The sequence below is a fragment of the Triturus cristatus genome, chromosome 11, assembly GCF_964204655.1.
Source record: "Triturus cristatus chromosome 11, aTriCri1.1, whole genome shotgun sequence".
Classification (NCBI taxonomy): Eukaryota; Metazoa; Chordata; class Amphibia; order Caudata; family Salamandridae; genus Triturus; species Triturus cristatus.
Window position 1 is genome coordinate 442,825,501 of NC_140594.1, and position 288,358 is coordinate 443,113,858.

The window sequence follows — 288,358 nt, forward strand, 5'->3', positions numbered from 1 at the left end:
GAACTTTGTTAGTCGCCTGAATATTAAGGCTATTTTTCAGTTGCCATTACATATAATAGTTTCTTCAAGAAGTATTCTTTATAAGAGTCTGGTGATTAAGGTGGGTTTAGCTTATAACCCTACTTATTTCTCTCCTTATATAGCCTCCTGTCAACTAATAGTTACCTATGTTTTTACAGAACCATCCAATTGCTTGAGAACTATAGTTATTTCGTACTCCACGCAGAAGGGAAACTTTATGGTATTACGCACATCATTAGAGAGAGAAGAAGAGACAAAATTGCCCTACATTATACTTACCTTTTGTCTTTTGCTCTTTCAACAGATGTTGTGTCTTGTTTTTGCCTAGTCCTATCGCAGCCTGGGATTCAATGCATAACCTTCTCCTTCCTTGTTTTGTTTCCATTCTTCCCCATGTTACTATTGTCACTTTGACATTGTCGCGTGCCATAGGTGATCTGGTGAAGTTGTGGAGTTTTCTTCATGTTCATGACGTTCTTGCGGAAATACAGGTGAGATCTTGACAAGTGTATCCTCACTGAAGTGTGTTAAGTGCTGCCAATTCTCGAAGCGTCAGAATATGAGAATATGCAGTGTATTCAAATTCTTCATTTTTGCTCTACCAAGACGTGAAGTTTATTGCACTGTTTTGTTCCGGAAAATCATTTGATGTGGTATGAGGCATGCTCCAAATAAGGCATCCGTTCCCTGAACTTGCCAATCTTCTGTCCCCCAGACAGATTTTGTATCTATGGTGTGGTTCCAAAAGTCAAAACCCTATATAGACAGTTGAGAAATAAAGGAAGAAAAGTACATAAGCTTATAAGCCTATAATAATACGAGGCTGGGACTGATATTTCACAAACTGAAAAATAAGCAAACTTTTGTGCAAATGTCTTTCAACTACCTTTTGGTGTTGTTGGGCAGTGTTCCCATTGTGTGTATTTATGAACAGCACATGGGTTACTAGCTTTGTGTAAAAAATGGTGACCATAATGTTGGTAACAGAACATGTCTTCATAATTAGATGTACCATCATGCAATTCATCAGTAGAAAATGCAGTAGATTGTTCTAGATCTGCAAGCAAATGATGCATAGTTTCAATGTCCCAATCATCAGAGAAAGTACTAGAGGTGATGATATAATTCAAGGAACATTTTAAACAGATAAGGAATTTGCAAATGTTCAGTAGGACCATACACATCGTACGATAACCCGTCCAAAACAATTTCTTCAGGAACTTGAACTGTTGTAATGTTCACAAGGGACAGGTCTCTTAGTTCATGATGTGATGATGCTTGCATATTTAGAACCAAGTTCACAAGTTGTACTGCGGAGGGTTCTGGGTGATAGTGTTCATTCAGAAGTAGTGAAAAGACAGTCACCAAACCAATTCAAAGTACCAAGAAAAGTAACCCTATTGCAATCCAGAGATGTAACCAGGGTAGGAGGAAGTAACTCTTTTTCAGCCAAAAGTGGAAAGCGTACATGCATAGCTTGAAAGGGAGGGGTGTCGGTGGCAGCTCTGGTTCACTTGAATCCGATTAGATGTCGTCATAATGCACAAATTGGCCAGACACTGTTGGGTCTATTTTTGGCAGTGCAGAAGATTTTGTGGAACTGGAGATGACACAATCTGTGGCATATTCACATTGACGTCAATTGTTTGGATTGAAATTTCTGTACTTGTTAATTGTACAGTTGTAGTTGTTTCAACAGGGAGAAGTATCATTTAGTTGTTGATTACAGCCTCTTTTTGAAGAGTGGAATCTTCTGTCATTATTAAAGCTTCCATCTGAACTTCCTGTACTGTAGCGAGAGGAGTGCAACGGCTACTCAGGAGCCCACGCGGCCTACTGTTGAGAATAGGTCACATAATGTGGTTTGATCAGATCAATAGAGAAAAACCTCTTGTCTCTGTGGCCGGCAAGGAGTGGAAGGAGTAAGGTTCTGGCACCTTCAACAACCAGGGCTGGATTGCCCAAATTCTTTTTTGTCCACAATTTTTTCTCTGACCAGGTTCACAATCTTTGGAACCCAGGCAGGCCTTGACGGAACTACCTTCACTTCCTCAGCGGATGTGAGTGTTACTTGCACATTGCTTTGTGAAACCCGGAATCCTTTGGGTTCCTGTAAAACAGCCAAACATTCATTGATGTCAAAAGGTGTTTCAGCCGCCACTGTGCTGGCACTATCGAGATCTGGTACACCCATTCTAACACCAAACAGGAGTCCATAATATGTACGACTTCCTAGGAATGTTTATGGCATGTTGTTAAGCGCCCTCTGGACCCCATATAGGTGATTGGCTCAACTGCCACCTAAGCCTAATATCCTTGCTGTTAAGGATTGCTTTAAGTCACAGTTTTTCCTCTCAACAACCGAATTTCTCTCTGGGTGGTACAGGGAGGAGTACCGCAAGGTCACAATCAAACTTCCCATGGCTTCTTTGTAAGCCCGAGGGCTGAACACCGTAACCTGGTCAGAATGTGGTGTGCTAATTGCGTATGTTCAGATAAGGACTCCATGAATCCACTGCCACCAAGATATACTTGCAGGGATTCTGCTTTTGCACAGAACTATGCGCAGGAGACCAGGACCTCAGAGAATTGTGGTGTACCAGAAAACTCCCCTCAGAACCCAGAACCCCTTATCCGACTAGCTTAGTATCCCATTCGTTAACCTAGATCTAGCTAGGTGGTCCCAATGTATAGACAAACCAGAACAAGCGACTTAGATATTTCTCAGGAGTGGTGGGTATCTAAAATACCTGTTTGTACCTATTTATTAGTCCACAACAGAATAATACAGACACGGTAAAGTTTGAAGAGTTTATTTTATAAACCTCGCGTCCTAAGATGCAGTTCCTTGGCTAACACTAGCAGACTAACAGTAAAGATCAGAATCATGAACATTGTTACAATACCATATAGAATGAAAGGAGCAATCATACTATTAATGACAGTGGTATACGACCACACTTCTTTCACTATAATCTAATACATTATTATTATTAGACTATTAGAAGGTCTCTTAGGCTAACAGGGGGGACCCCATACCGTATAGATCAGCTTAGTAGAATCACATCAAAGGATCAGCTCTCACAGCATGCATCAGCTCTTCTTGTTCGAATGAATGTAAAACCAAACTGTTCTGCAATATTGAAGACGCTTGTCCTTCAAACATTGGCAGCTGTATGCATGATATGTCTAACAAGTGTCTACGATCAATCTAAACACAACACTCTGTACCGTCTAGTGACCCAGACGCGTTCTTTGCATGATGTACAGACCAAGGGCACATTTCACGGTTAAGAATGTATAACAACCGTTTGTTATTCTGTAAGGCAAAGTCGAGTCAGCATTTTCAAAATGAATAACACATAACAACAGTGTCGTGTGCAGCGCAGCAGAAACAACAAGCTTGCTTGATAACTATGATCCCGGTTATGCTAACTTAGGGGCATATGCATCAACATTGGCATTTGCGATTCCTTATTAGCGAAAAATAAGGATTCGCTAATAAGGAATATCAAAAGGCTATGCATGTAGGAATCGCTATTTAAATAGCGATTCCTTAACTTTCCTTAATTGCTACTAGCAAATTGCGAGTAGCAATTAAGGAATGCCATCCCAATCATTCCTATGGACCTCCAGGCCCATAGGAATGAATTGGAGATTGCATGAGCAAATAGCGAGTACCAGTAGGTTCTCGCAAATTGCTCATGCAATTTCAAGGGTGTCAAAATGACACCCTATTGCACCCCTGAAATTGATATGTGCACATATGTTGCACACACACATGCTCTAAGGGCATGTGTGTGCGCAACATGAAACTTTGAAAAATGCACAAAAGTGCATTTTTCAAACTTTTAGCAAATTACCATGCAGTTCATCTTCATGGTAATTTGCTCCCCCTATTAGCGAATTCGCTAATTTTTTAACTTTCATGCATTGCATTTAAGGAATCCCAAATTGAGATTCCTTAAATTAAGGAATCTCAATTTGGGATTCCTTAAATGCTATCGCTATTTAAGGAATCGCTTTTAAGGATTCCTTAAATAGCGATTTTTGCTTTTGGGTTGATGCATTGGGATTGGGTATTTTTAACTCAATACCGGGAGCTATTAGCGAATCGGTATTTTACCGACTGGATTTTGGCTTGATGCATGAGGCTGTTAGTGTTGTAAATAGGGCGTGGCTTAGTCCATCTCACACCCCCCCATGATCGGAGCACTAATCAATAGGGATACACGTATCAAGAACTCAGAGTTCAAGTGATTTAGAACGTACTCAAGGGCATATAAGGTAAGTGTAAAGTCCGAGAATAAAAAAATGTTCGTTTAAAATTTTTTTAAAAAGATGTGATAAAAGGTAAGCAAAATTTTCGTAGAAATATAACAATTCTGGATGCAAGCTTCATTGACAATGTCAATCAGTCTACCCATGAAGGTATATGCACCGTAAGTTGCGACTGCTTCCAAGAGGAAATCATTGGAGCGTCCCGCAAAAGTATCAGCCATCCAGTTGAGCAAGTGAAAGGAACATACATGTTCGTCAATTATCGGAGCATCCAGCAGTCTCCTAAATATAACTCCTTTCAAGGAAATCAATAGCTGCCTCTCCGATATCCCAGTTTCCACGGACTCCGTGTGCCGCACCCAAAGCCATAAACGCGACACCAGAACAGTCGAATTCATGAGCCACTAAGGGACACATTAGTTCATCAAAATCCGGGTCAGGCGACGCCAAGTTTGACAGGCACAAGTCCAGAGCCCATTGGAAGGGACAATCTAGGCAATGAAAAACAGGTTACACACACGTAAAAAAGGGAAACCGGAAAGACAATCCATACTTGACGCTTAATACCGCCAGTGGTAAGGTGCCGTAGAATTCAAGCATCCGGCTACGAAGATGGAGCAAGCGCAGCATTCTGTCTTGCAGCTCCCGGTGTGCAGCCATAGCGAAGAGCGCAAATCAACAAGAGGATCCCAGCCACCAAAGCGAGGAGCAAGGGGAAACCTCCGAAGACACTCGAAAAAATAGAATGTAAAAATGCGGGGATCACACCAAAAACAGTCTGGAAAGATGTCACGAGGCCGGAGCCCACAATTTTAAAAAAATGAACAAGGCCAGTCGTAGACGAAGCATTAAAGATAGTGTTAGAAATTAGGGGGCTCTGGTTGACGCAGGTGTGAACCCACAACAAGCAGGGACCCCTTACTTCTTGTCAGGGCGAAGGATGACTCCCCAGAATAACCCCTGCTCACCCTCTAGGTGCGTGGCGCGAGCAGTCTAGGCTAAGTCTCAGGCGTACACGGTTAAGCAAATGCAATTACACATACAGTAAACCCCTTGCATGCACCACAAACGGACACCAATCAGGAAGTATATAAAAATAAGCTTTTATGTAGATTCAGCAGATTCAAATACAAGGCCCAGTAACGTTGAACTGATGGGGCCACAATTCTTGGAAATACGGTAAAGTTCTCTTTGTTTCACGGAAAGTTCTTTAGGCGGGCACAAGGTAACTGTAGGCCTCAGCGCAGTTTGTGCTGAGGCAGCGCCCAGGAAGCACACAGCAGATGACAGGGAAATAAGAACGTTGCGGACCCTGGATCCGATGCGAGCTCGCGGTCGAGTTCGTGAGTACAGTACCTTGTTTCTTGACGCAAAGGCGGGTGCGGGATTTCAGCGGCCCTTCGACAGAAGGGCGAGGCGGCGTCCGAGGCTCCCACACTTCACGATGGGGGTCTGATCTTCAGGCTCACGACAAGAGCGGGGTGTTGCAGGTGGCGGGTGAACAAAGCGGGGCAGCCGGGCACGCAGATACGTCCGGGCCGTCCGAGGCTTGGAGATGCTGACAAACGCTGATTCCGGCGGGAGGGTGAAGGTGCACAGCGAGCCTCCAACGAGCGAGGTGACGGGGCAGCCCAGCACAGCGTAGGGGGAGCGGCTCCGATCGAGCGAGGCTCTTCCCAAGGCGGGGGCGGCTAAGCAGTCCTGGTCACGGCTCAAGGAGGGACTGGGGCACGAGGGTCACAGCTCCGGCGAGGGAAAGGACACCACAGTCCAGCAGCAGGCGAGTGAAGATCAGGTAGAGCCCAATGGTCCTGGGGCTCAGTTCAGGGGGCAAGCTCAGTTCCAAGCCCTTGGAGATCGTTTTGGAAAAGCACAAGTCTTGAAAGTAAAAGTAAAGTGAAAGTCTTCAGCAACAGTTTCTCTTCTCTCCTTTGGCAGCAAGGTCACCACTGCAGGCCAATCCCCCAGGATAGGGACAGTCTTCCTCCTACAGCTTTCCCGGTGCCTCCTCCTCAGGCAGAGATTCTTCTTGGTCAAAAGCGGATCTAGTTTCTCAGGAGCAGGGCTCCTCCATTTATACAGCAAATCTTTTGTTCTCCCAGGCCAGGGGGGCCCTTGTCTAGTTCAGTCCGGTTTCTGAGCACTTTGTTTACGCGATGCAGGCTTCTTCTTTCAGAGTGCAGGGCAGAGTCATCAGACGCTCCACAGGGGGCGGAGCCGGCCTTGAGGTAGCAGAGCACTGTCCTATTCAGAGCCTAGGAGCACTCCTCCCACCCATCTATCTGTCGATCGTCCTATTCATTACCAGGCTACCTAGCCCTGCCCATCTGGGTTCCCCCAGCCCTGTCACTCATACCAGCCAGACATCAGATACACATCACGCAGAGGCGGCTGAAAGGTTTAGGCAAGCAAAGGCCATCTTTCTAAAAGCGGCATTTGCAAACCCGGAATATTAAAATAAACCTTGCGAAAAGATGTACCTCATTATTCCGAGTTCAGGCATACTAAACTCGATCTTCTACCATGTTCCCTGGGTCGGTTAGGATCATAGGGTGTAATAATCCAGGCCGCCCATACTGGCCTATGAGAACAGGGTAGCCTTGCAGTAGTGAACAACAAGATGGCGGTAATTCACTACTAGGACATGCCACGCATCCGGGCTTGTCCTACCTTAGGCTTACAACGCACCCTGCCCGTGGGCCTACCAGAGGGGTGACTAACATGCAGCTAAGGGAAGGTTTTAGGGACTGGCAAGTGTGGGCACTTGCCGGTCAGCATGTCAGTACCAGACTGCACGCAGGTTCTGCGATGGCAGACCTCAGACATATTTTACCGGCCGCTTCTGTGGGTGGCACAACCAGTGCTGCAAGCCCACCAGCGGTGTTCGCATTTACATGCCCTGGCGCCCCCGGCGCACTTTACTGGGGTCTGACAGTAAATCAAACAATCCAATCATGGAATCCAACCAACATATACAATTTACATAGGGAGCACTCGCACCACGACACTGGTTGGCAGTGGCACAGCGCGCTGAGCGGCCAACACCATAAAAACACATGAGGCACAGCGACAAAAAGAGGAAGGGAGACTCACGCCAAGGTGCCAGGTCTAACACGTGTCCCCTCCAGCTGAAAAGTGGGGAGAACTACCCTACCCCAGGGAGTTCCTCATCACTAAGGCGGAAAAATCTGGACAGACCGTCAGCATTGGCGTGATCTGTACCAGGGCGATGTTCCACCGTGAAATCCATACCCTGTAGGGAAATGGACCACCTCAACAGCTTTGGATTCTCACCCCTCATATGCATCAACCATCTGAGGGGCCTGTGGTCCGTCTGAACCCGGAAGTGAGACCCAAACAAGTAGGGTCTTAGCTTCTTCAGCGCCCAGACCACAGCAAATGCCTCACGCTCAATAGCACTCCACCTTTGTTCCCGTGGAAGTAACCTCCTGCTAAGAAAGGCTACGGGTTGATCTAGGCCCTCCTCATTAATCTGTGAAAGAACAGCCCCCACACCATGCTCTGAAGCGTCTGTCTGAACGATAAACTCTTTGGAGAAGTTGGGAGCCAAGAGCACGGGCGCCGTGCACATAGCAGTTTTCAAGGCCTCAAAAGCTTTCTGACAGGTGTCAGTCCAGATCACTTTCCTGGGCTGCTTCTTCGAAGTCAGCGCTGTCAAGGGGGCAACCATGTTGCCATACCCCTTGACAAACCTCCTGTAGTACCCGGTGAGACCTAGGAAAGCTCTCACCTCCGTCTGGGTTTTGGGCGCCTCCCAATTCAGGATGGTTTCTATCTTGGGCTGAAGGGGTGCCACCTGGCCACTCCCAACTTGGTGTCCCAAGTACACCACGGAACCCTGCCCGATCTGGCACTTACTCGCCTTGATCGTGAGGCCTGCCCTGCGCAGCGCCATCAACACTTCCCAGAGGTGACGCAAGTGTTCCTCCCAAGTGGAGCTGAACACTGCGATGTCATCCAGGTAGGCTGCACTGAACGAATCCAGCCCAGCCAACACCTGGTTGACCAATCTCTGGAAGGTGGCAGGGGCATTCTTCATCCCAAATGGCATAACCCGGAACTGGTAGTGCCCATCTGGGGTGGAAAATGCTGACCTCTCTTTGGCCCCCTCGGTCAAGGCGATCTGCCAATACCCAGATGTTAAATCAAACGTGCTGAGGTAGTTGGCAGCCCCTAGCCGATCGATGAGCTCATCAGCTCTGGGGATGGGGTGTGCGTCGGTCCTAGTGACCGAATTGAGTCCTCTGTAGTCCACACAGAACCGGAGTTCGGGTGTGGCTCCCGGCGCTGCAGCCTTTGGGACCAAGACCACGGGGCTGGCCCAAGGACTGCTAGAAGACTCAATTACCCCGAGTGCAAACATCTTGGAGACCTCCTCCTTGATGCATGCCCTCACCCTGTCAGTCACCTTGTAGGCCTTGTGCCGCACAGGTGGACTATCCCCAGTGTCCACATCATGGACGCACCAATCAGTGACACCAGGGACCAGGGAAAACAGGTCAGAAAACTGTCCCAGCAACTGGCGACAATCATTCTGTTGCTCAGGGGTCAGGGTGGAAGAGAGGATGACACCATCCACTGACCCATCTTGCTCCTTGGCTGACAGGAGGTCAGGAAGAGGTTCTGTCTCCTCTTCCATTCCAGCATCTGTTGCCAAGAGCATGCCCACTTGGGACCTCTCCAAGTGGGGCTTGAGGCGGTTGACATGTAGGACCCTTAAGGGGTTCCTAGGAGACTTCAGGTCCACCACGTAGGTAACAGGACTCTTGCGCTCCACCACCTCAAAGGGACCGGTCCACTTATCCTGGAGCGCACACGGCTCCACGGGGGCCAAGACCCATACTTTCTGTCCAGGCTGAAGCTCTACCAGATTGGCATTCTGGTCGTACCACCGCTTCATCTCCTCCTGGCTGGCTTCCAGATTTGCCTCAGCAAGTTGCCTGAATCGCCTAGTCTGATTCCTGAAGGCCAGCATGTAACTATATACATTCTGGGGAGGCTTCCTGGGAGATTGCTCCCAGCCTTCTTTGACCAGACTTAGAGGTCCTCTGACTGGGTGACCATACAGAAGCTCAAAGGGACTGAACCCCAGAGACTTCTGTGGCACCTCACGGTAAGCGAAGAGAAGGCATGGTAAGAGGACGTCCCACTTACGCCTCATGGCTCCTTCTAGGCCCATTATCATGCCTTTGAGTGTTCGGTTGAATCTCTCAACCAACCCGTTTCCTTGGGGGTGGTAAGGGGTGGTGAACTTGTAGGTTACACCACACTCTTGCCAAAGAGATTTCATGTACTTGGACATGAAATTGGTACCTCGGTCAGACACCACTTCTAGAGGGAATCCCACTCGGGAGAAAATTCCCATCAGTGCCCGTCCCACCACGGGGGCCTTCACTGTCCTTAGAGGAATGGCTTCCGGGTTCCCGGTGGCATGGTCCACCAGGACCAGGATGAACCTATTGCCCATCGCTGTCCTGGGGTCCAGTGGCCCTACAATGTCAATCCCCACTCGCTGGAATGGGGTACCGACCACAGGGAATGGCTGGAGTGGAGCCTTCTGCTTCCTTCCACTCTTTCCACTTGCCTGGCAAGTCTGGCATGTCCTGCAGTGAGTATCTGAACTCCTGCACATTTGAGGCCAATAAAAGTGGGTGACAAGCCTTTCAAAGGTCTTGTCCTGCCCCAAATGCCCTGCCAACGGCACATCGTGAGCCAGCCCCAGTAGGAAGGCTCTGAAGTCCTGGGGTACCACCAGCGCACGGGCTGATCCAGGCTCAGCAACCTTAGGCTCTGTATATAGGAGGTCGTTCTCCCAGTAAACGAAATGTGATCCTGACTGATCACCTGCGGCCTGGTCTGCAGCCTGCTGCCGCATACCCACGAGAGAAGGGCACTCCTTCTGTGCCTTGCAAAAGTCCTCCCTGGTGGGACCCCCTTCCTGCTGCCAATGGGTCAGCTCCGGCAGGTCTCCCAGTTCAGCTATCTGCTCCCCTGTAGGCTCCAGGGCATCCCCCTCAAGGTCTGCTTCCTCCTGGACCGTGGGAACTTCAGGGGCCGGCTTCCCGCGCCCCTTGCTCCTTCTCTCTGAGGCCGGTTCCTGGGCCTCCCTCTCAGGCTCCAGGACCTCTTGAGTACCTCTACTGGCTGCCATGGACCGCGTGGTGACACACGCCCAATCCGGCATACCCAACATCTCCAGGTGAGCACTCCGCTCCACCTTAGCCCAAGGTGAGCTCTCCAAATCGTTCCCTAACAAACAGTCTACAGGCATGGCGGGCCTCACAGCTACCTGAAGAGTACCAGAGACCCCCCCCACTCGAAGGGAACCTGAGCCACCTTGCAGTGCCTCTCTGTGTTGTCAGCGGCAACAACGGGATAGAATGCATTGGGGACCACCTGCTCCTGAGACACCAGGTGACACCTGACAGCTGTCACACTGGCTCCTGTATCTCTAAGAGCTTCCACCCTATGGCCATTTATGGTCACCCACTGCCTGTACTTCTTAGTGTTCTCAGGCAGCTGGGTTGGAGGGACCACTTCACGGTCTCCTAGCGAGACCAGGGACATCTCTGCGGGACCCCACCCACCTTGGACATCCCTCTCCTCCCCCAAGGCTACACTAGTCACCTGCCGGGATGGAGCACCAGTGGGTGCTGGTTTACCAAACAATGGACACTTTACATCAGAGGCAAAATGCCCCAAATTGTTACACCTGTAACATCTTACGGGCCCCTTTTGAACAGGAGGACCTGTCGGGGCCCCGGTCGGTTTCTGGGGTGGGGGAGGCTGAGAACCCTTCCCTTGGTTCCCTTGGGGACTATTTTGGGGCCCTTTTTGGAACTGCTTCTGTTTACCCCTGTCCCCCCCACTCTTCTGCTGGGGACCCTGCCCACCTTTGGCGGAATCTCCCACGGTACCCTTGTGGACCCTGGTACTGACCCAGCGGTCCGCCTCCTCAGCAAGCTTCCTAGGGTTAGTCAGCCTACTATCGATCAGGTGCTGGCGTAGCTCAGGAAAACAATTACTGGACAAGTGCTCCCATGCCATTAAATCAAGAAGCCCTTGATAATCATTTACCTTACTACCCTTTACCCAACCATCCAGCGCTCTGCAAAAGAAAGTCACATACTCCACATACGTACTATTGGGATTCTTAGTGCAACCCCTAAACCTCTGTCTATATAACTCAGGGGTCAACCCATACCTAGCCATCAATGCTTCATTCATATGGGCATAAGAATTATGAACATCAGCAGGTAAATCTAACAGTGTGTCCCGCCCTTCACTCAGGAACCGTCCCCACAACCCCGCTCCCCAATCTTTCTCAGGGACCCGGTGGGAAGACATGGCTACCTCGTAGGCTCTGAACCACTGCCCGATGTCGTCATTCTTGAAGAACTCCTTCACTACATCCTTGGGAATATAAACTCTTGGTTCCGCCGGTACTGGCGGTGTGCTGCCACCAGAGGGATTAAGCTCCAAACTTTTTGCTTTCAGCTCCAGCTCCCTCAGCTTCATGTCATGCTCTAATTGTAGTTTCTTTTCTTCCATGGCTAGTCTTTGTTTTTCCATATCCATCTGCCCATGAAGTTTTGCCATCTCCACCTCGTGCGCCCGGGTTGCTGCCCTGTCTGCCAACTCTTCTGGCGACAGGCCTCGGCCAAACTCATGGACACTTTCTGGTGGAACCACTTCCACCTGATTCTCTGGTGCTTTGACTCATACCAGGCCCTCAGCGCCTTCACGAATTGGGTCTTGTTTTTCAATCCAGTTTGGGCAATTCTGAACTTGGAGCAAAAACCTTTCAATTCTTCATTGCTATAATTCCGAAGTGCGCTTTCTTCCCAATCTATGTCCTCAAATCCAGAGATTATAGAAGCTGCCCTTCCGGCGGGAAGTGAACCAGGCATGGTTCTAACAACGGAGATTCTTGGCAAAACAAAAACAAATTCTAGTCTTGTGGCTGTGTTACTGGTCTGCTCTCACTACGTGGTGATCAGTGGTTCACTATACGCAAACCGCAAATGCAAATCCGTAAATCCTCACCGCTGCCACCAATGTTAGAAATGAGGGGACTCTGGTTGACGCAGGTGTGAACCCACAACAAGCAGGGACCCCTTACTTCTTGTCAGGGCGAAGGATGACTCCCCAGAATAACCCCTGCTCACCCTCTAGGTGCGTGGCGCGAGCAGTCTAGGCTAAGTCTCAGGCGTACACGGTTAAGCAAATGCAATTACACATACAGTAAACCCCTTGCATGCACCACAAACGGACACCAATCAGGAAGTATATAAAAATAAGCTTTTATGTAGATTCAGCAGATTCAAATACAAGGCCCAGTAGCGTTGAACTGATGGGGCCACAATTCTTGGAAATACGGTAAAGTTCTCTTTGTTTCACGGAAAGTTCTTTAGGCGGGCACAAGGTAACTGTAGGCCTCAGCGCACTTTGTGCTGAGGCAGCGCCCAGGAAGCACACAGCAGATGACAGGGAAATAAGAACGTTGCGGACCCTGGATCCGATGCGAGCTCGCGGTCGAGTTCGTGAGTACAGTACCTTGTTTCTTGACGCAAAGGCGGGTGCGGGATTTCAGCGGCCCTTCGACAGAAGGGCGAGGCGGCGTCCGAGGCTCCCACACTTCACGATGGGGGTCTGATCTTCAGGCTCACGACAAGAGCAGGGTGTTGCAGGTGGCGGGTGAACAAAGCGGGGCAGCCGGGCACGCAGATACGTCCGGGCCGTCCGAGGCTTGGAGATGCTCACAAACGCCGATTCCGGCGGGAGGGTGAAGGTGCACAGCGAGCCTCCAACGAGCGAGGTGACGGGGCAGCCCAGCACAGCGTAGGGGGAGCGGCTCCGATCGAGCGAGGCTCTTCCCAAGGCGGGGGCGGCTAAGCAGTCCTGGTCACGGCTCAAGGAGGGACTGGGGCACGAGGGTCACAGCTCCGGCGAGGGAAAGGACACCACAGTCCAGCAGCAGGCGAGTGAAGATCAGGTAGAGCCCAATGGTCCTGGGGCTCAGTTCAGGGGGCAAGCTCAGTTCCAAGCCCTTGGAGATCGTTTTGGAAAAGCACAAGTCTTGAAAGTAAAAGTAAAGTGAAAGTCTTCAGCAACAGTTTCTCTTCTCTCCTTTGGCAGCAAGGTCACCACTGCAGGCCAATCCCCCAGGATAGGGACAGTCTTCCTCCTACAGCTTTCCCGGTGCCTCCTCCTCAGGCAGAGATTCTTCTTGGTCAAAAGCGGATCTAGTTTCTCAGGAGCAGGGCTCCTCCATTTATACAGCAAATCTTTTGTTCTCCCAGGCCAGGGGGGCCCTTGCCTAGTTCAGTCCGGTTTCTGAGCACTTTGTTTACGCGATGCAGGCTTCTTCTTTCAGAGTGCAGGGCAGAGTCATCAGACGCTCCACAGGGGGCGGAGCCGGCCTTGAGGTAGCAGAGCACTGTCCTATTCAGAGCCTAGGAGCACTCCTCCCACCCATCTATCTGTCGATCGTCCTATTCATTACCAGGCTACCTAGCCCTGCCCATCTGGGTTCCCCCAGCCCTGTCACTCATACCAGCCAGACATCAGATACACATCACGCAGAGGCGGCTGAAAGGTTTAGGCAAGCAAAGGCCATCTTTCTAAAAGCGGCATTTGCAAACCCGGAATATTAAAATAAACCTTGCGAAAAGATGTACCTCATTATTCCGAGTTCAGGCATACTAAACTCGATCTTCTACCATGTTCCCTGGGTCGGTTAGGATCATAGGGTGTAATAATCCAGGCCGCCCATACTGGCCTATGAGAACAGGGTAGCCTTGCAGTAGTGAACAACAAGATGGCGGTAATTCACTACTAGGACATGCCACGCATCCGGGCTTGTCCTACCTTAGGCTTACAACGCACCCTGCCCGTGGGCCTACCAGAGGGGTGACTAACATGCAGCTAAGGGAAGGTTTTAGGGACTGGCAAGTGTGGGCACTTGCCGGTCAGCATGTCAGTACCAGACTGCACGCAGGTTCTGCGATGGCAGACCTCAGACATATTTTACCGGCCGCTTTTGTGGGTGGCACAACCAGTGCTGCAAGCCCACCAGCGGTGTTCGCATTTACATGCCCTGGCGCCCCCGGCGCACTTTACTGGGGTCTGACAGTAAATCAAACAATCCAATCATGGAATCCAACCAACATATACAATTTACATAGGGAGCACTCGCACCGCGACACTGGTTGGCAGTGGCACAGCGCGCTGAGCGGCCAACACCATAAAAACACATGAGTCACAGCGACAAAAAGAGGAAGGGAGACTCACGCCAAGGTGCCAGGTCTAACAGATAGTTTGAATCAAGGTTCCAAAATGGGGGGGTAGGTCGGTATTTAAAAGAGCTTGTACCTCAGTGCGTGTGTTTGCAACATTAAGAAGAAATGTTTCACAGGATGAAGTTAACGCAACCTCCTTTTTAGACAAAAGAGCCCTTATTCTGCTCATCCTATTGAACTCTGCGTTCAAGGTTGGAATCGCTGGCCAGATGGATATATCGAGTCGGCCTTGCGGGGGTGGGAAAAGGACGTTATTACAGCAAACTACTTTTTGTGAAACAGTCACTATGTAAGGAATACCCACTAGCATCCCACAGCAAGCTTCACTATTTAAAAGCAAATAACTACCGTTGGCAAGCAGCTTAAAAGAAGACGTTATAACTGGCATTGGAATCCCCTTTAGGACACAAGCTAAATTAGGAGCGTGTATATTGCAAGCGCCATGTAATTGTATATGTCTGCAAACAACAGAGTGATCAGGAGCGGAACTGCATTCTTCACCTTTTAAGTAAACTTCCTTGCCATCCCTCACGCATCTGTAAGTGAACGGAAGTGACCAAACTTCATGCAGAAACGCATCACCAAGTTGTTCGTATCTGCCGATAGCATAATGTTTCATGCACGAACTAAACTTGAACAAACTGAACGGTAAAGTTACTAATCCGTGAACTAACCACACGGCTGAATTTAACTCAGCTACAGAAAAAGGTAAAGGTTCTAATTTTTCAATGTGCAGCAATGCATAAGTAGCATCTTTCATGGACATGAACTGCTGTTTGTCAGTCAAATTAAACGGAAGGAACAACGATGAAATATTCATGTAATCCCAAGGGACTTTCCCTGCCTTTAACGTTTGCAATGTCCATGCAAACTGCATAATTGAACGCAATTGATTTTGACCATGATACAACACAGATACATCATCTTGCACAATGTCTACAACAGAAGAAACAATATTATCTAATGTATAAATTCTAGAAGACAACGTATTAATACTATTATCTATCACAGCCAATACTTTTTCCATATTGGCCTGGTCAATAGCACGTAGTGTAGAAGCAGCCTCAATTTGCGACAACTTCCAAACTTCATTGTAAATAGCATAAGTCCATCGTTTAGATCTACCATTAACAGGACCCTTAATGAAATCATTCAAATCTATTTTTTCATTTAAACGTGACAAATGAAGTTTAACTGAAGTTAAGGTGGAATGTTGCAGCCATGACTGACATAACTTACCTACAGAGTAGGTAGTCACCGTGTGTGAAGATGTGAAACGAGGGTCAACCCTAAGTTGCGTATACCCCGGGGTCAAATCTAGAAATCGACATTGACAGGAATCTGAGCTTGTTTGCCATACCAACCAACCCTCAGGATTCAATGTTGAAATATTGAAGGTGCCATTGGAAACAAGCGACTGCAACCTAGTAAAGGACAGATCTAAGTGATTTTCCCAACCAGGATAAGCCCCCAGATCAGGGATCGAGGGGGAAATTAATTTTTTAGATATAGCCAATCCAAAACAGGTTGTCTGAAAAATAGATGAATTTAAAAATAAAATATGGTTAGGGATAAGACAGGCACGATGCAAAGCTTCCGTTCCTTGTACCTGCCACGGTTTAGTTCCCCAAACCGATTTAAGATCGATAGTAGCTTTCCATACGTCATAACCTCCAATAGCCAATTCTTCCATAAAGGCTTTGGAATATAATAATTTTGTGTGTGTCAGTCTGACTTTAGAAGAGGGTTCTTCCGCTACCTTAAAGTAAAAAGATTCAGGGGTTGACACACTAAAATCCGAAAAGTATGTGAATTTTTTCAATAAAGTGGCAGAGCTGCCAGGCATAGGGACAGGACAATGTTCCCATTGTGTGAAATTAACAACATTTCTGAAAGTATTTGCTCTGTGTAGGAAATGTGTGCCATAATGTTGAAAACAAAACTGCTCCTCATAGTTTGCAGTATTTAAATACAGATCTTCAGCATCAAATGCAGCATAATATTTTAAATCAGAAAACAGTGCTTCTAGTGCTTGTACATCCCAATCATCTGAGCGGATGTTTTGTTTAACTACATCACCCATAGAAACACGAAAAACAGTTGGCACATTAATAACTTCGATGGGACCATGAATTTGAAAGTTCACTGCATCCCATGCAATCCCATCACGTACAGGCCAGGCGGTGATGTTCACAAACGCCTGGTCTCTTTTCATGATGTGTGATGAGGAATGGGGGGCCAAAGTTCCATCAATTAATTGAATTGTAGAACGTTCATTCAGGTAGTGTCCATTGATAAGTCTAAAAAACACTACCACAAAGCCAATTGTCATGAATAAAAAAATACAAATCAGCACCAACCAGATGTAAGTCCAAGGTGCAACCAAAAAATGTCTCTTGAACCAGGCAAAAAATATAGAGATTTTGGTAGGGACAGTGGAAGTCAATGATTCAGTTTCAAAGGAAGAACGTGACTGGGTAACTGTTGTTGTATTTAAAAGGGGCAAAGCGATTTCCGTAGGATAAGCATACTCAGGATCAGCGGGCAAACCACCAGCAGTAGGTGGCGGATCATTAACTGTGATCATCTCAACGGAAACCTCAGGCACGATGATAGAGGGTGGCACCACAACAGAGTTTCTCAGCATTGAAGGGCAGGAAAACGAAGGTGTCATACTATGGAGAATCGGCCACCCTGTGTAGCTTGACATTTTCAATTGAAATGTACCTTTTTTCTTTGCGACCAGGAAGTGGTGGTAAAACAACTGTATGTGTACCCAATACACCAAGCACCGGGACTGGTGCACAATAAGAGGGGCCAAACTCCTTCTTGTTCTCCACCTTCTCACGGACCAGATCACCAACTCGAGGCAGCCAGCCGACCACCGGAATCAGGAGTGCTTCTTCTGATGCAGAGGGCACGTGTTCTTTTGCCAGAGTGTCTCTTGCTTCTTGTAGATTCTGCAATACAGCACAGTGGTCATCCAGGTCAAAAGGGGCGGCAGCCGCCGCCATGTCTAGACCGTCAAGGTCCGGAACAAACATTCTCACCCCAAAGAGCATCATGTAAGAGGTCCTCCCACCCAGAGACCTTCTAGGGAGATTATTAAGTGCACGTTGGACGTCATACAAGTGGGCAAGCCAGTTCCGGCCTTTACCTAACACCTTGGCTGTCAATGATTGCTTTAGGTCACGGTTCATCCGTTCCACAACACTATTGCCCTCAGGCCGGTATGGAGACGAAAATTTGACTTGGACCCCCAAACTTCTCATAGCCTCTTTGTAAGCCTTAGAGGCGAACGCCGGCCCTGATCAGAGTGAAGGGTACCACACGCAAAACTCCCTATAAAGACACGCAATGCTTTGATGACAGTCCTGGCATCAGCACTCCTTTCTGGCCACACCCACAGAAAACGTGTGCACGAGTCTACTGCAACCAAGATGTACTTGTACGCAGTATCAGAGGTAAAAGGACCGCAGTGATCTAAATAAACACACGCTAGTGGTTGATTAGATATATGCAGCTGCGTTGGAGGTGGACGCGCAACAGAAGAAGGTTTGATCTGCTGGCAAATGTCACAATTAAGTACAGAAGCCCGCGCTTGTTTATACAAACCGTACCACCAGGAACGTTGCTGCAAAAGAGAGACAGTCGCTGACACTCCAGCGTGCGCAGACGCAACACCTTCGTGGGCAGCTGTTATCAGATTTGGTCTGCAGTCCGCGTTGGGGATTAATCTATCACCAACGTCGTTAATCCTCACTAATGGGACGTTATCAGGACTTAAGTGATAATGGTATCGAGAAGGGAAACCTCTAGGGAAGTTCGTCCCTGTCTCAGAAGCAGCTATAGCTGCTAAGATGTCTGCATCAATCTTAGATTTTGATCTTGTAACTGCTGCTACTAAATATGTCGCCACTGCTGTTTTAGCTGCCTCGTCAGCCAAACTGTTACCGACAGCATGGACACCAACTCGTTGGTGACCAAGAGTGTGAATTACATCCACAAGTGGCAAACTCCCTTTAAGTTCTGACACTCGAGCCCAAATTGTTTTATGCTTTACTGAGCAACCTTTGGAATCACGAAAACCATTCATAATCCAAAAAAGTATATTGTCGTTGTAAGATTGAACACAGTAGTAAGAGTCACTCACTATAAAAGTAGTGACTCTGTGATCAGCAAACTCAAGTGCAAGCACCAGAGCACGTAGCTCCGCCAGTTGCGCGGTACAATCACCCAATGACTGCGTAGGCACTGCATCAGATTTGAACTCTTCATTCACGAAAGTACTGACTACAATTGCGCAAGCCGCTGAATAAGCGTGCCTTGATCCAGTTGCGGGTTGCGCACACCCGTCAGTGTATATGACACAATGGTATTCCTCGATAGGGCGCAATGACTGTGGAGCTGGATGAACGAATTCATACTCCAAACTCTCTTGAGTCTGCAACGCTGCGTCAAAGATGTATTCGACGTCAGGCGAAGCTAAGGAGGTCGCCCATTGTATCCACCTTGGATGCAAAGCCTTAGAATTTGGTACACTAGCTTTAGTCACTGCTTCAAGAGCAGGAAACGGTGTTACCACCAGCATGCGCTTTCCTTGTGATAGTGCTCGTTCTTTCAGGATCGCCATCTGAACTGCTGTCAAAACTTTTTCAACAGTGGAAAATCGCAGCTCAGCCGAAGTGTACAGATGAGATTTGTAAGCAATGGGGACTGTGTCACCCTCATTGAACGTTAAGTACGTGAAACCTTCCGCACCTGGAACAATTCTAATGACCAGGTTGGTGTGATTGTCATGAGTTTTTAGATATTTAGCTTTAAGAAGATCAGTTTGCAAAGTATATAATGCCAACGAGTGCTCTGGTAGCCAGCAAGATCTGGTATAAGTTGGTTGTATCAAGGCATAAAGTGTCTTGATACACTGGGCATAATCAGGAATGTAGGATCGACCGAAATTCAGAAAACCCAGCAAGGATTGAAGTTTTTTCAGTGTCGTAGGGATACGAAGGTTTGCGCATTTTTCAAGGAACTGCGGTGCCAAGCCTCTACCTTCATTATTGAGTTCGTACCCCAAGAACAACACTGTAAATTCAGCAATGTGCGACTTCTTAAAGTTAAACTTGTAACCGAAGTCTGCAAACATAGTCACTATGTTATCCACATGAGCAAGGTGTGGAAGCAACTCGTCGTCTGTCAGATAGATGTCGTTGACATACGAGTACGCTTCCGAGTCTACCATCTCTAAGAGAGAGACCACGCGAGCGGCAAAAACTCCAGGGCTGTTCTTATAGCCCATCGGGAGCCTCTTGAACAATTTTTGTTTACCACCCGAGGTAAATGCTGTTCACTCATAACTAAGAGGGGCCAGATTATGGCAATAAAAGCCATTGGATAAGTCGGGCGTAGTTTTGAAATGTTTTCTCACAAGACTATCTACGAGAGCCGAACTATGAGTATTCTGTACCGCTCACGTCCGGCAATGTGAGTTTAAATGCCAGTAATCCAAAACTAGGCGGTACGATCCGTCAGGCTTCGTTACAGTGAATAAAGGATTATTCATGGGTGACACACATGTCTCAATTACTCCTTGATATTCCAATTGTTCAAGGATTGACGCGACGTGAGGTCTCACCTCGCGACGCATGGGATATTGGGGTTGAGGCTGGGGATCGGATCGCAATGGAATCTCGTGATTGGGAGAACATTTATCCCAGCCAACCTGATTACGATATAACGCAGGCGCAAGCACCTGCGCCCACTCCCCGGCCAACCTAGTAGACTCCTCCGTGGGCACTGCGTGCCCAAAGGAAGGAAGTATAACTTCCTCTCCCCTAGGGGCGTCTAAAATGAAAGCCGGAGGCCAATCTTTCTCTGCCAAAAGAATATCATATGTGGTGGTAAGATTATCCCAAAAAACCGCTTTAATTCTGCGTTGTATGTCACCCTCAATATTAAGGACTATTTCAAATAATCTTTCGGGGGGGCTACGCGAGTATCAGCAGTTTCGACTGTCACATAAATGTCAGTTGCTGTCGCCTCCAGAAATGGACACAATGCTTCCCGCACTACTGTAACTTCCGCCGCGCTGTCTAGCAGTGTTAGTGCCCATGTCAGGTTCCGAAGCTGTGTCCTGACCATCTGAGGCATATCTCGCTGAGATAGCAGCAACTTTCTTTTTCTGAAACGGTGGAAGTGGTCTGGCAGCGTCTTCCTGCTTGCCTTTACCGTCAGTCTGGCGGGGCTGGTCACGACCCTGAGTGCTCCTTCCTCTTCCACGCTCTCCACCACCAGAGTGCGAAGTCAATGTTTCCTGTGAAGAACGAGGAGAGCTGTAGTAAGGAATCCCTTAATACGTACATACATTGTTAAGTTAGCATAACCATGTTAGATGTTAGAAAGCCATCTTGCTGCTTTTGCGCACGACACTGCATCTACATGTTATTGTTTAAACAAACTGCCGGCTCGCGCTTTGCCTCACATGAGAGCAATCTGTTGTTACCATCCCGAGCTCTGCGCAGCGACCTTGGTCTTTACATGGTGTAACAAGAACAGTCTGGGTCGTTAGACAATGCATGTTTTCCACTCTAGGTTGATCGACTCACTATTTAGCCATAACATACAGGCAGCTGCGAATACCTGAAAGTTGGTGCTTTTAATATTGCAGACATCATGTTTATTATTCAGACCGAAGACGAGCCTTCCTGCGAGAAGACTTCTGATGCTCCTGTGATGTGATTTCACTAAGCTGATCTTTGAGGTATGGGGTCCCCCCTTCAAGCCTAAGAGACCTTTTATTAGCATAATATTAATATTAGCTTCTTAGTAAAGGGAAGGTGGTAGTATCCACTGTCATTTATAACATGATCACTCCCTTTATATTCTATGGTATTGTAACGATGCTGATGGTTTTAATTATAATCATTTGTCTGCTTGTATTAGCCAAAGTACTGCATCTTAGGACACGTGGTCTATAAAATAAACTCTTTTTATTTTCACCGTGTCTTTGTTTATTCTTGTTGTGGACTGATGTGAGAATAATATACGAACAGGTATTTCCGATTCCCACCATTCCTGAGAGTACACTGAGTAGCTTGTTCTGGGTTGTCTTTTCATTGGGACCGCCAAGCTAAACCTCGGATAACGAATGGGACACTTATGCTAGCCGGATACTGGGTTCTGGGTTCTGAGGTGAGTTTCTGGTACACCACATTTCACTGAGGTCCTGGGGTTCTACGCATAGTTCTGTGTATAAGCAGAATCCCTGCAACATGGCGCACCTAACGTTTGGTCTATGAGTTGAAACGCCTTAGTAGTGCTTATATTAGTCCACAGCACCCTCATTCTTGTTTCCGGATAACAAGTCTGACGGATTTAAACCTACCTATTTCTGTTGATATAGGTTTCTTCAAGCTTGATCATTAAAAAGGTTATTGAACCCTTGTGCTACTGATTACTTCGAGTGTAGCTTGTCCTTATGGCGGTCGATATAGCGGCGCACAGTCGGGCACCTCTGAAACGTCATTTGACGCAGTATGGGGTGCCGGACACTGGTATGAACGTAATCTTTGTGGTAGGGGCCGATGCGGCTCATCCTTATGAGTTGTTTTACTCTTGGGTGACGCTTCCGGCGGTGAGTGAGGACGATAACTCTTTTCATACTTACACTGCCACTGCCGTGCCAGCGAACTATACACTGTATAGGACACAAGAAATACCAATATCTGCTTGGCAGCATCTTATTTGGTTTAATGGCGCCCTCCCCCATGCGGTTATACCGCCGAGAATGGGCCTTTTGTCAATTGCAGGGGCCACTTGGCCAGTACTAGCCGGATATACGCCTCATCTCCGTTACCTAACGGTGCCGGTGGCTGATTTGCGTGTACTGCACAGTGCCCTTATTACAGTATATAGGGCTTTGGTGCAGTACGTGTCACACAATGTGCAGGTGGGGGCACCTGCTGTTGCGGGGCAGCCTACTGACCACCACGCAGTGGTCATTAGTCCTGTTATGGTTAATTCTGTTATGGGCAAGCGCCCCCCCAATAGGGATGATTTCCCTTTTTGGCTTGCTGAAAAATTTGACCAAATAGAAGCGGTTTACCCGAATACATCTCCTGTGGAGAAACACAGGATCCTTACCATTAGTTTGCCTAAAGACTTGGTCCCCGACATTGATAATTGTGTAAACTGGGGCAAGGTCTTTGCAGCGACGTACTCGCAGTGCTTTGGCACTCCGTCTATGTCGGTACTGCCCTCCGTTATTAAACGTGTTCAGGATAACCACGGTGCGGAGTCTGCGATAGAATTAGGCATGCGGCTCCTCGGACAGTTTGACCTGGTGGCTACCATGGTAATGCGTAACCTTAAGGGTGATGCTATGCAATTCCAAGTTCGTAATGAACTGAAGAAAGTTGCTGACGAGGATAAGCCGCGGGAGTTCGCGAAAATAATCTCGACGGCATACAGAGATTTGGGTCGTAGCTCTTTAGGAGTTAAACCTGTTGTAAAAACTCCCGAAATTAAGCAGCAGGGTAAGGCAGAAGCCTCTGGTAAGGATGACCGTCCAAACTTTCCGAAACAGAGTTGGCGGTCAAAACAACAGGGAAAGCAGCAGCAGAAACAGGGGTCTCGGCCTGCCTCTCCCGTTCAGTCAGGTAGTGAGCGCACTTATGATCTGCGTGATCGTGCTACTATTAAGTCTCCTGATAGATTTCAGGTTTCTGAACAACGTTCTCCTCGTTCTTCACAGGAAACATCGGTTTCACAGTCCGGTGGCGGAGGCGGTGGCAAAGGTCGGGGTGCTCCACAAACACGTGACCAACCCGACAGACTGAAGGTAAAGGCAAGCAAGAAGAATTCGCAAGACAAAGACCCCCGTTTCAAAAGAAGAAAGTGGCTGCTCTGACGGCAAGGTATGCCTCAGATAGTGCGGACACGGCTTCGGAACCGGACATGGGCGCTGACGCTACTGGACATCGCAGCGGAAATTACCATAGTCCGTCAAGCTCTGCGTCCATTTCTGGCGGCGACAGCAACTGATACATTGGTTACTGTTGAGACAGCTGACACCAGAGTGGCTCCCCCTGACAGACTCTATGAAATAGTCTTACTAATTGAGGGTGACATACAACGTACAATAAAAGGGGATTTTTTGGGATAATCTGACTACCACCTATGATATCCTCCTAGCGGAGGCAGATTGGCCCCCAGCTTTCATTTTAGAAGCTCATAGAGGGGAGGAGGTAATCCTCCCGTCCTTTGCGCACACAGTGCCTAAGGACCGGGCTGAAGTGTACGCTGAGGAGTGGGCACTGGCGCTAGCGCCGGCATTGTATCGTACTCAGGTGGGATGGGACCGGTTGTCCCCCTGCCATGAGATTCCATTGCGGTCTATGCCCCAGCCACAGCCCCAATATCCTATGCGTCGTGAAGCTAGACCGCACGTCGCTGCAATCCTTGACCAATTGGAATATCAGGGTGTTATTGAAACTTGTGTGTCCCCTATGAATAACCCTTTATTCACTGTGACGAAGCCTGACGGGTCGTACCGTTTAGTTTTGGATTACCGGCACTTAAATTCGCATTGCCGGACCTGCGCGGTACAAAATACTCACAGTTCGGCTCTTGTCGATAGTCTCGTGCGTAAGAGATTTAAAACAACACTTGACATCTCCAATGGCTTTTTTAGCCATAACCTGTCCACACTGAGTAGCCAGTGGACGGCGTTTACTTCAGGCGGCAAGCAAAAACAGTTCACAAGATTAGCCATGGGCTATAAAAACAGCCCTGGCGTCTTTGCCGCTCGCGTGGTCTCTCTCTTAGAAAGAATGGACCCCGACGCATACTCCTATGTTGACGATATCTACCTCACGGATGATGAGCTGATGCCACATCTGTCTCGAGTCGACAATATCATTACGGGTTTTGCGGAATATGGCTACAAATTTAATTTTGCGAAGTCTCACATCGCGGAATATACAGTGTTGTTTTTGGGCTACGAGCTCAACAATGAAGGTAAGGGATTGGCTCCTCACTTTCTGGCGAAGTGCACATGCCTGCGTGCTCCTACAACACTGAAAAATTTACAATCTTTGCTGGGCTTTCTGAATTTCGGACGTACGTATATTCCTGATTATGCCCAGCGTATCAAGCCGCTTTACGCCTTGGTACAACCTTCTTTTTCGAAGTCTAGCTGGCAGCTAGAACATTCTGCTATTCTACAGTCTTTACAGGCTGATCTTCTTGCTTCACAATACTTACTGACGCGTGATAACCGCACTAACCTGGTAATAAGAATAGTACCAGGCGCAGTGGGTTTCACGTACTTGAAGTTCAATGAGGGCGATACAGTCCCCATTGCGTATAAATCACACTTGTACACCTCTGCTGAGTTGCGTTTTTCCACTGTCGAGAAAGTTCTGACGGCAGTACAGATGGCGATCCTTAAAGAACGCGCACTGTCACAAGGAAAACGCATACTGGTTGTAACACCGTATCCTGCCCTAGAGGCAGTGACAAAAGCAAGTGTACCAAATTCTAAAGCTTTGCATCCACGGTGGATACAATGGGCCACGACTCTGACATCACCAGATGTCACTTATATCTTTGACGCCTCTTTACAGACTCAGGAGTACTTACAGTATGAATTCGTTCATCCGGCTCCTCTATCTTTGCGCCCGCTCGAAGAATACCATTGTGTCATATACACTGACGGCTCGGCGCAGCCGGCGATTGGATCGAAGCATGCCTATTCTGCGGCTTGCGCAATTGTCGTGGGTACATTCGTAAATGGTGAATTCCAATCTGATGCCGTGCATACGCAGTCGTTGGGTGTTTGTACCGCGCAACTGGCGGAGCTCCGGGCTCTGGTGCTTGCACTGGAGTTTGCTGATCCCCGAGTCACTACTCTTATAGTAAGTGACTCCTTTTATTGTGTCCAGTCCTATAATGACAATTTACACTTCTGGTCTCAAAACGAATATCACGATACCAAAGGTAGCACAATTAAGCATAAATTGCTTTGGGTTCGAGTGGCAGACTTTAAAGAACGTCTCCCTCTCGTGAATGTTATTCACACTCTTGGTCACCAACGACTTGGTGTCCATGCTGTCGGTAACAGCTTGGCTGACGAGGCAGCTAAAACAGCGGTGGCTACATACTTAGTGGCAGCAGTTACAAGATCTAAATGTAAGATTGATGATGACATCTTGGCAGCTATTGCTGCTACAGAGAAGGAAAGTGATTACCCGAAGGGTTTTCCTTCTCGTTATTTTTATCACTTAAGTCCTGATAACGTCCCGTTAGTGAGGATTAACAACGTTGGTGACAGAATTATTCCCAACGCGGACTGCAGACCATCTCTGATACTAGCAGCGCACGAGGGGTTGGCATCTGCCCACGCCGGCGTGTCCGCTACTGTATCTCTGTTACAACAACGTTACTGGTGGTTCGGTTTATACAAACAAACGCGTGCTTATGTTCTTGATTGTGACATTTGCCAACAGATTAAACCTTCCACTGTTGCGCGCCCACCACAAACACAGTTGTACATTTCTAATAAACCATTTGGTTGTGTTTATCTAGATCACTGCGGTCCTTTTTCTTCTGATACTGCGTACAAGTATATCTTGGTTGCAGTGGATTCGTGCACACGTTTTCGTTGGGTATGGCCACAAAGGAGTGCTGATTCACGGACTGTCATCAGGGATTTGCGTGTCTTTGTGGGAACTTTTGCGTGTGGTACCTTCCATTCTGATCAGGGCCCTGCGTTCGCCTCTAAGGCTTACAAGGAGGCTATGAGAAATTTGGGGGTCCAAGTCAAATTTTCGTCCCCCTACCGACCTGAGGGTAATAGTGTGGTGGAGCGAATGAACCGTGACTTAAAGCAATCTTTGACAGCACGAGTTTTAGGCACAGGCCTGAATTGGCTAGCCCATTTGTATAACGTCCAACGTGCACTTAATAATCTCCCTAGAAGGTCTCTGGGTGGGCGGACCCCATACATGATGCTCTTCGGAATCAGAATGTTTGTCCCAGACCTTGATGGTCTAGACATGGCGGCGTCGGCTGCACCCTTTGACGTAGATGATCACTGTGCTGTTTTGCAGACCCTACAAGAAGCCAGAGACACTCTATCGAAGGAACACTTGCCCTCCACATCTGATGCTGCGCTTCAGATTCCGGTAGTCGGCTGGCTACCCCGAGTTGGAGACCTGGTCCGTGAGAAGGTGGAGAACAAGAAGGAGTTCGGCCCCTCTTATCGTGCACCGGTTCCAGTGCTTGGAGTGCAGGGTACAAGAACAGTCATTTTACCTCCACTTCCTGGTCGCAAGGATAACAGGTACATCTCTATTGACAATGTCAAACTTCAGCGAGTGGCCGATACTTCTTAGTATGACTCCTGCAGTTTCATGCCAGACGATGCAAAGAAATTCAGTGTTGGTTCCTGCTTCTACCACCTTGTCTGATGTTGCCATCGAGATGCAGTCAGTTACTGATCCCTTGTTAATACCGCCGGCTGGTGGTCTGCCCGAAGAGACTGAGTATGCTTATCCTACAAATGGTCAATCGCCTGTTTTACAATCTACGGCGGTTACCCAGTCAAGTTTCTCCTTTGACACTAACTCATTGCCTTCCACTTCCCCTTCGAACATTGCTATTTTTGTTAGTTGGTTCAAAAGACATTTTTTGATTCCCCCTTGGACATACATTTGGCTGGTGCTTATAAGTATTTTTTTGTTTATGTCCATTGGATTTGTAATAGTATTTTTCCGTCTGGTGAATGGCCACTATCTCAAAGAGAGATCTACAATTAGACTCATCAATGGGACTTTGGCCCCCCACTCATCGTCCCACATCATGAAAAGGGACCAGACTTTTGTGAATATTACTGCTGGCCCGTTTTGGATGGAATTGCGTGGGATGCTGTTAAATTCCAAATTCATGGTCCTACTGAGGTCATCAATGTACCTAATGTATTTCGTGTTTCTATGGGTGATGTGGTTAAGCAGAACATTCGTTCTGATGATTGGGATGTTCATGCCATTGAAGCACTGTTTTCTGATTTGAAATATTATGCCGCTTTTGATGCAGAAGATTTATATGAAAATGCGGCTAACTATGCAGAGCAGTATTGTTTTCAACATTATGGCAATCACTTCCTGCATAAAGCAAATACGTTTCGAAATTTTGTAAATTTTACCCAATGGGAACACTGTCCTACACCATCTTTAGGCAGTTCACCTACATTGGTTGATAAATATACTTATTTTACTGATTTCAGTGTTTCTAGCCCAGCATCCTTTTATTTTAAAGTGATGGCTGAGTCTGCCTCGAAGGTTAGACTGACACACACCAAATTACTATATTCTACGTCCTTCATGGATGAGTTGTCAACCAAAGGTTATGATCTGTGGAAGGCTACTATTGATCTTAAATCGGTTTGGGGTTCCAAACCGTGGCAGGTTCAGGGAACTGAAGCTTTACATCGTGCCTGTCTTATACCAAATCATATGTTGTTTTTAAATTCAACCATCTTCCAGACCACCTGTTTCGGATTGGCCACTTCTAAAAAACTAAATTTCCCCTCTGTTCCAGATCTGGGCGCTTACCCGAATTGGGATAACCAAACGGATCTGTCCCTTCATGCTTTGCAGTCCTTAGTCTCTAATACATCTTTCAATATTTCGAAATTTAGTCGAGAAGGATGGTTAATTTGGCAAAGCAGTTCAGATGCCTGTCAACGTCGTTTTCTAGGTCTGAAACCGGGGTATACGCAGCAATGCGCAGACCCTCGGTTTGAGTCCTCTCATACAGTAACTACCTACTCTGTAGGGAAATTATGTCAATCCTGGCTGCGACATTCCACCTTGGCATCTGTCAAAGTTCATTTATCAAAATTACATGACAAAATAGATTTGAATGATTTTGTTAAAGGTCCTGTGGGTGGCAGAACCAAGAGGTGGGCGTATGCTATTTACAACGAAGTATGGAAATTGTCGCAAATTGAAGCGGCTTCAAGAATGAGGGCTATTGATCAAGCAAATATGGAAAAGGTCTTGGCCGTTATAGATAACAGCATTAACACTCTTTCTTCCAGAATTTATACATTAGACAACATTGTTTCTTCAATTGTTGATATTGTACATGATGATGTGTCTGTATTGTATCATGGTCAAAACCAGTTGCGTTCTGTTATGCAGTTTGCATGGACATTACAAACGTTAAAGGCAGGAAAGGTCCCCTGGGACTATATGAATACGACATCATTATTCCTTCCCTTTAACCTTACTGTAAAGCAGCAGTTCATGTCCATGAAAGATGCTACATATTCATTGTTACACATTGAAAAATTGGAGCCGTTACCTTTCTCTGTGGCGGAATTGAATTCAGCCTTGTGGTTAGTACATGGGTTGATCACGCTCCCTTTCGCGCTTTTTAAGTTTACGTCATGCATGAAACACTATGCTCTGGGTAGAGATATGAACAGTTGGGTACCGCGTTCCTACATGAGGTTTGGTCTCTCCCTTTTACGTATAGATGTACAAGAGACGGTAAAGAGGTTTACCTGAAAGGTGAGGAGTGCACCTCGACACCTGATCATTCTGTAGTATGTAGGCACATTCAGTTACACGGTGCATGCAATGTACACGCCCCAAATTTGGCCTGCGTCCTCAAAGGGATCCCAGTGCCAGTGATTACACCATCTTTCACGCTGCTTGCAAACGGTAGTTATTTAATTTTGAATAATGAAGCTTGCTGCGGGATGTTAGTGGGAATCCCATATATAGTAACTGTATCGCAGAGAGTAGTCTGCTGCAATAATGTTCTATTTCCACCCCCGCATGGGCGGCTGGATGTTTCCATCTGGCCTTCGATTCCGACCTTGAAAGCAGAGTTCAACAAGATGAGCAGAATAAGAGCTCTATTGTCCCAAAAGGAGGTGCCATTGACTTCCTCCCGAGAAACATTTGTCCTTCACGTGGCAAATACGCGCACTGAGGTACAGGCGCTTATGAATACTGACCTCCCCCTGCATTTTGGAGCTTTGATCCAAACAATCTTCAATGCCTCGTCAACAACTGGCCTGGCTCATTTTTTTAAACTTGTAGGCTCAGGCCTCGTGACCTCCTTCCAAACTATTTTTGGTGTGATTCCGGCATTTTTTCATTCTATTTTTTCGAGCGTCTTTGGCGGTGTGTGGTAAATATTTAAATTACCTGTACTATTTTTTATGCGGTAAAGTCTAGTAAGAATAACTCAGTCAAAATAAGAGGCAGAATCCGTGGTATTAGAGGTTCTGAAAAGGACTTTATTCCTTACAAAGGAATTATGGTTCGAACCAGGCAATCATATTCCATCACCACAAAGGTTCAGGAAGGGATCAGGCATACATTATTGACAAGTAACAATATATATATGAACAGCATTGCATTAAGACAGATGCAGGAGGCGTAACAACTGATAATACAGATAAGAATTCACATACGTAATGAAAATAGGCGTAATAATAGGCGTATACTAGAAACGTCATTTAAAATGATGTCACAAGTGGGTGGATCCATAAGAGAATCCTGCAGTGTCAGCAGAAATATTTGGCAGAGATGTGCGTGCAGCCGCATGACGTGTGATTGACGTGCAACTAGAGGGTGAAGGGGAATTGACATTTAGCTCTGCATGTGGAGACAGAAGTCTGGGGGTCAGGTCAACCTAATCCCAAATCGTATCTAATATCTTTGTTTAAAGATCTGTTTTATCCAAAAGGAAAGGTCTCTCGGACGGAATCTATTCTATACTGACTGTTAGTGCATGTACAAGCGTCTATGTGTCTACATGAGATGCGAGGGGGCAGGAATCTTCCATGGTGACAGGGGCTATGAATTACTTGCATAAAGACAGCGAGGCCGGGCCTTTTGCTCGGTAGCTAGAGGGATGTTTACCTAAAACTTCTAGACAGGAATGCATTGAATGAAGAGCGGAGCAGATAACTTGAAGGCTGAATACAGTTTTTGGCAGGCAACAGGCCGCGTCAGGCACCGTTAGCCGCGCAGGGAGTAGGACAAAGTTCATGGATACAGATGCAGGTCCAGGCTGGAGCATTCAGAGGCAGAAGCAGGAAAAGGCTCGATGGCAGAATTCAGGGCCTACTCGCCTGAACTGTAAAACGTAAAAAGTGTACCATATAAAGTCGGAGGCCAATCATACTTAGGAACGGAATATCTGGCCCATTCATGGCAGATATGAAAGAGTACATATTAACGTTGGACACAATTGTATTTGCGTCTTCATAGCTTGAAGTGGAGGGAACATACATGTACTTGTAGCATGTACATGGAGCCGTTGGGGTTTAAGATAGGGGACACAATTGACCATAAAAATTCATATTTCCTCATTCCCTCCTTGTCCCCTACGGACCCTCATGAAATATCCATCTTCATCAATCCATCAATCTGTTCATATAGCATCATTTGTTCTTCTTTCTTCTTCCGGGATCTTGAATGAAAATTTGAAGGCGGGATACACGATGTGGCACACAGACCACAAATCGCTGGCCCACATTGTAGACACAAGCAGCAACTGAATAGTATGAGAAAACCAATACCTAGGAAGGATAGGATCCTCCATCCCCACGTTGACAATATGCTCCAGAACCAACCAGACCAAGTCCAGGTGCCTGGATTCTGATGTATCTGGCTTACGATTTTATGAAGTCGAGTTATGGCTTTATATACTGACGGCGCGTTTTCTGGTATGAAAACACAGCAACTTGATCCGATGACCCTACAAGCTCCGCCCCTATCGGCCAGAATGACGTCAAGGACAAGACGATTTTGAAGAACAACAATCCGCATCGCAGACTGCTCCACTGTTAAGTTGCCTAAGGCGGAAGTAGTTTCATTCACTACTGCTTCAAGGGTTCTAGTTAATCTACGTATCAGCTTACTATTAGTGACTGTACCTATGTAGGGAAAGAAACCTTTATTGAAATCTGTATATTGCTCCCATGCTGTTTCAGTGTAGTCGACAATCGGGAGATCTCTCTGCTGTCTATTGGGTACTAAATGGGTATTCCTATGATAATCAGGCGGGGCTAGGAAAACAGGTGGCAGAAGGAATGCAATGTAACAGGTACCATCCCAATCTAGGGGTAGGCGCATGTATGCGGTGTGACCACAGATGAAGTAGGAGTGACGGGAAGCTCTAAATGTAGACTTGCCTTTATCACTTTATTCTATTACAGTGGTACATTTACTATGGCCCATGTGTATTGAACCATTCTTTCTTACACATAATTCGCCTCTAACTGGAAATACTGACATGGCGGGCAAGATTGGTGTAGCTTCGGATTCAACATTCAAGATCATGAGGTTAAGTGTAAAGTTACCTAATCCATATACTTCATTTTCTAGATCAGTCCCTGTTCTGTTGGGAAGTCCCTCCTTGTTAGGGTAGCAGACTTTAAGTAAAACTAGGTTCAGGTTTCCCCATACCCAGTTGTCTTGATAAACTACTGAATTTGAATCTAGGGAATTAATCAAACTAAACCATGCTCCACAGGAGCCATTGTGTGTGAATGGATACGGAAAGAGGGGCAGAACTCCTTTGTATTTCTGATAGGGAGGGAGTCGGCCACATATCCAACAATTTGTAGCATTGCTGGTCTGATGGGAATGATGTAACATACTAATGAATGTGTTGTTGCGCAGCGCAAATCTATAGGACAACTCATGCGGAGGTAATTCGCTAAAAGAATGTTCGGCAGTAGCATTGAGAGCACGCTTGGAAATAGGGTAATACATGTGTAAAAATATACTGACAGTAGTAATCAGAAGACTTAGAAAAAACATAATTAATAATGTCACTATGCAGTGACTACGAAGTGATTTACAGTACGCATGTTTCTTGAGCTGTTTCTGTCTATTTCTCTCTCTATTTCGGTCTAGAGGATACATGTCAGAGACAAATTCAACCGATTCACCTTGAAGAGGACTTAAACAATCAAATTGTCTGACCTGCTAGACCTTAGTTTCAGTTTATAGTTCTCTTTTTCTGGCCCATCAACCAGGGGGAGTTTTGAGTCAGTCTGTGAGGGAATGCAGGGCTGAAAGTTCGACTCAGATGGTAGTCCATGAAATTTTTTGATATGGCTCGAGTGCAACCACCCTTTACGTCCCTCAATCTTCACAGCTGTCCTTGTGGTCAATAAGACGAGCTTAGGCGACTGCCAGCGAGGCTCCAGCGGGTTCCTTCTGTCGAAGTTCCTTACAAGTACAAGGTCTCCCGGAACCAAGTCATGGGGCTTCACCTCAGTGTTATCGGGAAAAGCTGCAGCTACCTGTGAACGACAAGATTGTAGTGCAGACATCAAGGAAGCCAGGTAATCTGTCAACATATTACAATCAACATCAGTGATTTTACGAGGTATAGGCATCCCCCACATATTTGGTGGTCTACCGAAGATCACCTCATACGGGGATAGCCCTGTTCGAGAGTGTGCTACCATTCTTATGTAAAAGAGCGCAACTGGTAAGGCTACTATCCAGTCGACACCTTTTTCTCTACAGATTTTGGACAGTCTAATTTTCAGAGTTTGATTATGGCGTTCCACGAGACCTGCTGCCTCGGGATGTCGGACACAGTGGAATTTCCATTGATAGCCTAACAGAAGTGAAACGTGTTTCATTAGCTCGGATGAGAACGGCTGGCCATTATCTGAGTACACGATACGGGGCAAACCATACCGTGGGAAGAATTCACGAACTAATTGTTTGGCAGTAGTCGGGGCAGTGTAATCTGAAACGGGATACGCCTCTGTCCAACGGGAAAGAGCGCATACAACTACGAGGACATATTTGAATCCTCGACATCGTTCCAACTGGATATAATCCATCTGGAGGACTTCAAAAGGGTGATCGGGGGGTTGGAATCCACCCTGTTCTACAGGTACGCCTTTTCCTGGATTGAACTGACAACAAATCATGCAGGTGCGTACTTTCTGTTTAGCTGCTGCTCGCAAGTATTTATTGAACCAAATGTGTTGAATACTGTCTAGCATAGCTTTCTCTCCTAGGTGCGCTGGACTATGTATTGTGTTAATGATGACTTGAACCATTGAGTCGGGGAGAAACCATATAGATTTTCCCTTCGTCATCCATCCTTGATCCGTTTGGATCCCTCCTAATTCAGTCCATCTCTTTATTTCTTCTGGTGTGGCATGTGTCTGTATATCAATTACATCAAGAGCGGGATCCTTAACTGTCATGCAGTGTGTTGGTGTCGGAACTATTGTTTTTGTCGTGTCAGTTGTATGAGTCTGATTCTGAGCAGTTTGTTTAGCTGTTCTGTCAGCTAGGTCGTTACCCTGAGAAATAATGTCAGTTACTTTCGTATGGGCTTTACACTTCATAATCGATATTGCAGTCGGCAGATGTATTGCATCTAACAGAGCTTGAATAAGGGGACCGTGCTGGATGTGGGCACCGTGAGAAGTTAAATAACCTCTCTCTCGCCAAAGCACGCCGAAGTCATGGACGACTCCGAATGCATAACGTGAATCTGTGTATATGTTGACTTTCTTATTTTTGGCTTGAATACAGGCGTGTGTCCGAGCGATGAGCTCTGCTGCTTGAGCTGACAAGGTATCGATACAATTTGTTTCAATAACTTCAGTGTCTGTTGTGACTGCATAAGCGGCCACTAATTCTCCTGTATTTGTTCTCATGCATGAACCATCTACATATAATGTCAGGTCTGGATCTGATAGTGGAATATCTGTCAGGTCTTGTCTGGGTTTCGTCGTAATAGTAATAACTTCAATACAATCATGTGCCAATGGGTCTGTTCCATTTAATGGCAAAAGTGTGGCAGGATTTAATGTACTACAACGTCTGATTTCTATGTGTGGCTGGAACAATGTCAATTCATAACCCGTCAGTCTTGCTATAGTCAAGTGTTGTGTTTGGGTCCGGTTCAAGAGAACCTCTACTGCGTGTGGTACTTGTACTGTCAATTGATGTCCTAACACTATGGCATCGCTTTGTCTGATTGCTAAAGCTGTTGCTGCGACTGATTTCAGGCACGCAGGAAGAGCCTGAGCTACGGGATCTAATGTACTAGAAAAATAAGCACATGGCTTGTGTGATCCTGCTTGTTCCTGCGTGAGTACTGACAAAGCAGTACCTTCACGTTCTGTGACAAAGAGTGTAAAACGTTTGCTGTAACATGGTGTTGCTAAAACAGGTGCTTGGCATAAAGCTTTCTTTAAGCTTTCAAAAGCTTGCGTATGTTCCTGAGTCCAAGGGAGGACAGTTGATGTCGCTGCCTCCTGTGTTGTCAACTGAATGAGTGGTTTTGCTAGAAATGCATATTGAGGGATCCACTGCCTACAGTACGACGTGAGGCCTATGAATGCCCGCACCTCCTTTTGCGTCTTGGGTGGCGGCATGTTAACAATTAACTGGATGCGGTCGGGTGTAAGCTGTCTTCCCCCCTTGGACAGCAAGTGCCCAAGGTACACAACTTGCTGGACACAGAATTGCAACTTCGAAGGGGACACTTTGTGCCCCTTGTCGGCTAAGAAATGTAAAACCGTCAGTGAAGCTTTTTCACATTCAGGTTCGCTTCGGGCGGTGATCAGCAGATCATCGACATATTGAAGCAGGGCAGTGTTAGCTGGCATGTGGATACTGTCAAGTTCTCTTTTCAGTGCTTGGCTATAGATGCTGGGGCTTTCTGTGAATCCTTGAGGTGCGCGTGTGAATTTAAAACTTCGTCCATTTAAACTGAATCCGAACAAATATTGGCTTTCCGGGTCGATTGGGACGCTAAAGAAGGCGTTCTTGAGGTCAATTACAGTAAAGAGCGTTGCTTCTGAATCTATGGCTGTTAGTAATGAAGAGATATCTGGGACCACGGGGTATTGTGGTACAATGCATTTATTTAATTTGCGCAGATCAATAACTAATCGATATACTGGCGGTGCTTTTGGATCAGTTCGTTTAAGAATCGGAATTATCGGGGAATTACATACATTGGAGTCGGTTTCCACGACCACTCCTTGTACAATGAGCTCGTCAATGATTTGCAGCAAAGCCACTACAGCATCTGGTGGTAATTTGTATTGTCGCATTCGTGGTAGTACCACTCCTGTTTTGAGTGTGACTCGATATGGTGTAATGTGCATACAACCTACATCAGTGGGGCCTTGCGCCCATAAATGTGCAGGTAGATTCTGTAACCGGTGATCCATGTCTCTAGACACGTAGTGACTTTTAAAGTCACGCAAAAATAATCGTACTCCTTCCGGAGAACAACATATTATAGCTCCTAGAGCTTTCAATGTTTTTATACCTAACAAGTTTTCTGGACATGATTTCGTAAGTAATAGATCTGTAGTTCGTGTCAATGGACCAACTGTGAATGCAAGTGGTTGCGATACTTCGTTAATAGTGGGTTTTCCTGAAAAACCAAGGGAAATATTTTGTGAGCCTGAGAGGGGTGCCCCTGGAACTTCGCTATGACTGATAGTGGTTCTGCTTGCCCCTGTATCGAGTAGAAATTTTCGGTCTTTCCCTAACACTTGACTCTGTACATAAGGACCCTCTTGATCTACGGGAACCTCGATAAGGGGTAGGCCAACTTCCCTCTCTAAGCTATTTCATGTGTAGCGCTGATACTCTGGGTAATCATTTTGTGCATACTGGTACATCTGTTGTGTCGTGTTTTGTGTTGCAGCAATAGGCTGTTGTTGTTGTTGTGGTGCGGTCTGTTGTACAGCTGGCACAGGCTGTATATTCTGAGGTACTTGTTGCTGGATCTGATCCTGTCTAGGCGGACGTGGTCTCTCCTTCGTTATACCCGTAGAGATATTATGTTTTAGAACTGCGCAATCGTGTATATAATGACCTGGCTGTTTACAATAGTTGCATGTCCCTCTAACAGGACCCGGTGAATCATTGGACTGTGTTATACCCTTTTTATGACCGTCAGCTGGAACTGACTGCGCAACAAGCATTTTCATTTTCGTGTCTTTCATACGTCTTTGTTCATGCTCTTGTTCTTCCCTAATTCTATTGTGATGATATTGTAACATTTGTAACATCTGTGACGGTGTGTTTCCTTGCCAGGTACTCTCGAATTTCAGTACTCTACTCTTAACTTGGGGCAGAGAATTTTCAACTAATTTTGTCACAAACAGATGTGGATACGACTCACTACTCGCTTTTATGCCACTATTAATACCAAAACATTTTTCAAATCGGGAATAGAAATCACTAGTGTCTTCATCTTGTTTTTGTTTGCAGGCTGAAATTGCACCCCAGTCTTCCTTTTTCATAGTTAATAGACGTGGTAGTACCTGCACTAATAATCCTGGTAATGCTGTAGTCTTTTCCCCAAGCCCTGAACCTGCAGCTCGGGCCTTTTCTTCGTTTTCTAATGCTGTCCAATCTATCTTTTGGTCTCCCACCTACCATTCTTTTTCTTTGAGTTTCTCGTAAATACCGGCAGGCAATAAGACCTTTAATATTTTCATAATGTCAGGGTAAGTATACTCTCCCATGAGTAACATGTCTTTTATCTCACGGTGGAAACCTGCTGGGTCTTTGTCATGGCTAGGTACTACTTTCTTCATTTCTAATAATTCAATTTTAGTTATGGGCGTGTACACAAACACGCGTTTAAAAGTATTGTCATCACCTCTGACTGGGTGCACTTCGCGTAAGGGATTCTGTCTGTCTATGTGATACGTTTTTCTTTCCTTGGGGGGAACTGAAACATGTTCTGGGCATACAAAGACAATGTACTGGTGTCGATATTCTAGAATTTCTTTAATTAAGTCAGTACCTGAACCTCTCCATTTTTTCGTGAGTAATTCTATCAGTATATCAGGTAGGGGGCCAGGATCGGAGTGTTGGCTTCTATATAATATAAGGAGGTGTTGTATCATGTATATACCAGCTAAACGCTGTTCGTCCGGGGTGAGATTCAAAAACGTGTGTGCTAGCGCGTCATCACTGTATTTTTCAAAACTGTCAGCCCATTGTACTGCTGACCTGGCTAATTCTTGTTCATCCATAGAATCGAGCATATGATACCCCCTTCGGTCTCGAAGTAATTTATCAGCAGCCTGGAATAAGTGTTCAGGGGACTTCGTATTTAGCATAGGGGCTTGAAAATGTCTGTTGTCTGGACGTATCGGACGTATCGGATCATTAAAGTATCTGGTATTGTTACAAGGTCTTCCCCTACCTACATAAGCTATCGTTTCTAATTGTCCTGTGGGCATTTCTGATTCTTCCTCCTCCTCTCCCTCTGATTCAGTTTTGTCTGCCTCCAATCTGGCTTTATGTATTCGTTCTACTTCTTTGCGGATCTTTCGGCACATAACTACTATACACGTCTGTTTATCATGTTTTCCCTCTGATATATTCTGACCCCATCTGGTAAGTACTTGCATTTCATCCTGATCTACCCCAGGCCTATCTCTGTCTCTGATCAAGCAGTTTATGAAGAAGCGTAACAGTAATCTCTGTATATCCACTTTCTGATAATCCATGGCTTCGTCAATACTTTCAGGGCCTTGCCCTGTTTGGACAAAGCGATATATATTGTCTAGATGATTAATCATTCCTGGTAGTGTCGTTAAATATAGTGAAGCTCGTCGTATACGTAGTGATGATAGCAGCATTCTGTCATTTTTACCGGGCACTGGATCATATCTACAATCCACAAGATGTTCCTTAAACATGTCGGACGTCGCTATTTGAGGTGTACGTTGGTTTGCTAAATCTCTAAGAGACGATTTACTTTGTGACGGTGGCGTGGCAAAAATTGCTGTCGCACCTCCTGTCGCACCTTCTGAGGTGCTAGGCACGAAAGGATTTGTGGGATGTAAGGTAGAAACTGAGGATGCAGGAAAAGCGGTGGAAACAGATGGACCTGTTGGATTGTGCGGAGGAGTTTGTTGTTGTGGATGTGGAGGCAGATGATCTCGGGGTTGAGCACCATCGACAGGTGGCGTGTGTGGAGGATCATTAACATATTCGGGAGCTGCATCGTCTAAATAGGAGGAAAGGAAAATATCTTTTGCGGTCTTGGGATGTGCTTTAATCGGGAGTAATGGGGGTGGCAAATCTTTCGGTATTTCCGGGGTGGCCTTAGGTAAACCTTCGGCCAAAAGAGGATACATACCATTCATAAGAGTGTTCCGTTGTCTGTCTACTTGTTCTGTTTTTACTCGGATACCTTCCTCAACTAATATGTTTTCTCGGGCTTTATTTGAGTTCTCCCTACTTTTCTCTTCCTGTCTGAGCGCTTTCTCTGTGCGCCTATGCGACTCTTTGCGCCATAGTTCAATGGCATCTTTCTGTGACTATCTGGCTTTCTTTTTCCATAATTCTTCTTCTACTCTCATGATGCAATCTGCATCCCATGTCCCAGCTGCGGGCCACCTCTGACTTTCTGCTAGATCCTTGGTGTAGTCCACCCATAAGTCAAGATATAATACGGCATCTAGGCCATGTTTATGATACATAAAGTACCCTGGAGTGTCCCTAGGTGGAATGGGAACAGCTTCTTCGAGTACTCCTTTTCTAGTTTTGATCTGTCTTAATTTTGAAAAGAACGGCATCTTTAAACCTTGCTACTTGGTTCTTACTCGAACTGGACTTGAACACAATTAATACGATAAACACAATAATGAACACTCATTCATACCACAATTTTTAAACACAGTAAAACATTTAACATTTAACATTTTAACGAACAATGATAATTAGAAGAAAACTAGTTACTGACATAATACTAATACTAGATAATACTGGATTATATACATGAACATACTAGATATACTGCTAAACAGTACAGATACACTGCTAAAACAGTGCAGACCGGATCTGTGTACCCAAACCCGTCATGACCGGCACAAATTAATGTGCACGTCTAAATGCCTCCCCGGCAACGGTACTCACCGGGTAGCACGGAACGGAAGGCCTCGGAACTGAACTGTACTGGACCGGACTGGACTCGACTGGACTCGACTCGACTCGGAACTTCGGAACCTGGTGGGCCTCTGTATACCTCGGATCTTGCTCTCTCAGCTAGGCTCTGGTCGGAATACTTCGCACTTCTCACCGCCTCGTCTGGGTGTTGATCGCAGCCTCAGTCACCCCCGCTTGGCCGGAGGGAGATACAGGAAATCCTGCGGGTACGCGTTTTTGTCCGTTCAGCTGTGGCAGGGGACCGGGCCTGCAACGCACCTCCGGCGCGTGAGATGAGAAAGTGTCCCTATTCGGGCGCCAATTATGTGGTAAATATTTAAATTACCTGTACTATTTTTTATGCGGTAAAGTCTAGTAAGAATAACTCAGTCAAAATAAGAGGCAGAATCCGTGGTATTAGAGGTTCTGAAAAGGACTTTATTCCTTACAAAGGAATTATGGTTCGAACCAGGCAATCATATTCCATCACCACAAAGGTTCAGGAAGGGATCAGGCATACATTATTGACAAGTAACAATATATATATGAACAGCATTGCATTAAGACAGATGCAGGAGGCGTAACAGCTGATAATACAGATAAGAATTCACATACGTAATGAAAATAGGCGTAATAATAGGCGTATACTAGAAACGTCATTTAAAATGATGTCACAAGTGGGTGGATCCATAAGAGAATCCTGCAGTGTCAGCAGAAATATTTGGCAGAGATGCGCGCGCAGCCGCATGACGTGTGATTGACGTGCAACTAGAGGGTGAAGGGGAATTGACATTTAGCTCTGCATGTGGAGACAGAAGTCTGGGGGTCAGGTCAACCTAATCCCAAATCGTATCTAATATCTTTGTTTAAAGAACTGTTTTATCCAAAAGGAAAGGTCTCTCGGACGGAATCTATTCTATACTGACTGTTAGTGCATGTACAAGCGTCTATGTGTCTACATGAGATGCGAGGGGGCAGGAATCTTCCATGGTGACAGGGGCTATGAATTACTTGCATAAAGACAGCGAGGCCGGGCCTTTTGCTCGGTAGCTAGAGGGATGTTTACCTAAAACTTCTAGACAGGAATGCATTGAATGAAGAGCGGAGCAGATAACTTGAAGGCTGAATACAGTTTTTGGCAGGCAACAGGCCGCGTCAGGCACCGTTAGCCGCGCAGGGAGTAGGACAAAGTTCATGGATACAGATGCAGGTCCAGGCTGGAGCATTCAGAGGCAGAAGCAGGAAAAGGCTCGATGGCAGAATTCAGGGCCTACTCGCCTGAACTGTAAAACGTAAAAAGTGTACCATATAAAGTCGGAGGCCAATCATACTTAGGAACGGAATATCTGGCCCATTCATGGCAGATATGAAAGAGTACATATTAACGTTGGACACAATTGTATTTGCGTCTTCATAGCTTGAAGTGGAGGGAACATACATGTACTTTTAGCATGTACATGGAGCCGTTGGGGTCTAAGATAGGGGACACAATTGACCATAAAAATTCATATTTCCTCAGGTGTCCCGCTGATTCTGGCGCTGGTGGCAGGTGTGCTACTTTTACTTTTCATACTACGAAATGGCTGCACTTTCTGTGCCTCACGACAACCTGCCCCGTTTGCATCTTCTTCGTGACAGGATGCTTGAATATTATGGTACGCTGCCATTGGCGACTTTGAGCCTGGCGTATGGATTATCCTTCCGGTATTCCTACTTTACCTGCGTACAACCTGTCTTTCACTGCCTAGATTGTCCCTTTGAATGGCCTCTGGATTTGTGCTTAACCAACACGGTGTCTCCGGTCCCGGATTATGATCGACTGATGAGTCCCTTAGTGTCTCACGAGTTTGCCTGTTCTGGTGTTCGGATTATGGCCTGTGGGGCGGCGCATGGAATCCTGGGTAATTGGGACATCGCAAGGGCTGCCCATGACTTCTTGGATATGAGTTATTTGGAAGAACACGTCGGTTGCCCTCTGATGGTGCTAGAGGCTCCGCTTATTGAAGAACATGTATGTTCCTTTTCTTTGATTAACTGGATGTCTGAAACTTTTAGTGGCCGCGCCAATGATTTTCTGTTGGAAGCTGTTGCTACGTATGCTGCATACACGTTCATGGATTGAGTGAACTGTCATCCACTATATTTTTTTTACCATGTCTTAAACATTACCTGTGACTTTGGATTGCTGGCTAAAGCAGCATTTTTTATTTTTTTTTCCTTTCCCTTTTTGAGGTTTTTTGCTTTTCTTTTTTCTTTCGAACTTTCTCTGCACCGATACTTGATTTCAATTTGAGTACGCCTTGTTCTGCTCTGTCGAACTTGAACTCTGCGTTCTCTCATTTCTTCCCTACTGGGTAGTGCTTCGATCAAGGGGGCATGTAGTAAGGAATCCCTTAATACGTACATACATTGTTAAGTTAGCATAACCACGTTAGATGTTAGAAAGCCATCTTGCTGCTTTTGCGCACAACACTGCATCTACATGTTATTGTTTAAACAAACTGCTGGCTCGCGCTTTGCCTCACATGAGAGCAATCTGTTGTTACCATCCCGAGCTCTGCGCAGCGACCTTGGTCTGTACATGGTGTAACAAGAACAGTCTGGGTCGTTAGACAATGCATGTTTTCCACTCTAGGTTGATCGACTCACTATTTAGCCATAACATACAGGCAGCTGCGAATACCTGAAAGTTGGTGCTTTTAATATTGCAGACATCATGTTTAATATTCAGACCGAAGACGAGCCTTCCTGCGAGAAGACTTCTGATGCTCCTGTGATGTGATTTCACTAAGCTGATCTTTGAGGTATGGGGTCCCCCCTTCAAGCCTAAGAGACCTTTTATTAGCATAATAATAATATTAGCTTCTTAGTAAAGGGAAGGTGGTAGTATCCACTGTCATTTATAACATGATCACTCCCTTTATATTCTATGGTATTGTAACGATGCTGATGGTTTTAATTATAATCATTTGTCTGCTTGTATTAGCCAAAGTACTGCATCTTAGGACACGTGGTCTATAAAATAAACTCTTTTTATTTTCACCGTGTCTTCGTTTATTCTTGTTGTGGACTGATGTGAGAATAATATACGAACAGGTATTTCCGATTCCCACCATTCCTGAGAGTACACTGAGTCGCTTGTTCTGGGTTGTCTTTTCATTGGGACCGCCGAGCTAAACCTCGGATAACGAATGGGACACTTATGCTAGCCGGATACTGGGTTCTGGGTTCTGAGGTGAGTTTCTGGTACACCACAATTCACTGAGGTCCTGGGGTTCTACGCATAGTTCTGTGTATAAGCAGAATCCCTGCAACAGAGCATTGTTCAGAAACCTGAAACCTATCAGGTGACTTAATACGAGTACGATCGCGCAAATCATAAGTGCGTTCACTATACGACTGAACTAGTGAGGCAGGACGAGAAACCTGTTTCTGTTGCTGCTTCTCTTGTTTTTTGGCTCACCAACTTTGCTTAGGAAAGTTGGGCTTTTCGTCTTTTGTATACGAACTCACCTTAGTTTGGTGCACTACATCAGGAATTTTGATGGTGGGTTTTACACCTAAGGCACTACGTCCAACCATCCTGTAGGCTTTCGCAATAATTTTTGCGAACTGCCGAGGCTTGTCTTCATCAGCCAGAAGCTCCTGCATATTGCCAACTTGGAACTGCATGGCATCTCCTTTGAGGTTGCCCATTACCATGGAACAAACCACATCGAAACTGTCGACAAGCCTCATTCCCAACTCAATAGCTGCCTCCGCACCATGACTTTCTTGAACTTTCTTGATGACGGAGGGTAGTACAGCCATAGACGGAGTGCCGTAGCACTTCGAATATGTCGCAGCAAAGATCTTGCCCCAATTGTCACAATCAACAAGCTCAGGGACCAGGTCTTTGGGCAAAGTAATGGTGAGTATCCTGTTTTAATTCACAGGTGTAGTGTTTGGAAACACAGCTTCTAATTGATCAAATTTTTCTGCAAGCCAGTAAGGAAATTCATCCTTACTGAGGGGGCGCTTGCCGACAACCGCGTTAACCATAACAGGGCTAATCACCACTGCGTGATGGTGATCCGCCCCGTGTCCAGTAGCTGCAGGTGTACCCACCTGAACTGTGTGTGACACATACTGCACTAAAGCCCTATGGACCGTAATCAGGGCGGTGTGTAGTGTTCTTAAATCACCCAATCCCACCGTCAGGTAGCGTGGGTGTGGAGTGTATCCGGCCAGTACCGGCCATGTAGCTCCCGCAATTGATAACGGGCCCATTCTCGCCGGTACGACCTCATGGGGGAGGGCGCCATTAAACCAAATTGTATGCTGCCAGGCAGTAATAGGAATTTCTAGAGTCCGATATGGGGCATAAGCCGCAGGTACAGCCGAGGCTGTATATTCGTGGAACAAATTATCGTCTGTATCCACCTCCGCAAAGGTCACCCATGAGTAAAACAACTCATACGGGTAGGTGGTATCAGCACTGACCACAAAGACTACGGACATCCCATCATCAGGTACCCCATACGCCCTCAGATGAGCGCGCAGGGGAACCCTACTATGAGCGGGAATATTAACCGCCATAAGGACTCTCTAAAGAAGAACAACGATTTACACAGTAGCACTTGGTCTCAAAAATTATAACCTTTTAAATTTTCAAGCTTGATAGAACCTTTAGTCTAAACCTAGGTAGGTTAAACCGTCACTCAAGTTTTCTGGAATCAAGAGTGAGGGTTGTTGTGGACTAAAACCAGCACTACTAAAGCGTCTCAGACGTTAAGACCAAACGTTGGGCGCCATGTTGCAGGGATTCTGCTTTTGCACAGAACTATGCGCAGGAGACCAGGACCTCAGAGAATTGTGGTGTACCAGAAAACTCCCCTCAGAACCCAGAACCCCTTATCCGACTAGCTTAGTATCCCATTCGTTAACCTAGATCTAGCTAGGTGGTCCCAATGTATAGACAAACCAGAACAAGCGACTTAGATATTTCTCAGGAGTGGTGGGTATCTGAAATACCTGTTCGTACTTATTTATTAGTCCACAACGGAATAATACAGACACGGTAAAGTTTAAAGAGTTTATTTTATAAACCTCGCATCCTAAGATGCAGTACCTTGGCTAACACTAGCAGACTAACAGTAAAGATCAGAATCATGAACATTGTTACAATACCATATAGAATGAAAGGAGCAATCATACTATTAATGACAGTGGTATACAACCACACTCCTTTCACTATAATCTAATACATTATTATTATTAGACTATTAGAAGGTCTCTTAGGCTAACAGGGGGGACCCCATACCGTATAGATCAGCTTAGTAGAATCACATCAAAGGATCAGCTCTCACAGCATGCATCAGCTCTTCTTGTTCGAATGAATGTAAAACCAAACTGTTCTGCAATATTAAAGACGCTTGTCCTTCAAACATTGGCAGCTGTATGCATGATATGTCTAACAAGTGTCTACGATCAATCTAAACACAACACTCTGTACCTTCTAGTGACCCAGACGCGTTCTTTGCATGATGTACAGACCAAGGGCACATTTCACGGTTAAGAATGTATAACAACCGTTTGTTATTCTGTAAGGCAAAGTCGAGTCAGCATTTTACAAAATGAATAACACATAACAACAGTGTCGTGTGCAGCGCAGCAGAAACAACAAGCTTGCTTGTTAACTATGATCCCGGTTATGCTAACTTAGTGTTGTAAATAGGGCGTGGCTTAGTCCATCTCACAGCCAGGGGCCAATGTGGTCCAAATAAACACAAGCCAAAGGCTTGTTTTAGACCAATAGAGGTGTCTGCACTGAATGTGCTATGGTGGAGCCTTTTATCTGCTGGCAGATGTTACATTTAATGACAAAATCGTTGGTCTGTTTTGATAGATCTGGCTACCAGTAGCAGTGCTTCACAATGTTTAGTATTACTCAATCAATCAATCAATCAATCAGTACATTTATAGAGCGCGCTACTCACCCGTGAGGGTCTCAAGGCACTGAAGGGGGGGGGGGGGTCGTTTATTGCTCGAATAGCCAGGTCTTGAGGTGCTTCCTGAAGGTGAGATGGTCCTGGGTCAGTCGAAGGTGTGCGAGGAGGGAGTTCCATGTCTTGGCGGCCAGGTAGGAGAACGATCTTCCTCCGGTTGTGGTTTTGCGGATCCGTGGGACGGTGGCGAGGGCGAAACTGGCGGAGTGGGAGTGTAGAACGAGAGGTGGTTGTTGAGGTATTCGGGGCCCATGTCATGGAGCGCTTTGTGTGCATGGGTGAGGAGCCTGAACGTGATCCTCTTGCTGACGGGGAGCCAGTGCAGGTTTCTCAGGTGGGGAGTTATGTGGCTGTGGCGAGGAATGTTGAGAATGAGTTGTGCAGAGTCGTTCTGTATTCGCTGCAGTCGTTTCTGGAGTTTGGCTGTGGTTCCTGCATACAGGGCGTTCCCGATGTCCAGTCGATGGTGACGAGGGCCTGGTTGACCGTCTTTCTGGTTTCGGTGGGGATCCACCGGAAGATCTTTCGGAGCATGCGCAGGGTGTTGAAACATGAAGATGAGATGGCGATGACTTGTTTGGTCATCGTGAGGGAGGAGTCCAGGATGAATCCCAGGTTGCGTGCGTGGTCTGTGGGTGTGGGTGCGGTGCCCAGCGCTGTGGGCCACCAGGAGTTGTCCCAGGCGGATGGGGATTGTCCGAGGATGAGGACCTCCGTTTTGTCTGAGTTCAGTTTCAGACGGCTGAGCTTCACTATTCACTACTCTATTCCCCACTCCTGGAAACTAACTTTTAGGAGTACTTGAGAGGAAAGCCTTTTGGCAGGTCTGATCTGTTGTGTGTGGCATTAACTGCCACCATAGTTGTTCCGTCTATTCTCGTACCTGGGTGAGTTATTGCAGCAATGGCAGCAGTACAACCTGTTGCCTTGGCTGCTTCATTCATGATAGAATTCCCTTGAACGTGTACGCCAACACTTTAATGACTCAATGTATAAATAACATGAGCCCCTGGCAGGCATTCTTTCAGCTTCGCTACCTGTTCACAAAACATCTTGTACTTTACTGTGCAACCTTTAGATTCTCTAAATCCATTCTGGCCCCAATAGTATAGATATTCAGTATAGGACTGAACACAGTAAAATGAATCACACACTATAAGTCTGAGGAATTCACAATCTGTATTTAGTAGGGTCAGAATCAGGGCTTTGAGTTCTGCCTGCTCCGCTGTACAGTCCCCTAGGAACTGAGTGTGTGTTTTCCCATGACAGAACTTTTCATCATGCATGTGCCCTTTACCAATCGCACATGCCATGGAATATAGCTGTGTTAGTCCTACGGCGGGCTGGGCAGAACCATTTGTATAAATAATGCATTCATATTGACCTAGAGGCATAATTTCATTTGATAGAGGATATTCTTGTTTGTACTGCAAGAATGCTTGTATTTGTGATGCAGAGTTGAATCCGTAATCTATATCTGTTTGCAGTGAGAGAGTTAGCCTATTGAATTCATCTTGGATGTAAAGTTTAGCATTTCTAACGCTTACCTTGGTGATGGCTTCTAAGGTCGGTACCAGGGTGACGACAATTATTTGTTTCCCCTTCGCTAGTGCTCTCTCTCAGCAGTCTGCACCGCTGAGAGTATTTTTTCAGTAGACACAAAATCCATTTCAGCGTTTGTATGCAAATGTGATTTGTATGCAATAGGTACTGTATCGCCTTCATTGAAAGTGATACAGGTGTATCCGGTTGGTCCAGCTACTACATGAATCACCAGGTTAATTGTGTTGACACACGTTTGTAAATGTTTAGAAGATAACATATCAGCTTGTATGGAAGGTATGTTCCAGTATTGAATGATGCACCAACATTTCAGGTCTAATTAAGTTGTAGAAAGGTTTTACCCATTCTGAGTAATCCAAAATGTAAGTTCTGTCAAAATTTTAAAAAACTAAAATGGATTGTAGTCTTTTCAGAATAGTTAAATGTTGGAGCACCGCACATTTCAGCCACAAGTTGGCTGCCAGGCTTTTCCTTTGGCTCGACAACTGATATCCCAGAAACAGGACATTGAGGTAGGCAATTTTTGATTTTTTGAAATTACATTTGTTGCCCAGGTGATCAAACCGAATAATTATGTGGTTTACTCTAGCCAAGTATTCCATCAATTCATCGGCCATCAGATAAATATTGTCTACATAGGACAATGCATCCTCATCAAAATTTTGAAGTATCTCAGTCACTCTGGATGAAAACAGTCTGGGGCTATTCCTATACCCCTGAGGTAGTCTACAAAATTGATGTTAAAAACCTAGCGCTGGGAATGCTGTCAAATATCTGCTCCCAGGCGCTATATTTTGAGATATCTAATGTTGTTTTGTATTTTTTCCGCATGATGTTATTCATTAGTGTGGCACTATGAGCATGTGGAAGCACTTAAATGTCTGTAGTCTAAGACTAGACAGTATGAATTATCAGGTTTCATTACAGGAAACAAGGAATTATTCATGGATGAAGTGCAATTCTCTATCACACCCTGGTATTCAAGCTGACCTTTGATCTCCCTGACTTGTTTCTTTGCTTCATGTTTTGTTAGGTATTGTCTCTATGGTTGAGGAATGGATTTGAATGGGATTTCTTGATGAGGCGACTCACCATCCCTCCCAACATGGTTTCAGTAAAGTGCAGGAGTAAGAATTTGTAACTGATTCTGGTACGACGTCAGAGAAGGCAGGTAAAATTACATTTTTCCCCATTGGGCACTCCATTATGAACTCAGGTGGCCAATCTTTTTCAGCCAAAAGAATGTGGTAACCGTATGTCAAGTTCTCCTGAAAGAAACCCTTCACTTGTCTGGGTATGTACCCCTCCATTTGGAGCATTATTTCATATAAACAATATATGACACATCGCCTTCTATCAGGTGTTTCCACTGTGATATGCTCACACAGTACTACTGCCACCAGATAATCCATTAGGTTACAGTTAGCTATTGTGACTTCTGCTGCGCTGTCTGGCATCATCACTGCCCATTACCCATTCAGAAGCAGAGTCTGCAGTAGCCTGGGTATTTTGAATTGTAATCCCCGCTACCCTGTTCTTTTTAATTGAGGTTTAGTTCTCTTTTGTATGTCGTCCTGTTTAATGATGTACTCTGAAGTACGATGTGTCTCCTTTTTTGGCTTGACTCTCTCTTCCGATCTGTGCTCTGACCGCCCGTCTCTCTCCAAAAGTTTATCTGATGACTCCTGAAAGGAACGAGAGGAACGTGTATCAGTATCCTGATACCTGTCAAGCTTCATAATAGTGTCATGGCTTGCCAAATTGTATTTTCTCTCTGTGTGTTCCTGCTGAGGAGGCCCACCCCGTGGCTGTGTTTTGTTTTGTTAAATTTTTTGTTTGATATTCCATTTTTTCTTGGAAGAATCGGGTGCTTGCTTAGAATTATCTTTTTTAGGATTGCTCTTAACTATTGGTTTCCCAGGTCTGGCTCCCAGATTATCTGTGCTTAATGAAGTATATGTGTCCTCGATAATCTTAGGCAATCCTCTCTCCTGCTGTGCAGGAGGGAATTCCCTCATGCGTTGGCATAAAGCCACCACTGCTTTCTCCCCTTTTATGTTACCTAACATAATTGCAGATACTTCATTGAAATTACTCATTAGTTTCATCTCCAGGTCCAGGGCAGGCTCTGCCCAGTACTCATTCTGTATTTGTTTTAGTACATCTGGTAAAGCTTTCTTCCTTGTCCAACATATTTTTGTCTTTACTCTCTTCATTTGGATCGACCGGTGATCTTGACAAACAGTTGCCCAGCCATTTTTAATACCCGGAATATATTCTATGGTGTAGCAAAATTCTGTATTGCCATTTGGCTATCTGGGGGAGGGGTGTCACTTTACCAGCACCTTTTGTGGTAGACATGTCGATTAGGGGTTTGTGAAAAACCCTGACAGTGAACTAAGAGCCCCTTAAATATTGACAAAAACGCTTCACACCCCACCAGCAAGCTAAATCTTCCCATTCTGCAACTGAATAAGACACCTCTGCACCTCTAAGGCTGCCGCAGGCAAATGCTACAACTTCTTCTCTCCCATTTTGTTTTTGTACTAACACCGCACCCAAACCATATTGACTGGCATAAGTGATGACCAGGCTCAGATCTTTTGTATTGAGGGGTTTTAGAGGAATGGAATTCCATATCTTTCTTTTCAAATCCTCAAACTCTTACTTGCATGCATGATTCCATACAGATTTTTCATGTAACAACTTCTGCGTGGCATAAGTTCTTTCAGCACAGCAGGGAATTAAATGGTCATAAAATTCCATTAATCCCATAATCGTTCTCAACGGATCCTTCCCTTGGGGATCAGGTGTTTCATCAATTGCCTTGACTAAATATTCCTTTGCTTCTATTCCAGGAGTAGACAATTTATGGCCCAAATAATTAACTTCAGTTACACAGAATTAACATCTGTCCACGCTAAGCGCGACTCCTTTCTGTTCCAAAATGCTCAGTACCAGTGTTAATTTCCTGTCATGACTGGCTTTATCATTGCCAAACACTAGTACATCCTCCTGAAAGCATAAAACACCATCAACATCTTTGAATAAAATCTCCATGAGCAGTTGAAAAACAGTTGATGCAGAGGCCGATCTGAATGGCATTCTTTTAAAGTGGAACGCTCACTCTGGAGTAACAAATAAAGTAAGATGACGGGATTCTTCATGCAAAACTATCTGGTGATACGCAGAAGCCATATCAAGGGTGAAAACCCATTTTGCTCCCTTAATAGGTGATTACATTTCCGTTATGTTAGGAAGAACGTGATGATTGACCTATATCCTAGAATTCAAACCCCTGAGATCGATACACATTCTCAAATGTCCATTGGGCTTTCTTGCTAAAACTACAGGAGACAGACATTCAGAACTCTCAATAGGCTCTATCATGTCTTGACTTTCTAACTTGTCAAATTCTCTACATAATTCTGCTCTTACAGCAAGGGGTACTCTTCTCACTTTATGAACAACAGGAGTTTCTCCAGTTTTAAGTTGAATTTTATATTTCAATCCCACTCACTTACCGAGATCTTCATTAAATACATTAGGAAACTTCACCATTGGAGCTCACAAACTTCAGAATATTCTCTTTTAGGTAGAACAAGTGCAGGGCTATTTTGATCTAATACGATCTGCAAATTTCTTTGCTCTAGCCACCCCAACAATGATTAACCATGCGTTGCCACATATACCACAGCAGTAGTAGAATTGCCCTTACAAAGAAGGGTGATCTCAAATTCACCTATAACTTCAATAGGTTTCCCCCCATAAGCCAGTGGTATAATAACAGATTTATTAAGTTCCACATTACTAAAGTTTTTCAAATCCTCCAAACCAATTAACATAAATGGAGATTCAGAATATGCCATCATGTTGATTTCAGTCTCACCGACAGTAATCTAGCAAGACGGTCTTTTGAAATAGCCAGCTTCAACTTGCCTGATTTCAGAATCTTTAAACTGTTGACCCTGTGATGTTTTAACACACAACACTGTCATCCCTTGACTCAGAAGGCTCGTACTCCCCATTATGTTTGCTCATACTGCTTACTACATTTGGCTTGCCAATTTTCCTTCTATAATTGCATACTTTAACAAAATGTTTTCTCTTTTTACACCATGAGCATACTTAATCATGAGCGGGGCACAATGGTGAATTTCCTAAATGGCTAGAACTTCCACACCGATAACACAACAATACTTTTCCTTTTTTCACATTTTTTCTTTGCCTCTACATTCTCTTTTTGTCACCAATGCATAGATCAGCCACCAGCTCCTGATTCGACAAAGATTCCCCAGCCAGAGACATTTGAGACAAAAACGATGCAGAACTTTCATTACCGGCAGCCAGTTCCATAGCCTTATTCAATGTGAGATTAGGTACGGTCAACAGAATTTCCTGCATTTTTCTATTGTTAGTACGTTCCACTATTTGATCTCTTATTAATTCCTCTTCAAATTCTTTATACTCATATGTAGAGGCTAACATTCTTAACGCTCCCACATAACTTTTAATAGACTCCCCAGGAAGTTGATGCCGCCTATTAAATGTATGTCTTTCTAACACAACTTTTTTGTACGGTTTGAACCTCATGTCTAACATCATCAATGCAGAAACATACTCATCAACTACATCACCATCCCCCAATGCATATTGTTAGGGTAAGTGTTTCAAAACCTTTCTGCCTTCCGCACCTAGACAATGCCTAACAAGGCATACTTCTTCTTGTGTGTAAAGTATTCACCATCTTTAACTGCCATATACGCTTTGAAGCTTTCTTTCCACTGCTCCGAATCCATGCACGAATAAGTTGTGCTTGGAGTAAAAGTTGGTGGTGGCTCTATACTTTGAAAGACAGTGACACAATGTTAGATCCACCAGTAACATGTAAAGAGTTTGTCTAACAAAACATATAAATTTCAGCTCCATCAAAATGGTGTGCAGATCACCGATATAACTACTTAAATGGTGTGCAGATCACGGAACAATTTCACTTTAATGACTGCACGCTTTGAATAATCAATACCATAACTGCATTGTGATGACTGCACGAATAGTGTGCAGATCACTGAACAATTCCACTGTAATAACTGCATGTTGTGAATAATCAGCACCTGGGGTTGCTACTAATAACTGCGTGTGATGATGACTGCACAATGGTGTGCAAATCACCAATGTCCATTATAACTGCCAGTGATGACTGCACCAATGATGTACAGATCACAAAAATAATATAGACTCAGGAATGCGAATCACAGAGATCTGCAAAATAATACTGCTATATTTTAATGCATGCAAATGAAGGGCTTGTCAAAGACCAATGGTTTGCAAATCACTGAAACAAAATATCACAGTAAACCAATAACCAAAAAATAATCCGGAGAAAGCAATGATAGAATCCCCGTAGCTTTTGAAATTCTCCGGTCAGTTATTCATGAATCAGCAGGGCAACAATGAAACATAAAATGTGGCTAAACAGGTAAACTGTGGAAAGTTGTCTTGCAACCAGCCAATATGTGTGCGTCTGCAACATACACCAGGAGGTAGAGGTTGGGCCTGGTTAAAACGGGAACTCCACACTCACGCCAAACCCAAAATGAAGGAACTTATATATAAATCTATGCACACGCTTTTCATATTTTTACTTTCAATACGTATACAGTATATGCAACAACAGATTCATGAGACAGAGTACACAAAAGTCTTTAAAGTATTCTCATTCGTTTGATGTTCTCTTGCTCTTTTATTCAGAAAATTGCCCAGCCAACACGTGTTTCGTCGCAGGAGAGTTCCCTTCGACTTCTTCAGGGCTAAAAAAAAAATACTCGTGTCATGGATCTTGTGATCCGAATGTATTGGAAATAGAACAGAATGATGAACAACATATTGACCATAGAGTGGAAACCCTGTGTCATGTCATCAACTGCAATTAACATGCATTGCACATGTAACCCTTGTGATGGGTGAATTGACAAGCAAAGTATATACATGCCACCCTGTTAAGGCGGGTTCCAAACAAATGGTGTAAAAAAAGAAGACATTTTGTTAAAGTATGCAATTCTAGAAGGAAAATTGGTAAACCAAATGTAGTAAGCAGTGTGAGCAAACATAATAGAGAGTACAGCCTTCTGTCTTGTGAATCTGTTGTTGTATATATTGTAAACTTATTGAAAGTAGAAATATGAATAGGGTGTGCATAGGCTTAGAGATCAGTTGATTTTTGACCCTAGAGTCTCTTTTGAGGGCTCTGGGTGTTTTCCTTCACCTTTATTTGATTCAGTTAAATGTATGCACTCTCAGTAGGCGCCATTTCCTCGCACTCCTTTTCAGTTTTATTACAAAATGAAGAAAGCGCGAGCAAAGTTAAATCAGGCTAAAAGTACTTTCCCATGCTAAATGCAATGTTAGAGATTCGGCGGGGCACAAGAAAAGTCAATTCACACGAAAAAAGTATGTTGGCGACGGCCATTGAAGTACCAATAATCCTGCTTACAATCATGAAGGCGCCTGCCCAGAGAGAACCACTCACCACTTGAAGCGTCGGACAGAGTTTAAGAGAGGCCGGATTCCAACACGCCCAGATCCGGATCACTGCCGGTCAATCCTTGCCAATGAAAAGATGCAGACAGACCAGGATGTGGTCCGTCGGCTGCGTTGCCGCTTCTGGTGCAGGAAACCAGGGTTCGAGCCTCGAGGTCACGTCCACATCCTGTGATTCTGGGCAAAATCACTTAATCTCCCCGTGCCTGAATGTGTAATGTAAATACGGTGCTATGTAAAGCGCTCCAATACCTTCGGGTCGAGTTTGCGCTATATAAATATGCAACAAAAAACACAACAAAAAAAATGCACGAAATAGCGCGGTAAGATTGAAGTTCATTTGACCATCAACCTTCATCTGTCAACACTTAATTAATACATTCCACAAGGTGGTGACATTCTTATTCTAACAAAACCGAACAGTTGTGTTGCTCTCCGTGTGTGGCGTACTCTCTTTCTCTGTAGGGTGACCAACTGGCATTGGTGCAAATTCAGGACAGAGAGTGTAAAAATTTAGGACAAAGGGTCAAAATTCAGGACACAAATTCAGGACAGGAGGTCAAAATTCAGGACAAAACTTCAAGACAATAGGTAAGTTTTACAGACACATCAGAGGAGGTCACGCAATAGTATATAAGTAAGCCCAGCCATATCCAAACATATTCAACCATTTGCAAACCTATCATGTATCCTTCCATCTATCATTTCACTAATCCATCCCTTCAATCATTCTTTCACTCATCCATCCATTATCCATCCATCCACCCTTTCACCCTATCCATCTCTACACTCATCCATCCACTCTTCTACCCATCCTTCCATCCATTCAACCATCCAGCCATTTACCCTTTCACCCATCCAGCCATCCTTTCACTTACTCATCCATCCACCCAGTCACTCATTCTTCCACCCATCCACCCTTTCGGTCATCCATCCATCCTCCCTTTCTCTCTCCATAGACCCTTTCACTTAGCCATACTTCCTTCCATCCATCCACCCACCCATCCATCTACTCGTCCACTCATGAATCCATCCATTGACCCTATCACTCATCCATCCTTTCTCTCATCCATCTATCCTTTCCCTCCTTCACTCATCTATGCATCCTTTTGTCCATCTACCCTTCCTTTCACTCATTCATCCATCCTTACATCCGCCCTTTCACTCATCCCTCCATCCACCCTTGCACTTATCAATTCATCAATCCATCCATCATTTCACTCATCCATCCTTTCACTCATCCATCCACCCTTTTACCCATCCAGCTACCCTTCCACCCATACATTCAGCTATTTTTCTTTTCTCACATCCATCCTTCCACTCACTCATCAATCCATCCATCCTCTCTCATTATCCATCTATTCAATCTTTCATTCATCCATTCACCCTTTCACTAATTCATCCAGCCATCCACCCATCCCTTCACTTACTCACTCGCCCAACTTTTCATAATAATTTTGAGCTGAGCCTTTTTGAGAAGAGGCCCATCAAGAACTTCACCCTCGCTGCAGGAGCCACTCCAGGACTGGGACAGAAGCCACCCAGGGCGGAGACAGGATGCACCACAGGGGAGAGAAGAGCCATCACCGGGGGGGGGGGGCAGGAGCCATCACAGCCGGGGGGGGGGGAACAGGAGCCACCACATGGGGGGACAGGAGCCATCACTGGGGGGGGGCAGGAGCCATCACAGAAGGGGTAACAGGATCCACCAGGGTGGGCACAGGGGTGGGCATGCAGTATTCTAGCATCATCTTGGTCTCTTCCAGGGTGCGGTAGGGCTTCTCACCCCCTCCTGGACAGGACAACGAGAAGACAGGCTCTCTTTCCAAAATGTTAGTTTGCCACCCCTCCCCCCTCCCCACTGTGATGTACAGTACTTAAAGGAGATACTTCAAGAGAACTAATTTAACTGATTGTTCTCCATACTTTGTTAATCAGTGTGGGTGCGATTGTGCCATTTCTTTATTTTATTACATTATAGACTGCATGTTTGAAGAACCGAGATTTGCTTACAATTTAGTTTCAGTAATTAAGCTCTGTGAAGAGAACCACGTGCTGCCTTGTGTAATCAGGGCCGGTTCTATGATGTTTGGGGCCCTGGGCAGAAAGGGAATATGTAAGGCCCCTCTAAATTGCAGAGACATGACGCATTCAGGGCTGTTTGCATCTGAATAGATGCCCCTGTTCCTGAAGCGTCAGCCCTCCCTCTCAGTAACCTTCAAGCACCTCTTAACAGCTCATCAAGGGCTGAAGGTGTGAGGGTTACCATCCCACTGTGCCTCTCCAATGCTGCTGGGTATCTGAGCTTTGGTACTGCATCGGAGTCTGTTACACCGACCTCAGCAGCATCGGAGTCAGGCAGGGAGGTGGGTGGAAGCTGTGCCGGCTTTAGGGTGGTGCCACCGGTGCCCGGTTAAAATTACGGACAAATGGCGTCCGTTAAGGATTCCTTCACGGACAACGGACAGACGCCGAAATTACGGACTGTCCGTGAAATTTACGGACGTGGTTGGTCACCCTATTTCTCTGCCGCTGCTCCCCTCCCACTAAACTTTGTTTGTGTCCTTTTTTTTTTTTGTTTTGTTAATGAGGGCCCGGAAGATCCAGAGTGCTGCTGGACTGTTCATCTCATTTATTTACATTTGTGCACATTCTTTTTACTTTTCCTATTACTTGATCTAACATAGCTGCCCACCATGTTAGATTGATAAATTAAAAATGTCTGATGTGTCAGGACGCATATATGTACATGTGTCCACTGCCACCATTAGCCATCCCCACCCCATTGACAAAGCCAATCGGTCTCCCATCGACGAGACCAATTGGCATTGCAAATGCCTGTTTGTAAAGCGCTGCTTCACGGAGCACTATTAGAGCGCTGTACAATACTGGAAAATATGCTTACAGGTAACATCAAGCAAAACAAATCTAAAGGCAAGCAAGTGGATGAATGGTGAGGAATAAACAAGTTTGGAATGAGAAGGTTAAAAGGAACTAACTGTTAGGTCGAGAGGTAATGACATTGCTGGAGCAGAGTTTTCTGTTAGAAAATTCTGGGGTTTTGAAGCTCTGGCATGTCTATGCGTTTTATTAATTATTAATAATTAACAACTAATTATTTGTTTTGTGCAAGTGTGTTTCACTAATCAACCTGTTTGTCCTAACACAAGAGAAGGTTACACGAGGGTTAGCATGCGTGTGCTGTTTATGTATTCACAATAACGTGCAAGTTTTCATGTTTAAATGTTGCTGTGTGCTATTTATTTTGAGCACAAAACACTGTCTGAATTAATGCTCTATATGTCGCAAAGCTAGATAAATGCATACACATAAGGGTGTTAGTGGGGTTAACACTGTTTAATCATTATGATGTAGTAATCTTTATTTTGTCTCTTTAATTAAAGATGGTCTATTGTGGCCTATGGAGGCCTTTATGAAAATAACTGAGAATAATTTGAAGCCTGGCTGAGCTCTGGTACAGGCGAAATCTGTGATGTGACAAGGGAGACCCCTGCTGGAATTCGGTTACAGACAACTGACCGTAGTCCTTATATGGAAATTTCCGGGAGGACATCAGCAAGTTTGGAGGATCTCCAAAAGAAATGAGTTGTCCTTGGTGAACAAAGGGCTTCTGAAAGAACATTGTGCTAAAGCCGGTTTGCCGAGGGAAGTGAACAAGATGGATACTTTAATAGTTTCAAATTCTTGGTTCCTGTTCCGTGGTTTATGTATTATGACTTTTCCTGAGCGGAGATTTCAAGATGTTGCAAAGTTACATCCCTTCCTTCTCATTCTGCTCAGTGATACAGTTTTACTTGTCGAATTCATGTGTGTTTTCATTGTATTTTGCATTATAAAATTGCTAGCTTAGGGAGGGCTCTCCCCACTCTTTTCCGTCGCCTTTGCTGCGTGAACTTGCGTTGCTGAGGACTGATGCTGAGGACCTTATCCTGAAAAGACTTTTGAGAGACTGGTCCTGACCCGTTCTGACACTAGTTAGAATAGGTAACTATGAGAAATGATTTATTCTGATTTACTCTGACTAATTTTAGATAAAGCAATATAACTTTTAAATATGGTGTTGGTTGTTTCTTTACTTGTCATTTATTGAATTATGTTTGATTATTGTTTATAGATTGTTTATATTATGTTAGGCAACCACTAAACTGGTCCTATCGCCTAGATACAGATGCAGGGTGCTTTAGGAGTTTTCTTCCCACAGGTTTGCTGCTGGTAGAGTATTGGAGCGTATGTTAGTGAAATGGGCCCTAGCGTATGATGAATGTATGTGCGTGTAACTGTAAAATTACTCTATCTGTGGTAGTGGGCATATTTTAGGTACCCTGATCTGTACCAATTTCTCTGGTAGCAGAGGATGGTTAAGATGGTTGTCTTGATCTGATAAGATAAGATTGCTTGTAAATTAGCTTATTGATTATTGATCTATTTTGATGTTTTTGGTATATGTACTAATACTAAATGTTGGAGTCGTAATGTTGAGTTATATGTAGTGCTTCTGGAACTTGGAAGCTGGAAGCAATTCCGTAGTAGGGCAGAGGAAGGTGTATATGCTGCTCTCGGGAAAGACGGGATTGTAAGGAATTACGTGTAACAATAGAAGTTGCGCGTTCACATTGTCTGGGTTCGGAATCGGTGACATTGTTGTATGTTACTATTAGACATTTCTAGTATACAAGGAGTGTGAATCATAGTAAAGGTTATCTGTGAAACTCTGGTCTTAAGTCCCAGGGATCCATAAGGATTGCCGTTAAAGCTTATCGCGGGAGGAATAATAGGTATTCTCTGAGCTTGTTTGAGGAACTGGGCAGAGGTAAGCTGCTTAGTTGTTGTGAGTTATAATTCTGTACAGAGGCAGATTGTGCGCTGTTCTCAAGAAGCAGGATTTTGTGTGTATGTACTATATTTTTCTCGTATGAATGTGCGTGAATGCATATACATTTATTGATTGTAAGACTCTTTTGGATACGTCCTAGAGGAAACAGTTATGAGATGTATGTAAAATTGTTGACTCTTGAGAAATAGACTCTTTTTTTTTTACTATTCTGTGGTTAGCGAAGAAGACAATGGAGATGTTTTTATGTTGTAACTAATAGATTTGTAGAAATTTTGACACACGAAGTCTACTGAGAGTTTTAGTAAAGGAGGGGTAGACGAGTGACAGAGACAGGAGACAGAGACTGCAGCGGCTGCTGACGTCAAAAGGTTCGCGCACTGATTGGATAGTAACTCAGAATAGGGTTCGCGCTAAGATTGGTGCGTTAGTGAGAGTCGCGCAGGGATTGGAAGAACTGTTTAGTGACGTACACGCTCCATACGGAAAGAGTAGAGAGTTTGGTAAGCGTTAAAATGTATTACCAAGAAGAGAAAAAGAAGAAAACCTTCTTTGGAAAGGTTAAGAAGTGGTTTAGCAAGGATAAAGAGGTTAAGACAAGAGAGGGTGAGTTGCTACCTCCAGCGAAAACACCTGCATCCTTCATGGTTGCGAAATATGGATTACATACCTGTATATGGTTGCAGAATTGGGTCAGGTATACTAAAGAAGATGGTGTTTTAGCATTCCCAGAACATGGTTCATTTAATCTGGCCGTGTTGAGAAATTTACGGGAAAAGATGTTATGCTTAGATCCGAAGCCGAGACCTACACAGTTTGAGGCTTTAGTGGAATGGGAAGAGGAAGTTCATGACCGAGAAAAGCAAAGGTCTGGAGGGTACTACAGGTATATGTTTGGGAGGAGACATGATCGTGAGACACATCAGGATCGAATGAAAAGATGGCGAGATGCTACCATGTCAGATGGATTATATCCTATGAGAACAGTTGAAGCTTCGGCTCCTTCAGAAGAAAGGGTTTCTGAGACAGATAGGAGAAGATATGGAGAGTATGAGGATGAGGTCTTGAATGATATGATGTACAAGAGACCACCTCCATATAGATCAGAATCGGAAGAAAGTACACCAGTTGTTTCTCCGATAAGAGATACAGTTGAGAAAGAAAAAATGACACCTGAATCAAAAAATAATAGTTCTTTCAGAGAGGAAAATGCCAGAAATGCCAGACAATTAGCAAAGACGACAACAGAACTGACTGAGAAAATTAGAGAGTTAACGATGAATATGGAAGCTGTTACAGTGCCTGTTACTATAGGTCCGGTAATTCCTATACTTGACGGACAGAGAGCAGGTGAAAATGGGCTGGTAGTTCCATATGTTGCAAATAATTCAGCTGGTCCTTCAGGAGATTCAGGTAAAAGAACAGGGAGAAATGACCTGAGACAAACAAGACATGACACAGGTAATGAATTCATGGATATTAGTGATTCTAGTAGTTTAGGGATGCCAATTTTAGAACCGCAGAAAAAAATAGTTTCAGCAAGAAAAACTGCGGAAATAACAGTTGATGACCTAAATGACTGGATGAAGGTTCTTCAGAAAAAGGATAAAGATTCACAAGTTGTTGATGTGGTTAAATTACGTATAGAATTAGAAGAGCTTGTGACAGGAACAGTTCCGACAGAAATCCTGAAAAGTCATCATGATGGTGAATTATTGTTCATGTGCAAGAGCATAACATGGAGGGCAAGAAATACACATGATAGACTGAGAGCGATAGCAAATGAGCAAGGAGTTGACATTGATAAAGTAAAGGCTTTACAGAAAACGTACAGGATGGATTTCACAGAGAAGGACATAGAGAATTTGAATAATTCTGGTAGAACAGGACAAATTAAAGAAATGGTGGCATTATTGCGTAGATGGGGTGATGTGGAAAAGTGGAAGGATAGGTGGTATAAGAAAAGGGATGAATGTGAAGATAGAACAACTTACTCAGCATTTCCAGTGAGAGAAAAAGAGAAACCAGTGGAGCAGTTTCCCATGAGAGAAATACCTGGAGGAGGATATGTACATGTTCCATGGACCAGACAGGATATTTTATCATTTACGAATGATTTCCCTCGATTGAGAGAAAAGCCCGTCGAGTGGTATAGGCAGGTAGACAGGTTTGTGAAATTGTCAAAAGTGCTGTGGGTTGACCTGAATAGTCTGTTTGATATAATTGTTCCAGCAGACTTGTGGACAGAGTGTAAAATAGTTGTGAGTTGGCCTAGTGAGGAATATCCAAGAGATCCAAGAACAGGGGCACCAGATCCAGAGGTGATGAGGAAGTACGATCAGGTGATAGTATACCTAAAGAGTAAAGTTCCTCCAAAAGAGACAGACTGGGTTAAAATAGATCAAACACAACAGGAAGCAAAAGAATCAGTTCATGCTTTTTACGAAAGGCTAATACTGGCTTTTAAACAATTCAGTGGAGATGAACACCTGGGTGACAAGGATTTGAGTCATTTTGTATACAGATTTGTATATGGTCTAAGACCTGAAATTAGTGAGAGAATTCGTGAACACACAGTGGATTGGCAGAGTAAGAAAGTAGATGAGATTCTGAGACATGCAAAATATTTCAGTGATGAAATTGAAGCAAAACAAAGAAAGCTGAAGGAAAAAGCAATGTGGGCACAGGTGAAAGTTGCAGAAAGACAGGAAGCACAGTTGGTGGAACAGGCAAATAATCCAGGAAATAATACAGGAAATAGACCAAGATTTGCAGGTAAAGGAAGAGGAAGTCTTGAGGAAGCAAAGAAAAAGTTCCCGTGTCACAACTGTGGCCAACTGGGACATTGGAGGTCGGAATGTCCTAATCCACCATTAAATGAGGGTAAATCCTTAAATCAACAGGTGCAGAATGAAGGGAATAACCAGCAGCAACAGCAACAACAGCAGAAAGTTGTGAGACAGCAGCAGAGTCAAGAGCCAAAACCACCTTTACCGCAGAATAGAGGGGTACAAAAGTACAGTCAGGATTCGGGATTCTTCAATGATGAGCAGGTAAACAAACCAAGACGTACTAACAAGGTACAACAGTACTTGTTAAAGAGTGAAGGGAGTGAGTCTGAAGGTGATTATTGACGGTGCCGAGGAGAGGAAGAAGAGTGCATACTTGGTGCAACTCTAGAAATAGACCAGGCAGGACCATTTGTGGATGGGAAAATAAATGAAGAAGGTGTTACTTTTTTAGTAGACACAGGTGCGACAAGATCAACTGTCAGGTCAACAGATGTTAGAAATCTTCCTCTCTCGGATGAAGCAATCCAAGTAGTTGGTGTAGCCAATACACAAATCAGAACACGTCTTACTGAACCAGTGAAAGTACAGATAGGGAAATTTTCAGACATGCACAGATTTATTGTCTGTGACACAAGCCCAGTGAACCTGTTAGGTAGGGATTTATTATGCAAGATGAACTGCACAATTTTCTGTACACCAGATGGAATAGCTTTTGAGACACCAGATGATGATGTTTTCTACCGGATGACTTTAGAAAATAGAGAAAGTGAATTAATTGGTACATTTCCAGTGTTCAATCCGGAGGATCTGCCTCAAGTGCTGAGAAACACAGTGAAAAGAGCAGTTTGGGATTTTACAGGAGAGGATGTGGGATTGATGAATAATGTAGATCCAGTGAAAATTGCAGTGAAAGAGGGAATTGCATATCCTAACATTCCTCAGTACAAAATGACACCAGAGATAATTGAAGGGATAACTCCTATAATTGAGAAAATGATTCAGCAAGGAGTCCTGAGAGAACTATTGAGTAGCCCGTGTAATTCGCCGATAATGGGACTGAAAAAGCCTAATGGCAAGTTCAGGATCGTGCAGGACCTGAGAAAGGTTAATCAGATTGTGGTGGCATGTTGTCCTATCGTGCCGAATCCATCGGTGATTCTGTATCAAATTCCACATGATGCTGAGTGGTATACAGTGATTGATTTGTGTCATGCATTCTTTTCAATTCCATTGCATCATGACAGCCAGCCAATTTTTGCATTTAGGTTTGGCCAGCGTATTTTAGCATGGTGTCGTATCCCACAGGGGTATACGGAGAGTCCTTCGATATTCAATCAGTTATTGAAAAGGTCGTTGGAAAGTCTGATCATGCCTGAAAGCTCAGTGCTAGTACAATACATTGATGACCTACTGGTGGCATCAAAGACGCGTGAAGCTTGTGAAGTGGATACCATAGCTTTACTAAATCATCTGGCAGATGGAGGGTTAAAGGTATCCCCAGCCAAATTACAATTTTGCAAGAAAGAGGTGCATTATCTTGGACATAATATTGAGAAAGGTCTGAGAAAAGTGACTACTGACAGGATCAAAATAATCAGAGAAATGAAAACTCCAAAAACCCAAAGAGAAGTGAGAATGTTCCTGGGTATGGTGGGATATTGTCGTCAGTGGATAATTAATTTTTCCCTGATAGCAAAGCCATTGATTAAATTGACAAAAAGTGACATGACAGATCCATTGGATCTAGATGCAGAACAATTGGCGGCATTTGAAGAGCTCAAAACAAAAATGTGTGAAGCTCCAGCTCTGGGTATGCCAGACTATGAAAAAGAGTTTGAACTGTACTGCAGTGAGAGAAATGGATGTGCACTTTCAGTGTTAATCCAGAAACATGGACAATTGAGAAGGCCTATTGCGTACTTCTCATCGACACTTGACCCTGTAGCTGTGGGTTTACCAGGTTGTCTAAAATCTGTGGCTGCAACATGCAGAAGCCTGGAACAGAGTGAGGGAATCATAATGGGGTATCCTGTAAGGGTATTCGTACCTCACAATGTGGCAATTCTTTTGACAAGAAGCAGAACTCAGCATATGTCAAATAGTCGGTTGACTAAGTATGAAAAGGTGATTCTGGGAGCATCAAATGTGACTCTTGAGAGATGTACAAATGTGAATCCAGCAACACTTTTGCCGGATATTGAGAATGTGGGTATAAAGATGGAAGATGATCATGATTGTTTGGATGTGCTTGAGTACTGTACGAAACCAAGACCAGATATCAAGGATGTTCCCTTGCCAGAGAATGATCATGTGTTGTTTGTGGATGGATCATGCCTGAGAAATGATAATGGTGTGCTATGTGCAGCATATGCAGTGTGCAAAGTTTCAGAAGTTATGGAAGCATCACCATTGAAAGGAGTAAAATCTGCGCAAGTTGCTGAATTAGTGGCATTGACAAGAGCTTGTGAGATTGGGAAAGATTTGAGAACAACTGTGTTGACTGATAGTCAGTATGGATTTGGAGTGGTGCATGATTTTGGCCAACTGTGGCTACAAAGAGGTTTCTTGACATCGAGTGGAACTCCGATAAAGAATGCTGAGCTGATTGGGAAATTGCTTGAGGCGATACAGCTGCCTAAGGAGTTAGCAGTTGTAAAATGTGCAGCACATGTTTCAGGAGAGGATTTTATCACTGTTGGCAACAGGTATGCTAACGATGTGGCACAGTATTGCGCGAAATTAAATCAATCAATTAACAGGGAAAGAGAAAAGAAAGAAATGTCTTTCCCTTCTGTGATGTTTACTAATGTCCTAGAAACGTGGGATGAAGTGAAACAGTTACAAGATGAGGCAGGAGAAGAAGAGAAACAAGATTGGGTTAAGGCAGGATGTGCTCCAAGAGAAACAGACCATGTTTGGGTCTACAGAGATGGCAGACCAGTGATGCCAAACTCAATTTTGTCGTCAATGGCAAGGATGTATCATGGTCAGGGACATCTGGGGAGGGACGCGATGATTAGGTCCTTTAAACAGACCTGGTACAATGCAAAGTTTAGGACAATTGCGGAAAGCATCTGTCAAAGATGTTTGATTTGTCAGCAATTTAACACTGGAAAAAAGACAGTGGTGAGTTTAGGGACAATTGGCAGAGAAGGAGGTCCTTTCACAAGAATGCAAATTGATTTCATTGAAATGCCCCAGGTGAATAGACTGTGGTATGTCCTAGTGGTAGTCTGTTTGTTTTCAAGGTGGGTGGAAGCTTACCCGACAAGGAGGAATGATGGATTAACAGTGGCAAAATTACTGTTGAGGGAGTTGATTCCTAGGTTTGGGTTTCCAGTTACAGTTGAATCTGACAGAGGTAGACACTTTCAAAATGAACTCATTAGTTTGATTTGTGAAGCATTAAAAATACAGCAGAAGCTACATTGTGCATACCGACCAGAGGCTTCTGGTGTGGTTGAGCAGATTAATGGCACAATCAAAAACAGAATTGGAAAAATGTGCTTAGCCACTGGCATGAAATGGCCAGATGTTCTGCCTCTAGTCTTGATGACTATGAGATCTACTCCAGACAGAACTACAGGATTGAGTCCGCATGAAATCATTATGGGACGTGCAATGCGCCATGCATTCGTGCCTGTGAATAAATTGATGACAATAACTGATGACATGATTTTGGATTACTGCAAAGGCCTGGCTGACGCAGTTCATTCTGTGTTTCACCAGGTTGGAGAAGAAGCTACCACACTTGAGAAGAAGCAAGCCCATGATCTAAGTCCAGGAGACTGGGTGAGGATTAAGGTCCACAGAAGAAGAAATTGCTTGATTCCAAGGTGGGGAAGGCCGAGACAAGTTATTCTGACTACAACGACTGCAGTAAAGTGTGCTGGAGTAAGACACTGGGTACATGCAAGTCATACTCTGAGAATTCCAAGTCCGAGAGAGGGAACTGGTGAAGAGTATTATGAAGAGTCAGATTCCAGTGATGGTGAAGATCCTGAAGATACAGAATCAGTGAGAAAAGAAGCAGAGAGAGCTTCAAGAGATTCACTGCGAGTATCAGAAGGGAGATCAGATTCTGATTCTGTGAAAGAGCCTGAAGTTTCGAGTAGCAGTGGAGGAAAAAGAAAAGAAAAGAGAAAACACATTGAGACTACTCCTGAATCAGAAGAGGAGGAGATTGAAGAGCCGCTTGAGATTATTCTTGAAGAAACAGGGTCAGAAAAAGATAGAGAGGGACAGATTGCGGAAGACCCCCGAGGAGGTGTAGGGAACATTGATGAGGAGCTAGGTAAAGGGACAAATAGACAGCAAGAAGATTGCGTGTCGGAGACCCGAGGAGGGACAGAAGTAGGGAAGTCTCAAATAGTGGTGAAAGAATCTGTGAAAGAAAAGAAAACTGCTAAGAAACGAAAGCAAAGGGCAATTGAAACAGAATCGGATGATGAGAATGAACAAACAGAAGGTCGAGTTCTGAGAAAGAGAACTTCGATTGGAGAAAGGAATGTTAAGGAAAAGCCGAAAAAGGTTGTGAAAGGAGATCGTTGGCCTAACAACAGAGTGAAAAGACTGAGATACAGGATAATAAGAGCAAATACATCGGGAGCTGAACAAGTGAATGAGGTATCCAGTCAAACTTCAAAGGCTGAAGAAGAAGAATCAAGAAGAACAAAAGAACCAGTAGAAATAAAAAGAGTTAAAAGACCCAACCAAAAGTACAGATCACCGGAATGGTCTTATGTGACACTGTCTGAAGAAGGAAAAGAAGAAACAGTGACTCAAGATAATCCGGAAGTGGTCTTGAGAGAAGTGGTTGAGGAAAATACTGGTGAAATTCTGAAAGTACTCTTGACTGACATCAGAGAAGAGTCAGATACTGAGGATTCGAGTGTTGGAGATCTGATACAATTTGATGTTGAAGAAATTGGAGTGAAAAATGATGAGTATCCAAACTGAGTAAAAGAAGGATTCACTTGGACTGAGTGAACAGAAAGATCTTTGAAGAAGCTGAAGAGTTTGGAATAAACGTTGGAGATTTGAAGAGTTCTAATTTCAGTAGTGGAGTAGTAGAAGTTAAAGCAGAATGGCTAACATAGAGAATAATGAAAATAGATGTGCCTTCTTAAAAAGGTGGTGCAAGATGTGCTGCTGTTGTACTGGAATATTAATGCTTCTATGGGGTGTTTTAGTTTTATTAGTTACTTTTAAGGTTGAATTTGGGATGGACACAGAAAATATGACTAATATAGAGAAGAATTCACAAAAAGAAATTCCAATTAGAAATAGTTACATACACAAAGATAGGTCAATTAACAATTTTTCTAGTAATGTTTTTTCTAGACTGTTATATGAATATGTGAAGACAATGGAAGTGAGGGATTGCTATGTCTGCATGCAGTTACCTGCATCCGTTTCAGAGGGTGTTACTTATCACCATTTACCAGCTACATATGGTATTTCTTGTAGTATTTTAAGTAGTGTTTTTTATTTGTTAGGGAAAATAGATTATAAGATGTCTAACAGAGATAGTATTTTTGGGCATTTGCCAATGAACAAAGAACTGAATCCAGCTAAAGAAGCTAACACTTTTGGTGAGATTTTTATTGAAGAAAAAGGACTAACATTAGATTACATTTTTAAGAATAATTTAACTTGCAGTTTGAAAGAAGAAGAGAAAGCTTTCCTGGATATGGTAGAAGAAAGGAGAGTGAACATGCATGAGAAAGCAGGGAAATATGAAGTGAGTGAGACAATTTGGGACATTGAAATGGGAAAAGAGTTGAGAAATGGGGCTAGTCCAACTTTGGCTCTAGATGCACCGCAGAAGGGTAAACTATGCATTACCAGAAGGAAATCCCAATATGATACATATTTTGTGGGGACTAGTGAGTGCCATGATACATACTTCGTTGCGACTGGTTGGGGTTTCAGAGGTGGAGAAGATACAATTTTTCCAGGAGTGTACTATGTGTGTGGGAACAAGGCTTATTACAAGTTGCCTGACCATTGGTATGGCACATGTTATGTGGGTTTGGTTTTTCCTAAGATTTTTCATACAGATAAAATAAGTGATGTAGAAGATATTAACCTATTAAAACGTTTTAAAAGAGAGACTTGGTCTGAAATAGTGGGTGATATTTTTGGGGTTTTGATTCCAGCAGTGGGAATTTCTTTAAATGCTTATGGAATTCGGAAATTGTCCACAGTGGTTGATCGTTTATCGACAAATACCGCAGGAGGATTTCTTTTGGTAAATACGGAGTTAAGTGCCGTACGTGCCATGTCTATGCAAAATCGACTTGCCCTTGATATTCTTTTGGCTAAGGAGGGTGGAGTTTGTGGAATTTTGAAAGTTCAACATTGTTGCACTTACATTCCTGATGAAAGTAAAGACCTGAAGGTCTATATCAAAAATATTACTGATTTGCATGAAGATTTAGTACCACTTGAAACTGGGAGTTTATGGACTAAACTAGCTAATAAGATGATAGCTGTTAAGGATTTTATTGCAAAAATAGGTAATACTATTATAGGTAGAATATTGTTTCCTTTGTCTTGTATAATTGTTGCTTTGTTGATACTGAGATTAATGTGTGTGTGTTGTAAAAACAGGAGAGGGAAAGAGAAATTGAAAAATGAAAAGAAAAGTAAGAATTCGAAAAATTCGAAAAGAGAACCAGAAGAGATTGAATTAGAAGAATTGAGGGAGAGTGTTTATCTAGAGACAAAGAGAGATGATGAAAGAGTGACTGGTGTGTAATGTTGTCTAAGGGGAAAAGACATTTCTGATATTTCCTAAAATGGGACTACATTTTCACTAATTTTTTTTTTGGGTTTATTTGGTGATAAAATCACCAAAGGGGGGATTGCTGGAGCAGAGTTTTCTGTTAGAAAATTCTGGGTTTTTGAAGCTCTGGCATGTCTATGCGTTTTATTAATTATTAATAATTAACAACTAATTATTTGTTTTGTGCAAGTGTGTTTCACTAATCAACCTGTTTGTCCTAACACAAGAGAAGGTTACACGAGGGTTAGCATGCGTGTGCTGTTTATGTATTCACAATAACGTGCAAGTTTTCATGTTTAAATGTTGCTGTGTGCTATTTATTTTGAGCACAAAACGCTGTCTGAATTAATGCTCTATATGTCGCAAAGCTAGATAAATGCATACACATAAGGGTGTTAGTGGGGTTAACACTGTTTAATCATTATGATGTAGTAATCTTTATTTTGTCTCTTTAATTAAAGATGGTCTATTGTGGCCTATGGAGGCCTTTATGAAAATAACTGAGAATAATTTGAAGCCTGGCTGAGCTCTGGTACAGGCGAAATCTGTGATGTGACAAGGGAGACCCCTGCTGGAATTCGGTTACAGACAACTGACCGTAGTCCTTATATGGAAATTTCCGGGAGGACATCAGCAAGTTTGGAGGATCTCCAAAAGAAATGAGTTGTCCTTGGTGAACAAAGGGCTTCTGAAAGAACATTGTGCTAAAGCCGGTTTGCCGAGGGAAGTGAACAAGATGGATACTTTAATAGTTTCAAATTCTTGGTTCCTGTTCCGTGGTTTATGTATTATGACTTTTCCTGAGCGGAGATTTCAAGATGTTGCAAAGTTACATCCCTTCCTTCTCATTCTGCTCAGTGATACAGTTTTACTTGTCGAATTCATGTGTGTTTTCATTGTATTTTGCATTATAAAATTGCTAGCTTAGGGAGGGCTCTCCCCACTCTTTTCCGTCGCCTTTGCCGCGTGAACTTGCGTTGCTGAGGACTGATGCTGAGGACCTTATCCTGAAAAGACTTTTGAGAGACTGGTCCTGACCCGTTCTGACACTAGTTAGAATAGGTAACTATGAGAAATGATTTATTCTGATTTACTCTGACTAATTTTAGATAAAGCAATATAACTTTTAAATATGGTGTTGGTTGTTTCTTTACTTGTCATTTATTGAATTATGTTTGATTATTGTTTATAGATTGTTTATATTATGTTAGGCAACCACTAAACTGGTCCTATAGCCTAGATACAGATGCAGGGTGCTTTAGGAGTTTTCTTCCCACAGGTTTGCTGCTGGTAGAGTATTGGAGCGTATGTTAGTGAAATGGGCCCTAGCGTATGATGAATGTATGTGCGTGTAACTGTAAAATTACTCTATCTGTGGTAGTGGGCATATTTTAGGTACCCTGATCTGTACCAACATCTTGCAGAAGGGAGTCTGCTTCAGACTGGGAAAGGCACAACAGTTCTGTATCATTGTTGAACCGATAATAACCTCCTACCAGCCGAAAGTGCGAACTCTCTGTTGAGCCCATATTTGACTTTTCTTTTTGACTGACTCATGTTGGTTTCTATCTATAAATGTGCTTTTCGATAAATAGTTGTTAATGTTTTACCAACAGCTTGATTCCTGCAATATTCGTTCAGGCAAATGCTTTGCACTAGCACAGATCACGACTGCTATGCTAAAATGTAGTGTGCATGACTCAGATAACTGCTGATCAGTCTCAGCTCCCCAGCTGCTAGGACAACTGTACTTCTCTTCACACCTGGCCTCCTGTTCCATAATTTACAAGCCTGTAACTTTACAGTACATGATTGAATTAGGATTCTCACTAGGAGTCTGAGGATGACGAGCAAAGATGAGAAGCTTCTTGTTCTGCTTCTCAAAAATATGTAGAGTGAATCTTCAAGGAACTGCCACTTAATATAAAAAGCCTTACATTTTATAAGCAGAGAGTGCTTAATTTGCAAAACAAAGAGTGCCGGTGGGCAAAGCTCTGAGAAGAAGCCCGCAGCTGGTGCAATTAAACGTCTGCGTACCCAATACAAAGACTGGTAATCTCAACTATAGGCAGCCGAACCTGCAGGTTACCAGGGAGAGAGCCGAGCAAAAGGTTAACAGGGAGAGAGCCGAGCCAAGAGTCCTGCTCGGGTATTACAGTCTGCCCTGTGCGGAGCCTTGAAAATGTTTACTATATAAATCATACAACGACCAAAACGTAAAATACGATAAAGTCTCTCAAAAGTTCAAAAAAGTGTATTTGTTGAACACGTGGAAGTTTTGACGTTAACACTTCACATTACAGCACCGCACTGAGAAGTACTTATTTAAAGTGCTAATTTTGAAACATGAACTTGGAACCATTCCCTTCCTGGTGGCATCAGTGTGCGTCCAGGGCACAAAAGAACAGCACTAAACAGTGGCAGGTCATGTACTAAGGCAAAGGATTGTCACTCAAATGAAAAATAAAATGATAATATAAAGTTATTGTTTTATTTTTACGGCACTGGCACAGTTTTGATTAAGGGGTGGTGTTGGGCTGGGCTGTCAGCCATCAAGGGGATGAGTGGTGTGTGCACTTAAGTGCGCATGAACATGTGGCCGGCTGGCTCGGGCTGGCCAAACTGTCATATACACTTTGGAAGTTCTCCACCCAGGCAGCATTGCAGCCTGGGTGGAGAACATGCCCAGGCTCCCACCGCCTTTCTGTGCGCTAAGCCACGGCAGTGTGGCGTCATGATTGACTAGGGGAGTCTGGGTGCTTCCTGTTACTGCCTTGTCGAAGTAAGAGGAACGGAGGAGAGGGGGCAGCAGCCAGGTATAAGTGCAATTTTCTTTTTTTTAAACACCCCCCGCCTGCCCCCCCTTCCCCACCTGCCCCACCACCACTGCCCCAAAACAGAGCCACTGAGCACTAAACCTGTCAGAGGTGCAGCTAGTTCAGGGGAGCAACACAGGCCCCTGCAGACCTTGAGGTGCAGAGACAGGGGAGGGCAAACCTCCAGGGGGCCCTCAACTCTTCAATGGGGCCCCCATTGAGCCCAAGGCCAAGGAATATCTATAAGATGATGGAGACTCGAGAGCCCCACATTACATTTTACAGGCCCCCCCCATTCATTTTGCGTTACGCCACTGAGCTAGCCCAGTGTGCTGTCTGGAGAAAGCCCTTGTATTGCAGTGTACTGTTGCAGCTCACATCGGCCTCCCCTGAGGACTTTATTTTTGTGGGATGTGCGCTGACTGCTTGACATTCAGCTTCAAAGAAATGCCTGCATCATCACTGGCAGAATTAGCAGTTACCGTCATGTGACTGAACACTGCAAATAGTGGCTCTGCTGGTTAAAAGAAAAGATTAAAATATGGCCAGACCACAGCTACAGTTCCAACTTTTATGCATCTTCAATATTCAAGACATAGATGGTTGTTGTAGAAGAAAGCAGGTCAATTTCCAGATAGATTTCCTAAGTAGGTTTATTGAGTAAGATGTTAACAAGATTCCTACCAGGATCAGCCCTCCTGCTGCTCAGCCCATCCTCCAACTGACTCTCTCACTCACCAACATTCCCCCACTACAGTCACACTGGCTGAGTAGCAGGTATAGCACATCTCCTTTCTTTATACGAATAACATTGGAACCCTAGAAAGAATAACATTAAAAGTAATGCATGCAAAGGATGGCATTGGGACTATTGCATGCAACAGAATGACTTCGGAACAATTGCAAGCAAATTAACAATGTAGAGAAGTACTGATTTGAAAGCATGAACATAATAGGTGGAAACATTTCATGCATATGCAGGACATGTGGTAAAACAATACATGCAAAGAAAACCAGAAACATCATAAATAGAATACACACACATCATCTCACTTTTAACCAAACCAAATGACGCACACACTACCACAACACAAAACCTCAAACCGAACCCTGATACTACAACATGCCAGATTGCCAGGCTAACACAAAAGTGGTACAGAGGGATCTAACCACAAGGCGTGGTAGAGAACCATCCAAAACTTAGTACGTGTGGAATACCACCCCACACGAACCATAAGACATGTAAACTGCCCTTCACCCAAGCCCCTAGCAAGGGTGGAAAGTGTGGAAAGTCACTCCACACCAACCATGCAGCATAAACACAGCCCTTGCTAAGCAGCATGTATAACACTGGTGCTGTCAATTCTCTGAGGATGGATTAAAAAGGGTTTGCAAGAGTTTCCCTCTTACATTTAAAAAGGTTGGGAGGGTGCACATTGTGTAATGAAATGGGACAGAAGAATGGCTTTAATAGAGAGTCTTGATAAAATTGCTCAAGGAGTTAATGCACCTTCTGGAGACCTGTGGGATTGAAGACAAAGGTTCTGCGGCTGGCTCTGTGTTGGCTGATAGCGCAGGTGTCCCTCACCAGCACAGCTTGTTGTTCAGGCCCCCTTTCACACCCTTTGATTCTCCCCCCCCCCATTGGCACTCAAGTTTTTTATCTGGAGGGGGGTCAAGGAAAGGATAATGTCCAGCCTAACGAGTTGAATGAGGCTAAAAACAGTTCACCACTGCTACGTCTGTCTTCGAGGGCGGCTGCCTCCTCTTCAACTAGCACACATCTGTGCGCTCATAACCACGAGCCAAAGCCCAAGCTGGCCCAACATGATAATGGGATGGCCAGACAAGGGGTGTGTCAAATACACTTAAATCTCCTGAGACAGGAATGAAGGAGATGGCGAGGCACACCTGCCCCTTGTTGCAGGTGCTAAGTGATACTGATCAGGTCCCAGCAGGCCACTAGAGATGGTGAAAAGGACAGAGACAGACCCCCCACCTCACTGCCCCAAAAAACGAGCCAACATGTGGCCTTCAAAAACACTTGCCTATCGCCGGTGCCTTCTAGCCACCCGCTTTCCTAATCAGACCTTGTTTGAAAGTGCTTTCATATGCGTTTATGAAGATAAGAAGTTTTGTTGAAATAAAATATGTGCCTAAGATTACACAATTTAAGCAGGAACCTGGCACTTTATCCACGTTTTCTGGTTTCACTTGTCAAAAAACCGCCACTAAATAGGTATGTGTTTGTCTGTCCTTTGTATGTTAATGCTTTGCCTTTACCTCTGTGTATTTTTCTGCAGGTTTTATATAGTCCAAATTTGAGCCAAAAGTATTGAAGTGGTTTACATGCGCATCAGTTACAATACACAACATCACATTGTTTTGAGGTGGGGGGATATTCTGTGATTTGCCCAGAATCACAGAATATTGAGCCAAAGCTGAGACTCAAACCTGGTTCCACAGTTCTAAAGTCAGCAACTCTGGCCATAACATCACAGCCTCAGTACATCAGAGACTGGCAGGTAGAATACCGAAGAAAGCTCTCTTTGGGGTTGAGGTTTTAGCTGGACCTCAAGTTGAGCCAGAGCCAGTCATCAGACTGAAGCCTGGCTCGAGCTTTCAGTGGCTCACCCACCTCTAGTCTTAAATTCACCCCATGTCTCTTCAATTCACTACCAAACACTTCCTGTCCCTCTAGCTCACTAATGCATGTTCCTGCTATCTTCCTTTGTAACAGTGTTGCCGTCTTTCTCTTCCTCCGCCTTTCCCCTCTGTGGGGTTTTTCCTCTCTTGCAGAAAAATAAGTACTGGTCCATAAAAATAACTGACAATGGCCCCCAGCAGCAACCACAGGCTCAAATTAAACACTGCCTGTTTCACATTTTCTTCTAGGGAAGAGCCAGCTGATACAACCACACACTTTGATATCTCCAAAATACCTTTATCCCCAGCATTTATGTCAATTAAATTATCCAAGTTCATGCTTCTTACCATGGCACCCGGAAATCAAAATGGAGACAACATGTTTTCAAGTTTTGTTATGGGTTTTCAGTATGGTCGCTTCGAACATATGTTAATTATGTATGTCTCTTAAGGAGTGCCCCTATCGGGGAGAAAATACGCTAAAACTGTCTATTCACTGCTTTGACATAGCAACGTGGGAAACAACATTATTTCCCACTGTTTTAAGGTCAAAATGAAACACCAGGGCTCCCTGATTGGACTCTCTGAAAGCCTGTTAGTGTAGTGCTGGATGCTGGCTCTGATGGAGGGCAGAGACACAGCTTTGGGGGAGGCTAGTGGGGAATGGTACAGAGGATTGTGACGATGGGTAGTAGTAGGCCAAGTATATTGTTTTACATTTGAGACAGTAAGGAGTGGCCATGTTATCTAAGGGTCCCATACTACTTCCCTGCCCCTGCTTTGAAATTGCATATGATAATAGGGGTCATACTTCACATACAAGTATAGATGGATGAATAGCACATAAAGGGGAAGTTTCTCACCTGAAGGTTCTGAGTAACATCATCATCAGCTCAAGCTTGGCTCTCTTTGCCTATTTGATGTCATTCACCCCTCTGTGAAAACATCCCCATTATTCACTGTTAATCTATATTTCTATATAATTCTATATGCTGTAAGGTCTCATAAATTCACTGAGAACATTCATTTGATGGAGGTTAGTGGTTAGGATCCACAATGAAAACAACTATGACATTTGCCAGTTAGGAATAGTTATGCAGTTACAACAATCCCACACAAATGCTTAAAGCCTCATACCTGACATGGCAGATGACATCACAAATGATATCATCAATGATTGCTAATTACATCTTACATGGTATGGTCAATGATATCCACAGCAATACTTCATACAGAGCATAGAACATAAAAGGATGATATGCCCTTCTGCATGTGTAGCAGAAATCTGACTTGCCTGTAAGCCATGTTGTGCATTCTACATTCAGGTGCACTGGGCATAGAAGACATGGTCTATGATGAATCCCTATAAATATCAAGCAACAGGCATGATGTACACACTATAAACAAGGGCATAGCATTAACCATAACTATTGAAGATCAGTGTTTTTCTGTTCTTGATTGCATCTACAATGTCACCATACTGAAGTTTTTTATCACTATGCTACACTTTGCTCATGGCTCAAAATACCTACTATGTATGTCTGTATGTATTTATGCATGTATGTATGCGTGAATGTATGTGTTAGACCTGTCATCCTTAGGGTAGTCTTCCCCAAACATTTTGCTTTTTGCGTTCACGTTTTGCTGAATCTTTTTCGGACTATTATCACTTTTCCACTGCTGACCAGTGCTAAAGTTCATGTGCTTCTTCCCTAACCGTGTGTAATGGTGTATACATGCTTGGCATATTTAATTTACCTGTAAGTCCCTTGTAAAATGGTATACCATATACCCAGGGCCTGCAAGTTAAATGCCACTAGGAAGCTTGAAGCATTGATTGTGCCCCCCACAGACGTAGGCTTTCAAACCTGTCTCAGGCCTGCCACTGCAGTGGCTGTTTGTGCAGTTGTTAGACCTGGCACCATTGGCGTGGGTCACCCTTCCATTTTTGTCTGTGCCTCAATGTATTTTTGTGCTGGTGTTAGCTGCTCAGGGCACTGTGCCACTGCCATCCATTGCCACAGTGCAAGTGCTCCCTATGGTAAAATGTATTATGTGAATTGACATCCATGTTTGACTTATTTGGTATACTATCAGTCCCTAGTAGAGTGCACCAGGGGTGCCAAGGGCTTGTATATCCAAATGCTGCTAGTGGGCTTGCAGCACTGGTTGTGCCACCCACAGAAGCAGCCTGGTAAAATGTGTCTAAGGTCTGCCATTGCAGAACCTGCATGCAGTCTGGTACTGTCATGCTGACTGGGCAAGTGTCCCCACTTGCCAGTCCCTAAACCTTCCCTTCATGTTAGTCACCCCTATGGTAGGCCCTAGGGCAGGGTGCATTGTAAGGATAAGGTAGGACATGCCCTGAGGCATGTGGCATGTCCTAAAAGTGAATTACAGCCATTTTCGTTTTTCACTATTGTAAGGCTACCTGCTCTCCATAGGCCAGAATGGGCTGCTAGATTATAAAACTCTATAATCCTAGCAGGCTCAGGAAGCATGGTAAAAATTCATGTTTAGTATGCCTGAACTCAGAATAATAAAATACATATTTTAGCAAAGGTTATTTTAATATCCTGGGTTTGCAAATGCTAATTTTAGAAAGTTAGCCTTTGCGTGCCTAACCATTTCAGTCCGCCTCTGGAGGGGAGGGCTATCTTCTTTGTGTGTAGCTTGAGTGACAGGGCTGGGAAGTTCCAGGAGACAGGCTGGGGCTGCCAGGTGGTGAATAGAAAGATTACACCAGGATGGATGGGAGGAGTGCACCTTGACTCTGAATAGGGCTGTGCTCTGCCTCCACAATGCTGGCTCCACGCCCTGGGGAGCGTCTGATGTCTCTGCCCTGCCTGCTGAAAGAAGAAGCCAGAGTCCCAACAACAAAGTGCTCCTCACTGAAAAGAACTGGACTGGGATTATGCAAAGGCCCCCCTGGCCTGTAAAGACAAAAGAAACTTAGTATAAATGTAGGAGCCCTGCTCCTAAGAAATCAGATCCTGATTGAACCACGAAGGAACTCTGCCTGACTAGAAGGGCCTGGAAGAAGCTGAAGGAGGAGTAACTTTCCCTGACCTGGGGGATTGGCCTGCAGTTGGTGCCGTGCTGAGGAAGGAGAGGAAAAGACTGAAAGAGACTTTGCACTTTGTTTTTCAGCTATCTCCAAGGGCTGCTTGGAAGAAGAGCTTGCCCCCTGAACTGAGTCCCAGGACCATTGGACTCATCTGCCTTCAAAAATTGAGTTGCCTGGACGATTTGTGCTTGTTTCCCGCTGGATTTGGCCCCAGTACACCTCGTACACCATCCGCCGCGAAGCCGTGTCTTTGCCGCCCGGCACCGTGCGTCTACGCTGATCCTAAAGCGTTAGTACGCGACGTATCCCTCCCGGCTGCATTGCACCTAACCTTCCCCGCTGATTCGAGACGTACATCACTGGCTGCCGAACCCTGTACGCCGGACCCAAGTTCCATCGTCCCGCAGGTACGGTCCGTACGCTGCCAACATACTGCACCGTGCCGTACTCAGAGCCGAGAAGCCACAGTACGCTGATCCTCCCGTATGCTGTACGGTGCCGAGAAGTGTCACCGCCTATCTGCACCGAAGGTACGGCTCGAATGCCGAACGCCACGGACTCTGCAAGCTGATCCGGGCCATCCGCACGTATCCCTGAAGATCGCGTACCAACGCCGCGTCCCGAAGCCGCGACCCGACCTGCACCGGAATACGCTGCCGAACTACGACCCGGACCCATCAACCTGTCCCGCACTGTCCGTCGCGGACCCCACGAACTTAAGGTACTTTGTTCTGTTCGCACCGCAGCGTGCGCATCACGGACCCCGGAGTCCGCACTGATTGTTTGACTCGTACTTTCCTTGTTTTTAATGCGGACGAGTCGCACATCCAGGTACGAACCGTACAAAGCCTGAAAAGAAGCAGAATTGAGTAAAAGAAGCCTATTTTTGCATTTTAAGCCTTTTGACAAGAACATTGAACTTTAAAATATTACTGTGGTCATTTTAATCGTTATTCTGGTCTTGTGCTAAGCCTTATATAAAGAAATCTATTTTTGATATAACCTTGACTGGTGTCCATTTGTAGTGTGTCATTGCATTACTGTATGTGTTCACAAATGCTTAACCTATGACGCCCTGAGAATAGTCTTGACTGGTTGCGCCACACTACCTAAAGGGTGAGCAGGGGTTATTTGAAAGGGTGATCCCCTTACTCTGACTTAGAATTGAGAATCCCTGCTTGTCGCAAGTGCATACCTGTGCCAACTAGAGATTACCAATTCTAACAGCAGTTTACTGCCACTTCAACTTGACCTTTAAAGCTACTTGCCATGCCTTAAACTACCCTTTTTGTACTCATAATCCACCCCTCTTGGTAGGTCCAAGGTAGTTCTAAGGGCAGGGTGTTGTGTAAGTAAAAGTTGGGACATGTACTTTTATGTTTTGCATGTCCTGGTAGTGACAAACAGCTATATTATGTTTTCACTATTGTCAGGCCTACCCCTCTCATAGGTTAACATTGGGATTTCCTTAATACACTTTTAAGTTGTAATTCCTGCTTAGAGAGAGGTGGCCAGGTCATCTTTGGAATGGTAATGACACATTCTCCTTACTGGTGGAGTTGGATATAACATTACTGTTTAGAAATGCCACTTTTAGAAAGTGAACATTTCTCTGCACTTACTGCTCTGTATGCCTTGCAGCTATCTCCAATACATGTCCAGGGTGGGTGACAGCTATACTGTGTCCATTCCCTCTGGACAGCCACTAACACGAAAGGCTAGCTGGATCTGAGTATCCATCTACAAAGATCTGCATCCTGATACCCCTGCCTGGGCAGGATGGAAGGGAGGGACTAACACTTCACTGAATAGGTAGTTTCTGTCCCGTCAGAAAGGGCTCATTTACTCTCCATAGATAGCCTGGCAGACAGAGACTGATTGCAAGGACACTTGTGCACTTCAAAGACCACTCTTTGAAGTCCCTCCCACTTCAAAGGAACTTTTAGGTTAATGTACTGGGTCTCTGACCACCAAAAATCAGACACTACTGGAGCTCTGCCAGAAGAACTGCTGTACTGCTTAAAAGATTCAACTGGACTGCTGATCTGAAAGGCCTGCTTTTCTGTTTGTTGCCTTGCTGCCTGCTGTTCTCTGAATTTGCTCAAGGACAGCTAGACTCTGCCTTTTCTTCAAGTGTGCTCCAAGGGCTGGTTGATTGCCTCCTGTTGCTTTAGTCTCAACAATATCAAAGTCTCTACCCCTGCGTCTGGTTCACGGGAAGTGGACACAGATTCTTGCAACCCGGACATCGATGCATCTCCAGTCTGTGTGTAGCAGAACCGGTGCATCGACTTGGCTGCTTCAGTAAAATCAGCGCTGCGCTCTGGGAACCAAAGCAGCGCTTCAAGAGCCCAACACATCAGATTCATGCATCGCAGTCACAGCAGCTTGAAGAGATCAACGCATACCTCTACTGCATGAAGGAACCCAGTGCATCGCTCTACAGAACCAATGCATCTTGGCTTGGTGTTCTGCCTTAGGAGCCAACACATCACTATAACTGTGTGAAGAAGAGTCAATGCATCCTCGAACTGCAGATTGACATTGACACATCTCTCATTTGTGACCAGGAAAGGTATTTTGTTAATCAGATCCTGCGTGGGTCCTTCAGCCAGCTGACGCTCCCTTGCGGTTGGCCCGAACTTTGTTTTTTCCCCGGTCCAGCACGACCTCAATTAACCCCTAAAGCTCTATGTGCTTCTAAGTGCTATTTTTTACTTATTATTGTTAAATTTATATCTCAACTTCTATACATTGGATTTTTGAAATTTTGGTCTTGTTTTGTTAAGAATAATAATCTATTTTCTAAGCTTGTGTGGAGTCTTATTGTGGTGTATTTATTTTGCTACTGTGTGTGTGTGTTGCTCAAATGAATTACACATTGCCTCTGTATATAAGCCTGACTGTTCTGTGCCAAGCTACCAGAGGGAGAGCATAGGCTATCTTTAAGTGTTTACTAAGGTTATCCTGACTAGAATGGTGGTTCCTGCCTGGCCTGGGTGCTAACCTCAGCCAACATGGAATCCCAGTTCTAACAGTATGTATATATGAATATATTTAAGTATGTACGCTATTATTTGTAGAGCATGATCCTAACTCAAAAGCAAACGTGTGCTGTGGAGATAGAATGGTCCGAGAAGGATACAAATACTGGGGGAAAGTCAACAGTAGGCTGTCAGGTCAGTGGTAGTGCTCCTTGAAAAGATATGTCTTGGTGTAGATAGGGATGCTATTCCAGATCCTGGGAGCAGAAACAGAGAAGGCTTGCCTTCTGTTTTCTTCCTTCTAGAAATGCTTTGTCTCCAGCCTGAGGGTAGCCATGCTGCTGGTCTTTCATTGTACCCATGAAGTGAATAGTTTGTTTGTCAATTAGCTTGTGCCTTGAGGTTGAAGGCTTTTTTAGTGATGCAAGAAGATGATTCTGGCTGGAAGCGGGTGCTGTTGTAGATCTTTTTAATGTGGGGTTAATGAGGTTGAATTTGATTGAGCCCTTGATGACACATGCCGCTGCATGTAGGACACCTTTCAGGGGTGCTAGGTTGGCATCAGGGCAACTGCTGAGCATGACTTTGCCTCCATCCAGATTTGAGAGGACTAAAGCTTGTATGGTTATTCTGAAGTCATCCTTATTGAGAAACTGCTCTTTAAGAAGGAGAGTTGGTGGAACCAAGCTGCATTGGTCTTCCTTTTAATGTGTTGCTTGAAGCGGAAGTCTGTGTCTGTGTTTTGCATCGTCTGTTGTCTGCTGGTGGATAAAACCTGGTAGGTTTAAATTGAGAGACAGGCTTTAATCAAGGGTTATGTTCAGGCCTTGTATCTAGGACCTATGCATGCACAGTAAGAATGTCAGATGTGTTGCTCTAAATACCACATTTTCTTTTTATTTCTTTTATAGCGCAATAGTGTTAGTCATACAATGGCAGGGTGTCAACGCGCTTTACATCACATGTACACATTATACATGGACAATATATCATATGCATGTAAATCAATCTACATGATGTGTTACATACAATAGTAAGGGTTCCAAGATGTAGGAGCTATATACAAGGATTACGATTTATGAACTTCAAGTAACAGAAGGATCTCTGTGTTAAAAGCAGAAACCCATTTACATAAATTCAAAGTTTGTCATCGGCATGTTACATAATGTGCTTTCCGGGAGACATATTAACCCTCTATGCTACCTTGACTCAAAACTGAAAACACCAATCTTTCCAGCAAATACGTTAACCTCCAGAGTTATCTTACCATTATTATGATTATCATTATTACACGATGTAGTTGGCACACAAAGATTTCTGCAGCAGCCGACTTAACCCCAATAGATATGTTAAAATGCAGACTTTGCAACCAATTAAGCGGTACAGTTACTGTCATGTTCCTCCTTGTTGCCAATTTCTTTGTGGCGGGGTTTTTAAAAATAAGGGGCAGATTTACAAGCCCCATATGACACTTTTACGCCACCACTGCATCACTTTTGCGTCGTAAACAATATGCCACATTGCGACACATTTACAACGTGACACATATAGGGAGATGCATCGTGTTGTAAAGCCCTATGCTACATTATACCTGCATCAGGTGTAATATATGCAGGGTGGGCGTCCTGATGTAAGAAAGCCTCATAAAAGTGACACAGTGAAATCTACAAGATCTACAAGATTTCACTGCATTACTTCTACGACGCCACCGCGTCAAAGCCTTACGTCTGCTTGAAGCAGGCATAAGTAGTGACGCAGCATAATAGGAAAAGGCATTCGTCAGCATTGTTGGAGTTGCGTCGTGCTTTCGACACAACTCCAGCAATGCGTTGCCTTTATACCAACAGATGCATCACGCATCTGTCACTCCTTGCACCACGGTGCACCACATTGTAAATGCGAAGCATTCATGGTGGCGCAAGGGTTTATTTGCGTGACGCAAATTAACTGACGCATCTCTGCTAATATGTCAGTTCTTGTAAATCTGCCCCTAAATGTATAAGTTGAGGCCTAGATTTCCCATCAGGATTCCGTCACTTTCTTGGCACAACCCTGACACAAAATCTCATTTGTTAAATATTGCAATGCGTTCAAATGTACTCATGATAGACCTGCTAAACATATGTGTGCGGTCTTAAAATCTGATGTCACTTCTTCTGAGGTCATGAGTTGTGATGCTACTTCCTGTGATGCCACATGTAATGTCAAATACTGTGATGTCACGTTATGTGATGTCACACATCATGATGTCACTTACCTACTGCCTAACTTGGTTAGTTCCTGCACTTCTTTTTTTAGGGCTTGTGCCCTGGCTTCATTCTATATCAGAGCAAAACCAAAGGAAATGATGGACGGAGTGTTGAACATTGCAAGCACTCACCCCCAGTCAACTGATCTGGGTTTAATCCATCACCGTTCTTTAGCCCACTCTGCCACCCCAGTTCAGACATGGCCATATGCAAATCAGTCTGACCCTGTGCCTCATGGGAACAGTCCAGCCCGAACTGCCAAGCCATGTCTTCCCTGGACCGGAAACAAGCTTCCTAGGACCGGTTTCTGGCATTTCAGCCATCTTCAGCCAGGCTTGCTTGAATCCAGTGGCAAAGTGAGCAAGGGACTCACGTCTGAGCATACCCTGCCAACTTATGGCGAACAAAGCAAAACCAAAGGAAATGATGGACGGAGTGTTGAACATTGCAAGCACTCACCCCCAGTCAACTGATCTGGGTTTAATCCATCACCGTTCTTTAGCCCACTCTGCCACACCAGTTCAGACATGGCCATATGCAAATCAGTCTGACCCTGTGCCTCATGGGAACAGTCCAGCCCGAACTGCCAAGCCATGTCTTCCCTGGACCGGAAACGAGCTTCCTAGGACCGGTTTCTGGCATTTCAGCCGTCTTCAGCCAGGCTTGCTTGAATCCAGTGGCAAAGTGAGCAAGGGACTCACGTCTGAGCATACCCTGCCAACTTATGGCGAACAAAGCAAAACCAAAGGAAATGATGGACGGAGTGTTGAACATTGCAAGCACTCACCCCCAGTCAACTGATCTGGGTTTAATCCATCACCGTTCTTTAGCCCACTCTGCCACCCCAGTTCAGACATGGCCATATGCAAATCAGTCTGACCCTGTGCCTCATGGGAACAGTCCAGCCGGAACTGCCAAGCCATGTCTTCCCTGGACCGGAAACAAGCTTCCTAGGACCGGTTTCTGGCATTTCAGCCGTCTTCAGCCAGGCTTGCTTGAATCCAGTGGCAAAGTGAGCAAGGGACTCACGTCTGAGCATACCCTGCCAACTTATGGCGAACAAAGCAAAACCAAAGGAAATGATGGACGGAGTGTTGAACATTGCAAGCACTCACCCCCAGTCAACTGATCTGGGTTTAATCCATCACCGTTCTTTAGCCCACTCTGCCACCCCAGTTCAGACATGGCCATATGCAAATCAGTCTGATCCTGTGCCTCATGGGAACAGTCCAGCCCGAACTGCCAAGCCATGTCTTCCCTGGACCGGAAACAAGCTTCCTAGGACTGGTTTCTGGCATTTCAGCCGTCTTCTGCCAGGCTTGCTTGAATCCAGTGGCAAAGTGAGCAAGGGACTCAAGTCTGAGCATACCCTGCCAACTTATGGCGAACAAAGCAAAACCAAAGGAAATGATGGACGGAGTGTTGAACATTGCAAGCACTCACCCCCAGTCAACTGATCTGGGTTTAATCCATCACCGTTCTTTAGCCCACTCTGCCACCCCAGTTCAGACATGGCCATATGCAAATCAGTCTGACCCTGTGCCTCATGTGAACAGTCCAGCCCGAACTGCCAAGCCATGTCTTCCCTGGACCAGAAACAAGCTTCCTAGGACCGGTTTCTGGCATTTCAGCCGTCTTCAGCCAGGCTTGCTTGAATCCAGTGGCAAAGTGAGCAAGGGACTCACGTCTGAGCATACCCTGCCAACTTATGGCGAACAAAGCAAAACCAAAGGAAATGATGGACGGAGTGTTGAACATTGCAAGCACTCACCCCCAGTCAACTGATCTGGGTTTAATCCATCACCGTTCTTTAGCCCACTCTGCCACCCCAGTTCAGACATGGCCATATGCAAATCAGTCTGACCCTGTGCCTCATGGGAACAGTCCAGCCGGAACTGCCAAGCCATGTCTTCCCTGGAACGGAAACAAGCTTCCTAGGACCGGTTTCTGGCATTTCAGCCGTCTTCAGCCAGGCTTGCTTGAATCCAGTGGCAAAGTGAGCAAGGGACTCACGTCTGAGCATACCCTGCCAACTTATGGCGAACAAAGCAAAACCAAAGGAAATGATGGACGGAGTGTTGAACATTGCAAGCACTCACCCCCAGTCAACTGATCTGGGTTTAATCCATCACCGTTCTTTAGCCCACTCTGCCACCCCAGTTCAGACATGGCCATATGCAAATCAGTCTGATCCTGTGCCTCATGGGAACAGTCCAGCCCGAACTGCCAAGCCATGTCTTCCCTGGACCGGAAACAAGCTTCCTAGGACCGGTTTCTGGCATTTCAGCCGTCTTCTGCCAGGCTTGCTTGAATCCAGTGGCAAAGTGAGCAAGGGACTCAAGTCTGAGCATACCCTGCCAACTTATGGCGAACAAAGCAAAACCAAAGGAAATGATGGACGGAGTGTTGAACATTGCAAGCACTCACCCCCAGTCAACTGATCTGGGTTTAATCCATCACCGTTCTTTAGCCCACTCTGCCACCCCAGTTCAGACATGGCCATATGCAAATCAGTCTGACCCTGTGCCTCATGTGAACAGTCCAGCCCGAACTGCCAAGCCATGTCTTCCCTGGACCGGAAACAAGCTTCCTAGGACCGGTTTCTGGCATTTCAGCCGTCTTCAGCCAGGCTTGCTTGAATCCAGTGGCAAAGTGAGCAAGTGACTCACGTCTGAGCATACCCTGCCAACTTATGGCGAACAAAGCAAAACCAAAGGAAATGATGGACGGAATGTTGAACATTGCAAGCACTCACCCCCAGTCAACTGTTTGTCTGTTATCGGCAGCGTGGATCTGATTTGCTAAGGCTCATTGTGTGTCAGTGCAAAGGGATCCCAGTTATTTTATCACCTGTGTAGGCTCTTGTATACTATGGGATATTGAGCTATTCTTTTTACATGTTATTAGAATCCCTTCCCAGAATTGGATTCAATTGCATACATATGACAATAATAGTGTGCATATGCATTTGACTGTTTGTAAACTTAAGGTTGTGTATTTTAATGTAGTATCCTAATAAGCAAGTCTAATGTTGGTAGATAGACATGAAATCAGTGTTTATCAATAAGAAATATGGGGCTTGGCGTACAAGAGTTTTACTCATTCTGTGTCTATGTGGAAATGCATTGGTAAATAAGGGGCATAGAGCCAGATACCTATTTGTAGTATTCTGTTGAGTTAAGCAAGAACTTGCCTCAGTGTATCTTTTTATAGAAAGCAATGGGCCTTTTATGTGCCATTGCTCAGGGTGGACACCAGCCGCGGGCCCAAATCGCGTTTGTGGTTTAGAAGCTGAAGATTATGCAGGGATCCAGCTTAGACAACAAGGGTTGCTGATACATCATCTAGAAAAATACTTATGTGCCATTTAATACACAATTTTACATTTAGAAATGCATTTCAATGACTGCTACACATCCACTTCGTTGCTGCCTGCTTTGCAAATGTGTATTTATTTACTACTTACACCATAGTATCTCTGTATCCCTCCCACCCCTGTCCTTCCCAGTATGATATAGGCATTTGCAAACAAATGTGGTCAACACAGATCATGGAGCTCTCTTTGAGCCTTGAACACTATTGTCCTCTTGGGTCCCTCGATGCATCTCCAGGTGGCCCTGTGAATTAAAATGTACTACAGCCTACTGATAATTATACTTCAAACGCTACAGCAGGCAGTTGGGAGAGATGATCGATTGCTGTGCTAACAAGTGTGTCTATCTGCAAGCCTTCTGGAATGCCAAGGTCACTTCCTGTGCAGATGTTCTTCTAATGAAGCTGTCTTTGCAAGACAGAAACATGCACTGAATGGTAGATATTCCTGCTGGCTGTTGAACATCTTCAGAATTAAGCAGCCCACACTGTTAATAGTACTCCCCCATGTCTGTGGTTGCTGTGTATTTCTTGCTCTACTCCTGTCTAAAGTGACCCACCACCCCCTTTCACAAGACTCCAAGCAGCAAAAAACAGTCCCTCCCTATGCTGCCAGCTGTGGACGAAAACAGTTGCACCCAGGACCAGCACACTTACACACCCGAAGCTTTGAAATTGCATGCCAGCGGAAACACCCACGAGCTGTGCTGGCGCGGGGACAGCATCTAGTCTCATTCAGAAGAGATCTTGCATCTCATCCATGTTCGAATAAATATCAGTGGTGCCTGACCTCCAACTGCTTGGTTTGCACAGCTTTCGAGAGGCAGTGGAGCCTCTCCTCTCCCTCCTGTATTATGCTTCATGGAGTGAGGGCAGGTGCGAGGAGGGAAAAGAATGACCACCTCCGTCCAAGCCATCACTGACAACGTTTTTCTGCTCCTGTTTTTTTCACTTACAAGTCATAATCAGCTGCATTCATCTCATCAGTTCAGTGATCTGAGGCCTGGACACAAAAAACTGATGTATTAGGCTATCACATGAAATCCCAGAAAAGGAACAACAGGGTCCTTCTTCAAAGGTGACCAGACTAGCCGGACAGAAATATGGTAGAAGTGAACAAGCTACTACCTTTTTTCTGCCAGTCATAATGGCTGTCTTCTTACTGGGTAGTTATGCCTCTCACCTTCAGATTGGTCACAGCTTACTTGTGGCATGCTGTGACAGATGGTAAAACATGTGATGGGCACGATGGTGATCAATCATGCAGTTGTACAGTGTGACAAAGAAAACATTGAGAAGACTAATAGTTCTTTTGTTTAGCTTTTCAGTATTTTTGAGCCCTGTTATACAGCTGCTTGGCTGCTGTGCAGCATGGTTGAAAGTAAAAAAAAAACCTCTAGACAAAATTGATTATCATCAAGCAACAGCACATGTGCGCCTCCTGCAGGCAAGTCCTATAAGATAAAGATAAGAATCATCTATACGGTCCCAAGGATGTTATTCAGTCAACATGCTTTGAAAAGGAATCTGTAAGGTGATAACATAAAGGCACGCATTATCGACATCTCAAAGTGAGTGTCACTCACATGTACGAAGAAGGTAGACCAGGGACAAGGGAGCCATATGGCACTGTATTCCATGCTGATGCAGAGGGCATCCTGACACCCTAAAGATCAGCCCTGTGGCTCCCTTATCTGCATTTCAATGAAATCATCTGCAGTTTGCAAGCTCGCTGAGGCACATTACAATTCCAGTCCACTGCTTGCAGTGAGAGCAGAGCACATACAAAGATTACTGGGCTGAGCAAGGGAATTGGAACAATATGCTAATTGGGTCCCCGAACGCCTGATTGCTGCGAAAGCACATGGCCAGGACAGGGCCGGACTAGGAAGCAGAAGCAGCCCTGGAAAATGGTGTCAGACCAACCCCCATTCTGCATGTAGAGAACGAGAACAGTGAGCGAGGCGGGCCTCTCCCAGGAGGGTTTGCGAAGTCACCACCCGAGAAATGTTTGACAAAAAAACTGCCAATATGGCACATTTCACAGCACACATTTCATTATCAAGCCGTGTCCAATCAAATGGCTGGACGTAGATTGAAGACGGGGCTGCATGGCTCAATTAAGGAATAGTTGAATGGTGAGGAGTGGGTGGATGAATTTATTTAAGAACAGTGCTTTAAATGGAAAAAAATAAATGCAGGTGCTCACCAAATTGAGGTGCGGGGCTTGGGGTGGGGCTAGGGGGCGGAGCTAGGGCAGCGCAAAGGGATCCGGCCAGGGGCACCATTTAAGCATTCATGCATGCAGACAGGGCATTCAGTACATGTATTTTAGAAACACGTACATTAGTTGTTGCCCTCATTACTAAACCTTGATCCCACGTGCTGTGCTACGAGATATGCCTGTTAACCAGCCTTGCTCTCACACCTAGAGTGCTATGGACTACACAGAGCCTTAGTGGACACTGTGTCAGGCATCACAGTGTGAGTCTGGCCCCTCCCAAACTTCCTGCCAACTCTGAATGAATGACTCCGGGCCGCGGCTCAATTAGTACATTGAAAAGGGAGATTAGCACTCGATCAGAGTGCTTCAGGAAAACGGACCCACTCGTTGTCAGCTGTGTTGCGCTTTTTTGTAAATGCCAATTTCACTGAGATTGGCTTACATCCCCATGAGTACCAGTTGTTGTAGAATGCACCATTGTTTCCTAAATTTTCTTAGGGGGATAGCCTCCAAAGCCCCCTTTGTAGTGGTCAGGCTCACTTACTGCACTTGGTGTGCACTGTATGGGGACTGGTCTGAAAACATTTGCCAGGGCTGCTTTGGGTTTCCAGTCTGGCCCTGGCAGGAGCCTCGTACTGCGAAGTAAAACCAACCATTTAAAAGTTAGTCACGGAGATGCAGCACTAACCTTCCTGTTTTTTGCAAATTCTTTCAATATAAAATACTAAAACCCTTAGTAATCCAAGTATTTGTTTTGTGTGTCCAGGGGAGGAGTTCAACGGGGAGAAGATAAATAAATGTCTTATAGAAGTGTTCCCCTGGTTCAGACACAATCACCTCAAATGCAACCTGGAAAAGTCTGAGATTATCTTCTTTGGCTCCCCTCCGCTGGACGTTTGGAAACAATGGTGGCTCTCCAGTCAGTGGTTAATACTATCAAGAATTTGGGAGTTGAAATGGACGATGTTTTTTCTATGAAATCTCAAGTCCAACCAGTGGCAGGCACGTGTTTTGGGCTTCTGAAAATGGTCAGAAGATTCCTCTACCTGCTGCCGACCTCTTACAGAAAGACGGTCGTTCAGGCCCTTATCACCTCCAGATTAGACTATGTGAATGTCCTCTATCTGGGCCTGCCAGAGCTATTATTGAATAGACATCAAGTTGTGCAGAACGCGGCTGCCAGAGCAGTCCTTAGACTCAGGCCTAGAGACCGGATCGCCCACCATCTGAAGAACCTGCATTGGCTGCCGGTCTGAAGTAGAATTCTCTTCAAAGCATTAGTCCTGGCTTTCAAGGCTCTTCATGGCATGGGGGCCCATTATATCCGCAGAAGAGTCTCACACTATGTTCCAGGCAGATCCCTTAGATCAGCACACCAAAACCTGATTGCTGTGCCCAATTTTTCCAGTGCCCGCCGAGGCCGCCGCTCTTTTCAGGTGCAAGTGTCCGAATCTGGAACACTCTGCCACTTCCACTCAGGCGGCCCAGGAACATACTGGCTTTCAGGAAGCAACTGAAAACTTTGTTGTTTCAGCAAACAGCATAGTGGCTGCTAGCCCGAAATCTGAGTTTTTCTTAGGTCCCCGTCTTTTCTGTCTTAGCGCCGTGACACTCTGTTGAGTAGCTGCGCGTTCTATAAGCCCCTTTTAACATCACATAACATAACACACGTGTTTATTGTTTTCGAATTACTGTTTTAATGTTTGAAATTTAAATCATACAAATTGCTTGGGGGTCCCCCGCTTCCAGTGGTGACTCAATAGGGGTCCTCAGGAGTCAAAAGTTTGGGAACCACTGCCTTGGTGTATAGCGCCATCCAGCGCAAGTCGTTGTAATGACTTGTGTTGTAATGACAGCGATGTAAGGATACCGCGGTGTAACGACCGAGTTGTAAAGGCTGCTTCACGCAATTTAATGCACTAAACTAAAATGCATTGCAAAGAACACATTATAAAGAAATAAACTGTTTTGTTGAAGAATCTTTACCATATTTGTACTAGACTCTCTGAGACACGCACTAGCAGACCCCTCCCCTCAAAGCACTGAAGGTCAGCACTGCTAATGGTGACCCTGCTGACGGGAGCCACCCAAATGCAATACCAAATGGTTTTGTATCAGGCTTAAAAACCATTTGTTTTGCATTGTGTATATTTAAAGTTCTGAAACACTGCAGGCAGCAAACACGGTCGGCACACTGCAAGTAACATAAACCAGCCCCCATAAACAGTTAAACTGGCCCCCACCCTGCCAGCCCATTGAAATAAACACCCAGTGCCCATTGGTGCCGGTCCAGACCTGCTGTAAAATATTTTTTGGCATTGTTTATTTTTAAAGCTCCAAAGTGCTGCAGGCAGGAAACACACCCAGTCCTATCCCAGCAAAAGAAACATATCCTCAAAAGCAGTGAAACTGGCCCATACCCAGCCTGCTGGAAAAATGCGCACTGCCCGATAGCACTAGTTTGGGCCTATGATAGGATGACTTTACCTACAGCAGGCATTCCTAGCATTATCTGCAGGCGAGGCGGCTATTAGACACCAGGGCGTTCAGAAGCCAGTGTCGTATCAGCAGTATTATGTTTTTCTGAAACCTGCGTTCTATTACATAACCACACCGAAAGCAAACATGGATTTTCATGAACATTGATTCACCAAAGTGCCTGGAGCAGCAGAACCCTTTGACTCCTGTTGACACGACAGGGAGGAGATGTAGTCTAGTGGCTAGAGCTGTTGAATTTGGAACTGAGGCTTTTGCTAAACATCCTGTCATTTTGGTCAAATCACATTCCTTCCCATGCCTAAAAAATGTGTAACGCTTGGTTCTTCAGTAAAATGTCTGGTTCTGATGCAAAGCATCTGGTTCTCAGGTAAAACATATGGGGGATTATTTACAAGAAACTGACGCACCTGTATAGATGTGTCAGTTTCCCTACATCTGCATGCGAAACCCTTGCGCAAGGATTTACAGATGCGCCAGAAATTTTTACGCATCTTTCGGTGCTGGAGTCGTGTCGCAAGCATGACTCAACACCAACAATGCATGGGGAGGCCTATTCCTAATACACTGTGCCACTCCTTATGCCTGCTCCAAGCTAGTGGCCTGGCCCTGTGGCGTCCTAGAAGTGGTGCAGTGAAATTTCTAGATTTCACTGGGACACTTCTACGATGCTTTCCCGCATGGGAATGCCCACCCCGCATATATTATACCTGACACAGGTATCATTTGGTGCAGGGCTCTACAGGTGACGTATCTCCCCAGATGGGTCATGTTGTAAATGGGGTGCAACGTGGTGCACTATTTACGTCACCGCTACATCATAAAAAGGGACACAACAGCGGCGCAAAAGTGTAGCAAAGGCTTGTAAATAAGCCCCCTGGTTCTCATGTAGGGCGGTCAAATGGCCATGACCCAAGTTCACACTTTATAAAATGCACACAGAAAATCAATAATCAAAGGTAAGGATGGTGGCTTGCCCCACTCTAAGCCCCTCAACAGCCACTGCACAGGCAAACCAAACAGCAGAGAGTAAAGAATGACTCTGGAGCCCCCATATCCTTTTTTTACTTTCAAGATCCCTGAAATGATGAGTAGCAAGGACTGTGATAGGGATAACATAGGGCAAACCCTTGCTTAATTAATTGACTTCTGTGTGTTGTTTGCACCCATTTCTGCATGTGATGGCACACATTTTGATAAAAAATTTGGTTACTACATCTTCTGCACCTGACTAGTGCACCCAGTCATCATGCACCAGTGAAGCACATAGACACCTGCCACAAAGAACACATCAAAAGTAACACGGACACATGAAGGCACTCTAGAACCTTTAACCTAACCAATGTTGTCACTCTTCATGTGAGGCAAGGACTCTCGCTGTAATTCACATGTACCAGGATCCAAGCCGCTAAACAGCCTTTACCCTTGTGCAGGAAGGTAGCCTGTCAACAGCAATTTATCTTATTTCAAGAAATTCGATGCAGCTCTGTGCAGCTCAAGTCATGGGCCCTGTCTGACAGCATGCTGGATGGCCTCTGGGTCGATGAACTGGGGGTCATCAAAGCCATGTGCCTGTGGCCCTGCGCTGTCCGCTGCCTCTGGCCTCAACTGCGGTCCACCTGGGCTCACACATCAAACCGAGTCCTGACCTACCCGGACGTCGCATCACCGCAGGATGCACACACCACCACCGCCAGTACCAACTCCAAACGACAGGTGCCAGATTCGGAAGTGTCTTACTGCCAGACTATCAAAGTTGCTCACACCTATCGTGGGTGCCATCATCAGCTTGATACCCTGCTCAGCTCTTCAGGTGCCACTAACTCAGTGCACCACAAATCATGGACCATTCTGCTTGCATGTTGGGTGAGTACTGTACTTTCTCCAGCTACTGTCATGATGCTTCACAGTTGTTTCTGTAATGCGTGTGGTTTCTATTTCCGCTTGAATTGTGGTCACTGTTCAAGTTGTTGCCAGCACCAATGACTCCATGTGGGCTGGCTTACACTCACCCCACACACATCCAGCACATGCGTGACTGTACATGTGACCAAGCCAATAAAGGTGTCGAGCGCACGTGCCCGCAGCCAGTTCAACAAACTATCTGAGTGTGTCTGTGTGCTCATGATGTATGCATTAGGGGCCCGGGCCCTACAACATCACATTGTGCCGTGTACAGCCGGTGCAGCCATGTCAGCGCAGGCAGAGGGTGGGACCTTGCACATATAGCTTTGTCGTCACCCACTCAATACGTAAGGGGAGTGAACTGGGCCAGCGTACGCCAGTCCAGCATGGGGGTGCGGATGATTAACCAGTGGCTCTGGGTGTGGTTCAGTACTGGAAATAAGCAAAGGCATGTGTCTCTGTTGCAGTGTGGTTCTCCATTTGGGAGCGTAGGTGGTCCCTGATGGGACTTAGATACCCACGTATGTGATCTAGTTTGGCTTCCACGAGGTAGTACCCTACCTGCACATGTTTGGCCACCCCCTTCTGGCAGTCTGACACCTGGCCTTGTAATGTGATGTGTGCTTTGGTGGGCTGCTGGGAGCCAGCCGGGGTGGTGGGTGCATCCAGCTGTGTTGTCTGTGCAGGGGGTAGGGTATCCTCGATGCAGCTGGGCTGCCCTGCTCCTGGAGGTCGATTGCCTAAGATGTCAATGAACTGTTGTAGGGCGTCGGTGTCGGAAGTGTGGAGGTCCTCTTCATCATCACTGTAGAGTTGTCTAATCCACTCTGCTGGATTTGTTGTTTGTCCTTCTGCAATGTGAAGGGGAGATGATTGTTGACATTGTGTTGACATGTATTTTGACGCATTGTTCAAGTTTATATGCAGACTGCATGATAATGTACATTGTGACTGTTTGGGAGAAGCGGACTATTTGATGCGGGACAGTTGACATTTGGACTACATAACGTAGGTGAGGTTGTACACATACATTTTCATCTCACAGTTTCCTGCTATGTCAAATGTGATTGCCCATTTTCTGCACACCGGCGGACCCAGTTGTGTCCTCTGTTCTGCAGTGTAAGTGTTGCACTGTGTACCACATTGTCGTCCATGTGGATGTTCTGTCATTGCTATGTGTGTGTGCTGCATTGTGGGAGAGTTGCACCTGCAGCAGTGATTTTGCCGCCCCTTATCCCTTGGAGGCAGTGTGTCTTTGGCTTTTGTGCTTTTAAGGTGTTGTGATGTTGGCGACTTGGGTCATTTGTGCTCTTGGACTGTTTTTGTACTCTTGTGCATTGTTCATCTGCAGATGTATTGTTGACGTTAGGGGTTGTTTGTGCATGTGGATGTGTCAGAGTGTGACCTGCTCCTTTCCGGATGTGGTCCACACTCAGCCAGCTCAGTCTTGCGGCGTGCACAATGTCATAATGATTGTACTCCAGCCATGCTGCTCATCATGTGGTGTCACTTGCATTGTCAGTGTGGCTCTCACACAAGCATCTTTGCTGTGTTTCACACGGGTGCATGTGTGTGTTGTGGAATTGGTGATGTTGATGTGTAAGGTGTGACCCCTATGGGCACATGGTGGGCGGGGGCCTATTGATATTTGTATGTGTGCTGCAGTGTGCCACAGGGTTCAGGGACATGACCCAGGGTCATTGTGGGTGTGCGGTGTACTACATGTCGTTGGGCATGTGTGCCATTGTGCCCGTCACCCCCCTGTGCCCCCAGTCCCTGTTCGTTACTCACCCTGTTGATGTTGTGTCAGGTTGTGTCGAGCAGTTTCTGGACTCCCAACTCCTTGCACCATATCCACACTGGTGACTGTGGCCACCATTTGCTCCTGCTCCTCCTGTGGTGAAGGACTCCTACCTCTATTCGCCGTTGCTGCCTTCCTGTTGGCAGCGGGTTTCTGCTTGGTTTGGCTTTCACATCGTTCCAGCGCATCTTGGCCTCCTCGACACTCTGACTGCCTTCATGATGGAATGCCATTTTTCCATCTGTGTTGCCAATGACACGGTGGAGGTGACGGACAGTTGTTGTTTGTGCTCTGTCAACTCCGTGACGACGATCCGGTTGTCATGCGGACTGTACCCCGTCTTCCTCTTCCTCTTCTCCTTGGCCTTCCCCGAGGTTCCTTGCTGGTGGTCTGTGGGGATTGTGGGCTTTGCGTTGACCTGGGCACTCGTTCAGGGTGCATCCATGTTGCAACGCAGTATTTTTTGTTTATGGTGTGTTTTTCTTGTTAAGCTTTCATTGTGCATTTTGACGCATGACGCGTGGGATTTGCAGGCCTGTCGCTGGTTATCGCAGATTTTTGTATCTTGGTTGGCCTCATCGCAACTTTATTCGCGTTCGTGTTTCGCATTTTTGCAGCGATGCATTGATTTTAACGCGGTCATTTGACGTGTTATCGTGGGACTATCGCATGATGCCGCCAGGTTGAGAACGTTAATACGGCGCTGTTTTCCAATGATAGACTGCGATATGCAAAGTTGCGTTAAGCTAAATTTGCGATGGTTATCACACGTTCTTGAGAATATGCCCGAAGTGTTTTCTCTCTCTCTATTTCCCTTCCCTCTTTTCCCTTGTACCATAGTTTTAGACTGTGTAGTTCATTACAGATCTCATTTTCACTGAAAAGGGATGGGGTTGTGTTAGGATGGAGCCTCATAGTCTGAATCCCAGTGAAAACCTGACATATTTGCTCCTCTCCTGAAGGGGCAAAAAGTGAGGATCCATGCAAATAATCAAGTCACACTGGCCTATATAAGTTGTTGGGAGGGACCTAAAACTAGACGTTTTAGCCTAGAGGATCAGTGTTTTGGCAGAGTTCAATATCTTTTGAGAAAGGAAAATGGACATACAGACAAGCTCAGCACAGTTTATCCTTTTTCAATCTTTCTGTATTTGTGTCCTCTTTTGTTTTAAATGATAATAAAACGTTTCAATCATCTCTAGCATGCCCGTTTGTCTCAGAACAGAGCTCCCATCTTCCTCGCTTCCGCACTCTTCTTCCCACTCATGGAGTCTGAACAGTGCATGCAATGTCAGTCTCCTGCTCCAGGAAAGTTCTTTATGCATGCCTTCTATTCCCACTTCTTTTCAGAGTTCTTAGGAGTTTCAGAGTTGTTTGTGTCTTGAAGGACATGGGGGTATACTAGGCTCCTACAGCTATCTGTTTAACTGCATTGTTTCCAATAAGGCCATCCACTCTATGAGGGCCTCCTTTGTCAGATCACTTTCTCCTTCACTTATGCTTGAGCATTTGAGACTTCAGTTCCTGGGTTGTTCAGAGGGGGTAGCTTTCTCTATCATCAATCCAGGTATCAAGGTACCTTAAGTTATATTCCCATCACTGGTGTTCATCCAAGAGCATTAAGGCTGTTTCTTGCTAATGATTTGGAGTTCTGGATTTTGTGAGGGATATTTTGTTTGCTAGTTAAGTTTTCACCCTTCCTAGTCAATGGGCAGTCATTCATACATTTAGGGTATGCCAGCTCCAGTCGATTGAGACTTTGCTTTCTCACCTTTTGAGAAGTTTCTCTCACAGGTGGTTCACTCACCAATCCCCTTTTGCAATTTACTGCTAGCACTTCAGGGCCTTGAAAGGACCTCTGTTTGAACCCTTAGTAACAATTCATATTCAATTCTTATCAGTTAACGCGTTTCTGTTATTGCCATACTGTATGTTAAGCATTTAGGAGACATTCTGCTTTTCCAGATAAAATAGTGTTACATCCGGATCCAAACGTTCAGTTCAAAATATTTGTCAATATCAATTCTCAGGATCTCTTTCTACCAGAAATTCTTCCTTATTTCTTCTCAGACGAGAAACTTTGTTTTAATTCCCAAGATACTCATAAAGTGCTTTCAATTTATTTGACCAGAACACTGTAATGTTGCCAAATGTACTCATTATACTTAATATATTGAAAGCTGTACTCAAACAATATGTTTTTTTTTTGTTTTAATACATTTTATCAGTGTACCAGTGCTCCTGGTTTTGGTGTCTTGCTTCTTTAAGGGGTCAAATTGCTTATGGTGTAAGGATTAGACGAGGAAAACAGAAACGTAGGCAAAGCTCTGATTACTTACTGGTAATTTTCATTATTATGTCTCCTAGTCTTCCTCATCACAGTTTTTATGTTCCCTCCCTTCTGTGCCAATAAATAATAATGCATTCATTTTGAGAACTGTTTTTCAAGCTTAGAAATTAAGAATTGACGTGGTTTGGCTTCTCCTTTACGGGCAACATGGTCTGAGACTTCCTTATCTGAAAAAAAGATAAAAGGGAGAGGGGGAAATTACAGCGAAGAATTGGGTAATACATTCATTTCCCGGTTTCAAGGCACAACTAATGATGTAAGGATTGGAATGAGGAAGACTAGTACAAAGAGTAATGAAGATTTCAAATAAATAATCTGAGCATCTCCTCTTGCTGTTCCCAAGTGAATAATAGATGGATTGGGATGAGAAACAGCTGAATAACTATTTAGATTGGTGTCCCTAAGGCCTTAGATCTCAAAACCTTGTGTCCATCTCCATACCTCTGTACCTTCTTAAAATTCAGTACTAAAAATCCAGACTGAAAATGCGTTATTTGAGAAAGTGACACACAAAACCCTTCTTGACACACCATGCATATGAAAACAGATGCCTGTGTGATTTCTACACTATGAACATCACCTCTATGCACAAACAGGACGGTATGATCCTTCTCGAGTCCTAAAAGGCATTTGACAGAGTCTCATCCTGCTTTTTATGGGCAGTTACTATCATGATAGGGTAAAACCAGTGCTTAATTTGTGCCGGTGCTTTCTGGTGCTCAGCCCCGGCACTTAATTGCAGGGCTTATGACTGTCTGCCACATGGTAGTGGTGTCTTCCTATTTAGGTACGAGCACAACAACTTCTGTTTATTATTTCCATTTCAATTTCCAATTATTAGTATTTGTCTCCAAAGCCATTCGTATAGCTTTGGGGACCTGTAATAGTATGCATGGTCACAATTTTAAGAGTGTGATGATTAGTAGTGTGTTGGTGCTGTCATTGGCAGTGCTGCCAGGGGCAACGGATGGTGCAAGCTCTAGTGTACTCCTGTCGAGAGCCCTGGCACTATGTTTTTTACAAACTAAACACTGGGTAAAATATTTCTCTGTCTGTGTAGGTGTTGTTTACTAACCATAGTAGAACTTGAGGTAGGTAAGACCTCTGATACATTCCAGAAACATTGTGGTACTTGTTAAGGGTGTCGCATCTCCCCATTATTAGTTGTGATCCATTAAGAGCCTTATTTGCAATGACTAATGAACAGCAAGCACATAACTCCTATGTAGATCAAAGGAGTGGAGTTCAAAATCATTGCATATGCAGATGACGTAGCAATTTATTCCAAAGATGCTAGTCAAGCTTTGTTTCTATTGAGGCTGAAGTTTTATGTGTTTGGGGAAGTTTCAGAGTATCAGTTCAACGCTAATAAAATTCAGGTTATTTTTAAGTAGAGTTTAGAAAAGTGAGGTTATCAGATTGTTGCAGTTGGCACTTATTCAGGTATTAAAGTGTCCAGCTGCTTTTAAAACAGTGCATCTCACAAATGGGTCATCTGCATTGCTTACCGATTAGCCTTGAAGCACGTTGCACCATAGTCAGAATTAATATTCTTCTGAAGTTTTCATCAATACTGCTTTTTACTCTAAACTCCTTTCTTGAATGAATAGCAATCCCTAGCACACGTACTGGTAATAAATGTTTTAGAAATATTACGTGTTTTCACAAAAAACAATTTCAAACACATTAATAAAAGAATGAGTTAGTCTTTCTTCACTCTTCTAGTTCGTTGTTTATTGGTTTCTATTCTTCACAGTATTTCCAGTCAGCCAACACGTGTTTCGTCGCCACAAGGGAATGTAGTCCCGCGACTTTTTCAAGGCTGTGTTTACAGAAAGAATAAAAAGAACTAGCGTATGTCCTGAATATAAGCGCATCAGAGCATTTAACAATAAAACACCCACAGGTGGAACTAACCAAAGAAAAGTGAAGAGCTAGCCAATATTCAAATACATAATATACTTTAAATATTTGTTGACAACGGCCTAACAGTATAGCTGAAAAGCTAGAAGAATCAACTATGACCCTAATTAAGATGGAGAGAGTTAAAAAGTGCTATCTGTGCATAATATCGGACCCTCAATGACTCATTTGTGTGAATAACACAAAGGAGGAACCATTGTAAGACATAATAGAAGAAGCAAAAATTATATATAGAGTGAGGTAATTGTGGCTGGTATTTTTGAAAATAACCCCTGGCCCGGTGAACAAACGGAATCGTAAAGACGGTGCAAACCACGTGCTTTATAGAATGTGTATTTAACGTGATAACGGGCGTAACAGACATAAACCATATCTACCTCTTCCTTGCTTGAGTAATGTTTCTAGAAACAGTAATTGACCATAAATTAGAAATAAGCAAAGGACAAAGAACGATAACGTTAACTGAGCTTAAAAATTATTAACTACATAATAAAGAAATATGTGACTTACTTATAAGGCGGTGATAATTCCAAACCGCCAAATGGTGTCAGTTTTGACTGGGTCTAGGCCCATGATTCTGGGAAGAAGGGTGGTACTTCTCACCTTATAGCACCGTCATTTACTCAATCAAGGACATATTAATATGTGATTTTCCTTTTGGCGCCTATACCTTACAAACACCACCAATTCCAGTTTTCCTTTCTTGAATGATTAGGCTAAACTATTGGGGGCATATCAGCAACACCAGGCGATAATTATCGCTCAGCGGTCTTAGCGTGAGGATAATTATCGCCGGGTAACGTGGATTTTTATCACTGAGATAGCGTGCTATTAGCAACGCTTATCTCCTCAGCGATAAAAATCCTCACGCTAACTGCCTAACGTGAGATTATCGCTGGAAACCCAGCGATGATCTCACGTAGTGTGGCCTTAGCTTGCTGATAGGGACTCACAAACTTAGCCATGATATCCACCTTCCATAGGATATCATGGCTGAGTCAGTCCTGAAGCAGGCTTCATAGAGTGGGGCTTGATGATAGGAGAAATGTCGCTTAGCGACATTTCTCCTGTCATGTTAGGTCAGGAACGCCCACATTGCATCTCATTAGAGATGCAAAGCTGGGCGTTAGGAATCCCCACGCTAAAGCAAGGTTTCACGCTTTAGCGTGGCCTTGCTAATTAGGCGATAAAATTATCGCCGCTTTTCGGACGAAAACGGTCGCAAAAGCTGCGATAATCTTTTATCGCCAGCTTGTAAATATGCCCCTTGGTACTTTATAAGAGCATATCAGAGAGCTAGGAGAGCATTCACTTTATAAAATTGCCTTTACAGAAATGAGGATGGACCTTACAAGACATTACATTTTATCATTGGGCAACTATTTGGCATCATATATGGTTTCTAACATTGGAGAATTGTGATAGACGACTGCTACGTATATATAAATTGGCTTTAGAAGCAGATACTAACTTCTGTTTTAGCAGAGACACACACCCTAATTACTGTACAACGTTTGCGATTTAAATTAAGGCTATTAATGATGCTAAACAAATATGACTTGAGTGGTGTAAAAGGTTAAAAATAATCAAAATCAATTGATATATTCACTATGGGGCCACTGTTCCTTCCTGATTGTTTTAATGATTTTGCCTGTCAAATTTTGGTTAGTAGGGGTTTAAAGACTACTGGCTAGCTTTTCATAGGATGTGTGTTTTGCACATTATAGGATCTTCAAAGGATCTTCTGCTGCTTAGCTTTTTAAAATAGCTGCAGATATGTGATTTCTTTAATAGAAGATATGTTAAAAAAAAGAATTGTTTGTATAATCTTTATCTACTAGTTCGTTCTGATGCGTAAAGGTAAGAATAGAATTTAAATTTGGGAATTCTACGAAGTATCCTATGAAGAATGCAGAGGACGACCTCGCTAATTTGTCCGACAAATGGTCAACCAAGAATGGAATGACTATTTCTTTGCTAGCAATTGCACTAGGTTTTGAGATAGACCATCATTTGTTTATATCTTCAAACTGGTGATAAATACATTTAAGACTGTCAGTGTGTCATATTATACAAAGGATAAGTTAAGTGGAAAATTAGAACGGGTTCTAGATGCCCCAGATGTTGATCCTGAGAATGCAGACCATGTGCATATGTTTGGTAGTTGTCTTCATCTATGTGAATTTTGAAAGGGTATTGCATTCCATCTGTCACCAAGACACAACACTGATGCAGAATTCACACATGCTGATTTGAAGATACCTGCCTCGAGTGTATATATATATATTGTGTATAGCTAGGGAATGGATACATTCATCTGCTCTGACGGTGGACAAATAGTGTGTCCATATGTGCCACAACTATGAATTAAAATCAGCTCTTTCGAAATCTAAAGTTTGAAAGGGACATAAGTAGCTTCATGAAACAGTGCAAGTTGATTGTAGAATTATAGTCTCATATATACATGACTAAGGATGTTGTACTTTGATGCTATTTGTTTGTTCTGATTTTTAATAATCATGTACTAACATTGAATATATAAAGATTAAGATTAGTGTACTTGTGAAAATGATTTTCCCTTCCACATGAACCAAACATGAATAACTGTGTTATCTCAACAACCATATTTGCTGGCCGAGTGTTACAGTCTTATTGGGTGGAATAAAGACCTATTTTTGACCTGACATAGTTGGCGTGGTTGTACCAAAACATTTTCCCTTACAGGCTCCTGTTTTTGCTGACTTCGGTTTTGCTGGCTCTAGGACCCTGCGGACATTACCACTACTAAACAGTGCCATTGTGCTTGTGCTTGTGAGGGGTGCTGTCCTGAAACCAGTCGCAGGATGCTTGTTTCCGGTTTAGGGAAGAGCAGGCTTGGCAGTTCGGCTGGACTTTTCCCATGAGGTACAGGGTCAAGATTGATTTGCATTCGGCTGGGTCTAAACTGGGGTGGCATGGTGTGCAAAAGAAGAATGGATTTAACCCAGACTTATTGACTGGGAGTGATTCTTTGATTTTTTCTGCATTCAGTCCATCATCTGTGTGTCTTTTGCTTTCTCACCCTAAGTGTGCCGGGTATGTACGGACATGGGTCCCATGCTACCTGTGCCACTGAATTCAAGCTATCCTGGCTGATGAGGGGTGATGTTCCTAAACCAGTCCCAGGATGCTTGTTTCCGCTGGTCCAAGAAGGACCTTGGCAGTTCAGGCTGGACTGTTCCCATGAGGCACAGGGTCAAGACTGATTTGCATATGGCTGGGTCTAAACTGGGCTGGTATGGTGAGCAAAAGAACAATGTATTTAAACCAGATTTATGGACTCGGGGTGAATGTTTGATTTGCACTGCTTTCTGCCCATCATCTGTGTGTCTTTTACAACTAGAAAGTGAGCATTTCTGTGCTATAAAACTCGTTGGTGCTTGGCTCCAGTCCACACTAACGGATGGGGGCGCACATCTAGGCATTCCCCATTGACAGCTATAAAACACTGGGCATGCAACTGGAATGACAGAACTCTGCCATTTGCGGGCCAGCTGGAGAGATTGGAGGACGAGGTTTTGACCTTTGGACTCTGGAGCCAGATCATGGCCCCACCAAAGATAAAGAACTTCATTCCACAGCCCCATGGCAGGCAGGACAACAATTTAGGGGAGGCATCTGTGGTTCAGTTGGAGACCCTTTGAACCACTCCTAACTTCAAAGGCACACTCCACTATAACTACTGGTGCCATACTTCAGCACGAGGTGAGATATGCTTGTGTAGATGTGGGACCAGTGAACCTGCAACTATGTGGTGCACATTGCCAGAGGACTCTGTTGTGCACAATGAGGATTACTGCCATTGAAAGGGACTGCATGCACATCCTGAAAGGTGGCTGGCCTGGGTCGACTACCTGCTGCTGTTTGGCATCCTGGAGTGTGCTCTCCAAAGGTTTGTTGAGCTCACGCCCTGTTCTTTCAGATGTCTCGGGGACATTAAAGATCTACTAAGTGGGACTCACACCGTCTTCCTGTGAAACCTGAAGTGCTGTACCCTCTCAAGTGCTCACATCGTCTGCTGGATTCCAAATGGTAGTAAATGACAACAGGAGTATAACCCATAGACCAGGTTGAGATCTGGGTAAGTACGAGGAAACTAGCGACAATGTCTCGACCGGATTCAATAAACAAGGCAAATATACATGTATGTACAAGACATTACATAAAAGGAAAAAGGAAGACTCCTATTAGTTTGTTTAAATGTGCTCAAGGCATCATATATTTCAAAGATGCAGTTTATACAAAACAGTTATATCAGCAATGTGAGCATAAATTGCAGTGGCAACCCTAAGAAACTTGGTGCACGTTGTGCTCATTACAAGAAGGTGACGGCGCAAGTGACAAGTGAGAAAACACAGCGAGAGGCGCAGAGTGATAGAAAAAATATGTACAAAGCAATTGGTTCAACATAAAGGGTTATATCCAGTGATTGATCACGGTTTAAAGCAATTTTGTGATGCAAACTGAAATGGCATGGTGAGCAAAAGAATTATGGATTCAGGCCTGGATCTCTGACTGGGTGTGAGTGTTTGACATTGTTCAGCGTTCCGTCCATCATTTGTTCTTTTTCCACTTTTAGAAAGTTGGCTTTTTCTTGTCCTAACCATTTGGTGTCTGAATCCGTAGTCACATGCTGAGATGTAGCTGGCAGTTGGTGTTTTTGTATTGCTCCCAGGCTATGAAACAAAGGGCAATAGGTGTTGGGTTGAAGGGCCATCTCTGACTTCATGAGGGGGAGGAGCTGTCACCCACCACACTTGCACATCATAAAGGCACACTAAGAAAGGGTTTGGCACTAGTCTTTTGTGACCTCCGGCAAGCAGAGACCTGGGCAGAAAGGCAGGACACTCCAGACACCTCTGGGTGTGGATACCTCCAGAACCCTCTCATACTTCAAAGTGGGAACCAAGTATACACAATGGACCCTCAGACCTACATCTTCAGTACTCCTCTGGACCAATGGAAGACTCATAAGAACTGTTGTGTTGCTCTGCAAGAGAGACTGCTACTCTGTTGCCCTGCTACCATGCTGCCTGCTGCCTTTCTGCCTAAGTGAAGGACTGGACTGGCATCTTGAACCCAGGACCACCAGAATGACTTCAAGGGCTAGTTGGCTGGTGTCTTGATCAGAGCCTCAGGGTTAGAAAAGGCCACCTAGAACCCAGCACTGGGACTCTGTCTCTGTGAGCCCTACCGCCCCAGTGGTGCCATTCCAATCATGATTCTTTGGAAATGGGTCTGAAGGTGCTCTGCCAGCCCAGCTATGGTCCCACCAGAACCAACGTAGCACAACGTGTCACTTTGCTAGATTCTGCATCGGAATAACAGCACACTTCTTCCATGATGCAGGACATTGCATTGCAGCCCCACAGCTCATCGGAACTGCCACTGTGTGATGCGAGCCTCATATCACAGCCCGAAATTATTTGAAACAGCCGCTATGTGGCGCATGTCCATGCAGGACCTTGCATTGGCGCTGCAGCTCCAAAAACTGATTGCTGCATGATGCACCTCTTCTCTGGACTTTGTATCACATCCAGCAGCCCATCAGAACCACTTCTGTGAGACGCATCTCCAATGCAAGGCCTCACATCACAGCTGCTGCGTGATGCATCCACAACAGAGGAATTAGCATCACTCCACAGCCTTAATGTTAAGGTATTCTGTTCAGCGGGCCTAAATTGGCCCTTGTAGCCAACCCTTGCTCCATTATGGGCGGCTTGCACCTGTGACTTTGGGCTAGATGTTTGAAGATAGTTTTTTGCGATTACCTAATTGCGATTCACAGGGATTCGCAATTAGGGAATCACAAAATGCCATGTATGAAGGTGTATAGTACACCTTTTGCGATTCCTAGGGGGTCGCAAATGACCTACCTCATGAATATTAATGAGGTAGGTCACAATTTGTGACCCCCTAGGAATCACAAAATCACTGGGATGGTGGTCTGCTGAGATCAGCAGGCCACCATGTCCTTGATTGCTTTTAAATAAAGCAATCTTTTTTTTGTAAAGCAGCCTGTTTTCCTTAAAGGAAAATGAGATGCTTTACAAAACGAAAAATGAAAAGTTTTCTTTTCATTTTTAAAGAGCAGGCAGTGGTCTGTGGGACCACTGCTGCTCTTAAAAATGGTTTTACAAACATTCACAAAGGGGAAGGGGCCCCTTGGGGGCCCCTTCCCATTTGCGAATGTGTTACCACCTACTTGAAGTAGGTGGTAACATGCGAATATTTTGCGGTCACAAAACATTCAAACATACCGATGCGATTCAGTATTAGGAAGGGACACCCTAAACAAGCCCCTTCCTAATACTGAATCGCAAACCCATTTTGCGATTCGGTAACAGGTTACCGAATCGCAAATTTAGGTTTGCTGCATCGGAAAAGAAATGTTTGCGGTCGCAAACAGGCAGATTCTGAGACTCTGCCCGTTTGCGAATTCAAAAATGCTTGATACATCTGCCCCTGAGTCTCAGTCTAGTGCAACCTGATATTCCAAGTAAGCGCTTATTGCTTCTAGTGCTTTTTTACAGTCTATTCTTTAAAAAATAATTACCAAAGTTGACACTTTGTGCTTTTAGGTACTATTTCCATTTTGGTCTCAAATAATGTATTACATTTCACTCTATTTTTCAAAATTGGTAGGGGATTTTTCTTGTGCTGTATATTCACGTTATAGCTGTTTGTAGTGCTGCATACATTCTTTACTCCTAGCTTTAGCCTGCCTTCTTTTGTGACAAGTTAACAGAGGGTTGAGCAGAGGTTAATTTGGTGTTTGCTTGTGTCCCTGAAATAGATTGTGGTTGCTGCTCCAATAGAGTATCTCCGCCCATCAATCAACAACCCGATTTCCAACATCCTATCACACAGATTTGTGTGTATTCAGAAGATACTAGCTTCCAGAACAGGTAGGAAAGCTTAGCCTGCCCACTACAGAGCACTATGAGTGATCCGTAAGCCAAATGTTTGAATCCTAGTAAGATAAGTATGTTTTTTTCATTTATGTTTTATTTTTATACTTTATAATTTAAAAAAATGTACAAACTGATAGGCCCTAATTACGAAACTGATCGGACGAGTGTCTGACTGGCATCATACCGGAATGGAAACCGACTGATTAGTAGTTGGCGGTTCCATTCGACAAATTTGGATGTGATGGTTGTAAACATCCATTTTCCTTATGCAGCTTGTGCAGCAGGCAGAAACGGGCCTCTGCACAACTGGCATTAGAAAAATGGATGTTTACAAATATCCATACACCGTGAACCAGGCACAATGTGGTGCCTGGCACGAGGGGGATTTGATGTTTGGAGGGCACCACAGTGTAAATGTAACACCCTTGTGTAGCCATATGTGGAGAGGTGTGGCTCACTGGTTAGAGGTGGCAGACCTGTAAGCAGAGAATTGGCCAGGGACCAGGGTTCAATTCCCGACGCGGCAGGGTCGTGGACCAGGGTCAAAAACGGACTTGATAATTCTCGCCTCGGTACCTACTCTAACCAGGAACACACTCTGCAACTCTGGGCATTAAGCTTGCCTCATCTCTACAACGGCCCCCCACAGATGTCGGGGATGCCTGGTTTCACCTTGGAGATACCCAGAAAGGGACCATCTCACAGGGAAAACCAAGACGGGTTCCCCAGTGGTCTTCAGCGCCAGGATACTCCATGGAGTCACAGTGCGCTTTACAAGTACACCCACATTTACATTTACATATTGGGTAAGGAAGGGGCAATTAGTTCCCAGTAAATGGGTCTCCTGAAGAAGTAGGTCCACAAGGGTCTATATTTTAACTTATAGTAGGACTGCACCCCACTTGATTTTGTGAAGCAGGTCATTGACATTTCAGGGTAATAGCTTATATAGTGGGCCCATGGAAAAGTATTTTCAGTGTATAGGGTGTGGAGCATAGATGTGTAGGGTAAGATAATCATGAAAGTCTTGCGTTTAGGAAACCAGAAAAGATATTGGAAAGAAAACAGGTAACACATAAAAACCCCCTCATTTCCCCCACCTCCCCTACACTTCCCACCCATCGTCAACTTAACACCCACTGAAACTGAACATGTAAACATGGGTTTGTGCTTAGTTAGTCAGCCATTGTTCACTGATCCAGCACCTACTGGGATACATCAATTCCTTCTCAGCTTTGTCTTGTCTGAGTGGATTCCCTGCTCTTTTCGGAGTCTCTTGAGAGTTGTATATTCCGGGCATCTCAAGATATTGGTCCTGATCGAGACCTTCTGGCCCCACTATTGCATGCCTCATGTGCATTCTCCAATTTGGATTCAACTCCTTAAGTTGACATCTCTTTCTTGTGGTGCCTTTGCCACACTTTCTAATAATACGTGAATGTGTTGTATGTGCATCTCTGATAGGCACTGATGCCCTGAATTCTGTACAGTTCTTTCCAGGGTGGTACATGAAGAACACAATTCCATTGTTTCCCTTTCATTCTGAGCTTGTTAGATACACCTCATTCTAGCTAGAAAAAACCAAATGAGCTGCTCTGTGCCTCTGCCACAGTTGATAAGAGCAGTACGTTATAATATAAACAGCATCCATGTTAAAGCTCATTGAGAAGAGCAATTCCCTGCTGGGATTATTACAACACCTCTGCAAACTGTGATTGAGATGCCACCCTGCTGCCTCCAACCCCCTTCCTGTTAAGGAGAATAACTGTACACTGTGGTCAGCTTCCTTACACCTAGGACAAAGGTATGGGGGTTAGGGTATCTAAATTTATCTAGCAGAAGGTTACTCCCGCTATGCTCTCTTTAATTTAGTATTAGATACTGGAGGGAGTAAGCAAACATTTGCATCAACTAACATGGTTGAACTGTTAATATTGTTTACATTCTAGTAATGATAATTAGAGTAACATGTCTTACCTTTCTGATAATCGTAGCTCACGCTTCTTTGCAAGAGTACGATCATTTCAATAAATGTTTGAAAATGCATAGTGATATCTGTCTTGTGTTTACCTTGGGCATGCAAGAGTGATCAAGAGAAAGGGTTAGACCTGTTTCCACAGATTCCTTGAGAATCAGAGTCTCATGTTTGAGTTTGCCAATACCATCTGTTACCCTGGTCAGATTCTGGGTTGGGTGTGGTACCTTGAGCTAGCCAAAACCCACCAACACTTACTGATGGTATATGTGGACTGAGTCCCCATATTGTGAAGTTCCTGTTGGTCTAATACACAGTCCTGCTATATTTGTAGGAACTCTATAGCATCACCTCTGGTGCCCCAGTATCTGTAGGGGCCTAAACCCACTAGGTGCCACTCCAGGTACTCCCTAGGGGGCCATCTCCGTGTGGGAGAGTTTTGCTGGATCTGTTACGCAGGGCTCTCCTCAGTCTACTCCCAGGCCCTGTCCGGGTTGTCAAAGAATATTTTGTTCCCTAAAGGGTCCCTTTTAATTTGGCTTGGAAGAGGAGAATGAATCTCAGGTTAATTGCAAGGAGTTTCTGCTTTTCCTGGTCAAATGATTTCAGTGGAATTTGGCCAACTTGGTGGAATCCAGAAAGATAAAGATTTTCAAAACCTCAAAGGGGATGACCCTTTAAGAGTAGCTGTGCATAGGATCAAGTCCATGTCCTGCTAATTGAGGAACTGGGCAACTACGGTACTTGGCAGTCCATGGTGAGATTTGCTGGGTAAGTGCGTTAACTGACAAAACAGGTGGAGGGCCTAAGGCAAGCCCGTCTGCGCCCGTCCGCGCCTGGACCGCGCCCAGCACCCGAACCTCTGGCCCCCGCGCCCCCCGCCTGACCTACGACTCCGCCTTCCTCGCCAACCTCAACCCCGGCCGCACGCCGGGCTGCTACTGCGCCACCCCGAAAAGTACCCACGGACCCTTCACCTGCAGCAACTGCCGCTTCACCTGCCTCCGAACCCACTCCGCTCCCGCCAAGAACTACTCCCCCGGAAACAACCTCCACTGCATCCTGGTCAACACCCGATCCATCCACAGGCACGCCATCGAACTGTGGAAACTCATCAACTCTACGAACCCGGACATCGCCTTCCTCACCGTGACCTGGATGAACCCCTCCTCGGCACCCGACATCGCCATAGCCATCCCCGACGGCTACAAAATCATCCGGAAAGACCGCACCAACCGCATCGGAGGAGGCATCGCCATCGCACACAAAAACTCCATCCGCATCTCGACCGACACCGACAACTCACTCCCCGACGCCGAACACCTCCACTTCATGATCCACAGCGACCCCAAAACCACCCTCAGAGGCACCCTCATGTACAGACCACCAGGACCTCGCACCAAGTTCAGCGAAGACATCGTAGACTTCGTCAACCCTCACGCACTCTCATCCACCGACTACATCCTCCTAGGAGACCTCAACTTTCACCTGGAGAACCTCACCGACAACAACACCACCGCCTTACTGGACAACCTCGCCAACCTGGGACTGAATCAGCTAGTCAACACCCCCACCCACGACGCCGGACACACGCTCGACCCCATCTTCTCCTCCAGCAAACACATCACCTTCAGCCACACCACCGAACTCACCTGGTCGGACCACAGCTGCGTCCACTTCATCTTCAAGAAGACCACCGTGCCCCACCACACCCAGCAACCACCAAGAAGACACTGGAATCGTATCACCACGGAACAGCTCGCATCAACCCTCTCCCAGAACCAACCCACCAGCACCACCGACCCCAACGTAGCCGCCAACAACCTCACAAACTGGATCTCCGACTGCGCCAACCTCCTGGCCCCCCTGAAGACTCAAGCCAGCACCAACAACCACAAGAAAAACTCCTGGTTCACCCCCGACCTCAAGAACTCCAAGAAAGAATGCCGCGCCCGCGAGAAGACGTGGCGCCTTAACCAGACCGAAGAGAACATGTCAGCTCTCAAGGACGCCACCCGCCAACACCACCAACACCTCCGCGCCGCACGAAAAACAGCCTACCGGAACAGACTTGACAACAACGCCCACAACAGCAAGGAACTATTTGGCATCGTCAAAGAGCTCTCCAACCCGGAAGCAGAAAACAACTCCATCCTTCCCTCACAGGACCTCTGCGACTCCCTCGCAACCTTCTTCCACCACAAGATCACCGACATATACAACAGCTTCCCGACCGCCGTCACGAGCCCCCCTCCGGAACTCGCCACCGACACCACCACCATCCTCACCTGGAACCCTACCACCACCAAGGAGACCACCCGCATAATGAACTCGATCCACTCCGGATCCCCATCGGACCCCTGCCCGCACCACATCTACAACAAGGCGGACGACATCATCGCACCGCACCTCCGAGACGTCATCAACGCCTCCCTCACCGCCGCCACCTTCCCGGAGAGCTGAAAACACGCAGAGCTCAACGCCCTCTTAAAGAAACCTACAGCAGAACCCACCGAACTCAAAAACTTCCGGCCCATCTCTCTCCTGCCGTTCCCCGACAAAGTGATTGAGAAAATCGTCAACGCTCAACTCACCAACGCCCTGGAAACCAACGACTCCCTCGACCCCACACAGTTCGGTTTCAGGGCCAACCACAGCACCGAAACCGCCCTGATCGCAGCAACGGACGACATCAGAGCCCTGACCGACAAGGGAGAGACCGTGGCCCTCATACTCCTGGACCTCTCTGCCGCCTTCGACACGGTCTGCCACCGCACCCTGATACGCCGCCTCAGCAACGCCGGCATCAGAAGCAAGGCCCTGGAATGGATCGTCTCCTTCCTCTCCGGAAGGACTCAGAGAGTCCGCCTTCCCCCCTTCAGATCCACAGCCACGGAGATCATCTGCGACGTACCTCAAGGATCCTCCCTCAGCCCCACTCTCTTCAACGTCTACATGACCCCCCTGGCGAACATCTCACGCAAACACGGACTCGACCTTATATCATACGCCGACGACACCCAGCTCATCTTATCCCTCACTAACAACCCCACATCAGCTAGGACCAGACTACATGAAGGAATGAAGGAAGTGGCGAACTGGATGACAGACAGCCGTCTGAAACTGAACACAGACAAAACGGAGGTCCTCATCCTCGGCCCCACTCCCACCGCATGGGATGACTCCTGGTGGCCCCCCCGCCCTAGGCAGCACTCCCCAACCCACCGACCACGCGCGCAACCTCGGCTTCATCCTGGACTCTTCCCTCACCATGACCAGACAGGTGAACTCGGTGACCTCGGCATGTTTCAACACCCTCCGCATGCTCCGCAAGATCTTTCGCTGGATCCCCACCGACACCAGGAAGACCGTCACCCACACCCTCGTCACCAGCCGCTTAGACTACGGGAACACCCTGTACGCCGGCATCACCACCAAGCTGCAGAGGAAACTCCAACGGATCCAGAACGCTGCCGCAAGACTCATCCTGGACATCCCTCGCCACCACCACATCTCCGGACACCTGAAAAAACTCCATTGGCTACCCGTCAACAAGCGGATCACCTTCCGACTACTCACCCACGCACACAAAGCCCTTCATAACCTCGGACCCAAACTCATCAACAACCGCGTCTCCTTCTACACTCCCCCGCGCACTCTGCGCTCCACCGGACAGGCCCTGGCAGCCGTACCCCGCATCCGCAAAGCCACCGCCGGAGGAAGATCCTTCTCTTTTCTAGCAGCGAAGACCTGCAACTCTCTGCCCAGCCACCTTCGCGCCATACCTGACCACCTCTCCTTCAGAAGGCAGCTCAAGACCTGGCTCTTCGAGCACTGACCCCCCCCAGCGCCTTGAGACCCTTGATGGGTGAGTAGCGTGCTTTATAAATGCGATTGATTGATTGATTGATTGATTATTGCCCAGCTGGACCCAGCTCTCTGCAGTGAACTAACTGTCCAGAAGTGCTCCAATCCCTCTTTATTCCCAGGGAGAGGTGTCTCCTGCTTGACGGCCTGTGTCTCCTGTGGAAAGTATAGTGCCGCAGCAACTGTTGCCGCGGCATGGTTCAGGTAGCCTGCACTCAGCAGCGTGCTCGGGTCTCCAAGCCCCATTCATGACAGGGCATCCTCCTGCTGCCAAAATTAGCCCAGCAGCCACCCAGTTACGGTATTCAGCGGCCCAGTGGAGTCCACATCAGGGTCAGATACTGGATGGGGTAAGGATTAAAGCAGGCTTGGAGCTCATTCAGAAAGTGTCTGCCTTCTTATCACTCTGGCCATGCCTCCATCAAGTGGCTTTTTGTGGTTCACCCTGTCAAGGATTGTAGCTGTTGCTTGAGAAGGGCTCACACCCCCTTCAACCAACATCCCAATTTCTCACACAGTGTATAAAAGAAAGAAGTAAAATGTAAAAAGAAAAAGGTTAAAACACACTTTAAATGTGAAGTAATTTGAAATAGGAAGTTAACCATTAATGGCTCCATTTATAATTTGGCAGACCGAGGTTTGGCAGACAAGGGGGATGGAGTTTACTCAGTCGTCTTGACTGTACCTCCACCAAGCCTTCAAGGTGGTCATTTCCTAAACCATTGCCCTGCCAATGCTTTTTGCAGTTTGATGTATGGTGCCATCAAGCATGACAGAGCCATATGGCAAACTGTTTTATTTTTTATTTAAAAAAAAAAAAAAGAAAAAACAAAGAGGCATTTTTCTTTTTGAAAATAAATAAGACAATACACCCCACACCATGGGACTCCTCTTCCATGGTGAGGGGAACGTTTTGAAGGTTTCACTGACCCTTAATGCCAGGGTTTTTCTGGTGGTGACGGACAGTAAATATGTACCTTTAATTCCATCCATCTAAACTAGGTGGGTGAATTGGAGGTCAACCTCAGATGGCCTTAATATATTTGGCTGTCGGAGGGGTTTAATCATGATGGAGATGGAGTAGTTTCAGTTGTGATTAAACCAAAGTTCCGCCCGCATTAAAATCCAGTGAGCGAACCAAAGTCTTGGTTGGATGCATACTCTGTCACCGGTGCACCAGAGTATCCAAACCACCAAGACATAAATCAGGCCCTAATTTGGTATCCTCAGATTGATCCACAGAAAAAGTGCTAGTGCATCAAGCTGAACATAGTATGGAAGATGGGAGGCTTCAATTGAATTTAGAAATGCCCCAACCTTTCCAATAATATTCAGTGAGTGGCGGCTTCTTCTCTTTCACAAGGAGCGTATCCACACCCAAAGTAGTTCCCTTAAGTGCCAGGGATTATTACGGCACCAGACCAAAAATATATTTTAGCATTAAACAATTGTATATACGATTGATTAATGTCTGGCACCGTGCTCAACAATAAAGTTTTGCAAAAACATGACAAATCAAAACAAGCATTGTCATATCAAAACAGCTGGAAGCCAACGCCACACCTACTGATTTTGCCAATGTTTGCTTACATCTAAGGGAAGAATTACACAACTACACAGACTCATGGCATAATGGAGGGATTCTCCTGTAACATTGCCTGACAGGTATACTTATTTATTTGCCGTTCAATTTTGTAGATTGCCTTATGTTTTTTTCAGAGAGCAAAGTAGGTATAGAAAGAAAATTCAAAGTCAGAATCCAGTCAGAGAAGGGACATTCTTTGTTGTGACCATCTTGACAATTTAGACCAATTACAAGTCACTTAAGATGTCTCCAAATTTGGAATATACCTGCGGAAGTGCTACTCAACCCCAGATAAAAATGTCTCCAATATTAAAGGAGGAATATGAGCTAGAGTAATAAGTTGGATGGAGCATGGGACAGGGCTTGTTTCCAGCACTAGAGGAAAAACACTGTCAGTTCTTTTTAAACAGCAAATTTTTCCTCCCTCGAATGGCAGATGGCATCCAGCTAACAACAGAATTAGTGTCTGTGTCTCACTGGTCGCTATCTTAAAAGTGTGTACATTCTTTAAAAGATTATGGACATCTCTATATATTTAACCTTGTATATTTAACACATTTCAGCAAGTTAAACTAATCACTTTGTTTAGTTATTGGTATGAAAATATATAGGGTTTTATTGATTTCCGTTACACCTATTTTTATAAATATTTAAATCGAGACCTGGCCCAAATTTGAGTCAATATCTTCCTCAGTGACCTTGAAGTCCTGGACGTCCAGGATCATCACACTTCCTGACTAATTTCTTTTTTTGAGGTTGTGGAGATGTACTTCCTGTGACACCAAACATTTAAGGATGATTCATTAGGCAGGTCTTTAACTGAGAACAGCACATCACAGACAACCTGTTAGGTCTGACCTACCAAACATTGCAAGCTGTCTGGTTGCAAAAGACCTATTGTCAACTTACAATGTGCTTACAGTTCACCCATTGCCTCCTATTCATTTTTTATTTTAACTCTCGTTTGCTTGCTTCTTATTTGATGGCTTGCCTTCCTAATCTTGTGTTTGTTCCTTGCCATAGTCTGCTTACGTTCCTTTTGATAATATGGCTTTTACCCTTTCAATGTTAACTTTTAGGGAATTTGTTTTTCTTTTTGGTTAAGCACTCCTTGAGAGTGCATGGGTTTTCCATCTCTCTTTATCGTATGCCTCGCCTCCTGCCATATACCCACCTGCTGCGCTCCATGGGCCTTAATACATAAGGTGCCCCGGGGGCGCAACAGGCGCGTGCGCCAGCTTTGCGCACCCCCGGGGTACTTTGGTATTATAGAAGGGGGCGCAGACTCTTATGCGTCCCCTTCTCTAATACGGATAGCGCTGGCGTGCTTAAAGCGCCAGAGCTATCAACAGAGGGTGTTCCCTCATATGCTTAGGGGCGTGCCCTATGCAAATGAGGGAATTCCTTTGACTCTGCACCCGTGCCATATTACAGACGCGGCGCAGAGTCAAAGAAGCCCTCATGAGGCGCACTGACAGTGCGCCATTTAAAAGGGGTAAAGGAGGCCCCATGGACCCCTCAGACATTCCCTTGCAGGCGGGTGCAAACACACACTGCACCCACCTGCAAGGGGCTCTCTAACCCCTTTGAAAGTGCAGGCGAGTGCCACCTGCACTGTGAAAACATGGAGTGGCCGCTCCGTGTTTTCACATAGATGCGCTGCCCTGGGGGCAGCGCATTCACCATAATGGGGCGCATTAGCATTGTTTGCACCCGGCGCACCTTTTCAAAGGTGCGCCGGCACAAAAAATGACAATACTTAATACGGCCCCATGTTTTTCTCTCCCTAATGTGCTGCTCTGTCTCTCTCTTGTGTGCTTCTCTCCCTGCCAAACTGCTCCACCTCATGGCCTGTGTTCTCTCCCTCTTCTGCTCATTTTCCTCTCCACTTGCTCCCCCACCCATGCCTCCATTGCCTCTGCATCCCTACGGTCCTTTTATATTTCTTTTTTGCGCTATTCCACTAAATAAAGTCATTTTTTATTTACCAATTTAAACGGCGTCTGCCATCTTTGGTCTGTAAATTAAAAAAGGAAAATTTGCGCCAGTGCCGTTCTGGAGGCACTTGCGTGCATGCTTATCCTTGCATTTACCTAGAGAATTATGTGACTGGCAATATCACCTTTTTATGTCTTTTTTTTTGCCAATGCTGTGCCCCATTGACAAAAAAACACTGGGACATATTTACAATAACTGGCGCATCCCTGCATATCAGCAGGGATGCGCCAGTTATTGTGCGCTACAGCTCCGCCACCATGGATGCGCCGCATTTATAATGCGGCACACCATGGGGCAAAAATGGCACAGATGCGTGACGCATCTGTGCCTTAAAAGTGGCGCATTGCTGGAGTTGCATCGCAAGCGCGACGCAGCTCCAGCAATGCTCTGGGGGGCTGTTAGAACCGGCGGTCTCTAGTTGGCAGAGGTATACACTTCTGACAAATAGGGACCAACCAACTCTAGTCAGGGAAAGGGGATTACACACTCAGATAACCCCTGCTACCCCCTTGGTAGCTTGGCAGAGCAGACAGGCTTATCTCAGAGGCAGTGTGTTAAGCATTTATGACCACATACAGTAATAAAGTGAATACACTACAGATGGACACGACACAGAAGTTATTATAAAAATAGTATTTTTATATAAGGCTTAGCACAAGACCAAATAACGACAAAAATATACCACAGTCTTAATAAATACTCTTTGGAAGGAAAAATAATAGTTCAAGTAAGGTTTCTTCTTGGCAAATAGTTCTTTAGCAAAGTATTCTTCTGAGCACAGTTCTTTGGCAACAATGTAACCCCCACAGGAGTCACACGACGTCGAGTCTACAAGATTCCCAAGGTTCGGCGTCGACCGCGAGGAGCGCTACGTCGAGCCTGGAGTTGCAACAGACCCCACCAGTACAGTACCTTGAGAAACGAAGAAAACGATGATCCACGACGTCGAGATGTCGGCGTCGAGGTCGGCGTCGATCGTGCCTCGGAGTCGGGCCAATCCACAGCGGCGTCGAGGGATGTCGGGCCGGAACAGCGCTCACGGCGTCGAGACGGGCGCCGAGTCGATGCGATCAGCAGCGGCGTCGGGACGGGGTCGCTTGGAGGCAGAGCCGATACTCACTCCTCACTGGCGTCGATACCGGCGTCGAGACGGGGACACTTGGAGCCGGGGCCGATACCCACTGCTCACTAGCGTTGCTGCTGGCGTCGAGACTGCAGATTTTCCCTTGTGTACTGGAAACAACACTTTCCAGCAATTCAGCAAATGGTGAAGTCCTTTGGCCCTGTGACTTCAGCAGGAGACTGGCACTCTTCCAGTCCTTGGAGATTTCCTAGCAAGTGTTCAGAGAGTACACACCAAGTTCCTCTCTCCTTGTTCCTTGGCAAAAGTAAAGAAGCAGCTTTCAGGTTCCTCCACAGCAAAACAGCACTCTGGCAGAAAGGGGAGGCAAGTCCTTAGATCAGCAGGCTTCTTGTCCTTGGTACAGGTTTCCTTGTCAGAAGTGATCTGAGTTCTTGGTTCAGGGGTCCTTCTCTTATACCCCTTTTTCCCTTTGTCCAAGCAGGGCGATTCCCACCATCTCAGGTTTGTTGTGGGTGTTGCCAGGCAGAGGCACCTGGCCTATTCACTGGGCAGGGCAGAGTCCTCAGCCGCCCAGCAGGAGGCGGAGCCAGTATTGTCACTGGTAGGAGCAGGGCTATCAGTCGCCCAGCAGGAGGCGGGGCCAGTATTGTGTCAGGCAGGGCAGGCTACTCTTCCCTCACTCTACGTGTAAACGCCCCATTCACCCCACACTGACTCACTCAGACCTCTGGAGCCACTCAGCCCCTGACACACACACCAAACCAGCAGAGACCGGTAGATAGTTGGACAAGAAAATAGCCACTTTCTAAAAGTGCTATTTTCAAACATAGAATTTAAAAACCATCCAGCCTAAAGGGTGTGTTATTAAATTCTGAGTTCAGGGATACTAAACTCGACTTGCTACCATGCTCCCTGAGTCAGATAGATTATAATGGAGTTAATAATCAGTCTGCCCAGTCTGGCCTATTGGAGGCAGGTAGCCCTTCAATAGTGAAAAACGAAAATGGCTGTAATTCACTATTAGGTCATGCCACACACCTCAGGGCATGACCTACCTTTTACCAACAATGCACCCTGCCCTAGGGCCTACCATAGAGGTGTCTGAAATGTGGCAAAGGGAAGGTTTAGAGACTGGTAAGTAGGTTTCCTTACCAAGTCGACATGGCAGTCAGGGACTGCACGCAGGCGCCGCGGTGGCAGGCCTGAGACACATTTTGCACGCTGCTTCTGTGGGTGGCACAACCAGTGCTGCAAGCCCACCAGCAGCAGTTAACTTACACGCCCTTGGCACGCGCAGTGCACTAGACTAGGGTCTGAACAGTAAGTCAACCAAGCCAATCATGGTAACACCAATCAACGTAACAATTTAGCATAGGGAGCACTTGCACTGTGGCACTGATCAGCAGTGGCACAGTGCCCAAAGCAATAATCCAGCAAAAACATCGTAAACAGAGGAGGCAAACAGAAAAAATGGAGGAGAGACTCATGCCAATGATGCCAGGTCTAACAGGGGCCCTATCTTTACAATGCTGCGTCAATCCTTACGCCTGCTTCAGGCAGGCGCAGGGTTTTGACGCAGCATGGGCCTAAAAGTGACTGAGTGAAATCTTGCAGATTTCACTCAGCCACTTTTTAGGAGGTGTTCCTGTGCCGGAACGCCCCCCCACAGGAACGCACAGGAACACATACATGTGGCGCAGGGCTTTACAACGTGACGCATCTCCCAGATGCATCACGATGTAAGTACCCCGCACCATAGCGCAGGATTAGCATCGCCGCTGCGTCACAAAAGTGAGGCAACGGCGGCGTAAATGAGGCGCAAGGGGCTTGGAAATCTGCCCCACTGTGCTTTTCTCCTGATGCTGTACAGCTTCATCTCCAAACTACACTGGCAAAGTCAAGGGTTCCAAATGGTGAGAACTATTGGCTTTGCCAATGCTTGCTACATATTGTCTTATGCCTAGAAAATGCCATGATAGGGCTAGAAGGGTACTTTAAAGATTTACTCTGTCTGAAAATTAGGATCGTTGCATGCCCTATCGGCAAAAAGTTGTTCCTCTCCGAACGGGGCAGCAAGCCAGGGCTCCCAGCACAAGGAACACTTGGATGAAAAATGAGCAGGCCCAAAGGCGAGCGAATGAGCTTACTGGAGGAGAGATGGATTTACCATTTCTATTAGCAGAACTTCCATAGCATGACAAAGTGTTTTACTAACACTGTCAAAACACAATAAAATCAAATAAAACACTTTTTTTTTCTTTACGCGCCGTTCCGCATTCATAATTCCGTCGATGTCTGTAGCTGCTTTCAGATGTTCAGCATCAGGGTTGTGACTCCCATTCTTTGCAGATTTTGTGTTCCAGCTGTTTCCAGGGTCCGGCACCTCTTTCGCATTGGTAAACGACCCACTACACAAGCTTTATTTACAACGTTACGGTATTACCATTTAAAAATTCTCTTCCTGAATTCACAATTGCAGCCTTCGCGCCCTCTGATATTTATACCAGATTTAACATCACCAGATGGCACGGCAGTAATGTTACAGGAATGGCTCAAATACCATCAGAATAAACACAAAGTGGGGCAGTGCAAAAATAGCTGGTGCAAATACTGGGGATACAAGTACTGCCATCGACATAAGTACTGGTAATAGAATGACAGCTGGAGAGAAACACAACTCACACCTTAACCGTGGACTGTGCAGATTATGAAGGTGCAATGCAGTTGCTGGGGGACCAGGAGATGCACAGAAGATCATTTCTGGAGGTCTGTGACTCCTCCGTGGCAGAAATACCCTCCGACTCGAGGCAATCATATTCAGGACATCTTCTGTGCAGAAGCAATCCTTCACAGGCACTGACCCGTGGCCTGACACAAAATGATGGAGCCATCCTGCAGAATGTGAAGGGGGGTCTCTTAGTCTCTCATATCTCACAGATATTAATTGGTTTTGGGCTAAATGGGCCCCTGTGAAAGGCTGAGGGGCTCCTGAAGGGTGTTGCGGGGGGGCACCGATGCACCGTAGGGGGCCACAGGGGCCTGCATTATGCTTCTGGCACTGTTGTTAAAATCTGGTTTGCGATGTCAACATAATCGGTGCCACCTTGTCCCCTCTCAGGCCCGTACGCTCACTTAAGCAGTAGCCATTTTTGAAAGCCCCATGGCCCCTCTGCCCCTCGCCGATCACCAGCGCATTCCCTTGGCGCTGCAAACATCCCCCCGCGCGCCGGCCACCCCCGCTCTCTCATACATGGGCCATAAACCCTCTCTTTCTGCGCGACCCTGCCATGGAACCACATCCCGCGCCTGACCAACACCTCCTTTCATCCATACATGGTCATACGTCCTTTTGATAACCCCCTTCCTCTGCGCACGATTGTCCGAACCGATCCCAGGCCATCACCTAGCCCTGCGGATGCAGTTTATTGCCCCCACTGTAAGGGAGACACCTCACATCAAAGGGATTACAGTAGATCAAGGCCCCCACCCCCTGAGACCCGACCAGTCGCACACACCCCCGGGAATTGGCGGAATGTCCACCTGTGTGATAGCCATCTCTTACTGTGGGTGGGGTTGGGACTTCCACTGTAGATATGTGGAGGAACAAGCTTGAAGTGGGGATTCCAAGGATGCCTTTCCGTACATCAAAGTCTTAACAAGAATGTGTCACGTGTAATAAAGCAATAAACCTGTGTATAAGAGGCCAGGCCTCAGAGATGTGGGTAGAGCACCTCGTGATGATACCTTGCTGTCTGATCTGATGTGTTCTCCTCCGGAGAGAATAAACCCTTGTTTCTTGCCTTCCAGTCTCCAGCGCCTATCCCTTTTTTTTGGTTAATCATCGAATGGTATAAGAGGCAATTACCGCCGGGCAATACTTGAAAGGTTATCGACTGAAGGTGCCGCTACCATTTAACACTGTCGCCACCACTCAGAACTCCCTACACTTCAATATCTTGACATTTAATTTAATTTCATTTGAAAGCTCATAAAGCACATGAATCACCCCCAAAGGGGTATCTCCAAACAGCGGCAGTACGAGAACAGAGCCAGCAGACAGTTAAACCGCAAAAAGTCCAGTTTCCAGGAGTTTCCTGAAGAGCAGATGATCATCACATCTTCGAAGGGTGTGGGGCAATCAATTGCATAACCGTGGGGCATATAAGAAAAGGCTTTGCCTCCTCTATGAGGTTTCTTAACACGAGGAATAGTAAGGAGATCTTTCATATCTGAGGACAAGACCCTGCCCGTCTGGTGGGGAATATTATCTCAGCTAAGTAACTGGGTCCTTTGCCATTTAAGGCTTTGTGAACAATGCAGCAAACTTTGAATATAATTCTCTGTCGGATGGGCAGCCAATGTAGTTGTTGCAGAAGGGGGAGGGAGGCTGTTCTAGGAGGCATATTAGTAAAAAGATGCACCGCCGTATTTTGTACTACCTGTGCCCTGTACCTTTTTTCACTATCTCAAACCACAGCTCTTCTGCCAGTTCATAAGCTGATCCCCTGCGATCCAAAGGGACGTTCTATTTCTTATCTTGCTTAAATGTGTTTGTGTTATGAATTGTATGTGAAGTCCCGTAATACCTTAAGGTCCAGTAGTGATATGCATATTTGTTGGATAAGTATCTATGCAAATAAATGCATTAATAAATGGATAGATATGGGTGGGTGGATAGGTAGGTAGGTAGGTAGATGTCAAGAGGCAAAATAAGATAAAGCTTCCAGAGTGTTCAAGCAAGAGTTTCCTTTGTTTAGCAAGCTGCTGAGCAAGGCACCTTCTGTCTCTGAAGGAAAATATAAAAAAAAAAATTTAATTGAAATTCTTGTGTCAGAGTTACGATTTAACAATAACATAAGTTGGCGAACAGAGAATAAAGATATAAAAAAGGCATGAAGAAAATAATTTGCATAAATTGGCAAGTAGAAAGTAAAAATACAGAGTAACAAGAAGAAAATAATTTACGAAATGCGGAAATCGACCATTACTCAAAGTAAAGACTCCAAATTCTATTGAACTTCATAATCCCACCTATTCGCTGTGCATATCGCATTTCAGTCTTTCTAACATTCCTAATTTTTTGGAGCCAGACTTTAAAAAGAGGAACTTGAGTTGACTTCCAGTTCTGCAGAACCAATGACCTTGCAACTGCCATTGCAATAAATAATAGTTTGACCATCTGTTCTGTCAAGCCAAGATCGGAATCGTATCCATACAATATTAATTTAACATTATAAGTAATCAGAATCCCACAATACTTTTGCAAATATTCGAATATCACATTCCAAAAAGGCATAATTTTAACACAGTAAGCTATAGTGTGGGACCAGTTTGCGGGAGTATATTGCTGGCATCTAAAACAGGTGGCAGTAGTGTTAGCAAACATTTTAGCAATGGCAGCAGGAGTACGATACAGAAGCCATTTACTGAAGAATAGCATTCTTCACCAATTCGATCCTCGAAGAACACTAAAATTCAGTTTATTTATAATTTTCCAAGTGTTGATAGTAAGTACGTGATTCTCCTGTTCTTGCCATTTTTTAATTGCTTTTTGGCTAAGATCGTCCTCAGTGTATTGTGCTAAAAAACGTTTCCATACCCCTGGCTTCCTCGTCCTAGAAGTCATAAACAAATCGTCCCATAGCTGATTGGAGGAACCAATGCTTATTGGCTCCACTTGTACCAACGTTTTAAAGATTGGAACATACGAGCCAAGTAACATGAAATTCCCTGGAATAATAAGCTGCATCTCTCCAGGTAACAGCCATATCCCCTCCCTTAAGAAATCTGACAAAGAATGGAATCCCAGACGTGCCCATTGTAGTGCAATATCGACTCCAATTTTCATTCCCAAAAAAAGCAGAGCATTTCTTAAGGGGGTTCTAATATTAAATTGCGGGAGAGAATATCTTTTGAGAAAGACATCACGACGCTTAAAGAACCAAAGCTTCGTCTTGTAGCGAGTAAGTTTCGGTAGCTTAGGAATATGTAGCGGAGATGGGATCTGAACCTCATGACAAATTCTGTCAAAAAGAAAATTAATAAACACAGTTGGGGTCTGCATTCCAGATTTGAACCGCTCTAAATATTGGGCAAAATATGCGCTATAGTAATCTTTAACATTGGGTACGGCTAAACCTCCCAATTCCGTATCGGCGTAAAGAATCCGCATTGCTATCCTGGGACTTTTTTTTGCCCATATAAAGCCTGAGAATAATGATTGTACTTTTGAAAAAAAAACACTGGGCAAAAAACAGGGAATGGCAGAAAATAAAAAATTAAATAACGGAAGAATAGACATCTTTATAAGTGCCACTCGCCCCAGGATGGAAAATGGCAGTGAGTCCCATCTACTAAATAAAGATTGAACCTTGCGTAGAAGAGGATCAAAATTCAACATAACTAAATCGGAAACCGAAACAGAATACATAACTCCTAAATACCTCTTCGGTCTTGAATTAATACAGCCAAGTAAATCAGTGTGTAGCTCAACCTCGCCCCCACCACAAACTAATATTTCAGTTTTTTTTTTATTAATTCGGTAACCACCCAGATGTTCGAATTCTTCGAAAAGCTGAAGAGCGGCAGTTTGAGATTGAATATCCGACTTAATCAGTAGTAAAATATCATCGGCATATAGTTTGATTTTTGCCATAGAAGGAATAGGAGGAGAGATATTTATGGATTCCCGAATAGCTGTGGCTAATGGTTCAATAAAAAATGCAAAAAGAATAGGGGACAGGGGGCAACCTTGCCTGGTGCCCCATTGAACCGATACTTTACCAACCATAACTGAATTAATAATTATATTGGCTTTGGCACCCGTGTACAAATTCTGAATTAAACTAATAATCTGTGGAGGAATTCCAAAGTGCTTTAAAATAACAAATAAAGTTGTCCATACCACCAAATCAAAAGCTTTTTCCGCGTCTAATAATAGAATTAAAGCGGAAATTTTGTTTGTCTGAAAATAATCTAAAGCCTCAGTAAGAAAATGTGTATTAGTAGCTATTTGTCGGCCTGCAACAAAGCCATTCTGATCCGGGTGAATAAAATCCTTGGCAATGTGATTGAAACGTATTGATAATAATTTAGTAAGGATCTTATAATCAGTATTGAGTAATGTGATAGGCCTATATGAGTTGGGATCTTTGGGATCTTTGCCTTTTTTGAGAAAACTAACAACTGTGCCCTCCCCGAAAGAATCTGGAACTTGCCCACCCATTAACATATAATTAACTAATTGTAATAATAAACCAGAAAAGGCGCAGAAGAAAACCTTAAAAAATTCAGCAGGGAGGCCATCCGGGCCACAGGCCTTGCCAATTGGGAGGTTGTTTACCACTAATTCCAGCTCTGACTTTGAGAATAAGCGCATCATTGCTCCACTGTCTGCCCGAGATAGAGAAGGCATATCATATCTTGCTAAAAAATTTAAGAGACTAGAATGGTCTATTTCCTGATGATGACTATATATCTGTTTATAGTGAGAGAGCATTATAGTGCCAATGACATCAGGCGGTGATGTGTCTATCAAGGTGGTAGGAGACTTCAAAGTACGAAATAAATTTGCAGCAGCTTGCTCCTTAGCCTGCCACGCAAGGAGTTTGCCAGAAAAATTACTCTCCTCATAACTCCTTTGAGATTGTGTAAGAAATTGCTGTTCACTCTGTGTAGCAAAAAGCGTACTAAGTTCACGTTTGGCCTCATTTAATTTTTTTTGCGCGAGACTAGAAAAATTGGATTGTCGAAGCCGAGTTAGTGAGCAGATTCTTTGGTAGAGTAAGGTCCTAGTTTGTTTAATAGTACGCCATTCTTCTGCGTCTTTACCGATGATGATACCACGAATAAAGGCTTTTAGTGAGTCCCAGATAATATATAGTGGAGCCGTGTATGAATTACGGGCAATAAAATCAACAATTTCCGATTTTAAAAAGGAAACCCAATTACTATCTTGTAGGTGCATTTTATTAAATATCCATCTCTTGGGGGGGCCTAATTTCTTCCCCTACTTTAAACTCGATTACCAGCATTGCGTGATCTGAAAAGCCATTATGCAAAAATTTCTGATATGAAAATTTTAATAAACTAGAGGCCAAAAAGAAATCAATACGGGAGGAGGATCTATGTCTTCCCGACCAATAAGTAAATTCTTGTTTATGAGGGAATTTTAATCACCATGGATCACAAAGATCGAGTAATGCAGAGTTCTTCATAATGGACCTTAATGACTTTGGTTTAGATTGTTTCTTTAAGAGACCAGTAGAATCTAGTTTTATATCAATAAGAATATTAAAATCCCCCCTATAACTATATCTCCCCTGACCAATAGTAGTGATTGAAATAACTCCTCATAGATGGGGGCACGATCTTCCACTGGAGCATAATAACTAACAAAGGTAATCGGCCTATTCCTGTCTTTTATTACGCAGGTAGCCCAACACCACCGCCCTGCTCCTCCATCTTCAAACTGGATAATTTCTGCATCTAAATTACGATTAATAAAAAGCGCGACTCCCCTTTGAGATTCTTGAGCACATGAGAACCCACGATATGAAGACCAATTTTTAAACATGGAAAAAGAGTTAATTTTATCCACAGAAATATGAGTTTCTTGCAGCATCACAACTGCTGGGCGCTCTGTTTTAATCCAAAGCTCGATAGTGCGCATTTTTTTATTTTTATTATTCAATCCATTAACATTGAAAGAGATAACTCTAACCCCTCCAATAGACATTAATTATTAAGAATAACTTCTTGCCAACATATTTTTCATCACAAACCACAAGAATTTCCATTTTCCATGGAAAAAGGAAAATATAACATGTAAGAGGAAGCAATCCGCTTTGTTGTGAAAGCCCAAATGTTCTGCTTTTTCTGGTTAGCCTGTTTTCGGGATTTGCACCAAGACTTTTCTGAAAGCGGTAATTCTATTGTCAATCCATTGCTACAAAGTGCACACATGCAGCATGTATAGCACAGGAAACCTTCCCTGTCCCATACAAAAGTGTTCTATTTTTCATTGATTCAGTGTGGATATATATGTTTTCTGTCAGGCTGCCATGCTCCACACTTGTGATGCTCTATGAAAAGATAGCTGTTCTGAGGCTGTCTACAAGCTTTATGTAGGTACGCATATTATTAACTTTGAATCAATGATAAAGGCCCTGATACACTGCAAGTTGTAATCTCTGTTTTTTTGCATGCCGAATGGTATGCAACCTGACTTTCGTTTTGTGCTGCGATTGATGTATGTTAGTGTTGTAGAAAATAGTCATTTTCTGGAGGTCTGACAAACTCCTGCCTCATTAACGTATGTGAGGCAGGAGCCTCTTAGACACCACATGCAATACCTGCCAGTGCATAGCAGTAGGCCTGCAAGGGACAACAGAACTCCATTCTTGAACAATAAAGTAACAGTGGCAGCTTAGAAAATAAGTTACTATTCTGGGTATCATTCTTACATAGGGTAGAAACTCGCTATTAGGAAGGGACGCCCTTCCTAATAGTGACTCGCAATTCATAATGATCGAGTTACCAATAAATTGCGACACACTAATTAGGAATTGTACATGGCCCTGTAATGTTTTGAATACGTAAACGGGTTGCAAACCCGTTTGCGGATACACTTTAGGGTTGTACATCTGGCCCCTTATATCTGAGATCTGTGCACTTAAAACCTACAAGTCACCCCTAAGGTAGGCCTTTCAATCCTGAAGGCAGGGTGCTCAGTTCTAAGTTTGAGGTTGACACTGCATGAGCAGGACACCCATACAACCTTCGGAGCCCATTCTCCTGAGTTGTAAGTGCATCAGCCATTCAGATACATGCGTCATTACGCGAAGACCATCTTTAAACTGGCTGTAACGAACCCTGTCATGTTTGGTATCAAACATTTCGGAATCATACCTCCACACCATATGCTGTGTGGGAGGTATGATTCACACTGTAAACAGTGTGGGAGGTATGATTCAATGCACTGTAAATCTTCTCTGGGAGGTCCACAGTGCGCCTGGTACCATTCTTCTAGACCAAGACAGCAAACTATAGCTGCTGCAGACCAGAGATATGATTCTGCTCTTCTGCTGCTGAGCCAATTTCGAGCAGGGGAAGGCAGGGCAATAGGTTTCCTGTCACAGGGAGGTGTGACCAACTCCCAGACAGGACTTAATGTATTGGGACAGAGAGGGGGCACTTCTCAGTGCCACTAGACTGCTTTGAAGGGCACGGACTTCCAAATGGGATTCCTTTCGGGTAGAGGCACAGAATCTGCCCTCCTTCCCATTTGTGATGACCTGAAGAACACAGTTGACCGCAAGAGAGTTGCTGCACTACTCCTCTTGGACCTCTCGGCTGCCTTTTACACAATTGACCATGACACTCTGGTACAAAAACTCTACGAAGCCGGCATAGAGGGGACTGCTTTAGACTGGATCACGTCCTACCTTCAAAACAGAACTAATGTCATCCATACCCCACCTTTCTCATCCAAACCATAATCCACAAAAGCTGGGGTCCCTCAAGGCTCTATCATCTCGCCCATGCTTTTCAACATCTACATGAAGTCATTACTGGTACTGATCAATCAATTTCACCTCACGAGCTATAACTATGCAGATGACATGCAAATACTCCTTCAATTGGAATGCCCCAAAGACATTGGAAACTCGCCAATTTTCAGTTGTCTCAGAGCCGTGGATCAATGGATGGCGTGGAGCCATCTCAAATTGAATGCTTCCAAAACAGAAATACTCATGTGTGGCGATTGGAAACATTATGACCTGCTTGCCGCCTGGCCTGATGAACTTAGATCACTGCCTCAAGTATCGAAGGAAGTAAGAAACCTCGGAATGACCATGGACTCCAAGCTGTCGATGAATGCCCAAGTGGACAAACTTGCAAGATCAAGCTTTGTTACTATAAAAACTCTGCAACTAATCTTCCCCCATTTGGGATTTCCACAAAAGGTCCAAGCTACCGTCTCCCTTGTTCTGTCCAAACTCGATTACCCCAATAGCCTCTACCCTCCACCACGGATCACCTTTAACGACTATGAAAAGACTACAACAGATTCAGAACTCTGCTGCTAAACTACTCTTGCATATCAAACCGCGAGACCACATCTCCCCTGCCTTGAAAGCCCTGCATTGGATACCGGTTGCCAAAAGATCCACATTCAAGCTGCTTTGTATCACCCATAAAGCAATACATGGAATGGGACCGCTCTTCATCAGGAATAAAATCACCAAACACATTCATCATAGGAACCTCCGCTCTAGAGTGGCACCTCGCCTCAAAATCCCAAGATGCAAGAAAAAAAACATGGGTGGCATATCCTTCTCTGTTCAAGCAGCCAAAATATGGAACTCTTCACCGACCAAAATAAGATCCACCGACAACCACCTTATCTTCAGAAAACTACTCAAGAATTGGCTCTTCCCCACATAAGCACCATACGCAAACAGAAATATACAGCATATTCCTCTGTATATAAGCATTTATTTGTGCTATAGATATGTACCTATACATGTGTATTGTTTTGTATAAACATGTCGAATAGTTATGTTTAAAAAAAGAAGAAATACATTTTAAGTACAACACTTGAAAACCAGAGTTTATTGAATGCATCTTTAATCTACTTATACTTACTTCCTTTATGCATCTATACACCTTCCATGTACTTGCAACTATGTATTTATCACTTTTCTCAAAAAACAACAAAAAATGCCCTACCCTATTTCTCACCCTATACCTCTATCAATATCTTTAATCTACATATACTTACTTCCGTTATGCATCTATAAACTTTCCATGTACTTATGGATCTATATATTTATTACTTTCTTCTAATTCAGCATATCCAATGCACTACCCTATTTCTCACGCTGTACCTCTATCAATATATCCTCTACATCCACTCTCTCATTCATCTCAAACACCATACCACTTCTGACTCCCAAAATAGCCCTTTCTAGACTCTCCCCTACTCTATCCCTCCTTGCACCATCTGACTTCTTTTTTTACTATACTGATCCTCCAAAACAAGCCTTTCTAAACTCTTCCATCTGACTCTTCCCCTCCACATCCCTTTTTACTCATCCCAAGCCTCCCACTACTGCTATGATGTCACACAAAAAAAATCTGTAAATCCTTCACTCTTCCGTCCCTCCACTACCCTTTTCAATCAAAATAACAGACTACCATGTCCACTTATCAAAATTCATATTTCCCTATACTAATTCACAATTAATCCTTTATGGGTTCCGACTTCCGAGTAAAGTGCTACTAGCTGAAAAACCTCTGTGACGCCTTGTCAGGGGTAGTAAGCGCTAACATAAAGCATTCATTTGGAGTCCTGTGTGATCCCCCTGTGTCTGCAACCACCATTTAAAAGTTGGAAGCTGTCTATCAGGGATTGCTTTCGCTACCCATATCTGTTACCAACCAATGTTATTTCAAGGACTCAGTAGCAGGAGGCATGACTCGCAGGTGGCGGGCGGGGGTGGGCGCAGGGGTGTGATGCCATGGGCACGAGGTAGCTTTAGAGTAAAACAATTTTTTTTTTTCGAACTTACCTTACTGCCGTTCCTGCTGCTGCGCTTCTGCTCCTTACTCCTGCTCTATCCTTGTGGTATGGGACAGAAAGCCAGGAAAAACAGCAAGTGATTGGTAGGCACCACTGACCAATCACAATTCTGCAATGCAGTGTTGTGATTGGTTTTGAACGTCCCGGTGGGGCGCTCCACCAGGGAAACTCAGCCTGCATGGAGAAAGGGTAAAGTGTGCATGACTGCTTTGGGTGGCCCAAGGGGGCTGACCAAACAGTTGCTGCTTGCTTTTAGGAGTGGGCAAACCACTCCTCTCCTTTCCTGCTCCGTGTGAGCATAGCAGCCCCGCCCACCCACCCGCAAAGAAAGGAAACAAAGGAAACATGAAATGATAATAACTAAAAGTTATTGTCATTTTATGTTTCCTTTCCTCACGCTGCTCAAAGCAGTAAGGCGACGCTCCTCCGCCATTGCGGACGAGCCGCCCCTGCAAGGACTAATTCATGATTTAGAATCACAACAGCAATCGCGAACCATTGATGCATTGCATACCAACTCTGAAAGAAGGGTGGGGCACACCTTACGTACTCATTTTTGTTAGTCAGTATTAACTGCAAAACGTTCCCAACTTGCAATGTCTCTTTGGTACATTGCGACCCAATTTTGTGGTTGCAAAGTCTCTGATTCTATGGTCATTAGTCTTTGCAACAGTAAAACTGTTTTCATGCATCAGACCCTAAATTCATAACTTTGAAATCCTTATTAAAATTGCAAAGTGAATGCAAATTACACTGACACTCACAAATGTGATATTATTTCTGGATGTATGACGTTACAACGCACACTTTTACAACGCATGCACTTACAACGCATTTTTTACAACGCATAATCCATTACAACGCATGACATTACAACGCATGACACTACAACGCATTTTTAAAAAATACCTTTACAACGCATTTCCATTACAACGCATACTACCTTTACAACGCATACCATTACAACGCATAATATTAAATTACATTTAAGGTAAGTATTAGATAGTATAGGGGTAAAAGTTACTTTTCTAACTCCTGGGGGTGCAACAGTAGGGTAAGTGTTGGATAGTATAGGGGTAAAAATTACTATTCTAACTCCAGGGGGTGCAACAGTGGGGTAAGTGTTGGATAGTATAGGGGTAAAAATTACTATTCTAACTCCAGGGGGTGCAACAGTAGGGTAAGTGTTGGATAGTATAGGGGTAAAAATTACTATTCTAACTCCAGGAGGTGCAACAGTAGTGTAAGTGTTGGATAGTATAGGGGTAAAAATTACTATTCTAACTCCAGGGGGTGCAACAGTAGGGTAAGTGGTGGATAGTATAGGGGTAAAAATTACTATTCTAACTCCAGGGGGTGCAACAGTAGGGTAAGTGTTGGATAGTATAGGGGTAAAAATTACTATTCTAACTCCAGGGGGTGCAACAGTAGGGTAAGTGTTGGATAGTATAGGGGTAAAAATTACTATTCTAACTCCAGGGGGTGCAACAGTAGGGTAAGTGTTGGATAGTATAGGGGTAAAAATTACTATTCTAACTCCAGGGGGTGCAACAGTAGGGTAAGTGTTGGATAGTATAGGGGTAAAAATTACTATTCTAACTCCAGGGGGTGCAACAGTAGGGTAAGTGTTGGATAGTATAGGGGTAAAAATTACTATTCTAACTCCAGGGGGTGCAACAGTAGGGTAAGTGTTGGATAGTATAAGGGTAAAAATTACTATTCTAACTCCAGGGGGTGCATCAGTAGGGTAAGTGTTGGATAGTATAGGGATAAAAATTACTATTCTAACTCCAGGGGGTGCAACAGTAGGGTAAGTGTTGGATAGTGTAGTGTAATATTATGCGTTGTAATGGTATGCGTTGTAATGGTAGTATGCGTTGTAATGGAATGCGTTGTAAAGGTAGTTTTTAAAAATGCGTTGTAGTGTCATGCGTTGTAATGTCATGCGTTGTAATGGATTATGCGTTGTAAAAAATGCGTTGTAAAGGTGGTGCGTTGTAAAAGTTGCGTTGTAAAGGTTGTTCCCCATTATTTCTGCAACCTATGCTTCAAAATCACCACTTTGCAAAATCTTATACATGGAAACCTAATTATCAGCCAATCATAGTGAATACACAAGCAGCTGTCACGCGTGCTTTGACATTGCTTGAATGAAATGAACAGATTTCAGGATTTACAGATCAGTTTAATTGGGAATTTAGTACAGTGCAGCCCTTGGGAGAAGGCACGGGAAGGACACGTCACAATAATTAAGCAAGTGAGAATTTTTTTCTACTCTGGACCCATTTACTCGTTGTGTGGAGGGGGTTCCTTTTAGGAATGCCACTCTGCACAATTATAAGTGGTCGGTTGCTCCAGCACCTGGGTTTTCTGTACACAGGAACTCGGGCCCTGGTTTTACCGGTGGGTAAATCTGTTCAGTAAAATCACATAACAAAAGGACTGCATTGCTGTCTGGCACCTTTCAGCAATACCCAATCCCCAATCAGTCCACATTCTCACCCCACCCTCCCCAAACTCCTTCCTCCTCCCTGCCCTCACAGGGTCCTTCAAACATTTACTACCTGCTCAGAACAAGTGGTAAATGTCTGCATTAAACCCTCAGAACATTGAGTTCTATGTGGAATTCTGCCTGGTAATTCTGGGTCCAGACATGTATTCCCCTTTCTGAAGGGTTTAACTTGTAATTCCAGAAAATGGATGTGGAGATTTTAGCCAGTGTCAGAAATGCGGGCCTCTTGGGATCTCTACCTACAATTCCCGGAATTTCTGCTTACAAGTCGATTTCATGGCTGAGTCCTTAGTAGTAACCAGATTTAATGACCCCACCCGCTACATGTGACTACCGCCGTTTACAGTAAAGCTTGAGATAAAAACACTTATGAGCTCGTAACGAAAATTGAGCTATAGATTGCTGAGCAAAATTCTTTAGCAACAGTGTGTTGTTGGTGCGCTTTACTCTTAGAAAGTGCACACATGAATGTGACCTTTGCAGCAGTTGTAATGCTTGAATACTCTATCTGATTCTCAGCAAGAATATGAAGACAGTTTCCTTCAACCGAGGCACATTGGACGTAGTACTGGCTTCCAAATCTAGACCAGCCATCTCCCCAGGGAATTGGTAGTCGGGTGGCTACTACCTTGCCCTTGCTACTGCAGTCGCGGCCGACATTACTCGCCGGTGCGTCGCACGGGGAGGGGTTAAATAAAAAATAAAAAAGTTAACTTACCTTCGCTGGCCCCGACCCATGTCGTCTGCACCTCTCCTGCTCTCCTGCCTCTGGCAGGAACAGGAAGCAGGTAGCCTTCCTCCCCTCCCCTAAGCCAATCACAATGCTGCAATGGCAGTGTTGTGATGGGTCAGAACTTCAACCGGCCAGGCGCCTATGGGGACGCCATTTTCTCCATGTAGGTTGCATGCAGCCTACATGGAGAAAAGGCAGAGTGCGCATGACAGGTTTGGTCTGCCCCAGAGGGACGACCAAACAGTCAGCTCCCTCAGAAGGAGGCAAGCTACTCCTCCTGTGCCCTAGAGCAGTCCCGCCCACCCGCCTGTCCCAACCAAACACTTTTGCTTTCTCGCAGTGCGAGAAGCAGAAACATACCATTTTATGTTTCTGCTTCTCGCACTGCGAGAATGCAGTGGGGCGACGCTCCTCCGCCCTAGAGGAGGAGCCGACTGGGTCTACTGTGAGAGACTCATATGACTTAAACTCTTAAAGCGATTTCTATTTGGCTGTCCCATGGGACCCACATACGTCAGTGAACTTCTATGAAGTTGGGAAGCCTAAAGTGTGTCCTTTCGTGTTCCAGCTGTTCATTTTTCCTATTGCACTATTGGCGTGAATTGCCTGCCAGGCTTTTGCAGAGGAACAAAATCACCAGCTTGCACTGGCACATCTTCTCTGCCAGAGCTTTATCTGCTCTTGCCAGTCTATCTAGAGTGGGGGCTGCCACCAGCTGTATTCAATAATGTTGAGTCCTGATCAATTACTGAACCAACCCACTGGCAGGGGGGACTCATCAGCTAAGGCAGAGGAGCATCACCCAACTGCTCTCAGAGCAGGAAAAAGGAAAACTTAAATAATAATAATGTTATCCTTTTATTTTTTGAAGCTATTAGGCTGGGTTAGGACCAGACAGGGCTAGTGTTACTGCCTGGGAGGAGGAGTGGTTTGTGCACAATAAGTGTGCATGACAGTTTTGCCGGCCGTCTTGGGCCAGCCAAACAGTCTTGTGCACTTGGCATGTTCTCCACCGGGCTGAAATAGACAACCTGGGTGGAGAACATGCACAGGATCCCATTCCCCATCTGAGCGCTGAACGACTGCACTCAGATTAATCACAACACTGCAGTGCAGTGTTGTGATTGGCTTAGGGGAGCCTGTGTGCTCCCTGCTTCCGGGACTAATCAGGGAGCGAAGCAATGATGGAGGAGAGACGGGGGTCATGAGGAGGTGTTTTTCAAAATATTTTGTTCTTCCTTGTCTCACCATCCCCATTACCTGCCATGCCACTTGGGAGAGGAAAGGTCTCAAAATTCAAAAGATCCACTAGAGAGAATCTCCCCAGATTATGGGAGGATCATGTGTCATGGATGTTATATCCTAACATCCAGCAACCTGCCATGTTGTCTTAGCAACAGAGTCCGCATTCTGCTAAGGTATCCATGTCAATAGAATTGTGAGCATGCCTTAGAGAAGTACTGGCGGTTGCAGGAAGAGGAAGTATCTGGGGGTTGTTCCTACCAACTTCAATAAAGACATCTTCAATTTACTTGGTCTGTTCATCTTAAAAGTGGCGACGAGCGAGGGATATAATTCCTATCGTAGACTGGAACAAGAAAGGAACCTTTTTCTTAAAACAGACTGGAAAAAGAAGTTTCACGAACCATCAACCCCCAGACAACATCAGCGTTGCAGTTTCCTGCTACAGAAAATTGAGGGTGTATAGGAGTCTTCAAACGAGAAGGAAATTGCCGTATTTTACAGAATTTTAAATGGATCTGCAATCGTCAACATTATACGTACTGTGGAAAAGGTAGTTGGTCCGAACACGACAACCTTACAGAGTTCTTACGAATCTACAGCAAACTGAGTAATCAAGAATGTAATATGTGAAAGTATAGTTCTGATAAAATCAATTAACTGAGCAGAGAAATATACGATTCAACTACACGGGTGAATACGGAACCGAGTATACTGTAAGAAACAAATCGCGAAGCTGGTTGCATGACTGTGTTCATTTTAAAAAAAATCTCGGTGCAAAGTAATTTAAGGTGAGCGTGACGCTTGTATGGGGAAACTGTAATGTTACGGGGAAGCAGCACACCAACGTTAACCATGTCACAATAACGTTATAAGCTAAAACCAATAATGGACATCACTCGTGTTTACCTTTGAACAAAACTACTTGGCCACGATCTAAGACTCGTGCCGTCACGAGGAATCTACAGCCAGCATTGTTCTTCTTCCTCGCTCTCTGCGCGCGCAATGCACTGTGGGAGCGGCAATGCGTCATGATGCTTGATACATCAGACGATCTGTGAACACAATACAAGGTTGCCATAACAACCACCATACGCGCTAGAACGTGTTCACGAAGGGAAGTCAAGCAGGTGAAAACTATAATATACATTTTTGCGAATAACAATTAAAAGGAACAGGGACATCTAACAGGAATACCCCATCACAGCCTGAAGGAAGGAAATACTGGTGAAACAAATAAGACGACGGTGACTACGTTAATACCCTATTATAACCTGAATGAAGGGAATACTGGCAAAGCACATAAGACTACGGTGACTATGTTAATTGTGTTAGTTTGTTATATTTTTCTTCTAACCATCTGCACACCAATTAATTGTCAATGTTAGTGAATTTTACATGTAGAAACTGCAATAGAGTATAGGTGTACACATAATTTCCAAGAACATAACATACATGTAAAACATAGAGTATAATTATTCCGGTTACCTGTTAATTTTAATTCTAACACTAGCAATATGGATATGTCATCTATTGTAGCTCCACCCAAATTTCTACAAAACCCTGGAGAACCCACCTTACCTTGGGAGGATTGGATAGAATCCTTTGAAACTTACTTAGAAGCTATTGGTGGTGAAGATTTCCTAGCGTCCCGGAAAGTAGCTATATTAAAACATAACTTAGGTATTGAGGGTAGGAAAGTCTTAAAAACATTACCCATTGGCACCATTCAAAGACAAATAGTTATAAATGAGAAAAACAATGATGATGAAAATAAGGAAGATAGCGAGGAAACAGAAATACAATACCAGGAAACAGGCCTCAGAGATGAATATATTAATGTAAAAAATGCATTAGAGGAACATTTTGGGAAAAAAACTAGCATAGTAGTAGAAAGGCACAAGTTTTTTAACGATCTCAACAACCGAGCGAAACGGTTGAACAACACATTTCCGTCTTAAGGACACTTGCAGCTATGTGCAAGTTTAGAGATCTTCACGAAGAAATCATAAGAGATCAATTCATAAACAGAACCAGTAACACAAAAATTCAAGAGAGACTACTTGATATGAATAACCCAACCCTTAAAAAAACTATAGAGACAGCAAGAAGAATTGAAAACACGTCCAAATATGTTAAGGAATTAAGTTCAGATAAAGGGGGCACAACCAAAGTTTGTGTGGTGGACAAAATGAAAATCCAACAACAAACTAATAAAAAGGAAAACAACACTAGTAACACACACATTAATCAAAAATTTAACAAAATATGTTACAGATGTGGCAGCACAAGACATACCGCAGATTCTGAAAAATGCTAAGCTGTCAAAGAGAAGTGCTACAAATGCAAAAAAACCAGTCATTTAGCACGCTTGTGTAAAGCGGGATCTGTTTTCAATTCAAAATGGAAACACCCTGTGAATGCTATAGATGAAAATGTAGAGAATAATAGTTCTTGGAATGAAGGGGAAATAGAAATAATGGTCATATGTGACAACGTCATCAATGAAGTATCCGAAAATTACAATCCGCCAAATGTGATTTAGGAATCGATGGCACCAAAATAACAGTGTGGGCTGATTCGTGCTCCCCATACACTATTATAGACAAACATGCATGGGAGAAGGTGGGGAGTCATAAATTAAAGATTCCTGATGTCGAACCAGTAGGATATTGTGGAGTTAAACTACCACTGCTAGGTTATTTCGAATGTACCTTATCTCACAAAGGTAAGACAGCTGTCAGCAAGGTATATGTGGTGGAAAGGGGAAGAGCATTGTTGGGGTGGTGTGAACAAAAAAAATTGGGAATTACGTTAAATCCCAACCACCCACAACAAGTTCTAGTCACTGAAGATGCTGAAACCATCAACTGGTCAACTAAATTTCCTAAATTATTTAGTAAGAGTTTAGGTTGTTTACAAAAATTTGAACATCGCATCATACTTAAAGCACACAATGTACCTTGTGTTCATAAAGTAAGAAGTGTACCATTCACCCTGAGAGATAAATTAGAATTACAAAGATTATGTGAAGCCCAAGTGATAGAACCCATAGAATCATCAGAATGGCTTAGTCCAATAGTTTTGGCGCAAAAACCGGATGGAAATTTGCAAATGTGTGTTGATTTGAGGGACTTAAATCGTAATATCCTTATTGATCGACACCCACTACCACACATAAACGAAATGGTATCTTCAGTGAACAATGCAACATATTTTTCATTAATCGACTAATCTAATGCATACCATCAGATCAAATTAAATCCTGCCTCTAAACATCTCACATCGTTTATCACACCTGAGGGAGCTTTCCAATTCATAAGAATGCCATTTGGGTTGGCATCTGCAGCAGCATTTTTTCAGAGGGTAATGTCAAAAATTTTAACAGGTTTACAGAGAGTATTAGTATTCCAAGATGATGTGTTAGTCTGGGGTGCCAATCGTCAAGAACATGATGCGATGTTAACCAAGACCTTAGAGAAGTTACAACAAGCAGGTCTGTTGGACTTGGCCCTTCTGGCAGGTTCACCCCTGAAACTTTTTGCTTTTTAACTGTGACTTGTGTTAGTGATTTTTGGTTTCTGCGCACTTTCCCTGTGTCCCAGAGTAAAGTGTGTGCGCACTCTGAGTGCATGTGGTGAGATAGGCCTGCCCTCCCATAGGAATGCATGGGGAATGTATGGGTCCCTGGTAGTTCCTGATGCGTGGGGAGTGCAGGTGCGAGTTTGGTATGTACGGACTCGTGTGATGAAATGCTGCGCGATGATGTGTGCGGCGTGCATGTACCTAGTGTGGAAGTGCCACTTCTAGAAGTGGGCACTTCTGTGTGCAGTATGAAATGTGTACCTTGTCTGGCGATTGGCTGGTTGAGGTCATGTGACGGGTTAGGGAATCCCCAGAGTCAGGATGAGTCACCCACTGGTGAATGGGGAGATCAGCAGCTAGATGGGTGAGAGGAGTACACCTGGGTCCTGAATAGGGCTGGGTTTTCCCCACATAATGCTGGCTCCGCCCCCTGTGGTGCGACTGATGACCCTGGCCTGTTCTCTGAATAGGGAGAGGGGCTGAGCAAAACAAAGTGCTCAGGAACCAGTTGTAACTGGTTCGCCCCTTCCCTACACCTTGAGACAAAGGGTTTCACTGTATAAAAAGGGGCTGTGTCCCCTTACAATTTGTTCTCTTCCAGGATCCTATCTGAGGGGGGCTGCTGCTGCTGGGCGCCAGGAGAGACCGCCAATGGGGACTGCCTCCCTGCTGGAGGGCCCTGTGAGCTGGCCCCTGGGCCCAGTCCTAGCCCCCTGCATCTGAAGACTTTGTTTCTGGACCTAACTTTTATCCCTAAGTGCCTGGGAGCAGTTTTATTGGCTTTATAGCGCCAGGAGCGCTTTACTTTGGACCCCAGCGCTGAGAGAGCGCTTCGGTGTCGACTCTGCCGCACCGAACTGTTTTCCTAAAACGAGGGAATTCCCAGCGTAGGGATCCCCCCTCGTGGTGCCGAGAATTGCAGCGGGTGCCCACCCCGCATTGTGTGCTCGTTGGCGGGTGCCCACCCCGCTTATTTGATTATTTAGTTGGCAGGTGCCCACCCCGCTTGTCTGTGGTGATTGCGAGGGAGCCTACCCCTCTCACGAGCAGAGAAATCACCGCCGCGGCCGGGGAAGCCCAGGAAGTCAGGCAGCGCTGACTGGGACGGGGGTGTGGCCCAACCAGGAAGCGGACGGGAGCCTACCCCGCGCTCCTGGGATCCTGACCACGAGAGGAAAGGAAGCCGCGTTGTTATCCAGGGAAGCGGACGGGAGCCTACCCCGTGCTTCCCCGAAGAGGAGAGAAGGACGAGAAGCAGTGCCGTGACTGCCCCAGCCCGCCGCTAGAGAAGTGCTGCTGGCGTGTTGCCGGTCCCGCGGGGCAGACGGCGGAGAGTGGAGGCGGCGCGGGAGTCCCCGGAGAGCAGCCCGGTAAGTGCGAAGGGCTGGGGGACTCCGCGCATGTGTTGGGGGTGCCTGTCTGTGTCCTTGAGCCCGCGAGGCTCCAACGTTCTAGGGGGCATTGTCTGTGTCCTTGAGCCCAGTGAGGCTCCCACGTACTTGGGGGCATTCTGGTGGTTGCCGAGCGCGAGTGCGCTCCAACGAAGGGGGTACCAGTTGTTTCATGGTAGAGCGGCCCCAGAAGGCAGCGGGCCGCTTCCCCCTTTCCCCACAGTGACGTTCAGAGCCACAAGGGCTCCAGGGGGCATTTCATTTGGCTAGAGCCCAGAGAGGCCCCATGTGACGGCGATACTTGTATGAAAAGGCACAGTGGTGCCCCAGCATTATCCCAGCTGCCCAGCACTTGGTGGGCAGCTGCAACGTGTAGGCTGTGCTCAGTTGCTCCTGGGCGCTTGGTGTTTTGCCTAGACTGCGTGCGCTGTCTTGCCCTGACTCTGCTGGACAGAGCATCCTAGCCCCAACAAGGCCAGTTGGCCTAGGGACTGCCACCGGTGGTGGCTTATGTGTGTTTTGCGCTATTGTTCCTAAACCTGCACCTCTGAATGTGTTGTTATGCGTCATGTGCCTTGTGTTTACACCCCTACAGGTATTGTGATACTTAGGTGGTTGTTTTTCTCCTAGTACAGGTGGTGCTAGTGAGGTCCTGGTTCCCTGTGTGACATTTTCCTAAGGTGGTTAGGGTTGCGTAGGTGGTACTTACCTATTACCAGTAGTTACTGGTTGTGTGCTACATGTGTTATTTTGTGCTACAGTAATTTTATATCCTATGTTCTAAGTGCTATGTTCTAAAAGTGCTAATTCCTGACAGTGGTCCATGTGGCCCTGTCCCCTGTACATCTAATCCCTTGTAAATTCTGCCCGTGCCTGTTGGCACGTTGTAAAGTGTGTGTTTTTATCTAATGTGTTTTGGTAATACAAAGGCTATTTTTATATTATACCTTGTGTGGAGTTTCTTTTGTGGTGGGCCTTGGGTGTTGTTGCTGGGTGCGCGCGCAGACGCTTTACACATTGCCTCCGGGATAAGCCTGACTGCTCGTGCCAAGCTACCAAGGGGGTGAGCAGGGGTTATCTTTGGCGTGTAACTCCCCATCCATGACTAGAGTGGTGGTTTCTGCCTGGCTTTGGCGCAAGCCCTAGCCAACCAGAAATCCCATTTCTAACATTGGTGATCAGCGGTGGGATTTGGACTTGCGTTTGCGCAGTACCGCAGCGGCAACTGGCTGCACCACAAAACTCTGCATTTAGATAATCACATGGTATAGGGATTATTGTTCCAAGGTTGCTTTTAAATGTCATTTCTTTGGAAATGTGTTTCTTGTGCACTGTGAGTTAGGTGTCCCTTAGCTCGACAGGGTAGATCACCCCCCTAAGTGCAGTGTGTTTTCTGGATTCACCAGAGGGTGGGATCCAGTGGTGGCAGCATACTAGTGTCCAGTACATTTGTTCCCCGCCCTGCGCCCAGAGTTTGGTACCTGTGTCACTTGTGGTCAGGTTGAGGAATCAGGGGTGGTAGAAACTGCCTTACCAGTCCGAGGGGGGGGGTTGTGCGTGGATGAAGGGTGTGTGGCACTAGACTAGACAAGTGAGTGTGTGTTCTCTGGGATAGAGAGCTTGCTGAATCCTTTGTGCATTGTGCACTCCTGTGTTAAGCTCAAACCCCTAGGTTCCCTGTGTTGAACTTTTCTCAAGAACGTCCGCCAAAATGGAGCAAGCTTTTAATTTCTGTGGTCTGTTTAGATACAGTATGTTAGAGTTGGTTAGGTTCTGTGAAGAGAGAGACATAGAGGTGGGTGAGTCAGATACCCAGTCCAAACTGAGGGACAACCTGATCCTATGGCAAAAGGATGAATGGGAACGTGAGCGCAGTGAGGAAGATAGGGCCAGGGCCACACGGCAAGAGGGTGGTGGGTCTGAGGGGAGCCCTGAGGAATCTGAAGAGGAGGAAGAAAGCGACCTGACAGGGACGCCAGTAGATAGCGAAGACCCCATAGATAGGGAGTCCCTTGCTGGGTCCAGTGTCAGGAGCAGCACCCCATCCCTTTCCCTGTCCCCAGAGGAGTGGATAGATAGGAGGGAAGAAAGGGAGCATCAGCTGGCCATGGAGAAGCTCAGGTTAGAGCATGCCAAGGAGATGGCGCAGCTGAATGTGGAGGAGAAAAAGTTTGAGACCGAGAGGGTCTTAACGGAGGAGAGGATAGCGGAGGCTGAGAGGGCCTTCGCCAGGGAGAAATTAGCTCTGGAGGGTAAGTTGTCCCCTGAGCGCAGTTGTGGTTTTCTGGATTCCCCAGGGAGGATCGAGTCCAGTGGTGGCAGTGAAATAGAGTCCAGTGCAGGACGTCCCATTCCCAGTTCACCCAGTCTGGTACCTATTTCCCAAGAAGAGGAGTATAGGTTGAAATTCAGGGGCAGTAGGAAGCTGTCTCACCAGTCTTGGGACACGTTTGTGGGTGAATGTGAGGATGCACTGGATGATTGGTTAGGGGTAAACACGAAACAGGATTTTGACGGACTGTATGCTCTGGTTATCAAAGAGCAGCTATTCAGTAGTTTGTATCCCGAGTTGCGCCAACACCTGTTAGCATGGGGGTGCACTGATCCATGGAAACTTGCAACGGAAGCAGACCGATGGGAAGGGGCCCCAAGTTATGATGAGGAATGGGAGAGTACTTCTAACAGTAGTGACTCAAGTAGCTTCCAGTCCAGTATTGAGGAAGAGGCTCAGAGTAGCCCAGCTTGGTCCCAGAGTAGTGAGAGGGGTGCAGGGGCTCACGGCCTAGCTCAGTGGAGTAGGAGTGAGTGGGTGACTTCGAGTCCCCAGAGGCCCGAAACCCAGTCTCAGAACCTGGATGTTTTCTTCAGGGAACACCAGGTTGGGGGCCTAGGCTGTCCTGTGAGTCCATTTGAGGAGGATCACCTAGTGTATGGAGGACCTGGAGCGTCTGTAAATAGAGCTCCAGTGGTTCTGATGTCTGGCAGTACCGCTCCAGTAGGGAGGGTACAGAAGTCCAGCGAGAGGAGTGGCATGGGGCTGTGTTCCCCGGTGGAGGAGCCAGTGGGTCAGGGACCAGCCGGGAGGGCTGAGTCTCCTAGAGGTGACCACACGTCTGTCCTGGGGGATCTTCGCGCACTGTCAGGTGGACAGGGGACGGGAGATCTGCGCCAGGCAGACTGTCACGTAACATATGAGGAATATGTTACTCTCGGGGGGATGGTGTGTAAGTCCCCAGAAGTCCTGGAGTGCCAGACAATTATTCCACCAAAGGTTCTAGACCAGAGGTTGGGAGGCCAGGTTCAGGATCAGCCTGACCTGAAGGGTAGGACGACTGTAACAAGTGTCCTGACCGGTTCTTCTTCCAGAGGGACCACCCCGGTTGGTAGGGAGCAGGACTCTGGAAGGGGGTGCAGAGGGTGGGAGAGCCCACCTCTGACCCCGGTGCAACCTGAGGGGTTAAACCCTAGGTTGGGAGACCAGTTCTCAGGGAGAGGTCCTGAGCTGGTAAGTGAATTGCATTATGGGTTCGCCTCTCAGAGGAGGAGAGGGCGGAACCCTAGAAGAAGGGGGAGGAGAGCCTCTCCCGTGACTTTTGGTCAGCTTGAGGGTACAGACCCTAGGCTGGAGGATCAGTGGCAGTTTAGAACTGCCCTGATGAGGGGTAGAGTGGAGAATGGTTGCTATGTACCAGGGGTTACTACCCCCCACTCTGTGGTTAGGCAAGGACCAGTGGGACCTGGGTGGCCTAGGCCCTGGTCCTGGCCGCGGACAGCTGAGGAGTACCAGTGGGGTAGCCCAGTTGGTCCGCCGAGTTTTTTCAGAGGGAACCACGTGAGTTCAGAGTGGCGTAAAACCGGAGAGTGTCCCTGCCGTTGCGGGCCTGCGTCCGTGTTTTATCGCCCCAAGCAGGGAAGACCATCACAGTGGTGATTGGTCTACCCTGCGTTTTGGCTGGAAGGGGGTTGTGTTGGACTTGGCCCTTCTGGCAGGTTCACCCCTGAAACTTTTTGCTTTTTAACTGTGACTTGTGATTTTTGGTTTCTGCGCACTTTCCCTGTGTCCCAGAGTAAAGTGCGTGCGCACTCTGAGTGCATGTGGTGAGATAGGCCTGCCCTCCCATAGGAATGCATGGGGAATGTATGGGTCCCTGGTAGTTCCTGATGCGTGGGGAGTGTAGGTGCAAGTTTGGTATGTACGGACTCGTGTGATGAAATGCTGCGCGATGATGTGTGCGGCGTGCATGTACCTAGTGTGGAAGTGCCACTTCTAGAAGTGGGCACTTCTGTGTGCAGTATGAAATGTGTACCTTGTCTGGCGATTGGCTGGTTGAGGTCATGTGACGGGTTAGGGAATCCCCAGAGTCAGGATGAGTCACCCAGTGGTGAATGGGGAGATCAGCAGCTAGATGGGTGGGAGGAGTACACCTGGGTCCTGAATAGGGCTGGGTTTTCCCCACACAATGCTGGCTCCGCCCCCTGTGGTGTGACTGATGAACCTGGCCTGTTCTCTGAATAGGGAGAGGGGCTGAGCAAAACAAAGTGCTCAGGAACCAGTTGTAAATGGTTCGCCCCTTGCCTGCACCTTGAGACAAAGGGTTTCACTGTATAAAAAGGGGCTGTGTCCCCTTACAATTTGTTCTCTTCCAGGATCCTATCTGAGGGGGGCTGCTGCTGCTGGGCGCCAGGAGAGACCGCCACTGGGGACTGCCTCCCTGCTGGAGGGCCCTGTGAGCCGGCCCCTGGGTCCAGTCCTAGCCCCCTGCATCTGAAGACTTTGTTTCTGGACCTAGCTTTTATCCCTAAGCGCCTGGGAGCGCTTTTATATGCTTTATAGTGCCAGGAGCGCTTTACTTTGGACCCCAGCGCTGAGAGAGCGCTTCGGTGTCGACTCTGCCGCACCGAACTGTTTGCCTAAAACGAGGGAATCCCCAGCGTAGGGATCCCCCCTCGTGGTGCCGAGAATTGCAGCGGGTGCCCACCCCACATTGTGTGCTCGTTGGCGGGTGCCCACCCCGCTTATTTGATTATTCAGTTGGCGGGTGCCCACCCCGCTTGTCTGTGGTGATTGCGAGGGAGCCTACCCTTCTCACGAGCAGAGAAATCACCGCCGGGGAAGCCCAGGAAGTCAGGCAGCGCTGACTGGGACGGGGGCGTGGCCCAACCAGGAAGCGGACGGGAGCCTAACCCGCGCTCCTGGGATCCTGACCACGAGAGGAAAGGAAGCCGCGTTGTGATCCAGGGAAGCGGACGGGAGCCTACCCCGTGCTTCCCCGAAGAGGAGAGAAGGACGAGAAGCAGCGCCGTGACTGCCCCAGCCCGCCGCGAGAGAAGTGCTGCTGGAGTGTTGCCGGTCCCGCAGGGCAGACGGCGGAGAGCGGAGGTGGCGCGGGAGTCCCCGGAGAGCAGCCCGGTAAGTGCGAAGGGCTGGGGGACTCCGCGCATGTGTTGGGGGTGCCTGTCTGTGTCCTTGAGCCCGCGAGGCTCCAACATTCCAGGGGGCATTGTCTGTGTCCTTGAGCTCAGTGAGGCTCCCACGTACTCGGGGGCATTCTGGTGGTTTCCGAGCGCGACTGCGCTCCAACGAAGGGGGTACCAGTTGTTTCATGGTAGAGCGGCCCCAGAAGGCAGCGGGCCGCTCCCCCCTTTCCCCACAGTGACTTTCAGAGCCACAAGGGCTCCAGGGGGCATTTGATTTGGCTAGAGCCCAGAGAGGCCCCATGTGACGGCGATACTTGTGTGAAAAGGCACAGTGGTGCCCCAGAATTATCCCAGCTGCCCAGCACTTAGTGGGCAGCTGCAACGTGTAGGCTGTGCTCAGTTGCTCCTGGGCGCTTGGTGTTTTGCCTAGACTGCGTGCGCAGTCTTGCCCTGACTCTGCTGGACAGGGTGTCGTAGCCCCAACAAGGCCAGTTGGCCTAGGGACTGCCACAGGTGGTGGCTTATGTGAGTTTTGCGCTATTGTTCCTAAACCTGCACCTCTGAATGTGTTGTTATGCGTCATGTGCCTTGTGTTTACACCCCTACAGGTATTGTGATACTTAGGTGGTTGTTTTTTTCCTAGTACAGGTGGTGCTAGTGAGGTCCTGGTTCCCTGCGTGACATTTTCCTAAGGTGGTTAGGGTTGCGTAGCTGGTACTTACCTATTACCAGTAGTTACTGGTTGTGTTCTACATGTGTTATTTTGTGCTACAGTAATTTTATATCCTATGTTCTAAGTGCCATGTTCAAAAAGTGCTAATTCCTGACAGTGGTCCATGTGGCCCTGTCCCCTGTACATATAATCCCTTGTAAATTCTGCCCGTGCCTGTTGGCTAGGGGTGGGCGGAATTTGCGGAATTAACCTTCGCAAATTATCGCGAAAATGTTTAAAATTATCGCAAACAAGCAGAAATATCGCGAAGATGCGGAAGTTTTTTTCCGGCATGTTCGCGAGATTTTCTGCATGGTTGCGGGTCGCCAACTTACCCATGTGGTTGCTTGCGGGCGCGGCCATCTTGTTTTGAGTTGTTCTCGCGGTGCATGATCGCGAGAAGAAAGACGTGATCGCGCGACGCATGACGTCACTGCGGGCGCGAACTGTCGCGAGACAGCGCAAATGGCTAAAAACAATACAACATCTCATGGAGAACGCGACCGGATCAAGAAAACTTGTCGGCGAACGCAGGGATTCAGGTAAGGCGATCGCGCGCGCGTGAGAATGTATTATTTTACAGCGCGAGCAAGAAACAAATTATCGCCAAGCTGCGGAAACCGGAATTTTTGACATTTTCGCGCTCTCCGCGGAACGCAAAAATGTCAAATTAGCGCAATTTCCGCGAACGGAACGAAATTTTTGCCCAGGCCTACTGTTGGCACATTGTAAAGTGTGTGTTTTTATCTAATGTGTTTTGGTAATACAAAGGCTATTTTTATATAATACCTTGTGTGGAGTTTCTTTTGTGGTGGGCCTTGGGTGTTGTTGCTGGGTGCGCTCGCAGACGCTTAACACATTGCCTCCGGGATAAGCCTGACTGCTCGTGCCAAGCTACCAAGGGGGTGAGCAGGGGTTATCTTTGGCGTGTAACTCCCCATCCCTGACTAGAGTGGTGGTTTCTGCCTGGCTTTGGCGCAAGCCCTAGCCAACCAGAAATCCCATTTCTAACAAGGTCTAACAGTAGGTATTAATAAGTGCAAATTTGGCGTGCAAGAGATCGAGTATTTGGGACATACTCTATCCAGAGATGGAGTTAAGCTGAAGAAAAAATTACTAGATGCAATCACAAATGTGCCACCACCTCAAGATAAAGATCAACTACGTTCTTTTCTGGGCCTTGCGGAATTCTATTCCAAATTTGTCCGTCAATTTGCCGATAAAGTTTACAGACTCAGACTACTAATGAAGAAGGGTTCAAAATTCAATTGGACAGATGAGTTTCAAAACGATTTTACCTTCATCAAAGAACAAATCGTTAAGTCAGTCCATTTAAAACCATTCAATCCTTCACACCAAAGTATAATAGTAGTAGATGCAAAAACACTTGGACCAAGAACGAGTAGTGGCATTTGCATCACGCACTTTGAAAGGTGCAGAAGCTACCTACTCTGTAATTGAGAAGGAAGCACTTGCTTGTTGGTGGGGGGTAACATATTTTAGGAACTACATATGGGGTACGCGTTTTGAAATCAGATCAGACCACAAACCACTTATGGAGTTGTTTACCACCAAGGGAGCGGCTAGAGCTACTCCCAGGATAGCCAAGTGGTTGTATAGATTGCAAGGGTATGATTTCTCCCTAAAATATGTACCAGGGAACCGCAACGTCAATGCCGACTGCCTTTCACGATTACCGTTGGAATGCGATGACAATGATGTAGATTCTAATGTGTGGTAGCAGAATTTGAGGGGTCATGTAAAGGTGCTATTTCTTGTGAAGAATGGAAAGCAGCCATAAACAATGATAACACTTTTACAGAGTTAATGGTTGAACTATCAAAACCATCTGCCCCTGATGCCATTCTCAAAAAAAAAAATTGGAGAGTTCTGGACAGTATGGACAGAACTTTCTGTGGTGGAAGGGGTATTACGAAGGAATGGCAGATTAGTAGTTCCTGGAAGCTTATACAATAGGTTACTCAGATTACTACATGAAGGTCACAGTGGCATGTCGGGAATGAAGAGGAAAGCTAGAGAAACATTTTGGTGGCCAGGTATGGACAGGAATATAGAAGAACACGTACGAGATTGCATGGAATGCATGTACAGTGACAAAACCCACAGAGTAGAAGAGTCGCCTATCTCCTCAACCCATTTCCCTAGGAAACCATGGGAAAAGGTTGCGATGGACATCTGTGGTCCATTCTCATCCAAGGGTATTACTAACAGATATGCATTGGTATTAATAGATTACTATTTTAAATGGCCAGAGGTGGCATTTACAAATGAAATTAAAGCATGCAACATTATAGAGTTCTGCGACCAAATATTTCGCAGGGAAGGCTGTCCAGATAAATTAATCACAGACAATGGCCCACAGTTTATTTCAAATTAATTCAACTCATATCTTGACAACATGGGCATCAACCATCACACTACAGCTGTGTACAATCCGAGAGAAAATGGTCTTGTAGAAAGATTTAACAGAGTGTTGAAAGAATGCATACAATTAGCTGAGGAAAGTGGTGGAGACTGTAAGGAAGCTGTGAAGGAAATGTTATGGAACTACCGTACCACGCCTCACTCAATAACTAATGAGTCACCTTTCAAACTCTTGAAAGGAAGACAACCAGGTACAAAGGCTACTCCAGGATGGATGTTTAAGGGGTTCTCACGACCTGTGTGCACAAAGAATTTAGAATGCCGGGTAACGAAACAACAAAATAAGTATGTACAAAGACACAATGTAAAATTGAAAAGAAATGTACTTAGTTTCACCATTGGTGACTGGGTAAGAACATACAGTGTAGGGTCACAAAGGAGGGGTTTGTCAAAATGGTCAGTACCCAAACGAATAACCAAGATTAAATTTAACAGTGTGTGGTTAAGTGATGGCAGGGTGTGGAATACTCGTAGTGTCATGCTATGTAACAAGTTGGAAGCAAAAACCTGTTCATCAAAGGATACTGATCATAATATAGTCAAGGAACATGATGATGCATGCAAGGACAAATGTGGCCGGACGACTCCAAGATGGTTTAGTGATTATGTAACTTATTGAGCATTTTTGTATTTGTTAAGAATGCATGTTATAAGTATTTCTGTAATCGTATCAATCATTTGTGTATATATTATTTTCTATCCGATTGTATTGTAAAGGAAGGAGATGTGTTATATCCTAACATCCAGCAACCTGCCATGTTGTCTTAGCAACAGAGTCTGCATTCTGCTAAGGTATCCATGTCAATAGAATTGTGAGCATGCCTTAGAGAAGTACTGGCGGTTGCAGGAAGAGGAAGTATCTGGGGGTTGTTCCTACCAACTTCAATAAAGACATCTTCAATTTACTTGGTCTGTTCGTCTTAAAAATGGACACCTTTGAACACCTGGGGCTATAGTACCTAGGTTTCCCCGAGGACGCAACTGGCACGTGTGCCAGTTTCTGTGCCCTCAGGCACTGTAATATTACAGACGGGGCCATAGACGCTGTTGCGGCCAATCTGTGACACTGAAATCCCTGGAGCACATGTAGTGCCAGCTCTGTCGTGAGAGGGTGTTTCCTCATTTGCATGGGGCATGGCTCAAAAGAGCCTCAAACATATCCCAGCAAGAGGGTACACTCACTTGTTGCACCCGCCTGCAGGGGATCTCTGTCACCTCTTTAACCCCTTCTGTGCCCATGACGAGATAGTCTCGTCATGGAGCGCGGTTGCGCTGTGCCCATGACGAGACTATCTCGTCATGGACCCCGCCCGCTAATGAAAGGGCCGGCACAGGAGGGGGAATGGGCGGGGCACTCAAGGGGTTAAACTAGAGGAGTGTTGCCTCCTTCACAGAGAAAGACAGAGGGCTGCTTCAAACAGCCGCCCTGTCTTTTACTGATGAATTTGCAATGGGGCGCATTGTCCCTGTTTGCAACCAGTGCACCTGTTTAAACATGCACTGTGGCACAAACAGGGACAGTGCGCCCTACCTATAATACGGGCCATGGTCATAAATTGACTTTGGTTTTGCTTTCTACCAAGTTGATTGAGTCTGTTCTGGTGTGAGGTTTTTCACCTAGAGAAGTGAGTACATCAGGAAATGTATCGAAGAACATGTGTGGGTCGGAATATACCTTTCACAAAAGAGCTTTTGAAAAAAACGCTACAGACAGTCCTTTTTTCAACACTGACTTACTTACCCATACACCTACATTAACTTCAGTGGGAAGCCCTCATGACAACGTTGCTCCCAGCAGTTAAGCATATTTTCTATCCTTTCCCATAATCAAATTTCAACACATATTTTGTGGCTTTTAGTTAATAGACTTCTTTTTATTGTATTATGTTTGCCTTGGTGTGCACTCTTTTGTTCTGTTTTTAACTTTATTGTTGTTCGTGGTTCTGCATCCCTGCGTACCCTGCAAAGGTTTTAGAAATTAACCTTAATTTCTGTCCCAGGTTTCTAGAAGGTGAGACAGCGGCACATTGAAGAAATCTTTTTCGCCTTTAGGAGGCCTACATGTCAGGTTGTTAGACAGGTAAGCCTTAGGTGTTAGTCTCTTTGGGTTCTAATCCCACTTTTAACTGCCAGGTGAATTTCTAACAATGATAGTCGCATTTGCCACCATGTGACCTTACAGGAGAAAATGAGAGCCAAGAAAGCCATGAAAATGGTTACTTATGACTATACTTTTATTTTTATTTTTTGCTTGATGTTTATGTACTTATATCATCGATTGGATCACAAATGCCACTGATATTCATTGTTCAGAATACACCAAAGAGCATCTGACCCCATAGAGGTAACATTTGCCACATCCGGTATATAATAGACCATGCAACCACCTGGTAGTCCCAGCATCTTTTGAAGTATTGCACCACCAAAACCATCACGCAAAAACTATTAAACCCAACATTGGACAACGAGGTACAGGTGGTAGAGGCCCAACAGCCCCATCAGTAATTGCACTCAAATGTGAAGCAATTGTGCTTTACCTCCATCTTTATTGTGCCCCTATAAATGCTAGACCAATGGCAGCCAGCGTTATGCAATGTTCAGACTTGAGGTGTTGGGAGGAGGGCCCAATTGCCATTGTGATTTGTTACCAGAATATCAGGCACTAAAACTTGAGTAACACAAATATTGCAGCACATATATTTATGACAAAAATGTCAAGATAGTATGGGCCTCAGTTGCTATATTTTGACGCACGGCATCACAGAAAGCCTTCCCGTTGCACTGCTGTGCATCAAAATAAAAGAGTAAGAATGAACCATATCTACAAGACACGGCGCATTCCTTTCCTTCTCTCCGTCGGCACACAAGTAGCAGCTGTGAAACAACACAGACACCCTAGCGCCATGGTGCAATGTGCCTGCGTTGCAGGGATGATTGTTGTTGTGCAGGAAGGTGCAGGAAGGGATACCTTCCTGCACAAAAACAAACATTAATGGCATTTTTCTCCTCCTACGTATGCTGCAGAATGCAGCACACATAAAAAGCAAAAGTGAAGGAGAAAAAGGAATTTCTCCTCGTTGGGCCACACCTAAGGGGAGATGTTGGATTCTGACACATTTCCAGGTTTACAACAGTTTTTAAATCTGGGAATGCTTCAGGTTCCATTGGTGTTGAGTGGGAACACCCACAACAACACCCATGGAACGCTCCTTTCACGCAAAGTAATGCATGAAAGGGGCCCATATTTACAAGACCATGAAAATTCACGTAGGGTGACTTTATTTGGCCTTGTAAATATGGGCATTCACATTGCGCCACAGGTGCATCTAAAAATGTGGGGCCCCCTGGCGGCGCAATGGGCTTGTAAATGAGGCCCTTTGTATACATCAGAAAGTGTAGGTTTACTATACTGCAATTCTGGTATATCCGCCCTGATGAGTTATATATCTTCAAGGCAGGTAGATGTGGAATTATGAATATTAAATGTTTTTGCTATGATGTTCGTGGTGTACAATTGTTTTGTAGACGATGTTGTGACATACAACTGCTATGGGTTGGTTAAGAGTCTTAGAACGCTTTATATATCAGACATGCAATTAAACTTCTGTTCACGCGCAATATTGATTGTAGGTAATTTCGAAGGACAGACTCCGACGTACGATATGGTTCCAAGAATTTTTGAACCTTGTGATGGAAAGAAGGGACGGGAGTTACGTTTCGGCCACCATCCACTACACTACGAGGGCTTACCAGAGCCGGTTCTTTGACTTCACTTAATATGATGGAGCCAACAAAAATATATTAAAAACCACTACTTAGAGGACAACGCGAAGACCGTCACATCGATTCAGTCTTATAAATAGGTTTCATAACACGGTCCACCATCCCTAAGTATTAGAAAACTTGGTGGAGACTCGTTCCTTTCCAAATAAAGCCGTAAGACACCAGGAACTTCCACTGTGATATGAATCACTTCCGTTAATGGTTATAAGAACCAGAATTTTGGATATTTTACTCTTGGTCGATCATCCCTATATTAATAGAAATTATTGGTGGAGATCTGTTATTGCTAATACACAACTGATACAGTTATCAGCAGCATTTCTTGCGACAAAATTTACCTCTTTGGACCATCACAAAGTTCAAAAATTCTTGGAACCATATCGTACGTCGGAGTCTGTCCTTCGAAATTACCTACAATCAATATTGCGCGTGAACAGAAGTTTAATTGCATGTCTGATATATAAAGCGTTCTAAGACTCTTTTTCAAAGCCCTGAGGAAATCACCATACGTGACGAAACACGTGTTGGCTGTCATCCATTTGGATCAAGATTTAGAAAACACAAGTCTCCCTTTTACGAATCAACAACTAGAACTAAATGTACTAGGGAGTTCTGATTTTTTGTTCATGACTATGATCTTCCTTTCTGTAAAACTTATGTATTAAATTACTTTTTGACATATATTCCTGTGAGGACCCAATCTGTTTCGTAGCCAGTTTTCCACTATTACCACTGTGTTCCTCATTTCTTTGGCTAATAACCAATAAGAATAATACATGACTTTAGAGTGCCGGGATTTCTTTATGTATAAAATCTGTTAATTACGGGGATTGCTTCGCATGATCCGTATATTTTAGCACTCAGGTAGTAGGGTGCTTTCTTATCCCGAGCGGCACCACTTACTTAATTTGTTACCGATCTTACTGTTTTTCTGACAACTATTACTATACACCCAATTTGATGTCAATAATTGCTATGATGTGCATCCTCAGATACATTACTACCCCATTCTTTTGTTGATGCTATGGGTTGGTGTTAACCTGCAGCTGCAGTGAATCAGTGGGTGCTCACAGCAGTACTGTGCAAGCTCTTCTAATGCCTACTGTTGGACTTCGCCCTTTTGGCAGGGTCATCCCAGAGCTTTTTACCTTCCTCCTGTATTTTTTCTGACCTGTTGGTGGTTTTAGGACTCTGGGCACTTTATTACTGCCGATCAGTGCTAAAGTGCATGTGCTCTCTATGGTAAACTTGGTAAGATTGGTCTACACCTGTTTGGCATATTTAATTTACTTATTAGTCCCTTGTACAGTGGTATCCTACATACCTAGGGTCAGTAAATTAAATGCTACTGGTGGGCGTGCAGCGCTGCTTGTGCCACCCACCAAAGTAGACTTTAAAACCTGTGTTAGGCCTCTGCCACTGCAGGGCCTGTGTGCGCAGTTTGCTGCCGCTGTGACGTGGCACATAAAGTGGTTGCCACGCCTTTGACTCCACGTTCACTACATATCAGACACCCATAAGGTAGGCCCTAGCTAGCCCTAGGGGCAGAGTGCAGTGTAGGTAAAAGGTAGGGCATGCACCTTTACTGTGGGGCATGTCCTGGTGGTAAAAAACAGCCTATTTGTTTTCTCACTGCTATGAGGCTACCCTCTCATAGGGATGCATTGGAGATTCCATGATATGTGCTTCTGTGGTAATTCCTGACATGAGAGGAGTAGCATGATCAAGTTTGGTATGTTTCGAATAGTGGTGATAAATGCTGTGTATCGGTGTTTGCGGAATTATTATCACTATTTTAGAAATGCCACTTTTAGAAGTAGGCATTTCTGTTTGCTATGTGTCTTTGTGCCTGCCTGTTGTGTATTGACTGTCTAACCTTGGAGTGACAGGGGCTGGGGAGGTGCAGTGGCTCCAGAGAGTCTGGATGAGTCAGTGCTAGGCTGAATAGGCCTGGTCTGCATTTGGAGTTGTGGGAGAAGCAGCACCTACACCTGAATAGGGCTGTGCCTGCCTTCCTCAATGATGGCTCCACCCCCATGTGGTGTGTTTGGGGCCAGGGCTTCCACCTACAATGGGGAGTGTTGTGCACTGTAAGGATACTTTTAAGTGCCCCCAGAACTGGATTGGACTGGGTCCAAGGCCCTGACCAGGGCAGAACAAAGACTTTGGGGAGTATACATATTGGGGCTGTGACCCCATGTCTGGAGGACTGTTGGAGTTTTCTTGGAACAGAAGACTGTGTGGGACCTGGAGGAACTGCCATAGGACTGGGCTGCAGAAGGTGCTGACCTGCTGCCTTTTTGGGGCTAGGGGTGGACTGCATCTCTGCCTAACATAATCCATGTGCTGGCCTCCCTGGTGTGTCCCTGTGGTCCCCCAGGGCTTTGTGTCTTGACCTATCAGATTTATGAGAGCCCGTGGTGAGCGCTGTGTTGTTCACCTCATGTCCCTGTGTTTTGGTGAGTCCCCAGCGGGTACTCTGGCCAGCGTATGAAGAGGGCTCTGGGGTGTCACCAGTGCTGGCATAACTGTCATTTCTGCAGGGTCCTATTGTGCACCTGGCTTCACAGAGGAGATTGGGCCAGGAGCAGGACCGAATCTCCAAAACCCGACGGAGACTTTGCGCCGTATTCTCGGGCCGTGATCAGTCACTGGAAGTCGGGCGGAGGACGACTGACTGTGGGCGAGGCTCCTATAAGGAAGAGGAGAGCCCCCGTGCTTCCTGAGGCTGGTTGTGGGCGGGGTCACTGCAAAGAGGAGACAGTCCTAGCGATGCACCGTGGGCCGAGGTGGTGCAGGCAGTGCTCCCGTCAGGAGGTGGAGCATTTAGTAGCCAGGTAAGACCGGGGCTGGTGATGCCCAGTTACGGCTTAGCCTCAACAGTAGGGGAGGGCCCTGAGAGGCCTTCCCAGGTGTCTGTCCCCTTTGTTTTCTGAGTGTGGAGGAGTGGGGGTGGAGAGAGCAGGGACGGTGTTGGCTGCTCCCGGACCTCCCTCCATGAGGCTCCCATTTGGTGATGCATTTGCTCCTTCCGCAGGGGACCCAGCACCGCATCCCCACTTTTACTGGGCGACTTAAAAGTGCACTACCATTGAGTCATGATAGAGGCTCAGAGACATCTGGGTCCTCACTAGTGCATTAATCACTGTATTGCGGGCATTAGGAACACAGAGCCTGCCCCTGGGGTAATGGTGAAATGTGCAAAGTAAAATAATGTTGTGCACATTATGTTTTACCTGGGGAGCATGGGAGCCTATGCGTGGCAAGTTATTTGCACAACTTATGGCAGTATCAGGGTGGCCTAATGTGTTCACTGACGACATGCTGGTGATCCTCATATTTCAGGGCCTGCTTGTGTCTCATGTGTCTTACTTTGCAGCTTTTTTGTCCTAATGTGAATACATATGGAGTGTTCTTTTACCCGAGGTGATTCTACCATAATGCGTGTACCTTGCTAAGAGTTACTGTGGTGCACTGTTGCTACTTATGTGTATGCATAATGTACTATGCTAAGTGCCATATTACCAGTAGATACTGGTCACCCTAAATGATGTTATGACAGTGGCCCGATTGACCTAATGATTTATGTAACCCCCTTAAAGTCATAAGAAGTGCCTGGTGGCACAAGTGTATATATGTGATGGTGTTCTAATGTGTTTTTACGGATAATACAAAGGCTATTTTTATATAACCTTGTGTGGAGTTTCTTTTGTGGTGTGCCTAGTGTGCCGCTGCTGTGTGTGTTGCACAAATGCTTTACACATTGCCTCTGGGATAAGTTTTACTGCTCTGCCAAACAACCAAGGGGGCGAGCAGGTGTTATCTTCAGCGTGTAACTCCCTTGCCCTGACTAGAGTGGTGGTTCCTGCCTGGCTTAGGCGCATGCCCAAGCCAACCAGTAATCCCATTTCTAACACCTACCCATATAGATTTTACACTTTTATTAGATCCATCTTTTAAGCTTCATCACATCTATATCAAATCCTTTCCATCTCATGCAATGCTTGATTGAGGAGTACCTACATGCATCTGGCTCGTTCTAGGATCTAGCATAAAAGAGCTTCCATTATCTCTTGTGCCTCTGTTTCTGGCTTTGTAACTTTAATGCTGTTGTGGACTTATTATATCTCTCGCATGTATTCGGTGCCAATAGTTTCTACTGATCAACCCACCTTATTTCTGCCCTTACCAGCACCCTAAAATCTGTTAGTAATTTCGCCACTTGTATTGATTGCCTTTTGATACTGGTCTCATATTGTTTGGTGCTGTTAGTACACTTGCAATCTTTCGATTGTAGTGACCCCAGAGTTCTAAAACCACTTTTCCCTTAACTTTTCATGTCTTTTTGTACCACTGACAGTATTACCGTTTATCGTGCTTAAAATCAAAGGATATTGTAAATGTAATATTTGGCTGCCTGCAGCTTGAAGTGAATGCATGTGATGGGCAGTGTGTGAAGTTTCTGAACTCTTTTTTGCAATAAGCACATCGTTTTTGCAAAATTATGCGTATTCTATGAAATGCATTTTGTGGCTATCTTGAATAATTTTCTCCTTAAAGGTATATCTTACAAGAAACAAATCACACAAGATACCAGAAAGAGACAGGTTCGAGGAGAATATGTTTCCTTTTCGTAGAAAATATCTCTTGGGAACACGTTTCGCTCTCAGACTGATCTCCTGCTGGCACAAATCATGCAAAGTTTTGCAAGATTATGCGTTTCAACAAAAATGTCACACAGGCCATGATGAAGGTTTTCTAATGTGCCACATGGCTGCGAAGTTGCCTCAGGTTACAGGCAGAAAATATGTTGGAATGAGTCTGAGCAGGGGCGAACTAGTGTCAAAGAAGCAACAGTTATAAAGTATTCCTTAAGTAAAAATGGTGGTGTTACTTGCAGAGAGCTGATGGACAGGAGCTTCTTAGGCTGGCTGCATGCACAGAAACTGCCTATCATAAAAATTACAGACTCTTTTTGGCTTTCAGTATGCATTATTATTATTTTATTACTGGTAAAACGCAAACTAATCAGGCGTTGGGGGCCGTCAGGGATATTAACTGAGCTATTGCCCAGAGTCACATGATGCTGAGCTTCCAGAGGTGGGGATCCAACCAGGGCCGGACTAGGAACCAAAACCGGCCCTGGCAAAATGCTCGGCCGGCCCCCCGGGGCTTGGGGGTGCCGCCGAGCTCTTTGCCAGGGGCGGTTTTCGGCCGATTTTGTTACAGGGCCGATTTTGCAGAAACGGCCCTGCAACAAAAACGGCCCCCAGTGGTCCAAGACCGGCCCCCACCCGTGCGGCGCACCGGGGGATTGCCCGGTGCCCGCTACGGCCAGTCCGGCCCTGGATCCAACCGTGAGCACCACGCTCCGGATGTATGACGTTACAACGCACACTTTTACAACGCATGCACTTACAACGCATTTTTTACAACGCATAATCCATTACAACGCATGACATTACAACGCATGACACTACAACGCATTTTTAAAAACTACCTTTACAACGCATTTCCATTACAACGCATACTACCTTTACAACGCATCACATTACAACGCATAATATTAAATTACATTTAAGGTAAGAATTAGATAGTATAGGGGTAAAAGTTACTTTTCTAACTCCAGGGGGTGCAACAGTAGGGTAAGTGTTGGATAGTATAGGGGTACAAATTACTATTCTAACTCCAGGGGGTGCAACAGTGGGGTAAGTGTTGGATAGTATAGGGGTAAAAATTACTATTCTAACTCCAGGAGGTGCAACAGTAGGGTAAGTGTTGGATAGTATAGGGGTAAAAATTACTATTCTAACTCCAGGGGGTGCAACAGTAGGGTAAGTGTTGGATAGTATAGGGGTAAAAATTACTATTCTAACTCCAGGGGGTGCAACAGTAGGGTAAGTGTTGGATAGTATAGGGGTAAAAATTACTATTCTAACTCCAGGGGGTGCAACAGTAAGGTAAGTGTTGGATAGTATAGGGGTAAAAATTACTATTCTAACTCCAGGGGGTGCATCAGTAGGGTAAGTGTTGGATAGTATAGGGGTAAAAATTACTATTCTAACTCCAGGGGGTGCAACAGTAGGGTAAGTGTTGGATAGTATAGGGGTAAAAATTACTATTCTAACTCCAGGGGGTGCAACAGTAGGGTAAGTGTTGTATAGTATAGGGGTAAAAATTACTATTCTAACTCCAGGGGGTGCATCAGTAGGGTAAGTGTTGGATAGTATAGGGGTAAAAATTACTATTCTAACTCCAGGGGGTGCAACAGTAGGGTAAGTGTTGGATAGTGTAGTGTAATATTATGCGTTGTAATGGTATGCGTTGTAATGGTAGTATGCGTTGTAATGGAATGCGTTGTAAAGGTAGTTTTTAAAAATGCGTTGTAGTGTCATGCGTTGTAATGTCATGCGTTGTAATGGATTATGCGTTGTAAAAAATGCGTTGTAAAGGTAGTGCGTTGTAAAAGTTGCATTGTAAAGGTTGTTCCCCCCACGCTCCGCTCCAGAGTCTGCGGCCGCAGCCGCTGCACAACACCTCTCCCTCCACGTACAGGAAACCTACGAAAAGTACCATTATTTGGTGATAGTGGAGAGAGTACAATCTAGAGCTAGCAATCCCCTCCACCTGAGCCACCACAAAAAGAATGCTGTAGACCAGAAAGTCAATGTTTTAAATATTAATGGGAATGATTCTAGGCTACGACCGAATGACATGGGCCAGAGACCAGAAGGCTAAAGTATGTGGCTGGGATTGGGAGAGTGTTAGAACTGGAGTTTCTGGTTTTAAGAGTATGGACCCTGTACAATCAGGAACCACCACTCTAGTCAGGGTAATCTAGACACACACTAAAAGATAGCCTGTGCTCCCCCTTTGGTAGCTTGGCACATAGCAGTCAGGCTTATTTAAAGAGGCATTGTGATAAGTATTTGTGCAACACACACACATAGTAACACGAGAAAAATAACACAAAAATACTCCACTCAGGGTTAGAGAAACAGATTATATTTTTCTCAGTACAACAAGACCATGTTATGCATTTTTAAAGAATAAATCAAAATGTAATTCTTAGAGTCAAATAGCGATTGCTTGAGGTCACCCTGGACCAGGGTAAACCCAAAGTTCCAGCTGACCCCCATGGAGTGCATGCTAGCTGTGAACTGATCAATAGTTTGCAATTGCAATAGGGGTCATAAACCATTGATAAATACCTTTCTGGCTTGTAAATACGGGAGGAATGTATCTTTCATACCACTGCTATTTGCAAGTTTGAAAGGGCTGCAAAAGCCCTTTTACAAGTTGAAAGACTTCTTCAATTAGTAAAAGGGCTTTTATATAAATTACAAAAAGCGTGTTTGCAGTCACAGGCCCCGTGATTTGGCGACATCTGTGGGATTTTCATGTAGGTCTGGGCAACATTTGTGTAATGTTCTTTGTGTAAATGATGTGAAATGCCCATAAATCACGCAGAATTTTTTATTTTATGCAATGTGGCGGAGCAGCATTTTTCCTTGTTTCTAGCACTAAATGCATCCTTGCTGTCATGTTGGACTAAACAAAAACCCACACAATAACACTTCAGGGGAATAATGGTTTGCGTGAATTTTTACCCGAACGAAATCTCAATTATCTGACTTAGCACAATGTGAAATGCCAGGAATTATGTAAGGTTATTCAGGCATAAACAAAATTTCAATTAAACTAGATAGATGTATTTATATTTGCATGTATGTGTCTCTCTGTAAAGAAAACCTGAAACGTAATGCAGGAACTATTTGTAGTTTTCTGATTGATATGTCACCTAAAATATTGGTGACACTTGTACAATTTTTTTTATTTCTAATAATTTTTATTGAATTTCAAGAAAGGAACAAAAAGTGAGACACAGTAATAGTGCAACGTATTAGATCACAAAAGTTAGTCTACGAAAGTTACATTGCTGACACTTGTACAATTTCTAATGTCGTTAGAGATCAATTGAATCTGAGAAAAAAAAGAAGCCGAAGGGGGATATGGAGGCGAGAGATAAGTATGAACAAGAGAAGTACAGAGTAAGAAAGAGAGGCAGAGAGGAAGAGAGACAGTGAAAAAGAGTACGAGTGAGTAAGATTGACGGAGACAAACACAGAGGGGCAGATTTACAAGCCCCTTGTGCCGCCGGTGCATCACGTTGCGTGACGCACCAGTGGCACAGCCTGCTACGTGATACTTACAAGAACAGGTAAAGTCACCCTGCGTGACTTTAGCTGTGCTTATAAATATCGCCCCTGTTCACGCAACACTTTGCGTGTTAGCGGCGTGACATGGGTGTTGCTGTGGGTGTTCCCACGCAACACCCATGTCCACTGATGCATTACCAGATTTACGAGAAATCGTAAATCTGGAAATGCGTCAGAATGACATAAATACTTTATTTTGATTTGTTAAAATCGTAAAAGGGTGGAACTTACCACCATGTGATAAACATCAACATATTGAATCAGCGTAAAACAGCATAAAACGTGCCCCTGTGTCCTGGGCGACTTTGCACCGATATACATGATAAGTAAAAACAGGGAGAGCGTATTTAAATGTAAAAAGGTAAAAAGAAACAGGGGTAGCACTTTTATAAGGCAATGACCCTCTCATTAAAAGATTGGGGCCAACAAATGACTGTTATAACAGGGGGTGCTGCACACATAAGGGCTTATATTTGATTAGATGATACTGTCCCCTCTTGTCTCAAATAAAATGCTTGCAGTATCTTAGAATAAACCCGAAGGGGAGGGGGAGGAGCGTGGCTGTAAAGAGAATGAAAGAGGATCTGGATCCGGCTGCAAGGTGTCCATATGTCCCAGTTCCTCTTTTGCTGCTGCCTTTTTTTTTTAGCTCTTGAGCAGCAAATGTCAGGAATTTGATAGTTTTACAGGAAAGTTGTATCGAAGACCCACTGAGCCATTTTATCACAGCCGCCCTGCAGGTCCTGACTTGTGTTTCTCTTAGGAATGGCCTCAAGAGGATCTTCCTTAGATTTTGTAAGGCCAGGCAGATACATAATAGATGCAATAACGAGTCACGACTCTACTCCCTTGTCACAGAGGCGACATTCCAGAGTTGTCCAGGTCCGTAACCATTTTGGGGTAAGGTCTTTGCTCGGAAACCACCCCAACTTCAGTAAGCTTAGTTTCCTCTTATAGCGATTGCTGAAACATTCTTGTAAATAGGATTGTTGTTTCAGTTGTTTACATGTTGGCATCACGATCCAGGCATGACTTTTACCAGCCACTAATGCTTTGTCTATTTGCAATGATGCTTGTTTGTTTGCCTAAAAGCAGAATATGACAATTGTGAATGCCAAGCTTCTTCCAGATTTAGCGATAGAAGCGCTTGCCTAAGAGACTTGCATGTGGAATTGGTCTGCCTAGCCTGTTTTTCGACCTCTTCCCAACATAGATGGGCAAGCGTGTTATCTTCAGCGTCCCTCATGCGCCAGTAATATTTGGCCAGGACCCCTTGTCTGGTCGGTATCTGGTTTGGTAATCCGTATTCCAGGCGTATTTGCGCTTGGGAAATATGTCGCGGAATTGAGAAGAGTTTTTTAAACAATCTTGATTGGGCAAGGTTTAGTGTTTTAGAGTCCTTGGTAGCCATCATTTCCGAGCTGTATGTGATTGGAGGCAGAAATTTTGCTGCTACAACCTTTAGCAAGTGACCGGTTGAACTTCCGCTTAGTTTTTTTTGTATGGTTTTGAAAGCAAATTGAAGTTGTTTTGCTTTTGTGTTCCCAAGGTCTAAATGATGTTTGTAGTTTAATTGGTGATCTAGTAGGATGCCCACATATTTGCATTCATCCACCTGGGTTAGAGTACAAGAATTTATCCTCCAAACAAATTATGGTTGTTTTTTTAGAGTGCTGGGGAAGCATGGGACATTAGATTTGTTAAGGTTTATTGTTAATTGTGCATTTGAGATGTACAGCACAAGTTGTGAGATCAGCTGTTGTAAACCAAGTGGAATGCTACGCCACCCTAGGTGTGGCATAGCGAGGTACAATGAGGAGGAATGTTTTAATTTCTCCTCGTTTTTTAGGTCTCGCTGAGCCCAGCGCATGCGCTGGCTCGGAGAGACATTTTGTATGTGGGATTTTCAAAGTGCTGCTGGCTGGCCTAATGCTTGCGTTCACACGATCATGCACGCGCGCAGCCGGCCGCCAGCAGCACTTTGAAAACTCGTGCGTCATCGCGATGGCGATCACTTTCGCTTTCAGAGCGATCGCGATCACGATGACGCACGCGCACACACAACTCCTGCTTCTCCCCCTCCCTTCGTCGGGGGCAAACCTGTTAATACAAACAAAAATAGGCAAGTCATGCATTTACATGGTTCAATCAACAGCTGTAAGATAGAAGTTGCATCCAAATTGTGAGAGAACACTGATTTAGTGACTACATGCAAAAGTGAAAACTGTGCTTTTACAAAATCGGCACAACAGCTTGGTGTGCAGTGTTCACACCAGAAATTAATTCAAGGGTGCTGCCACCACCTAAAAAGGCAATCTTGCTAAGATTCCATGAAATTCCAACACATGGGGGAAAGGACAAGCACTTCTACAAGTCAAACTTACACACAAAGTCCACCAACTGAATATCCTAGTGGGACTACGTAACACGCCGATATCTAAAAGCAATATGATGACCGTCAATAAAGTAAGGACGTCAATATGCTCAATGTGTACTACTCAGTTCATGAACTATCCTTACCTGCTGCCAGTACTCGAGCGACTTCCTGGTAATCAGTACAAGTCAAAAGAATCCACAATCCATGATCTTGTGTCAATCTGTCAAAAGAAACCTCTGTTGTAAAATGCACCCGTATTACAGCATACCAACATCCCCGGCTCCGCGCCTCCTCAATCTCGCCGAGAATCGGGTAGAGCTCCTGCCAAGTCCACAACGTTACGAAGTTTACCTAGTGATGTCGTATACAGCATATAGACGCAACAAATCTCGCGGGACCATCAACTGTATAGAAAATCTAGCACCATGTTGTAGAGTATATTCACGTATGACAAGACAATAGACCTGTATGTAACCATTTTTCTAGATCACAATCCTTACCAAACTTACCATTTAGATGTCACCTGAAGGACCAGTGGGTCAAAGGGATAACGTACCTCCCTTGCAATAAACATGCCCAAATGCATTAAACTTCTCTACACAAAACGGGGCCGCCATCTTGAAGCAGTACAATCGTAAGCAAATAGGGAACCTTAAACCTACCTATTATGTAAGTGAAAATACACCGGTAACTGTGATCAGGGTAGTGAGAAATAAATAAATAATATTCCAAAATTCATGAGCATCACAATTTCAGATATGGTTTTTTATATATACAACATATACATACAACAGAAGATGATGCTTAGTGCAAGGGTCTCCAACCATATCTCCAAACATTTGTTTGTAAGTAAGTTTGTAGTAAGTGCTACTTAAGTTCACTGAAAATCATCACGAGCGTCACTTATTATTTTTAGTGTTGTAATAATGACTGTTAAAGTAAAGAATAATGGGGCGACCCAGTGACCCTCAGAGCCTGGGTAAGTATATATTAAGCTACAACGGCTCTGTTGGGATGAAGCAATGAAGAAGCACCTGTCACTTTCGTATTTGAATTTTAACTTGAACAGCCCTACAGTATGTCTATTTGTTAATTCTAATGAAACAAGTTAATAACAAAAAGCTTCCCGCTAAATCCAGCAGTTTGTATTTATTGGGTTTGCTCTTTATATTATTACCTTGCCCGCTCAGATTTTTCCTACTTCAAAGTGTTGCAAGCTTTATTCAATGCTCAGTATACTGTTTTCAAATTAATCCTTTATACAAGTACTTGTATGACAAAGCAATTGCTTCATCCCCACAGAGCCGTTGTAGCTTAACATGTAATAATGACCATAACAGACAACATTACATTAGTGTCCACCATATACAAGATTTTACCTCAGTTCAGCAGGCACGGTTGCTAGTGGTTATGTAAACAAGCATTGGCATAGCCAATAGGTCTCGCCTTTGGGACCTTATAAGTGTTTAGTTATGCAGCACAATATCCTTGGTGTAACAACATCAAGTATTGCATGGCTAAACACTTATAAGGTCCCAAATGCGAGACCTATTGGCTATGCCAATGCTTGTTCCTCTTTCAATGTGTGCTGCATTCTACAGCACACATTGGAAGAGGAAATCACCTCAATTGATTGTTTTTGTGCAGGAAGGTGCCCCTTCCTGCACAAAAACAATCTCCCCTCGACGCAAGCACCCTTGCACCCTTGCACAGCAGTGTGTGCGCCAGCACAGAGTGAAGCACAGAGATGCGACATATTGTTGTAAATATGTCGCATCCCTGTGCTTTGAAACTAACGCAGCGCGGGCGCAGCAAAATGACTTGCGGCACAGCGGTGCTTTAGTTTCTTGTAGATCTGCCCAGAAAATTTAGAGAGAGACAGACGAGAAATCAGTCAGATGGAGAAGAGAGAGCGCATGAGAGAGAGAAGGAGAATCTTCTCTCTTTTTCTCAAACTTCACTGTACACTTGTTCTGAAAGCCAAGTCCCGACACCTTCTGCCGTGTGACTCCTTGCGCCTGTGCACACGGCTCTGAAGGGCGCTGCTGCTCTAGTATGCATTGCATCAGAGGGGGCTCTGCCCGAGCCCCTCACCGTGGGCTCCTTCTGCCATCATTACTGATGCGGCGCCATATTTCCGGATGGGGAAGATGGGCGCGCTCTGCAGACTTGGCCCGTGACGATCAGCATCTGATAAGCCTCAATGGCTGGATTTGAAGGCTGATACCATATTGCGATGAATGTAAAGTGCGCGTGCAGCAAATTGGATTAGGACAGAGAGCAGCCGGCTCTGCGCTGACTCATAATATGTTCTCTCATCTCCTCTGTGATCGCTTCCTGGCCTTCATTTCATCTTTCCGTTTGAAGCTTTATTTTTGTGAATAAATTCTAGCGCTGGTGGAAGTTCCTGGGCTCTGGGGCCTTTTGCTTTGACTCAGAATAAGCAAAGCACTGATGCAGAATACCTCAATGGGAAACTCATTTTCCTGTTTATTTAATGAACACAACAAGCTTTATATACTCCTCGCGCTATTTAATTTTAGGTGTTTTTACCCACCCCAATAGAACTCATTTAATCAAACTTGGAAGATTGAAAGGACGAATATACATCTGTAACAGGATTAGAACCTGTGATCCTCAGGTTGTTGACAGATATCTGCATTGGGTTCTCGAATCAATAATTTATCTCAGGAGCAATGTTTAGTGGATTATGGATTCCCTGCTCAAAGTTCCAACTTCCAAATTTCTAGAGGATCGCTCGTGCTCAAACTCAAGGCACGAACTTTGGCTCGTGTGACATCCGGAAGTTGTAGTACAGACATGATGCTGCACAAAGTGACATCACAGGAAGTAATACTATGTGGCGCTGCGAGGAAGCGACTGGAGCGAAACAAGTGGGAATGTGGGTAAAGTATTGGAGCAGTAGGTAGGGATGCACAGAGAATGGTAATTGAGAGCTGGTGCTGAGGCAGGTGGGAATGCACAGAGGTTGGTAGAGGAGCTAGCACTGGAAACACAGCAAAGCATAGAAAGCTACTAGTAGACCAGTTGAGGGATATACTGGGTTGGTTAAGAGGAGAATGATAGTCAGTCAATCTAAATTACTTTATTTCGCCCAATGCATAGCCATAAAATATACATGCAAACTTAAATATTGTAAAAAGGAAATAAGAAAAACGAAATAAAAATACATGAGGGCCAATGTATACAATAGCAGTGGTGCCATCCTGCAGGAAGGCCAAACAGGGCATGGAAAAGGAGCAGGTATTGGACAGCCGATATACAATGCAAAACAAGATAGCACATCCTAGCACCCCTCCATGGATCTCCTTGACTTAACCGCAGCTTTCAAAAAGGCCCGACCCCTTGACATGCATCATACGTTTTGAGTTGAAGAAGATGATACTGTCAGGCCGAGCACCCGGTAGTCACTGACTGCCCCGATTTGAAAAAAGACTACAATTCCCATGAGGCGCAGCGCGCGACGCGTCTAAACGTGAAGCGTATGCTGTGCGCCGAATCCCTTATCCGTGAGCCGGAAGAGCAAACAGACGCTGGTTATTCTTCCTCGACGTCCATTCCTGGCGAGCCGTTGAAACGCTCCGACCCGAAGACCGGCTTCAGCGCTTCTTGACGCAGGACGTGAGTAGAAGACGCAGAGCAGCCTTCGATCCGAACCGGCATCTTCCTTGTTCGCTCCTCTGTTGGAGAGACTCCTTGGCGGAGCCTCGTGCAGAGGAGCGCTAAAGCCTCTTGTGGTGCTGTTTGAAGGCACCTTCCTTGTTCGCTCCTCTGTTGGAGAGACTCCTTGGCGGAGCCTCGTGCAGAGGAGCACTAAAGCCTCTTGTGGTGCTGTTTGAAGGCACCTTCCTTGTTCGCTCCTCTGTTGGAGAGACTCCTTGGCGGAGCCTCGTGCAGAGGAGCACTAAAGCCTCTTGTGGTGCTGTTTGCGGGCACCTTCCTTGTTCGACCCTCTGTTGGGGAGACTCCTTGGCGGAGCCTCGTGCAGAGGAGCGCTAAGCCTCTTGGGGTGCTGTTTGTAGGCACCTTCCTTGTTCGCTCCTCTGTTGGAGAGACTCCTTGGTGGAGCCTCGTGCAGAGGAGCGCTAAAGCCTCTTGTGGTGCTGTTTGAAGGCAGCTCAATACCGTGGCAGTGTTCCCCACGACTGATACTCAGCCGAAGGCAAGGCCATACTACCGGCACCTCAGTACTACGAAACCGTAAGACTCCTTAACGGGAGATATTGTTTACTTACTTCACGCCAAGTTTAGATACGTATTATTTGACTTATCTGGCATAAACGGACACACCACTGTGACTGAAACAGTTCCCACTGTATGGTTTATTCTCCTTTCGTTCTGTTCAGAAGAGGGTCCAAGCGAGGGGATCGAAGCGCTCTAAGTAGCCCTACCAGTTTCAGTCCATTAGAGTTTTGGGCGGTACCAGTGTCACCCCCTGTACCCTCTCTCCTGACAAAACTGCATTGTTCTCTTCCGTTACAGGTAGGAGGCTGTCCCTGGGTAAAACAACGCTGCACTAGTTATTGCATGTTCGTGAGACAGTGTTCCACCACGCAGGTTGATTGTGTGTTTTCTCGTTACAGATCTCCTTCCCTGCTGTCCCTACCCTTTCCTTCCCTCGCTCGACCACCTCACCAGTCTGTGTTATTCTATATTCCGGACTTGGGGAGGTCGAGAGGTGGACCCCATTCAGCATCAGTACAACTCCGAGGAACACCGGAAGACGGAGCGTGACAGAATAACCAGCCCAAGAATTTGCTCCTCCCGGTTGTGCTGGTGTGAGAATGACCACCCTGGAAGATGTCATGGCAGCCCTGGCCCTTGTTCAAGCAGAGCTCACGGCCTCACGTACTGAGAGCGCAGCTCTCCAGGCTAGGGTAGAAAGGATGCAAAGGAATCCCTTTGATGCAGGAGACACCACGCGCCCTCCACCAGTCCCAGTAGTCGTAGAGATGCCCGCGCAAATCCCGTTGGCCTCCCCTGAAAGGTTTTATGGGGATAACAAAAAGATACAAGTGTTCATAACCCAGGCCCTGCTTCATTTTAATTGCAAACCAAAGCTATTCAACACGAATCAAGCACGAGTGGCGTTTGTGATCTCTTATTTGGCCGGAGAAGCAGCACAGTGGGCAGTGCCATTGGTGAGAAGGGACGACCCGTTATTGTACGACTGGAACGCCTTCAGAACCGAATTCGAAAAAACCTTTGATAGAAGGACCGAGTCCTTCGCGGCAGACAGGGACTTATTGGTACTACGCCAGGGTAATACCGACTTGCTTACTTACCTGAACCATTTCCGGCGGTTGGTGGCCGAGACAGACTGGCCAGAATCCAAGCAAGCCGCCGTCTTCTACCAAGGACTGAAGGAGGAGCTGAAAGACGTCCTTGCCCAGATTGACCCTCAACCCTCCACATGCTCTGCCCTCATCGAGTTGACCTTACGGCTGGACCATCGCCTCCAAGAACGGAAAGGGGATCACCGGAGAAAGGACAGAGGTTCGTTTCAATCAGACCGCAGTCCGTCGATGGACTCTTCGGCTAGCAAACCTGAGCCTATGGAAATCGGAGCCGTGCGGGCCTCCCTCACTCTGAGCGAGAAAGACCAAAGGAGGAAACAAGGCCTCTGTCTCTATTGCGGCAAAAAGGGGCACTTTCTCCGCGAATGTCCCGTACGACCTCGGTATGGGCGTCCGCGACCAGGACAGATGGCCGCAGTAACAACGGGAAAAGATCCGGAAAACTTCAAAGCTTGAAGGTTCACGAAGGGGAGCCATCAAGCAAGTATCTGATCCCTGCAGTTAACAGCCATAACGCCGTCGAAGTAAAGCATTTCTTCATTGAAGTAGACATCCTGACGGACGAACGAAGAAATCAAACACAGGCCATGATTGATTCCGCCGCCACCGGGTGCTTTATTGATTACCAAGAAGCTCAACGACTACAGTTACAACTCATTCGGAAAACCACCCCTGAAAGAGTATATGCCGTAGACGGCAAGGAATTGGAGTCCGGACCTATCAGCTACATGACCCAGGAGTATGAAATTGTCTATGGTGGGTATCACCACGAAATGCTGTCTTTCCAAGTCATTCGTGCCCCACACTACGGAGTGATCCTGGGTCTCCCCTGGCTCCAGAAGCATGAACCTACGATACAATGGACCCACAAGACATTAATCCTGCAATCCCACTACTGTCAGGAGAGGTGCAACCGCTACCCCACACGACCATCGGAAATGTTGGCTGCTGGTTTCCATGTGGCAACGGCGGCAGAAAAGGACGTGACCCTACCAGAATGCTATGAGAAATACACGGTAGTATTCAGTGACAGTAAGGCGGAAGAACTTCCCCCACATCGGGAGTACGATTGCCGCATCGATTTGGTCCCAGGCACTGAAATCCCGTGTGGTAGGGTCTATGCGCTTACCACTCCTGAAAATCTCCATCTCCGGGAATATCTCGACAAGTATCTGCACTTAGGATTCATCCGCCCTTCCCGATCTCAGCGGCGTCCCCCCTTTTTTTTATCCCCAAGGCCAACGGGGATTTGCGGTGTTGCATTGATTATAGAGCCTTGAATGCCATCACCGTTAAGAACCAATACCCCGTGCCCTTGATTCCGGTTCTTCTGGAACAAGTAAAGACGGCGGTGATGTACACCAAATTGGACCTGCGCGGGGCATATCACCTGGTTCGCATGAGAGAAGGCGACGAGTGGAAGACGGCCTTCAAGACGCGGTATGGGCTGTTCGAGTACTTGGTCATGCCCTTCGGGCTGTGCAACGCCCCGGCCGCATTTCAATTCTTCCTGAACGATGTCCTACGGCTATTTCTGGATCGGTTTGTGGTCGTCTACATCGACGATATCCTGGTTTACTCCACCACCGAAGAGGAGCACCGAGCCCACGTAGGAAGAGTTTTACAGGCCCTTCAGGATCATCAACTCTACTGTAAAATCTCCAAATGTGAGTTTCATGTGACCACAGTAGAATTCCTGGGGGTAATGCTTACCCCATCTGGTCAGGTTATGGCAGAAAGAAAGGTGCAGGCAATCCTCGACTGGCCCCAACCCCGGACCGTGAAAGAAATTCAGAGTTTTTTAGGGTTTGCTAACTTTTATAGGAGGTTTATCTCTAACTTTTCGGAGAAAGTAACACCTCTCACCAAACTTACCCGAAAAAAGGTACCCTTTCACTGGTCTTCTGACGCCCAAAGTGCTTTCGAACAGCTCAAACAAGCCTTTACTTCTGCCCCTGTGTTGGCCCATGCTCGTCCCGAGATACCATTCATCGTGGAAGCAGACGCTTCGGAAGTAGCTGTGGGAGCGGTCTTGTCCCAGAGGAATGAAGAAACAGGATACCTGCACCCCATTGCGTTCAGGTCCCGAAAGCTCAACTCCGCAGAACAGAACTACACGATTGCGGAGAAGGAGCTTTTAGCGATAAAGGATGCGTTTAGTGAATGGCGACATTGGTTATTAGGGGCGGTTCACCAAGTCACCGTTTACACGGATCATCGGAACCTCCAATTCATGCGAGCCGCACGACATCTAACCCCGCGTCAGCTCCGGTGGATGCTGTTTTTTGCGGAATTCCATTTTCTTATTACCTTTCGCCCTGGCAAAGATAACCAGAAAGCTGACGCTCTTACAAGACAAGAAACACCGACAGGACAACCCGGAACCAAGGAAAGGGCCATAATCGAACCCAACCAAGTGATCGGGGCCATCCACACGGATCTGTTCTTACAGAAGACCAAGCAAGGAATGAACACCTTTACCTGGAGAACCTGGTTGAAATTCCACCCAGAATGGAAGAGCCACCAGGGTCTGTTTTTTAACGGTCACCAACTCTTGATCCCAATTCAGGAGTTACGGAGAATGGTGTTCGCATGGTGTCACGACCTCCCCTGTGCCGGACATACCGGAGAGAGGAAAACCTTGGAAAAGATTCTGAGACAATTCTGGTGGCCCTCAGTACGTACCGACGTCGTGTCTTGGGTCAAACGCTGCGTCACCTGTTCCCAGATGAAAACCGATCATCGCCCCATTCAAGGATTGTTACAAACTCTACCCACACCCGACACCCCTTGGGAACGTTTTTCAGTGGATTTTATTGTAGGGTTACCCCTGGACCAAGGATGCACTGCCATAGTGGTTGTCATTGATTATTTAACCAAGATGGGGCACTTCATTGCCTGCAAACAGGTTCCCACTGCGGGTTCTTTAGCCAAGCTACTGCTGATCCATGTCATCCGTCTTCATGGCCTTCCAAAAGTCATCGTATCGGACAGAGGGGCCCAGTTCACTGCCCGGTTTTGGAAGACCTGGTGCTCAGAACTTAAGATTGAATCCGCCCTTTCCACCAGTTTTTACCCGCAATCAGATGGCCAAACAGAAAGACTTAATCAGACGTTAAAGCAATTCCTCCGGTGCTATGTGGACAACAATACAGAGGCGTGGGTGGAGTGGCTATGGGTAGCGGAGATAGCTTACAATAGCGCCAAGCACACCTCCACCCAACACTCCCCCTTCTTTAGCTCTTACGGATTTCACCCCCGGTTCACTCCGCTCAACCTTCCTCTTCCACCTTCCAAACTCCCTACAATACACGAAAGGCTAGAACACATACACTCCACATTACGAGACACACGGGATGCTTTGCTAAAGGCCAAGAAGCAGTACAAGGCTCAGGCTGACAAACATCGTCGACCCGGTCCCTCATACAAAAAAGGGGAGTGGGTTTGGCTGTCAACAAAGAACATCAGCTTCAAAAGACACAGCACTTTTCACCCGAAATACATAGGTCCGTACCGTGTAATCCAGCACGTCAACCCTGTAGCAGTCAGACTGAAATTGCCAACATCCTTACACATACATCCGGTCTTTCACGTCTCTCTCCTTAAGCCATCCCATTGTCCAGTGAAGAAACGTCCGGTGCCTATATGGGTACAACAAGATCGGGCATATGTGGTACGAGGTATCGTAGACTCCAAAGTAATGAGAAACAAGTTATGGTATCTGGTGGCGTGGAAGGGGTATGGGCCAGAAGAAAACTCATGGGAACCGGCCTCCGCGGTTCATACGGCCCGGTTAGTTGCGGCATTCCACGCACGATACCCTGAGAAACCAAAAGCCAGTCAGTGTTCTCGGAAAGGTGGATGTACTGTCAGGCCGAGCACCCGGTAGTCACTGACTGCCCCGATTTGAAAAAAGACTACAATTCCCATGAGGCGCAGCGCGCGACGCGTCTAAACGTGACGCGTATGCTGTGCGCCGAATCCCTTATCCGTGAGCCGGAAGAGCAAACAGACGCTGGTTATTCTTCCTCGACGTCCATTCCTGGCGAGCCATTGAAACGCTCCGACCCGAAGACCGGCTTCAGCGCTTCTTGACGCAGGACGTGAGTAGAAGACGCAGAGCAGCCTTCGATCCGAACCGGCATCTTCCTTGTTCGCTCCTCTGTTGGAGAGACTCCTTGGCGGAGCCTCGTGCAGAGGAGCGCTAAAGCCTCTTGTGGTGCTGTTTGAAGGCACCTTCCTTGTTCGCTCCTCTGTTGGAGAGACTCCTTGGCGGAGCCTCGTGCAGAGGAGCGCTAAAGCCTCTTGTGGTGCTGTTTGAAGGCACCTTCCTTGTTCGCTTCTCTGTTGGAGAGACTCCTTGGCGGAGCCTCGTGCAGAGGAGCACTCAAGCCTCTTGTGGTGCTGTTTGAAGGCACCTTCCTTGTTCGCTCCTCTGTTGGAGAGACTCCTTGGTGGAGCCTCGTGCAGAGGAGCACTAAAGCCTCTTGTGGTGCTGTTTGCGGGCACCTTCCTTGTTCGCTCCTCTGTTGGGGAGACTCCTTGGCGGAGCCTCGTGCAGAGGAGCACTAAGCCTCTTGGGGTGCTGTTTGTAGGCACCTTCCTTGTTCGCTCCTCTGTTGGAGAGACTCCTTGGCGGAGCCTCGTGCAGCGGAGCGCTAAAGCCTCTTGTGGTGCTGTTTGAAGGCAGCTCAATACCGTGGCAGTGTTCCCCATGACTGATACTCAGCCGAAGGCAAGGTCATACTACCGGCACCTCAGTACTACGAAACCGTAAGACTCCTTAACGGGAGATATTGTTTACTTACTTCTCGCCAAGTTTAGATACGTATTATTTGACTTATCTGGCATAAACGGACACACCACTGTGACTGAAACAGTTCCCACTGTATGGTTTATTCTCCTTTCGTTCTGTTCAGAAGAGGGTCCAAGCGAGGGAATCGAAGCGCTCTAAGTAGCCCTACCAGTTTCAGTCCATTAGAGTTTTGGGCGGTACCAGTGTCACCCCCTGTACCCTCTCTCCTGACAAAACTGCATTGTTCTCTTCTGTTACAGGTAGGAGGTTGTCCCTGGGTAAAACAACGCTGCACTAGTTATTGCATGTTCGTGAGACAGTGTTCCACCACGCAGGTTGATTGTGTGTTTTCTCGTTACAGATCTCCTTCCCTGCTGTCCCTACCCTTTCCTTCCCTCGCTCGACCACCTCACCAGTCTGTGTTATTCTATATTCCGGACTTGGGGAGGTCGAGAGTTGGACTCCATTCAGCATCAGTACAACTCCGAGGAACACCGGAAGACGGAGCGTGACAGATACAACGCATCCCTACATTTCCTAAAAACGAAGGGGCATATTATCAAGGACGGCGTTGAAAATTATCGCCGGTTTAGCGGCAGAAAATTGCAGCTAAAGCGGCGATAATGGGCTTGGTAATATGCCCTTGAGAATTCCCATAGAAGCCCATGTTCTGGTGTGAACATGGGCTTCTATTGGAATTCTCCAGGGCATATTATCAAGCCCATTATACCACTTCAAAAGTAGTTTTTCAAAAGAGCCTAAAATACAATCTGAAAAAGCTGCAGGAAGACATAAAGTGCCTCAAGGATTTCACTGAATAGTCATCACAGGGCAGACCTCTAGAAACAACAATTTTCCCTTTACCTTCATTGATTTCTCTATTGTGGTTGGTAGATTCAGCTCATTAACACAATTTGCGCATGTAAGCTAACCAAGGGATATCAGACCCAGATCAAATACAAATCCATAATAAAAGAAGACCCAGCTTAGCCAAGTCACTAATGTATAAAAGATTAAACTCTGTGTGCACGATAGATATTGAGCTCGAAGGTGGCAAATGCACTATCCGCCTGCAAATACGGTATTCTTCAGACTGTAGGGCTTCAGCATTGCCAGAGCCCCAAATTCCAGCCCCATAAAGAGCAGTCGTGCCCCTTTCATTACCCTGAGGTTAATTTAAAACTGCTGCAGCTGTTCTACTGAGCTGTAGGCAGGCGTATGCCTCATCCCTGCACTACTGAAGGTAACCCCCTAGATAGTTAAAATCATTTAAAACTCTCAGGGAAGTTCCCTTCACCATTATCCTAGCTAGGGGTTTCCACGGGTCATAATATGTGACTAAATTCAAATTTCTCATAAAGTAGATGAAGACTTTTACAAGTAGATGAAGGGCCCCCAGGGTCCATCCCATTCAAATGGCATCGTCTGCGTAGAGTAATGCAGGGACTAAAGCGGTCTTAAATTTAGGGACGTCACTAGAAACTATAGCAAGGTAGGAGCACTGGTTGTTGATATAGATTGTAAAAACCAGTAGGGTAAAAATGCAGCCCTGACAGACCACCCTAGCATGCGGGTACGGGTCAGAAAGCTCCCGCGTTTTACCCAACCAGACCCTGGCTACTAGATGCTCATGCAGAGACTGTAACAAATTAACTAACAGTGGACTGCGCTTGGCAATGGTGTATTTGCCAATAATCAGATTTTGTTTAAAGCACTGTTCAACTGTACCCAGGCCCTCACGAAACCAAACTGATAAGGGCTTAAGATGTTATTTCTATTTACCCAGTACCTGAGATGGTTTAAGGGCACCCTTCCATTGATTTTAATATCATTAGAGTGTTGGGGCGAAAACACCTCATTGAATTGCAATTCCCTTTTAGAAAAAATGGCAGAGAGTGTCCTGGAGTCGGGGGATCTGCTTAACCAGACAATTATTAAAAGTATTTGTGAGTAACGCCCTCCACAGCTTAGTATTGAGTTAATCATGTCCACAGAGACTTCTTTTGGCCCCAGGACTTTGCCATTAGGGCTTTGCTTTATTACCAGAATTACTTCTTGTAAGGTAACATGCAAAGACAATTAGTCAGCTAGTCTGAGAATGATAGTTGTGAACGTGGGAATGCATGGACACTGGTAGTAACTGGAATAGTGCACTGAAGCTGGCAAAACGAGTCTGGTACTGATGGAGGTGGGATGTATGAAGGTTAGTGTGAGAAATGGTTCTGACTAATATAATTCCTCTGTATTTTTGCATTTTGGAGGGCCTGGTTTTTAAACTCCTCATTACCAGAAACTACCAGAGTCTCACTACCAGAGTCTCACTCAATGTAAGCTATGTTAAAATGGATTGGGCGTGCTAAATACCAGGGTACACCTTTTAGGATAAGGTCCGCTGCCGCACAACAGGGGTATGAGGCTCATGGCTGGATGCACATGAACACTTGTTCAAGCCAGGGTCAGAGCTAGGTGAAGAGCCAGATCTTCAGTTTCTTGTGGATATCAGGAACTGAGAAGGCGGCTCAGATATGTAGGGGTAGGTTGTTCCATCAATTAAGAGAAAGGTCGGGAAGGAATGACCACAATATGTGGCAGCTGTGTGTATATAGGAGTCGGTCAGAGCCAAGGTCTGTGCTAGGTTTGCAGACGTTTATGTGGTTGATGCCGTACATAGGGACAATGTTGTTTAAGGGTTTGTATGTGTGCATGAGGAGTTTGAAGAGTGCTTGTTTGTGGATTGAGAGCCAGGATCACTCTTTGACATGCAGGGTGGGGTGAGTCTGGTCGCTGAGTTTTGTATGCCATGGAGTTTTCTTGTCAGTTGAGCACTGATTCCAGCATAGTGTGCTGTTAGACCTGTCATCCTTAGGGTGGTCTCCCCCAAACATTTTGCCTTAGTCCTCCATTTTTTTGCCGATCTTGTTTTTGCTGCTCTTAGGACTGTGCGCTTCACCACTGCTAACCAATGCTAAAGTGTATGTGCTCACTCCCTGAAACGTGGTAAAATTTGCTTACACTCTATTGGCCAATTTAATTTACTTAAAAGTCACTACTAAAGTGGTACTACATGTACCCCGGGCCTCTAAATTAAATTCTATTAATTGCATTGCAGCACTGCTTGTGCCACTCACTCATAAAGCCTTTTTAAACATGTCTCAGGGCTCCCATTGCAGCCTGTGTGTGCAGTTCTAAACTGCCATTTCGATCTGACAAAATAAACCTTTTGCTAGGCCTAAGCCTTCAGTTTAATGCATATAAGTAACCCTCCTTAGGGTATGCCCTAAACAGCCCCTGGTGTGTGTTGAGCTTGAGACAGTTGGTTTTAATCCATCTAGGGACTTCGGTCATGCAAGCAGAGAAATTAGTCTAGTTGATTGACGTCTTGTCAGAGAGGGATATTTTGAGTGTCGTCAGTAGACAATATGATTCTTATTCCATGAGCACGGATGATGCTAGCAAGTGGGGTGATGTAGGTATTCAACATACTGGGGCTGAGTGTGGAAATCCGCAGATGAAGTTGATAATGTCCGAGAATAATGGGGCCAGGCTGACTGACTAGGTGCGTTATGTCAGGAAGGACCAAATCCAGTGAGATGAGGAACCTTGAATGCAAGCTTCATGCAGTTGTTTGATAAGGAGGAGGTGAAAGATGGTGCTTAAGGCTGTGGAAAGATCCAGTAGGATGAGGGCCACTGTTTCACCTATGTCATTGATCATCCTGATGTCATCAGTGTCGGTGATGAGAGAGGTCTCTGTACTCTGGTTGGGCCTGGATCTGCATTGGGTGGTGTCAAGGGGTATGTTGTCCTAGAGGTGGGTGGCTATGCATTTACAGATATGATATGAGTTCCCGCATATCTCCATTCCTTCTAGCACTTCAAGGTTTATACATTTTCTTGAATTCAACTCCTAATTAGGTTCAGATTTAAATCATCCTGATGGGCCTATTTAATTACTCTGATGGTCAACAGGAGGACCATCATAACCCACTCACTAGGCCCACTCCAACTTGTGCATGCATACCATGTCTTGCATACATTTTGAATAAAGTTTACACCAAATGTGTGTCTTTGTGGGAAAATTTGGCTGCAGTTTTTTATTTTCAACATGTATGATATGCTTACTTCTTGTTTTCGTCAATCAAAGTACCCAGTCATGCATTCATATGACAGGGCCATGAATCAGAATTACAATGCCAGAAATCATTATTGACAGGAGCATAAATCATAACTGTGACAAGTCATTGATCATCAATGACAAGTCATAAATCACTTTTGACAGGTTCATAAATAATGATTGTGGCAGGTCATACATCACCAACAGATAACAGATCATAAGTCATCTCTGACATATCACAATCAAGTTCTGTTCTTTGCTTGTCATATTTAAGACTCCATTTTAGATTGTTGAGACAATCATACATGCCATTTCCAGGGATCATAAAGTTTGTTGTTGGTTTTTCTCCCATTGTGTAGTGGGGTATCCACTTGCTGTTGTTAGGCCTCAACTTGCTATTTTGTCTGGCCATTTTGTGCCCTGCTCTTAGCCCAGGAAAAATGCCCTCAGGATCTGTGGTTAGTGGGTATACCCTTTGCAGAGTCACATTGCTGTGGTAAGCAGCTGTTCTCTGGCGGTCCTAGCACCTCAACAGTTTGCCTCGGGCCTGTGAGGCTCCTGCACCTATTTATTTTGTGTCCTACCCTTTACCTGCCTGCCATGACCTGCCCATTTAAGTGCGCTTGCTCTCTATTGATTGGGAGAGCCAAGTCTCCTTTGCTGTAGCCGGCAATGGTGCAACGAGGGAAGAGAGGACCAGTTGGGCACCACGTTGCCAAAATCAAACTCAATGCCCAACAATTGTTTGATTATTACCTAAAATATTTATTCTTTATTTTGAGATGATTCTTCGTCTTGCTCGTAGTTCCCGTATAAAGTTATTCCCCAATGTAAAAAAAGGTCAGACACAGCACCCACACTGTTATAACCCTATATTTAACGAATTTGACAGTATTTCATATCTAGTGTGCACAACCTTGTATGCACCCTCTACCCAACAAAGGTGCGCCCCTCTGTGTTGGCAAATAGATTCAGAAACATAAAGTTCAGGGGTGCACCACATACAACCAGGTATTAAGCACAAATGTTGCTCAGCAGTAGGGGTGGGTGGAATTTGAGTAGTCGCGCTACGCAAAGCTCCGAGAAATGGTAAAAAATCTCCGGGAACACGCAGAAATTCCGCGAACATGCGGAATTGCTTGCTCGCGATGCTTTTTTCCGGTTCGAGATCGCTGTTTGCGTGCTCAGGGGAAATATCTTGCGAACACGCATTGTGAGAATGCAGACAAGCAAAAAATTCCACGAAGCCGCGGAACGCAAAATTTTGGGCAATTCCGCGTTCTCCGCAGAACGCAAAATTACCCAAATTCCGCAAATTCCATGAGTGGAACGGAATTTACCACCCAGGCCTACTCAGAAGCAGATGGTAATGAAATCTGGACAGTACAATAAAGTTCTTCTTTTTTTATTTTTGCTTCTTATAAGTGTTCTTAAAACCAGACAACGTGCTTCGTCCACAAAAAAATTTTCTTCTTCAGGACAAAAGAATATTATTTCTTGTCAAGTGGAAATCCAGTCCTGTCAGGAGCTTCTTGTCAATGTTGCAAATAACTCCTTGTGCAATGCACTTTATAAATATCGTCCGGCTTCCCCCGAGGCGGTTTCTCCAATGCCGCAAATGATAAGGCTGGTACCCCTTTAACTATTTTGTGCTTTTGGCTCCACTGGTTGTTCTTAGCAGCCCTCCTGCCCTCGACGTCCAGGTATGCCGGCAGCTGCATCCCACTCACACCGCTATGGGCAATGCTCTCTGGAGTGCATTTGTCCCCCTGACAGAGTTGTGTTGCTGCTAAATGCAATGGTCTTATGCTGGAGTTTGGCATCCCGGCCACTGCAGTGACTGGAAAAGAAACGGGTCTCACTTGCTAGGCAATGCCACAGGCAGTACCGGTCCTTTGCTTCTGTTGCGTACCAGCCATGGGAGTGATTCCCGAGTCCAAAAAAAAGATTTTTTTTTAAAAGAAAAGGGGGCAGGGTAGAAACACCCTGACAACCTAGGCCTCTTGGGGGGAAGGGTCCTACAGGGACCCCCTGGGCCAAAAAACTTTTAAAAAAAAGGATTCAGCAGGATTCCTGATGAAAAGTCAGCCCCCAGGTGGGACAGGTCCTGGGGGCAAGTGAAAACCAGTGAAATTCAGCAGTTATAGTTACCTGAGCTAACTAAACATACGCCCCTGCAATGCACTGCTTATGACCTCTCTTATTACATCACACATGACATGGTTAGTGACATCACTGATGACATCACTGACAAAATCTCAAATTACTTCACTGATGACACCGTCTTGTTTAAGACTAGTGACATTAGCTAGGAATAAGGGACAAGCTTCAAGAGTAAACTGATGGTAGGAAGCTAATTCTTAGAGCTGCTGACTAATCCACCTAAAGCAGTAGCTGGCCTAATCAATAGAGTCGTTGGGAGTCAAGCAGAGATGAATACAGCTCCCGCGAAGTCAGAGCAAACATCTATGTCCGGAGGTCTTGGGGGAGGTGGCCCCCAGGGACATTATTGGCCGCAGGAGTGGGGCCATGCAGCTCCCTTCCTTTGATCTGCATGGGCCAGTCCCATGGATGTGATAGTCTCAGTGGCCGTCTATGGCAAGGGAGAGAGGGTTTGCGGACCTCTCCCAGTTTTTTAAGTGATTTGGCTCCATGGAGGTGGTGGGCCCTGGGGGGTTCTCGCCTCCCCATTCCTTTTATATTTAGCCCTGGGGAGGCAGTGGGGTAATAAATGATGAGTGATGTAATATGTGAGGTCATAAGCAGTGCAGTGCGGGGGCATAAGTTATAGTTAGCTCAGGTAACTATAACTGCTGAATTTCAATGGTTTTGTACGAGTGAAATCTGAGCCTAACTATAACGTCCCTGTAACCTTTGTTTTCTTCAGTCAATATATATATATATATATATATATTCTCACAAGAGAAATCCGGCAAAAAGGATATCACACGAGCCCACAAGGTTGATTCAGCAGGTGAAGTTTATTCCTGGCAGCTAGGCACCATGATGCCACTGTGACGCCCAGTGGGGCGGGGCTTGTGCAATTAATAAAACTACGTCCCAAAAACAGTCTTGCCTGGTCTACAGGGAGTGGGAAGCGAACTACTGACCTCTACCATGCGTTTATACTATACCGGAAGTGGGAAGCAAAGTACTCACCTACCGGTGTGAAGACTCGGGGATCAAACCGAGCTGATTGTTGTAAAGTGATGGGCTGTGGGCGGTGTAGCATACTGGTCGCCGTAGTATAACTGTGTAAGTAGTGTTAGTATGCATTTATACTATACAGGGAGTGGGAAGCGAACTACTCACCCCTACTGGTCTGAAGACTCAGGGATGAAACTATGAGCTCATTGCTGTAAAGTCATGTACTCTGTGTAGTATTCCAATGTAAGTCATAGCAGAATGTTAGTATGTAATGCTACTATAATGTAAGTATGTAATGAATAGAATGTAGGGCTGTCATGAGGGGAATCTTGGGGAGTTTGTACATGGTGCTGGAGAAGACGGCTGCCTTGCTGTCTGCTCCTGTTGGTGGCTGTTTAAGCTGTCTGCATTTCCTGCAATAAATCTACTTATCGGATCCACTGCTATCTTCCTTTTCACTGCATAAATTTGGCGATGAGCGGGAGAAGGTAAAAAGAAGGCAGCACTCACCAATATTTTGAGCTTGCTTGCGTTCTGCTGAAGACCCGTTTTCTTAGTGTAGCTGTTTCTACTCATCCCAGGGTCGTCGGCTGATCGAACTATGTGATCCTACCTCTGGTAGGATTTATATTTTTTGATTTTGGGCTTCCTCTGCCTCTTCACTACACTCTGGTTGCTGTACTACACGTGTGCAAGTAGTGTTAGTATGCGTTTATACTAATTCTGTAGTTATGCATTAACCAATGCATCATGGCCCTATGGAGCGCCACCTCCCAGGCGCAGGTCATACAATGTCCTGGGGTGTGCATCCGCGGGACATTTATGTTTGCTATTACAGGGCGGGAGCATTGCTTCCACCCTGTGATAGTAAATTCTTGTTTGCCTCGTTAAAGCGAGTGGAGGAAAACCTCGTATCACTTCAATAAAGCGGATCCAGATGGTAAAAGTGGAGAAAAAAAATTAAGCGGGGTCTCACCCGTTAATTTAAATGAGCCCACTGGTGGGTAATGTTCCGGGGCTAATCCTAATATTATATTGTGGGGTCTCTGCAGCACTGGGGCCCTTAATCGCACATGTAAATTAGGCACGGGAGGGCACAGAGACGTTTAGCAGACTAGGGGATCGACACCTCCCCGGGTATTGTTTATGAATTGTTCGGGGGGCTTGGAGGCCATCTCAAGACCGGGGATCGGCAACCTCTCGGGCTTTACTTAAATATGCAGGGTGGGCCTCGCCAGTCCTTGAAGCCTCGGTGGCCCTAGGCAGTGCCTTATTCGTTCTGAAATCACACGGGCAGTACTCATGGTGTTATAAAGTGATACACTCATAGAACCCTTGCCGTTATAGAATTACCCAGGCTTCATTTATGTAATAGTCTGTTGGTTTATATTTGGTAGGTGCACCGCAAATAGAAAATGATTCCCCTCATAACCTACTATCAACCGCCGATTATCACAATAAACTACAGACAAGTGTTGTCAGAAAAAGAAGACCAATATACTCACTTATTTATTGGTAAAAAAAATTACTTTTATTAAAACAACACAAATAAATGGAAATGTAACTTTATTCGAGCAACAGTAAAACATGAAAGAAGTGGTTGGGACTCCTCTGGAAGCAGCGTACAAAACCTGCAAGAGAAAAAAGAAACATAAGTATGTGTGCCATGTCCAAGGGAACAAGCATTTGCAATGCAATAGGTCTCGCATTAACGCGAGTTTAAGCTATTGGCATTGTAAATGACAATGCCTTTTATTGATGTTTTAAAAACAAAAACAAAAATAAAAGGCATTGTTATTTGCATTGTCAATAGCGTAAACTCGCATAAATGCGAGACCTATTGCATTGCAAATGCTTGTTAATTGCTGGCAGGTCTACGAGCAGGAGGGACCCGGCCCACTTAAAGCCCTGCGCACTGTACGTTTCAAGCAAGCACCCTCTGCACGAGACTAAATGCTCCTTGCCCTTTGACCCAAGGTACCTTGCCCAGTGACACTAGCTCCTGCTCACAGTATAAGGTTCCTATCCCTAAAACTCACCACCGCATGAGACCAGAGGCAGCCTTAGGCCGCGCTCATGGGCTGGCATCAGAAAAGAGGCAATACCAGCACACGCCTTGAAGGTCTCGTAAGGCGCCACTTAGGCGCTCTAAAAACGTCACAATAAATACAATGAGATAACAAGCCCAGGAGTTGTGTGCGCGTGCGCGCTAGAAGAAAATTTTAAAAAGCACGTGAGTGGTGCTCAGAGGCGCTTGAGTGAGTGCGCTGGCGATGAGCGGGTGTGTGATCGTGTATCCTGCTCTTTTTCAAAGCACATACTTGTGCTTGTGGCGTGTGGCTGCGCACTCCCGCAAGCCGTATGCCACCACAAGCACGAGTATGCGCTTTGTAAAAAGAGCTACATGACGACTAAAGGTCTCGGACGCAGTGCATGTGAATTGCGTAGGCGAGACGTAAAAAGAAAGGTAGTCAGAATGAAAGGAAGAAAGTGAGAATGGGACAGAGAGCGAGTGGGTGGTAGGGAGAAGGGGAGGGAGAGTCAAAAGAACAGAGGGAGGAGGAGACAGAGCGTCAACCTACTGCATCCAGTCCTCACTGTTCAACTCCCGTCACCCATGTGTCTGGGACGCTGGGGTCCGCGAGAAAGAGTGCGGTCCAGCAAGTCTTTTTAAATGAAACAGAGATATGAATGAGGCCAGATATTGTATTATTATCTACGGCATCATCGCTTGTCTGCACCTGTGCACCCAGGCTGCTGCACCCCAGCCCCTTCTCCCACACTGTGCTCAGTTGCAGCTCCTGTGCACCGAGGCTTCACTGATCACCTGCCACAACCGGTGTGTCCAACGACGTGCCGGTGCGAGCTCCAACTCCGGGGTGCCACTCTTAGGGTGGCACAGCAGGTCTCCAGTCGGGGACGGTGTCTTGATACCATGATGGAAGGCGTCAGAATGCCCAGGGCCTCATCACGGGCTGAGCATCCGCTCCGCCAATTATGGTGCCACTAACTCAGTGTCTGAAAAGGGAGAAATAATATAATGGTGGAAACGTCTTAAGGTAAATGAAGGTTTATTTCAAGCTTAAGAGAGAACACCAGTTGAGTGCATCCTTCCTTCCTTGAAGTATGATCTACCAACTGTTAATGGTAATCGTAGTTCAAAGAGGAGTTGGAGTGCATGAGAATACACAAGGGAAAATATTAATATATTATGCCAGCTTTCACATACAAAGGAACAGAGAGCATGCTAGAAGGATAATGTGCGCGTGCAATGCAGTTGGGCAAGTCTGTGTGCATGTACACTTAGAAATCAGCTCACTACAGTGCCCCAAATGCCAACGACACGTGTCTGTAGGGCAGCGCTGCCCGCTGGCTCAGGCCTACAGTACAGTCCAGCAGGTCGTTAAAATGAGAGAGAGATGTGACTGAATGAGGTCAGTGATCACATCATTACGCATGGCAACATCGCTTGTTTGCACCTGTGTACCCAGGCTGATGCACCCCATCCCTTCCGCCGCACTGCGCTGAATTGCAGCCCCTGTACACACAAGCCCCACTGCTCACCTGCTGGTTCACAATGTCATGAGTGATGTAATATGTGACGTCATCACCAGTGCATTGCGGGCGCGCAAGTTATAGTTAGGTCAACTAACTTTAACAGGCAAATTTCTCTGGTTTTATATGAGTCAAATGTCCAACTAACTATAACGTCCCTGAAACCTATGGTTCTTTCAGTGAATTTCTAAGGTTTTTTAAATGCTAATTCCTAACTATAACGTCTGTAAAACCTATGGTTTTTTCACTGAATATATATATATATATATATATATATATATATATATATATATATATATATATATATATATATCATCGAACCAAATGCCCAAGCATATAGGAGCGCACTCACAGCAAACCGCACCAGCTGGTTCCTCCCACCACAGGTATCACCATCGGCATAATTGAATGGACAGGACCACGCAAGACTGCTCTTTCAAATTTCTTTTACTGAAGACCTGACGCGTTTCAAAGCCTTTGCTTCTTCCTCAGAGGTCACAGCTTGGGCATTTGGTTTGATGATATATATATATATTACCTACTGGCGGTCGCCAGTAGGTAGTTATAGTTAGGACCACGTTTCCATAGGAAATCCGCAACATTCTATTTTGAATAACTTTGGCGCCGGTCGACGAATCCTCGCGAATTTCTCAAAATAGGTGGGGCGCTACGCTCCGCTCCTACCCTGAAAGTCTCGGGGGGATCCGTCAAGCGGGGGCTGAGATAAAAGGGGGGTCCCAAAACGCGTTTTTCCCATGCATTTTTCCATAGGACCTTTAGAACGAGCTACAGCCCGAACGGCTGAACAGAATTACTCAAAATTTGGCAGAGAGGTAGTCCCTAGGTCAAGGAAGTGCCTTTTGTAGGTTTGGTGTAAATCTGTTCAGTAGATTCTGAGAAAATAGCCTTTAAATCAATATATATATCTGAGCCCGCTTACGGTACGCTTACCGTACGCTTACGGTAAGCGTACGGTGGCGTGCGCGAGCGCGATTCTGATTGGCTCTTAGATCTTAGTAAACATTCGAATCGGTCGAAACCAGGAAGCGGCGGCCGCCTTTTTGTGTATTTCACTCTGAAAAAAAAGAGTGAAAACAAGGAAAGGGGGCAATGAGGAGAGTTACAGACCCCCTAACATTTGTAAGGGGGTCAAAGAGGGACAGAAAAGTACAAAAAAAACATTTATTGATTTTAAAAAAAATCACGGGGTACGCGTACGGTAAGCTTACGGTAAGCGTACGGTAAAAAAAAAAAAAAAAAAAAAAATGAAAAGCAGATTTAAGAGTTTAGATATTAGGGAGCTCTAAAAAGAGCTGTTGTGTTTATGAAGTCATTTTTTAAGTGGTACCTACAAGTAAGTACCGATGCAGAGTCTAAGGTTCAAGAGGAAGACTCTGTTCCCTTCTTCATTGAAGTGTACACCATCTCCTCTATAAATGTCTTGCATGTCATAACGCAAGTTGTTGTGGTAAATGGCACCCATACCATAGTCACGGAGGAAAGCAGAAACAGATTTGTTGACGTGCTTTCTTGCTTTGTCAATCTGTGGACAGAAATGATTGGACCAGTTCCATTTTTGCCTTTGGCATATGTTGGAAAACACAAAGGCAGTTTTAGGGAAAAGTGTAAACAGTTGTGCAAAGGTGTCCTTCATAAGCATTTCCAGACCTACCCCAGTCAAAGTGCCTAGGTCATTGCCACCACAGTGCACTATTATGAGGTCAGGGTGTTGGATTTGAATGAAGGATTTCACCAATGGCATCAATTGGTGCCACTTTAACCCTCTCTGACCAATCCATTTAATGTCTACATTTGGCAAAGCAAGGTCTCTCACCATACCTGTTTTCTCTGCAAACTTTTCACTCCAGAAGACATAGCTGTGCCCTACAATCCACACTGTGAACATCTTCAAAGGAGAACTGGATGCACTCAGGAGGTGTCTTTCAGTAGAATGGCAATATGAAAAGAAAGACAGTTTGGAAATGGAGGCATACATATTTTTTACAAAACAAAAAGAACTGATTGGCTGTTTCATACCATTCTAGAATAAAAACTAGGCTGTATGTGTAAATTAATAGAAGCATGTTTTGTATTGGTAAAAAAAAATGTGTAACCAAAGAACAGTACTATGGATTTGCTGTTAGGTTTGAAAAGTCAAGCACTCTTGCTCTGTGGAATTGAAACATTGTTTGGCGAACTTCTGACCTAACTCAACACAGCAGTGTTCCATGAGCTGTTGGTATGGTAGCAGGCAGAAGTTAAGTTGGGGGAAGGGTACTAGGCAGAAGTCAAGTTGGGGGAAGGGTACTTTTGGAAAAGGGTTGGTTTTCAACCAATAGAAATGTGTGATTACATTTGAAAAAAAGGGGGAAGCACTGAGATTTGAAACTTACAAGTATATGTGTGGAAAAATAGAGGGAAAGTTTGCCATTATCTGGTTCTGCTGAGAGGAGAGAGGTGAACACAACAGAGATCCTGGCTCTGATAATCTGCTGTTTGAGTGTCACATTTCTTTCACAACTAACTAATTTTAAAGGTGAGTTTACAGTTTGAGAGGGGATGTATGTGGTAACTTAAGAAATGAATAATAGAAATGGAAATTGTTTTTGTTGTAGTTACACATGGTGGTTTCATAATGTGTCAGTCTGTAAAAGTGATTTTCACTTGCCCCGAAAAAAAAAAGAGCAGTAAGTGTGCTTTCAAATTGGCAAAGAAATTTCGTTTTGGGACTAATGTGAAAACATGACTCTGTGTGCAGAGAGGAATTATAGGCAGAGATTTATTGCGTCTTGCTCTGGTGATTTCACAGTTGCATTAGATGGAAAGGGGGAGCGAATTTTTGGGGGAAGAAGCACAGTCTTAGCACACACCCATGTGCTTGCCATGTATAGTCATGCACAGTATTTACAAGCGAGTGGGGTTTTCAGGTTTCAGTCTGTAATGCAAATACATTCAGCATCACTAAGGCTGGTTGCCCTTGCTGGAGTGTAGGCAGTCACCGAGAATACACATGGTGGTGATCTGATAAAACAGTTTGGACATGTGCATTTAAATAAATAAAAAAAAATGGTTTCATAATGTGTCAGTCTGTAAAAGTGATTTTCACTTGCACCGAAAAAAAAAAGAGAAGTAAGTGTGCTTTCAAATTGGCAAAGAAATTTCGTTTTGGGACTAATGTGAAAACATGACTCTGTGTGCAGAGAGGAATTATAGGCAGAGATTTATTGCGTCTTGCTCTGGTGATTTCACAGTTGCATTAGATGGAAAGGGGGAGCGAATTTTTGGGGGAAGAAGCAGAGTCTTAGCACACACCCATGTGCTTGCCATGTATAGTCATGCACAGTATTTACAAGCGAGTGGGGTTTTCAGGTTTCAGTCTGTAATGCAAATACATTCAGCATCACTAAGGCTAGTTGCCCTTGCTGGAGTGTAGGCAGTCACCGAGAATACACATGGTGGTGGTCTGAAAAAACAGTTTGGACATGTGCATTTAAATAAATAAAAAAAAATGGTTTCATAATGTGTCAGTCTGTAAAAGTGATTTTCACTTGCCCCGAAAAAAAAAAGAGCAGTAAGTGTGCTTTCAAATTGGCAAAGAAATTTCGTTTTGGGACTAATGTGAAAACATGACTCTGTGTGCAGAGAGGAATTATAGGCAGAGATTTATTGCGTATTGCTCTGGTGATTTCACAGTTGCATTAGATGGAAAGGGGGAGCGAATTTTTGGGGGAAGAAGCAGAGTCTTAGCACACACCCATGTGCTTGCCATGTATAGTCATGCACAGTATTTACAAGCGAGTGGGGTTTTCAGGTTTCAGTCTGTAATGCAAATACATTCAGCATCACTAAGGCTGGTTGCCCTTGCTGGAGTGTAGGCAGTCACCGAGAATACACATGGTGGTGGTCTGAAAAAACAGTTTGGACATGTGCATTTAAAAAAATCAAAAAAAGTGGTTTCATAATGTGTCAGTCTGTAAAAGTGATTTTCACTTGCCCCGAAAAAAAAAAGAGCAGTAAGTGTGCTTTCAAATTGGCAAAGAAATTTCGTTTTGGGACTAATGTGAAAACATGACTCTGTGTGCAGAGAGGAATTATAGGCAGAGATTTATTGCGTTTTGCTCTGGTGATTTCACAGTTGCATTAGATGGAAAGGGGGAGCGAATTTTTGGGGGAAGAAGCAGACTCTTAGCACACACCCATGTAAATATGTGTACTGTATTATAAAATGTTTTAAAAATATTAATACTTTTTTCTTTTTTTCCATATAGATATAGAAAATTTTCGAAAAGTACAAACATTTTTAAAACTATTTTTAAAAAAAACAAATGAATAAATATATTTTCAGTGTGTATGGTAAGTCAATAATAATAATTGTAGTCTCTCAAGGACCTTGTAATGTGTTTATTGATTTTTAGTGTTTTTAAAAAAAAAAAAAAAAAGTACGCGCACCGTACGCGTACGGTAAAAAAAAAAAAAAAAAAGTTTTTAAAAACATATGTAAAAAAAAGATGAAAGATAAGGTTGGCTCTTAAAAGAACCGTTGTGTTCATGCAGGGACAGAGGAAAGGAAGCATGGGAAAATTATTCAAAGCGACAAATGTGTTGATCTATTTTGTTGTTCACTAGGGAAACACTGGTCTCCCTATAGCAAATTAGATCTTGACAAAATGTGCATCGAATATCAACCTTCCGAAATCGAGGGTTGATTTCCAGAGGGCCAGCAAAAGGAGATTCTCCCCCCACAGATGAAGGGCTCACCTGACCTGCAGAAGAAGGAGTCAGCCCTGCAGACGATGGTTCAGGCTGAGCTGCTGTGGATGTACTGGCTTGTCTTTCTGAAGAGTTACCTCCAAAAAGATGACCATGTGTCCTTCTGTGTACATCCTGGAGGTGTCTCTTCATGGTGTGATTCCCAAAGGAATACTTCCTGTTAGGATTACCTCTAGAAAGTACACGCTTACACAGCTTACAAGTCACTAAGGGTGCATTTACCTTTTGCTGGCCTTCAGGAAAAGTAAAATAATCCCATACATAAGAGGGCTTTTGTTTCCTCGATCTCTGCCTCAAGACAGTGCTGCTAGTGCTAGCCTCACTCTCAGAAGAGCTCTGCTGTTCTGCCATCGTATCCCAAAGACAAACCAGCTCCTTCTCCCAAGGGATCACAAGCAGAAATGAGGGGAATGGGTGTGGTGTAGGAGAGTTCTAGAACTGAAAGTAGTTTCAACCAATCAAAAGTTGTGTTTCATGATCACATGACCTACCGTACGCTTACGGTACGCTTACGGTACGCTTACGGCAAAAGTGCGCATGCGCGTAAAAAAGACACGCGCATCAGCAGTGGATTGCGGTCGCGTGAGTTATAGTTAGCTGAACTAACTATAACGGGGTAATTTCAATGGTTTTGTACGAGTGAAATGTCCAGCTAACTATAACATGTGTTTTTTCAGTGAATTTGCAAGGTTTTTTAAGTGCTAATTCCTAACTATAACGTGTGTGAAACCTATGGTTTTTTAAGTGAATATATATATATATATTACTACCAGTCCCAAATCCTTGTTGGATTGGAAATCCACGAGGTCAAAGACACCACACCACTCCTTAAGATATTTGCGCTTAGATTTTATTCACTGCTCTAACGCGTTTCGGCGTTACTCACCTTGATATATTTATATACATATATATTACCCATTTGCCACTTTTTATAGTTAGAATTGTGTTTCCATAGGAAATGCATTTTTTGTGTTGCTAATAACTTTTGCATGGTTTGACAAACCTCCATGAAACTTTCCCCATAAAGGGCTAATTTCTGACTAGTTTGCACATGGAATTTGTCAAGCGGGAGCTGAAAAAATAGTGTTGTCCCAAAATGCATTTTCCCCATTTATGTTCCCATAGGAACTTTAGACACAGGTACAGCCTAAACCTCAGAATAGATTTACACCAAATGTGGCATCTCTAGGGCTTGTACATTTTTGAGGGGGAGGGGCACACGTCCTTTTAGTCTATCCAGATGTAGGTTGTAGGCTCTAATCCTGAACTAATAGATTACTTGAACAAACTGAAACTTTTGCTGATTTGAACAGTAGAAAAACAAGCAGAATTTAGATTTGGATATTTGTTTTTCTTTTTGATATGACTTGAGAGAAAACATAGGGGTTCCATTAGGATGTAGGGTGGATCGCCACCGCCCGCATGGCAGTGGCGATCTGCCCTACATCCTTCCCCACCCGCCACCCATTTCCCCCCGTCATATTAGTATGGCAGGGGGGACCCCGGCGGATGGAAAGACCATCCGCCGGTTTTCCGCCAGGCACACAGGTGACCGGGCGGAAAAGGGGCCTGCTATGGTGGCGGTGTCTGTTAGACACAGCCATCCATATTAGGAAGGCAGCGGGAAGCTGCCTTTCCGTGGCAGCGATGCCGCCACAGAAAGGCATGCAGATATTGACTTCGGGGGCCTGTTGCGGGCCCCCAGGGTGCCTGTCATCTTGTGTATGACAATGCACACAGTGCATTCAAAGCATTGTGGCGGGCGATGGTGTGAGCACTGCTTGCCACAGTGCTAGGAATGGAGGATGCCACCGCCACAGTGGCTGTGGCATCCTAATTGCAGGTGCCGGACCGCCGCACCACTGGTGGCCGGACCCAGCAGTGCTAGGGTGGCATCCTAATGGGCCCCCATAGTGTTGATTATGCCGAAAAGATGTAGAGTGATAATAATAAAAGTGAAAATTGCTTTAGCTATACAAATAATTGTTTTACTAGTGGAACTTTACCTATTCAAAATGACCTTGTTGACACAAACAAACATAGTTATGTTACAGGAAAGCCCATAGGTCAGAGGTAAGTTTTGGTATTTCGCATGAAAATGCTGTCAAGGCTGGTAAGGATTTGCAGATATAACAGTCGAGTGTATACATGACTTTAAAATTCTTGTGAAGCAAGAAAATTTTACATAGAGATCAATTTGAAGAAAATGATACAATGTCTTTTTTAGACTGTAATTTTCCTCAAATTCATCTGTGTAAAATTATCTTTTAAAACTTATGTTGTGCCTGTCAATAAGCTGAATCAGGTTTAATTTTGGTCGAAGCATGTTCAATAGAAGAGTTAAACCATAAACTGCAATAATAAAGTACCTTTTAAAACTGGGGAAAAACATCTGCATTAACTGCTTTGAAAGTGATGAGTTCCACTTGACGAATTAAGCTCTTGATTCTCCATTGTAAAGCGAGGTTCTTCCTTCACGACTTCCTGCCTTCTGCTGAGGAAGATCTTTAAAGCTGCATAAAAACTGGAATAAAAGGGCTTCATTACATATTCCTTCACAAGAAACTCCATGCTCTGTTATGCCTGGCAGCCGAGTGTTATGAGCACAGGAATTTGACATTCATGAGATAACTCACATATATTCTTTCACATACAAAACTCAATATTGAAAACAAGTCTGGATAGGAAATATATCAGACCTGCTTAAATTGTTGATATGGCCTTGGCCCCAATCCGAGCAGTCACATACCAGACTGCGAACAACGTATGTAAACAATTTCCTGCTTTGCTGCTCTGTGGTATCACTACATATATTTCAATTTCATTTGTATTGGTGTTTTTGATAAGTAAAATTGAGCTGCAGATCCGAGTATTTCTCTCATATTCGAAAATCTCTGCTAGGGAAGTTCCTTAGCAGTGCAGTAACTAGGAAGACAATTTGCAGCAACAGAAAAATCTGCCCTAGTAATTGATTACTGCGATGTCATTAAAAAATCACTGTGGCACAATAGTGTGACACAAAACTATGGGGCCCCGTTGCAGAATGTGCAGAGCGGCCCCTGTGTCTCACAGATATTCATTGTCCCTGGGCTGAATGGGGGCCACCCTGAATCTATGAGGAAGGTCCAAAGGCTTGGGGACCCCTGTGCACCACAGGGGCAGCATGGCCTCTGTTATGCCCCTGACACCACAGCTTTTGGAGGAGTTACAATGGCCACTTCCAGCATCGCCCTACATTTCTGAAGACTTCAAAGAACACCATGGACACTTGGTTGATGATCCACCAATCCCCACTCAGATTTCACAGATCAGGGATTACTGAGGTGGAATAGTGTGTGATGATCTGACTCCTCTTCCTATAAATAAGTGCTTATTGCATTCGCTCTTCTGTTTCTGTAGATACTTCCCAATAAGCATGTATTCATAGTAATTGCTCAAGCAAACCTGTGTTCTGGGTCTCAATGCATGCAGAAGTGGTACGAAACATGATTGTTGACGTTACTCATTATTTAGAAAAGAATGGCCATATCTTGGTAGGCTTTACAGTCTCAGTGAAGAGTCGAGCGCCTGCTTTATGAACTATTGGTGTGTAAAGTGAATCCTTTGAACCTGATAGTTCACTTAATTAGTGCTTCATTTTCAGACAGCAGAGCTCAGATAGAGGCAGACATTGTTTTTAGTGACCTGCTGGTCATTATTCTAGTTATTTTGATGTACCAGCCACTCCCTGAGGGCTGGCTTACACCCCACCCCACTCCCATCCACCACACTCCCTGACAGCCCGCTTCCAAATCTCCCCCTTGGCGTAGGTGGCTACCTGTGAGGATGACAAAGTGAGACAACATCAATACACCTGCTCCATGTCACAGAGACACACATTAGAACAATTGGGCTTGTTTGAACAGGGCATAGTATGCAGCAAACTCATTGCACCTTTGTCATAGGGACATTATCCTCTGGGGAAGGCCAACTGCACTACGTGGCATTTAAAGTACACAGGTGGCATGAGGGGTGCGACAGAATCAATGATCATGGCTCACACTGTGCATCACAAGCAACACCAGGATAATGGACAGCACCTCAAAGCAGTCACATGCCCCAGGCCACTGACGCAACCTCAGCGGAGTACACAGACACACACAGGCACAGGACAATCACCTGCCATTGGCAACTGCGGGTACAAACATCACTCTGCACATGTGCCACTTGACTGGGGGGAGTCACAGGTGTGGGCCTAGCTCAGCACGTCAGACACACAGCACGGCTCCCTGCTCACATCAGATGGGTAGGGCATATGCATCCTCCATGAAGCTGGGGTGCAACACTCCACATAGACACTCACCCACATGACAGGGGACTTACACACACACCAATGTCCAGGGGCCGTACACATCATTTGGACACTATCAACACAGGTACACTCAACTCACACACATCTGTGGGTACAGTCACCTGTCACACTGGGGGGACCACAGAATCACATCAGGACTATGGAAACAACATTCCCAAGGGGATTAGCCAGGCTGAATGTGGCATGCACCATGCAGTGATTGTCACAGTAAGCACAATGCAATTGAGGAGTGCAGATATGAACCACATCAGGCTCTGCATGGGAGACATAAGGCATTCCCCCCCCTGGGACCCACCATGAACAACATTGCATGTCTGTCACATCTGGACACAATGCCAGAAGTGACAGACACAAAAAAGGGGCACAGTCACAGCTAGTGGAGTCAGCACTCACCTGCTCCCCTGGTCTCCCATATAGGCAGTGGTACTGTGGGAGGATGACGTCCAGCAACGCCTCATTCTCCTCTTGGGTGAAAGGCTGGGCCCTCTCCACAGACCTGGACATGGTGCCAGAGGAATCACAAGCAGCAGCAGTGGTGTGGAATGAAAGGTTGTGCAGGCAAGTGCTCTCTCATGGGTCCTGGCTGCCTTATATCTCCCTTGCTGGGCTGTTTCATTTACAGGAGTACAGAGTCATTGGTCAATCTCATTTGCATCCTTCGTTTCCTCCAATCCCTTCAAACCTACCCCAGTGAGGGCCCTTTGCATGGTTCAAAATGTGAGCATGATGTCAAGTCAACAACCACTTTGCAACATAGTATATTGTGTCCAACCGACTTTTGCTGGCCACCTGATGCAAAATTTTGAACTGGAAACTCGGTCTCCATGACAACCAGCATGCATTTAGGCCCTTATACTTGTCCGTCATGTGTCCCCTATGTAATTTCACTATCCACACACAGGTACGGTGTGTTCCACACGTACCCCTAGGGCACCACTACTCCAGTGATACGGTCCGTACACGTGTGTGTAGGGCCCGTATCACTTTGGTAGTGTTGCCGTAGGCGTACGCCATAGAGATACGCGCCGTACATACGCGGGTACGAGACCTATCTCTATGGCGTATGCCTATGGCAACACTACCATAGTGCTACGGGCCCTACACACGCAGGTACGGCCTGTAGCACTTTGGTAGTGTTGGCGTAGGCGTACGCCATAGAGATAGGGCTCGTACCCGCATATGTACGGCCCGTATCTCTATGGCGTACACCTACGGCAACACTACCATAGTGCTACGGGCCGTACCCACGCGGGTACGGCCCGTAGCACTATGGTAGTGTTGCCGTAGGCATACGCCATAGTGCCACGTGAAGAACCAGTACCTTTTGGGCCTGGCGGCGCAGGGTACGCCTTAATCTCCTGGGTTCTCCTGCTTCAGCTAACAGAGACACGGGGACACTCTGTCGGCGTAAAAGATCAGATTTTATTAGCTGCAGCTAGTACAGTTGTCCTAGAAGTACACACGGTATGTTCTCAGGAGACTGACACTTCACTCCGTGGCGCACAATCTTATATAGTACACATATGAAATATACATTAACCAAAAACACACCTAAAACATATAAAAAGAGCCAATAAGAAAGGTTGGGAAACAGAACAGAACCAATAGGAAAGGTTTGAAAATAAAATATCAAGTAACTCGAAGAAGCCTCTCTTCTAACTGTGTTTGTCATCCCTCCCACAGGTTAAGGTATTAACATGTTTGTAACTGGTTTGCAGGTGGCGAGATACGTTCGTGTGTTTTGGAGGACAGTTGTGAAATGAGAGAATACGAGCGGAGGACAGCGAAGGCCAGAAGATGAGATAAAGTCAGAGGAGAATAGTGTGAACCAACAGATAGTTAAGACAGGGATTAGAAAAACCAGACAGGGATTAGTGTACTCGGCCAGTCTCTAACACCAGCTTTGTAAACAGAGGCACAAGGCTATTTCGACACAATATTGCAGGAAAAGCAGAAAAGACTTCGATCGTCGTGCTGCCTGAGTGAGGGCTATATACATATATGTGTGCCTCTGAGCCCATAAATCACCACATTGTTTAGTCTATCAGTCCTTTTTATTGACTGAGAATATCAATCTTATTTATCTTTTTTACATTTGCTTTGAACAGAGTAAACTCTTCATCATTAGACTTCTTTTTATCTTACATTATTCACACGTTTATCCTGTACATCATATTTACACATTTCTACAAAAACATAAACATTAAACAAATAATGTGACGTTTGTGTAACTTAAATCTCCACTGATTAGTTTTTCTTCACAATACTTTACGAAATTGTCCAATACTTTACATCTTAGGGACCTTAAGCAAAATTGTCCTCTAATTTCTTAGCCTTTTTTGGTCCTAAGCCGGGTCAGAAACAATCGTTATAATACTTATATGAGGGAACCTTGTGTATGTTATATTTCTTTTCCTGGGGAAGCAAAGACACTTTGTTAACTTTCCCTGTGTATTCTGGTTCTCTGCTTGTCTGTTGCCTACGCGTTTCGACCTTTGTGTGTGGACCTGCAAGTTCTTGGTAAGGTCTTCTTCAGGGCTTGTTATATTGTTGAGTGGACGTCTTTCTCCTGTATGGGTGACAGTGTGCCTTATTTACAATGTGCATTTTTTATAATACTTCTTTATAGAAGGTCACATAAAGTGAACTTACGTACCGTGAATTCTACTGTACATGTGTATCTTGGACTGGTAATGTCCTTTGTCCTGTAGAGATATATATATCTTTGTTAGAATAAGGTTGTCGACGTGGGTGTGGAACACATCTCCATGTCGTTATAAACCAATTTCAATTTTTTGTGTGTATGAGAACCTACCCGGCTGAGTTCTAATTTGAAGGGAATGCTGGTTCGATTCCTTTCTGGCTTCCGCTCTGTTTGTTCCTATGATTTCCGGTAACTATTGAAGTTGTCTAGAAAAAGACCTTTGTTTTAGTGGTGGCTCTAAGACCAACTCGTTTCTACATTATTTGCATGCATTTTACCCGTACTTCCCCTCCTGTGTTGGACAAGGGGTCTGATTGTTTTTTGTGTGCGAGGGACCGTTGGTTTCTTTTTTTGCTAAGGGTCCTTTGTATATATGAGGGACAATTAGTTTCTTATGAACAACGAGGGACCTTCACCCTGCTTTTTGCGTTAGTCCAGAACGTGTTGTGGCAATGCTGGCTTGGGTTCTATTCTTTTGATCTGTGAACCTTCGTCCCGCACCCTTTTGTGGTGTTAGTCTTGACAACTGGTTCTATCGTCCGTTAAAACTTACTTTTCGGAAGAAGGGGGATCTTCAATTTTCGTATTCTTGCTGCTCGTTTTCTCCGCGTCCTCGCCGTTGTTGAGCTTCTGGTATTTCTGTGCTAGGCTCTTTTGATTGGTTTGGCGTGTGCGTGACGTGCCGACGTCCTACGTCATGTCGTTCCTGTTGCCCGGGTGATATTCAATTCAGGCCCTTCTCTCTTTTGTCCGTGGTATGGTCTCGCATCAGGGTTGCTATGGTGATGTTTTTTCAATAAAGTTTTAGTGGCGTTGTCTTTTAGTTGTAACAAACTGACTCATTTATCTCCGGTTTTATCATGAAGACAACTGTTTTTCTGTTTTAAAACGTTTAGAGCTTCTTGGCACAATTGGTAAGTTTTTTTATATAGGGTGCTCCAAATGGTATTTCTGGTTTGTCTTGAAATACCAAAATAATAATGCTCTTGGGAACAATCGAAAATGGATTGAATGAGATGACAGAACTCGGAAACATATTATAGAGCAAATGTACACACGTTTTCTTCCACCTCTCAAATTTCCAGGCTAACCCTTCGAGCACAAAGTGTACCAAAAGATGATGACAAGACAAACCAGAAATACCATTTGGAGCACCCTATATAAAAAAACTTACCAATTGTGCCAAGAAGCTCTAAACATTTTAAAACAGAAAAACAGTTGTCTTCATGATAAAACCGGAGATAAATGAGTCAGTTCGTTACAACTAAAAGACAACGCCAGTAAAACTTTATTGAAAAAACATCACCATAGCAACCCTGATGCGAGACCATACCACGGACAAAAGAGAGAAGGGCCTGAATTGAATATCACCCAGGCAACAGGAACGACATGACGTAGGACGTCGGCACGTCACGCACACGCCAAACCAATCAAAAGAGCCTAGCACAGAAACACCAGAAGCTCCACAACGGCGAGGACGCGGAGAAAACGAGCAGCAAGAATACGAAAATTGAAGATCCCCCTTCTTCCGAAAAGTAAGTTTTAACGGACGATAGAACCAGTTGTCAAGACTAACACCACAAAAGGGTGCGGGACGAAGGTTCACAGATCAAAAGAATAGAACCCAAGCCAGCAATGCCACAACACGTTCTGGACTAACGCAAAAAGCAGGGTGAAGGTCCCTCGTTGTTCATAAGAAACTAATTGTCCCTCATATATACAAAGGACCCTTAGCAAAAAAGAAACGAACGGTCCCTCGCACACAAAAAACAATCAGACCCCTTGTCCAACACAGGAGGTGAAGTACGGGTAAAATGCATGCAAATAATGTAGAAACGAGTTGTTCTTAGAGCCACCACTAAAACAAAGGTCTTTTTCTAGACAACTTCAATAGTTACCGGAAATCATAGGAACAAACAGAGCGGAAGCCAGAAAGGAATCGAACCAGCATTCCCTTCAAATTGGAACTCAGCCGGGTAGGTTCTCATACACACAAAAAATTGAAATTGGTTTATAACGACATGGAGATGTGTTCCACACCCACGTCGACAACCTTATTCTAACAAAGATATATATATCTCTACAGGACAAAGGACATTACCAGTCCAAGATACACATGTACAGTAGAATTCACGGTACGTAAGTTCACTTTATGTGACCTTCTATAAAGAAGTATTATAAAAAATGCACATTGTAAATAAGGCACACTGTCACCCATACAGGAGAAAGACGTCCACTCAACAATATAACAAGCCCTGAAGAAGACCTTACCAAGAACTTGCAGGTCCACACACAAAGGTCGAAACGCGTAGGCAACAGACAAGCAGAGAACCAGAATACACAGGGAAAGTTAACAAAGTGTCTTTGCTTCCCCAGGAAAAGAAATATAACATACACAAGGTTCCCTCATATAAGTATTATAACGATTGTTTCTGACCCTGCTTAGGACCAAAAAAGGCTAAGAAATTAGAGGACAATTTTGCTTAAGGTCCCTAAGATGTAAAGTATTGGACAATTTCGTAAAGTATTGTGAAGAAAAACTAATCAGTGGAGATTTAAGTTACACAAACGTCACATTATTTGTTTAATGTTTATGTTTTTGTAGAAATGTGTAAATATGATGTACAGGATAAACGTGTGAATAATGTAAGATAAAAAGAAGTCTAATGATGAAGAGTTTACTCTGTTCAAAGCAAATGTAAAAAAGATAAATAAGATTGATATTCTCAGTCAATAAAAAGGACTGATAGACTAAACAATGTGGTGATTTATGGGCTCAGAGGCACACATATATGTATATAGGTATAAAACTGATTCCGGCCTCTGTTACCCTTATTGAATCAATCCCCCCTTTCTTTATCGCCTGAGTGAGGGCAACACAAAATGGTGGCGGAGCACAAAATGGCGGGTCAATTCGATCACGATCGAAAATCGAATTTTCTCAGACCCTCCTTTTGCCAGAACTCAGGCAAAATACATAGACTCACGTTAATCTGAGTCAATGTCGATGGCCATGAGGTCATCGAGCTGTTGCTGTAGCATCATTCTAATATTTTCTGTTCTTTGTGATTTGGGTTTAGGGATGCACATAGTAGCACAAAGATCGCAGATAGCGGGACCACAGTGCATACAAAGGCAACAAGAGAAAATGATGGTCAAAACTACTCCAAGGAATGTCAATACCTTCCAACCCCATTTGGACAGTAGTCCCCAAAACCACTCCAATAATGACCAATCTCCTTCGTCCTGATGAATCGACTCAGAGATTATATGTAACTTAGAGATAGCTTGGTATACTGTCGGAGCGTCATCAGGTATGAAAATACAACAACTTGACCCGATCAATTTGCACACTCCACCACAGTCCGCAAGAACAAAGTCTAAGGCAACTCGGTTTTGTAAAGTCATAAGACGATCCGCCTGTAGTTCTGCCATGATATTACTTAAGGCTCCTACAGTGATGTCTATAGTGGTTTCTACGACACGAACCAGTTGCCTTATATTTCTGCAGTTGGCCATTGGACCCCAAAAAGGAAGAAATCCTTTGAGGAAATCTCCTCCCTCTTGTCCTGCTGTGTCTTTAGAATTAATAATCCCTCTACCATATCTGTTTCGATGATGATTTGCAGAAGCGATGTATGTAGGGGGAAGAAGGAAAGCTATATAACAGGTACCAGAAAAAACAATTGGCAACCACGTGCAAGCCCTATTGTGGCAGATAAAATACGTGCCTTGAGATGGTACTAGAGGCGGCGAGTTCTGAGAGGAGTAGACGTATGTGTGGGAACAGTTGTTTCTTTGTACGGTTTCAGCAGACTGACCATTTATTTGCAGACAGAAATTTCCTTGATGAGGAATAGTCCAAATCGGTGGAGATTTTCCTTGTTTAACCTTATCACTAAGGCTAGTGACATAATGGGTGACGGTCCAGTTAGTGTACGCTTTTCTTTCGTCAACGGAAATCTTACTATTTTCCATGATTTTAGCCATAGCTACCATTCCTTTTATCAATGAACTATGACTAAAATCCGGACCACCAATATATGAACTAACGGATTGTATGAATTTGCTTTGATAGGCATTCGAGAAGATAACAAAATAAGCCCAAGCAGAACCCTCATAAGAGAACGGAAGAACTAAATACGGCATTCCTTTTTCTGTGGTATGTGGCGTAAGTCCACACACCCAACAGTCAGTTGTATTGATCACTAATTGGTGTTGATGTAATAACTGGACAAATGAATTATTATAATACTCGGTTCGTCTGATGAGTTCATGTTGAGGAAGTGTATGAAATAGATGTGGAGAGATAGTAGAAGAAGACGAAGAGGTAGAAGGAGAGACAACTTTTTGCTGCAGAGCATAAATAATCCAACTTATACACGCCAAAAGGATACACAATAATATAATAATACATAAAGCTATACTAAAACGACTGTACAATAATCCACAGGATTCTTTTTTCATTATATCCTTTCTCTCTCTTTTGCCTAATGTAGTTTCCATCTTTCTAAATGGATGCTCACGGCAATCTTCCTCAATCACTTAATTATGATTATCTGCTGTCCTATGACACTGCAAGTCCTGCAGGCCTATTGCCACAACTCAGGTCACAACCAAGACTCCTACCGTGACCCTGCAACCGGGATAGAATACTACATAGGAGAGAGAAAATCCTAAGTGTTCTTTAGTCTAGGTCTTAGGTTATAGTGTTCTTTATCAGGTGCAGTTTGGTCTCGGAACAATGTTCGCGGATTTGTCGTATTCAAGCGACGATGTGGTGTTATTGCTTCCTGAAGAATGTCGTCGTCCTCTTTCTCAGACAATGTTCCATTCAGGCGTGCATCACTAAAAGGTACAAATCGTGGAAACTTCTCAGTCTCAGAGTCACTAATGCCCTTACGCACCCACTGATCGAAGGGTAGAGGCAAAGGCACTTTCTTACAATGCACGCCGTGAATCCAATTTTTCTTTCCTTCGACTTTCACTGCTGTTCTTGTAGTAAGCAAAACCTGATGAGGTTCCTTCCACCGAGGCTCTAAGTTCTTCGTTCTTTGGAAATTCTTCACGCAAACCCAGTCACCTGGTTGGATGGAATGACCTGGGTCTGTGGAGGCCTCCGGCAAAGCACTCTGAACCTGTTGATGGAGAACACGCAATTTAGTTGTAAGTTCATGCAAGTAATCAATCAACATTGGATATGGCAAGTCTGAGTATTTCTTAGGGCGAGGGACTCCCCATATATTAGCTGGGCGCCCAAAAACCACCTCGTAAGGTCTAAGTCCCAAACAAGAGTGTACAGCAGTTCTGGTGGATAGAAGAGCCAAGGGTAAAGCATCGGGCCAATTAAGTCCTGTACTAGCCTGCACTTTCGCTAGTTTTAGTTTTAAAGTTCCATTGTAGCATTCCACTAAACCCGCTGACTGTAGATGGTTTGCCGCATGGAACTTTTGCTTGATACCAAGACCCGCACAAACTTTTTGCATGACTTGGGCCACAAATTCGCTCCCATTGTCACTCCAGACAATGCGTGGCAAACCAAACCTGGGGAAAAATTCTTTTTAGTAGAACTTTGGCTGTGGATAAGGCTGTATTGTCTTTTAGAGGGTATGCTTCTATCCACCTAGAAAAGGCGCATACTACCACCAGAACATATTTGAGGTTGTTGCATCGTTCCATATGAATGTAATCGATCTGCAACACCTCAAATGGATATGTCGGAGGAGCAAAGTGACCTGCTGGAGCTGGGGTTCCCTTTCCCGAATTGTACATCAAACAAACAATACAATGTTTCACTACATTGTCTGCACACTTTGGGATTCCTTTATTTTGCCATACTGGAGCCAGAAGCTTGCATATACCTTTCGCACTTAAGTGGGCTGGACCATGCGCCATAGTAACTACTGGTAGTACATAGGCATCTGGTAACAGCCAGCGTTGGTATTCAGATAATTCCACCCAACATCCCATCTCATCTAACATTCCTGTACTTTCTTTCCACTTGCTCAATTCTTTCTCTGTGGCCTCTTCCTGAATTGACCTTACACTTTCTACTGTATTCTCATACATTCCTCTCTCTCTAACCCAATTCGCAGGACCCGCAACATACATTCGACTTGTAGCATCTCTCGCTGTCTTTTTCGCTACTTCATCTGCAAATGCATTTCCTCGACCAACATCGTCAGTAATCTTCTTGTGCACACTACACTTCACAATTGCTATCTGAGCAGGTAAAGAAAGTGACTCAAGAAGATCAGTCACCAATTGACCATGTTGTATCTTAGTGCCGTGGGAAGTAAGGAATCCCCTCTCTTTCCAAAGACGCCCAAAATTGAAGGCTACACCAAACGCATACTGGCTGTCAGTATACACATTCACTATTTTTCCTTTTGACAACACACATGCTCTCGTTAAAGCTATCAGTTCTGCTGCTTGAGCTGAATTGTGTCTGTGCTGTTTCCACGACTGTATGTAAAGTAGTAACAGCATAGGCTGAAACTGTATCTCCATTAGGAAGCTTGAAACAAGAACCATCCACCCATAGAATTCCATCCGGATTTTCTAGCGGCGGATCTTTCAAGTCAATTCTTCCTTTTGTCTCTTCCTCAGTTCGGAGGAAACAATCATGTTGTTTTTGAACGTTTTTATCTACTGGAAGAGGCAACAAAGTAGCTGGATTTAAAGTGTTACATCGTTTGGTGTGCACATGACTAGCCAAAAGTGTCAGCTCATATCCAGACAAACGAGCACTCGTAAGATGTTGTGTTTTTGTTCGGTTTAATAAGGTATCCACTGCATGCGGCACCATAACAATAAGTGTGTTATCTAGCACTACTCCAGCAGACTGTTGAATAGAAATTGCTGCTGCTGCTGTCACTTTAAGACAACTAGGCAATGCTTTGGCTACTGGATCTAACGTAGCCGAAAAATATGCACATGGTCGCTGTTTGTCTCCAAAACGCTGTGTTAAAACTGACAACGCACAACCCTCTCTCTCATGGACATAGAGCGTGAACGGCTTACTGTAATCGGGAGTACCCAATACAGGAGCAGAACACAGAGCAGCACGCAAGTCAGTGAAACTCTTCTGACATTCGTCAGTCCATGGAAGGGGCTGAGGTGTATCTTTCAAAGTGAGTGCCAACAGAGGCTTGGCTAACAAAGAAAAGTTTGGAATCCACTGCCTACAATAAGAAGTAATACCCAGAAAGGCACGTACCTCCCTTTGTGTGGATGGCACAGACATTTGCACAATCGCCTGAATTCGTTCTGGGGTTAATCGTCGTCCCTCCTTTGATAGGAGATGACCCAAATAGGTAACCTCTCGACGAACATATTGTAGTTTAGAAGGTGAAACCTTATGATTCAGATTAAACAAATGGCGTAAAAATGCAACTGTCACATTTTTGCAAATATCTTCTGAATCAGCAGCGATTAACAAGTCGTCCATGTACTGAATAAGAGCAGCACCAGACGACAAATTAAAAGTATCAAGATGACATTTTAAAGCTTGGCTGTAAATAGAGGGACTTTTACAATAGCCCTGAGGTGCGCGCTTAAACCGGAAGCTTCGGCCTCCAAGAGAGAAGCCAAAAATATCCCTACTTTCTTCTGCAATTGGAATACTAAAGAAGGCATTCTTTAGATCGATAACAGACAACCAAGTCGCTGTGGAAGGTATCTTTGTCAACAGAGCAGTGATATCTGGGACAACAGGAAATTGTGGTACAACAATTTTATTTACCTCCCGAAGATCACTTACGAAATGATATACAGGAGGCTGAGAAGGATCAGTGCGTTTAAGAACAGGAAGAATAGGACTATTGCATATGTTACCTCTCGTTTCCTCAACCACATCCTTCTGAATCAAATCATGAATGATTTCCAAAAGCGCTTTTTCACCTTCAGTGGAAATTCTATACTGCGGAATACGTGGCAATTCAACATTAGGCTTGAGAGTGACAACATAATGTGGAATCTCAAGACAGGCCACATCGTTCGGACCCGTGGCCCAAAGCGTTGCCGGAAGAGAAAGCAATTCAGGTGGAAACTGATCTTTGGACAAATACATTGGAGAAGTCAGTTTCTGTCCTAAAGTAAGATGTACACCAGAAGGAGAACAATATATCGTAGCATGCATTCTTTTCAATAAGTCCAAACCCAACAGATTCTCACCGCAACCATTCGTCAAAAGAAGCGGAGCTTCCAAATCATAAGGGCCAATTGAAATAGGCAAAGGGCAAGAAACCGGATTACGAACAGGGGCGCCAGAAAATCCTACAGATACATTCGTTAAGCCAGACAAAGGTGCCCCAGGGAGTTTAGAATGAATGATAGAACTTCTCATCGGCCCAGTATCTAGAAGAAATGGCTCTGAAACACCCATTGTAGTGACATTAACATAAGCTCCATTCTGATCTACTGGAATCGACACAACTCCCTTACTTTGTCCAAGGCTGTCCTAGTTAGCATGAAGACTTTCATTCTCGCCTTCAATATAAGGGTCTTCATTGTAATACTGTGTAGACCGAGCGTTTTGCTGATCAAAGTAATTAACGGAATTAGGAGGAGGAAGGACACGCTGTTCTTGAGTCAACACACCTCGACATCTACCTCTATTTGCTGACTGGAGGCTACCACGACCTCGTGGAGCAGATAATGCTCCACTGCGCTGCAATAAAACCAGACAACTATTCTTAAAATGACCTGCCTCTCTACAATAGGCACATTGATTAGATCCTAACAAAGGTCGCGGAATATATGGCTCAGGTTTTTGATACAACCTCTGAAACTGCGGAGGCTGTTGAAACTGAGGCTGAACATAGCGAGGAGGATAAGCTTGTTGCAAGAGAACCTTCATTTTCAATTCTTTCGTCTTTTTCTCTTGCTTTTCTTTTACTTCTTTATCTCTATTTTCATAATATTGTACAGTAGCCAATATCTGGGTAGAAGAAGAAACAGCCCATGAACTTTCAGAATCTTTCAATTTGTGTGACAACACGGGAAGCAAATTAAATACAAATTTGTCCACAAATAATCGCTGTCCACCCTCTGTAGCCATATCTTGACCACTGTGATCAATAAATGTCTCCTCGAAACGAGTAAAGAAATCAGAGACACTTTCATCTTTCTTTTGTGTGCATGCCGCTAATTTATCCCAGTTAACTCTCAAGGCAGGCATCATCGTTTTCATTAATGTAATAATCCTACCAGGGAGTTCTGAAACCAAAGCATCAGGCTTAGCACCACCCACTTGAGCTGCATCTGCGGCAGTTATAGCAGCCCAATCACCACCTAATTGAACATGATTCTCTCTACGAATCGTAGCCCATAATGCTTGTGGGACTACATTTCCCATCAACATATCGATATCAGCTAGATTCATGATGCAAGCATCAACCGTCTGTGATAATTCTTTATAATAACCCGCAGGGTTTTTCCGAGATCCGGTAGAGTCTGTTTAAGTGCTAAAACTTCAGATCTCTTCCAGTGGTCATGTACCCATATACTTTGAAAATGAGCAGGAATAGCTGGATTATTACCTTGAGCTACAACTTCCTCCTTCCACACTGGAGGATTCTCTCTCATGGGATAATTTTTCAGTGTCAGTCTAACCGACGGATCGGAATCAAGGAAAGTCTGAGAAGACAATAAGGTTCTAAAGGTAATAAGTGTCCTTACAGCGTTTTCAACCATAGAACCCACAATAAGTCCTTTACCAAAGTCAGCCTGAACATCTAACAGACCCTGTGGAACCGAACTCAAATTCACATCCTCCCATTCTTTGATGAGGGTATCACACATTACATTGAAAACATATCTTTGCGTAGGCGCATTCCATTGTGAGAAGGTAGGCATAATATCGGGCACACTGTACTGCGGACCCCTCTCGATCCATTTACGTGCGAGAGAGTCCAACCTTTCTCGTTCTTCAGAATCTGGGAACTGACTACGAGACTGTCTTCGAGCAAAAGCCGGAGACACATTTAAAGCTTCAAAGAAAGGAGATAAAATACCAGTGACAGCGTCCGTGAGTCGCTTACGCATAGACGGAGAATTAGACATAAGAATAGGGGACAAGGTATTAGGCAAACTAACGGAAGGAGAACCGGTAATTGCAGGAGGAGCATAAGGCAAAGGAGATCGAAGATCAGGAGATGAGGGCAAAGAAGTTGAAGTTAAAGGCAAAACTGGTAGAGACGGTAATACTGGAAGGGGCAAATGTGGAAGAGCCGGAGCAAGCGGAGGTACTACTGGCGGCTGAACAGGCTGTAACAACTGGGGTGCAATGGCACCTTGTGCATAGGGCGGAGGCAATCTCAATAAATGAGACATTAGGGGATCTTCTTCTAAATCTTTCTTGTTATCAGAAGGGGAAACTGGCAACACCGGATAGCATTTATCTATTGCCATACGATGCTGTCTCTCTGAAATTTCCATCGCATTATCAATTTCATCATCTTTGAATTGTTGGGCAGCCTGTATAATTGTCATACCCTGGTATTTCCTATCTCGTTTTGTTTGTTTAATTTCTCTCTGTTTGGCTTCCTTACGCCAAAGGCGGAAAGAGTCAAACATTGCCGGCCGGGCTTTTCTATGGAATAAAACTGCTTCCAAATTATCTAGCACATCAGAATCGAAACTACCATTTTCTGGCCATTTTAAAACACCATCTTTCTTCGTGTATTGGGTCCATGTCTCGTTAAAGGCAATGGGGCCAACACCATGTTTTGAATAGAGCTCATATGTGGGAGTTTCAACCGAAGGAATCGGACAAGAGTCCTCAAGCCGGGAATCCCTATTACAACCAAAGCAACAAAGTTTTCCAAACTTAGTCAGACCAGGCATCTCGTGATTTCACCGGACTGTTCACAAACATCAAGGGGGTAAAACTCAGTTTACGCAGCACAAATGCACTTACCCCTCGGCTTCGGCTATTGCAATAGTCGAATCTAAGGACCAAAGAAAAAAAGGAACAAAGAAACAAAGGACCAAAATTGTGGGAGCGACCCACCAAATACTTAACTAAGGATGTCTTATGTTCTCAGGAGACTGACACTTCACTCCGTGGCGCACAATCTTATATAGTACACATATGAAATATACATTAACCAAAAACACACCTAAAACATATAAAAAGAGCCAATAAGAAAGGTTGGGAAACAGAACAGAACCAATAGGAAAGGTTTGAAAATAAAATATCAAGTAACTCGAAGAAGCCTCTCCTCCAACTGTGTTTGTCATCCCTCCCACAGGTTAAGGTATTAACATGTTTGTAACTGGTTTGCAGGTGGCGAGATACGTTTGTGTGTTTTGGAGGACAGTTGTGAAATGAGAGAATACGAGCGGAGGACAGCGAAGGCCAGAAGATGAGATAAAGTCAGAGGAGAATAGTGTGAACCAACAGATAGTTAAGACAGGGATTAGAAAAACCAGACAGGGATTAGTGTACTCGGCCAGTCTCTAACACCAGCTTTGTAAACAAAGGCACAAGGCTATTTCGACACAATATTGCAGGAAAAGCAGAAAAGACTTCGATCGTCGTGCTGCCTGAGTGAGGGCAACACAAAATGGCGGCGGAGCACAAAATGGCGGGTCAATTCGATCACGATCGAAAATCGAATTTTCTCACACGGGCCGTACATACGCGGGTACGAGCCCTATCTCTATGGCGTACGCCTACGCCAACACTACCATGGGGATAGGACCAGTGTGTACACGTACGTGTGTACGGTCCTTGCACACACGCGTACTCTTACCCAAACCCCATATTGTGATACGACCGTACACACGCCCTCAGAGTGTGTGTACGGTGCGTTTCACAGCTTACACTGGTGATAGGAGGCGCACAGGAAAGGAATGGAGGTGTATGACTCGCACAAGGATGGACATCAAGTCATTGTCAGTGCAGTGCATTATGTGTAGGGCCTAGGTGTGTCAGGCAGTGAGCTGGCACATGTCTCCTCATGTTTTAACCCAATAGTTGTGTGATGACCTGTGTACTCATGTCATGTGTGATGGGGCACCATGTGGCGCACTTCCCCTTCACACTTTTTACATGTGTGCATGTATTTCAAACTTGTCAAGCACTGCATCACTGGCATGGCACAGTCCCCAACACCCGCAAATGTCCCCTGATGCCAGGTACACGGATGATGACACCTGACATGTCACTACCAGCGTGCCACGATGTGACTATGTCATGTGTGTGTCATGTGTTCCCATGATCTTGCTGTTGGTGTTCCGTCAACGGCATCTGCTGTAGCTGCATCCAACATGTGTCTGTGTGTAGATGCCCATGTCACACTATTACGCACACCAGGACACATGTGGAATAACACGTGACGTGTGTCTGTATGCATCTAACAGGGACTTGCGAGCATAGGACATATCTGCGTAGTCTCAATGTCTGTGTGATAATATTTGACATGTACCCCTTCATGGCAAGGTGTGTGGTCTGTCCTTTTTCCATGACATGTGACCTGTGCGTCTAGCTTGCCGGCAGCTGTCTGTATGAGATGACATCCTTCAAATGCACATATGTGGATGTATGTCACTCCTGTAATGTGTCTGGCTGTTCACTCACACTGGCTCACAGCTACTTTCATGGCATGTCATGTAGACCTTGACAATCCATGTTTGTAGCTGGCTCTTGGTAGGAGTATCACCTGCCCGGCATACGTGTGCAGGATGTATTGCACAGACCAGACTCTGTATGTGGCATATGTGTATTAGCTGTTGAACATGTGCTCAGTTCATTGACATTGGTGTAGTAATGTACTCAATCTTCGTTATTCCTTCCAATTTTCTGCAGGGCACCGCCTCTCCCCGACCAATGCCAGACTTGGCTGCCATGAGGGAACGTGACTGCATACGCCTCTACCGATTCCCCCAACGGTTAATTGTGGACCTGACACCTCCAACCACGACACAGTTATCCAACTGCGCTGACCCCCAAGATGAAGGTGATGTCAGCCTACATTTCTTTGCCACCGGTACGTTTCAATTGACCATAGCTGATGTGGGTGGCATGTCTCAGACCATGTTCAGCCGTGTCCTGCATGATGTTTTGGAAGCCATGTTGGAGCACCTGGATGAATTCATCCATTTTCCAACTCGTGAGCAGTTGACAGGTATCAAGGGTGAGTTCTATGCCCTGGGAGGGATGCCCCATGTAATTGGGTCCATTGATGGGACGCATGTGGCTTTGGTACCACCACAGGCACAGGAGGTAGCCTTCCGTAACGGTAAACATTACCACTCCATTAATGCCCTTGTGGTGTCTTGCTAACATAGTGATTTCCCATGTCTGTGCACGTTTTCCAGGGTCAGCACACGATGCCTACATCATGAGGCGTAGCAGGGTGCCAGAAATGATGCTGCAGCTGCACAACGAACGAGCATGTCTTGTTGGTGAGTAAACTCTGTTTCTCCAGTATTCAGCGGTATCTTAGTATGTGACGGCATCTCCTGACCCACTTCTTTACATGATGTTTCCATGTAGGGGACTCTGGCTATCCCAACATGCCATGCTGCTGACGCCTCTCCGCAACCCGATAACAGCTGCAGATCACAGTTACAACAACGCCCATGGGCAGACCAGGCGAGTGATTGAGAGGACGTTTGGCCTCCTGAAGAGCCGGTTCCGGTGCCTCCACAAGACCGGCGGGTCCCTCCCATATGCACCAGTGAAGGTCTGCAAAATCTTCCTCATGTGCTGCATGCTGCACAACATGGCAGTGGAGAAAGCTGTGCCACTCATCCTGGATCCCGATGAGCAGGAACATCCACCCGTGGAGGATGATGGCCTTGGTCACGAGGCAAGTGAGGAGGAGGAGGAGGAGGAGGAAGACATCCGGAGTCAGCTCATACGCAACTTCTTCTCATAATGGTGAGTCCCTGGGTCTGAGTGTGCACGCTTTGAGCCTTGTGTGGCATGTGTTGCAATGTGTGCGTCCAGCTGACTGTCTGCTAAGTGACTTTGAGGTGTGTGCTGATGTGTCACCTGAGTGCTGATGTCATTCCACACATTTTAGCTGACACACTCAATTGACAACTGGCATGGTGTCAACCTTATTCATGTAGAGTACATGACCATGCATGCGGATGACTATGTTTTTCCTGACTTCTTGTGTGTCTCTCATCCCCAGGTATTTGCACATGCTATCTGCTCGTGGCATCGTTGTGCTCCTGCTATTCCTCATGAGTAATGCAACGTGTGCTGAATCAGCGTTACATGCACGGACATGGTGAAAATTCTCCTTTGGGTAAGGATTGCAGCAAGGCTTTTTGGGTGTGGTAGTTGTTTGTAATGTGTGGGCACTGCTGCTGTGCAGGTTATGTTACTATGCATACATGTCGACTCACCATGGGGCACATGACATGTGGCATGACTCACATGAATTGACAGTCACACTTTGTGACAGTCATCTGTTATGGGATTGTGGTTTGTGATGAAGGCATCAATGTGTCTACAACTTCCCTCTGAAACATACGGGAGCCTACGGGTGGACATATTGCGGGACATCCCCATATGATGCTCAATAGGGAATTGCAGCCTCTCCGTGTGCAGCAGGGGATGTTTGGCTCAACCCCTTCACTTGTGTGCCAGTACAAGGGATTTACAGCACCTGTGGTGCAAAGGGGTGTCCGGTGTAGGTCCCACATGTTAATCCAATAGACCTGTGAGTCTGTTAATGTTGATGCTTTTGCATAGGTGTGAGCATGAGTAATAAAGGTGTTCCTCAACCTCCAAGGTGCCTCATATCTGTCAATGCAGGTCTCTTGCCACTGTGCATGCGGCATCTCTGGCATGGTTGTCAAGGATTGTGCATATGAGTCTATGTGTAGATTAGCAACCTGCATGCTGTTCTTCATGTATTTGATTCTCTATTGTGCATGATGTCCATGGCTGTGTATGTGTTTTGGCATGTTAGTCCCCCCCACTGGCCGTCAACACCTTCTGGGGTGTGTTTCCTATGCGCAGCTCGTCCTTCAGTTTCATGATCCGGTGTCAGTCATCTTTGGTGATTGTGCATCCTTTGTCTCTGTGTGTGCCATTACAAACCGGTAACTCCTTCCTTGACATACACCTGTTGCAGTAGTCCTTTCTGACATCCTAGTCTTTGTGTGGATATTGTGACATAATTCCCAGGACATGCCGCCTGCTGTTGCAGCCACTGCAGCAAGGGCACACGTAGTTTCCAGATTTGGCAACACACACACATCAAAGGTGCCTCTCCCTTCCTCCCTCAACACATTAATTTGGCTGTCTTCGGCTTGTCTGTGCCACAGTTGCGGCCACGCGGTACCAAAGGTTGGACCGTCTGCAAATGCAACGTGCACATTGCACGACCCTCAGGTCCTTGCATGACCCACATCACACTACAGTGATATGTTGCAGCCATCCTCCAAGCAAGGTCCATCCACACCTCTCCCGCCTGCTCTCAGGCATGCACTGAGCGCACACACAACACCTGTGCATGATGAGTGTGCAACTCCGACTGCCTACACAGCGCTGCCACGCCTTCCAGGACCTGTCACACCCACCAGGTCATGTCCCTCCTACTCCCCACCGGATCTGTACCCCTGCAAGGCCATGGGAGTGGGACTCAAGGCTTCTGCATGTAGTATGCTTTCGTCGTGAGGCACATGGCACAGGTATCATGCGCACACGCCCTCATCATCAACTCGTATGCCATTGACAGCCAGGCGCTCCTCACCCTCACCAAGGACGCAGACATTTCCAGTTCCAATATTCAAGATTGCATGGGATCCATAGATGAATGGCAGAACAGCAGCCACCTGAGGCTGGACTTGTACAGGACTGAGGTCAACATCTGAGGATTGTCCCCTTACAGCTGGCTCAACTGCTTTTGTCCCACCCACAGAAGCCCCGCACAGGCACCCAGTGTCCACGCACACAAGATGTTGTGCATCATGGATTGTTTGCTCTAATTTGCCATGGTAATCACTAGCATCTGTACCTCACACTGCAACACCCTCAGCATTATGCACATGATCCCCAGATAGATCCACTCCAAGGTAAGACGGACCATCCCCCAGGTCCACGACAACATCCGTGTCAAATACTGCCCTGCCCTCTACGGAGCAGCCACATCCAAAATCCAGGGACACTTGCCCACATCCAGGCTGCATCTGCACACCTCAGCTGCAACATCCCGCGCCCCAGCCACATCACCGTCCAGCAGAGATAGCTGCAATGGATCACTGTGTGCTGCAGGATGACCTTCAGACTCCTCACCCACACAGGAGGCAGCCCACAACCACCCTGACCCAAAACCAACCTTGTACCACTGTCATCCGAGACCCCGTAGTGCCATCTCCGTGCATCCAACCTTGACCTGGCCACCATTCTTCTGATCCACCGTACTCCTGCATGCAGGACATAGTTCTCCCACCTGGGAACACATACCTGGGACTCCCTCCCCGGGAACCTCCAAATGAGGCATGAACTCTACGCCTTAATGTTACTCTTCCAAATAGGTGTGTCCTCACAGTTTCCCTAGCACCCCCTCAGCAGCTTGAGGCCATCACAGGTGAGTATTGTGCTCCATGTCTGCATTGAATGATACATTGTGACCCATGTGTGTCCTGTACCAGACTCCGTTCCCAGGGTATGGATGTGTGGAGTTAGTTCAACACTCAGGCATAGTTTGACATTTACACACACATATGTTGGTGAATAATGCCAAATGACAGCAACATCTCATGACAAAATTAAGTATTTATTTTTGGTGGGGTAAGTCTTTTGGTGGATGAAGTAAGGTGCTCTACCGGGTGCATAGAATCCAAAGTTCACAGGGGGAGATGGCATCCTTGTCAGTTGGAGTCATCAGAGTCCAGACCACAGTGTTGGTCATCATTGGTCAGACTGTGACCAGCAAGTCCATGTGGCAGAGAATGTCATTGGGTGAGGTGGTGCTGTTGCGCCAGAGGGCCAGGTGCCAGGCCAGGTGACCTGGGAGATGTGGATGGTACGCTGACTCTCACGGTCTTTTCCGTGGACGATCCACCTTCCTCCGGGGACCCTCAGATGCAGGCCTTGACGATGTCTGTGATGCTCCGTCGGAGGAATCCTCCTCCTCCTCCTCTCTCCCTGTGGCTGGTGCTGGTCTTCGCCTGGTGTCACAGGGAGGGTTGCCCATGTTGTCGGCAATCCGACAGAGTGAACGGCTCATGTCCGTTTGCACCGCCAGGAGCTCAGCCAGTCTTGCCTCCATCCGTCCTTGGTGTTGTTGTTGACTGGCATGTTGCTCGGCCTGCAGGTTCTTCATCTCGTTGAGGGTCACCACTATCTGGCTGATGCCCCTGGTGTCACGCCGGTATGTGTCCAGGATGTGGCACATGTGTGCCATACCGGTTCCCTCAGCTGGCTGGTCAGGTTCTCGCCTCCGCCTGCCTCCACTCCCACCACCCCTGCCCAGACGAGCCGGGCCTGCCGTTGTGGGCACATCGGGTCTACGGACCCCTGAGGGATGGCATTAGCGTGGTCGTCTGCCTCCTCCTGGGTGCCCGGAGAACCTTGTCCCTCCTGGTCAGACTGGCTATGTTGTTCGGTGCGAGCAGGGCTCCAGGGTGTCTCCTGGGATGTGGCAGGAATGGGGGTGGTGGTTGGCACAGATGTACCTGACGCAGGTGCTGCAGGGGCTTGGGCACCAGAGGGGCCAGGTTGGTCGGGGTCATCCACGGAGTGGTGAGAGTCGTCGCTGCCGGTGGGATCATCTTCATGCTGAGCCTGGGACTGTGATTGTTCCCCCCCATTGTTGGGGGGAGGTCGATGACATTGCCCTGTGTGTGAGAGAGAGACAATGTTAATGCTGTTTCATGCCACATCCATGTTTTATACATATTCAAGTAGTCACAGTTCCTCCAGGTGGTTGGATGTGCCTAGCATTCCTCTCAATATACACTTGGGGATGGGTATGTTGCGGGGGACAGATTGGTATGTGCTCCTGAGTGTTTGCCAGTAGATTTTTTGCTGGGATGCTTATTTGGCTATGGATTGGTCTTGTTGTGTCACATGTTCATTGTGAGAGTGGGTAAATCCATTGCCTGCCCCGGGGGTGTGTGCTTGTGTGAGGGGGGTGTGTGACCAGGCCTGCTGTTGTGTGTAGTGTGATTTGTCATTGGGTCTCCCAGGTGATGTGTCTGTCCCCTCATGGTGCATGCTGGCATGACAGTGTGTGTGAGTTCCTGTGCTGGGTATGTGAGCTAGTGGAGTTGTTGTTTGAGTGTACAGCGGTCACAGGAGGGCCTTGTGCTGCCTACAGCAGGGTCAAGTGTCAGCTACCTTGTCATTACTTTGCCAGTCCCTGTGCATTGGGCATGGTGCATGGGTATGTACCTAGGCCATATGAGCTGTGGGCATTGGTGTCCGGTTCTGAGTTGCACAATGTGTTGTGTGAGCCCCACCCTCCCAGCATCCCAGACATCCAGTCTTGGGTTTGTGGTTGGTGTGGCCTGGGACATGGCATTGCCTTTATTTGTGAATGGGGCATGGAGACGTTAGTGGCATGAGCGTGGTTTTTAGGGTGTGGTTGTGTGTGGTGAGGGCTTGGGGGTAGGTGAGTGCATTTGTTGTAGTTGGGGTGTGGATGCCATTCCCCCCATGTTACGTGAGTTGTTTGTGTGCTCACCAGGCTCTGCGACTCCTTCAACTCCGTGTACTCCCACTGACGGAAGCGGGGCCATCACCTTCTGCTCCCAGGGATGGTAATGTACGGGTCTGCGGGGCAGCCCGCCTCCAGTGATGTTACTCTGGGCGTATTCCTCGTTCATTTTCCTCTTGACTGCCCTGCGCAGATCGTACCACCTGGCTTGGCATTCATGCCTGGTCCTTCGGATGGGCGCAACAGCATTCACCTTATCGACGATCCTCTGCCACAGGCTGGTTTTTTGGGCTATGCTGGTCTGTCTGACCAATGTTCCAAACAGCTGTGGCTCCACTCTGATGACTTTGTTGACAAGGAGCTCCAGCTCCGCCGTAGTGAACTTTGGATTCTTGTCAGTGGGCATGGTGTGGGTTGTGGGTGTGGATGGTTGTGGGTGTGTGGGTGTGAATGTGACGGTGTGTGTGTGAAGGTGAAGAGGGGGTGTTTGTGAAGGAGGTTGTGTGAAGGTGTGTAAGTGAAGGTGTAGTTTAGGTATGAGTAAGGTGCAGTTGTTTGTCTGTGGTGTCTGTGAGCAGTGGGTCTGTTGCAATGGCTCATGGGTTGTGTGTGTGGGCCCTTTTTATTGGTCCAATTTTTGGGTGTGGCTGTGTTTGAATTTGTGGTGGGTGTGTTATAAGAGGTGGTTGTGATTTGGTCCTCTGTTTGGCTGTTTGGATGTGACAGGTCAGTCATAGAGATGTATTTTGTCATGGTGACGTGTTTTGTGGTGTTGTGCGAGTCGAATTGACCCTCCTTGTGCTGTTTTACTGTGTCCTGGTTCTGTACGAGTCTTTTTCGCGTACGTTCGGTCCGTACATATGCGATGCTGGGTGAGGGTGCTGGGGTACGGTGTTGGGGTACGGTGCATACAGGTGTGGGGCTGTGCTACGGTGTTGGGGTACAGTGCGTACAGGTACGGGGCTGGGCTACGATTTTGGGGTATGGTGCGTACAGGTACGGGCTGGGCTACGGTGTTGGGGTACGGTGCGTACAGGTAAGGGGCTGTGCTACGGTGTTGGGGTACGGTGTGGAGGGGGGTACGGTGCTGACATACGGGGGTACGGTGCTGACATGTGTGGAGTGAGGGGGGGCTGTACAACTCGTATTCGGGCACAAGTTTACCCGTGTACATGTAGGCTACAGCGTTCGCTCCGTACGGGGCCTTTTACATGCAGTTGTGTATTCGGACGGGCGGTACGGATCGTACTTGCGCGCTCGGACTTCTGTTTTACGATTTGCACCTAAAAATGTCCGGCTCCCTATCGGACACTTTTCCCGACGCTATTCGGACGTAAAATTTTACGGCTCCCTCTCGGACCATTTTCCCGACGCAATTCGTATGTATTTTTCACGTACGAATCGTACTTCGCAGTTTGTACGGTACTTGTACGATTCGTACATAAAAAAATACGGATACGAGTCGGACGGTAAATTTTTTTAACGGATCGGAATCGGCACCAAAGTGTTGGATAGCGGAGGAATTAAATTTACCATTCCAACTCCAGTGAGAGCAACAGTAGAGAAAGTGTTGGATAGCAGAGGGGTAAAAACTACTATTCCCACTCCAGTGAGAGCAGCAGTATGGAAAGTTTTTGATAGCGGAGAGGTAAAAATTACAATTCCCACTCCAAAGAGTGCAACAGTAAGGAAAGTGTCGGATAGCGTAGGGTAAAAATTACTGTTCCCACTCCAAAGAATTCAACAGTAGGATAAGTATTGGATAGCAGAGGGGTAAAACGTACTATTCCCACTCCAGTGAGTGCAACAGTAGGAAAAGTGTTGGATAGCGGATGGGTAAAAATTACTATTCCAACTCCAAAGAGTGCAACAGTAGGGAAAGTGTTTGATAGAGGAGGGGTGAAACTTACTTTTTCCACTCCACTGCATGCAACAGTAGAATAAGAATTGGATAGCGGAGGGGTAAAAAATGTTATTCCCACTCTGGTGAGTCTAACAATAGGGAAAGTGTTGGATAGCGGAGGCAGTAAAAATTACTATTCCCACTCCAGCAACTGCAACAGTAGAGAAAGTGTTGATTAGCGGAGGGGTAGAAATTACTATTCCAACTCCAGTGAGTTCAACAGTAGGGAAAGTGTTGGATAACGGAGGGTTAAAAATTACTATTCCCATTCCGGTGAGTGCAACAGTAGGGAAAGTGCTGGATAGCGGAGAGTTGAACATCACTATTCCCACTCCAGTGAATGCAACATTAGGGAAATTGTTGGATAGCGGAGAGAGAATACTTACTATTCACACTCAAACAGTTAAAATAAAAATGAAAAATATTAAAAAATGAAAAATCATAAAAATGAATATACAATATTTAAAAAATGAAAAATCTAATATATTAAAAATATAAAAAGAAAACAGATTATAATATTAATTACATATAACAAAAAACTACAAATAATATATAAAATAATAAATAAATATATAACAAATAATTAGTTTAAACTAGAAAATATTTACGAACAAAAAAATGTATTAATTAATAAATGTATTTATTTTATTTCCTTCCCTATAACACCACACCAATAGCAAAACACTTCAATTTTTTTAATTAAATTTACTTCAATAATTAACATAATTAATAATCAATTTAAAACCTGTTAATTAAAGAAGTAATACACATTAATTGACTACACACACTGTAACACTATAATATCCACAACAAACAACTTAAATAAAACTATTAATTATTAAAACACAATCAAAACTTATTTTTTAATTAAAACTATTACTATTAACAACTAATAATAAAGTAATTAAAATGTATTTAATACCCACCCTTTACCCCTTTAAAAATAAAAACAACACGCACAAAAATAAACATTTACCAAAAATAAATATCGAAGAATTAACATTAACAACTATATATTAACTAAGCACAAATTACTTCCCACCCTTTACTCCTATAAACACCACAACACACATCTAAAATTTATTACACAATTACCATAACTAATTACCAATTAACTAATTAAAATTAATTAATAATAATTATTGATTCATAAATCAAAAATAAATAACATCCAATTATTAATTCATCAATTAAAAATAAATTTCTTCCCAACCTTTACACCTATAAACACCACAACACACACCTAAAATTAATTACACAATAACCATAATTAATTACCAATTAATTAACTAAAATTAATTAACAATAATTATTGATTCATAAATCAAAAATAAATTACGTCCCACCCTTTACACCCATAAACACCACAACGCACACCTAAATTTAATGACACAGTTACCATAATCAATTACCACATAATTAATTCAAATTCATTAACAACCAATTATTGATTCATAAATTAAAAATAAATTACTTCCCACCCTTTATACCTATAAACACCAAAACACACACCGAAAATTAATTATACAATTACCATAATTAAAATATAATGCATTAACACTAATTAACAACCAATTATTAATTAATTAATAATACATTACTTTACACAGTTGGCACTATAACATCTTAATTAAACAAATATTAATAAATAAAAAATAATCAATACATTTAATAGAATTAAATTACTTCCAACCCTAGTCCCCTATAATCACACATCCCGCTACAGAACAAAAAAAGCAAAATTCAAATAAAAAAATGTCATAACTACTAAAAACTTAACACAAATATTTAAAATATGGACAATTCTTATACAAAAAAAATACTTATAAAATATATACTAAAATACATAACATTAAAAGAAAAACATTATTTTTAACAACAATATTTTTGCTAAAAATATTAAACACTTCGATATTTTTAAAATCGATATTACTTACCTTAAGTTGATATCTTTGACAACGATATTCTTGCAGTCGATGTTTCTGGACCACGATATTAATGACTGGATATTTGTGCAACTTGATATTTTTTCCTCAATATTCTGTCTCTGCACCGTCAGTTTAGGAAAGTATGGGTCTAATTTACAGAGCACTTGATGTATAAAATTATAGACTGATAGTTATAATCAAGAAGGGTGCTTTTCACCAAAAGGGTTTCAATGACACCACAGACAGCTCAAGCTTTCCCTCATTGTCTATCTCTCTCAGATCTCATCAGCAAAAAACATCCCCCCACGTCCTTTTTTATATGTTCATGAGCTATTAGTTTCAAGAAAATTTGGAGTATCTAAAAAAGACAAATTTTCTTTATTCAATAATGACTTTGAAATTATTGATGTGGAAACAGACATTTTCATGGAATACTCTCAGGGGTGTCCTCCCTGAGTATCGACACTAGAATATCAATTGGACACAATATGGAGGACAAAATATCAAAAGAAATATTGACAGCTGTGTGTAGGAAAGTGTCCCTTTTTGCATGGTCATCGCCTAACCTTTTACCTGATATCTGATGCACTTTGACTGAGTGTGCACTGGGTCCCTGCTAATCAGGCCCCCAGGGCCTGTGTTCTTTCCCAAAACTGCACTGTTGCTCCCACAATTAGCACACGTCTGGCCACTTATAAATCCCTTGTAATAGATACCAGTGGTACCAAGGGCCTTGTGACCAGAGAGGGCCCCTTAGGGCTGTGGCATGTAGTGTGCCACCCTTAAAGACCCCTCACCTAACGCATACACACTGCATTGCAGGCTATGTGTTGTGGTTTAGCTAAACTAAAAGAGTCAACATGGCACTCCTTTCTGGGTGCCATGCCTACACACCATTGTGTGCGGCACAGGTAAGTAACCCCTTTGGCAGGTGTTACAGCCCTAAGGCAGTGTGTACTGTACCACAGGTGAGTGCACTGCTGCATGAGCAATATGCCCTTACAGTTTCTAAGTCCGTTCTCATGCAGTGAAGCCATTTTGAGCACATGGATTGGGAGTTTGTCAACATGAACTCCACAGCTCCATGATGGCTTTACTGAAGACTGAGAAGTTTGATATCAAACGTCTCGGCATACTAAACCAACATGAGGCGAGTGATGGATTTATTATAAAATGCACTCAGAAACAAAGCCTGCTCTGGGTGGAGGTGCTTGTAACCTCCCTTTAGCAGGGACAGCAGCACTTGGCGGGGAGCCTCAAAGGCTCTCACTTTGTGCTGTGCTGATTTGGGAAGCACCAACTAGTGGAGATGCCTGCCCTCATGTCCTTACCGCACTTTTTGGCAGAAGGAAAGGTGGAAAAATTAGAAAGGAGGGTAGGGGTGTCCACCTTGCCCTGGCACACCTGAGCTGAGGTGAACCCCTCTCTTGAAAATTCTCAATTTTGCTTTGGAGAATTGGGCCCAATAGGAATAGGAATTTGCCACTCTCGCCAGAGGGAGAGGGCACTCAAAGGGTGTAGTCACCCTAAGAGACAGTAGCCAGTGGCTACTGCACCAGTCCTCAATAACACCCTTAAATTTAGCATTTAAGGGCTCCCCTGAATCTTGTACCTCAGATTAGATGACCTACAAATAAGAAGGACCGTAGAGCCATGCAGCAGTTGATAAGAAGCCCACAACTGACTTGGCCAAAGCCCTACTGGCCTGTCTCCTCCTCCAGCAACCCTGACCTAGGATCCAGCATTGGACGATCGCTTCTGAAATTCATCCAACGCCTGCAGCTCCATCATGAGGGGTACCCCCGACAGCGACTTGATCCGGTGAAAAAACACTGCTGTCTAAAGACACCCTGCACCTGCAACCCCCAGGCCAAGGAGTGCTCAACCGACGGTGTCCTGGCATCCTCCCACTATCCAACTCACCTCTCCAGTCATTGAATTCCTTCAGCCAGTCTTCTGGACTGGGCCTGCAGCCTTTGTCTCCAACCAAGGATCTCTATTGCTATCTACTGGGCACCAGATGCCTCTTTTACATCCTTCACCTGGCCATCCTAGTGTCACTGGTGGTGCAGTTTTGGTGCTACTTGGTAGCCCTTGTAGTGCTGGTCTCAGCCCCCAGGGTCTCTGTCCCTGAACCACGGGTACTTACCTGCAACTGGTGCCTCGTCGAGTAGCCCCCAGCTCCCATAGGCTAATATTGGGACCAGTGACCTCTGCACCCAGCCATCCCAGTGCCGCTGGTGGTGCAGCACTTACCTTGGTCCAACCCTTCCCCAGTGTTGGTCACACCCTTCAAAGGCTGAACTTGGAAGTTGCGTGCTTACCTGAAATTACTTACTTGTCTTCCCTCCCATAGGATTGCATTTGATTTCTCTGTATTGTAACAAGTGTTGATTCTGAGATTAATACAAAGTATATTATTTGACCTTCAAATGTATTACATGCACATGTAAATTATTTTGAATGGTTATACAAACCTTTGCCAGCTGTATATGAAAAGTATTACATTTCTGAAAAGTCTTCTTACCAGTAACTGAGTTCAACTTGGTTCCTAAAATAAAAGTAACTATAATATTTTTGCAACCATTGGCCTGGAGTTAGTCATTGAGTGTGTGTTCCTGCCTTGAAGAGTGTGTACAACAAATGCATTCACACTACCGGCTGATAAGCCTAACTGCTCGGCCCAGCTCTCTCTAAATTGAGAGTCAGATATTATCTTCTTCATCCTCTGCAATACCTTTGGGGACTTACTGGACTCTGTGCACACTATGACGCTTTTTGATATAGTATGTAGAGAGCCAGCTTCCTACAGTGAGTAAGTCTAGTGTTTTTATACCTAACTCCACATATATGTACCAACTTGGTACATATATTTTCGTGGTACATAGATGTGGAGTTAGGGACAATAAATCTATGCTTTCCTTTCTGCACTTACTTTTCAATATTTTGTCCTCCATATTGTTGTACCACAATATGCTAAGGGTCGATATTCAATTACACAATCCTCTCAGGCTTTTAAGATTGATATTGTATCGACATATGCTGCTTGTAATTTATTATACAATTGTTAGAATGATAAATAAAAACTACATTCAAATCTTTGAATGTTTTATGACACTAAACGTAATCCTAAGCTAGTTCTAATGGGCTTATTCAACAGCCCAAAAAGAAAGACAAAGTGAGAATAAACTAGAAATCAGAGCATGGGTGCTTTGAAAAGTGAAACTGCAGGGATTTGTAGACAATGCTGCATTATTTCTGGGAAGGCAGCGTGCTTAATTTTTAACTGAGAAACTCGAGCCCGGAGCTACAATTATCAAGGGTGCCACATGATTTCAGCTCACGCCTCTTTCATCCAACACCAGGCACCCCTTGCTTCATGCCTCTTGCATCCACCACGAGGCACTCCTTCCCTATTTATCTCACTCTTCTTGGTTCCTCCCTTTGTCACCGTTTTCCGCTTTTTAACTTCCTCTTTCTTTCCCTGTTTAGTGTTGTTCTCTTTCATGCCCATTGTGAAACTCTTTTGCGGATAAAGTGGTGCCAGTCCCCATAAATGAGTGCTGTGGGTCCTACCTGCAACCCCAGGCTCTAATTAAGCATCACGGAGGTCCGTGTCTCCCCAAAGGAGGAACTACATAGCATTTGGTATTTTAGCACAGGATCCAGATACATGTGTTTCAATAGGATGGTTAAGACTTACCTGACACCACTGCATTTTGTGGAAAGAGAAGAAATATATGTATGACAGTAATTCTTGAAGAGCTAAGAAAAATATTACTAAATGAAGAAGAGCTGAGGTTTTTGGTGGCCTGAAAAAGGGGGTGATGCACAAAATTTAAGACAGGGCCAAAGTTTCTGCATTCTCTATGCAAGTAAACCGGCAGAGCAGAGAAATGCCACCTATCGGCCGTGTCCTCGTAACTGCAAGGGACTCTCCATGTGATCTGATGACCACAGGTCCATGCTGGTACAATAAGAGGACACCATCTCTCTGTGAAACTCATGCTCTATGTCTTGATAGGTCAAGCTTTAGGTTGAGTTAAACCCAAGACCAACTTTAGGTCGAGACAAAACTTTTATTATGGCAGTGGAATCTTGCAAAATTTATGCATTTTGGTTAACACAAATGTTTCAATTTTTTGCCATTGCACAGTCTTACTGTTACACTTTATTTTGGGATGTGCGAGACTAGTTCAAGAAGAAAACATCACAAAGGAAAAGTAAAATTGAAGCCAAGGTTTTCTACTTGGACCTTTCTCCTGTGTGTCTTTTGGAAGTGAGTGTTGCCCTCATTTTCAACTTTCACGTCAGATAACTGCCAAGTACATTTCATGAATTAAATGTAACTTCACATTTTTTGGGAGAAATTATGCCTATTTCAGAATTTTTGCATAATTTTACCATAACATCCAACCAAACCATATAGGTTTCTTTGTTAAAAGGCTACCAGTGAGCACTCAGGTTGATAGCTTCAACGTTCCAACTATGAGAGAGTTGAACCAGAGACCTCCATTGGCCCACTGCTCACAACAAAGCAAGTTGCCAGATGGGCTCCCTCAGTTCACCCTGGTGTCTAAGCCTTAAGAGTTCGGGTAATAGGCCAAGTTGATCCCAAATTCATCCCTAATCCACACCTCAAAAAAGAGTAAGCCAAATAAACCTAATTACAGCACACATTTTCTCAAAATGTTTAAATAAAAACACCTCACATAACACACAAATGACTAGGAAGCAGGGTCAGATATGGCAACAAGTTAAAAGTGACCCCCATTAGCGACTCAGATGGCTACAAATGTGGACAACATTAGCAAATCAGGTCAACTGGTAAAGACAAGCTGGATAGTGTTTTGCAGGGTATGGGAGACTGCTTGCATTTGTGCTTGCTTAAGGTAACGTTTGTGATAATATCAGAGAAATCAACAGTCAAAACCGGCCCACCAGACCCTTAAACAGGCCCACAAAAGCCCCAAAACTAGCATTGGCATAGCCAATCGTTCTCGCCTTTGGGATCTTATAAGTATTTAGCCATGCAGCATATTATTGATAGTATTAATCTACCCCTCACAGAGAGGCACCATCAATTTGCATACACGAAGATCAATGCAACATGCTTGCGCCTATACGTCAGCGACATAATGCAGTTTGAGTAGATGAGGTATTTTAAAGAGACAGCAAATGTGACAAATTATGTTCATGTGCAGAAGAGTGTGCCGCAACAACACATGGTGCAGCAGGCGACCCACTTCTCTTTGGTTGCATGCAGATAGCACATAACATTAAAAGGGGTCGTGATTGACCCCTTTGCTCGTGTGAAGATGCTAACTTCATGGCCTCTGCTTTTGGAAGGGGTCAGAATCCAACCCTTGAAGCATGTGCAACATGTGAACCCACTGTGTTCCTTCAAAAAGTGTACTCTATTGAATGTGGCCCACATCAAGCAGTGTCCTTTAGGGTATTGTTGATCATGTTCATACTCCAATGGCAAACAGCATTCACGAAGGCAAAGTCTTTGTCTCAGTTGGACCGACCCATCTCTATGCAAGTGAGGCAATGCTGTGAAGCAAGATCTGACCTGCCTTCTGCATTGCAGAGGCTATGGAGTCCCTTTTGTAAAACAAGACTACACACGTAATGCCAACGAATACGGTCCACAGGACATTTTTGCAAGGAGCGCATATTCAATATTCTCAATCAAAGTAACTGCTTGTGGTGAAACAATTAGTCTGACACGTGAGCTCTACAATATGGCAAATGCAGCTCACCACCTCCATCAGCTAGTTAATACATAAATTATGATTTCTTGAGAAGTGTATATTTTCTAACACTTATTGGAGGGTGGTGCTACAGATAAACATTAGACCAAATCTTTATGTGGGATGTTGGGGGAGGCGCAAGGCTAAGGATGTGTGTATGTGTGTGTTGGTGTATAGCTTGCCGGGGGCGTGTGTTAATATATGTTTGGGTGAGAGGGGGAGCAGTGTGTTACTGCCATTGTGTGTACAACCACGGATGGTGTGGTCTTGCACGTGTGGGGGTGGGGGAGTGTGTGTACATGTGTAGCAAGGGAACAGTGTGTGTGTGTGTGTGTGTGGTGGTGAGTGGGAGAGCGCATGTGTGCTTGGAGGTGGTGAAGGGTGGGGTGGGGCACATACATTCCTAGTGGCAGGATCAGCCACAGATGGTAACCGCTGTAGCCAATCGTAGTTCTGCTGATGATTATATTTAACCCAGCTCGAGTCTTCCCTCACATTCTGGAACAACTTAGTATGACGGCAAGGGAGGCTGGCCGGGCTACACATCCCAAACCGGTACTTTTCTGAATAACAAACAAATGGCGACAAAGGGTTTGAGCATTCAGAAATAAGACTGACATCTTACAAAAATGATTAATCATGACCTAATTAGACAAGGGGCCGTTAATTACAGAGCCAGGACCTTGGTACTACTGAATTCCTTTCCGTATTAAAGAAAATATTGGAACTTTCTACGGCATTATCCTTTGCACAATCAGGAAATGCCGCTGGTTCGAGGCACGCAGCATTCCTTCAGGCTCTGTGGTTGATCCGCGCTTGGCGTGAACTTGAAAGTTAAAAATAAACACATATAGTGTTTATTAAAAAAAAACATGCTGTGTGCGCCTCCTGCTGTGGGCTGAGAGACGAGATGGAATAGGAAAGGGAAGCCCGGCAGGACAGCTGTGCTTATTAAAAAAGACATGGGCAGGCGAGGGTGAGACAGGCAGGGGAGCGAGAGTAGAGGAATGTCAACAAGTGCGAGCAGCCATGCTAATTGGAAACAGATGGCCCCTGCGCGCCTCTGCCTGCTCCCACAAGGTGGATGCCACCACAAACACAAGTGCTTGAAAAGAGCGAACCAATATCTAAAGGTCATCTCCTAGAGAAGTGCTTGAGCGCTGAGCCATGCTCGACCCAAACAGCCTATACACTTGCCTGTTTTTCCAGCCCTTGGTGCACTGCCAGATTGCCCACTAGGCCAGCCCGATCCTCCTAGGAGGACGCAATAGCTATAGTACTATCATTCACGGGTAAATGTGCTACATCATGCCGTATCCACTAACTCTAATTACTAATATCAAATAAATAAGGAAAACAGGGTGATCAGATCGAATGCTGAAAATGTCTTGAAATTTGATTCCAAAAACTTTTTGGGCTGAGAATTAGCTTATTAGTATTGGGTTCTTGCAGGGATCCTTTTCCAAAGAAACATCTATTTACAGGATTTGTTTCAAACAATTTAAGAAATATTAAATCTTCGTGATCTTTAAGAAGCATGCGAGGTTTGGGAGGAAAACAATGCAATGGAAAAGTATACCAACTCATAGCTATGTTCCGAACATATTGTTAGCATGAATTACATGCCAATCCCATTCCTTTGTGGAGGAACTACATTGTGCATCCCAAGCTTCCGCTTGGCAATTTATCTGGGATGATCATAGTACTATTATTCTCAGCCGTCTACATCTGTATAGTGTGTCTATAAATCTTTATTTAATGCACAGTTGAAATCATAATGAGTTGAGGGAGATTGTATTAAATCATATTAGCAGTGCTGTAAAAGTCAAATTCAAATCTGCTATTGTTTCTACATTTACTGTATTTAATACATGTAACCTAATTGTTTTCAAATGGATATAAAAACCCATGAAAAATAACAGTTTGCTTTTTATGCAGTGCTTCATATTGCACATCTGCTGATTCTAAGCATTACAAAGAACAGATATTAGTGTTACCCAATATATGGTACCCAATTTACTGACCTTTGGATAAATGAAAGTCTCAGTAGGCCTCTCTTGAATTGTAACTCGTAACATTAAACTCACTTCAGGGCATATTTACAAGCCCCCAGTGCCATCGGATCATCACTTTTTTAATGCTCCAGTGGCATTGCGTGCAGGACCATATTTACAAGGCCACGCAAATCCACTTTTGCTCAGCCTTGTAAATGTGGCCCTCTTTCACGCTGTGCTCTGCGTCAACAGGGCGGGTCAAGGATGTTGTTGTGGGTGTTCCCATGCAACACCCATAGCTTTTTCACACTGCCTCAGATTTACAAGGATTCGTAAATCTAAGGCAACACCAAAAACTAATGTCTTTCTAGGGGTGGCATTAAAGTGGTGCAACAAGAAGAAGTACCTTTATTTCTCCTAGTTTTTTTGCTCTATGTCTGCTGAATTCTGCAGCGCACATAGAAGACACCCTTAATGCTTGTTTTTGTGCAGCAAGGTATACCTACCTGCACAACAACAATCATTTCTGCAACACAGGCACCCTTACATGATGGTGCAAGGGTGCCTGTATTGGTGCACAGCAGCTGTTTTAGCGCCAGAGCAATGGAGAGCACAGGGGTGCACTGTATTCATGTAAATACGAGGCATCCCTGTGTTTTTGAAAAGCTGCAGCTCAGCGCTGCAAAACTGCTTGCAGCGCCACGTGAGCCATTTCATTGTAAATATGCCCCATTGACTGTAGAATTATCATGTGCATTACCACAGCCTACCAGTGGCATCACACAAAAATATGGGCCTGCAATCCAAAGTTTTGTAAGGGGGCCTTCAATATTTGACCAAAGGATGTCTGCCTCATAATATACAAAGGTCTTTGTTCATGTCTCTCCATACTTCATGCACCTCACGTTACATCTCCTATTTAGGCCATTCAACACACAACAACCTCAAGAAGCACTTGAGTGGATGAGCGCTCAACTAGATATCACAAAAAACACTTACCATTTACATACATATTGGATAGACTGGCACATTTTATCCAACAGCGACAAAAAGCAAAATGAATCCTTATATTTGATGCTGGTGCAACTCCTTCCTCCATTTTTAGATTTGTCACAAATTTAGTTGGGTAAAGTGAAAGATGTACATAATCAATTTCATTTTAAAACCAGAGTAATTTCTCAAAAGCCTAAAGGACATTAAAAAAACAACAGTGCAAAATCCCTTGAGCCTACTTTTATTGTGGTGTAAGTTAACTTGTACCAAATAGAATATTAGGTATATAACACCCTGATAGTGTTATACAAATGCAACATTAAACAATCCAAAATGTTTCCATGCAATAAAGTTGACAAATGCAAATACTGCACCAAACCTCTATTTTGCAAGTTAACAACAGTGAACACGTGTTTCACAGTACTCCCTTACTGCTTCTTCAGGGCAAGTGTCATTGACATCAATAGCTAAAGGGCCCTCTCAATAATAAATGTGGCAAAAATGATTTCAAGCAACTCACAATGAGAGAAAACCAAATACCAGTTTCAGAAAGAGTTTCATAGTCCACAATGTCAACAGCAATATCCTGGACATGTGTCACAATTTAACTTCAAATTGAAATGGTGCAGCTTCAGTAATATACAGACTGGAGAAGTGTAATTTTGATCCCATTCTGAGATACTGTAATAGTGCATCATTATCATACTGTTAGAATCGGGTGTCTCTGGTTGGCGCAGGTCTGCACTTGCGACAAGCAGGGACCCTCTCCTCTAAGTCAGGGCAAAGGATTGCTCTCAGACAATAACCCCTGCTCACCCTTTAGGTAGTGTGGCGCGAGCAGTCAGGCTAAACTCTAGAGAAAATAAGGTTAAGCATTTAGGGTGTCTCACAACAATCATCAACCCACCACACAGAGACACCAGACTGTATTGATGAAAATAAAGCTCTTTATATGGACTCTTCAAACAGGCTTTAGTTTACAGTCTTTAACTTTTCAATACGGTTCCAGTTACTTGTTTGTTAAGGTTTAAAGATGACACAGTTCTTCAAAATGCACGGCCGGGTGCAATCTGCACCTCTTGGGGGTCAGTGCGCGTCGAAACACTGTCAGTACGGGTCGTACCGCTGTTGGTACGTGCCGTACACTCCTCAGGGCGCCTCCCCACTACGTCTCACGCTTCCCACGTGAGCAGGCGTACGGGGACGATGGCGTACAGGGCGGTACGGGCCGTACAGGTGATGGTACGCGTCGTACCAGGGCGTACGCTCTTCGGGACGATCCCTTTGATGGCTCACGCTTCCCGCGGGGGTCAGCGTACGGGGACGATAGTCTCTAAGACAGTATGGGCCGTACAGTCGGGGGATGCAGCCGTACGCTGCAAGTACGTTGAGGCGTTCGGGGCGCACAGTACCTTGTTGCTTGATGGCGAGTTCATGGTGGCCTCGGCAGTCGTAGGGGGGGCGTCCCACGTCACGGTGCAGTCCCTTTTGGCAGAGGACGGCGATGTGTTGTGGGGCGCCTCGGGACTCCAATGCTCATCACGATGTTGGCAGAAGGAGGGGCGGCTCGGGGGTGAAGTCAGCGGTGAGGCGCTCTAGGCGTCGTCCAGGAGCGGCGAACTTGGATGCCGTCGGTCCTTGCAATGGGCTCTACAGCTCGGGGGCCACAGAGGCTCGGTGCTTAGACCGGACAATCCTTCCTTACGATGCGAGCTTCGGCTCGAGGGGGCAGCAGCTTACGATGTTCAGGCCAGGTGGGGCAGGCCGTCACGGTGCTCACAGCGGCACAGTCATGCAGGAGTCGCGTTGCTCAGCGGGATGGGGGCACACAGGTTCTCCGAGTGCGGGATAGGTTCCCCGTTGCACTCAGGTCTCCGGAGTCAGCGTGGAAGGGCAATTCACCAGCAGCAGCTTTCCTTCTTCCAGGGAGGGGTAGCGCCCACTGTGCCTGGGGCGCAGTTCAGGGGGCAGGTTCACAAGCAAGCCCTTGGAGATTGTTCACAAAGCACAAGTTGAAAATAAAGTCTTTCTCAGTCTTTTCCTCTCCTTCTTGCAGCAAGGCACCCACCACAGGCCAGTCTCTCAGGCTTAGAGACAGTACTCCTCCATGCAGGTTTCCAAGGTCCTTCTCTTCGGGCAGAGGTTCTTCTTGGCATAAACAGGATCTGATTTCTTAGGAGCAGGGATCCTTCTTTTATACACAGTTTCTTTTGTTCTTTGTGGCGAGGGGGCCTGTGCATGGCTCAGTCCGGTTTTGGAGCACTTTGTTGTGGTGACTCTGCTCTTTCCTTTCAGTGCACAGGGCAGAGACATCAGCCGCTCCACAGGGGGCGGAGCCAGCATTGTGGTGGCAGAGCACAGCCCTATTCAGAGTCAAGGTGTACTCCTCCCACCCATCCTGGTGTAATCCCTCTACCCACCACCTGGCAGCCAACCTGTCTCCTGGAATTTCCCAGCCCTGCCCCTCACTGAAACTAGCCAGCACACACACACACAGCAGAGGCGGACTGAAATGGCTAGGCAAGTAAATACTGACTTTCTAAAAGTAGTATTTACAAACACAGGATATTAAAATAAACTTTACCAAAAGAAGTATTTTATTATTCTGAGTTCAGGCATACTAAACTTGACTTTCTACCATGCTCTCTGAGTCCGCTGGGATCATAGAGTGTAATAATTCCAGCAGCCCATTCTGGCCTATGGAGAGCAGGTAGCCTTTCAATAGTGAAAAACGAAAATGGCTGTAATTCACTATTAGGACATGCCACACACATCAGGGCATGTCCTACCTTATGCCTACAATGCACCCTGCCCTTGGGCCTACTATAGGGGTGACTAATATGTAGTTAAGGGAACGTTTAGGGACTGGCAAGTAGGTGCACTTGCGCAGTCAGCATGACAGTACCAGACTGCACGCAGGTTCTGCATTGGCAGACCTTAGACACCATTTTACTAGGCCGCTTCTGTGGGTGGCACAACCAGTGCTGCAAGCCCACCAGCAGCATTTGTATTTACAAGCCCTGGCACTCCTGGTGCACTTTACTAGGGGCTGATAGTAAACCAAATCAGCCAATCATGGAATCCAATGAACATCAACATTTTACCATAGGGAGAGCATATGCACCTTAGCACTGATCTGCAGTGGTAAGGTGCCCAGAGTCATAAAACAGCCAACAACAGGTCCGAAAAAACACAGGAGGAAGGCAAAAAGTTTAGGGATGACCCTGCAAAAAGGGCCAAGTCCAACACATACATAGTCAGCAGTCAAAGTAGAGTATTGCACATATAAAGTACTCCACATGTAGGTGTATATGTATAGAAAGTGACTTATAAAGATTTACATATTGATGTGAAAGGAAAAGTTAATGTAAAATGTGTCCCATTGTGAGATTAACAAAATAGAATGTGTATGTGTAGACTAATGTTTAAAAATGTATACGTGTAACAAGAATGATATCATGCAAGTGCATTTAGAATGACATCTTTGTAATCCTTTACAATTTACACATGTATTAAGATGCTGCTTTTATTATAGTGTAAAAAAGTGCACACATTCTGTAATCCTGTGCAATGTTAAGTTGATAAGAGAGGGGCTCAAGAAACAGTTCAGATCAAGCTCATATTTAAAGTCTAACATGTAATTCGTATTTATCCTTCAACATAGAATGTATTCGCTTATATTTTTGTATCCACTGTAGGTGTGGATAAAGCCTCATTATTTAGCATAGAAAGGTTTCCTTTTGTTATATAGCAATGTCTGAGTAGAAGAAGTTTGGCAAGTAGTAGTGCGGTAATGAGAAAGGAAGCGAGTTCTCATAGAGGAGGAGAAGAATAACCAAGGACGAAGAAATTTGCAACTTATCGATGTGAGAATGATGGTACAAGTATCCAATTATGTTGGAGTCCTGGAAAAGTACTAGCGAAAGTCATGTGGGATTGTCTACCTTGAATACAATTGATGTTTAATGCTGTAACTTAGTGAGGGACAAGAGAGACATCTTAGACTTCACGGGGAGCAGATCTATGTGTCTGTTAATGCAGTTTTATGCTACGTGAACCGAGGTTGGAGTGCGTCTACTGAAAACTCCCAACAGATGGGGCCTTTTTTAGGTCGAGCCAAGTGGCAGAGCGCATGCACTGCTCGCTCTGCGAGACTGCTGTAGAAGAGTATGGGATAGAAGCCCGCGCCCACTCTCCGCCCATATTTTCCCTTGGCATGTGCCATTGTCTTTCGTAAATGCTGCCTTCGGATAAGTTAATAGGCTTGTTAGACCCTCCTTAGTACGGCCTTGTTTTCATTTGTAACCTCCCATGGCTACTAGCCCCTTTCTTTCGGTTGCTACGCGGGATCTGTTATTTAGTCTGCAAGCACTATTTACTTTATTGAGTTTCTCTTACTGCAGGCCAGATACGCACTGCTTCAGCTGAAATCGCTTGTGTTTTTTTAAGCAGCACGGCCCCCACGAAACATGGGTGCCTGCTTTCAATCACTTCAACCCAGCATAATCTTGTGTCTGTTTTAACTCCCCCAAGTAAAATGGATTTAGAAATGATTAGCGAATTACGTCACGTGAATTCCAGGTTGTACATAATCGTGTGCTAATGGTCTAAAGCTGACAACAGCACATTTGTGTTACATGTCAACTGCACTAAAGCCACCTGATGGGTTGTTTTCAAAAGCCTGTTTTATTAACAACAACACCACCACCACCAATACCACCACCTTCACCACCACCAACAGCACCACCACCACCAATGCCACCACTAATACCAATGCCACCACCAATACCACCACCACCACCAATACCACCACCACAACCAATACCACCACCAATACCACCACCAATACCAACACCACTACTACCAATATCAACAAAACCAATACCACTGCCACCAACACCACCACCACCAATACCAATATGACCACCACCAATACCACCACCAATAACACCACCATTCCACCAATACCCCCACCACCAATACTACCACCACCAGCAATACCACAACTACCAATACCACCACCACCACCCCATACCACCACTAATACCCTCACAACCAATAAAGCCGCCACCAATACCACCACCACCAATTCCAATACCACCACCAATACCACCACCAATACCACAGCCAATACCACTACCAATACCACCACTAACGATACCACCAACAATACCACCAATACCACCAGCACCACCAATACCACCGCCAATACTACCACCACAATACCACCACCACTAATACCACCACCAATCCCACAACTCCACCAATACCACCAACAATACAACCACCACCAATACCACATCCACCAATACCACCACTACCACCACCAATACCACCACCACCACTAATACCACCACCACCAATACCACCACCACCAATACCACTACCAATACCAATTCCACCACCAATGCCACCAACCAATACCACCACCAGCAATACCACCAACACCACCAATACCACCACCAATACCACCAATACCACTAACAATACTAATACCAATACCACCACTACCAATACCACCAACAATACCCCTAATACCACCAATACCACCAACACCAAGACTACCACCAACATTTGTGTTACATGTCAACTGCACTAAAGCCACCTGATGGGTGTTTTCAAAAGCCTGTTTTATTAACAACAACACCACCACCAATACCACCACCTCCACTACCACCAACAACACCACCACCACCAATACCACCACCAATACCAATGCCACCACCAATACCACCACCACTACCACCAATACCACCACCACCAATACCAGCACCACCACCAATACCACCGCCAATACCAACACCACTACTACCAATATCAACAATACCAATACCACTGCCACCAACACCACCACCACCAATACCAATATGACCACTATCAATACCACCAACAATACCACCACCAATACTACCACCAAAACAATACCACCAATACCACCACCACAATACCATCACCAATACCACCAATACCATCACAAATACCACCACCAATACCAACACCACCAATGCCACCACCACCACCAATACCACCACCAATACCATCACCACCAATACCACCATCAATACCACCACCACCAATACCACCACCAATAACACCACCAATAATTCCACCAATACCACCACCACCAATACCACCAATACCACCACCACCAATAACACCACCAATAATTCCACCAATACCACCACCACAAATACTACCACTACCAGCAATACCACAACTACCAATACCACCACCACCACCACCCCATACCACCACCACCAATTCCAATACCACCACCAAGACCACCACGAATACCACAGCCAATACCACTACCAATACCACCACTAACGATACCACCAACAATACCACCAATACCACCAGCACCACCAATGCAACCGCCAATACCACCACCACAATGCCACCACCACTATTACCACCACCAATCCCACAGCTCCACCAATACCACCAACAATACAACCACCACCAATACCACAGCCACCAATACCTCCACTACCACCACCAATAGCACCACCACCACCACCAATACCACCACCACCAATACCATACCACCACCGCCAATACCACTACCAATACCAATTCCACCACCAATGCCACCAATATAATACCACCACCACCAATACCACCAACGCCACCAATAACACCAATACCACCACCAACACCACCAATACCACTAACAATACTAATACCAATACCACCACTACCAATACCACCAATACCCCTAATACCACCACCACCAATGAAATAATTTCACACTTGTAAGGAGCACTACAAATATACACAATATTTCCAAACAGATATCTTTGATTCAAAAACATTTATTCTCAAATCTCATATTTTTTTATATATCATGGAGAATGTCCAATTGTTCATGTACCAATGTCTTATTGCTTTGATGCCTTGGTTTGTCCTTTATCCATTAAAAAATGTTCTTGCTAATGATGAATCCTTTATATCCTTGTTCCATATCAGAGTATTAATAAAGCATTAATCCATCCAAATTTTTCTTTTAATCCATCAATCGTTGTTACCAATTTTTTATGATCCAATCACTTTATCATCCTTTTGATCCATCCATCATTTCTTTCCAATTTTATATTATATTGTATGATCCAATCATTAAATCCAGAGGTTATACTTCCATTCCTAAAGTCCAATACTCTCAACAGCCGACGCGTTTCGTCCCCTCCCGGGACATCATCAGGGCTATGAAATAAATGAGAATATGCCATCATAATCAAGACTTTCCTGTCCATGTATTCACACCTTCAAATCAAATCCTGCCTATATAACATGCTCCAAAGTAAATCAGAATAGTAAACCAGTTGTTCTAATTTATTCCTACCTATATAACAGGCTCCAAAGTTAATCAGGATGTTAAACCAGTAGTTCTAGTTTATAACAGACATCATCTCTATCAGTCAAAATTAACACAATTGGTGATATAATAAACCCCATGCAATAAACACCACATTTTTTAAATTAAGGATGTTATAGATGATTGGTTCTTAGGACTTTGAGTACAGAATAGAGACAACAGAAGTAGGGTCATAAAAGGGGCAGATTTCGATCAGGAATGTAGGAATTGAGAATAAGGAGAGAACAGGGACAGAATGATGCATATGAAGAGGGTTCTATGGAAGGATTTTGTTTTGGGAATAAAAAATGTGGTGTTAATTGCAATACCAATACCACCACCACCAATACCACCACCACCACCAACACCAGTACCACCACCAATACCACCACTAATACCACCACCACCAATACCACCACCACCTCCACCACCACCAATTTCACCACCCCAATACCACCACTACCACCACCAATACCACCACTACCACCACCACCAATACCACCACCACAAATATCAATATCACCACCACCAATACCAATACCAACACCAACACCAATACCAATACCTCCACTAATACCACCACCACCAATACCACCACCAATACCACTGCCACCAATACCACCACCACTAATACCACCACCACCACAATACCACCACCACCAATACCACCACCATAGCCACCAATGCCACCACCACCAATACCACCACCAATACCAATACCACCACCACCACCAATACCACCACCACCACCAATACCACCACCACCAATACCACCACCAAGACCACCACCACCACCACTAATACCACCAATACCACCACCACCACCAATACCAATACCACCAATACCACCAATACCACCACCAATACCAACAATGCCAATACCATCACCACCAACACCACCAATACCACTGCCAATACCAAAAACACCACTACCAATCCCTACAACAATACCACCAATACCACCACCACCACCAATAGCACCACCAGCACTAATATCACCACCACCAATACCACCACCACCCCTACCACCAATACCACTACCACCAACACCTATCCCACCACCAACAATACCACCACCAATACCACCACTAATACCACCACCACCAATGCCACCACCACCCCAATATCAACACCAATACCACCCCCACCAATAGCACCCCACCAATACCACCACCACCACCAATACCACCACCACCAATACTACCACCACCACCAATACCACCACTACCACACCACCAATACCACCACCACCAATACCACCACTACTACTACCACCACCAATACCACCACCACAATACCAATACCACTACAAATACCAATACCACCACCAATACCACCACCACCACAAATACCACCACCAATACCACCAGCACCATTACCACCACCACCCATACAACCACCACCAATACCACCACCACCAATACCAATACCACCACCACCTCCAATACCATCACCAACACCAATACCACCACCACCACCAGCAATACCAGCAATACCACCTATACCACCTATACCACCACCACCAAAAACACGGTCCCCAGCACACGCTAGAATTATAGTTCATATGTATGTAAAAACAGTATAGTAATGAGAAAGACTGACAAAGGGGGGAAAATAGTGTTGATGCGGTGTTCAGACTATTAGATGATGAATATAGATATCTGCAGGTAGATCGACCTAAATATCCCTGTATCTATACATTGCCAAAGATACATAAAAACCTTTCCTTCCCACCACATAGACCCATCATATCTGGCAATGATGAGCCTACCGAGAGAATACCTGAATATGTAGACATTGTCCTAAAACCTCGAGTTAGCAATTTGCCATCCTATACATGAGACACCAAATATATCCTGGGTATACTTGCTGACGTAAACTGGGAGTTGAATATGACCTTAGTGACACTAGATGTCACAGTGTTTTACACTAGCATTAAACGAGAGTCTGGATTATATGCCGTAAAACGCATTTTGAACACAAGTTCAGCCAGTCTATGGGATCATACGGAAATGCTGGTGAATATGATTGAACTGATTCTTGACAACAATGTGTTCCTGTTTAAGGACAAATGGTATTGACAGAAACAAGGTGTCGCCATGGGGTCCAGATTCTCTCCCTCGTATGCTAGCGTCTTCATGGGGTGGCTGGAGGAGACGTGGATCTGGGGCCCCAAGGGATCTCAATGGAACGATTCTCTCCTTTTCTGGGGGAGGTACAAATACAACTGTCTAATGATTTGGACTGGGACGACCAATAAATTGTGTGGGTTCTTTAAACACTTGAATAGTAACCAATCTAACATCAGATTCACCTTTGAACACAGTAAGAGTAAGATTAAGTTTCTAATAGGGGTACTAGGCAAGGTTGCCCCTTATCACCTTTATTATTTACTTTTTTTATAGAACCTTTATCAATTAAAATAAGGGGTAATAGGAATATACAAGCACCGATCCCCAGAATGGCTAAATTTAAGTTATTTGCTGATGATGCCATTCTTTATTTATCTCCTGAGAGGCAAAACATTGACCGGATTTTGATCGAATTTAGCCAATTCAAATTAATTGGGGGATATAAAATTAATCCAACCAAAGCAGAGATCATAATATTAAATACAGGACCTGAATTCTTGCCCCAAAATCTCCAATTTCAGGCACACAAAACAGATCCGATATGGTATCTTGGTATTTATGTAACGGGGCAATTTAGTGAGATGGCTAAATTAAACTATGAGGCCACCAGTAGTAAAATACAGAAACGTTTGGAAAGCTGGGCAAGTCTCCCGTTAACTTTGATAGGGCGAGTGGCGCTTATCAAAATGTCTATATTACCTCTATTAATTTTTATATTTTCCAACATTATTATCAAGGTTAATGCTATCTATTTTAAGGGACTTGACTCAATGATTAGATCTTTTATTTGGAACAAAACTGCTTCAAGAGTCAAATTCTCGGTTTTACATTTAGACATAGAATCAGGTGGTTTAGCCTTACCGCATATGCATACATATTATGATGCAGCGTTTTTAGATTTTGTTGCTTGCTTATTATCCAACACAAAAGGTAGAGATCATTTTTTTATTAATAAAATGATTGTAGAAGCGAGTTCCCAAATTCCAACTTTTCTCAAAAGCTCGAAACTCCCCCAAAAAACTAGATATAAAACGCGTATTGATTTGATAGGAAGATTGGATCAATTTTTCAAATAAAGTGGGTTTTCGGGTCTATATGCCTTAAAGCTAAATGACTGTAGAGATCTGGGTCTCTATATACATTCTTCCCATATCAAAATCTGGCAGGATTCTGGCTTGAGTACAGTTAATTAGTTTTTTATCCAGGATAGGATTATAACATGGGAAGAAGTGCAGACAAGGAGCCATGTCGTACTATGCCTTTATTTTTCGAACATCTTCAAATTGCCCATTTCTTAAATAAATATAAGTTAATATTGAGTTGTTCTCCTTCTAAGGTAGCTACTTCTCTTTTCTCCGCTAATATTAGAGGGGTAGGTAATTGGTATCGAGTGTTGCGATCCCCAAATCAACCATTTTTGGTAGAATTTTTTTAGAGAAGGTTACTCTAGAAACTGCATGTTCGTTTCCTAGCTTAGAATGGCAAAAGATTTCAGTTGCTGGCAACAAGGCTCTTAGAGCTGCCAACTTTAAGAGAATGGCGTTTCTCTCACACTGGATGGCGTATTATACTCCAAAGGCCCTTAATAAATTCTACCCCCAGGTTGAAAACAGATGCTTTAGTTGCCTCTCTCCCACTGAAGGGGGATGGAGACATATATTTTTTTCATGTCCAAAACTCGAGACGTTTTTGGCGTAAAATTTTTCACTATTTTAGCCAGGCTATAATAAGACCTTATCCCCCAATCGCGGAAGCAGCTCTTTTTGGCATAACAAGCAGGGAGGTCAGTTTAGTTAAATCTGAGGGTTATTTTCTAGCTATTTCAATGTTAGTGGCCCGTTCTCTAATCCTACAAAATTGGAGGTCCCTCGAAGCACTTTCATACGAAAAATGGCTTAATAAAATGAAGCGTACCCAAAAATTTGAAGAAGTTTACGCCAAATGAACGGGCGAACTTACATTTTTTTCGTCTAGCTGGAAATTTTTCTTTTAACTTTATATTCTGAGAATAATGCACTTAAATTTAGTGAAGTTAAAAAAAGAGTCTCTACAAATTGTACTATGTGATACATAGAAGGATAATGTATGGTTAAGTAAGCAATTTTCTCTTTTCTGTGAATTGTATTCTTCTTATTTTTCTTTTCTCTGGATCTTGACTTTGTAAAGATGATGTTTTACTTATTGATGTTCTGCTCAATAAAAAAAGTATGTTTCTAGATGTAGAGCTATATATAAGAGATAACAAAATACATAGAAGATTGTACCGTAAACCAACAGCTTGTAATGCTGTGTTACATGCTAGCAGTGCTCATCCATAACACCAGATCAGGGCTATCCCCTTTGGGGAATTGATTCAAGCATGACAAAAGTGTAGTTATGATCCGGAGTTCGAAGAATGTACGACAGAAATGAAGGGACGTTTTAAAAGTAAAGGATATGACGTTTTAAAAGTAGGCTAGGGCCAAACACAGAATACAAAATAGACGTGACACACTAGGAGAACATAGCAAGATAACTGTGCAGGACAAGAGAGTATGTTTGGTAACGGACTTTACTAATGTGTCAGAGGTACTTGTTCGTAGTCTTAAAAGACTTTGGCACATACTTAAGGCTGACTGATCCTTGGATGGGTTTATTACTGAGAGCAGCGTACCCTGATAGGGTCCGTCCCCCTTGGCACTACTGGATCCCCATAATCCGGGTTGATTGATTATTCAATGTTAAACATAAATGAAACACAAAATGTTTTTCAACAGGCGACGATGTTTATTGGTTTTCTTTCTTATTGAATTCATTCATTGCTTGGTACCAGCAATAATGTGCATTCATAACGCTGTTTAGACACAATCGTCTTTCCTTTTTCTCCATCCCTCCCGATGCATTTCGGGCAACAAGCCCTTCATTAGGGGACAGTTCTAGAGGAATACATATGTTCAAAAGAATGAGGAAAACCAAAACATCAAACAATCCATGGTCATCCGGCATACGCTGGTGTGGTCCACGATGGTTACGGGCTAACGTAGTGTTGTGATTGCAGACCTTGAATGTTGCACATAACAGCCTACTCCATGTGATAAATGTTACTGATCGGTCCAAGTCAAAGCAGTGATAAAAATAGTGACTCAATCATGCCTATATTGTTACCATGCCTCTAGTCATAATCATGCTGAAAAATTTCATCTAAATTAAACAAGCAGATTGTCCTTAAAACCAGGTGAATAATGTGAGAGTAAACATGTGTTACACAGTCAATAATGTCTGAGTGGTATCAGCCCTCACTATGGTGAAAAACCATGTCAGTATACAACCGAATACTAACCCATGCAAGAAAACTAGTTAAGGCCGGAGAAGTGGTACGCTGCTTCTAGACTAATTACCACACTCTTGAATCAGAGAGTGATACCCCGTGAGCACACCACAAACTGAGTACTTTGAACATCACGGACATAAAAGTTGTGCGTGTTCTCACACTTATCCTTGTTTATTACTGAGAGACCAGACATCACATATCGCAGGGGGATATGTTTAAGGAATTTATTAAGTCCTAGCTACCCTATCAAACAAACTAATGCGATTGGCAGACTCTGCACACTTTGGGATTCCACAAATGTGGCCATTGCATTGTATGTAAGTGGGCTTGGGACAAGAAGCAGGAATTTGAGTGCCCATTTAGTAGGACTTATAAGATCCCTTCTAACATTAATTGCAACACCTCTCGCTCACTAGTAATAGCAGCGGCACTGTACGAGGCCAGAGCTGCAGCCAAGACCATCCCTCCCTCCCTCCATGCCTACCATAAAGCACAGCCTGCCCTGCATCAGGAATTAAAGCCAGGGCCCTAGTACAGCTGGAGTGTTTTTATTAGACTAAAGATAGCAATAACATTACACAATGCCACACTGCACACTTAAATCATGGAGAGGGCAGGAAATACCCCCCTCCCGCTCTTCCTCCTGAGCCGCGACAGTGTAATCAGAGAGCTAAAGGTGTTGGAGCACTTTGTTAATGTTTATAGCTCGGATCATATGTGACTCTCACTTCACACTTTGTGTCTGTGTAATTTACAACACTTACACATCTTCACTGCACTATTTATCACTACTTTGAAGACGTCACAGGCCGGTCTCTTCCTCTGATATTTACAATCTAACAAGTGGTCGAGAAGGCCTTTTATTGCAATGCAATAGGTCTTGCATTTGCAAGAGTTTAAGCTATTAGTATTGTAAATGACAATGCCTTTTATTTAGGTTTTAAAACTCAAAACATAAATAAAAGGCATTGTCATTTACAATGTCAAGAGCTCAAACCTGCTTGAATGCGAGACCTATTGCATTGCAAATGCTTGTTGTTAAAAGTTTCCTGTGTGAAGCAAATGATTTTGCATTTAATTTTTTGCTGCACACGGCATATTTGTAACAAATTCACATTGATTTCTCATTTTCATCATTGACATGCAAAGGGCGGAGTATAAATCATGAACTGATGTTTTTTGTTTTTGTGGTTTTATATTGCACAAACTCAGCCCAAAAGTATCAGAGCACTTTAAATGAGCACCAGTTGCATTACAGACTGGCACCTTCATCATTTTTTAGACACGGGAAGATAATTTGATTTGCCCAGAATCACAGGATGCTTGAGCCTCCCGCCAGACTCGAACCTGGCTCCCCAGCATCAAAGTCGGCTGCTGTAGTGGTTAACATTATTGAATCAAGTATTTTGGGCCATATTCAGAGTTTGGCACAGCAGGAGCACCCCTGTAAATCATCAGTGCTTATGTCCTGACAAACTTGCAGTTCCTCCGCCGAGTCAGAGGAAGCACTAGTTTCTGTTGTTAAAGCCCGAGCAAACGCCACCACTGGAAACCTCTGACCACATGACTCATCTGCTAAAGGGACTTTATCCCCAAACTAGTAGTGCCTGGGACCCACGTTTGCAGAGTGGTGAAGAAAAGGGGCATGGCCTCTGACAACTTCTCAGAAATCTTGTTGTGTAGGACTTACTGAAGGTAACTGGATGGGTAGTTGACCATCAAGGATGTCATCGTGGGCCAACTACCGCTCCTTAGTCACCAACGTCAATTCCTTGAATGTGCGTCCAGGTGCAGAAACAACACAAACCTCAAAGGATGCTTTAAGGTCTTATTGTAGTTGCATTGGTCACCGTAACGCATTTCGGCCGCAGCCGCGTCCTTGATCACCATATGTATATATATATATATATATATATACTATGGCATCAAAGATACCCGGCAATGTCGGCTTTTTTTTATTAGTCTTACATACCAAATGATAATATTTTATAAATTATGAATTTCATCATATTACTTATGACTATGTATTTAACCATGACGATTTTTTAGTGTTATTTATATATTTATGAATTTTAACAAGTATTTCTGCATTTGAAGTATTTTGTTTAGCTCTATCTTTATTCAAAACGCAATTGTAACAGACAACATCCAATCACGAGGTGTATATAAATCATGTGCGTCACTGGGGGGGTCATGTGATCAAGGCTGTGTGTCAACAGCCGAAACGTTATGCTGACCGTGGAGAAATAAATTAAGCACGTCAAATTTCGCTTGGCACTTTGTGGTCTGTACCTGTTAACCAAGGAAGAAGACAGGACTGTTGAAAGTTATTACGATTTTGGTGGAATACGGCCGTTTCCACAATTACGGACCCTCCTCGCGCTGCTGGGCAGGCTCGAAATACGGTTGACCTCGCTGCTGCGACTGTTATGTTTTACCCGGAAGGAGTAGAAGATTAGCCAGCCCCCGCATTTTGAAGTATACAGCACAAGCATCCGCAAACTCGAAAGGGACCTGAGGAACCTAGTGGATGTCGGAGGACGTTCTCGGGGACTATCGAGGATCTCTTGTGGTAAGCGGACAGTGCTTGTTGATTTGTTTAAATAAGCGGGTGAGAGGATTGTGCCTTTGGAATACTATTCTACAACACGCTAGAAAGCTATTAGCGTTTTGTAGATACTGCTAAGTTAATTTATAATCCACCAAGTATGTCTACATCAGCGGAGACACTCCGGAGCCGTGAGGCATTAGCGGATGCTCTGTTCCTAAATTTGCCAAATATGAACGATAATATTCGAGTAGAAAATACAGAGATGAAAACCCAGAACGATGTCAAAACACTAACAAGGAAATTGGAAATGCTGCTTCGTAATGAAATCACCAAGTGGTGGGAGAAACGTTCATTAGAGCAATACAAGGAAGTGGGACGTGTACCACGGGTGTTAAGGGTTCTGATAGCTCCATCGTTTGAGAACCCTAACCCCCTAATGCTGAAAGAATGGGCGACTAATAATTTGGAAGCATCGATGAACATGGTATGTATCCTGATAAAGTATGCAGAAATAGACCGCAAAGAAATTTTGAAAGAATTAGAACAACTTATTCAGGATTTAGATCAACATCAGAATCAAGAATATATAAAAAAGAGTAGAGATGAAATTAATAGTCGGTTGGCAAAATATGAAGAAACCATAAGAACTCGCAAACAATTCAAATTTCCCCGAGATAAACGCGACTATGAAACAGGGAGAATCTTCACATTTGCTCGTAAGTACGACACAGTAAAGAGACAAGCATTAGTGGAAAAAACCCCTACAGTTTCAGTTCAGAATGTCACTGACAATGAGGCATCAGATGTGGATTACAGTCCAGCGACCAGTAGTATTGATTCAGAAGATGGAGAAACCATAAATACTACACCAATGCAAACAGTGACAAACTACTCACCCTCAGAAGAATTGGGTTTTTTAATAGAGGACCGAAGACAAACCTTAAGGCCGCGGATACAACAAAAAGATGCATCAGTAAAAACGAGCGGCGCAAACAAAGGAGGAAATGCAAGAGGGCGAGGCTTCGCCAAGAGAGGCAGGGGAAAGAAGTGGTAAATATAAATTCTACACCCACAACCCCGGACAACACGGTGATAAATCTATCGGACATGGAGCTCTCTAGAGCAGAATCCCAGCTACTATCTTTGGGTTTGTCTTTTTGCCCTCGCAACAGTTTCAACTACATACAAACGCGGATTGATGTTTTCAAATTTATTCGTAAATTAAAATTACAAAAATACTTTAAGCTTAATAAAGTACAAGAGCAAGCATCAAGTATTTCTCTACTGCAACAACCCACGAATAAATTTCAAGTAGCAGATGCAGGTATCCTTAAAACAATACATGCCTTATCTACAGATGAAGAAAACAACATAAGTACTACTCAGGACAATTTGACATCCATGGGCATAATAAGTAACCTACCATGCAAAAGCCATTTTAAACCTCCTTCGACATTTATACCACTCATGCCTAAAGACGCTATTGACACTTTCAATGATATAGTAGTGGAAGAATTGAAAACACTGCAATTCATGTCATCTCGCAAACAAAAGAGATACAAATACATGGAAGCACAATATGCGAAACTAATGAAAAAATTGAGAAGCAATTCAAATTTAATCATTAACAAGGCCGATAAAGGAGGCAATATTGTTATTTGGCCACGCACACTGTACATGGAAGAAGCTAAAAGACATTTGGATGACATTTCATGCTATAGAAAGGGCTCAGTTATGGACATTAGGAACTTAAAAGAAAATGTTTTCAAAGAACTAAATCAATGGAAAAGAGATGGCCTTCTGAGCAAGCAGGAATTGGGTTACCTTAAAAATGAATTCTCGGTCACACCGACTCTTTATTTTATCCCTAAAATTCATAAACAGGTAGTGCCGGTTCCAGGACGACCGATTATTTCGGCCCAAAGGAGTCTCCTGGAACCCATATCGAAATATGTGGATCATTTCTTACATGAATCAGTGGAGAATTTACCTTCGTTTATAAAAGATACAGGACATTTTTTATCTAAATTGAAGGAAGTTAAATGGGAATATGATTATGTGTTAGTGGTTATGGACATTTGTACCCTATATACCAGTATCCATCATGCTAATGGGCTCAATGCTGTTAAATATTTCTTGGAGAAGCGCAATATTAACTATTGTCAGCATAATGTTATGATATTGCGCATGATACAAATCTGTTTAGAAAATAATTACTTCCTGTTTAATAAGGAGATTTATCAGCAACAGAGAGGAGTTGCCATGGGGGCATGTTTTTCCCCATCATATGCCTGCCTACATGTTGGATGGTGGGAGGAACATGTCCTCAGAGGCATCCATAAAACAACTTATGATAAGAATGTAATTAGATTTTGGCGCTTCATTGACGACATCTGCATGATATGGAAGGGTACCCAAGAGACTGTGAAAACATTTATTAATGTACTTAACCAGAACAATTTAAATTTGAAATTCACTGCAGATATCAATAAGTCCTCTGTCCAATTTTTGGACGTAGAAATCTTCATTAGGGACAATGGAATTCAGACTAGGCTACATAGGAAATCGACAGCAGGGAACTCAATCCTCCACGCTAGTAGTGCTCACCCAGGTCACCTTATTAAAAGCATACCCTACGGAGAATTTCTACGTATGCGTAGAATATGTAGTTCCGATATAGATTTGGAAAAATTCCAAGAAGAGGCCCTAGTGAAATTTTTGGCTCGTGGCTACCATTTAAAAGAGTTAATACAGGCCAAAAACAAGGCTAATAGCCACACTAGAGAGGAGTGTTTAAACACTACTGCTACATCCAAAAAAAAGAGCCAAAGAAAAGAAGATGAGGATCTACCTAATAGCCAAGGTGGAGTTAGGCTTATAACTACATACAATGTAGAAGAAAAGAAAATAAGGGGTATCATAACAAAGCATTGGCCTCTATTAAAAACTGACATAACCTTAGCCCCCCTACTTCCGACTAATCCTCTCATTACGTTTAGAAGAGCGCCCTCAATGAGAGATGCACTAGTCAAATCTAATCCTGAGGTAATCAACTCCACCAACTGGCTATCTAATAAATCTGGGTTCCACAAATGTATTTCATGCAGGGCATGCAAGTTTGGCATTAACACTACTGAATATACAAGTGTATTTGAGAAGAATCCTATTAAAATTCAAAGCCTTTTTACTTGCCGCACGGATTATGCAGTATACGTTTTGGAATGTACTTGTAAAATGAAATATGTAGGCAGCACTAAGTTACAAGTGTTCAATCGTATCCTGCAACACTTAAGAGCAATAGTCAATTCCGATGATACTTATCCGGTAGCTCGTCATTTTAAATTAGCCCACAATAAAAACTTGAATGACTTATGCTATTATGTAATTGACTCTGTAAAAAAGAATATAAGAGGCGGCAATAGAGAAAAACAACTTAGACAATTGGAATCTAAATATATTCTTCTCTTAGATACTAGAATTCCGAAGGGATTAAATACAGGAGAATATTTACACAATTTTTTATGAAAATATTTTTAGAAATATTTTTTATAAAATAAATTTTTATGGGATCTTTTACTGCTTTTAGGTATCCACTCTCCTGTACTTAGTGTAGGGATAACCTGAGTCATAGTCTTAAGAACTCTAAAACCTATTTTTGTTAAGAATTTTAGATCTGGGGGATCTTATCTGTATAGAAGACTGGTTTTGACTTGAATATGAAATCATGAAGATTTTTTATTGGATGTAGTGTTATCATTTTTATCCAATGAATAGATCATGTATATCACAATAGGAACTGTTAGTTTTTGAGCATCACAAGAATATGTGTGATTTGTTTAGTTTTTATCACTTTTTTAGCACTAATTTTTATCATTATCGTGATTTAGGATGTAATATGAATTATTTCATCAATATGTATGGGATCAATATTACCTTTGCACTATGTCTACTTTTGAGACAACAATTTGAGCATTTGCACTTTAAGTTGGCAAGTTACGACGTGTTTTTTGGAATAATATTTTATTAGAGCGTAATTCATGCAACAGGGATCATATCGTGTCACTATGGCATCAAAGATACCCGGCAATGTAGGTTTTTTTTTATTAGTCTTACATACCAAATGATATTATTTTATAAATTATGAATTTTATCATATTACTTATGACTATGTATTTAACCATGACGATTTTTTAGCGTTATTTATATATTTATGAACTTTAACAAGTATTTCTGCATTTGAAGTATTTTGTTTAGCTCTATCTTTATTCAAAACGCAATTGTAACTGACAACATCCAATCACGAGGTGTATATAAATCATGTGCGTCACTGGGGGGTCATGTGATCAAGGCTGTGTGTCAACAGCCGAAACGTTATGCTGACCGTGGAGAAATAAATTAAGCACATCAAATTTCGCTTGGCACTTTGTGGTCTGTACCTGTTAACCAAGGAAGAAGACAGGACTGTTGAAAGTTATTATATATATATATATATATGACTTTTCAGTGGACATAAATACTCCATTTACATAGACAACAACATAGGACTTGCTTCAGTCCACATTGGCGGCCATTACTGAACATGCAAACACAGTTCTCTGTTGCAATACAATTCTGCCCTGAATGGGCCTTCAAAACATCACACCCTGGATGGGATTTTTGTTCTGTCATATGTTGAAAAAACAATTTCAATCAAAATAATAATAAAAATACAGCATAATCAAGATCCATACATAGATACCTTAAACTACAGGTGGACAGCCAACTCCTCCCCACTATTCAGACCAAGTGGCATTTTGGTCTGTACATCAATGATATACCTGGATTCGAGTTTCCTTAGTTGTAACTGTCTGTCACCCCCTCTAACATTTAGTGGCACATGATTCAGGCAGAAAAAAAGAGAACAGATACTCGCTCAGGTGGGAGCGATGGTGACGGCGGACGAAATGGGACCCGAGGGTCCGATCCCTTAAAGGAACAGTTTGCGCGTTTAGAAAGACTCCATGAACGCGAAATACGGAAATGGTGGGAGGCCACCTCGCTGCAGCACTATATTGATGTGGAAAGAGTCCCTCGCGGTCTCAGAATCTACACTATTCCTGCCTATGAAAACCCGAACCCCAAATTGCTGGAGGAATGGGCAGAGCACACAGCTGCCTCCTCGAAGGGCATGTTACTGATACTGATCAAGTTCGCCTGGAGCGACAGAGACATCACGCTACAGGAGATCATAACTTTGGAAGGGGAGATTGAAAAACAGTGCGACAAAAGTAAAATGGAGGAGTTCAAGGAGGGCATGAAAAAACGCTTAACAACTTATGAACTCAAAATTAGACAAAGGAAACAAAGCAAGTTTGAGCGCGACGAGCGAGATTATGAACAAGGGCGCGTCTTGACCTTTGCCAAAAGGTATGATTTACCGAGAAGGCAACTACTTAGTCGCAGAGGCAAAACAACAATTGAGCAACGTGATACATCAGAATCAGAAGTCACTGATGCTGAATTGAGTAGTGATGAGAGAGAAGTAAGACGTGCTGAAGAAACAGTGGCGACACCTTTTCACGAGGAATTTCGCATTATCCGGGAAACATGGAGCCGAGGTGGAAGAGGCAAATCAATGCCACAAAGGAAAAAAGTATTGCAACAGAGAACTGTGTTTGCATGTTCAGTAATGGCCGCCAATGTGGACTGAAGCAAGTCCTATGTTGTTGTCTATGTAAATGGAGTATTTATGTCCACTGAAAAGTCATTGCCTCTAGCAATTGACGAAGGCGATAGCTGAAAACGCGTTTTGCTGTAAGCTGGTCCAATAAAGCATATTTGGACACTGTTCCCGTGAGTGCTGGTGCCTTTTGTACCCGGAGCCTTGACTGAGTGCGGTGTCCGTCGCCGCAGAGAAAGCACCCGACCGCGAGTGAAGGGGCGTGACGGAAAAGCGAGCCGGATATATATATATATATATATATATATATATATATTATCTACTGGCGGCCGCCAGTAGATAGTTATAGTTAGGATCGTGTTTCCATAGGAAATCTGAAAATTCTATTTTGAATAACTTTGGCGCCGGTTGACGAATCCTCGCGATATTTTCAAAACTAATGGGGCGCTCCGCTCAGCTCCTACCCTGAAAGTCTCGGGGTGATTCGTCAAGCGGGGGCCGAGAAAAAAGGGGGGTCCCAAAACGCATTTTCCCCATGCATTTTCCCATAGGACCTTTAGTCGAAGGTACAGCCCGAACGGCTGAACAGAATTACTTGAAATTTGGCAAAGAGGTAGTCCTCAGGTCAGGGAAGTGCCTTTTGAATATATGGAGTCAATCTGTTAAGTATTTCCTGAGAAAATTGAATTTAAAAGCATAGAAATATCTATAGCCGCGCACCGTGCGCGCACCATGCGCGTACCCTAACGTGCTCGAGCGTAATTCTGATTGGTGGTTACATGTCAGTCAACGTTCGAATCGGTCGAAATCAGGAAGTGTTGGCCGCCATTTTGTTTGTTTTGGATGCGAGAGTGAAAAAGAGAGGTGGCGAACGTGAAAAGGGGGCTGGGTATAGAGTTCCTGACCCCCTAGCCTTTGTCAGGGGGTCCCTAAAGGACCCCGAAGGGTGAAAAAACTTTTTAATTTTTTTTTTTTTAAATCGTGAGGTGCGCACATGGTGCGCGCACCGTGCGCGCACGGTGAAAAAACTTAAAAAAATAAAATAAATAATACATACATAACTTAGGATTTAAAAAAACGTACAAATTCACTTAAAAAACCATAGGTTTCACACAAGTTATAGTTAGGAATTAGCACTTAAAAAACCTTGCAAATTCACTTAAAAAACCATAGGTTTCACACGTTATAGTTAGGTGGACATTTCACTCATAAAAAACCAATGAAATTCCCCCGTTATAGTTAGTTCAGATAACTATAACTCGTGCGACCGCCACTCTATCACAAGGATGATGTCATGAGTGATGTCATGATTGATGCCACTGACCATGTCATGAGTGATGTAATATGTGATGTCATGAGCAGTGGATTGCGGGCGCGCGAGTTATAGTTATCTGAACTAACTATAACTTGGGAATTTCATTGGTTTTTTACGAGTGAAATGTCCACCTAACTATAACATGTGTGAAACCTATGGTTTTTTAAGTGAATATATATATATACATATAAAATCTTTATACTTACCTTTGAAATACTTCAATTTATGTTGTAAAGGCATATGTGATAAAGGTATATGCCCGATAACATTTTCAATGGTAAAAACGTATGCATTGTTAAACCCTCGTTTTAAAGACATGTGTGGTTCCGTCATTTATCCGTTCTACAGCCAACTCCATGTTTATTATATTGAGCTCTGAAGATCAAATCAGGAAAAAATAGAGGTTGTTAATGATGTCTAGAGGTGATGGTAAATGATTGAAAAGTGAAACACAAGTCTTTTTCAAAGAAACACATTTATCAGCGAAGATGAGGGAAAAACTAAACACATTTATAGACCTGAAAAAGATCATGACAGAACAAAAATGAAACATTTTCAGTGGGCATTTACTCTTAAATGTTTATCCACTCTAGAATTTAGACTAAGGAACTAATTTAGTGTAGGGCTGGAACCAGGTTGGCCCATCAGGTCTACAGAGGCCATGAACTTTGCTTCCCTAGCAGAGAACTGTCATCCATATTTATAGATCCCACTCCAGATAGGCAAGGATCTCAGTGACTTCACTAAGACTCACTACTTTGGTGGTTCCGCTGCAGCACTAAAGCTTTTCAGAATAGGCACCATGTTTAATACATTCACTTGGCAAAGTTTTGTGTTTTCTGTAAACAAACTCTCAAAGCAAAAGTTTGTTTTAAGAAAATAAAATAAAAACAATGGCACTGAGCCACGGTGACTTTTCTCCTGGAGTTTGAAGGCCATTCTGGATTTTCTCCTCTAGGACCGGATGGCGTCTTGAATAAGAAAAACTAGTGATAGCTGACCTGCCTAAATAGGGTGCTGTGACCCTCAGTAACGGGACCTTGGGGGCCAAGAAGCCCTCCGGGTAGCGCCTGTAAGTCCTACACAGCGGAATTCCTGAGAGCTATTCGGAGGCCCAGCCCCCTTTCTCTACCACTCTGCAAACATGACTGTTAGTTAAAAAAACCTTAAAAATTCAGTAAAAAAAAACCAAAGGTTATGGGGACATTATGCTTAGAAATTAGCATTTAAAACACCTTAGAAATTCACTGAAAAAAAAGGTTACAGGAACATTATAGTTAGCAAATACATTTTTAAAAATGCTTAGAAATTCAACCAAAAAACCAAAGGTTACAGGAACGTTATATTTAAAGTCAGATTTTACTCATACAAAACAAGAAAAATTCAGCAGTTATAGTTAGCTGAGCTAACTATAACTCTCACATCGACAATGCACTGCTTATGACCTTACATATTGCATCGCTCATGAGATGGTCAGTGACATCATTGATGACATCTCGTCCTACACGTGATGGTCAATGGAAAAGTCGAGCCATGGGAGAAAGCATTGTCATTGCAAACATATTTTACCATTTGGACCTATCCACACTCACTCTTCTGTTTGCATAGATCCTCCCTTTTTCCATTCTTTCTTCTCCTCCACCCTTGCCCTTTCCTGGATATACTTTGGATCATAATACATAGAATCAGCCTTTACTCTAGTAACCTGTGGAGCAGAGGCAATATGAACCATTGTGTTTCCCTTTGCTTCTCCATCAATGAATGCATTGCCCCGTGATACATAGACTTTGGAAGAAGTGTTGATCCCACTGAGTAAGAGAGTTGCAGTGAGCTGGTGTGATCTCTGATGCATGAACTATCAACAAACAGATCCCCATCCGCATCTGGGAAGGGAGTGTCTCCTAAATCAGGTCGCACCTTTGTGTCCCTATCTGTGGCAATCACATAATCATTAAAAGTATCATCTGTTGTTGTGTCATCATTGTCATGATCAGTGGGAAGCAAACAAGCAGGGTTCAAGGTGGTGCACCTCCTGATAATATTGTGAGGGACTAACAGTGTTAACTAATCTCTGGTGAGACGTGCATTTGTGAGATGCCACGTTTTGGTCTTTATGAGTGGGGTGTCAACTGCATGTGGAACATGTAGGATCATGGTGTGCGCTAAAACTATGGGACATATCAGCAAGGGCCGGCGATAATTACCGCTCAGCGCTCTTAGCGTCAGGATAATTATCGCTGGCCAACTCTGAATTTTATCGCGGGGATAGCGTGCTATTAGCAACGCTTATCTCCAAAGCGATGAAATTCAGAGCGCAAGCTGCCAAATGTGCGATTATCGCTGGAAATCCAGCGATAATCACACAACTTTTGGCAATAGCTTGCTGATAGGGCCTCACATACTTAGCCATGATATCCACCTTACATAGGATATCATGGCTAAGTCAGTTTCAAAGCAGGCATAAGGAAAGTAGCGATAACAGATGTTATCGCTACTTTTCTTGTCGCTATGCTGCTTTGCGTGAGGCTTGATAATAGGAGAAATGTCGCTTAGCGACATTTCTCCCATTATCCTGGGGAGGAACGCCCACTTTGCATCTCATTAGAGATGCAAAGATGGGAGTTAAGGGAAATGGCGATCAGGCAAGGTTTCACGCGATAGCGTGACCTTGCTGATCAGGCGATAAAATTATTGTCGCTTTTCGTCCGAAAACGGAGACAAAAGCAGCGATAATTTTGTATCACCTGCTTGCTGATATGCCCCTATGTTTTCAGATTGTTCTACTGCCAGGGATGCTGATGCCACAGCCCTCGAACATGGCGGGAGGGTTGCTGCAACATGGTCTAGAGTGGCTGAGTAGTAAACCACTTGGCGGTAAAAAAGAACCGTGCTTTTCCGTCAGTACTCCCAATGAGCACCCTTCCTTCTCTTGGCAAACAGGTGGAAATCTTTGGTGTAATCTGGGATGCGCAGTGCTGGTGCTGTACCCACCGTATGCTTTTATGACACAAATGCTGTATCACATTCTGTGGACCATGGCACTGGGTCAGGCACTTTCTTGTGTGTGAGGGCTTGAAGTGAGTGTGCAATCAAAGAAAAGTTTGGTATCCAGTGCCTACAATATCCTGCCACTACTAAGAAAGCACGTACCTCTTTCTGAGTGCACGGTTTTGGGAAATGTGTAATAGTCGATAGTGTCTCTGATAGTAATTTCCGTGTCCCTTCTGACAATTTATTTCCCAGGTACTTTACTTTAGGTAGGCAAAACTGTAGTTTTTTTGGTGAGACCTTGTACCCTTTCTGTGTCAAGTTGCAGAGCAGTGCCACAGTGTCCTCTGTACAGGCTGCCCGTGATGGTGATGCTAGGAGTTATTCATCTATGAATTAAACAAAGGTGGAGCCCCCGGTAATTCTAGGGAGTCTGAGTCTGCCTTTAAAGTGTTAGAGAAAATGGCCACAGGGAATGATGGGACCACTATTTTGTTCAATTCTCTGAGATCCTTTGTGAACTGGTACACTTGGGCCCCGTCTGGTCCCTTGGAGGCCTTTTTCACCAGAACTATAGGTGTGTTGCATGGACTGTGTTGTATCTCTCTTATTATGCCTTTGTGTAGGAGATCTTTTATCACTGGTGCTATGCCTTCTTCTGCTTCCTTGGCTATTTTGTATTATGTAACTCATGGCAGTGGCACCCCTGGTAACAGTTTTATCTGTATTGGTGGGAAGTCTAGCAGCCGTCCCACATCATTTTCTTCTTTTGCCGAGACACTGTCAGGGATTGAGTTTTGAAGTTGTGGTGGTATCACTGAGCCTGCACATTTCATAAATGCCTGTAACACTAGCCCATTTGCTCTACCTTCCATAAACATCCCATCTGGTGGACAATGGATGGTGCACTACAATTTGCATAGCAGATCTCTGCCCAACAAATTTACAAGGCAACATCTGCTCAGAACGAACTAATGTTGGACTTGAGTGGTCCCACTACCAATTTTAGTGGTTGTGCCAAATACTCATCTGTTTTACTGTCATGCCAACTGCCATTATCTGAGTACCAGAGAGTGGTGCTTCAGCAATCTGGGATGCCTTTAACATGGACCTTGTAGCCCCTGTATCAATCAGGAAGAGAACTGTTTTATTCAGTAAGGTACCTTCCACATAAGGTGCTTCCTGATCTATCTTTATTGCGGGGGCTGTTAGGCAGACTCTCATTCATAGGCACCCCTGGTAGACACCAGGAGGTGGAGGGGGAAAACCACTGCTCCCCGTGTTCTGGGTGGAACTGGTGTCTATCCCCCCTGAGGGGTGGTGGAGGTGATGGTGCATGTTTGGGGCCATTGAATCGTTGTGGTGTTTCTGTTCCTCTCTGTCCATTGAAATCCTCATGGGACTCTGGGAGAAGGGAGGTGATGGTTTATTTCCCAGCTGGGCCAGGGTCTTTGATTGTTAGTGGGGCTAGGGACAGTTGGCTTTCCAGTGTCCTAGTTGACTGCAGTAAAAACACGTTGTCCCTGGTGGAGGCTGAGAGGATGCTCTGTTATTTCAGCCTCTCCCTTGTCCTCTAGAATTCCCTCTACCTCGACTTCCTCCCTGTTCTCCTTTATAGAATTTCTCATGTGCCACCATTAATTTCACCTTTTCTCTCTTTGTCTTTTCTGCTTCTATGGCCTGTAAGTGTACTTGGTAATCTGTGCAGTATCTGGCTGCTGCCAGGACCTTCTCTATTGGTTCCTGCTGCCAACATACAAAGGATGTCTCTCGGTGTGCTGTTATTGGTTGGCGCAGGCCATGGACAAATGTGGTAACAAAAGCTGGCATGGCCTCCCCCATTGGATTGCGCATGCCGCTATTGTGTTGCTAAAACTGTACGAGGCGAAATAAGTAGGCATTCATACTTTCCTCCTTTTCTTGCTTGGTATGTATTATTTTATTCCAGTCTACCTTGTCCTCAGGCACCTTTTCTTTCAAGAACTTTACTGCCTCTTTATTTTTTTCCTGCACTTCGTCACCTGGCCTACCTCATCCGCCCCTCCTTGTCTCCTCCCTGGGCCACTGCTTTCTAGTAATCTTGTCATAAATCTTTTGGTACAGTAATATTGAACAATACATCCATGTCTTTCCACAACAAATCTCTTTGGGGTGCTATTCTATTTAACTCTGTGTACCATTTTTGTGGTTCTTCTCGTAGTTTTTAGTAAATGATAGGAAATCAGCCCTTCACCATGGGACATGAATAAATGCTGGTGCATCATTATCCTCCCCACTGGGGACTTCTCTCATGGACATTATTAGGTCATGCTTTGTTAATACTGGGCATGTAGTCACATTCTAAGTTCTTTGTGAAACCTAACATTCTAACTGGCACATGCATCAAGCTAGGATTTTGCGAGTCCTTAATTGCGAATATTAAGGATTCACAATTAAGGACTCGCAAAATCCTATGCATGTAGGAATCGCTATATTAATTGTGATTCCTACACATTCCTTATTTGCGACTTGCAAATTACGAGTCGCAAATAAGGAATAACTTCCCATTCATTCCTGTGGGCCTACAGGCCCGTAGGAATGAATGGGAAATTGCTAGCGCAATTTGCGAGTACCAATAGGTACTCGCAAATTGCGCATGCAATTTCAGGGTGCAAGGGTGTCAAAAGGACACCCTGTTGCTTCCCTGGAACTCACCTCTGCACATATGTTGCGCACACATATGCCCAAAGGGCATGTGTGTGCGCAACATGAAACTTTGAAAAATGCACAAAGGTGCATTTTTCAAAGGTTTTGCAAATTACCATGAAGTTCAACTTCATGGTAATTTGCGCCCCCTATTAGGGAAATCGCTAATTTTATTACTTTAATGCATTGCATTTAAGGAATCTCAATTTGCGATTCCTTATGTGCAATCGCAATTTAAGTAATCGCAATTTAGAGATTACTGCAATTGTGATTTTTGCATTTGGGATGATGCATCCCAAGTGCAAAAATACCGGTCGCAAAGGGGCAGATTCTGAGAATCTGTCCGTTTGCGACCTATTTTTCTTTTGATGCATGCGCCTGTTAGTGAATTCTGCAAGTCCTTTCACTGGCGCAATTCACTAATTGTGTATTGCAGGGTCTGATCTAATTTGGAATCTTCCCATGTTGGTAAGGCTAAATCTAAAAACCCGAAATTAGCCATTTCCATTCATAATATTGTGGTAATAGTGTTGTTTCTATTGCGCCGCTCTTTTCGGTGCCCTTGGTGTGCTGTGCATAGTCATGGTGCACTTTGTATAGCTCATCCATTAGTCTTGTACGCACTAGGGACAACATGGCTTCTTAATACTGTCTGTCATGTTGAAATGTAAATTGTGCCATTTGTAATTTTACCTCTACTAATTCACCTAGAAATGTTTGACACTTCTCTGCATCACTTTTCAGGAACCGTTTGCCCCGTGCCAATTTTTGTGGTGTCAGGGTGAGATCCCTTGCTTTGACGAACGTGAAACTGTGCCTTTGACCCTGAGTGATAAGGTCATTATTTATTATTATTATTTTTATTATTATTATTTATATGGTGCATGAATCATCCCCCAGGGGATCTCTCGGCGCCCGGGAAGCAGGCATCTTAATGCAGAATTTCTCAATTAAAATAGCCAGGTTTTTAAGAGTTTCTTAAAGATAATCAAGGTGGGACATGCCCGCAGGTCTTCTGGCAACGCATTCCAATATTTGGAATGCATAGTATTTTCACAGGGCTGCAATGTCCTGCTTTGGCTGAGAAGCATACATATTAATATCCTATATCAGTGTATGCATCTGGGCACTATTTCATGTATAATCAGCAGAGTGATCTTCATATTCTTGACGCCACTCCGAATTATTTAGTTTAGGCAGTATTATCTTCTGTCCCTCACACTGATCTCATAATGTGCTGCAGCTCTCATTTAAGTCTGGTGCCCTTGCGCTCACTTCCTCTTGTATTGCTGCCAGTGAGCAACTGTCTGTAACATTATCGAGTTGTTGTTTTGAAACTTCATCTATTAGTAGTTTCGCAGCCACATCGTGGGTGGCCGCCTCCTGTCTACCTGTTAACTCCTGTTTATTTGTTATGTCAGTGGGCTTGCTCCCTGAGGGGAAGCACTGAGAAACACCTTGTTTTATCCCTATTTTCCCCGTTATTATATCTTCTAATACCTGGTTCTCTTCCTGGCTCTCCTCCTGTGATGGCGCTCTTATCAAGCAAGGAGCGGCCCCATCAACCTCAAATTCATTCTCCCTACTCAGTTGAGCTGTCTTTTGTTCCTAGAACCTCTTTTTTAATTGTAACATTTCCCTGTGCACTGTATTCTTGACATCACAGGTAGCCCTCAGGTCCTGCTGCAATGCCGTGTCCCATAACCAAAAATAGTCCCACTCTCAAGGTCTTATTGTTTTCTCTTTTGAATCAACACCTGTAGTAAGTAAGACAACACGGCCATGTCATAAGTCCCAGTCAGTGGAAACTGTAAGTCTGGTCTCTTGGCAGTCAAAGCGTTCCATTTTTTTAAATACAGGCATGCACTTATGCCATTGCAAATGGCCACCTGATAAGCAGGTGAGTCCTTTGGTGGTACAGGTTGGCTTTCATTTAAGCAATTTTTGCTAGGTGAAGTACCAATGATTAGTAATTGTAGAATGTCAGTTTTCCCTATTGCATTTAACAAACGTGCAGACACACTTCAGTATAGTGACACAGAAGGTAGTCAGCGGGCGAAATCTTGCTGCTCATTCCCAAGGGACAGGGGTAAGGGTAACAACCACGTTCAATCTGCCATGCAACGCTCAGTCAGCCAGCTGCGCATTGTTAAATGAAGCAGAGAACCGTTCACCAGGCAAAATGACATCTAATTTGCTACAAGGCCACCATAAGCACTCACGTATAGGAGGACAGAAAGAGCTAGTGGGTGCTGGTCAATGATACAAAGAAAAGACAGAGAGAGAAGAACAGCATTTCCATCCCCTTACGTTCTCCAGAGGCCACCTGGACCCTCAGATGTGCGGCTGGACAGATTTGAAAAAAACGCACTGGATCCCCAGTGTTGTAATCACACGAAGAAATAGGGCAAAACTGATGAACTCTGCACTTACACATTTATACACATATAATACAAATAGCGAGGGTCTGTCCCTAGGTGGTGCTTAGCTACCCGAGCACCAGATCCCAGTGTTTTAGTCCCAAAGGAGTAAGAATAGGAACAGGAGGAGTATGTGAATATCAAGTAACATAAGGATTGTCACACAGGCAGAGGGTATTGTGCAGTAAAGAAACAGGGTCAGCAGGTCTATCATCCAGTCCAACATCATAAGTTTAAGCACACATCAATTGATCCTTAAGGGAAATCAAATAATATCAGTATACATTGTGGTCATGTCAAAAATCATGGCAGTCAAAAAGACAGTGCTTGAAAAGGATAGCAGCAGATAAATGTCAGTTTGGTACGGATGATTTCCCTCATTATCCCTCAGCTGGTGAGTCTCCGCCAGCCAGACAATATCCAAAGTTAATGAAACATCAACAGGAATACCAATACCAAAATTCCTACTCCCTTCCTTCTGGAACTAGGGGAACGCCTAGTTACAGCTGAATACTTCTGTAGTGTTCAGCAGGAGAGAAGTCCGGGGAAGTATCTGCAGTTACAACCCCAACATCACTTGGTGTGCAGAGACTGCGACTGCACCCTTTTCCTGTGGGCCGACACTGACGGTTCCTCTTGAACCCTGGCTAGCACGTGAGGGTGTGCACCAACTGCGACCGCACCCTTTTCCAACGGTCCCTTTGACCATTCACACACTGTTCCCTCATGGATCAGTTTGAACTATGTCCCCATTGGAAAAAGAATAAGCAAGCTATCTTTTTGGGCTAATCAACATACGGAAAAGGTCTCGCCACAGCAACTCGATGAGGTACAGAATCCACACAGCAGAAAAAGGTATAAAGGAAATAGATGTAAAATGCAATATGTTATGTTATGTTATGTTATTTATAATTATAGAGCTCACGATTACCCTGGGGTGTCCTGGCGCTAAGTACTGGTTACCTGGAGGGGCTGATCGCATGCTACTGGGAAAAGAGACATGTCTTCAAGCCCCTACGGAAAGAGAGGAGATCCGGGGCATTTATAAGCTGAAAAGGCAGCTCATTCCAAGCTCTAGAAGCATAAAGAATAAAACTTCTACCTCCCCAGTTGTTTTGAATGAGGCGACTTTCACTTGTTTAGCACCAGTTGACCGTAGCATTCTGCCTGGAACATACCATTGGAGTTTGCATCTGAGAAACTCAGGACCTGTTCCATTAACAGCCTTAAAAACAATGCACAATGCCTTAAAGCATGTTCTTAGCTTTACTGGGAGCCAGTGCAGTTTCCTAAGTTCTCCTTTGACAAAGACGAACTTCGGTGTTCCAAACAACATTCTAGCCGCTGCGTTCTGGACCAATTGAAGCCTGTTCAGATATTGTTTTTGAACATTAAGGTATAAGCTATTACAATAGTCCAGACGCGACATTGTAATGGCCGTCACCACTGTCTTAAGATTGCTCTCAGTAAGGAAGATCTTAATTTTCCGAATTATTCTGAGAACCATAAAGCAGGATGAGGTCACCATACTTACTTGGTCCCCCATAGTAAGTTTGTTATCCACCAAAATTCCAAGGTTTTTGGCTTTTCTTGTAGGTTCTGGACATAGACCAAGGTCCTCTGGCCACCACTCCGGTGTCCACACCCGAGAATTATTGCCAAATTTTAGGACCTCGGTCTTGGAGGAGTTGATTTTTAAACAATTAGAGGACATCCAGACCGAAATAGCACTCATACAGTCATGAAAGCGATCCCCCGGCCTCCTTTTGAGCTCCCTCTGTCAGCGATAACACAATTTGTGTGTCGTCAGTGTAAGAGATGAGCTGGAAGCCAAAGGACCTAATGACTCCAGCCAGTGGTACCATGTATATATTAAAAAGCGTTGGGCTGAGAGACGAGCCCTGTGGCACCCCACAAGGGAGTGAAAAAGGTTCCGAGGTATTGCCATCTAGGTCTAAAGTTTGCGACCTATCTGATAGGAAAGATTGTAAAAGTTTCCAAGCGGAACCTTTTACACCAATTTCAGACAACCGGTCCATCAATACTTTGGGATGGACCGTGTCAAAGGCCACGGATAGGTCCAGTAGAATTAGTACCGCATTTCCTCCCCTCTCAACGGCCTCTCTAATTTCCTCCGTGGATTTTAACAAAGCCAACTCAGAACTATGATAGGCTCTGAACCCATATTGCGATGAGTCCAGAGAGTTATTAAGATGAAGTAAAGCACTGAGTTGGTTGTTCATTTCCTTTTCCAATATTTTGGCAGGAAAAGGAAGCCTAGAGATCGGTCTATAGCTATTAGGATCCTTAGGGTCCGGAGTATGCTTCTTCATCAGAGGCAGAACAGAAGCTTTTTTTCACATCTTGGGAAATATGTCGGCTGACAAAACGGCATTCAGCAAAGGGGTGAGTGCTGTTCCAATTACTTCGGGGATTTGTTTAATGATCCATACCGGGCAAGGGTCATTATGAGCTCCTGATTTGATCGTATTCATCACTTTGAGCGTATCTGACCTCTCCAGGAGTGAGATGTGGTCAAATGAAAATGAGGAGCCAGCCTCATCTCCTTCCTTCATATTGGAACTGATCCGATCCTTTTTAATCATAAGGGTGAATGAAGAAAATATAATTTCTATTTTATGTCTAAAAAAGTCCGCAATTTTATTGCAGAATTCAGGGTGACCTAGACTCTTCGGAATGTTTGGGGTAGACAGTTTAGAAATAGTTTTAAAAATTTCTTTTGAGTTGGATTTAGCTAATGCTATTTGCGTTGAAAAAAACTCTTTTTTTGCTTCTAGAAGTGAACGCTTATAACTAGTAATACAAATTTTGTATCTTTTCTTATCTGCTTCAGCATAGTGCTTACGCCATGTCCTCTCTAATTGCTTACAAACCAATTTATTGGCTTTAAGCTTGTCAGAGTACCAAGGAGCAGAGGGTGAAGCTCGTTTAGTAATCCATTTTTTCCTGGGAGCTAACTGATCACAAGCATTAGTTAGCCATTTGTTATAAACAGCTGTGGCCTCTTCCACATCCAACAGAAGATGACACAGTGAGCTTATAAGAAAGTTTTCAAATTTCTTAACATACAGTTTTCCCCAAGCTCTGGTTACGATCTCCTGGGCCTGTTTAGTGCTAGCTGAATGAGCCGAATAGCTATTCAGTTCAAACTGGATGGCACAGTGATCAGACCACGAGATCGGGAGAACTGAAATGCCGACTAAATCACTGTAATTAGAGTATATACCATCCAAGGTATGACCTGTTTCATGAGTTGGGGTCTTCACCAGTTGTTTGAGGCCTCCGGCACCCATGATTTGTTCCAACCGATTAGTGGCGGGATCACTGAGGTTTTCTAGCTGAAAGTTAAAATCGCCCAACACCGAGTAGGACTCTAAGCATAGCCCTTCTTCGAGTAAGGTGCCCACTGTATCTAGGAACCCACTTTTAGATCTCGGTGGGCGATATAATAGTATACCTTTAAAGGGTTTTGTGATTTACTGAATACATATTAAAAGCTAGAGCCTCACATGTCGGGTTAGAAGCAGGGACAAAATTGGGTACGAGTGACCCATGATAAATAACAGCAAGCCCTCCCCCCTTTTTAAGTGGCCGATCAAGCGTGTATCAATGGAACCCAGGAGGGGTTGCCGTGACTAGATCAGGTTTGGAGGCACTATCAGTCCATGCCTCTGTAACAAAGGGCTAATTTTACCTTGCATTCCTATAGTAATAGAGCGCTCTCCGTACTATGCTTAACGAGCGATCTAGCGGTAACTAAAATACATTTTAAAGGACCCACATCAGTACGATCCGACTTTTTTACTAGCATATCATCAGGGCTAAGAACTGGCAAATTCAGGATAGGCGGGAGACGTAGCCGGCAGCTGACACAAAAGGAACTCTTTGTGGCACTGTTAGCTGTATCAAGTGGCAACTGAAAACAGCATGCTTTCACTTTACCGCGGTTCAGTTTATGCATTTCTTCGTTTGTATAACGCAAAACACTTGGTGAAAAACGGCCAGGGGGACAGGCCCTGCGCCCAGTCGGAGCGCAGACGGGCACAGACGGGCTTGCCTTAGGCGCGCCCGCTGAGCGCATCCGCTGCTCGTGCGCGTCAGCGTGCGTGTTAAATAGGGCATAGAAAAGGGCACCAAGAAGTAAACAGTAGAATTCATAGCTGCCTAAACCGCAACTGGCTGCGCAGAAACCAAAAAAGGCTGCATAGCAGAAACAACAGGCTAACAGTGCCTTCAGGAGGGCAGTCACATGGACAAGCAGATGGATTATAACAACCACAGCAAACAGCAAAAATAAAAATGCCTTCACACAAAGCAATAGAAAACAACTGCAAAAGCAACAGTGGATAGAACCACTCAGGTGAAGTGAACAGAGGTAGAAAAAGAGTGGTAATTACCAAGGGGTTGACCAGCTAGTTACGAGCGGAGAGTTCACCCCCCCCCCCCCTCCTCCAAGAGTTACTGTAGGCAAAAGGTGCAGCGGTGCGCCCACTCTGAGCTATCCTCGAAGTGTCACTGCAGGCTGAAGGCAGGAGCCAGAGGGGGTTGTGCGCCCTCTCAGGGGGCACGAAGGCAACAGTCAGCAGCAGATGGTCAAGGCTCAAGGGCCCGCATTCTGACACCAAATGTACTAAACTTTGCTTCCACACACCAAGATGACTACCACACCTGGATCTGATGTGGAGTCTACAACTGACACGACTCTCTAGATGAGACCTGCAAAAATGGATATTATACTTCACAGCACATGCGGTCTCCAGAAAAGGATCCGGCTCGGGTTCCTGTCAGTTAAGGCTTCATGATTGGGCAGAGTTTTTTTTATTTAATTTTTTTAAATCAAGAAAAAATAAGTGGGTGTTGTTCGGAAATGATGAGGTGTTGGTGTTGGTGTGAGGTAAGTTAGCACGGATGGTTGCAGGGCCTGCAGTCAACAGCTTGTACTGTGTCCCTTTTTCTCCGTCCGTTGATGTGGCATCACAAGCCAATGTGCGACAGCGCCAGAGCAGGTGTTCACACCATGACAACAACCTGAGAAATGGCTGAGCTCCCTGGCACAATTCTAAAGCCACCCCATAGGCTTACCCCAAGGCAGAGAAAAACACATTTTCATTGGCAATTCCCCTGTATTGTGTTGATCAGCATCGTAACGGCTGAATACCATATAATTTCGACATACTGACGCTTGTTTCCAAATATTATGCTTTGTGTGGAAACATTGTTCAGTGTGAACTGGGCTATCACACGAGACAAGGCCTCATTTTGTACAAACAACTTGTATGTGCTTGATTTACAGGCAAATTAGCAGGCTTTGGCTGTGCTCGGGGAAAACACGCTCATTGTTGGCCAACATCGAAAACATAATGACTTCATCAAAGTGGGTTTAATTAACAGTATTTCACATTTTCCTCTCTTGTGCTGCTGGACCGCTGCAGACTGCTGGTGAGCTGGGCTTAATTATAGATTACATGAAGTTCTGCTTGCGACATTTCCTCTTTGGTTTTCAGAGAACACAGTTATCAAAGACCCAAGTGTTTACTACTCTTCCTGATTTGAGAAGCTTGTTCTTATGATCAATAAAAATGACGAATTAAAAGACTTAGATCCAGAGCCAGAGAAACAAAAGCAAAAGAACGTTGTCAGAGAAAAAAAAAGAGCAGAAGGATGGTCTATGCCTAACAAAATGAAGTGAAGTATATTAAATCTAAAGGAAAGCTAATCGTGGAATTCAGTGTCAATATGCAAAAATAATTTCTACGTCATTGAATCAGTTCAGCTTATTTTATTAAAATATATAGGGGAGAGGATGTGGCCTAACAGCTTTAGCTGTCGACCTAGGAGCTGGGAAATCGGGTTCGAGTCTCGGCAGGGACTCTCAACTTCCTGTGATTCTGGGCAAATTACTTAATCTCCCCGTGCCAAACTAAGTTAATGTGCCCGTCTGTAAGGCAACTGGTGCTCATGTAAAGCGATCTGAAAAACGAAAAAAAAATATCTATATCTATCTATATAGGGGAACAACCTTTACAACGCAACTTTTACAACGCACTACACTTACAACGCATTTTTTACAACGCAAAATCCATTACAACGCACTACACTTACAACGCATGACACTACAACGCATTTTTAAAAACTACCTTTACAATGCATTCCATTACAACGCCTACCATTACAACGCATAATATTACACTACACTATCCAACACTTACCCTACTGTTGCACCCCCTGGAGTTAGAATAGTAATTTTTACCCCTATACTATCCAACACTTATCCTACTGTTGCACCCCCTGGAGTTAGAATAGTAATTTTTACCCCTAAACTATCCAACACTTACCCTACTGTTGCACCCCCTGGAGTTAGAATAGTAATTTTTACCCCTATACTATCCAACACTTACCCTAATGTTGCACTCCCTGGAGTTAGAATAGTAATTTTTACCCCTATACTATCCAACACTTACCCTACTGTTGCACCCCCTAGAGTTAGAATAGTAATTTTTACCCCTATACTATCCAACACTTTCCCTACTGTTGCACCCCCTGGAGTTAGAATAGTAATTTTTACCCCTATACTAGGTACGTGGAGGGGAACCCCCCAGACTCAATTGGGACCTCTCCGGCCAGGGTACTGTGCTGAGGAGGCCCCTGAATCTTGAACCCCCACACCATAGGGACTGGGGGGGCTGTGTTACGCCACTGGGGACACACAGAAGATCTACTGAGATGTCTTTTAATTGTCAGAATCGCACTAGTGCGGTCTGTGATCTGTAAATGGCCTTGTGTTGATAGGCTCCTTGTATGTTTAGAATAAGAAACAACAGCTGGCTGTTTATCATCCAGACATAAATGGAAGACTTTGGCCCTGATTAACTGATTCCCAGTGCAGCGCGGCAACCAACGTTTCAGCGCTGCACTGTGGTGACAGGGAGAACATAGGAAAGATCAAAATCTACAGAGATATGACACTATCCTGCTCTCTCCCTAGGGCCAGCACACAATCAGGCTGCCAAGCAACTTGTACAAATTGTTTGCACCATAGTACAAAGGTATCTATGTGTGTCTAGCATGAATGTTGTACTCAAAGGGCACCCTTCCAGTACAAATTACGATTGTTAGACTAACTTTAACTACTTCAGATGTGGGCTGTGAGGAAACAACTTTTACAACGCAGTCATTACATCACACTACCTTTACATAGTAGTCATTAAATCGCAACATCCTTTACATCGCATGTCATTACAATGCAGCCATTACATTGCATGTCACTACAACGCATGTCATTACAATGCATGTCACTACAACGCAGGCACACCATTACAACGCATAGTACCCTTAGACTATCCAACACTTACCCTACTGTTGCACTCACTGGAGTTAGAAAAGTATTTTTTACCCCTACACTATCCAACACTTACCCTACTGTTGCACTCACTGGAGTTAAAATAGTAATTATTACCCTATACTATCCAACACTTACCTTAAATGCGATGTAATGGTATGCATTGTAATGGTATGCCTTGTAAAGGTATAATGCGATGTAATGGAATGCGTTGTAAAGGTAGTTTCCGAAAATGCGATGTAATGGCATGCGATGTAAAAGAATGCATTGTAAAGGATGTTGGGATGTAAAAACTACGTTGTAAAGGCATGCATTGTAAATGTATGCGTTGCAACGTCATACATTCGTGCTGTGCAGTGCAGCACTCATTTTAGGTGGGAAAACTTAGGAAAAATAAAATCGTTTTACGTTTTTAACTCCTGCTTCAAAATGGCATTCATTTTTGGTGCACCCCCTGTCTACTATTGCTAGTAGATAGGGTTTTGCACAAAATATCCATGGGCGCAGTGCTTAATTTGAGCAAGTGGTTTCCGGTGCTTGGCACTGGCACTTAATTGTCAACATTGGCAGTGTGCCACAAGATGGGGCTGTCTGAGATGACCACAACAACAGTCAATCATTAATTCAGTATACATTAAAAATGACTATTACCTGCCGTCCAAGCCAGTATTATAACTTTCGGGGCCTGGAATAGTCCAAATTGTCACACTTGTAAGAGTGTGCTAGTTAGTAGTTGTGTTTTTACTATCATTGGTAGTGCAGACAGAGGCAATGTGCGGTGCACGCTGTTGTGACCTCCTAATGAGAACCCTGGCACTTGTTTTTTTTAACAAATGAAGCACCGCATGGGTGGTTGCATGAGATTGCCCATGTACCACCCATGGAACACCCCATTGACTCACAGTGATGAATAAGATCACTCTGACTCACCAACATAAAACACAATGTCAGTGTATGAGTGGGGTGGCAGTGGAGGATCGAGGCAGGGTTTTGCAGGGGCAGAGTTTTTTGTCCAGAATTCCTGAGAGACACTTCTGCTCCCTGCCCCCACCAACTTCCCCCTATAGTAATGGTCTTCAAACATTTTAATGCTGCACTCCCCCAGTATATAAAAAAAAATCATTGGGTTCCTCAGAATTTTTCACAATTATTCTATTAAATTTGCTGTGTTTGACTACGATACGTCTACTCCTATTTGAACATTACAATTATGTGAAACCATTTAAAAATGCAATCAAATACATGATTGCAAACATACTATTGTAGTAAGCTAGGCCGTACTTACGTGTCAAATTATCCACAGGGTGAATATCCGAATTGGGGGCAGGAGGTTTGGGAATATTTTTCAAATCATTTTTATTGAATTTTCAAGAAATAAACAACTAAATATCGATAAACACAATGATAGTGATAAACACAATAATAAGAAGTCCCTTCCCTTTTGACACTTACTCCCAGCCTGGTATAAATGACAAAATATGTTAGCAGTGGCCTCTTACAGAGTGGCTTACTGCTGATAATATATTTTCTGTTTAAAAGAAAGCACTGTTATCAGCATGATGTTTTTTTTAACCAGGGCCCAGCGCCCCTCTGGGATCAGTTAAGGCACCCCTAGGGGGCCCGCCCCCTAATTTGAAGACCACTGCCTCTTTAGCAAAAAATCAAAAGCTATGCTGCTGAATCTGCCATCGATATCCTGGGGAGTTTTCATTTCCCATAATGGACATCAGGCATTCATAGCCTCAAAAGATGACCTAAAACCCAAGCCAGTACAAAAGATTCTATCCCACCTTCCCTTCCATCATGTCCTAGTGGCTTTTAACTGGGTGACTGTTTGAAGGGAGCCAATGTCATGTGACACGGTGGCACTGTGTGAGTTCTCAGGTCTGCAGACATGTAAACTGCAAATTAAATATGAATCTTTCAACGTATTTAACTAATTCAGCAGCTTTTACAGTACACCCTCAAAATGGCACGTACATGTAACTATAGGATAGGTTAAGCTGCAGGTAGGATAATTAAATTGAAGATGGGGAATAATCAAATATGACATAAAAAGAGGGCCTGTACTGTTGGGCAATATTTCAGAGGAAAGGTGGAAATCACCATTGACAGGAAGCTCTAGTCACCAAGACCGAGGAGGACAGGTTCCACAGCTAAGAAAGCCAAGGGTGGAGAGAGCTGACAATGGCATCAAGAACTGGGGGGGAGGAGAATTGTGATAATGTATTTACCAAACCTTGCATGGGAGTGGATGGCAAAATGGCACTCTGCGCAATGTCACAACAATCACAGAGATAACCAGAGCACAGACAAGCAACTTGAGTGCAAAGTTCAGGGAAGCTTGAGCTTGGATGAGTGTCGTTATTGAATTGTTTTTAATATTCATGTCTGCTATGTTTAGACCCTTGAGGCCATGTCAGAGAAGCATTGCCTCAATGCAAACATGCTGTAAATCGATATGCAAGTCGGATCAAACTGATTTCATAGTCTATGTTTCCTCAATCCATCAGTGACAACACTTTTCCTTCTCCTTGTCAATTTCTGACCATTTTCGTACATAGCTACAAGGAAACATCTATTTAGTGTAGTCCTCTGCAAAGAAATGAACTTATAAAATATAAGGAGGGTAAAAATATACAAAGGATTCACAGAAAATAGACATTGGATATCAAAATGTTATTACAAAGGTGCTGCAGATACAGTTGAGAACATACCCTACTTGTTCAGACAACTATCCCTTCTCTATTTCTTCTGGGTTTCTTTGGACCTCAATCTCTCATTAGCTCCTTCTTCTCGTTCAAATTACTGATTTCATCCAACTTTCAATCTCTCATTCATTAAACAAAATTTCTGCCTTCTCGCCCTCACCTCTGTCTCTCCTAGTTTCACTTCTGCCCTACCCTTAAAGTTGCCCTCTCTCCTCACATATACCTTCAAACTGCACACCTGACATTCTCTAATTTATATACCATCCACTTTTCCTTTCACATTTAATCAAACTTTTGACCATTACATCTCCCTCTCTTCAGTTCATTATTTACTTACAACTTTATACCCCTCATTTTCTCACTATCATCACACCAAGCCACTTTCTTCACTATCTCTGCTTTTGTAATCTTATTGTTCTTACATCTCCAGCTTCTCAACTAACTCCACCTTTACCCCTCTCTCTAATTTTCAAAATCATATCACACTTGTTTCTTTCACTGCTACCTCTGTCATTCCCATGCATCCTCTACTTATTGTTTCCATCTTATGTTTATCATTTTCAATTTTCCTCTCAGCTCTCTCAACGTCCTATTAGTTCCCTTACTTCTCCCGCTTATTAATTCCATAGTTTACACTTCTGTCGCCTGTCTTTTGTCTTCCATAACTTCACTCTTCCTGTAACAGCCATGATACTTTTATCTGAACTCCTTATCCCATTAGCAATGTATGTCTCACTCCTATATGTGTTTGCCTTCCACTCTGTTACAGTCTCTCACTCATGGACTCCTGTTTATGCTCTTTGCCATTATTCAGTCCTTGGTCCTACTTTCTATATTCATTCAGCCCCTCACTTCCCTTTTTGATACACCTTTGTTCTTTTCCTGTCATTTCGTTTCCATATGTGTATTTTACTGTCCCTGTCATACTACTTTCTTGTTTCTTCCTCATCTTGTATTTCTTGTTTATTACCCCTTTCTGCATCTCTTTTTTTCGATTGTCCTTTTGTACTCATCTGCTTTCTTTCTCAGTCATTATCCCCATACCTTTCAATCTCTCCCTTATAGATGTTTCCAATCTTTTCCTTTCATCTAACTCACTTTTTCCTCCCCTTTGATGTTCTCTCCCCCTTTACCTGCACTTCATTATTTCATTTGTTTCTCTCTCCCTTCTGTTTAATTTATATTTCTTAAACTTCATTGTCACCATTCTGAGTCCTAACTCCCATATGTCCCCTGCATCCTCAGTTCTGTCAGATCTGTCTTCTCATTGGGTTATTTATGACCCTCTGTCGAAATGCATATGATTCTTTTCAACACTTGCAATAAAATGCAATTGCAAAAGAAGCAAAAGAGCAAGAGTCCCACTTAAAAAAACAGGTACTGCAGGGGTGCTGGTCACATTTCCCATTACCAATTTTTGGGAGGGATAATTTATTTAAAATGTCAATTCTCCCCTAAATTATCTTTCATTTTTAACATTAAACCTCTCCATTTTAAGAACATATGGCTCCAACAACTTCATAGTAGGGAAGATTATTTTATATAGGCAGCTAAGGGTACAAGAATTGCAAGAAGGAAGCTGTGGAAAAATTATGACAAAGGGGGTATTGCACTGCCAGATTTCCAATTATATTGTAACGCCCTGAACGTCTCAGGATCGTTTAACAGACACGACAATGAGGACGCAACCACTTGTGAAGGGTTAGTTCTTTTAATGAAGGCAAATAAAATACAAAGAACAAACAAAAGTTATAGTCACTGGAATCCTCCAGGCTAAGTACGTTACCAGCCCACAGCACGGATGGTCCTAACCGTCCTCTGCATATACGCCGATCCCGGCGTATGCCAACAGAGGGCAGAAATGAAATGGCCGACAATGCCAATCGGTAGGCTGTGAGGGGCACGAAGAGTGTTGGGGAGAATCGAGGAGTCAGGGAAACACCCAGCCGGGGTCTCTACCTGAAGGGAGCAGCCGCTCAACCTCTTCCTCAGACTGCACCGGGACGCGGAGTCACCTCCTGGTGATGCGTCACCGATACCCCAATCACAAGCAAGAAGACTGAACCGAGAGCAGCCGCTCGATCGATCCTGTGGACTTCCGAGTCTGTAACGCGGCAAACACCTCCTGGTGTGCGTTACAGCTGGCAGTCCCTGTGTCTCTGGTCGGGCTGGGAGTTACGACTCCAACCAGCAAAAGCGCCACTGCGCTTGGACTCAGCCGAGTCAAAAAGCGAAGCTCAATGGTTGACCGGTAGAGCTTCCGGGTCCTTCACAGGTGACGATGGGGCAAGACACGGCCCAGGGAGTAACGACTCGACCTACCTCCGTTCTTGCCTTACTGGAGCACCACTCCGGAACACTGCTCTTCACGAAGCAGGTACGTCGGTGTAAACACAATATCCGACAGCCTTGTACCTCCCGGTTCCTCCCTTTATAGGGCGTGTTTTCCTTGAGTTATGTAACAGCTCTCCTGTTTACATAAGGGCGTGTTTCCCTCGAGTTATGTAACAGCTCTCCTGTTTACATAAGGGCGTGTTTCCCTTGAGTTATGTAACAGCTCTCCTGTTTACATAAGGGCGTGTTTCCCTTGAGTTATGTAACAGCTCTCCTGTTTACATAAGGGCGTGTTTCCCTTGTATGACAGGAATTCTTGACATATATGCATGGGCCTTTCAGGTAAAACCCTTTACAATTACCTTATCTGATAAAGGGGGTTCAGGGAGTGAGAAGCTTTGGGAGACTTTGCTCAAGGAAATGGGAAATGGAGGGCCCAAATTTATGTTCAAGTGCAGACACCAGAAATACTTTAAGAAAATCAATCTAAAGGTGCTGCGGGCACCAGCTCAATTGTGGGAACAGATCCGACACACAACAATCTTACCATATTATAGTAAGTATACCCCATTATAGGACTCTCCCTGCCCCCTAGAATGTTTGAAACACAGGTTGGCAGTGAGCCTAAGAGATGCCGGCATCACCGAATGGGGCCAGATTTTTCAAGAGGGACAATTATGTCCTTGGGATCTGTTCTAAAAAGTAACCAAGATGACAGTGTACAAGTTTGCAAGTTTACATCTGCAGAGTTGGGCCCAATTGGTGAGAGAGCATAAAGGTGGAACAAATGATCTGGAAAGCACCTGATTACAAGCAAGCAACAAAAGAAGGTGGTGGCAACCTGGTATGAGTTGATTATGTATATCCAAGATAAAGGGAGAAGTATACAAACTCAGCTATGGGGAGAAATAATTTTGTCTACAAATGGAACACTTGTGGCAAGTATCTTTTCGGCTATTATATAAGTTAGTTAAATCAGCATATTTAAGACAAAACCATTTATTTTCCCTTCACAGAGCTTACTGGTTCATTAAGAAGGCTAGAGAAACTAAAAGGAGCAATGGAGGTGTATTGTAAGAAGTGCGGTTTAATGATTGATGATGATACCCACATGTTTGTTAGTTGCCCCTCCATCCAGGATTTTTTAAGTAGGGGGACCGTGCACTTTCAGTGTATTATAGACCTATTTGTATTATAGATTCCCTACAAAAAATATTCTGCAAGCAGGTTCTTGTCCATCTCCAAGATTGGCTAAGCAATGGGAATATTATTTCAGAGTGGCAGGCTGGTTTAAGGGCACAAGTGAGTACCCTAGACCAGATCTGTGGCTTTATGTGCATTTTTTTGAGAGAAGTGACTAGCCACAGCGGCAAATTATATGTTGCCTTTGTTGATCTGCGTGCCGAGAGCGAAACTATGGGAGGTTCTAAATGACATGGGTATGCCTACTTCCCTTTTGAATATTCTAATAATACTTCATGCGAATACCCTGGCACAAGTGAGATGGGGAGATAATGGGGCTCTAACGGAGTTGATTCACATTGACAAAGGGGTTAGACAGGGGTGTGTATTAGCACCCACCCTGTTCACCTTGTTCATTAATGATGTTATCAGATTTTTGAGCAGGGATGGTTGTGATGCTCCGAAAATAGGTGGACAATGGGCCCCTGCTCTCCTATTTGCGGATGATACTCAGCTCATATCAAAGTCGCCACAAGGGGTCCAGCTGCTGTTGAATGATTTTCAGGCATTCTGTCTGGAACGGGAGTTGGAGCTTAATAGCTCCAAAACCAAATGTATGCTCTTTTCATCAAGTTTAAAGACAAAATGCAAGAAGTGTCTGTATGTGGGTGGCGTTCCTCTAGAACTAGTGACAGAGGTTGACTATCTTGGCAATAGATTAACACAGAATATGAATTGGCTCCCACAACTGGAAAGAGTGCAATTATCTTTAATACAGCAAACGGCGAATATAGTTAAGATTCATAGGAAAACTATCCAGAAAATTGTCACCAGCATTAGACATATATAATGTCAAAGCCCTTGGTGCAGCCTTATATGGCGCAGAGGTGTGGGGCTGTTCAAACTGCAGCAAACTCTCAGTAACTGAACAATTTTTTTTAGATCCCTATTGAATCTTCCTGTGTCCACCCCATTGATTCCTCTCTATTTAGATCTAGGCCAGAAAAGAATGGCACATAAAATTGTTCTAAGAATGCTTATGTTTTGGCATAGGCTATGGTCTACTGCAGGACTTGATTCCTACAGGGTGGATCTTTATTATCTAATGACTCCAACTTGTGTGAACAAGATTCTGTGGATGTACACAGTTAAGACTTTGTAACATAAACTAGGATTAGATGAATACTGGAGTAAACCGGAAACCCTTAGTCAGAACCACAGTATCAAAGTTGCATACTGGGGCACCGTTGAGACCGATTTTATAATGAACTGTAAGGGTTCACTCTCGATTGCTTTTATGAATTTTAAACAGTCATTGTCATTTGAGGCCACAATAGATGAAATCGAACTCCCATTAGCAAGGAAACTATACCTACAGTTTAGGTATGGCTGACTACCTGTAAATAACTTTAAAAGAAAATGGGGCAAAGTATGCAAAAGGATTGAAGAAAATTGCCCCTGCTGCCAAGGGATACCTGAGTCACTTGAACACGTTTTATTCTTTTGCTCCTTGTACTGCCAATGTCAATCTAAATGAATAGCCCCACTGTGCAGAAATTTGGGGGTAAGAAAGTACAAAGAGGCCTATAGAATACTGCAGTCAAATACAACGTGCATGTTGTATTCTGTACAGCTACGTTTTTAATGGCTATGTGGATTAGGCGTATCCAGTACTCCCCTGTTAGCTCCTAGGTTGTATCATACTGTATGGTTCTGGCTAAAGCCGTATCGTGTGCCTTGTGTCACTTTAAGTGAACGCTGCTCTTTTTGGGCCAGATGTATCAACTCGATGATTCGAGACCTACCTGGCATCCAATGATCTGAATGACCTTCACAACTCTTACTCGACTAGGTCCAACTCCAACATGATCCTGCAGAGACAAATACAAACCATCCATTCTAACCTGAACAACGGACCTCCTCGCAATCCTAGAATCATAAATAAAGACAACCTCACTAGAGTGAATGTCATCAAGACTCCTTCCCCTTAATCCGTTATGACTTAAATGTGTACTACTCAATTGAAGGTCAGCCAGTAAGCACGCCTCCGATATCTTCGACCTAATCCAACACAATGATTTAGACATTATCATCCTCACGGAAACTTGGCTAAATTCCGCGTCCACTCCTATCTTAGACCTCCTGGTACCTCCTTGTCACAACATTATTATACTAGACAGAGCTCGGAAGCTGGGGGGTTGCCTAGCCTTCATTCATAGGAACACACTCTCGATTTCTCACTTGGAGTCCTCGACCCCTTCCTCCTGTGAATATCTTTGTCTCCGCATCTCTAGTAATAACATGCCGATTTGCAAACTTCACACTTTCTATCACCCCCCCGGGAGACAATCTACCCTTCATCGAGCAACTAATGGAAATTAATCATCTCTGGCAATGTTTACTTAGCCGTGTTCCAAATCTTCCTTGGTGATTTCAACCTTCACTGGTCCAATCCCAACGATCATGCAGTATCTTGCCTTAAATCATTCTTAAATGATCAAGAACTGGTTCAGCACTGTCACCAACCAAGTAATAAAGGAGAAACACTAGACCTCATTATCTCGAAAAAGTAGACCATCACATTGGATACCATTACCCCCTGCGATTGGTCTGATCACCACTGCATCCTCTTTTATATTACCATGGAGGTGTCGGTGAGGAAGGTTCAACCAACAAAATCAAAGATCTGAAAAAGGGACCTCAGATCAATAAACTCAGATGAACTAGCTGCCCAATGTAAATCTGCCCACTCCTCCCAAGATGACATGGTTGAGGTTCAGTCACTCACCGACTCCTACAACTCGACTATCTCCCACATCATGGATGACATTGCACCACTCCAACAAAAAGAGCCTCAACAAAACTATCCAAACTGTGATATAATGACAAATTAAACACTGAAGGCCGCAACCTTAGAGCAGTTGAATGTTCCTGGAGTTCCAAACCCTCCTTGGACCAACTAAAACTCCTTAGAGATGCTAAGGGTCTCTACAACAAACAAATCAAGAGCGCTAAGGCAGACTACTTCAGACACCAACTTGATCAAGCTGCTAACCTCCCCAAGAAACTCTCCGAATTGGTCGAACAGCAATCAGATGTAGGTCCAAACCACCCTGACTCTGGAGGCCGCCCACTCTCAAGCGAGGAACTTGCTGCTTTCTTCACCGAGAAATCAAGACTCATCACCATTGACCTCGCCACTAAGAAGGCTCTACTGACATCCTCTGGGTCCACAGCACCCCTTGACCTCTTTGAAAAGGGCAATCCTATCAGCCTGCACACCAAGAACAATGCGTCATGGGGCAACTTTACCCCACTCAGTGGAAAAGACATCAACAAGATTCTTCAGAATATCAACCCATCTAACCACTTCAGCAACCCGTTGCCCACGGTCATCTTCAACAAAATTAAGAAGTTACTCATCCCCACCTGGACTAGGATTGTAAACGCTTCTCTATCACAAGGCACGATCCCTGACTGCCTAAAAGCAGCTCAGGTATCACCTATAATAAAAAAAACTAACGCAGACAAAGCTGACCTCAATAACTTCTGCTCTATCTCCAACATCCCCACCCTAGCCAAACTCCTTGAAAAATGCATACAATCCCAACTTTGTGATCACATAGAGAATTTCCAACTCCTAGACCAGCATCAATCCGGCTTTCAGAAGGGGCATAGCACCGAATCAGCTCTCACTCAAGTTATGGATGACATTTTGAAAATGCTTGACCAAAACTAATCCTGTCTACTGATCCTCCTTGACCTCTCCTCTGCATTCGACACGGTTAACCACGACACCTTCCTATCCATTCTGAAGAACAGGATGGGTTTCTCTGGTCAGGTGTTACAATGGTTCTCGTCCTTCCTCCGCCACAGGTCACACAGAGTCAAGGTAAACCACTCTCTCTCCCAGCCCTCTCCGGTACTCATGGGTGTCCCCCAAGGGTCCGCCATATCTCCTATCCTCTTCAACCTTTTCTTGGAACCATTAGCTCATTCACTAAATTCCACAAACATTCTCTTCCATATGTATGAGGATGATATGCAAAACTATTTGAAAATCTCATCCCCAGATAACATCATCACCCTCAACACTACCCTGACGTCTACTCAAAATTGGTTAACTGAGAACCATCTCCTGCTCAACACCTCCAAAACTGAATTCCTGCTTATCTCTCCTCTGAACCACATCCCCAAGATAAACCTTTGGCTGAATCACCTCACTGCTTTCAACTGCACCCCTCTTATCATGGACTCAGCCAAATCTCTCGGAAACACCCTGAACAAGCACCTGAATATGAAGAATCATATCAGCAATGTGTGTACGGGAGCTAACCACTTGATGAGGACACTTAGAAACATCAAACCATTCCTTCCACAATCTGATTTCAAGCATGTGGTCCAAGCGCTTGTCTTACCGAGGCTAGACTACGGCAGTGCTACGCTCTGTGACCTTCCCAAATACACCCTGACTCCACTAAGGGCATCACTGAACGCTGTGGCTAGACTGGTTACAGGCACCAAATGAAATGAGCACATATCCCCAGTCCTAAAATCACTTAAATGGTTGCCCTACGAAGCTCGAATTCAGTTAAAAATTGCCGTTCTGGCGCACAAAGCCCTTCATTTCAAAACTCCCAGGTACCTAGCGCAAAAGCTTGAATTATCCTGTGGTGGTAGAGGCTCAAGAAGTGCGAACACTTTCTTCTTGAAACCGCTCATCCTGAGCAAAAAGAAAATTTGTCACTGAGCCTTCTACGGCGCTGCCCCAAAGATATTGAACTCTCTTCCACCGGAAGTACGCAAAATCTCCTCAACGACTGCTTTCAAACTGGAAGCCAAAAGATTCTTAATGAATACAATCTTACCTTAACTGGACTAAGTTCACCTGCTCGAAGTCATTGATCCTACAACCGTTGTACCATCATTTGATACTGCTCTCCTCTACCGCATGCCCCCCTTCGTAGCCCGCTATATACCTGGTTTATGTACTACTCTCCATGACTCAATTGTCCTGTAATTATGAAATCATTCTTGTTTCCTATTCTTACCTAATGTCGATATTGCATTTATGTCCTTCCTTCCGTCCTATTGTAAAACGCTCTGACATCCCTTGGGATCTTGTTTGTGCTATATAAAACTTTATAAATAAACAAGCGTTTTCCCATTCGCAAACCGTTTGCGAACAAGGAAAAAGCCTTTTGGGATGTATCCTATCAAAAGGGATTAGCAAAATAGGTAAATGCAATTTTTGCAATTACCAATTTAGCGACTGCATTTAGGGAATTGCAATGTGCGATTCCTTAAACGCTATGCAGGAAGCAAGAAAAAATTGTGACCTGGTTTTAAGGAATCTCAGATTACCACCAACTTCTAGTTGGTGGTAATTTGCAAATTCCTTTAAAAATTCACTTTTTTGCATTTTCCTAAGTGCCATGTGGCGCACATACATGCCCTTAGGGCATGTATGTTTGCCACATGAGCACACATGCATATTTCAGGGGTGCAACGGGGTGTCCTATTGGCACCCTTGCCCCCTTGAAATTGCATGCGCAATTTGCGAGTACCTAGTTGGTACTCGCAAATTGCAAATGCAATCCTATTCATTCCTATGAGCCTCTAGGTCCATAGGAATCAATGAGAATGTATTCCTTAATAGCGAATCGCAATTATGCTTCTATTGTAAATGCGAATGGTTATTTATGGTGCCATGTCTTATTTGTATTTTGTGTCTGTAAGTGTCTTGTTTTATGGTGTACTTTTATGATCTATAGTGATCGAAATAAAGTTCTTTGCATTGTATTGTAAGTTCATGACAGACCTCATGCCTACGCAATTTGGGTTACCCCCAGAGGCGGGAGTTAAAGTGGATTTTTGCAACAAATTGATATTTTATCTACTGCTACTGGGTGGAAGGTTGATTCGTAAACATTGGATTTACTTTACACCGCCTTCAAGATCTGAATGGCTTGAATCAGTTCTGTATGTCTGTGGAATGGAGTTAAATTGCTCCTCCTCAATAAAAGTTGCTAAGTTATGGGAGCTATTAACATTCTGGCTGGGAAGAAGGGTGGATAACACCTGAGAACTGGATTTGGAAGATGTTATATTCTTGATATAGTCCAATGATTACGGCCACATGGGGAAATGACTTGGTAGTCAACAGCCCCCTTTGCTTTGCTCATTATACAGTCATCTCCGATTTCTCCAAATAGGGAAGGACAACATTTAATAAGAGGGAAACTCAGAGGTTTCAATTGGAAATAAAGGAGGCATATGAAGACCAAAGAAAAGGGTACGGCAGGGGTGGAGCTACATGCCTGGCCAAGGTGGCAGCTCTATAGAAGAGCTCCTGCAGGGATGCAGTGAACAGGCCTCCTTCCGCTGCTCTTTGAGTGGGGGCTGCTGCACTACAAGGGACATTCTGCTAGCAGGAATTTCCCCTCTGTAAGCACCAGAGGATGGAGGTACTGCACCACTGCATTGGGGTTGCTGTGGCATAGACCAGAGCCCACTGGATCAACTGAGATGCCGCATCGCCATAATCCCTGATCTGTGGTCTCATCATTAGGTCAGCTGCATCGCTGAGGCGTCCACCACATCTGTTTCGTGGCTTGCACGCTGAGGTGCACTGGCTGGGGACAGCCAGCGCTGCCCTGGGCCAGCACTGATCTTGCACTCACGCACAGATGGTGCCTCGGGGCGAGGAGACCTAGAGATGGGCCGGGGTGCACTGCCCACCTGGACTTTATTTGTGAGGGCTGCACACCTCAATGAGCTCTACAGTGGCTGACTGTTAGACCTGGCATATCTTGGTGTGATTACCCCTGACTTTTAGCCTATACCTCTTTGCTTTCAGATGCTTTGGGTACTTTGCCACTGCTGATCAGTGTCAAAGTACAAGTGTTCCCTTTGTAAATTGTAATGGTAATGGTAATTGGTTGACCATGATTGGTATGTTTGCCTTACTAGTAAAGACCCTAGTGATGTGCACTGTGTGGGCCAGGGCTAGTAATGCAAAGGTGCGTGGAGAAGAGAACTCAGGCCTGCAGTGTAGGGCCTGCGCTCAGTTTGCTAAGTTAGCATGTTGCCCTGACAAGTGCAACCACTTGTCAGGCCTTACTTTCACTTTTGCATACACAGTGTGCACCCCTGTGGAAGGTCCCGGGTAACCCCTAGGCGGGGTGCAGTGTAAGTAAAAGGCAGGACATATACTGAGGTGTGTGTTATGTCCTGACAGTGAAAAACACTCCATTTCATTTTTCACTGGTAAAAGACCATCCTGCCCATAGGACAGAATGGGGGAGGCTGGGTATTGTGTTTGCTAGCCTAGTTTCTCATAAGTTTAAAATGGAGAGGTGAAGTTTAGTATGTATGAACTCACAGTGTCAAAACACATCTTTCTATGAAAGTGATTTTGTCACTGTGTGTTCAAAAAACCACTCTTTTAGAAAGTGGCTGAGTTTTGTGCTTTAGGCATTTCTGTGTGTCTCTGCTGAATGTGGATTGACTGTCTGGGTTTGAGAGGCGAGAGGAGCTGGGGTAGGTCTTGACCCAGGGAGGGGTTGAGATGGCACCAGGCTGACCGGCACCTGGAGAGTAGGGGGATGAGAAGCCCGGGAGGTGAAGAGGCCTGGGTTGCTGCTATAAAATAATTGACCCATCTTCTGCTGAGTGATTAAGGATCCAGACCCCCAGTATCAAAGGGAGAAAGGTGACACTGCGAGGGCGACACCCAGAACTGATTTAGGCAGGTGTCAGGGACCCCTGAGCACAACGAACTTCAAAGACATTTGTGGTATAACTATGAGAGCTGAGACCCCTGAACGTTGGAATAGAAATAGATTGAGACTAAAAAGGCTTGGACCAATTTTGTGGTCAAGAGGAACCTCTGCTAAGGAAGGAACAACTGAAGAGACTGCTGGGAAGGACCGACCCTTGCTTCTTGATCTGGGGCTGGTCTGCAGTTTGCTGTTTTAACCAACCAAGGAAGAAGTTGTTGGGACTGTGCTTTGTGCGCTGGGTTCTCCTGCTTGAAGAAGACTGTGCTTTGTGCTGTGTCTTGTTACCACAAGGGCCCGAGGTGAGCTGGCTCCCTGTTTGGAAACACAGGAACATAAAAGTTTCCGGAGAAGTTTCAAGCGGCACGGTGGGCGTGTGCTGTGGCAGCTTGAGACTCTCAGAATGTGTGCCCTGCGATCTTAGACACACGGAAGAGAAGTGAGACTCAGATGCGCTGGGTGCATGTTGTGGTGAACAGGATTCGTTAGTGAAGAGTGCCTAGTCGAAGTGTGCATCAAGGGTTAAGTGAGTCTCGGATGCACAGGGTGCATGTCATGGTGCACCGTAGGCATTGGTGAGGATCACCTGGTCAGCATGTGCATCAGAGGTGAAGTGAGACGCGGACGCACAGGGTGTGTGTCGTGGTGCACCACAGGTGCTGGTGAAGAGCGCCTGGTCACCCTGTGCATCAGAGGTGAAGGGAGTCACAGAAGTGCAGGGTGTGTCATGGTGCACAGGAGGCGTTGGTGAGGAGCGCCTGGTCAATGTGTGCATCGGAGGTGAAGTGAGTCTCGGACGCACAGGGTGAGTGTCGGGGTGCACCGGAGGAGTTGGTGAAGAGCACCTGGTCATCGAGTGCACCGGAGGAGAAGTGAGGCTCGGACACGGTGAGCGTGTCGTGGTGCGGCCAAAGGCATTGGTGAAGAGTGCCTGGATTTCGGGGCACCGGAGTTGGAGTAAGTCTCAGTGAAGCAGTGTGCGTGCTTTGGTGCAACGTGAGACTGTGGAGGTGATCGGCTGATCATCGTGTGCACCGGAAGAAAGTGAGTCTTTGCAGCGCGGTGTGCTTGTTTTGGTGCCAACTGAGACCGCAGGAAGGACTGCCTGGTGATCGTGCACTCAGAGTCGACGTGAAGTCCCATCAGCGTTGTGTGTGTGGCTTCATGCCAGAGGAGACCCGGAGGGTACTTTCGTGAACGTGAACCCGGAGTAACGTGATCTCAGAGGCATGGGGTACGTGTGCCCTGCAGCCACCTGAGACCTTCCTAACAGTCGCAGCCTGGACCGGCAGCCCCGGAGGAGCTGAGCTGCTAGGCCAAGCCGCTGAGGCCCATTGAGAAAGTTCTGCACAGATGGCCTGGTTTGCTGAAGGAGTAGATGAGAGTCGGGTCGCGCCAGATAACGTGGATGACTACCTGGGCTGGGTGCGGTCTTGGAGGGACCCTCTCTCAGCCTCTCATTCCTTCTGGCAATGTGAGCCTTTGCTTCGGCCCAGATTGGGGCCCGTACTGACCAAAGGAGAGGCCGTACTGGGGCCAGAGTGAGAAGCTGTACTTTATGTCATCGTTGATATGAGTGGGCGTGCAACTGTTATCAAAGAAGCTGATTGTCGTAATACACATTGCCAATATTGCTGCTAACGAACTGCCGGACTGTCATATGACGCCTGACATTATTTCTGCATAACGAATTACACAATTGTAGCACTCCGCATTGCATTATTTTTCCATTGCAAAGTACAGGATTGGAGCGGCCCGCATTGCATTATTCCTTCATTGCAAAGTAAATGATTGTAGCGGTGCACATTGCATTATTTCTTCATTGCAAAGTACGTGGTTGGGGTGTGACGCATTGCATTATTCCTTCATTGAGCAGTACATGATTGTAGCAGCAAGCATTGCATTATTTCTCCTATTGCAAAGTACCGGGGTGTATCGTTACGCATTGTATTATTTCTCCTTTGCCAAGCACAGGATTGTATCATCATGCAGTGCACTATTGTTTGTCTATTGCAACATGTGTGATTCTAGCATTAAGACCAGCATAGCATTTGGAAAGCGGTGGTTGGGATTTGAACCTACCAGCCAGCCGGAACTAATATTACCCTTTATTATACGTTGGCTTTTGTATTGTGTGGTCTGATCGTATATCTTTTTATATAAAGTTTATACTCGTTTTATCAAACTCATGTGGAGTCCATTTGTGGTGTCACCAGTGGGTTGCTGTGAGTGTGGTTGCACATACGGTACACTTGTGCCTTGGAGATAGGCCTAGCTGCTCGGCACAAGCTACTAAGGGGGTGAGCAGGACTATCTCAAACGGTGTCCTTACTTGGCCTAACATTGAGTGAAGAGTCCCCGGTCTCGTATTTGGTGACAGCAGTGCGGGACTGGGACTCGGGCTTCCAACACTGACGTACTCCACAACGATGGGCCCTGAAGGGCCACTGGACCTCTGGAGGCCTACACAATCCAGAGGGGGCAGACACATGCACTTGCAGCTAGTGTCTGTCCTGCACTCCAGGGACTATTTTCCCACTGGAGATGATGGGGAATTGACTATTTTCTGCATGCCTGAGGGTGGTCTTGCTTCGCTCTACTCCTCTACCTCCCCGCTCGGCTGACCAGGATAACTGGGGCGCCAGGGGCCTTCTTTACCCCCAATTGTCCTGGGGAGTAGAGACTGTGGGGGATTGTTTCTACTTTCTACACATGGGCTGGGTCGTCCACGCCCGAGACTGATGGCAGATACACTTTGCCCAGAGACGAGTTGCACTGCCAGGGGACCAGGGGGCATATGTATCAAACTCCCCTTTAGCGAATCCTAATTTGCGAGATTTTGCGATTCGCAAAATCAGATTCGCTAAACGGGATGTATAAAATAAATCGCTAATCATTTGCGATTCCTTATAAATCGCAAATAATTCGCAGAATCCCGTATTGCGATTTCTTAATAGCGAAATTCGCTAAATAAGAAATCGCAAAAACGGGAATCTGCAAGCCTGGTGCAGGCTGATGACATCACAAACAGGAAACTGTAGTGATTGCCTGCACCTGCTCACCTGAGCCACACCCAGAGGCTGCTTGTGGAGTGTGAGGAGGCTTTCCTGGAGACAGCAACCAGCAATGGATCCCAAACAAAACCAGCAGGGCAAAGATGCAGAAAAAAGAAAGAGAAAACACAAGTTTTCAGAAAAGGAGCAGGAGGTCCTCATTGAGGAGATGGTCTGCAGCCATGAGCTCCTGTTTGGGAAGAAGGCACTCAAAGTCCCAGAGGCCAGGAAGAGGAAAATCTGGCTGGAAATACAGAGCAAGGTGAATGCTGTTGGAGTCACCACACGCACCATCGAGGAGCTGCGCAAGCGGTGGTATGATATGCGCCAGAGGTCCAAGGAGAGGGTGGCAGCCAGACTCAAGGATGCCAATCAGACTGGAGGAGGACCATCCACTGCAGAGCAGCCAACCCCCCATGAGGAGCTCGTGGAGTCTACCCTCCTGCCTGAGAGCGTTGGTGGTTTGGCGGCAATAGACAGCTCCGACCCCTCATCCAGCAGACAAGGTAAGATGCATGCCAAATCACCCTGCACTCCTCCCCATCCCTTGCACACTCCCCCAAATGCGCATAGTAAACTCCCAACATGCCAATCCAGCCCAGGTCTTACAGCACACCCAGCAATGCATCATGGGACTCGTAGTACTGTGTCTGACTGTGTGTCCATGACACCATCACAATTAAATGCAACATATGTGTTTTGGGGATCATTGAATAGAAATGTGTCAGAGGTTAGCCGTCAAAGATTTGTAACTTTATTGAGTGTCACATGCAGACAGTAACACAAACTCATATATTCCCCTTTACATCCACAGCACACGGCATGCCACAAGAAGACAGCGCAGAGGGAGAGGAGCCTGCAGACCCTGCGGACTCCAGCGATGAGACAGAGCAGCAGCCAATTCAGCGCAGGAAGCGCACACATGTGCCCCCACTGCCTCCATTTGAGGACGAAGTCCCAGCAACAGGCGATGACACCGACAGGAGAGAGGGGAGTCAGGGTGTGACAGACATGCCCCGTCATGACGCACCAACACCAAGGCAAAGGGAACAGGCCATTTCCAGGTCAAGGCCCAGGAGCAGCACTGCAACAGAAGGAGAAGGCACCGTGTTCTCCGGCTTGGAACAGTGCATGTTGCAGGAACAGTGCCTGCAAAGCAAGGCAATGCGGTCAATGAATCGCCAGCTAGGCCGCCTACATCAGGACAATCGCAACATGGTAGCGGCAATACAAGAGCTCTGTGCCACTTTGAGGGACACCCAAGCTGCCAATGACAGGGCTGGACGACGTGCCAATGCACGGCTACACAATTATACAAAGGCAGTCAACCGCCTCTGCACCACCACCAGCGCACTCACACGCAGAAGCGTAACCATGCAGGTGGACATGGCACATTGCTGCCAGGACATAGCACGAGGGCTGGCGCAGGTGACCACTGCTGTGGAACAGCTGCAGACAGCCAATGCAGGTGGCAGCGCACTAATGGCCTCTGCTGAGAGTGAGGACACATCGAGTCGCAGCAGCATCACTCCAACCTTGCCAGGTGAAAGACGCCGCAGTGGCAGACAGGTAGCAGGCCAAGGGCGCACCATGGGGTGCACTCACCCTGGACGGCACCGATGGAGGTGAACATCTGCGGGGACACTGACTGCAACACGGGTGCATTAACCCGCAAAAGGCTGTTTGCCCTATTTCTTGTGCCTTCTCTGCACTGTGTGTACAACATGTGCTGGGGACAATTACAATTTCTTTCATGTGAAGTGTGATTAAACACTTGACACATCATCAGGCTTTGTAGTCTCATTTCCTCAATACTCACCTAAAAGTAGTTTCGTGTGATCTCAGTCCGTCTCTGGCGTCCAGCAGCTGCCCCAACTCCTGGTGCTGGTCTGGCAGGGGGAGCAGGGCGCTCGTCATCCGATGTGTCTGTATCGGTCACATCAATTGTGGTGCCTTTCCTCATTGCCATGTTATGTAGCATTGCACAGCTTGCCACGATTTTACAGCAGGTCTCAGGGCTGTATTGCAGTGCGCCTCCACTTTTATGCAGGCACCTGAAGCGGCTCTTCAGGATTCCGAAGGTTCGCTCAATGACACAGCGTGTAGATCTGTGTGCCCTGTTGTAGCTCCTCTCACTTGCATTTGCAGGATCCAGGTATGGGGTCAGGATGAAGTCGCGCACTGCATAGGCACTGTCACCTGCATGGAAAAAAACACAATAGGTGAGTCAATGTCCCCCCCCCCCTCAACTGATGTAGTGGATGTATTGATGTGTGCAATGTATTTACCGAGCAGGTACCCCTCCCCAAACTCTCCAGCACTCAGACGTCTGTGTATTCCACTGTGTCGGAAGATGAAGGAGTCATGTGTACTGCCGGGGTATTTGGCTACGATGTCTGTGATGTGATACTTAGCGTTGCACACAATCTGTATGTTGAGGGAATGGTAGCATTTCCGATTCCTGTAGACATATTCTGTTTCTGCTGGGGGTGTGATGGCCACATGGGTCCCGTCAATGCAGCCAATGACGTGGGGGAAACGTGCAATCTGGTAGAAGTCCAGTATCGTTTGCTGTAATGCCTGTTGGGTGGTGGGGAAGTAAATGTGATGTGAGAGCCTCAGTAGCATTGCATCTAGGAAGGCATGGAAGAAGCGCGAAAGTGCACTCTGTGACACCCCACCAACCTCCGCTATGACCCGTTGAAAACTCCCTGACGCCAGGAGGTGCAGGGAGCACAGGACCTGCACATGTGTGGGAATTGTTTGTGTCCTGCGAGTAGGGTGCTCCAAGTGGGGTTTCAGCTCCTCAATCAGGTCCATTATGGTCTGTGGGTGCAGTCTGTACTTGTCATAGATCTCCTCTTCAGTGTTCTGGAACAGGGTGATGCGCAGCCTGAAGATACGTTCCTGTCTCATTCTCCTGTGTGCAAGGGCCCGAATACGCAGCCTCCTGGCTATCACGTACATTGCAGCCATTGTGGGTGTGTTTGTTGCATTGTGGGCTGGTTTTTGTACCTTGCACCAGTTTACCACCTGCAAGCAATTGGTGTTAATAGCGATTTCTTAATTAGCGAATTTCGTTAAATCGCAATTTGCGATTTATTCATACATGTGTTTGCGATTTCTTAGCTAGCGATTTCTTGTTAGCGATATTCGCAACGCTAAGGAATCGCAAATTAGGTATTCGCTAGGAAATTCGCTGTTTTCTTGTTTCGCAGCCTAAGAAATCGCTAATTTAGCGATTTCTTATTTTTCTGTTTGGAAGTGTGTCATACATATGACATTGCGAAAAATCAGTCGCAAACGCTGTTTTTTGCGATTCGCAGCGTTTGCGACTAATTTTTTCTTTCATACATATGCCCCCAGGGGCTGTGAAGGCCGGCACGCCTTGCACTCCCAGAGAGGCACCACATTGCTACCCCTGAACCTGAGATACACATGTCCCCTCTAACTTCAAGATGAGCCTGGGGACCCAAGTCTGATCAACACTTCTGGGTCCTCTTGTCCTGTCCCACCAGCACCCCTCATGCAGGTTCCTGATTGCTGCTGGGGCCTCTCCCCTGGTTTCACCCTGAGGGACGGGTTGCTTTTGGACCAAACTACCTCTCATTGCCCCCCTTTTCAACATGTTGAAGTGTACTAGACAGCTCCTTTTCAGAGAGGTGGCACTTGGAAAGCAGATTAATTTGGGGAAAGACATGGATCCCCCATCAGAATCCAGCCTGGAGGTAATCCTGAGGGATCTCGGCCCGCTTAAGGCCATGCTCTCAGAAGTAGTGGAAAACACCTCCAAGATGTTAGCAGACACGCAGAGCATTGGTCAAGACATCCCCACATTTATTTCCAGGTTGACCATGGCTGAATCGCAAATCGACCAGCCCAATGAGAATTGCTGCCTCCAATGACTGGTAATAAGATCACTGGTACCTTCAGCGGAAACTGTTGAAGTTGGAAGATCGCTCCTGTTGGGACAACGTATGGATCTCAGGGGTGCAAGAGAAATTAGAGGGGGATGGTGCTATGGCCTGTTTCTTATGTGCCCTGACCGGCCTGCCCTCAGTCCTCATTTGGAGTTCCAGAGGGCCCATAGGATCCAATTATGCTGTCTGCCTCCCATGAATGGCCCGAGGCAGAACATCACATGCTTTTTACATCACCTACAGGTCACTAAGTGATCCAGGTGGCAGAAAAACATGATGGACACAAGATCTTCCTGTCCCAAGACTTTTCTTCAGAAAGTAGGGCTGGGCAGAGCTCTCAGAGTGAAATTTCACTGAGTTGAGCCAGTATCCAAATAAAATAACATCAACCACAAACAAATCTATACTTCGCTTGTCCTGTGTGAAATGAATGATACTAGTTCAACAGAAAGGCATACATTCCACACTTGCATGTGCATTATTCTGTGCTATAATAAAAGCTTACCACTCAGGCGCATGTCCCACACTTACATATGTGATCTTTCTGTAACAGTGTGAGTAAATCAGTAAAAGCAGAACCCGCCCATAAGCTCAAAAGGCGCATCACATTAGTATTATCTAATTTGAGGTGCCCTGCCATGAGGTCGCCTGTACTCACCCAGGTGCAGGATGTTTGTTGACTGAGTTGGGGTGCTGGTGGACCACCAATGCCATGGTCTGGCACTGCCACTAGGTGGGCTCCTCATCGTCGTGCAGGTTGGTCAGGGCTCTGGCGTTGTACTGGAGGTATGCAGCACTGTGGTGCTCCCTTATGGTCATAGCAGAAGTCAATGTCCCCCAGGGTGGGTGAGACCACCTGGGCTTACAGCAGCAGGGCAAACATTGGAAGGTCAGGACTAGCCACATACAAATAATAGGAAAAGGGCAGTAGAATGCAGACATGTAAAAAAGTACCTTGACGTTTCTGGTAACAAAGTTCTCTTTGCTGCAGAAGGGAGGGGTCTCTGAGCATCCTGAAATTACAAAGGCACAACACTAGGAGGTTTGTCACCAGAAACACTTCTTGCTTCTCCTGCATGGCTTCTGTGACTGCCTGCAACAACAAAGTATCAGAGTTGATACTGCTGCTCATGCGGTGAGTGGTCACTCCTCCACAGTGTCTGAGTTGAACGTTATGCTGAAAGACTAGACTGCTAGCTGTGGAGGCCACCTTGGGTTGCTCATGCCACTCGGTGTATTTACTGTTTACTGTTTCTATGGGTGAGCACTGGTGAACTCCGCTACACAGCGGTTTGCAGAGTTTTAGCCAAACTCTCAGCTCCAAGAGGACCGTGAAGTGGCTAAATCTCCACAAACTTCTCCAGTAGGGCAGAGTTTGCCACGCACCCCTACCTTAAAGTCATGGCACCTGTCAAAGCTTTCTTCAGCTATACCCATGCTATCAGCAACTTGGTATTCGCTATGGTGTTCTGGGCCCTGCTGTCATGCTGATCACCCTTGACAACAAAACAATTGAATTCCTTGATGCTTGACAACTGAAAGGTGACCTGGAGTTGATTGTGCTGATTGATATGAACCATGGCCCTGCCTGTGAACTCTTCCGATGCCTCATCATCACTCCGGCCCCTCGAGTCCCCCTCTTAGGAATGCCTGTGCCTGGAAGAGGTCACCAGACAGTGGTTGGGGGGCCTGAAGACGTGCAACCCAGCAAGTAGGAACACACCCAGGACAAGTCCTGATCCCCCTTGAAGCCCACAGGCCCTCCAGACCGTTCACTGTGGCTGACTTACTCTTCTCTTGTGGTTCCACGTCATAGGCCTTACACCTGGCAGCTGCCCTCCCTTCATTCACTCACTCACTTTAGGCAACTACTCCTCAGGAGGTCTGTTCACCGCGCCCCCGTGACCTGGTCTTCCCCCTCCGGCCCACTCAAAATTAGTTTGCTCTTCCTGCCGGCAGGTTTCGCAACGTCTGCCCGCTGTATGTCTTTCCTTCACTTACCCCCTCTCATTTCACCACCATCTCCCCTTTAGACATGTTCCAGTAAGGGTTCATGTCCTCGCACCACCCCTTGATGGTGATATCACTGAACGTGAATGGGCTCACCCATTACATGAAATGCCGGAAAATCTTTAGTTATATCCGCTCTCTGCACCCTGATGTTGCTCTACTGCAAGAGAACCACATTTCCAATTAGCAAAATCAGAAACTCAGCGGGGACTATGTGGGAACAAGAGTACCATGCCTGCAAGGCCCAGCAAAGTGTGGGGGAGGCTCCTTCTGCCAATATTTACTGCAAGGGCAGAGTTGCCATCTTGCTGGCTAACCATCTGCTGGCTAAGATCTTACAGATATGGCAAATTTGCATGGTCACTTTGTCCTTATTAAGGTCTCCCTCATTTGCTCCATTTGTGTCTTCGTCCACTCCAAGGAATCCACTGATGCTGCCCTGTCTAAGATCCTCGGGTAGCGCCCCAGAACCAAGCTTGCACTTGGGAGGGAGGAAGGGGGCTGGAATATGGTGCTGAACCTCTTCAAGAACAAATCTGATCAAGCCCCGCACACAATATTTTGGAGAGAGGTCTCCTCAGTGATCTGATGTCAGACTTCTCCCTGTCTGACCCATGGAGGCTGTTCTATCTTCCTGAGAGGGACTATACCTATACCACTGGGAGCATGACACCCAGTCCAAAATAGATGTTTTCCTCGTCAGTGCGGCTCTGCTCAGCCACCTGGTGAAAGCTGCGATAGTCCCCTCCAGGGCCTTAGATCATGATGTGATCCAGCTCAGCTTAGACTGTCCACCTGCCACCTCCATATTGGCACCTCAACTTCTCACACTATAAAACACCTGTGGATAAGGAGTGGCTCTTCTCTTACCTATTTTCTTTTCTGCCTTCAACAAGGGGTCTCTAGACTCTGACAGTACCCAATGGGTGGCGGGTAAGCAAACGATTAGGAGGGACTTTATAATGGAGACTTCATAATGGAAGCGTGAGGCCGCGCACAAGCAGATCTAATTGGAATCTACTCCTGCCTCTCTAATTGCCCAATACTCCTGGTCTCCCTCCCAGGCTACACTGTAAGCCTTGTGCAGACCAAACACAAAACATAATACTCTTTACACCTCTTTAGCAGAGATGGCACTGTTCTGCCTCAACCAGCTCCATTATGATGGCAGAAAGAAAGCGGACTGTCTTCTGGCTGCAGCTGTGACAACAGGATGCCTCCCATACCATATCGGCCATTCAGCAGGAGGATAGCCTACTTCTTACTCACTCTATAGATATCCTGGGGTCCTTTTCGACCTACTATGAGACCTTCTATTCATCGGAGGCCGTGTGCACCCCTGCTGACATTGTGGACTTTCTGTCCTATAATGTGATCCCTCGTCTCAAAGCCGACCAGGCCAAGTTCGCCCTGGAAGAATTCCTGGTGCTAATTAACAATTTGCAGTATGGCACAGCCCCAGGGTTGGATGGTTACCTGTCTGAATAATACAGGGCCAACAAGGACCCTTTGGATCTCTTGCTATGCAAAGCTTACTTGCCGCAACCCCACCTCACCCCGTCCTCTCTGAGGAAAACAGGGCATCTATCACTCTTATCCCTAAACCAGGCAAAGACTTGCTGAGCTATTCAAGCTACCACAGTATATCCCTTTTAAATGATGAAACAAAAGTGCTTGCCAAGGTGTTAGGTAATAGGCTCAAACCAGTGGTACCCTCCTTAGTGCTCAGGGACTAGGTTGGGTTTGTCCCCCACTGCACTGCGGAGTCCATTCTACAGCTTTTGTCACATGTCCTTTGGAGGGTTTGCAGGAAAAGAAGCTGGTGGTGTCCCTGGAAGGCAAGAAGGCTTTTGACAGGGTCCATTGGGATTAACTTGTCTGCATATTGCAAGTTGTGAGCTAGGCTTGAGGTTTCTGGACCACGTCCAGAAGCTGTACAACCAACCCATGGGTGCTGTCATGTGCAACAGCCATGCCTCTTCCCCATTTGAAGTTCATCAGTGTTAGACCTGGCACCATTGGCGTGGGTCTCCCTTCCATTTTTTGCTGTTGCCTCCTATATTTTGGCTATATGTTTTGCTGGTCTAGATGCTTTGGGCACTTTGCCACTGCTATTCAGTGCCAAAGTGCAAGTGCTCCCTATTGTAAAGTGTTGTATAGGATTAGTGACTCCATGATTGGCTTATTTGATTTACTTGTCAGACCCCAGTACAGTGCATCATGTGTGCCCAGGGCCTGTAAATCAAATGCTGCTGGTGGGTTTTCAGCACTGATTGTGCCACCCACAGAAGCAGCTTGTAAAATGTGGCTCAGGCCTGCCATTGCAGAGCCTGTGTGCAGCCTGGGGCAGCCATGTCAACTTGGCAAGTGCACCCACTTGCCAGTCCCTAAACCTGCCCTTTTCTACATGTTAGCCACTCCTAAGGTAGGCCCAAGGTACCCCCATTGGCAGGGTGCATTGTATGTAAAAGGTAGGACATGCCCTGATGTGTGTGGCATGTCCTGATAGTGAATTACAGCCAATTTTGTTTTTCACTATTGCAAGGCTACCTGTTCCCATAGGCCAGAATGGGCAGTTTGATTATAACATCTTATAATCCTAACTGATTCAGGGAACTAGGTAGAAATTCGAGTTTAGTATGCCTGAACTCAGAATGTTAAAATACATCTTTTAGTGAAGGTGGTTTTTACATTCTGTGTTCTTAAAATACCACTTTTAGAAAGTAGGTATTTTCTTGCCTAACCATCCAGCCTGCCTCTGCTAGGTTTGTGTATTTTATTTCTGGTTTCTGAGTGTCAGGGGCTGAAGTGGCTCCAGGAGCCTGGGGGAGTCAGCACTAGGCTGAATAGACCTATCTGCATTTGCAGTGGTGGGAGGAGTAGCACCTGGGCCTGAATAGTGCTGTCCCAGTCTTCCACAATGCTGGCTCCATCTCCTGTGGTGCGTCTGATGACCCTGGCCCACACTGACAAAGGAAGAAGTTGTGCACTGGCAGAGAGCACCCAGAACTGGTTTGGACTAGGTACATAACGAGCAAACTTCCCTTTTCCTTCTGTTATTGGTGGGAAAGATCGGCACTGTATAGAAATGGCTATGTAAATTTGGTAACCTGGCAAGACGATATCCTGTACCAGTTCTTTCATGAGATAATGCATGTTGTATAGACCAGTGGTTTGGAAGATACCGATCTTTCCCACCTATAACAGA